General features: G+C 41.0%; 1 protein-coding gene across 2 annotated transcripts; it reads right to left on the bottom strand.

Moving 5' to 3' along the window:
• Window positions 1-91,951: 91,951 nt before the first annotated feature.
• On the bottom strand, window positions 91,952-238,307 carry luzp2 (leucine zipper protein 2). 2 transcript variants are annotated; one of them, XM_035155762.2, is made up of 12 exons: window positions 237,994-238,307; window positions 169,353-169,470; window positions 163,697-163,767; window positions 160,168-160,249; window positions 155,290-155,352; window positions 130,339-130,401; window positions 117,898-117,960; window positions 113,992-114,057; window positions 112,841-113,008; window positions 102,645-102,749; window positions 98,561-98,635; window positions 91,952-92,900 (listed from the first exon to the last, which is right to left on the bottom strand). In XM_035155762.2, exons 1-12 carry the CDS (start codon window positions 238,053-238,055, stop codon window positions 92,790-92,792), a joined length of 1,047 nt encoding a protein of 348 aa, XP_035011653.1. In that variant the 5' UTR covers window positions 238,056-238,307; the 3' UTR covers window positions 91,952-92,789. The 2 variants fall into 2 exon arrangements, with proteins under 2 accessions (XP_035011653.1, XP_035011648.1); XM_035155757.2 differs by having other exon boundaries at window positions 113,992-114,066; window positions 237,994-238,305.
• Window positions 238,308-245,406: the final 7,099 nt, after the last annotated feature.

Raw genomic sequence — 245,406 nt, 5'->3', positions numbered from 1 at the left:
ATACCAGGCAGAGGCCCCTTGATTATTTAAGGGAATTAGCTATCGATCAGCTAAGTGAGTCAGCGGGACGGCCACCAGCCAACTAGCCGGTCAGCAGCACATGACTCTACTCCCCTCCACCACTCATCTGCAGGAGAAGGCTGGTTAAGCACTTGCCACTTACAACTTGGCATCTGACTCGGGATGACTGGGGGGGAATGCAGATATAAACAGGTGCTAATTATATATGGGAGGCAGGTAGGCTCAAATCAAGGTCAACAAATGTTGGGGAGGCATGGAAGTCCCACACCATATGCCAGGTGCTGCTGCAAGCGAGGTGTGCTCCGAGCGGAGTCCCAGCATGGCCCCGGTTCATTATCACCGTTATCATCCGGGGGGGCGTCTGCATTTACACCACAGCAATGAGCCGCGGAGTTCAGTCATTACAAAGAATACATTGTCCTTTACGCAAGTGCTCGTGCCGAACAGTTTACAACAACACGCAGCTTCGTGAAAAGAGGCTGTCGATGTGAATCTTCTGGGAGAAGTCTCTGTTACGGTGGTTTTCCATCTGTGAGCCGGAAACACAGACATTATTTCTACCAAAGCAATAAAAATGCTTGAAATGAAACTCTGCAAAACCAATATGTTGAGGAAATGGTATCAGCGACTTTTTTTCGGGAGAAACTGTACATCAACATTATGCTATGTTATATAAATGGGCCGTGGAAGGTGAGTCATGTAAATGGAAAAGTCTGCAGGAAATCTGCAAACACGTCTGACTAACACAGACACTTCTTGGGTTCCAGTAGCTAAGTTGATATCACATTTAAGATCATGTTCTTTAAGCTACTTCTACCTCATGCTAATAATGAAAAGTAATATTTAAAGGTCGCACAAATCGGGCACGAGGTGAGATACACCTTACAAGAGAAAATGGAACAGCTATCTGTGCATCCTCTTGAAATAGGTGGCCATGTGGTAGTTATATCAAATTAAACATACAGATCTCAACTCCAACGTAAGACAGTTTGCAGCTGATCAACTTTGCATATAAAAGATCAATAATGTTTAACTCTGACGGGTGTAATCCAAATGAGAGGAGTTGAGTTTAGTCCAAAATTACAATCAAATGAAGATGTAGCAAGGCTCAATATAATAATGTAACCAGAAACATTATACCGAAACAAAACAAAGCTAAAGATCTAGCAGCTAAGAACCAGGAGTTTCTCTGGAGTTGGTGGAGACCAAACCAGAGCTATAATGAGAATGAAAGTTACGCCCAGAATTAAAACTCTTCACTCTCCACAGCAATGAGTATCAATTGTTACCAGCACGTTTGCCACAGCGACTTCCCAAGCTAGAGGTGTCACATGGTTTTAATGTCTTTCAGTGCAGCTTTCATCATATCTGTGGCCCAAGATGCCACCATTTGTCATTTGAATGCTGAAAGTTTGTCTTGGAATACAGACGACAATCTGAATTGATTGCAGAGCAGCCACTGCAGAAACCGCTGAAGCTGAGATGAGCATGATGGGACCCAGTGTGGCCACATCTCCTGAGCAGGAGGCATTTCACATGAGCAGTTGTGGCTAATTAGCGGTTGATGGTTTTATTTTGAAAAAATTGTCCTGCTGTATCCAGGGCACAGATTTCAGAGATACAGAATTTGACAAACAAGAAAACAGCTTCAAGCTTTATCTCGCCAAGCGCGAGTGGAGATAAATGGACACTTATCTCGTGGTTTGAGGAGCCGCACAGTAAAAATAGGTGCTCGCACCATGTCCCTGTGATAATTGATGCCCTGCATTATGAAATCCTCAGTGTCAGTCAGTCACTCGGCGTCTCGGGGTCCCGATGCTCTCCTGGTGCGTATCATGCTGTTCGGGGGCTGAGCCGAGGAACTGATTAAAATCTACCACAGCCCAGTGCACAGAGGACACTCGCTCCGGTCCCGCAATGCAGAGGATGAGGCTCCTTTCTCCACTTCCTCCCACTGTCATCAACCCAAATGCACTTTGTTTTTTCGAGTTTCTCTTCCCGCTGCATTTCAATGTCTCTGTAACGAACAGAGGGGGGGGGAGGAAAATGTCTTTGAAGGACTTCAAAGTGGGAACTGAAGAGGCAGAATCTATTTTGGTGAGAGAAAGACTTAAGACAGGTATATCGCGACAGACGGGGCAAACACCACAGCAATTTTTCTTCAGACAGGATGTGATTACATGCCGCATTACGAAGCGACTCATTACTGCTTATGGCGAATTAATTACATGCCTCTCAGCCGAACTAAATTAAAGCCTGCTTGGTCGTGATACTCAACAGAAAGACTGATGAAAAAGGCTAATCTGATAATTGACTGTGTAAAAAACTAAAGGCTGTTAGAAAAGCTAAAGGTGCCATTAGTTACACTCTGGAAAAATAGCTGTTTACTCACTTTATGAGGATGAGGCAGACAGAAATAGTGATAATTGATGGATCTCCCTTCTTTCTCAGCGTCAATCAATACCGTAGATTTTCACCGAAATCACAACCCCCCTTTTTCATACACCTCTAAACCGCTTATCCTCTGGGGGGGTTGCAGGAGGAGCTGGAGCCAATCCCAGTTGATATTGGTGGGGTACGTCCTCCACAGGCCGCCGTGCATATGGTAAATTTAGAGTCTCGAGTTCGCCTAACCCCAATCTGCATGTCTTTGGTCTGTGGGAGGAAGCACCCAGAGAAAACCCACACACACAACAAGCAAACTCCACAAATAAAGACCCTGACCAATCCAGGACTCAAACCGCAAACCTCCCTGTGTGCTAACCACCAAACCACCGTGCCATCCACCCCTTTTTATAACCCTTTAAAAAAGTATTATCACGTAGGAAATAGCAGTAAAAATAGCAGGTTGTTTGTTGCCCTCTGATTAATATAAGTTCCGTATTTGCCCTCTCCGTTTTTTTCCATGGGTGAATTCAACTTCCCCCTCTGAGACAGATGCATGTGCAGTGCAGTAGATCAACAGTTTTACAGTGCTTACGGTTCCCATAACTGTGTACGCACCCTGTTTGGTAATTGAACAGATTTATTCCCGGGACACATTGATCACGCAATTCTTTCACATGTTCACTCAGAGGGAACATTGTGCAACTTCCTCCTCCTTATTTTATGTTTCTCAAGGTCTCTGGCAATTGCAGTTTTGCTGACTGTATTCACATTCCCAAAAGTGATATTATCTGCCAGCTCTCTGCACCACATTTCCCATAGTTTTATTGCATTGTTGCCAATTACCATGTCAACAATGGCAATTTCCTGTGTACCTGAAAATAGTCTGTGGGAGGCAATCTCTGGGCTCTAGGGTGAAACAAAGCTATCAATATATTTCACTAAATCTCAGCACATATAAAAATGTGAAGACACTGTATGTTTCATCGCAGGATTCGCCTTCACCTTGTTGTTTCGTTTCCAATTAAACCCGGTCAAACGAGGTTAAACCTGAGGGCTGCTGTTCTTAATACTCTCAAGGGCCTAAAGTTTGACGAATGAAATCTAATTCCAATCCTTCCTGATTTTACATACAGGTTCCAGTGGTAGTTAATCACAGAACAGCTTGATGTGTATTGTTACAGAGGGATGTATAATCATAACTTCAAAAGCAGATCCCTTTAACCTCCTTTAACTCAAATCAACGGCCAATATACTGCTCAACTCCTGAAGACTTGAAAGGGCCATTTCAGTCGAGGGCTACTGGGCAGTAAATGAGGTATACAAGAAACTGAGAGAATAATTACAACAATTATTAAGAAGTACGGTGCAGAGTGGCTGGATGAAAGGAAAGATCATTACAAAAATAAATGTCATACAGAGTCTGATTAATGCTGAAACTGAATCAACGTCTGCAGAAGTTGATATAATGCTTTTCAAATCTTAACTGGTAGAGTTGTAACGATTCTCAAACTGAGACCAGCTCACTTTATCAAAAACTGAGGGCTGAACCAAACCGTGGATCTGGAGAATCGTTACACTTCTATTAACTGGTGATGCTTCCCAGTCAGCTCGCTCCCATCGGCTGGGTTTCTGCTCACTTGCCCAATCTCTGTTCCTCTCATACTACACGGGTCTCCTCAACTTTGAATCGTAAATATACTTTACTCTGGATAATGTCCAAGAGAGCCCATGAAGAGAACACAGCAGGAGAAACAGAAAGAAGACAAATATCTCATGAGGAAAAAAGAGGAACCTTGAATGCAGAAGACGCCAACAAAGATGTCAACTGGGAAAGACAAGGAGATTCGAGAGCTCTTAGTGAAAAGGGCCAACCTGAGCGTTGACGTGCTGCAAACAAAAACACCGGATGGCAGAATTGATATGTTATGTCCTGCCTCCTGCGTGCTGCTCCACCCCTCACCTCAACACTCCAGAGATTTCTGTGTTGTTGTGAATGTGTCTGTTCTGATAATGTCCGGCTGCATTCTCCATATGTGGAAGGCAAACCCTGGAGAAAGGCCGGACCCCTGTTGTGCGGACATTCTCCAAAGTTCATGTCTGTAAACGGCTCAAGATTATGTGTGTGAAACGCCATCGCGATCGTTGGAAGAGTCGGACCCGGAACAGGGCCGATTATGCTCTCGTGTGCATTAGTCACTTCCCACCGCTGAACATTTGTTAATTCAGTCACATCCGCTCTATGAGGACAATCTCTGTAAATCAATGTGTTGTCTGTCTGAACCCATTGATCAGCATCATGGGATTTTCCATTACGTGATCTTGTCAGCTGCTGAAAAACAATATGATCATTGATTTAAGTTGCTCGGATACAGTCGCCTGATCGCCGACACATTTATTTTCATTAAGAGAACAAGTGAAGTAGCGAAGCCGTAACTTTTCTCCCACTAATTGAATAATGGGGATGCATATTTGTGTCTATGTCATAACATCCATTACAAGTAGACTTACAGTGTCACCAAATTGGCTTCAAGGTAGCTGCCAAAAATAACTATGAAGCGCCCAGTGAGCAGGTGAACTGAGGGCAAACCCACAGTTTGAAGCCGTACATCACTTTCACCGTCAGTGAGCCGCAAGGGCCTGAGGTCAGTAAATCCACACTGTGAGCGGCTCGACGGCACAAACAACAATCAGCTTAATAAGGTAAGAAAGATGGAAATTATTTTAAATTTGGTGAGTAACATGTCTGTGGTATTCAGCACAGTGACAGCTTCAGACAAACTGTTTATAGCTCATGGAAACTGTGGATGTTTTTGCGGCAGAGCCTGGAGACAATGTGCCTCAAACTAAAATACTGAAAACCAGTTTAAAATGAGTCGTGCTAATTACCATTTAATTTGGAGAACATGTCTTTAATGTGACATTCACAAAACCCATGGAGAGGATTTTCTCAGCAACTGTACCTGAACTCTTCAATCAGCTCCAATTTTGTGTCTATTCACCAAATCATTCATCTGCAGCAGTGGAACAAAGTGATAGTGAAAGAAAATATGGTATAAACGACGATTGAAATATGTGGCAGAGAATAAATACATATAATAACATGGTTTTGAAAAAATATTATTATATATATAAATTATATATTATTATTATTTAACATAATTTTTAGTTTGGCCCATGTTCCATCTGTTAACATGGAGGAGGCAGGGTTTATGACCTATACTGTAGCCAGGGACTGAGATGTTTTGGCTTCACTTTTGGAAGCGGCCATGTTGTTCATCATCATACACAGACTATCGTCTATCATATCACTCTTCCGTATGTCTAAGCTATGCGATTTATTTCATTTAGTGTAAACAATTTAACTTTTTCAACTAGTTAATGAAGTTAACTAAGTAATGTGCACATGACAAATTAACATACACATTCATTTGTTCCAGTTATACGTCACCAACAGGGCGAGATAAGAGTGAACCACGGTCAGGACGTCAACATGAGCCTGTAAATGTAAGAAATCCTTTCGTCAGCAGTCAACATCATGTTCACTCTACATCCTCCAAGGTAAGTTTTTCTATTGCTTCTCTATAGAAAAGGCTCCGGTAATAACCTGAGACTTTGAAAGACGGAGAAAATCAACATTAATAGTTTTGGCAAAATCACAACATGACTTTGCCGCGGCAGTTCTGTGCACAGAGCCGGAAATTACATGTTATGTTTCTGCTGTGCCTTCAGGGAAACTGCATTTCATTAGAGGTAACAGTCTGCAGATATGTATTCCCGACCTGTCACCTCAGCAGGTCATTTCATTGATTGGTTATTTATTCTGTGAAATTAGCTGATGTGGCTGAAGTGAAAACCTGCAGACTGGAGTCCCCTTTGGTTTCCTATGTCTGATTTATGGACTGTCAACTGGAATCAGACAGTGGTTAAGCAGCAAAACATATTCCAGCAGCTGTGAACACAATAATTAATACAACCCCCAGTTCCAAAAAAGGTTTGGATCCTTTGTAAACCAGAACAGAATCATGTACAAATCCTGTATTCTGTTAAATACAGTACAAAGACCAGAAATTAAACTGACCTGTTTATAGTTTTTTGTAAACATGCTCTCACTCTTATACAACACGTTGTAAAACAGTTGGCACAGGGGCTTGTTTACCACCGTGTTACATCAGCCTGTTCTTTAAAACACACCGAGGACAGTTATTGTTAATGTTTTGAAAAGGAAATTCCCATAAAAGCAGAAAAAAAAACAGTTTTTCACTTCTTTTTCCAACATATCTTGTGTTTACAATAGAATCTGAGGGTGAAGCAGTTCGGCCTTAAAGTAAAGAATCATGTCAACGAGTCCCTGAAGCAGCGTCACCACGGTTCTGTCAACAAAACCAGCTCCTCTTGGACCAGGGCCTCAACCACTTAAGCCATTAGAGTTGTAGTTTTTCAAGATTTTACCATCAACCATCTCTCACAGTATAGAATGACACTCAGTAGAGTGAATACATCCACCAAGGTCTAACTGTCTGATTCATGAAGTGTGTCTCACACAATGTTAAAGAAAGTGATAAACTCTTGGATTTGCCACTTTCTTCAGAGCTGCACCCAAATTGAACTGGTTCTTCCTTGACCCATGTCCCACCCTTCCACCAATTCGTATGGAATCAACCGACCAAAGTACCGACCCCAGACAGGGGTAAAAACATAACCTCCTTGGTTGAGGCAGCAAATGATTTAGGTCCAATTTATGATGCCTGATACAACATGTTCCAAAGCTATGTGATACTTGTAAAATCTACTTACAAAGAACAATGTTCAGTGTCCTTGTATTTACCTTCTCATCATCTTTGGTCAGCTAATGAATGCCAAAGCCACAAAGTGTCCACCTAGCCAAGTAAGCTAACGCTAACCCTAGACTAATCCACCATCATAGGTCTTCATAAGTGACACGTTTACCCACAGTGGGGATCTCCCACTGAGACCTGATTGGGTGATTATACAAACTCACTGGAACCTCTCTGGTCTGAACTGATCCGGTGTTTGGATTTAACAGGAACGCTCAGAGTGCAATTAGTCATCAATCAGGAAATAATCATGAAAACACTTAAACAGGGGCAACATCCAATTGTCTAAAATGTGTTATCGTGTCTTTAAAAGGCAGATCTGTCTTCATTCAAACATTTTAAATATGTAAACAGTGTAAATAACTCAAAATTTAAATACAGTCGCTGTTTGGTTATCTCCTCATGACTTGAAATCATCATGTCATGGTCATGTTGTGTCACTTAATTATTTCTCTCATGCCTGAGTCTCTTAAAGGACGAGCGACACCACGGAAAAACTGGATGAGGCGTAGCACAGCCGAGCTGCCAGCAGTGACCCACGCTCTGTGGGATCTGAGGCAAAATGCCAGGGACATGTTACCAATCACCTCGGTGAAGGACACCTTTAAATGTGTCATGTATATATATAGGTTGCATATTGCATCTATAGCATAAATCCTGCAAAAATGCTCATGTTAGTGATTTCTATGGTAACAGAAGACTTGATTGGACAGAAGCTACATGTGCTACAGTTTCCATGCACCACACAAAGTTTAAACTCTTTATAAGATGTGTGATATTTACAGTTTTCAGTTTTTTAGTTGGGACGAAAAAATCTGAACACCAGTAAAAATGTGGATCCAATATCAAAACAGTACCAACACAGCAAAAGGCCTTAAGTGGGATTTCATGGACCAAGTTTGAGTGCGTTTGATAAAACATTCATTTGCTGTTTCCTCTGTGGACCACGTGTGGAGCTCTGATCTGCACTTTTTCCACAGGACTGAAGCGAAAAGTCGTGAAGATACATGAAGATACGGATCAAGTTGTTGTTCAGATCTACGATTGTGATGACTCTTGCAGAAGCGATGAGGAACCCAGTTGCGACCACATGCTGCTGCAGACTAATTGGCTCCCGGATTTGAGTGCAGCGTCGGGTGTTGAACGAGCTGCTCAGAACGTAGGGACGGCACTTTCAAAGACTCTTTGAAATAACAGGGATGAGGGAGATTATTCACATATTGAAGGACACAATTAGGGATTAATTTAGGAGCATTTTTTGGGGAAATATTCTTTTGTTCCCAGGTTTCCCTGATAAAACAAAACCTTTCATTTTTGTGTAGTTCATTATAAAGTTTTCTGTTTATTTTTGTTTTATTTTATCTTTGTGTATTTCTTTCAAGGATCGCTTGAGTAATGAAAGTTTAGTTTCTTTTTAGTTTGAACAGCCAGCACCTTAGCGTTGTCTAATGTGCTTGAGACACATTCGCTTTATGGTTTAATTATTTAGAAAAAACCTTTTAATATATGAGGCTTTGAGTAGGCATCTAAACAAGCTATTAAAAAAGAAGATAGCTAAAAATAAAAAATAAAAAACAATCAAGAACAAAGTAAAAACTTTGACAAGCACAAAGTTATAATGATTATATATCATTAGACTATTAATTGTTGGTTTTAGACAAGTTGCAACTTCCTCATCTTTGTCTCACAGGAGCAGAAAAGAGAACATATTTTGTGAGAATGTTTTACGCCAGCGTAGCAGCATCACAGTCTTTCTATATAAATCTGTATCCATCTCTTTGTGGGCTCTAACCCTGCCAGCGGGACACTGCTGTGAAGACAGAGGCTGTTCCTTCTGGATTGTACATGCTTTTCTCCAAGATTAAAGACTTTCCCATAGCAACCAGAGCATCACATTTGGCTTGGAGATACCGAAACGAAAACAACACATGAATAAAATACAAATCCGACATATGTACCGTGAGTCAGCTGGGATTACAGCGAGAGAAGATTTTAGCAATAAGCTTGACTGTTGTTGAATTAAGGTCTTTCTCTAAAAGAAACATGAGGCTTTTTCAGTGTTTCTTTCCTCTGGTGTGTTATATAGGTTTTTGAGAATGTAAAAAATTCTACAAAGTTAATAAGCTCAAAGTCAGGGGGCTCCTCTTCCCCACAGAAAACATTTAAGCTCCTGAAATCAGTTATCCCGTCAATACTTCTCAGGAATCGTGATCTCTTGTGATATCACAATTCCCCATACTTGGGGCCCCTGATAAATCAGGTAGGCGAGAGCAGAGTCCGACATTTCTTACATGCGCTGGAAGTGGTTGACCTATCAGAACAAAGTGGGCCAGCTGGCCAATCAGAGCAGGCTTCATCAGGAGGGAGGGCCTTAAAGAGACGGGAGCTAAAACCAAGTGTTTCAGACAGAGGCTGAAAAGAGGAGCTGCAGCGATGGATAGTTTGAGGTAAAGTCATGTTTTTTCCAAACATAAGAACATGTACAACTTTTAAAGTAATAACACATATGAATATAAGCAGAATATGCCTACTTTAAAATAATCGAGAAGAATCTGGTCTAAGTATGCAGAACCATATAAATGTAAATTATTATAACTATAGCATAGATACAATTTGGACAATGATGGTATGGGCAATAAAATATGACTACGGTAATTTTGAGGTCAGGTAACTTTGTGGTTAACAAACATTCATTGAAGTGTCCCACATCCCTGTTGAGTCAGACTCGTTACAGACCCAGTCACCGCTCCCTCCTCCAAACCTTTACTTTCGCCTACATGAAGGACACAGTTGCTGCAGTGGCACTGAACCCTGGCATTGTATGCAAATAGATACAGCACTGCCCTAACTGATATCTCATTAGTTCACACTTTTCTGAAATCCCTTTACTGTGTCCTACCCTCCTCTTTTTTGCAGCAGCACAGACATCAAACAGCCCAGCTGTCCGAAAGATGACATTTTGTCGTGATTTCCCCGAATCTTCCCCTCTGGCTTCCACTTCCTGTTGCATCCCTGACAAGGAATCATTTTATAATTGCTGTGAGATAGATTGTGGCCATGTCAGAACCAGCAAACATGTTCTGCTTACATCGATTTAAATTGGTCTGTCTGGAGCTCCAGAAGGGACATGAGGTTGAGTTTCCTGTTGACAAGTTGGGGGGGGGGGTACTGCAGCCTCCTCTCATGCAGATACATGTCTTTTTGTTTTTTATCCAAGGGAAAGAAAACAGTAAATCAGAACAAAGAATTATAACATTTCCTTTGAGACCAACGGGATGTGGATATGAATATTACACTTTGTGGAATACAAAGTGTATGAATTGGAAATGGATTTTTCATATTGTTCATCAGGTGAAAAGCTTTTAAAAGCACATACAGTGTGTTTAAGTAATGAAAAATGAAAAAAAAGAAATTCAATAATCTTTCATTTAAAATACCTTTGCATTTTTGGCAGACGTCTTCAGGAAACTCTTACAGTGATTTACTGAAATATACAGAAGAATATAAAATGTGTTTTAACTACATAAATAAAGGAATAAATTAGCTCCAGATTCTGTCTCTCCTAAGCTAAGAAACTTCTATGTTCCTTAAATTTAGAATAAATAGTTGGTGTTGACAAAATAGTCCCATTAACTTTTTACCTCAGGCTTAATGAATTTGATATTTCAAGTTGTACAAACCTCAATCCTACGACATTGGGTGATTAACATGACTAACAAAATTGTACAGAGATGTTGAGTTGTACATGCTTAATCAAAAAAGTTGACTCAACTAAGCATCTTGTTGAATTAACTTCAAAATAGAGGTTCTGTTTTCTGACCCTTCAACATAGAAAAGATTCATCAACATCAAAAAACATTCAGAATATGATTTTATTTGATGTCACAACTGACAGTGAATCTACTTTGTATCAAAACACTAACATGAAGTATATGTATAACATATTTACAACAGTACATACATGTTGCTCGATCTTATTTCTTACAGTAGTAGAATCCAAGCGTCTCTGCCTCTGCCTCTCTTGTCCTCTTCCATCCATCATTCCAGTTTCAAACCACTGATGTTGCTCATCCCGTCCTCCTCTAATCCTTTAGCGCCGGGGAAACGCATTCTCCCCACTTCTCATGTAGGAAGCATGTATTTGCATTTTATTACACTCCACCCTTTTTTCTTTTGAGAATTCAGGCGCCTGCTCCGCTGGACGTCACGACTCCGCTTTGTGGTTGCAAGGCAGGTGGGAAAATTATTGCACCGCTTCACCGTGATTCATTGATTTCATATGACCAGTGCATATCCTATCCAGTACTTCAGGGTGTTCTGCATGGTCCTGTTGGAGAGTACAAGCAGAGACTTGCTCTGCGTAACAGCTGTCCACCGAGATAACGGACTCGAAGGAGGTAATGAGTGTGTGTTTAAGTTGGTTTAACCTGCACATAAAGCTGAGTCAAGCTGCTGTCCATGTCCAGGCTGCAGGTATTAATGCTACCTCCTCTGAAGTAATGTCTATTTCTTATTTCTCAGAGCGTGTAGTATCGATTATTCACGATTGTATTCCTGTCTTGCTTTTGATCTCCTGCCAGACTCCTGCTATTCCTTCCATGTTTTCCTGAGTTTAAATGCTCAGCTTGTACCAACGTGTTTTACTTGTTTGAGAGTTTCTCTCTAGAACTTATGAGTTGTTGTATTTTGCCTTTTATTGTTATGGTCTATTAATAATTTATCTATCTTAAAGCGCCGCGGCTGCTCTGTGAAAGCTGCCAGTGAATCAAATTAATCACTAACTTCATCATCGCAGGGTAGGAATTTTATTTTCTGTCTCTTGAGATGAGGAATATGCCTCTGTACGCTGGTCCCATGTCCCCTGTGAGATAGTGCTACAAATATGATGTTAAACTTTACTGTGTATAGTGAGCATGTGTAGGGTCCAGTCTGTGTACAGTTAAATCTGTTTGCTTCACTTTAAGAGGCCACATCATGGTTTTTTCCTGGTGTTAGCTGATTCACTTCCAGTCAGATATACTTTACATGACGACTCACCGGTTTCTACTACAATCCATGCTGTATAGATCTGAGATGTTTCCCCCTCATGCACCTTCGAAAGCAGCCGGTGGTTTTCATTGCGCGGAGCTTTTTCTGCAAGGTGTGAGAATCCGTTTGCAGAGACTTGAAGCCCAGTTAGAAGAAATAAAATCAAATTGCACTCAGCAAAAATGTGATGTCAGGGAGTGCAATAATGAATTTCACTGATTGCTTACTGTGCGACCTGCAAGATGATTTTCAAACTGTGGAGCAATGAAAACATGAGGAGACGAAGGAAGTCGAAAACATCTATCCCTCCATCCATTATGTATAGTAGACCTGCTCAGAGTCTTCAGTCAACCTCACCCGAGTCTCCCTGTCTTTGGACTACAAACTCCCCATAAAGGCCTATGGCTGAACTGGGATTCGAACCAGGGACCTTGGTTCAGTGCTAACCACATTACTACCATTTAAAGGGACAGTGCTCATTAATCAACAGATAAAATACTGTAAATTAAACCAAAGTTAGCTGAACAGGCACATTTTCATCTATTGTTGTTATAGCCAGTTCTTTAAAGGCAACATGCAATTAAACAAAATGGCCATATATCATATATAATTACAGATATCTATGGATAATAAATGTGGTCAGGGTTCCCAGAACAATACAATGCATAATATCCAGACTGTTCAACAAATCACAATACAATGCAACAAACAGATACTATAAAAGGCCATTAATATGAACGTTATCTGCAAAATACATAAAATATAGTGGAATTATTACAAAAGTTGTTTTGCTGTGAGCCGTCTCTTTAGTTTTTATTGTCTCTTAAGAGGTAGTAGAAGAACTGCGTCAAACAATTATTTATCAAAGCACACTGCTTTACTGCTGTGACTATATTAAACTTTACATTTCCGTGCATTTACTGAAAAATGTTCGTTTTCTCTTGTCGATAAAATCCCTGTAGTGTCAGTGACACTGATTTAGAAACAGAGAGATATTCTCAGCATAGCAACGTCAACAGCTCGCTTTGCACAGGCTTCATCTGCATATACACCCCCCATACACACACACACACACTGACACACAGACACACACTCGACACACCACCTGTTTGTTCCTCTCCTCCCACCTGTGCGGCATCCAAATATACAAACAGCCAAAACAAATTCAGGAAGCGGTCGGAGCAGCGCTTACGTCACGCCGTTCTAATCTGTAACTAGAGGCTCCTCTCCCTCGCTCTCACTGAAACAACCTGTTCGCTGCTGCATCCAAACAACAATCAGCAAGCCAAGCAATTCACAAAAAGCTTAATTTGGGGGGGAGGCGTAGCTTCTTATTAGCATCACCGACGTGTGTCAATGAAGTAATCTTGCACTCTGGAGTCACAAGTACATATGTGTAACTTTACCTCGTATTCTATGAGCACATTTCCAATTTTTGATAGAGGCCCTGATTTGAAAATACTTTTAGTCGCAGGTTCGATGTGGAAGTTCCGAGTTATGTGGGTGGAATTTGTGAATATGTGGAAAAACACTGAAGGTTTTAGGTTTTCATCAAGTGTATGTTTTAGTCTCCCTGGTGGTGTCCCACAGTTTATTAGGAAACCAGGAAATAATAATTATTTTTAACAACCACTTTGGCAGGAGATTTAAACGTGACAGTAAACTAAGGAAGTATTCTGCTGCAAACTGCATTAAAGACCGAGCTGCAAGAGGAGGATTAAATTACCAAATATAAAATATATTTCGCCTGTACTTTTTAATTTGGCCCATACTCACATAAAGGAGGCAGCGTTTATATACCGCAGCCTGACACCAGGGGGCAACCAGATGGTTTGGGGAGCTGTCCTGTTCTAGTGTGTGATATACGCATCATTAAAATGTCCACGTGTTCACTCAGTAACCCTCAGAGAGCTGAATTAAAATTATCTGGAAAAGAAAAGAAGAGACAGGATTTTTTAGTCTCTCAAAGAGATTTAAAATGTTCGAGGAATATGATGAATACACAAAAGGGGAGAGAGATATAATCTTAGCAGAGTTGCCGTCGTGGTGGCATCATGTACAGCTGAGCACACGAAACACGAGAGGGAGAAAGATTCTGCTCATAGCAACGAGTGTTGTTATCAATGATACTGACAACAAGAGCTGCTCTCATCCTTTTGTGACGGTAACATTATGTTGCTGGGCTGAAGTGGGTGTTCACATCACACACTGCTGCACAGGATGTTGAGCCCATTTCTCTGATGATTGAGTCTTTTTTTACATATGGAGTAGACCAAAGTTGAAGGCAGATGCTGAAACTGGGATAAGACCACCACAGGCAGGACGGATTCATTAATGGAACAGTATTATTTTAAAAAAAAAACAGCAAACAGCTCATGGCAATTTTTAGAAATGATCTGAAGTTCAGAACAAAGTGTAACTGGAGGGAAACGACCTTGAAACAGTTGAAGACAAATTTGCACCTTAATCTTTTATCCTGGTTTTACATGTGGCCTCATTGTACCATGGTGCGAAACATTTCCCCCTCAAGTCTGCATTATCTCCTGCTTGTCCAATTGTGGCTCGCAGTTACCACACTTTATTTATTTTCCATTTAGCTATAAAGAACAAAAAAGCTATTATTTGCTAATCTGAACAGTAAATGTGGTCCTGATTTACAGTTTGCTCAAACATATTTCATCCCCTCTCCACGTGTGAAAACACAACCCTGGAGAGGTGAGAGAAACTTTCTTGTTATTTGTAGTCATGTGAAGTTCAATATTACAATCATTACACATTATGCTACTCTGCCGTGCAGAGCCAGGACTGCACACAAAGCAGGAAGCGCCTAAACCTGCTGTGGGATTAAAAGCAGGCTTTGCATAGCTAAACAGTGAGATCCCTTGAAGCTGCCAGTCTTTTCTGTGTGCCAGCCTCACAAATCAATACTGACATCAGATGTGACAGCTATAGATTCAACAACTTCGCCTGCATCTCAAAGACGAAAGTTGACTTCGGTGTCTTCGGTGTCTCACGCAGCGAGGGGGCTATTGACTGCGTCGAGTCGGTGTGACCTGGAATTGCTATTCTTTCCTTAATCTCCGCTCTCTCTGCTGTTTTGTGAAATCATCAGCACTTCTAGCACCTGCAGCTCCTTTTCTCAGGCTGCGCCGCTCTTCGTTAATATTGTAAACACGTTATCTATTGGAAATCTCTTTCACTTCGCTCCTCTCCTCTCCCCAAACTTGAATCATCCCGTAATAAATATGGTGAGAGGGAACAGTCCAGCGGGAGGAGAGGGAGGAGAACAGGAAGTGATTGCCAGAGGTGCTTGTAGAATTTTAAAGATCCATTATCTCAAACTGGCCTGATTTAATAAGCACTGGGGGACACTGGATTATTAAATCTATCTGTGCTTTAATGAAAAATTCTCCTAAATTATGTCGTATCCCACAGAAAGTCTTCCTCTGGTTCCACCCTGAATATGTTTCGGTAAATCAGTCTATAGGAGGCCCAGCGACATGAGACATTTCCATATCGGAGGAAAGTGACAGATTGTTGCTGCTGATTCAGCCGAGTTGATGCAGAGATGATTTTATAAAGATGTGTTTCTCCACGTGTCTGTGTCAGCAGAGGTGGAGACCATAAAATAATTGCTCCAATCTTTTATGGTTTCTTACGAGGAAACACATTTTTGCATCACTGACAAATCGTGTGTCTTGTCGACTGCGAAACATTTAAATCACACACCACTCAAACAAGCACTCTCTTGCAAAGCTGGTGTGCCGTCACATCTTCCTCCCGCCCATTCTCGCTGTGACTTCAAATCCACAATACTACTGCAGAAGAGTGGACTCTACGCCCCCACACCTCTTTTACATAAATGAAATAGTCCTGTCTTCGAGCTCTGCAGCTGACAGCTCATAAGCATATGAATTTACATCACTGAGCTGCATAAAAGGAGAAAGGGGGTAGTTTGCCATTTGAGAGGGAGCAGCTACTCAAATCTCGCCATTTAGAGGAGCAATTTATCATCAAAGTGTTTTAATATAAAACAGTTTATTACATTTTATTCCCTGCAACAGTGTATGGAAGAGAAGGAATACCGATATTAAAAGGTGCCATGCCAATTTAACATTCTCCAGTTGTATGTGCTGAGTAACTCAAACAAGAGGAGCTGGTCCAAATAGACAAAAGGATAATTTGACCTATTTCCTATCAAGAGTCATTTCAGTTTTTATAACATCAACACAATGACCTTTCTAATGTGATGAGTCCATCTGCTTCTCTTTTACAGGGCGTCTGATGTCAGATGGTTGTCATGATGATGGTACTCTCAGTTGGTTTTTGCCAAAACAAGTTGGTCAAACAAATTTTCTACATACATGGCAGCAAAGACAGTAAATCCAACCTTCTATCAAAATCTGCAGTAATCATAACCCTTCGCACATGCCAGAGAAAAACATTAAATATCTCTTGTTATATGTCTTTTGAGTCATATAACTCTTTTTATTCTTATTTCGTCTGATTCTTGCAGCTTCACAGCGACAACAAGGCTCCTTCACAAATTCTCTGTGTGACTGAGGTTTCAGCTTCTCATGTATCAGCTCACTAACATTAAAAAAATGTTTTGCCATCTTGCCTTCATCTCCACGATTAACAGAGAATAGTGAAAAGCAATTTTTTTTCTAAATTAAGGCCATTATAATGGGATTTAATTTTTATATATAATAGTACTGGCAGCCCTGGACTTCCATACTGTGCTAATAGTACAAATCAGTAGCATTAGTAGTATCATAAGTACTTATAGCTAGTCTTCATTTTATTCATGGATGGGTAATAAAAATTATAATACATTACTGTACTAATTTTCTGAAATTATACATTCCATGTTCTCTTCCTTTGCTAGAAATTAAAATCATGCCTGAATTATGTACTTGGAAAAGCGATTCTACCTCAATAGTATGTATATATGTATAGTAAGTACAGTATGTCGAGTAAAATGTATATCACAGTATAACTTTACATTTTATTTGTTGTTCTAATGCACTCAGAGTCCAGAATCTCTTCTTCACAGAGACAAAATAAAACTTGATATTCTATTTATTATCTCCAAACCTGCTGTGGGCTCTGCGACTCTGTTACCTGCCAGTAAAGTGAGTCTGCTCCCCAGATTGCACGAAGCGTTTCAGCCGGTAATGGGTTTAGAAGACATCCTACCTGTGTAGCCGGTAGCTGCATCACAGACTTTGAACATCTAATCAGAAGCATCCAGTTGTCTTTAACCCCGAGACCTGCTTCCCTGAACTAAGCGAGCTCTGTCTCCTCGTGTGCACGATTACACACGGCTCGCGGAAACTAGAAATGTGTCACGTCCGTCTTCTCTTCCCCCCGAGAGGGTTTTTCTTTTGTCCTGAACTTGTCGACCATCTCGTGTTTTGCCACAATTTATTTTTTGTCTCTCGGACAATTGCGAGTTGCGGAGGCGTTCAAAGTATGTTTCACGCCGCCACTCGAATACTGATGCTTCATCTGCACCAATGAATGAATCAATCTGCGGCGAATGAAACAAAAGTGACACTTCATCTTCTCGTACGTGCTTTTCCTCCTGTTCTACTTAACTGCTTATGATTCCCTACACAGTTCTTAAATGCTGGGACTTCTGCTAATCTTCCTTCCTCCCAATTCATCTCTCAACAACACTATGAAAAAACATTCTATTAGGTTTGTTTCTTTTATTAAAGAACAACAGTTATTCATATGCTCTGATAGTGTGTACTCTTCTATAAGCTTGAATAGCCAGGGGTTTTCGCCCCAAAGCTATATTTCATGAGTGAAATTACAGCCAGCAGCTGTAATGTAATTTGTCTGCTCTGATTACCTCGACGCGCTGAAGTCCCCTCAAATCATCTGCAGCCTCCACATACTGTAGATTAGAAAAAAATGAAAGAGAGTAACTCAAGCACGGAACCTTCTCCTGCACTTTGTAAATGTGTTTCATTATCGTTCTCCGTTCTTTATTTGGACTTGTCATTTATCTGTGTTTAATTACCACATTTATTTGCCGCCTGCGTTACCAAGCCACATAAAGTCAGGTAATGTGACCGCGGACGAGAGAATTCAAATGCCAATAGACAAATCTTGGAGACGGAACTGAACAACTGGAGATGGATCAAATGAAAAGGGAAATAAAATTGAATTAGAAAGGGCCTTTGTGGGCGGGATGGCATTTGTGTGAATGCAAGTACGAGAAACAGTCTCTAAAGGCTGTGACAGAATTGCCAGGATGAGTTTATACCCACGTACTGAAGCCCATAATTTGAAATAATTAAAACATCTCCAAGTAATAATGTGAGATAAATAAACCAAAAGCATAATAGGCCACTGAGGACAGGTCATCTATATTTAATGATTTCTATCATGTTGTTAGCACGACATTGGTGGTTACTTTATTAGCTGATTTTGTTTGTATAAATTTGACATTGCTTAATGACTCCTTATACTGTAAAAGCTAAATTATGATTATGATTATGATTATTATTATTATTTCTGTCTCGGAAGTTAATTAATGTCAATATAGATAAAAGTTTGAAATAGCCCATAGACCCTAGAATGTATAAGTATATATAAATGAACTGTTAACTAAGTGAGTAAAGTATAAATAAGAGACCTCGTTTTTGGTTTCTGGTCAAAGCACTTACAAGGGAACATATCATCATATTTCTAAAACCCTGCTCGTTGGGTGGCAATTACAAATTTAAGCTTGAAAAACTGAATTACTGATAAAAATGTAACGACAAAATTGTTGAGCGATATGACACTAAAGCTTTGGCCTGATGGGCTATGAGACAATTTGTAAAACATTTAAAATTACTCCCAAGAAAAGACGAAACTAGATTAATGGCCTGCCTCCCAAAATTATACTTATTTTTCTAGTTTCTTATCTTGTTAATAACTTTTGCCACCCCTTAGATTCATCTTGTGACCTCCTGATACCCAGTTAGAGAACCAGTATCACTGTTGCTAGATTGGAATTGATTATTTAAAAGGGTACAAATTGAATACTGGCTCCATTTTCTATATTAATTAGTGCCAAATCACACACTTCTTTCCAAGGACCGTCCTGGCAATTATGTGCAAACACCAGTTTCAAGTGTTGGGCTACCAAGATGTCAGGTTCACTGGTAAACTCCTGCACATTATTAGACTGAGGAGAAAAAAGGTTATTTTGCCAGGCGGGCTATTTATTTTCCCGCTGACTGTGCTGCTGACATTCAGTCGCTCAGTGACATTCACAGAGGAAGTGCATTTGTTGACAAAGTGCTGGTATAATGCACGAAGGTTGCATGTGACCAGTGAGAGCGGCACACTGGTGTCAGCACGCCAGCACAAAGCACTCTCTCAGGCCTTCTGGTGTAATTAGTTTGGGGGTTAATTGTGTGTGTCTACAGACTATTCTGCTGTTCCAGGTACTCTGGTAAAGTGGCATGTGGGAGTAATGAGTCATCATCCAGATCCACTTTTTAAAAAATGCTCTGAAGGACAATTTTCTGTTTCCTGTTCTTGACAAGGACAGAAATATTCCAGGGGCAGATACTCAACTAAGACTGCAGTAAAATTGTTTCTCTTTTCAGGGGGGGGGGGCTGAAGATTTGTCATTCTGAATCAGTCTGAAACCTAATTAGTGAGCACCAGTCACAACAGGAAGACCCACAGTCCACGTTACGTCTTTGAGGAGTTTAGCAGGACGGATATCTGGGGGATTGGAAGTCTGCTTCAAATGTAGAACAGGATTCTCCAGGGAGAACAGTGAGGAATGTAGAGAAGGGCCAGTCCTTGGCCCAGACCCACATTATCAATAAGCTGAATTGAATAATCTATATAACAAGGCGTGAAAGATGATAAGACAAGACGCTGTGTTTGTATCAAAGTCAAGGGCAGAAAAGCAATAAAATCAAAGTGTACAGACTGTATCTTTGAGCTTTATCTGCCTTCAGAGTAACGTTCTGTATACAATGATCCAACCAGTTTCAATTTCTAGATTTCAGGCCTTTCGATAATGGCGTTGATTTATAGAAACTTTGTTCATATCAGGTTTAGCATTTAAAAGAAGAAAGCTGGATAAATTCACCTTTTAAATTGTTTTGTATTTATCCTAAAAACATGGGAACCACTGCTGAATATGGAAATATGTCATAAATAAGTCATTCTAAATGTTTGGGAATATTTTATTAACCATTCTTAAAAACAGTAACTCTGCAGATTGAACCCATAACACAGCAGATATTTGTTTGCTGCATATTTCTCATGTCATATGTTTAATATATGATCATTTATGTTAATACGATAGTTTTACATTAATTATTACTGAATTAGAACCACATTTAGGACAGTGTGCTAAAATTAAAGATTAACGAAGGCTATTTACGATGTTCTATCAATGTTTACAGCAGGCAGACAGTGTCATAGAGTGTCATTAGAGTATATGAGGAGTAATGTGGAGCTCATGGAGAATACAACAGTGTGAGTTATGGATCAAAACAAGGACATTAACTTGCTAGTGGGCGGCTCGGGGATGTGACGTTTCACTGACTCCTGTGTTCGAGCTTTAAAATCACAAAAAGATGAATTTCAGTAATAAGCACTAGGCTAAGTTTTAATTCTATTATGTGGCATTTTGTACGGCAGTGAGATGATGTTATGTCTCTAGAAAGTCTCCTATTTTTGATGATGCATATATTAGAGTAATGTAGTTAATAGATTTTAGTTCGGGGACTTCACTGGGGCCTGGGAGAGACATGGTTCACCGACTCCCATTAACTTGACTGAGTGAATCGTGGAAGTCTTCTGTACCTTTGATGAAATAAACTGAGCAATATCTCGCACACATTAATGTGTCCTGAGGGTTTGGTGCTGATGTAAATTACTGAGCCAGTTAAGAAACAAAATCCCAAAGCTGCCTCTAGCCACGTCTTTAAGGTTAAACATGTAGTGAATCCATCTGATGAAGGTACATTTAACATGCAACCTTCAGGTAACATTTTCCCACAAGAGAGGACTTTGCATATGGTTGTATGGACCCTTCAGAGTGCAGCACTTCCATGCATGCCCACATGTACAGGTTTAAGCATGCACCATAGGCATTTTCATCAGGATGGGGTCTGAGTATTTAAGTGCTTAGCACACCTACACACATTTTCCACACCATGAATGCTATGAGTGCAGAATTTCTACTGGTACTTCATGCAGGAAGGAAGAAGCTAGACTCCACACGAAAGAACAAAATGTCTCTTTGCCATGACAGCTAACCGTTAGCATACTCATAGGTTCTGTAGCCACATGCTTCATATCCTTCGACACTTGTCTATGACTCATAGGCCTTGATCACGACACACTGACTGACACCACAGGCTGTACATTAAGACAAGTCATGAATCCCACGTTCTCCATGTTAGTGGATGGGACATGGCATAAACAAAATAATAATAATAATAATAATAATAATTAAAAGATGGTTTTAGTTGTTTGATGCTATAAAAATGAGTCAAAACATCACAAATTGCAGTTGAGAAAGACTGAGTCTCGATTGGTCGAGCCCATGTATTGGCGAGATCTTGCTACAACCATTGATGGCTCCTGCACAGACTCTGGCTCCAAAGTTCTGGATAGTGGGCGGAAGTAGAGACACGTCGTTCATACAGTCTATGGTCAAAGCCTACTACTAATACACATTGAATGACACATATACAGACCAATCAGTGTATGATGTGTGTTTATGTTTTTATATTGGATTATGTAATAACGTGGGGGACAGATACAGAAACTGTTTTCATCAGTGTAAATTATCTTTTCTCTGAATACAGAGCAGAATCCGTTGATATGTGGCAGAGCCTAAGCTAACAAAACTAGCTATCTAGCTACAGCTTGAGCCTCTGATCCGTTATGTGTGTTTAAGTGTTTATCCTCCACAACTTCTCCTTTAATGAGAACAGAACTGCCGGTGTCATATCACAGTCAGTCTGAGCCTGGGGACGGGTCTAAAGGACAGACGGGGAAGTAAGGAGGTGATTTTGAACTTCTGCCATTAAAACCTTCCCTGTTGCAGTTTATATCTATAAAAGTCAACTGTTTTTGCTTTAGAAATCCACTTTCAATTATTCACACACACGCTACGCAAACAAATGCATAGACATGACAGAGCATCTGAAGAAAAACACATAAAGGACAACATCTAATAATCTTCATCCTCCATCGGGTGGTTCTTGCCTTTGCGTCTGCTCAAACTAACCTATCGCCAGTGAAGAATTGAATTCCTATTAATTCATTTCAAAATGTTCATGTTGTCAAATAACAAATCCAGTTTGCAGGATTTGTTTTTCCTGACACAAGTTCCTTTTCCTTCTGGTCTATTTATTCAGTTTGCTTCCTGTAAAATGGGACGAAAGCAGCGGCCATGATTGACCGTTCCTGAAGTGCCCCACTCTGTGTTCCTTCTTTAATAAGGTTTCCAGCCTGTTTTCCATGTTGTACTTTGCTGTGCTCTCAAACATTATTGATTGTAGCCGCATGAAATTGCGCGAGGGCTGCACTTGTGCCTCCTTTTTCTGCAATCATTTAAGTATTGCATGGATGGAGTCTGAACCACATGTACAGAGAATAAGGAAGTTCTCCAGCAGCACTTTAAGTAGTGGACACATTCCTCTTGTGGTATTTGAAAAAGGTCTCAGTTTTACATACATCCTCCAGCATCAGTAACAAATGCTTCAGGTAATAGACTGACACACTGCTGGTCTTCTGCTGTGACCTTTACCCAAGTATAGACACTTGTGAGCCTGATCACACTGTTTAAAAGGGACAAACTTTTAACACTTCTATCATAATTAAACAAACTGGTGACTGTAGCATAATTAAATATCTCGCTGACACTAAAGCTAAACGCTGCCTGAAACAACCTGACACTAATATCCACTGACGCAGAAACAGCCTCTGCTTTTCGCATAAAGCACGTTAATAGAGTTTAAGGGGAAATTTGGTGATTGTCTGTGACAAAGTCGACCACTTAAAATAATCACCCGCTTACCTGCAGCTCTGAGACACTTTGAAGTCGATGTGGATAAAGTTCCCGTCTGCAGGAGGAGATGAGAGCAGCGACATAAGAATGCATAAAATGTGATATTTATTTGGAAAAGCTCATCTCCTTTACTTTTCCCCTAAAACATTTAGACGTTTTCTGTATTTAAACAGGAAGAGAAATGCCTGCAGGAAGGCCTCAGATTCCCCCATTTTGGATATAACAGAAACTTTAGAGACAAAACTTCCGGTTATAAGTGACTTCACAGTTCTCGTATCTTGAAGAGGATTAATGATGCAGGAGCGACGTCAAATTGCGTTTTGGGGATCTTCAGTTATCTGTGTTTAAATGTCAAAGCGATGGAACAAACTGTAGTTTATGAATGAATAATGGTTTAAAAAAGTGATATTTTGCCCAGAGCACAAGCACACAACGCAGCAGGGAACAAGACTTAAAACACAATAGTGCTGTTAAAAGGTTTGTAATTGTATCTTCTCCGTGCTCCTCTACAAGCCTTTGCCCCCCAATGTCAGTTAAATAAGCAGTTTGGTTTTTCTGTGACATGTTTTTTTTAACCATAAAATATGTAAAAGTGTGAGAGTTCAGTGTTTCCTGACTGAGTTTATTGTAATATAAAGGAAAAACACATATTGATATTTGTTTGGTCAAAACCAAGATGTTTTTAGAACACGTATAAAGGCGTGAAGTGTAAAATAGAAATTAAAAAACAGACGATCCAACAAGGGAAACATGGGAGCACAGAGATTAAATTCACAAAGAACAATTGGGCACAGGTCAAACACATTCGGGCGGGAAAGACAATCACAACGGCGGTCCAACCAGAGTACGACAGGAAGTAGTAAAACTTTAAAGGACTCGCTGCAACCACAAAGTGGATTATAACATGAGAGAAGAAATGTTTCATGTCAACTTCAGCTGTGTTTAACTTTATTTCCTGATTTCATGCGGTTTACCAACATCAGGATAAAGCTGCAGAGCTGGGTGGGTAGAAAAATGGAGGAAGCCACTCTCTAGTGTGAACCACTGATTGCACTACTGGTGTTTTGGGTGTGTACTGTTAAATGATGAATGGTGAACACTCAAACATGTTATATTAATGTCTGCGTCCTATTAAATGATGAATGTTTGTCGTAGTCACTAAAACATCACGAGTTATCTACTTTGATTTAATGTAGTTAAATAATAACCAGTGAATACTTTTTATAAGCAGTGTCTAGTACATGCAGCTGGATGCTTACTGACTTTCAAGATAAAAAACAATCAGAGAGCGTTGTGCCTGGTTCTCTGTGCACAGCCAACATGGGAACTGATAATGACCGACTGTTGGAGTTTTGGAATTTTTCAACATTTACTGTAGGTTTTTTTCAGCGAGAACATTCACCCCCATCAATTTAAAATGAGCTGTTTCTCAGTAACAGTGGTCATTGCATCGTGAAAGGTGGATGAATGATTCATTTCTCCGCATCACAGAGAGCTTTGGTTGTGGGCTTTTTTTTCATCTGACAGCGCGTTATTCCCCGGCAGCGCTGGGACTTCAGAGACTCTATATAGGTCAATAGAATGAGTTATGGCCCCTGCTCCCATGATCAGAACCTCTGATTCCCCATTAAGCCTCCTTGACGTTCCGCCTGATTCGTCGCCACATCGAGATCAAGTGACAAAATAAAAAATATATATATTTACATTTTGAATGTGCATGTTCAGATCAGCTCTGTGACCCCAGGATCAACTTTGAAGAGACAGCCGCTCTGGAAAATTCCCATTCAGGACCAGAGATGTTATTGATTTTCACAGTCTTGCCATCAATACTTAAGGAGAAATATTACATATGAAAAAAAAATGGACAAAGGGAATGAGCTGAGAAAAAAAAAAGAGGGACAGATTAGTACACAAGAGAGAGGAGGGAGCCAAGCGTCTTAAAAAATGAAAGTTCATCATTAAATAAATCTTTTCAGGGACTTGACGCTGCGTATTAGAATTCATGTGATGTGTTTCAACAGGGTTCAAGAAGCCAACGAGGCTGGAGAGTCCTCACCGACACATCTGATATTTTAAATGAAGTTGCAAACACATGAAAACTGTTGGAGAAATGTAGTCGGGAGCTTTTCCCATCGCAACAGTCTGGGCACGTATCGTGAAATGAGTTCCAGGCTCTTTAGTATCATATCATTCTCCATTAGATTTGGAAAGTGAAAGCAAGCAATTGACTTTAAGTCTGGCAGCTGATTGTCAATATGAATTAGAGGTGAAATTTCAGATGGAGAGTAAAGATAATTTAGCCCCGAGGTAAAGATTTAAAACTGCCCCGAGACAATACTTGTACTAGTTAGTTCTCAGGCCACTGTATGTGAACAGTTGGTCATATAGAAAAATAACTGAATCAAATGTACAGTAGACTGATGCAGAGGCAAACAGAGAACATATTTTGTTTTTGGTCTTTACTTGTTTTATTTGACCAGTGAAGTAAGACATGAAACAGAAGATAACTTGAGCTACTTATGTCCATACTTCAGGCGAATGTACACATGTTCAAGCCTCACAGGGATGTAAAGCCAATTTCTTATTGTAGTGTGAAAAAAACAATCAAATAATTCATGTTTTCCCCTCCACACATTTTACTGTCTGATCAATGTAGGGGCTGGAGCAACAGCAAAGACGCTTTCAGCAAAGGTTAGATGGTCAAATTGCTTTTATTTTGAAGTGCAATGTGCCACAACGCTATCAGAGCAAAAAACTAAACAGAAAAAGGAAAAGTCCATCAAAAAAAGACTGAAAATTACATATTACGAGTATGAATCAGGTTTGTATTCAGCAAGTTGAGGATGTTGTTATGGTTTTTCATTGGAACGCAGAATCATCTTGTGCTGTCCAGAATAATCTTGTGCTACACATGATTAAACATATTTCCAGCATCGCTGAAAGCTGCCATTGTCAGAGCTTTCCTGGAAAAGAAAAACTGGATGCTTCAGTTCCAACATCTAATCATCTACCTTCACAATCATATTGTTGAGAAGGTAATTTCAAGTAATTCCGTTGGGGCCCAAGTGCATTTATCTGATGGAAACATATAGACAATTGATGCAGGGAAAGAGAGCAGGGGCATGACGTGCTGTAAATGATCCAGGTGGTAGAACAAACCAGAAAGTCACTGCTCATGGTATCTTTGCACCCTATCCCATAATTTCTTGCAGATGAATGACATACTTGGTAGCTTTCAATCCAGATTCCGCTCTGATTTTAAAAGCCATTCACTTGAATAATGATCCAGGGAACAGTCCTGGTGTCATTGATCTTAGCTTTTGACACTGGAGCCTAAAACACTTCTGGAATTTTGGTTTCTTAAAGCAACACTAAAATATTTGAACCTCAAAATAGCAGCTTCAAAAATATGTTCCTGCACCTTTTGGTGAGCAGGTACGAACACCTTTGACAACTGCATAATTAAATGATATTCAAAGTTTAAATTGCCACAATATATATATATATTAATATATCTATAATATTAAGGCTGGAAACTTGTAAGATATGAAACTGCAACTCTTCTGATTCAGGAAGCAGAGGATTGTGGGTAAAATCCAGGGTTTAGTTGTGTTTCAGTTCAGTGGGTGGGACTGTACACACTCAGACCTCCACTCAACACACTGATAGACTTTGTTTTTTTGTCCTATGAAAACTTAATTGGCTCGGACACGGAGCCCAACAGAATTGTGTGCCTGCAGAGGGCGCTGTTGCTCAGTAAAAGTTACGTAGTGTTGCTTTAAAGCAGCATATTACAAAACCAGGATACAACACAAAAACAGAAGAAATAACTGACACTCACTGGTTTGTGTGTATTACAACACTAACATTAAGACTTTGTCTGATAAAATCGTTTTATATTCTGGCTCAGAAAAACCGTTGACAGGTCTTTACATACTTTATACCACTGCTCACCCAATAAGATGTAAATTCACCTCCATTACACTGAGGTACTGTCATCACAATTTGTCACTGATGATTTCTGTTTACGAACATTATGATTTTATTAACACGTCAGCGCAGACAAACGCTGTACACGAGCATTTGCGAGGAGCGAAACCCGGCAGACAGAACCTGTGCGCATGACTTATTCTGTTTCATACTTCATTTCTATGCCTCCCTCACACACAGACACACACACACACACACACACACACACACACACACACACACACACACACACACACACACACACACACACACACACACACACACATGCTTTTTACTCCTCTGTGACTGTCATCAAACATGCTCTTTCTCAGCCATCTTTTATTCTCTATACTCATTGTCAAGCTGCCATGACATTGTTGAGTACAATGCACCTAAAATATGCATCGCTCTGGCGTCAAATGGAGTTCAAAGTGTGTTTGTGACTCAGAGCTGCAGAAGAGAATATGGGGCTTGAACAGGCGCCCTCGTTGAAGAGCTATGAACTGACCACAACCTTGATCTCTAATATATATATAAATATATATATATATAACAAGGACTTCAAAGTGGTGAGGCCACGTGTGTCACGCAGCACAGGTTCCCATTCGCTTTCATTCTGGGATCTAAAAAGATTCACTTTTTGTGCGAGTCTGGGCTTTTTGTTTCTCTTTGATCGTGAGAGTGCAGGTTCTCATATAATCTGTGGTACCTCCGTGGCCGGGAATAGCAATGGAGCAGGTGTCATGCTCGTCTGACAGCAGGTTAACTCAACTCATCGCTAAAATCCATTCAGCCCTTTTGTGTTTGACATCTAATAAGCCCAGACTTAAATTAAAAGCCCATTAATGCCAGGTAATCGGGTTTTGCCGCGCTCTCTGTACCAGCCCCTATCGTCTCCTCCAGGAATTAGTCTGGGCTGTTGGAGTGTGACTCGCCGGTAGTTATCACCGCACAGTTCCACAGATCAGTCCATTTAAAAAGTTTCAGAGGTGGACGGAAGGAAGATTAGACGGTGCTGCAACGGAGATCTGCAAAGGTGGTAATTACAGACGACTCTCCTGCAGCTCGTTTACCTGCTATTTAACAATTAAAAACATTTTTACGACATTTACACCTGGTATGAACCAGAAAGCAGCATCTTATCTGGATAAAGAAACGAAAACCTGCAGATCACCACCTCCTCAGCAAAAGACTTGTCCTCTCCTTGTGTTTTAGTGTTTGCTGCTGCGTGGGCGTGACCAGTAGTTCAGTCTCCTCCCACCAATCTCCTCCCCAGCTCCCGAACCTCATGAGACAATCACCTTATTCACCTGCCAGCAGTTTATAAGGAAGCAAATCGAACTCTGCTACTCTGCCACAAAGTCGTGGGTTTTCTCGCCTGAACCAACCTCTGCTACACCCAGTGAATTTGAGAATCTTGGCTTTTTTGTTGCTCGGCCTGAACTCTAATCCTGCTTTTGTTTTTCCTTTACCTCAGGAACCTCCACTCCCCCTCTGCCTCCTGTCTTGCTCAGCCTCACTACTTCCTAGATTCCTGTCTGATTATGTCTGTTCTGATCCACTGAAACCCGACTCAGTTCTCCCCGGACTGATCCCTGAAAGACTCTCTACTAATACCTGGACCCCTGGATTTCCTATATTGAAGAGCTTATTTTAGCAAGTCTGCTTTACGTTATTCAGGGTTTTAGGCAACGAGATCACACGATAAAGGTTCAGGAAAGGTTCACTGTTCATGAAACAGTGATGATTCACTACACACATCCATCAACACAATCTCTTCACCCTTACATTTTGTCTCACTATATAAAAACTCATTTGTTTTTGACAAAATGAGTATCTCCCAGGGACACTGTTGAATTTGTCCCTACAGAGGATCCTCCATCGCTTCCCTCTATGTTTTTTTTTGCATTTTACCATCTTGCATTCATATTTTTTAAAGAGATATATATATATACAGAAAACACTAACCCTTGCATTCCTCCATTTTTCATTTTCTATAATGTATTTATTAACTATTTTGTCATTTAGGTAATCACTTCCATTTCTTGCTTCTCTTACATCTGAGGACAATAAAGGTTAACTGATCCGAATATGTTTTTTAAGGTTACAAGTGTATGAGCTGAATCTTTCATTACATAATACATAACTTTTTTTTTTGAGTCACTTGTACAAGGACACGTCCACTATCTGATTTTATAGAGTAATCTACAGGTAAAAGGTAAAACAAAATGTCATTTAGTTAATTACGTAAGATGTTAATCATTCCTCTGACGGAGAATGTCAAAACCTCATGACCTTCAGTTAAGTTTATTCTCCATTAAGTTTGGAGTTGTGGTGAGGAAATACTTCTCCGTGAATTTCTCTCAGACAGCAATGACAAAGTGCCACTTAACCTATTGAAACACATCAGAGAAAAATAATGCTTTGTGGCACATCTAATTCATCAATGCACCACTGCACTCCCTTTTCTTTCCAGCTTCAATGGGCGACGCAGTTTTTTTTCCAGGCTGCCTCTGCGAGAATCAATCTACAGAAGAGCAGAGACTCTTAACATGTTCCGTACCAGTGGTTTGACCCAGTCGATTATCTTTCAGCTCAACTTATTAGCAGCTCTTGAAGAGATGGTTCACCCCAAAATGAAAATTCACTCATCATCTACTCACCACTATGCGGATGGAGGGGTGCTGACCCTCCGGAGCCGCAGTGTGCTTGACCCACATGACCACTGATCCTCTGCAGAGTTACCCCCACCCCCTGACAGCCGTCTCCCTTCAAACACATTACACCAGTAATCCGACGGAGATGTTTTTGAGCTTGTGGTGAAAATCGGGGGGGCCTGCTCTTGATGAGCTTGTTAACAGTGGCAGGTGAGTGAGTCTGCAGGTTTTTATTCGCGCCCATTGCTTCATCAGCTCACTATTTAATTCACCTTTAACCAGGTGACAGGCACCAGATATTAAAATCAGTAGCTGTACAATTTGGGTGGAATCAAAGCTTCACAGCGAAGGAAGCTGCTGGAAAAATGTCTGCAGCCTTGAGAAACCTCAGCTTAGACACAACTGATATCCTCGTATTACCTTGCATGTGCTCTGGCCTGGTTCTCGGCTGCCTTTAAATTATTTAGGAGTCTCATCATCTAGATGCCCTCTGCCTGTAATCATTTGACCCTTTATTGCACATAAATTGAGCTTTATTGTGTACCGTAAAGTACCTATTGCTCTCACTGTGGTCTTCTCTGTGGTTAAGTGGGAGCAATGTAATTAGCCCGGCCCAGTATCTAGTGCGTCGTTTATGTTGCATCGTGGAAAATAAGGTTGTGGAGGTCAGGGAGGTGGATGGGCACGTACTGTTCCTTATTTTCATGCATCAGAGGAGGGTTTGTGTCCCGTCACAGCTTTGAAATTGATGTCCTTACCCTTTTCTAACCATTACTGCAAAAGTTCCTCAAGTGTTCCAGGGTATAGATGCCTAAATTTCATACAGTATTATTTGTCCTAACCATAAATAATAGCTACTGAAAGTTTTTCCCATTCTTTTGTACAGTTGTTGAATACTGTTTTTAATAGAATTGTGTCAAAAAGCATTGGTTGTTTGAAACTTTCCAAAAGTATAAATGGACTGAAAGTGAATTGTGCAGCAGGAGTGAATTTAAACACACTTATTTTGCCGAGTGAGTGAGTGCTCATATGATTCTGTTTGACCTTGCATTGTCCTTTTATTCACGAAAAGCAAAACAGTCCAGTTTGAATTAAACATGTCTCTCATGCAGTCAAGCAAAGGCTGAATACTTTAAGCTTTAACGTGTCTTCATTGCAGGGCTGGAGCCCCGGACTACGTGTGTGAGAGAATAACAGTAAAGCGGTTTATCCATCCGAGGTTAGAGTATTAATTTAAAATTATTTCTTGTGAAGAATACTGCATTGTGTATGTTACCAACACATTCCTGTGCTTGTGTGTCCCATGCACGGACTGTAGATAAAGATGGATGCAGCAAGGTCACACATCAGCTGTCAGTCATGATGGTTAATCTGCTTTTTATATCAAATCAAATTCTCAAATATCAAATGAAATACTGGAACGTACCTCAGTGTGATGAGAATTACATAGAATATAAGAAACCATCTTTGAGGATCATTTATTTAATGTTTGCTTCACCTTTAATTTGATCACGTCCCATTTACTGATATGGAGGAGGTGCGATTTGTGACCAAAACTGTAGCCAGCCGTCAGGTGGCAATCAATATGGTTTGGCTCGACTTATGGGGAGTGGTCAGGTCGACCATCTTTGTAAACAGCCGATGGTCCCATGTCATCATAGTTTAAAGTGTTTAAATAGTTGTAGCTGCTCTTTCTAAAGTATAAAGTCTCCAAACATGGGAATAGTTAAACAAAAGGGGTCAGAAGTTACTATAACTGCAGTTTGGTGTAACAGTGGAGTGAATGTACGTAGTTACTTTACACCTCTGCCATTATCTTCCCCACTCCTCCGTCTCCTGTGCTCTTTGAAGCTCAGACTGCAGTCGACGTACACGGGAGATTCTGGGTTCTATTAAATTATACGGTTCTCACGAGCATCAGCTGACATCTCGTCTCTCGGGGCGCCGCGGTGCAGGGGTACTTTACTGCATGGAGACAACTCTATCTGTTTAATTACCCTCCTCTGAGGCATCAACACATCTCTGCTGCCACCCCCACTCATGAATTAATGATGCGCATCCCTGGCTGTTATTAGTGAGCTGCATTGGGAGGCAGACTGGTCGAAGTTAATTTGAGGCGGTTGTTGTGTTTTCACTGTAGTGACTGAACCACAAACAACAGATACGGTCCCTCACCTGTCTCAACACGGCGTGCAGCCCTTCAGGGACCGTGTGGATACGAGGCCAGCTGGCACCGGCGGCTCGTCTTGAAAGGTGTTGTGCTGGATGTTTGGAGAAAGCTGAATTAACCAGCAACACCTTGGGAAGTATAATAGCTCAGAAGTGGTCCTGGGTGGATTCAAGATGATTTCTAGGTCAGTGTGTGACAACGGCTGCAATTAATGCAGCAGATGTGAAATCCTGCCTGAGTTGGTCAAGTTAACACGTAAATCACTTGTCGCTCATGTTGTTGTGCTGCCTGATGTTAAAGCTCATCTTTGATTAAATTGTCTTCATTTTAAAATTCATATTAAATCATATAATTATGGAAATTTAAGGAATAGTTTCAGTGTAGTTGTTGTGAATCTGAGTCTCAATTAGTTGAATTAAGGGGGAAAAACAAACAAACATACATGAACTGGATATATTACAGTGTACATTTAATAAACATAAGAAAACATGCAATCATCTGTTAAATATATTTATCTATTTATTTTTATTTGATAGGGACAGTTCTCATTGATTAGACAAAATGTTTTATATGAGCCAGAGTTAGCTGTTTATTTTCATCTGTTGTCTCTAGAAAGTTTTTAAAACTCTACCTGAGATGAAGTAAAGTTAGCGTAAGATCAGGAAGACATCTATGTCCCTTTTCCAATCAGCTGACTGCGGTTGTTTTTGCTAATCCAATCAGATTCTGCAACGATCTCAATCAGCCAATCATGTTGTTGCTGCCAAAATTGGAATTAGCTTCGTCCCTCCTCCTCCTCCTCATCTCACTCAGATCCCCAGCATTCAGATCGTCACCGTCTCCCCCGCCCATCAACCACCACCAGCGTCCAGACCCTGGTGGTGGTTTCCACCCTAACCCAGACACTCTTCACCCCCTTTCAACCTTGATGACATCACAAGGGGTCACCTGCGGATATTTTTGTTGTTGTTTATCATAATGAATAATTAATTAATAGAAACATATTGTGAAAATGGTGGTAAAAGATAAAAAGAGCAGTTCTAATGTTGAAAAGCTTACGACTGGTATATAATTTCTCTCCCTGCTCTTCTTGTGTTTCTTTGTACTTTTCCCATTGTTGTCATTGCTGCTATGACTTTCATGGACTTGATATCTTGAGCTCAGCAGAAGCTCCGTGTCACAGGCAGATTGATAAAGTTCCATTGTCTCTTTTTAATCCACTTTACTTTCACTTTAGAAAGTTGTACGTCGTCTTGTGGAGATAAGGTCCAAATCAGAATGTGAGAGCCACCTCTTCTATCATCTTGATGTAGCCCTGCGCTCTCGAGAAAAGCCGCTAGGATGATGTAGAGGTGTGGGGGTGATACATTCACAAGGATTACCGGGTAATTGTAAATGCAGACGGAGCTTATTCAATACAAATCCAGATCGCTCTAACAAAGGAGAAATTACTGAGACGTGATGAGAGGTGATTTCAGATCTTCCAGAGCATCAGTGTCAGCGAACACTTTTTCAAATGATACCAGGATCTGTTTTCTGTCGACTGACGTGTTCCGTCTCCGCAGGTTTGAACTGATCTCACTGCAGCGTCAGCGCGTCGCTCCAGAGGTGTCGGATGCTTTGTGATTACTTACAGGAGAGCCCTTGGATTCCAATAGCTTCGTTTATTATGTGATGTTTTCTGACTCTGAGTCTGATGCAGTTCAAATTAGCAGATGGCCAACTTGTTGAACGGTAAGTAGGTTGTCATCACATCAGATGCATCGGGCGCTTGTTTAATACACACGTAGCTGGAGAGCCACTGTGTGTTTATCCAGTGCAACACAAACCTTTTAGAAAAGATCAAGGGGCACTCTGTGTATTACTGAGGTTGTAAAATGTGGTAAAAACCTTGATCACAGTGCAGATACAGTTTATGGAAAAGTTGCATTATGCTATATTTGTCTTGCTGATAACATCTGAAGGTGACAGACAATCTTTTTTCAAATAAGCTCTTTCATTTTCTTTTTCAGCACGTGTGAATCTGACAGTGTGCAGTTTATGAGAGAGACAGGAAACCAGGGCAGAGACGGACGGGGGGGGGTGACATCAACTCAGGTCCGCCGGCTGGGGCACATCCCATGTCTGGGTCTGCATCTTCACCAGGAGACCGGACGCCACCATGAAATGAATTTAGAATTCTCCTCAGTTTTGTATAGGAGAATATACGAGATAATGATATTATTTTTCTGACAACAGCCAATAGCTTTAAGTTTCCTTGTGGGCATTTCCCATAGCGGTGGTCAACAGGGTTGCCACTGTTAAAAGACATTGTGTGTGTTCATTTATTTGAAGTCATTAAATCACTTCTTAAAACCCATTTTTATGGTATTGCTTTCATGTGATGTTGTGTTTTTACCGTTTGTATTGTTTTCTTTTCAACTTTTCTTTTACATGTTCATTTACATTTATCGTCATATTACTGTTTTTACGTGTGTTGAAGTTTTCATGTGACACAGTCCTACATTTATTCATTTAATACCTGAATTTGACTTTTCTTGCTTTGCTGTCAAAGCACTTTTGTAAATCACTTTCCTTTAGCTCTCCCTTATTCTTTTTAAATGTATAAAATTGATTAAATAACTCAATTGACTCTTAAACTAAGACATATATGTGGGTTCAGTGTGTATATGATCCCAGTATAAGTTTCTAGGGGTCAGTGGTATCAAATCAGGTTGGAAGTGTCTTGTCCCCACGACATAGCTGCAAAGAAAAGCTTGAGTGACTTGACAATTTCCCCCCAATCAATTCTCCTTGATATTCTAGGAGAATTAGCGGCGAGAGAAAAGGTTAAATTCACTCATGCCTGTCGAGGAGCTGTGAGCAAAACACATTACAATTCAAGAGTGAATTGGCAGCCGATACCCTCGATTACTCGTTCTCATTTAAAATACCCTGGAAAAACCTTACAATTAAAGCTCAAATGCTGGACTCAGACATTTGAATAAACTGTGTGACTTTCCCCTTTCCCCAGGTAATAAGAGGATAGACGTCAGTGTCCCCCCCGTCCAGGTCGTCTGTGCCAGTCTGTCTGGGTCACCTTATATTGTCCTACATCTCTATTTCAGCTTTCACTTTAATCCGAGAACAAACACGATCTTTATCCGGCGAATCCTCCGGATGCAGATCATCTCGGGACAGACCCTTCCTTTCAAAATGATGGGTAGATAAAAGTAAAGGTTAGAGCTAATATCCTTGCCGCTCTGCTACTTGTCATTATAATGAAATTCACCTGAGTTAACTCCCCACAGTGTCAACTTCTAAGGGCGAAAGAAAAAATCCTATTGATCGGGAGAGTTGTGGGGATTCTCCGAAGCATTTTCACAGCACATTTCACCGCATCAGCACAGCCTCGGGGCATCATAGTGAAAGCGGCAGACTAGTGTAGCTCTTGAGGAGCAGGGTGGGGGGACTTGATACAGGTGAAGTGAATATAATGATTTAGCTTTTGACATGCCAGGGAGACGGGAGCACTTCGGGGCTCGGTGGCAGAATCCCGACACCTTGATCCCTCGTTGTAGACTATTGATCTGATGTGTGAGCTTCTGTATTTTAGGGCAAAAAAAGTTCAAAAGATACCAAAACACATTGTTAGTTTTCATTTTCTGTCTGCGGCAGCATCATCACAGTGATTATTTTTATGTTTCTGCCATTTCTTTCTTTATTTTAGTGCATTGCAATTGTAGCATCTCAGGCTCTGTAATAATAGAAGCACAACTGTATCAGTGGCAGCATCTAAAACGGCAGCAGCACCAGAAAGACATGCTACAGATACATGTACTTTCCACAGGGTGATCTGTCAGTGAAACATCACATTCACATTCATCCCCGTCTTCATCCATACTTATATATATATATATATATATATGCTGCTTCTATATTGCTCATAAATCCCATTTGCATTGGGCTTCAGTGTCTTGCCCTAGGACACTTTAACATGGAGACTGTAGGAGCCGGGGATCAAACCATCAACCTCAGGGGACGACCCACTCTTCCTCCCAAGCCCCATCAAATCAACCCATTTCACTGAGTCAGATTATCTAGCTGCATGTCTGTAAACCTACTTGATCCGTGACTTTATTTTGAAGTTCTGACAGTTTGTGATCAGACTTCCTGCCTCTGCCCTGATTCGGTTACATCAAGTACATTTTTATTTATAAAGCACCTTTAAAAAACCAAAGTTACAAGGTGCTGTACAAAACAAATATTAAGATGGAAACAGGAAATAACACAAAACAGTAGAAGAATAAAAACTATACAGAGGGAAGGGAAGACCGGTCACCAGAGATGACTCAGTTATAGCACTAAACCTCCTCATCACTTTCTTAAGTAAAAGACATATCAATACAATCTGAAAATCTCATCTACCTTTCAGTCCAATATGCAAATGCAAGACTCTTCTGCAGGGTCCTCATAAAACATAACAGTGTGTGAATTATTTAAAAAAAATCACTAGGAGATGGAATTTTAAACTGACTCTGGGAGTTGATGTTAATCATCCGGCTAACAACACCTGAAAAAAAGAATCTGCCAGCAGTTGTTTCAATCAGCAAAATCCACAGTAACTGTGTTAGGATGAGAAGCCCTCGTCTCTGAGTGTCTTCAGAAGTTCTGATAGAAAAACATTCCCTTGTATTTCAAGTGTTCATCTGCCACCATTGTCGCAACCTGCATATGTGCAGACAGGCATAGTGACGGTAAGGTTTACATTTAATTCATATTTGTACTGTACTGCTCTGTATAATATACACCAAGTATTTTAACATATGATACATAATATATATATATACATTTATAGTGTACATATATATCAACATAAACATTGATTATGTGTGTTTTCTTCTAAATATATAAAGTAAATGTTATCATTCTTTGTAATGAAGGCTGATTCTCAAATGCATTTGGGTGGTAGCTACTATCAGCAGCAGTAACATGTCTATTATAAAACCCGGTGGCTGTATCCTCCATATTAGTTATACAAATAATAATAGTAATAAAGATAAGAGTGATTTTAATACTAGTTTAATACTAGTAGTGATATTTATAGTAGGAGAGCAGCCATATAGATGTGGATTTGAAAATAACATTCAATATGTAATAATCTGAACTACAATACGCTTCACACTACTCCACCGTTAGGTATCATCAGTATAAACATCGTGGCTGATCTCTGCACAGTCTGAAACCATAAAGCAGATTATTACTGAGACTGTGAAAACAGAGCTTTATAACAGTTGAAGGGAGATGATGTAAAACAGTGCTTAAAAATACATACGGCTTTTTAAAGATAAACCCAGAGTCAACACTGTGTCTACGATGGTAAATCTGTGTCTGGAGCAGATTTGTATCATTGCTGCATTTATTACAGAATCCTGCAATATCATTTTTTATTTATGAATACAATATTTATTAAATGGCAGTTAGATTTTTCCAGGAGCAAATAACAGGATTGTTGATTATCTCTTGTCATCAGTCAGACAGTCATTTACTGCGAGAAACTTACAGCTGCAAGTTGGCACTGAGTTCTGCTGGCATAGCAATTAAAGGAAATGCTTTGCTGACAAACACCACGAGCCAAAGGTTAAATAAAACAGTTTTGGCCTCAGAACAGAGCCTGAAGACGCATAATCATCGACGGGGAAGATTTTCTGTTTGATGGGTAGAGCGAGAATCAGCCCTTGAAGTACAAACTTTATTCCCCGGTCTATCAATTACAACAACGTGATTTATGGCATCCAAGAGTGGCCTCAGGTCAAGCAGAGCTAACGCCGAGCACTTACTGAAGAATGCATTTATGTGACGATAATTAATAACCCTGATAATGGTGGTTTCGCTGTCATGGGGATCACGAAGGCAACCTCCACATTTTAGAGGTGACGAGCATGAAACCAAACGCCCCATTGGCATTTGGTTCAAGTATCTCCCTGCTGTCAGACATGCACTGTGCACAAGGTTCTGGATGTGAGAACACAAAGGTCCGAGTCAGTTGCTCGAGACATTTTCCAGAACTTTCCCTGCGAGAGCCCTTGTGAAAACACACCAACACGACGCAGACGAAGACGTCAACTTGGAAAGACAATGAGATCTTAGAGCTTTTTGGTGATCAGGCCTGATGCCAATGTTGATGTGCTGTAAACAAAAAGCTGTCCACCCTTCACCTGAATGTTCCAGACTCTCTCCTGTTGTTTTACATGATCTGAACCCAGACAATCCCCTGCTACATTCTTCATATGTGATAGGCAAACTACAGAAAACATGTTCTGGGAAACATTTCCCACAGTCGATGTCTGACAACAATTAAAACCTTTCTTCATTTCCCAGACACAACGAATAGCTTTTGCACTTTTGTAGTTTGGTCACAATCACACCAGTTAAGCTATAGCTAACAACTAACTACAAACGGAAAACACAAATGAAATGAAACAGTAAAAAGTTTTGTCTTCTTCACAGACTTTGGCCCACGCAGCGTTCTCATCCACAAAGTTTGTTCAGTGGCTGCACTGACCAGGGATTGTTACAAAGCACCGGAGCCATTATTTCCTGTTGCTCTAATGATGCAGGGAGAAAAAAGGTATTATCAGTGAGACTGTTGTTCCCATTATCACTGGGCAGACACAGAGATAATTGACATGACTGATCCCAAAACGAGAAGCCATCCTGATCGCCACCTGGTGGCTGGCTGCAGTATAGGTCATAAACCCTGCCTCCTCCACGTTAGCAGATGGGACACTGGCAAAGTCTCAAATATGATTTCTGTCATTTCAAGTAGTTCAATGTATGTTCAAGTGTTAGTTTCATTTGTGTGCAGTGGCAGGAAGTGAACACACATGGTCCATCTTTATATACAGTCCATAGACATACAGTCTATTTTCACTCGACTGCAGTGCTCACTGATGTGGTTACACTTTAGAGAAGTGCAGCTTGTTAATGGGTCTCGGAGAAGCGGATTCATTTATATGCATTTCCTCATCTGGTGAGAATGCAGCAGAACTTTAATCAGTCTTGAAAACTACTTGGCTACACAATTTTTTGGGAACTGCTCAAGACAGATAAGGCTGAAAATGGGGTCTGAGCAAAGAGCATGAAACATTGAGTACAGAGCAAGCTATCACCAACTGCTAATCTGTGTATCTCATAATCTAAATATATGTATATAAGGGACCCTTCAAGTGTGTAGAAACTCCTGGTTTCTCATCGGAACGGAAACAAGTCTTAATGAGTCGCCTCACAGTGATCTGATGCCCTGACGATCGCACAGTTTACAATTTCCCCGAGTTAATGATCGGAGCAGCAGGATCATCTGTCAGGGCAGGAGCTACAACGTGATCAACATGAGTGAATGATAAAAACCCGGAGAGGTAAGTTAAAAAAAATTAATCTGAGTTCAAATCATCAGATCGTTGAATGTTCCCTGGATGGACCCATAATATGCACAGCTGGGTGAAGTCATTAGCCATTGTGGGGAGGACAGGCAAAAAAACCCAAAAGAGTACGGTTGTGTGGGAAGTTCATTAAAGATGTGAAGACACACTGTGTGCTGAAGATGTGTAAGGACTGCTGTAAAAGGAATCGAATCACAATACACGGGTGAACAAAGACAGAAATGACTGCTCCCTTTTAGACACAGACAAGAAGAAGGCTTCAGTTTTAATTTAGACTAAGAAAAACGAACTTGTTCAGGAAATAAAATATTCACCGCAATCTTAAAAGTATTAAAACAACAGAGTGTAAAAACAACATGTCTCCACAAAAATTAAGCCTAAATATCCTGAATATGGCTTTTGCAGAGTCTTCACAGTAGTGACAGTGTTGTGGAGTCAAAGTATGAAGGTTTTGGTGATACACACTTCAGACCAACAGCAAGTTAGTGTCATCCGTCAATTATAACGTTACAATATGTTATTAAACCAAACTTATCAGAAACATCAACAGTTGAACATATATCCGAGTGATGAGAAATACCTAAAATGACAGAAACCGTCTTCGAGAAAAAATTAATATGGACTTTGACTTGTACGATCTATTCAGCAGAAAATTTTGTTTCACTTTTGGAAAAATGTCATGTCCATCTTTTAATTAAGTCAATGGACCTAAAAGGAACAGCGCTATGTCACAAATAAGACTTTGTGAGAAAGTGTTGTTAATAACTTTGTTCTTATCTTTAATTATTCAAGAGGAAACAAATGGGCGAGAGACCATGATGCACCACATCACAGCCCGTAGGAGGACGACGGCCTATGACATTCAAATTAAATTTAAAAAAAGTTATGCTCACATGACTAACCAATTAAATCACGTCACAAACATGCATATCTTTCTTCATTTCTATTAGTGTGCAGTGCGAAGGTCGTGAATGTGGTATAATTCCAGTGTCCTCACCAATTTTCTCTTTTCTAACCCAATAAGTTTGTCTCTCGAGTGTTTTGTGTTTTCAGATTTTCAGTTTTGCACCTAACTGGAGACATTCACTCGTTTCTTTTTCCCCCATAAGGCTCTGCAGCCTCTTTCCCTGAATTTCTTCTTTTGTTTAATGCTTTTTTATTGGTTTTCACTGTTTAAGCGACTTTACATTTAAACCATTTGTTTTAAAATATAATAACTTTATCTATTACCTTTCCAAACAGCTTGTATTTCTTAATCTCAGACTACAAACTGTATCTGTATTTTCATTTTCACTTCTTGCAGAGACGAGCAAAGGAATCTGGGGGGGAAAAAAATGTACGGTCATTGAGCTTTGCTTAATTATATCAATTAAATAACACTTTTGCTTAGTTCAGGAATCATGAAACTTAGACAACGCTCATTTTAAAATGAACCTTTGAATGAATGAATGAAACTTTTCTTTTTAAACCTCACCTCCTCCACCAATCACCTTTTCTTTGTCCCTGGATGATTCTTCTTCCGGCTTTAAGAATATCATCCACCTCCAAACAAAGTCAGAAAACAGTTTCTTATTGCTTTCAAATCCCTTCCCTTAAATAACCCTGATCCACCACTGCAAGGTCCCATCCCAATCTGCTGCTCTTTCCTCTGAACCCAATCTGAATTTGGTTCCCCGGAAAGTTAATTCCAAGCGCAGCAGTGGCCAAAAATACTGTCCTCATAAAATCTAATGCCCAGTGAAATATGTGACTGTGTCACTCTCAGTGTCAGTCAGATCAGCCTGGTGAAATCATGCTTCATTTCAGCCCTGTCTCCTTAAATGTATTCTTATTTGCTGAATGTGTTTTGCCACGTACTTTAAGCTTTGCAGGAAATTTAACTGCAGTCAGGTTTATGTAAATTTTCAATATTTCTTTATTTAAGGAAATAATTATGCATTTGTACTGTGTGTGAGTCCCGTCTGAACCATTATGACTAATTGGAGCATGGCGTGTACAGACAGCGGTGGACTAGACCTTCATCACCGAGGAATAGTCATGGTTTGGTTACTGGTAGAATTAGGAAAAGTGTGTTTTTTATTGAAATAAGTATTTCCATACGAATCCAGGATGTTTGTCATGGTTACGATGATAATTACGTGGTTATGCTTGTGGAGAGGTGATGGACAAAAGAGACAACGTATTGGTTTCAGATGGTAAATGAACATCTGTCCTGTGTTTCATTGACTCATGCTTGGGCCACACTGGCTGTGGTTGCCGTTCCCAGGCGTCATACATCTATTCATCATCAAAAAAAAACTCCTCCTAATGCAGAAACTGTGGCTCAATATTACCCCAATAGATCTTTTGATTCTGTCACAAACACAACTGCTGCTAGAGGTCACCTGACAATAAAACATAACTACAGGCAGTTATTTATAAAAGAGGACAGTCTCTACCAGTTGGATGTTGGTGGTCAGAATAGATAGTGGACGTACCAAGCCCCATGTGGGAAGGTTTGGGCAACGAAAGCATTTTGGAAAGATCATGGCTTCAATTTTATTTGATATAAATATTGTGCCCCAAGTCAAAGTTATGTTTTTTTAGTATTTAACCAAGAAAAATAACTCTGGTGGTGTAAATTTGGGCGAGTGGGAGCAGTTCCCCTCACAGACAAAAACACAGCAGGTTGAAATTAAACTTTTTTTTTTCTTCTACCTAATATATACGAAACCACCCCATAACTCAAAGTACGTCAGTTCTGCTAAGCTAAAGGTGTCTCAGGCTCATTCAGACCTGCACTCACCCATCAGGTAGAGTCGACATTGTGATAGTTTTGGTTGACTTGCACTTTAAGAGCGTGCACTTTAAGTCACTTTATCCAAATGTTTTGAGAGCCGAAGCAAAACCATAAAAATCCCTTTACCAGTTGTTATTTGCATATTTGTTTATTTAAAATTCTTCATTACATTGATAATTATCTCATTTATATCACATGTACTTTCTCCCTAACTGTATTTACTGTGAAAAGTGAAAAGCAGTTTTTCGAGCTGCAGTTAGAAAAGAGCTGCTGAGGAGTCGGTCCACAGAGAAGAGCCATGACCCCGCTGATTGTTTTGAATGTGCAGTTGTCATGTGCTATAGAATGCTGTCCACCTATTCATTAAAATCTCATTCAAAGTGAAAGTTTTATGTGTCCAAATAAGCTCTGCACTTCTTTGGGCGCCTGGCAACACTCCTACCAAGTTTAAGAAGGATCGGATGAATGTTTTTTCGAAAAAAGGGTAAATTAAATACTGCCTGGTAGAGTTTAACTCTATTTGCACACAGTGGTTCTGTTTATTTAGCTAGTTTCTTGTTTGTTGTTAATTGTGTTGTCTTTCTGTGGAAGTTCACTGAGCGCAATTACACCAGGGTCAAATTCCAAGTATGTGGACATGTACATGGGAAATAAAGCTGATTCTGATTCATACATACAAACATAGAGGTTCCTAGTATAAGCTGGTTTGTTAGTTGACGTTGAAACATGACAGAAGGATGATTATTACATCATAGGTCATTTTTAGATCTGAAATACTAAAGGACTATAAGATTAATATGACCTCTAAAAGAACACAGGTAAAAGCTAGTTGCACAGTAGGACAGAGACGTTCTTGCGCAGGTTGATAATTTAGTCTTATATTAGTGCTCTAACTTCTCAGGATAGGAGCCTGTTAGAGACCAACCACCTCTAATCAGGATGAACAACTGGTCAGACACAGACACGGGTGCTGCATGAATCCCCCCCCCCCCAGGACAGCAGATCTGATTTCATCTCACACGAGAATATGTTAAATTTAGAAAAGGGCAGAGTGTTATTACAGTACTCGTCTGCTGTTCACAGATTTCTACACCCACCATCATCAGATGTCAATTTTTTTTGGGGCTCTCAAATGCTGCTATACCATAAAATCCCTGTGAGTTCTTCAACACACCCACTGGCCCTAATGGTGAGGACTGGAAGTTTCTCCTACAGACGTCATAGTAAGAAGCTCGCAGCACTTTTCAATACATGGCATCGGTTAGTTTGTCATTTACTAAGGAAATTAGGTCGTATCCCAACAGGTGAAATACTCGAGATGGTCTTAAAAACTGAGTCAACAGCATAGGATCCGTCTTTTCACAACAAAAGTCCAGCGATGTGCTTTATTTTGACTTTGCTTTACATAACCTGGATAAATGAAATCACAGGTAAGACGAGACTCCAGAGCATAAACTGAAACTTGACCTGTAACTGATGCATCTAATACGATTTTCCCATCGTGTTACAACTGTATGGCATTGCTTTACATTTCCTGTTTATATAATAAGAATAATAAGAATAATATTGCTGTGGTCTAGTCACATTAGATTTTAAATTTATTTTAAATAGCTCCTGGTTCAAACCTGTTGGCCAATCAGGGCCTTGCTGTGTGGAGTTTGCATGTTCCTCCTGTGTCTGCGTGGGTGTCCTTCAGTTCTCTGGCTTCCCCCCGCAGTCAAAAGTCATTATAGTTTAATTGGAGATTCTAAATTGCCTGTGAGCGTGAATGGTTGTTTGTAAGTATGTCAGCCATGCAAATCACCGGTGACCTGCCAAGAGTGAAACCCTCCTTTTGGCTAATGTCAGCTGGAATTCGCTCCAGCTCCCACATGGCCATCAACAGATAAAGGACAAATGGATGAACGTGCACGATTCTCTACCTTTCTTCACACGTTTTATCTGTAAACCGTCTTCCTCTTATTTGGACACAATAGCAGTAATTCAATCATTGCAACTCCTACTTTACTGTTAACCTCATCTAATCTTTCTGCATCTGAGCCATTGTTCTGCCCCACTGCAGCGAGCGGTTTATTCAATTCAGAACCTGTGTATAATTGTCTCAGTGTGAGTTATCTAATGACGGCTGTGAAGATTTCCTGCCGGCAGCTGTTGAAAGCAGGCAACAACAATAACAAAGTAATAGCTGATGGTCGAGGAAAAGACCCAACCGAGGTGTAATGTGCTTGCAACCCATGGGAGCTGTATTCATGCACAGTTCAACATTTTCTTCACATCCCATTAACAATATTAGAGTTAAATAACAAATAATAGAACAAATTGTACATTATGAATATGACTAATGCTTCTAACTGAACTGGAGAGGAGAGAAGTTTTGCCCTTAAGGTTGCTGTAAAATCTTAAAAGTGCCTGGAAAAGCAACACAAAAGAAAGAAGTGGTGTTTGACAAAAGGTAAAACAGAATTCTCAAATTGATCAGCACCTCTTGTGAGGTCGAAGATAAAAACCCATTCAAGTCCAGTGACTCATAGCGAAGCCAGTCGTGGACACGAGGGCAGGACGCTGGGTCCGGATGTCAAGCAGCCAAAGAGGGAAAACACCAGTGGGCAGAAACCTTGAGAGTAAAATGGCCTCAGGCCACTGTAAAAAGGGAATGGTAAAAACCCATCTCGAAAACAACACCAGACAGGCTGAAAGGAAAGAGCTGAGAGCTGAGCGGATAAGATGGAGCATGTCGGAGGATGTCATACAGTATATGACTCAGGAGAAGAAAGGTTTGGAGTTCTCAAAAAAACAAAGAGGCAGCGTCAGAACCAAAGTGGTGTAAGCGACAGCCGACAGTTGTAGAGAGGAAGAGAAGACGGCTCAAAACTGCAGCGGGGAAAAAAAGCACCAGAGAGGAAGATCAGACGCATCAGAAAGGAAGTGTCAATAAACTACAAGCAAACAAAGGATCATTTGATAGAACTGACGAGAAAAATGTCTTTGAGGGGAAATTAAAAAAAATAAAAGCACAAAGAAGAAATGGGTATGACAGCGTTTTAAAAGAACTCCTTTAAATATGTAGAGCGACTGTAAAGGATGGTGTTGTGTTTTCTCCTTTTTTATTATTAACGGCAATTCCCCTGAAGATTCGAAAAAACAACAATGACATCCCGCTTCCAAAAGAGCTGCCTGTGAAGCCACCGCTTGGTTTTGGCTACACCCCACCTGTGCTTAATCCACAAACTTTTAAAAATTATGTTGCTCCTTTGTCCCGTTACAAACCGCCAGGGTAGTTTAAATTCGGTCAGTCCCAAACTGAAACCTCTAGACAGAGAACTGTGTGTCCTAACGTCACCCCCGGCCTCTGCCTTTGTCAACCTCTGCTCTCAGGGATTGAAAATTGAGCGTAAATGGTCAAAAGGAACCATTTTGTATGACATATTGTCCAAGCACAAGAGAAGGCGAGTGCACTGAGGTCTGGCACTGGCAAGCTGTTCCTCTGCCACTCTGTAACAGCTCGTCTGTCAAGCCGCTGCCGCTCTATCACGGCTTCTCTGACACAGTTTGACTTTTTCTCTGTTCATTTTCTGCCACAGTTGGACCTTCACGATCATGCACCTTCTCCTAACCACTAATTACACACTGTCTGAGAGTGGGCTAAGCAATTTAGTACGACATACGGACATTCGTAGACGGCGTGCGCCTGACATTGGCATGTTGTTAAATCAGCAGGTCGTGGTCTTTTCATTAGGATGGAGAAAATTTATGAAACAGCTTCAAATCGTTCGTTTGGTTGCCGCTGTAATATCATTATGATACAACTAGCAGCACCTTTAACTTCAGACTTGGTACTTGACACTAGTTCAAATGCACCAAATGAACTTCCTCGTTGTTATATCGTCTGATGCCCTTTGTTTTGTTTCTCAATTGTTTTTATTTTCTATTTTCATAATGCAAACGAAGTGAACCATGGTTCATTTGGACCGAGACAACCTCATTTCGTCAGACTAAATTTAAGGTCCGTTGGTCTGGACCTTGGTCGGAGGCACCTTTCATACCTGTTATTTTGAGACTGAAAACTGAGTTGTGTCACCCCTCACATTATTTATATTACATGTTCTCCATTTGAATTTGTGTGTGTTTTTTGTTTTTTACATGCGTCAGTGAAAGCTGATGTGAAATTGTGATTCTGAAAATTGCTTTTTCGGTTCCAAACGAGAGACTGTTAATTATTTTTAATATTCCAGCCCTTCACAGCCCCAATTCAAATTTAATCAAGAGAAAGCTTTCAGTTTTTGGCAACATTCAGGCACTTAGGAATGGCCCATACTGGTAATCACATTGCTTCTCAGCCAATCAGAGCTACATGGTCCTAATAGTGATAAAAGACAGTCACTGTGGTTGCTGATTTCTGCTGCATGTGTCATAACTGGCTGCTTTTCTTGTGAAATTTATGTCAATGTCTCTTTGGCAAAGATTTTGACAAGCAAGCAAGAGGAGATGAAACTTTATTGATCCCACAAGAGAAATTCACTTCAGCGCACAAATAAAAAAGAAAAAGATTGAGCTTAAGAAATCAATAAAAAATACACGTATCACATATTCACATATGACCTGTGGTAGAAATACACACGTGGTTTGTAGCATTGTGTTAAAACACTGCACTGGAAATGTGATAATTGCTCAAAAAGAAAAAGGGCAAAAAAAAGAGTAAGAAATCTAATTTCACATTGGTGAAGACAAGGATAAATGAGTTACAAGTGGTGGGTGATGGCAGCAATTTGGTAGCAGTGTGTTGCTGAAGGAGTTGCTTAAAGGCCCCCCCCCACGGTTTAATGCAGGCGATAAGAAGAGTTGTCTAAGATTGACGACAGCTTGGCCGTCGTCCGCCTCTCAACCACCTCCTCTGTGGAGTCTGCAGCTCAGTCCAGCACAGAGCAAACCTCTTCACCAGTTTATTGAGTCGTTTCTGTGCTCCCCCCCCCTCCCCCCTCCTGCACACCACTCTGTAGAAGATTGCTGATGCCAACACAGAGTTATAAAATTTACTTTACAATGTCCTGCACACTTCACAGGGACCTACGTCTTCTCAGCACAATGCAGTCGGTGTTGTCTGAGATGAACACCCGGGTATTTGTGTGTCTGTCTGTTATCATCGGGGGAACCTCTGGACGTGACAGTTACATCTAGTGTTATATCTGATGTCGAATGTGCACAGGGTGAACAGAAAATAAGATATGATGTGGGAGTCCTGTGCACATTCGACATCAGATATAACACAGGTAACTGTCACATCCAGAATAAATTGGGATCCCAGGAACTTCATGGACTGGTGTGAGACCAATTACCTTCCCACAAATACCAGCACAACAAAGGACGGTGACAGACACACAAATACCTGGGCCCATCCCACTGTCTTTGCTATGTGACCCATGATTGTTTTCCATCCACTCCAGACCTCAATTGGATTGTTCTCTGTTAAGCTCTCCTCCATCTGTCTCCTGTATCTGACCTTGCCGTCCTTTATTGTATTTTCAAGTCCCTCTTTGTGCCGTCCTCAGCTCCTCTTTGTCCCCCGGATCTGAAAAAGCCTCTTCTTTCTATTTGGCAAGGCTTTGGGTGAGCATGTTCGCAGCAGCTCACCATTCAACATGTAACCATTACGCTTGTAGCATTGCGTTATTTAAATGCAGCACTTGACTAAGATCTTGCCGCAAGTGTGATAAAGAAAGAAAGATGATGCATGAAGCAATATGACTCCTCATATGAATAATAACAAGTCTGCAGAACTGGTTTACAGGTTTTGAATTCTTGACAATCTCTTCATTGCTAAATAAGATTGGGTCATTCAATAGAATTCAGCCTCCTGCAGATTTTAAAAACTCTATGAATAAGAACTGGAAAACTCAAACTGAAGTTTACACTTACAACCACAATGAAAATCCCAGAAAATGTCACAGTGCAAAAAGCTTTTCAGATAAGATTTGTGCAGCGGCAGTACATGTTCTGATAATAGACTGTAGTCCAGTTATAGCTGCTCTGGGAACGACACAATCACTTGACCTGATTTGAATATCTACATCTGACTGACGCTGCACTTCTTCACCCCAACCAGAAATGCAGAATAGAAATCCCTTTAGGAAGTCGACACACCACACAGCCAAAGTTAGCGTCTTTGACCCTGACCGCACTATCCCTACTCAAACTAATTGGGGAGACTGTCGGCAGCTGGATGACAAAATAATGACAAGATGTTGACAAAGGTCAAACATGTAGAAGGACAGACAGAGAAGAGGTGGGAGCACGACAGGCTGTTAAATGAGACAGGACGGCAGGATCGTATCGGTGAATTGGTTTGTGCGCCGGTTGGTCGTTAATGGCAGAAGGATTCAAAGTCACATCTCACACAGTCGCTTGCTGCTAGGATACGACTTCCTGTGTGCAGTGACAGGCGCACTGTCAGATTAGAGCAGAACATCTATTATTATGGCTGCTGCTGTGTATTTGAAGGGATACCATCAGCTTGCTCTTCCCCTTTTTTTAGATGGACGGCTATAGGTGCTCGCTATCTGGGACTTTTTCTTGGGTGTAGATTACACTAAGTCCAACTTCATGAGCTAAAATTGGTTCCTGGAAGGCATCAGGTCTTTTCAACCCCCCCCCCCATAATTCCCACTGGTAGATATATTAATATCTCTACTACCTTAGAACATTGTCCTGGAGGTTGATATGAATCTGCAATTAAAGCATCAATCCTCATTTATTAGCCGCGTTCTGCCGTATATCTCTCCCTGATTGGAACTTCAGCCTGAAGCTGACTCTGCATCTCAGCCGGCGTCACACACGCTGAACTACTGTTTGACTGCTTAACTCTAAATAATGTGCTGTCACTCATGTGTTTAAACACACCTCGGAACAGCTTTTGGGGGCTTGACCTCCCTGGCAACCAAACAAATCACACTTGCTTGGTTACAAGTTCAGTTAAAGTGTGAAATTGAATAAGTTGAGAACAGCACACACGACCACACACATAAATAAAGTGGAATTTCTTGGCACGGCAAATGCAAATGTACAGTAGCTGACCTTTAACCATCCCTCACAGCAAACAGCCATGAAATAAGTGTGAAATAGATTTACTCTGACAGTCAAGCCAAGTGGAGGTTTTTTTAAGTTTGTAAAAAATATTGCATATTTAACCAGGATGCCTGAGAGTTAATTGCAGATTTCATCTTGGGGGACGAGAGGTTTTCTCGTTTTACAGATTTACAGTTTAACTTGTAACTAATAATACCAGAATCTTTTCAGCTTTGACAATTATATTGCAATTAAATCACATCACAACATCACAACTTTGGATGTATTTATGTAACATTTCCCTCATGATTAAATCCAGTGAGATGTACTTATAATTGACTTGAAGAGATTCAAATGAATAACAAAATCCACTAATATAATATTTCCAGTAATGATCTGTTCATAAAAAACGAGAAAAACTAATTATATTTTATTAGCTGGTTAAACTGTTATTTAAAAATGATTAAAAAGGCCTTTTTCAGGCCATATAATGAAGTTAAAATGATAGTTCAAATGGTGAGATTTATTTATTACCTTGTCAAAAAGTCCAAACCCAGAAAACCATGATTCACATCGTTGCTGTGTTTAAATCTAAGACAGCGTTGGTGAATCTGATGAGCTCCACCTGGATTTTACAAAGTGAGTCTGTCTGTTTATGTGTATTTATAAACTGGGAGGTCTGTTCACATAGACCTCTGCTTTTCAGCAAATTCACTTATTTTATACATATAAATAAACATTGAAATAATCTTAAAAAGTCAACATTTGTTCATTGCAGGAATATTGTTACACTGATTTTATGTTCAACTATATTCAGGTAGAAATATAAGTGTTCATGATAAAGTGGTGTACAAATAAAGAGTCAAAGGGCTGATTACGCTGCAAGAGGCTTGAGGAATTTCTATGAATTTTTTTAATACCTTTTCCACCGGGAGAATAATTCAGAAACCGCTGAACAACTCTTCAGATGGTGAGTGTTTATTAACCCGTTATCACATAAAATTAACACGTAGAATCAAGGCTATATTAGTTTTGGTAACATATTAGACGAGGCAATGCTGTCTCCTAGGAATCCAGTGAGCTTGACAAGTTGTATCTAAGATCTCTGTGAATTTTGTCTGGAATAAATCAGACCCACAGCTTTTCCCCCTAAACTTAACCAAGAGCTGCAAGTGCTTGGATGTAAGCATGAAATAAGGTGTAGCCTCTTTAAGTGAATATTGTACGGCAAGGCAGAATATTTTAGCTCAAAACAAATACAACTGATCAATGTATGTAACACATCCTCACTATGTTAATAGATTTAGTTTCATTTCCTTTCATAGGCTAAACACAGTATCCTGATATATAAAAACCAATGAATGTCCTCAGTGTTTTATCGACTTGGCCACACACATACAGCCACTTAACCAAGATGCTTCATTGTAATCCAATTTTTAAAAAAAGCTTGTGTTAGATAATAAGATTGACATCACTCTCATATCGGTATAGACAAGCCATTAGCAGCCTATTAGTGCTTTCAGTTTTTCTTGGAAATTCAAACCGTGATGACCTGTGAGAATTCAAATCAGTCAGTCTTCTGCCGCAGGCTGAAGACACATCTCTTCCGACAGCACCTTGGTTAAGAAGATGATGTCTAATAACCATCGTCAAGTCTGGTGTTTATATAAAAAAAAAAGTTTAGTTGCACTTATACGTTGCACTCTTGCACTAGTAGTTTGGCTTTTTTGAAGACCATTTGTACTAACATGATCTTGTTGTTCTGTGGTTGATGCACTTATTGTGTCGCTTTGGATAAAAGCTTCAGCTAAATGTAATGTAATGTAATGTAAATGATACAGTCTAGAAGGGCATCAGACCATCTTTTCCTTGTCATCCAGCAGAGGGCGCTCGCCATCAGCTTGACCTGTTGCGTGCCCTCTCGACATCTCAGTAAAATAAGCCAGTAATGTTACGTGGTACTGCCAAGAAAAGAGAGAGGAGGACATCGTGACACCGAAGCACCTGAAAAACAGTAGAAACAAGTTTTGTGTTCTACGCCTCAGATGGTTAAAGAGTTCAAACGAAGAGCAGGTCAAATTCGGACGAACAATTTATTGGCGAAAACGTTGGAAATAGGAAAGAAACACCTGTTGAGAAAACACCTCAGCCTTCTTGTACAACTGCAGGTAAAACTGTGAATAAGCCTTTTTCTCAAAATGTTCCCATTTCTAATTAGAAAACTAATGAGTCCGTGTGTGTGACCAGTGATTGTGTTAACCTAACAACAGAAAGTTCTGTTGCTACGGGTAAAAGCAGTGCATTGTAATTCCATGCCCGCTGATTCAGAACAGTGACTTAACTGTTGACAACCACGGAATAAAGAGTCGTACAGGAGTGGAGAACAGCAGAATGTGGTGCACAGCATGGCTGCACATAAACCAAGATGCAAAAGAGGCAGAGGACAAATGTGCCGGTGCAAATTCCCACCAGTGTCTGGATCGCTGCAGGGCCCATCTCCGCAACACACACACACACACACACACACACACACACACACACACACACACACACACACACACACACACACACACACACACACACACACACACACACGTATACAGTAATGTGTAAATCCATCACAACTTTCATTGTTGCCATTCAGTTCATTCAATTCCTCTCCACAGAATGGCACACATAAAGGCCAAGTCTCTGTCATGTACCATACCCTCGCTGACGTTCCCCCTAATTTGTCACTTGGCCTTTGGAATAATGGTTCACGGAGACACAGCGAAGAGCAAATCATTTGATTAAAGTGGGACATTACAGCCGGCGTGGAAATCAGGCTGACAGGGAAATTTCCCAGATGTTTTGTTTTGGACGAATGACGGTGCAGAGGGGGTGAGACTCTGGGGAGTCGGCACAGGTTCATTCCCTCCGCTCCGGTGGCCTCATTCCTGTCAGAGCCACAGCCTCACACTGTCCGCGTGGAGAGCTAAAAATAGTGTCAGGTAAGGAACGCTGGAGAATGGTGCTCTCTTAAGGCGGCACTGACCTGAACTAAGCACATTCAACTTCCACATTCAAGTTGCACTGTCATACATCGTGAAACTTTTTCCTGTGTCTATACACCTGTGGAAATGACCACGGTACGTTGGGAACTGCAATAAATCTTCCATGATGACTTAGTTTTTTATTTCCACTCCATCATCCCGGACAGAAAAACACAACAAATTTCCCTCGAGCTCAACACTAAGTCACAGACCACTTCCTGCTCCAGTCCACGGTGGTACAGCTGATCCTGCTGAGCTGCATCCTGCACCATTAGGTTTGTGTCCCTCTTCTCTTCAATACCCAATATTCTTAGACGTACACACGGACAGCAGGAGACATCCCTGGAAACCTCTACGCCACAATAACGCTGGGATCAGAGGTCGAAAATCATACTGAGAGACAGTATAATGAAAGAAAATCCTAATTCTAAACATCTAAATTCATCCTAATGAAAATCTCAAGTCATTCCATTGGTTGTATTTAGTTATTTAGAAAATGCTGCATTATTTATTTTACAGGTGAGTAGAGGTTCTAATATTAAAAGCTTATTGTTTTTATGTTTTTTAAGGGTGCAGTAATAAACACAAAACCCCTCCTCCTGTTGCATTTAAACTGTGGACATGGGAAGAACAGGAAACCTTCTGATCTCCAATTCCCGAGTCTTTTTTGCAGTTACATTTTGGCTATTTTTAGATATTGAACTATAAACAAGAAATAAAACACACTGTTGCTTTGGCTAAATCAATACCATTATCATAAATACTGGATTTGTGCTTGTGATATTGGCTTTGAAGCCCTTTTAATACCATCTGTCTTTGTTTTTCTGTAGCCAAGAGGTGGATGTTGATCTCTGAAGGTCGGACTGACCCTGTTATTGCCGGATAATGTTCGTCACTGGTTCGATGGGCAGTGCTACAGTTTGTCAGACTTTGTGATCGATGCTTGCAGAGTTTGGTGAAAGCCTCTTATTTGGATCATTGAGCTACTTGTAATATGGGTTGGTTGGCAAAGGAGACTGATGGATTTGTATGGAGCAGCAGTAGTGAGATTTACTGTATCTATGAAGATTCACAGTCATGCAAGTCATGGTATCTTCAAGTGTACAGAGGTAACTGGACTGTAGCAAGCAAGTCTAGTTGCCTATGTACACTTGTATAACTCCTGGAAATTTACTGGCGTACATAAACCAAATTTATGTGTTTCTCTGATGTGGCTCTGCAGCAGATTTTAATGAAATTGATTAAATTCCGTATTGGCCAACAGTTCTGGTGTTGATGAGTCAACCTTTACACATATGCAACGCAGGCATCGAGTATTAGAGAGTGTGTTTCTGTACTAGTCCTGCAGGATTTGTGTGTTTTGTCGGCAAACGGCATCCACAGTATTTGGTTAAGGTTTTGTGTGTGTGTGTGTGTGTGTGTGTGTGTGTGTGTGTGTGTGTGTGTGTGTGTGTGTGTGTGTGTGTGTGTGTGTGTGTGTGTGTGTGTAGGCTCACAGGCCCCTGTTCCTAATCTGTGACTGATGACAGTCTCATCTCTTCCACCTCTGAGAACACTACAGAGATTAATTTGAACTTGGAGAAGCTGGAATTTGTGAATTTTAAAAGGATGTGTGTGTGTGTGTGTGTGTGTGTGTGTGTGTGTGTGTGTGTGTGTGTGTGTGTGTGTGTGTGTGTGTGTGTGTGTGTGTGGATGAATGTGTGTCTGTGTGTGTCTGACTTCAAAGTTTACTTTGCTTTAGAACTGTTCCATATTTCTGCCTTGATATATGTAACCAGGTGGCAAAACCAAAAGCTTGAATATAAATGGAGGAAATCAAACCTCCATAAATAAAAGCTGAGAAAAACCCCATAACATTTGAAGTTGTGATGAGATAGAGTCGAGCTTTATATAGTCCAGTCCTGATATGTACTATCACAGTCTGAGGAGCAAAGACAGGTCGTTAGCAAGGAAGCTTAGCTGGTCAAACGCCTTGTGCCTTTTCTTAGTAAACATGCACATGTGTATCCAGTGGTTTACTTGTTACTGGTTCACATGTGTATCCAGTGGTTCACATGTTACTGGTTCACATGTGTTTCCAGTGGTTCACATGTGTATCCAGTGGTTCACATGTGTATCCAGTGGTTCACATGTGTATCCAGTGGTTCACATGTGTATCCAGTGGTTCACATGTTACTGGTTCACATGTGTATCCAGTGGTTCACATGTGTATCCAATGGTTCACATGTGTATCCAGTGGTTCACATGTTACTGGTTCACATGTGTATTCACTTGTGTTCCAGTAGTTCACTTGTTAATCAGTGGTTCACTTGTGTATCCAGTAGTTCACATGTGTATCCAATGGTTCACATGTGTATCCAGTGGTTCACATGTTACTGGTTCACATGTGTATCCAGTTGTTCACATGTTACTGGTTCACATGTGTATCCAGTGGTTCACATGTTACTGGTTCACATGTGTATCCAGTGGTTCACTTGTGTATCCAGGAGTTCACATGTGTATCCAGTGGTTCACATGTTACTGGTTCACATGTGTATCCAGTTGTTCACATGTTACTGGTTCACATGTGTATCCAGTAGTTCACATGTGTATCCAATGGTTCACATGTGTATCCAGTGGTTCACATGTTACTGGTTCACATGTGTATCCAGTTGTTCACATGTTACTGGTTCACATGTGTATCCAGTGGTTCACATGTAAGTGGTTCACATGTGTATCCAGTTGTTCACATGTTACTGGTTCACATGTGTATCCAGTTGTTCACATGTGTATCCAGCGGTTCACATGTGTATCCAGTGGTTCACATGTGTATCCAGTGGTTCACATGTGTATCCAGTGGTTCACATGTAAGTGGTTTACATGTGTATCCAGTGGTTCACATGTGTATCCAGTGGTTCATATGTAAGTGGTTCACATGTGTATCCAGTGGTTCACATGTGTATCCAGTGGTTCACATGTAAGTGGTTCACATGTGTATCCAGTAGTTCACATGTGTATCCAGTAGTTCACATGTGTATCCAGTAGTTCACATGTGTATCCAGTGGTTCACATGTAAGTGGTTCACATGTGTATCCAGCGGTTCACATGTGTATCCAGCGGTTCACATGTGTATCCAGCGGTTCACATACGGCTGCATGATGAAAATGTGATTTTAAGTAGAGGAGCGATGTCGATGATCGCTGCTGTATTAGCCATAAGGAGATCAAGATGTGAAGCTGTGGAATTCCCTGCCTAGCAGCTGACATTAGCGAGCAGCTGTCTGCAGACATCAGGCTGACGTCTCGTCAACACGAGCGGTTCAGATGAATTAGTGAGCAGACTTTCGGTTTCTGTCCGGTCTCTGCCCACAGTGATAATTAAAGTGGATGTGCTGAACTTGAAGCATCTGCTATTGAGAGAATTTCTTTCTTTCAAAGCATAATGACGACGGCCTTGTAGTCGCACTGGTTTTTCCTTTTTATTATTCTTTCTAAACTGTTTTTGCACATCTACTCCCAAGATGAATCATGTTTTAGTAATTTTGCTTTTGGCAAATAAATAACCTTGTTTAGCCTTTAATGAGCACTTTAAACATTTAACTTTGAACAGGTGATGCTCACATGTTGAATGTAGATGAACTTTTAAGTGCTTCATGAAACATTTACCACCTTTTAATATAGTTTGTCTATTATTTAGCAGCATTATGCAAAAAATACTGGATTAATTACTGCTGAACATGGGGGGAGAATGTGGTTTTGGCCATGGAAGAACCCATTGAGTTTTGGTGCAGATACCAATTAGAAGTTTGATCTAGCAATTAAGGAAGTTTTTCATAATTTCGATTCCTCGGACAATAGTTAATAATTCTTGATGAAAATCAGGTGTTTTTAGGGGACTGATATTTATGAGTCTGTCTAATTTGCTGCAAATCCAAACAAAATCGAGATGTAGTGAATTTTAATGTGGTTTCATAACTGTTGGGCCTTGGCGGAGGTGAACTCTTTACTGATTGACATTCTATGTTCTCGATCTGTCGAACAAACAAACAATCACTAACTTTGGGACGGTTCTGTACGTGCAATCTTTGAATGAATGAACATAAAATCCAATATCTTTAACGTGAATTATTACTCTGTGGTAATGACTCGCATAAAGAAATATTCAGATATAAATCTTACTCCTCTTTTAGATAAAGATCAAAGACACTGAAATGCTGCGTCTGTTTGTAACACGCACGCACGCACGCACGCACGCACTGCACACACGCACACATGCACACCACACACGCACACACACACACACACACACACACACACACACACATCCTGCATTTCATCTGATGCTCTGAACCACGGAAGACCTCACACAGGAAAAACTTTAGGAAGGGCTTGAATATGAAGTGATGCAATCTATCTGACACATCCTTCAATAGGTGTGATTGGAGAAGCTAACCACTCGCTCCTCTTCCTGCGTAAAGTCCCGGGCCCAACCCCCCTCTCCCCCCTGTGCCTGCATGATGAGGGTGCAGCAAGCATTAAAGGGCTGCTTTGAACAAAAAGCTCCAATATGAAAAGGAATGGGATATTAGGCACCATGAAGGGATGGTGAAGCCGCAGCGCTCCCTCCCTTGAAGCTGTCATATAATTAGATAAAGGTAGGCGCTCTGCGGCGAGTCCATCCCCGTTGAGAATTCGCCGTGACCCGCAGGTCAGCCCACAGACAGAGCAGCGGGGGGAATGCAAGATGTTTCCACCTTCATGTCAAGGTGACATCACCTCACAACAATGAAGGAAAGACGAGAGGGGAGCGCTCTAAGAATATCTTATGAGGATAATTTGATGATAAAATAATAATAAAAAAAGCTAAGACGTGTCTGTGAGGTAGAAGCAGACACAATGACATTTACATATTCCTTATTCTGGAAAAAATAATCCTACGTAGGTATTTAATTAAAATGTATATCTCATTAATACCTCTGTGTACATGCAGCTGTGCATACTCTGTTTAACATAATCCATGTTTATCTATGTCCAGCCTTGGAAACTGTTGTACAACAATAGACTTTTAATAAAGATGGTTGACTTGTCTCCACTTCCACCTGCTGTACAAAAATAAAGGTAAAATATCCCAGATATTGGCGCCGCCATCCTGTGCTTCTGAGCGAGGTGTGCAGCAGGGGTATCGGTCCCGCCTATACACTCTCTCGACCAATCGCAAGTCAGTCTCAGCTGTCAATCATGATATTTTACCCCCTTTTCATAGCATCACATTGCAGTAAAAAAGGGAAATTGGGGTTTTTGTTAACCTCCATAACACAGAAGCTCTCCTGACAATAAGTGAGGATTTATTCATAAAACTATGCAGAGGGAGGACGTGTGAATGAGGAAAAGTTTGGTAAAAATCTTTTTGACATGTTTAACCTCTCATATCTCTGCAACTGCTTTTCTCTGAGAGCAATCGATGTAACGCTCGCTGGAATATCTTCATCTAAAAATCTCTTTGCCTCCAGATAGACGCCCCGTGTGGTTCATTCAATCCTTTTGCTTTAATAAGCATAGGTGCACATTTTCCACTTTCCAAAATCTTTTGCCACATTCTGACCCAGTTTTCACAAACAGCGTGTGATATGCTGACAGGCGAGCCCCTCTGCAGCACACCAAACCGCTCTGAGAACTACAGGCAACGTAAGCTTTTTGGGCAATTTGTTTTCTTGGGATAAGCGATATAATATAAACTTGGATATTAAGTGCAGAAAATGTTGAGACTAAATCTGAAATATACCTTTTTTTAAAACAGGATATTTCAGTTTCATCGGTGTGTTTATATGTGACCTAGAACAACGACACCGCTAGGAAGAGGAAATTAGCAGTGCACTCTATAATGATGTGAGGATGCTGTGCTTCACTGTGTAGGCGGCGGAATCTGTGAGATGATGGAACATTTATTGGAAAGTTCACCCTTGAATGAGTCTTACTTCCTCACAGTGCTGACGGTGGTGTGCTAGAAAAACAGATCCACACCCCCAGTGCCCACAACATCATCCTATTCACCGGTTTACTGTACAAAGGTTTAAGATTTAATATCGCAGGTTTTTGTTTCTTGTTTCTGTGATTGAAAGAATCTTAAGCACATTATAATGTACATCTTTCCACGATCATAAGAATATGTGGATTACAAATCTACTCCTCTGTTCATTCACTTTCACTCCTCCACTTCCTTCCACTATGCAGAACCGAAGCCAAACCATCCGGGGTACAAACGCTGCCATCTTGTGCTTTTGGAGCCAGAGTCTGCACAGCATTGATCAGGGGGGGTGCAGCCATGGTAGCAAGATCCCTCTGATACATGTTCTCAACCAATCGTGAGTGAGTCTCAACCATTAACATGGAGGAGGCTGGATTCCTTACAGCCTGTACTGGAGCCAGCCAGTAGGTGGCAATCAAGAGACTTTGGCTTCATTTTCTTCAAGCTGTCATGTCATCCATCTTCATATACAGTGTTTGGATGAAATCTTTATCACAGCTTAAAATTCAATATGACAAATAAATTATGATAAATTAACTAAACTATAGATTAAGAGAAATTTGTAATTACTGAATACAAACTAAAAGAAAGCCCATCTGGTCCGTGTACTTGAGTGGGCAAAGTGATCGAGAGAAATGTGTTAACTGTTTTGAATCTTTGAGAAAAACATTTCCATGTCGAAGTGCAATCTTAAAAGTGTTGGAAAAATAATCACAAACAAGGTCCCCTTTGCTTTAACTGGGGGTTGAAATGTGAAATATTTACTGTGTATTGATTTTTCTATCGATCGGCCAATGTTGCTCACCCCTATTTACATAAGGCAATTATCATGCAAATTGACCCCTGGGGGCTTTTAGACCCATTTCACACTGTAGACTTGTTATATATAATAAAGTAGAACTGCAAACATCAATGATGGTTCTGTTCCATTTAAAATACACAGGAACGCCTTCTCAGCAGAGCAGTGGAGCCACATCATCGAAATTGAATGTGCTTCTTGTTGATGCTGTGTTTTGTGTGTATGTGTTTTGTGAACGAGGTCCATAGGAGTAGTCTACCAAGATAGAAGATAAGGAAAGGAACCCTACAGAAAACACAACAGGGAGACACTGCACCTTTAATGCTTGGTCTTCTAATAATGATCAAAAGATCTCTATGTGGAGGATCTCTCTAAAAACTCAATTATCTATTTGTTCTTTTAAGTTTGCCTGGTTCAAACTATACACAGTAATAGGAAAGCTGAAATAAAAACTACCTGAGAAATATAATCATAGTCATTTAAATACAAAACCTGTTATATTTAGGAGGAAATAACTTCAGTTGTTGTTGTGGAGTCGAATTTTATTAGTTGTTGCTTCGGAGGATCGTTCGGCCGACTTCACTTTGCACAAACCAGTCAAACATTCACATGACCTCACAAGAAGGAATCAGTCCGTTGCTTCATCTGCTGCATCAATGATTAAGTCTTGGCTTCTATTCAGAAATTAGGCCAAAATATCCAAGATGGAGCTGTGGTGTCGTTGTTTATGTTTTAGGTAGATTTAGTTACTTGGTCAAGGTTAAAGAAAGGTTGTAGTCGTGATTAAAACGATGGGGGGTTAAGGTACATGTGTTTGCAGTGAATCTTCGAGAGCTCCACGTGGCATTTAAACAATCTCTTGCAAACAACCCAGAAAGGCCCAAAGCAACAACTAACAGAGAGAGAGCGGCTCAGGCTGCAATTTTCTGTCCAAACTCTCCAGATCCTCAGAGAAAACGAACAGAGCCGGACTCGAACCCGACAGGCATTCTGTAGTTTGTGTACCAACCTGACCTGAGCATGATGTTTTCCCCTTTTACAGACACGTGCAAGTGTAAAGAAAATCAAGTGGAAAACCCAGCATGACGGAACCCAACCCGGCCGGGGGAATCCACAATCTGATAACAACTGCCATGGGTGTCATTACAGCAGCGGGTGACTGGAGATACTCTGTTGAGAGGAACTTTTACAGAATGTCAGCCATTGTCTTTTAAGTAAACTAGTGTTTCTGATTTAGAAGTTCAATGTTTTGTAGTTCTTGTTCTTGGTACGTACCAAACTGTGAATCCTGTCCACCGGGTCACCCCTAATTAAAACCCTTTCACACCCATCGTCAAGGTGATTACAGTCCAGCTATGTGGCGGTAAAAAGACTGGGCTCTACTACTGTTGATTTTCTTCTAAAGTAGCATCTTTTGTTTAATCTTACAAATCGACCGTTGATAGTTGTGCCTTGTCCTCCAGATATCCTTGATTATTTCCCTGTTCTTATCTGTGCCCGTATAAGACACAGACCACGGTGTGTAGCTGCATTTATCCAGGAGAGAAAGTGAGAGAAACAAGTGATGGGCAGAAGCAAGTCTATAGATTTTCCCCGAGAGAACCTGAAATGACCAATCTGCTGCTAATGGTGGTCAAAGTGGACACAAGCAAACAGTTTGCAAAGCCGGGAGAGTGTATATGTGTACGTGGAGTCCATTACCCAGAGAACGGGTTCCACAGTGGAAGAGACGCTGTGAGGAGACGACTGAAGAACACAGCTGGAACATCAGCTGTCGAGCTAACAGCCGACGAGGGGTCAGTCTATGTGTTGTTATTTTTTCGGTGACAACACTAAAAAAAGATCAGTGGAGATGTAAGTGTAAGATATTGTTGCGAAAAGGCTGCAGTGATCACATTAAAAGGCAAAAGACCAACTTGAGCAGTGATATTATTTTCCTCAGCTTTGTAGAAACAAATGTATGCAAAGATAATTCCCAAGATATAGACGGATATCTCCCCTGCATGCAGGCTTCTCAACACAATGTGGATTCTCCCTCAAAGTCAAAGTCCAACACAATTATCTGTGCTGCGTCTGTGATTCACCCCCATTGTGAGTAATAAGCTGTTTTGTGCCAACAGGATCTCCACGCGTCTTTACTGGAAAGTATCCCTCCACTACCTCTCTGCAGGGATCTACTCTTCAGGGGAAAACAAAAAAGAAGAGCTGTCTTATGTGGGCTTGGACTTTCAAAAGATTCTGACTTGATTTAGCTTAGTGGGAATTTCACACGAGCCTCTGCCAAAGTTTGAAGTGCATTTTGCACCGAGTGAGGGCTGCGATTCTCACATCACAGTCACGCTCTGATTGAAAAGCTTCAGGGCCGGCGTGGGCACATCAGGATTGTTTTAAGAAGGACTTAGAAAAATCCTTAAACCAGTCGTTTAAGGTGTATGAGGCCTTTTGAACCAACACTGCAACCAAGTATTAATTTACCTGTGAACAACTTTCAAATGTAGAGGACAGTTTTCAATTTGGAATCAGTCCCAACAAGATACGGTTTGTGTTTCCTCTTTCATGCTCTTTGTACATTTGTCATATTTACCAGCACAAAGGAGGTTATATGTTTTCATCTGTTTGTTAGTGAGCAAGAATACACAAAATCTAATGTGCAGATTTCCAGAAACTTTGGGGGAAAAGGCAGCACAGGTGAAAGAGGAACCCAGTACATATTGGTGCAGATCTGGATCAGATCCAGAAAAATTCATCTTCACTGACTTTCCCAGGGAATCATTCATCTTGATGATCTATGGACTATTGAGCTCTGGCCAGAAAAAAATATAGTTTTTCGGTTGTCTATTTGTCTTTTACCCTTGAGGGTAGCCCTTCTGTAAATTTAGTACAGACATTAAGTTGGAATCAAAGATTAGAAAATGAATTGCTCGGACTTTGGCGGTTGAAGGTCAAATGTCAAGATCCCTGACACCTCACAAAACCGTTGTTTGCCTTGTGAACAAATTATATTAAGAACATCTCGAGAGATTCCTTTCAAATTTGGCATAAATGTTAATTCAGTTTCACAGACTACCAGTTCGATTTTGGAGGTCAAAGCTCAAGGCCAAGGTCTTCTCACAAAACATATTCTTGGCCTCAGGAACATATCTTAACTCTGCCTTTAGGATATTTGCTCAAATCATGACCATTATTTGATCAGATTCCAACAATGAAAGGTCATGTTGACTCATATGAGTCTGGAAAATAATGTATGTAGTCTGGTTGGCAGAGGTACAACACTGAGGGCGGTGATTCTAGTTGTCTCTCCACCATGTGGTTGCTAATTGTGGGACCTATTCCTCTCTATAATATTAAAAGCACTTGAGCTCACTCTGTAAAGGGCCTTGGGATGATGAATGTTAGATGTTATACAAATGAAATTGATTTCAATTTCACGTTAACCTGTGGCTTTGTTCCTTTATTGTCCAGAACTGAGCTCTTACCCTCGTCCCCTAATGGGAAATGCTTTTATATGAAGTATATATAAGCTAAAACCCACTTTATCAGCAAGCAGGGCTCAACAAGGATTTTGGAATGGTTGGATATTTGTTGCTGTGTATCACCCACCCACTAAATGTGTTTTCACCAAGTACATTGTATGTGGGCAGGGGGTTATGTCAAGACTCCCTGGTTGTTTGCAGAGGCACAGGAAAGGCAGCTGGTGCACAAAGTATGTAATAATAACTAAGATAGATGCTTCAATTCATCATTTGAAGGCACTGTTGCAGGACCTGAATTAGGTCGCCACTCAGTGTCCGAGGATCCCACTGTATTTATTTATTTTACATAATTGAAGCTATAGTTTGCTGATACGTTTGGCACCGAATCGGCTAAGTTCAGTTGTTCCATTAGCGTCTGATTGACAGTACAAAGCTCATTGTTACAAGATGTATGCTGAGCTTGAATCTCTTTTTCTCTTTAGATAGGAGCAGGGTGTGGACGTAGGATAGGATGCGGTGCCGGTGTCGTGATGTGTGTACTGGAGTTTGGATTATATGTAAGTGTTTGTGTTCTGGAACTAGTGTTTGATGTGTTGAAACTCTACTGCATGTGAATCTGCATGATTTAGATCTACAGCAGATCTATTTAGATTATAAGTAAATGCTGCTCTTTAACTGAAAGTCCTTTAAATTCAATTTGGGGCTATGAAATGTGTGGTACAGTGTGGGGGGCATTTTGAACGCATCTTCTACAGTGCAGCTTTAAATCTAAGCAGGTACCTCCAGTATAAACAAACTTAAATTAAATAAAAACAAAGTAGAATTTGTATTTTGTAGTAAAGTACAAGAAAGGTGGTTATGTGTACAGATGGAAAACTTAATTGATCCTGGGGGAATTTGAGGGTTATAACCATGATGGTGTAGTAAACAAAGGGAAGATGATATAATACCAGAAAGAATGGATTTGTACTTTGCTGGTGACCTTAGTAACATTTCCATATTGACCTCACAAAAATTATGCAGAATCAAAACGGATTTTGCACTAATGAAACACACAGTAGGTCAAAATTCAAGGCTGTGAGAATTAGTTAACCGAAATAAAAAGGTATTGAACGAAATCCAATAATCTTACATAGATTTTTTTTTTTTTAAACATGAGGTCTGAACTCATTAAGTCCATGAGCCAGAAATTCGTTTACAAAGATCACAAATAGGTTGAAATAAAAACTTTTCAGCTCATATTAAGTTTTAAAGAAAACGATGGTGCTGCACAGGGCTGAGGACATTCTGTGCGATTCCCTCACCTACACTATCCGGATGTTCGGTGCAAATTCAATCACACATTTGGGAACACACAAATTACACTGGGTCCTTGTCTCGTCACATACTTGCATGAGAATGAGATCTCATCTGCTCGGTGGCAGCACCCTGTTTGAAATACAGCTGCAACCTTTTTGGTCGAACGGTGGCGTTGCTGTAAATCACAAAGCCCCTGAAAACAGACATGAGACCAAGTGTAGTCTCTGTCTAACGGGATGATGGCAAAGAATATAAATAGTCTGTGGAGGTGGAGCACTGGGGGATTTGGTTTGATGCCTATTCTTTCATCATCGGTGCATTTATTGTGAAAAAGCTTTTTTTGTGTCTGATGCATTGATACTTCACATGTTATATATATTTAAATGGGCGGCAGAGGGCTTCAAAATACAGACTTTCAACTCTTTCATGTTTCCTTAATGCTCTGTACTAGTATCTGTTGAAAAACCCAAACCGGGACATGTTATCTATTGTCAGATAAATAATGAGGTTTCCTGAGATGTTGCTGTTCCTTTCATTCTATTACTATTCATTTTAGAGATTCAACATGTTCGGTCCCTTTTATCCTTGATTATTCCTCGTTTGGTCTCTTTGGTCATCGAGTCATCTCTCCACGTGAGTGCCATGCGTTTGAAGATGCCACTCAAACTAATTTGACATAATGTAGGAAGACACAACCTGCCTCCATTGGGGCTGAAATAATGAGCAGCACACAGAACTTTCTGCTCCAGTGAATCCCACAGTTGGAGCGATCTGACTCACGTCACCGCCCGTTATCCTGATTCACAACTGACACACCTTAAATGTAATAGCAATCAGGAGAAATGAGCCTTTTCCCATCTGTCTGCGTTCCGGGGGGGAAGCAATATGTCTCAGCACCTGGTCAGCAGATTGTTTCTCAATAAATGGAGCAATGATTATCTTTCAGTTTCCTGGATCTGAGTCATCACTTAGAAAGTGTGAAGTCTCGTGGTGCACGTGCACTGGACGTCTTGGACTCGGGCACCGGCACCGAAACACTTTCAAATACGTTTTCTTTAATTGTTGTTAAGAAAAAATATTTCAAATAAATCACATCTTACAGATAAATGTAAAAATTTGATGTTTTAGGAAGGTATAAAAAAAAAGAGAGAGTGTATGATGGAGTTTTCCCACATTTGAAAACTTGGATTGGTTGTTTCTCTTCTAAAAGATTGTGGAAGGAGTTGTTCACCGTATGTTGACATGAGAACAGGAGCTATCTTGATGTCTGGGTACAAGCTGGATTTGTTACCAGTCACTTGTTCCAGTACTTACGCTCATGCCACTATAGCAAATCCTCATTTTATAGCTGCACTCACATGTTGCACCCGAGCTTCATGGGTTTACATCCCACAAATGATCACTCTCTGAGCTCTGTTCAGACATCAAAGTACTAAACGCCATGGGTGTAGTGTAGTTTTGGAAGTTTTTCATCTGGGGAATGTAAGTGGTTACTTCAGGGACACGAGGATGTAATTGGAAACAATGACTTCATAATTAATTCATTTAACAGTGTGTCATTTAATATACACCAGAAATATCCGCAACAGGATTCTGCAAATCCGGGTCTTTGTCTGCAGCTGGTTTAGACAATGCCGCATTCTTGGAACGCTGTAGCAGGGGCAGGTTCGGTCTGCTGTGAGGCTGCAGCACTTTGGATGAAAGCTAGAACAGTAGCTCCTTGTTTCCATGGCAACCCAGCGAGTGTGTGAGTGAGAAGGAGGGTGCCACGGTGAAGATGCTCGAGGTGAGTTCATGATGCAAAATTATTTGACCGAGTAATATTCTTCTGTACGTATCCCGGGCTGGTGAAGCGGCACCTTCGAAAGGTCTGCGCTGGATTTTTTTGGCCTCCACCTCTGCATGTGGCCCACATGTTGTTCTCTAAACTAAAAGCGGAGGCTGAATGGAACATTCAAGGTGGGAGACTGACATGTCAGATGAGGATATCTTCACTTTTTTTTTTCCCTTCCTCATTATTTTAGAAAGAGGAAGTGCTTTGATCTGTGAGAAAAACCTCCAGAGAGTTCTGTGTTCATGTGATGAATAATATATCTAAACTTACAGTAGCTTCTGAATCTCCAAAGGTTTCCTTAGAACTTGCATTATCTGCTTTGACCTCAATAAAACCAACACAGGTTGATTGTTGCATTATTGAACCTTAACTGTAAACCTCTGACCTCTGACCTACACATGCACAATGTAAACATCTCTCTTCCTTTATTTAAGATTCTTAGAGAAATCACTGAAGACGACTCTCAGTTACAATGATGAGATTAAACCATGGAAAATACAAATAAACAATGAAAAAGCCTGAATTCTGGACTTGTGCTTTGACTGTATTTCTAGCAGTTTGACCCACAAACTGCACTGCATGTTATAGTTATATAAAAGTATATAAGGTCCGTTAGGTTAAGTTTTAAAAGCTCTATTCAAGCCTTTGTTTCTAACACAGGCTGTCAGATGATTATTGCTGATACCCAGATCAAATACCCAAGAAGCAGCAGCTTCATCATTTCTATTCGAGAGGATTTCATGTATTAGGGTTGGTTTTGTGTGATCTTAAAGACTTGGCCTTGTGGGATCAATAATTAATTGTGTTAAATTAAGGTTGTCGCACACAGTTGCTTGGACACAGTCAGCTGAGGTCACCTAACTTTGGGAATGTTTGAGTTGCAGAATTGTGAAATTAGCCGAGCCAATTTATTCATGGAGGAGGGATCATTGGATGTGATTGGATTGCAATACCAAACATTTTTTAAATAGTAGCAGCAGGATACAATAACTATAATCGCTTTTAGCTAACTCTGGCTAACACTACACTGCCAGAAATGATCTGAGTGAAAATAATATACTTTAAAGACATGGAATCAGACGAGTAAACAGCTTTGCATACTTGCCGGTGCCTGATTGAGCACTTTCAGCAGGATTGGAGCTATTTCAGATACTGGCAACAGATCATCTCCACTGAGAACCAGGGTTTTATGTAAATCTTTTTTTTTTCTATGGACTGATTATCAGGAGAAGCACATGTCAAATGAAAATGAAGGTTAGACAAGGAGAAGCTGCACTACGATCCTTTCACAAAGAAAAAACGAGTGGAGGAAGAAGGAAAAGAAGAGCGAGGGAAGGTATGTGATGGAAAAAGTCGCACACGTTGGAAGGACGGTAAAGAAACTTGATTGGGTGAAGATTGTCTCGTTAAAACGAAGGAGTGATCGCATGATAAGTTGAAATTGTGAATAAAACCAGTGTCTGGAGCAGGAAGTAAACTGTCGTTAGTGTAATACGTCTGTTTTTTGCTTTGACAGCCAATTCCTGGAAGACACCGTGACCTGGATGACTGAGAATCTTCAAAGATATGAAACAACCGCACGTGTGTTTCAATAGTCTACATTTCTGAGATAAGGGTATTTCTTTCCCCACTCATTTATCACTTGATTGTCTTTGATGTTCAGATAATGAAATTTCCAAAATGGTGCAATTCAAAGGTTGATTTAAATGCAAATAAGCACGATGATTAAATGCCTCCTGAATATTTTCGGCTTCAATAAAGAGAACTCGATAAACAACCGTTTTAATAGTTCCACATTCCTCAGGTAAACAATCCTCTTTTTTAATTTAGTGGTCATAAACTCCGATGGTTAAAAACCAAACCCTCGTGCCGATCGACTGTCAGACACCAGCAGCTTGTCCTTCAAGGATCACTGAAGTGCCGCGGCTGCTCCATCCTTCAAGCTTCCCCAGAATCATGCAGCTCTCCCTCAGCTTTCAAATTAGAGCATGGCACATTAAATGCAGTTTTGTTTCCACTCCTGTTGTTGTTTCTGCTAATGCAACACAACAAATGCCCACACTCACTGCTGGGGAACAATAAAACTTGGTTTCTAGACATAAATATGCAGCCGGATGTACCACCAGCAGGCTGTGTCCATGGAGTTGTCTTAAAAAGCTTCTGGATTTGCTGTGGGAAAGAGACCAAAGTACTTCAAAAGTCCATCTGGAGGCGAATATAGCAGATGCTAATGTTTTGCACTGCCATTTACATATGAAAATGTTTTCCCAAGGCCAGATTTAGCCATCATGCGGGCATTACTGTTGAGTGTGTGAGCTAAGGTCAAAGAATTTAGTTGGCGAGAACACAAGGAGATGTGCTGGTAGAAGAATGGCCGCCTTGCTGTAGGAAAACATTGGAGATTAGTAAAATAGCAGATGAGAGGGTAAAGTAAACACTTGATTCTGTCACACTTCTATCCCTGGGTCTTTTCTTTTCTGTTCTCTCTTGAATAACAGGAATATTGTTGTTTTCTCACGCCTCCGCCCACTCCCATTACCGGATGTGTGTTATGTTCTTGTGGATGTTTATACCTGCCGGCCGTGTAGCGCTGACAAGTACTGCTCATTCCTCACAAGAACACAAAAGACTACAGAGCTGCAGGAGCAGGAGCTGCAGCATAAGGCGTTCTACCACAGGTGATGTCAAGCTGGTGGCAGACTCGACTCTGCAACAGCTTTTCTTTCCTGGCGTGAGTATGAAACAAACAAGGTTCCTCGAGTCGGGTGAAATTGTACAACTACGCGCCCTTGGTCTCTATTACAGCACAGGGCCGGATCTAGACTTCTCAGATTGGGGCAATTAGAAATTTGGGGTTGGCACCTTTTCACATTTTAAAGTTTTAAAAGATGGGTCACAATAGGAAATTCAATCAAGCTGTGGTATAATGATAATAATAATTTAATGACTATCTTTTTCATTTGCCATTCACAGACTAGCGCCGGCAAACTTTTGTATGCGGAAGCATGTATAAGCAGGTGATGAGTTCAAGTAAGGAAGCTGTGAACAGACGACGCTGAAATTATACACACAACACTGAAGATTAACTTTAACGATTCAGCCGTAATTAATTTAAAATGTCTTCAAAAAGTAGTTCAACAGATGGTTGGCTTTGGTAAATGAACAAACTGTGAACACCCGGAGACTTCGGCTTGGTTCTCCCTCTGTGTAGTGTGTTTTTTTCTGACAGCACCTGAAGATCAAATCAGATACAGGAAATTAGGAAATTAGGAAATTAGGAAATTAGGAAATTCTGAGGGGGCGAATGAAATAAACATGATTGGCAGAATCAAATGGGTCAGAATAAAGTTGACCAATTAGGGGGGCGGATTACAAATTTGTGTGGGCATTGAACATCCCTGCCCACGTCTAGATCCTGACCTGTTACAGTAGTTAAGATATTAGTTTTTTAGCTTTATATATTAACGACAGTTCATGATAAACTACGGAGTCTCTTCTCATTAAGTGTCTGATTGCAGTTTGTGCAAAAAAAGCTCGACCCCCCCTTCCTCTGTCTCCATGTTGTGTAGTTTAATCTGTTACTGATTACACAACACTGTGGTGTTTATGCCGACACAAGCAGATAATCATCATAGTGCGGAGTGCAGATGACAATGAGTCTGTTATTAACCTCTGTCAGAGCTTCACAGCATTGCCATCAAATGTCACCGTCACTTTAACCGTGAGTCAACTTGTCCTTTGACATGTTAATGATTTTTTCTGTGGCTTATAGGTTCAACATCGCACATCGCCGTTGGTCTTTGGGGGTATGTGCGACCGTGACTTGATTAAGAAAGCACTGGTGCTTTTCTATTCACCGTAATTGCACGCTCGTTTTCATTTAGATCAATGTTTTGAATTCGGCCGTCTCGTCCTGTCAGTGTGTGACGTTCCTCTGGTATTCTGTTTGATCTGAGGAATCATCGGTTGTGCAGGGAAATTAAATGTCGATTGGTAGAAATATTTCCATCAATGCAAAACAAGTTTGGTTTGGAGCTAGAGAGATTCCTGCAGAGATCTTATACTCATATACAAAAATAGATTTGTAAAGCTTATCTCTATTAGACATTTGACCGTACATGATAATTTATAATATGATCACGTTTTGGCTGAATGGTGGTAAGAGTGTACACATCTATTGAGTAATTTAAAAGTCAAAATTCCCTCAACACAAACCCATACCCATAAGAATTTCTGGACAGAGCTGAAAGAATAAATTAGCATTAATTTATTCGTCTACATTTCATTTCTATTCTTTTTACTGGCTAATTATTTGGTGATCTTCAACGTTTCCAGGTATTTGTAGCTGCGTTTTCTCTCCATCTCAGCACATCATCTCCTGGATTTGAATGCTGTAGCTGTTAAGAGGAAAAACATCCAATTACTAACTTTTCCAATCAGCCGCCATAGAAATAACTTCATCTATATTCTCTGTGGATTTGAGCAACTCATCAATGTTCAGACACCATGATCTCGTTCTGAGGTAACTTTTCCTTTTATTCCCTCCACGTGTCGTATGGGAATCAATTATTAAATAATAAAATGGGCCAAAAAAGAACCTATTAAATTTGGGGCAGATCCAGGTCAAGATCCAGGATCATGTTCACCGTCTTTAACTTTGCGAGATAAGCAGTGGATACAAAAACAAGCACGTGCAATTTGGTGCAGATCCCAAAAATATAAATCTCAATCTAGTGAATCTATATGTGGTTTCGTAAGGGGTCTGTAGGGTCTTTTGAAGTGGTATGCTCTAAATCGAGTGCAATTCTATTTTTGTCCTTTATGGATGAGATACAAATAATAGATCCGCTTGAAGACAAGCAGCACAACAGGAATTGGATCGATTTTGGAAAATCTATGTCAATGCCAGAAGTATAACAGCTCGGTCCATCTCCTGTTTTTAAGAGAAAACAATGATTCAGAGAAACTGCACATTCACAGATTCAGTGGAAAAGACACATGATCACAATCTTTTTCGACGTTTTGAAGAAAAGATACGATTGCATCGAGTTACTTTCAAAATTAAATGGTGAAGAAAGAACAGCCCAATTAACTGAAGCCCAAAACACTGGCTGTAAATGGTTTTGTTCTTTTTGACGACCAATGATCAAAATTCCAAAGATGTTTAATACATTTTAGTGTCTGACAAGGAAAAGCAGCAAATCCTCACATTTGAAATATAATTTGTTTAACATTCTTGCTTGAAAAAAGATTAAGCTGGGTTGTAAAATATTTTAAAGCTGTACTGTATTTCTCACATGCTTTCTTTCTCTCTTTCTGTGTGTGTGTGTGTGTGTGTGTGTGTGTGTGTGTGTGTGTGTGTGTGTGTGTGTGTGTGTGTGGCATTCCTGATGTGATCCATACAAATGCATTTTATCTAGTATGGATGAGAAATGCAATGCCTGTCATTTATAATCCCACAAAGCCAAAGGTATACAAAAGGTGTTTCATTAAATTTCCTGCTGAAATGGACACAGCTGTCTCAGTGCGAGAGCTTTAAGAAGTCTCCTCTGGCTTCTGTTTGCATTAGTATCAGTCATGTGCACAGAATGGAGACGTGGAGGCGTATCTCAATGTGTTGATCGAGTCAAAGCACGACAACAATCATTTCAGCTAGTGGAGAAACACATTGTCAGTATCTGCAACCATTAAGAAGTCAAGAAGGGCTGGAAGACAAACCAGTGCCTCCACACAGCCTCCTCATTCACACTCTGTGACAGTCACGCTCTCTGCAGGTTCACACTCTCCTCCTCCATCTAGAACGGCTCAAACACCACCTTCTACCACAGCTGATGATGGAGGCATAAAATCCACACTCTGATCTTTACACAAATATTATTTCTGAAACCGTGGATGATATCTAGACATATTTCAAGGAGACAAAAGGGCTTCAAGGTTAAAGGTTTCAACAAAAGTAAAGGGAAGTACATGGACTGAGTCAGGTGACAGATGAATGTCAGTGATGTAGTGCTTCCTATGTGTCACCTAGCATGAGATACAGCACCCAGGGTCTTTAAATATAAATAATAAATAAATACTGATGTAGAAATTGTAGGTACATTAATGGGATTGTGTACATTTAACCCTTTTAATTTTATTGTTCAAAACCCTCTACTTCTAGACAGTTGTAGTGAAACATACAATGTCTTTTTTTCTGAAATTATTTATTTAACACAATAAAATATAAGTTATATTTAAGGCAGTTGCATATTTGCAGAGGAGCCCTATTCTCATCCAAGTAAATGAAAATGAAATGACCCGAGTAACCTCTCATCTGTTGGACTGTCCTTTTGACTACTTTAAACCCCAACACACAACATCAGGGTTGCTAGCTCTGCGTGACAAAAATCTGCCTAATGACTAATTAAAACAAGCCCAGCGGCAACAAAACAAACCCCCCCGAAAAACTGCCTAATACCAGAACTTTAAATACATCACTTCAATTACGCATATTCTGCTTTTTACACAGCGTTGCCAACCATTCGTAAACAATGGTCCTCAAATGACCTTCTATAATCAAAAACAGTAACACTAATTTCTTCCTCCTCCACCTTGTCTGGATGACACATTCTGATTATATGTTATATTAAACACCAAAACAATCACTTTGTTTCACACAAAAATGAAAATGACAGTCTATGGTCTGAGCCAGGGGGGCTGCCATGTTTTCCTGGTCACACGGTGCGCTGCCTGCGCGGCCTCAAAACTCCAGACTTGCACCGTTAGCACCTCACTAGCAGAGATGCTAACTCATGGGTACGCAGCTAAGAGATGAGTTTAGCTCCCTGAACATTTTAAAACAGCCACGAATAAAACACTTCTAACAAACAGGCTGCTCAGTGACATCAATCTTTATATCTTCATATCTTTATAACTTTGGTAACTGGTAGCGACATTAGCTGAACACACACTCTACTACATCAGTCAGTGACACACTGACACTTTCTCCACTCTCTCCGTTAGTCCCACCCCTTAACCAATCATACTTTTAGTTACTGAATCTCTGAAAGGACCAATCGGATTAATGAAGCACAGATAAGGTAATCTGCCTCACCTGCTGATGGGGGGTGTAGTTTCAACCAAACTACAAAAGTTACCTCTTTAAGTAACAGACCCTTTTAAGAAGTAACCTGTTTTAGAGTGACACAATTTACAGTAGCAAAAATAATATATAATATAAAATATATATATCTTAACTCTGGAGCTTTTATACAATGTTTATCTTCACTCTGGGGCTTTTATACTACATATATCTCAATGTTTCTTTTTTTAAATTATGTATATCTTAACTCTGGGGGGTTTATTCTATGTATATCTTAACTCGAAGGGTTTTTAAAATTATGTATATCTTATCTCTCGGGCTCTTAAGTGAAAGAAACATTTCCATAGGTCCTTCATTCCCACCGCTTCCCACTCTTATGTCTTTTGACTGTTTCTAACCTCTGGAAATTGAGCTACATAAATGTAGCGGCACAGTTTTTCAGTCAGAAGCTCCGAGTCCACATTTGTACGAGTTTTGAAATCACGAGTTTGTGTTTTCCCTGTGACCATTAGCGGCAGTGACGGAGGAATCGGGGGCATCTCGCAGCAGCTGGAACTGAAACAACACTCAGCTGGTGACGTGAATCAGACGCGCCCGCAGCGGCGGTTTCATAATGAAGCATATCCTGTACATCTTGCAGCTAAAACGCGGCAGCTGTTTCTTTACTTCACTTCACTGACTACATTTGTTTTTGTTGTTGGTGACTCTTATTCTTTAATGCACGCATAGGGCCCATTGCTTTTGTTTTTTATTCTGCAAAGAGAAATCATGGAATCTGTTGGTGCATTGAATTTTAGGTGGGTGGAAATTATGCAGGTTTTTAATGTTAAAAAAAGATCAAGACACAAATCCATAGTTTTATATACAATGAAAAACTCTTCCTGCTGAACTGCATGGTTCATAAGCATCTTTTGATTTTCACTTATAAACCTCTTCATTAACCTGTTTCCATCTCCCCTGCATAACTTGAGTTAATTAAATCAGTGCAACAAAGAAAGAACAACAACTTTCACCTTTTTCGCACAATGAGCAGTTTTGTTCATGTACTTTAAGTAAACAAACCAACACACAATTTACATCAAATAGAATGCAACAATCCAGGGTTGTTCCATCCTCAACACACTCTGACCCTGAGCTGAGCAGGTGTTATGGTTTATACGGAAATCTACACCAATTGAAGTACGTTTATTAATGTATCATTGTTATGTATATAGGCCGAGGCAGGAAATGAGCGGTTATCAGGACTCTGTTATTTTCAAATAATGTGATTTCGTAGTCAATGTTTTGACCTATCAAATGACAGAAAATAGTGAAAACAGTTCCCCATTATTCCCCATAATCCCCTTATGCAACATCTTGAAATTCTTTCTCTCTTAACTGTAAAAAAAAACATTCCATCTCTTGTCAGAAGTTAAATATTTACTGGAGCTTTTTTCCTCAACGCTGTAACTATTAATATTCGAAGCAGACACCGTCAATCATAATGACTCTCCACAATGGCTGCTACATTATCAGTAAATATCTTCTCCCAGTAAAGACTGTCTGTGTCGCCTTATCTAATTATTGCCTAAAATAAAATGGCACCACAGTGGGTGGCAGACACCGAGAGAGAGGAAAAGAGTGTGGGAGGTTACAGTTCTCTTTTCAGTCGCCTCAGTCACTTAATACAATACATCATTATGGGCTTTGCTATTGTGATGTGAGACGAGCCAATAAATGCTGTTCACGACTCATGGTCGGGTTCATTCCGCTGGTCTGAAGCTTTTCACCTCCAACGGCCACAATCTCCAAACTCGGGCTGTGGCTTTTTAACAATACAATTAAAACAATTATTTTCTGGCGAATGTAATGTGTTGAGATGCTGTATTATGAGGTCGGTCTGTCACTTATTATTCAAAATCTAAATATTCGTTTGAACGTTGGGGGGAATGGGGGGCATCAGATGTCGTTATCAAATCCTTATAACAATTAAATATAATTGAGGCTTAATATTTTACATTTTAACCATAAACATTATTATAAATACTATAAATAAAAAAAACGTCAATATATCAGTTTTCTGTTGCCCCCAATACTGTCTGTATCATCTGAAAGTGTCATTTGAATATGCAGCTCTGAATGGCCACTGAATTACACTGTCTGAGGACTTTGGTTTCACAAGAGTCGAATATAACAAGTGTTTTTAGACAGTTGAGGCTGATGAGAGGATGAAGTCGGGGAATATTGAACAAGTTTTCTTCTTTGAGGACCAAAAGACAAAAAAAGAAACAATTCCACTAATTATAGTAATATCAGTAGAACTGTTATTGACTTCACAGTAATCAAAATGCATTTTGGAACTTGGCCTTTTTCATTGTTTTGAGCATCACCTGATAACAGTTGGCACCAGCGGCCCCACACAACAACAACAATCTGTTACCCCACATTTTAGGAAATCAACAATCAAACCTCTGTTAATTTGTGCAAACAAATCATTCATTCAACCGAACCAAGTAAATCAAAATAACAATTAAGCAATTGCAGGATTCATGTGCACACAAGTTATTAATTTGTTGGTACAAATTTGTCATTTGTATGCATGAACTCTCAAAGTTTCCCACTCGTACCTGCTGGGCCTCGTTGAAGCGGACTAATGTAGCATATTGAGAAAGTCTGTAATTCCATCGCTGCAGAGTTGGGAGCTGTGCTTTGATACATGGTCTCTATCAGGCCGCCTACGTACTTCAACACTGGGTCACAGAACACCAGCATGTCTGACTATTACTGTCTCTGCAGACGAGAGGGTTTAAGGTCATTCTGTAACTTAGTTAGAAAGCAGCGCACAACATCTTCAGTAGCACAAAAGTTGTTTTACAAGCTTGTGACATATTTGCAAACCCAATTCGTACAGGATCCTATAAAAAACACTAAATACAACCTGGGTCAGTATCACTGTGTCACTGTGCTGGTCCTGGCCACATCCGCACCACACTACCTGGATCCCTCTTCGTCCAAACCAATTTATTTCGGTTTGGTCTGAGAATCCATCAAGCGACGTGCTGCCAACATTCACCAGGCTTCTTCCTCTTGCTCTTTGGCAAAGTTCAATCTCTTTGTGAGTGGTTTTCTTCTGGGAGGCGACTCGATTCAATGTCCTTCGCGCTATCTGATCAGTCACTGAAACACCAGTTTCCACAGATGATCCTTGTGCCAGGTCAGACGCACTAACCCATCGGTTTCTCAATGCAAGGTTGCAAACATATCAAACTGTGCCTGGCGTCTTGTTTCCAGGACATTCACTCCTGTTATTGATAGTGTTCCTCTCCTTAGACCCCCTTACCACTGCAGCTGTGTTCCACCTCCTGCTCAGTTGCGTGATGATCCCGTGCCCTCTATCATCTTTATGATCTCGCACAATCTGCTTTCTTGTTCAGCAAACTATTCACCGTGTGGAGCCAGAATGCATTTGACACAAACTCAGCAAAAACAGAGAAACATGTGGTGTTTACAGGTTATTTAACTGGAAATCTCTTATGGTGCATTGAAATGTTACTCTGGGGCCTCAATTCTCAATAAAGTCTATTGTACCTGCGTGTTCTTAAGTATATATATGATCAAATACCTACATTCAGACTTATTGTAAGATTGCACAGTTTTAATGTTACTGATATTACCAAAGTGTGTACTCTTACTTTGTTATAGACCTTTCTTTTTCAGAAGTTTCCTGACAAACACACATATACAAGCGATATATACATTAAAGTAGGTCTGTATATAATAAACAGAAATGACTTTGAGTAAAAGTGCAGTATTATTTCTTAATTAATTACTTAAATGGAAGTAGAATGATACTCAGTAGAGTGACTAACTCGGGGAAGGCCTGAAAATCCCCTTGAATTCACCAGAACCAGAGTTTTATTTGGATCGGCGCCAAATTGCACAAACACTCAGATATCAGTCCCCTAAATATGACTGATGTTAATCATCAACATCAATCAATTATCTTCTATGGGAAATTGGTTAAAATGTTTAAAAAAATGCTTTGTCTTGAACAATCTTGGATCCAGCCCATTGTCTATACATCCAAGCCAAAATGTAATGGGTTCTTCCTTGGTTCCTGTCCCATCTTCAGCCAAGTCATGGAAATCCCTCCAGTAGTTTATTGTGTGATGCTGCCGACAAAGAAAGAAAGAAACAAATAAGAGAATTTGAGCAGCTGAAATGACTTTTGACATGACTGATCAATTCAATACTTGCAGGTCTTCCATTTTCTGTCGACTGACTAATCGATGTATTGATTGCTGCAGCCTCACACATGTGATATGATATAAAAACCCTACGAATATTCAGGTCAGCAGCATATTTTATATTTGTGCTTATGATCCTGAACAATTATACTGAAACGTAACCCTGAGAAAATAAGCCACTGAGTAAACTGGGATTTGTGCGTCTCTGTAGACACAGAGAGACGCTCTCTCCACGGGTTGAAATGATTGGACTAGAACCCATTTGGTCTGGTCTTACTCATTCAAGTTCAGGAAACTTATCTGGATTTCCACTGGAAACACAAGATGATTTATATTCATTTTCGCCCCGAGCTGCTACTAAGAGTCATTTGCAATTACTGACATTTCCTGAGAGGTCGGGAAATGAAGGCGTCCCCGGTGAGTAGATCGCAGCGGGTGTTATAAACAGGTGGATGTTTAAAAAGAGATAGTGGAGAGTATAACTGAGCATAATACATTTTATATTAAGACCTTGTGAAATTGTCTCGTCCACGTGTTTAATTCCAAGTCTTGTCACAGTGGCTACTTTGCGATATTAACAATTTCATTTCGTTTGCACAGTTACACACTGATAAAATGTGATAAAGTCTGTGTCCACAGTTTCCTGACATGGACTTTTAACACGTGCATTTATTCCTAATGCTTAAGCTTTCAAGTGCTGTTCAGATGCAGTAAAAAAGCAAATGGATCAAAGAGTTTTATTTGCTGTCAAACCAGCTTCTTCACATTCTAACCTGTGGTGCTCAGAGTTTCTGTAAATCAGCAGAAAGGGAAAACGAAAACACAAACGTCAAGGGGAGTTACAAGAGCTCTTGTATATTATTTAATATTTCTTTTCTTAACTGAGTCCCCTAAAATGTGATAGTAGCTCTCATTGTGTTATCGCAATACTTAATTCTCAAAGGATAAAAAGCTGAGCGAAAAATTGATACAAAAAAGATAGATATTGACTGTTTTGTATGATTTATGAAATGAAACATGAGCTTTTAGAGAGTGCCAGCCTCCACCAAGGCTAATGCCCAATGTGGCTCTTCTAAAGAAAGTGAGAAAATAGTTACATTCCCACATTTTCTGAACCTTCCACCAAGTTTTAATATAATCAGTTCAGTAGTTTTGTCGTGATCCTGCTCAAAGACAAACTAGTGGCTCAGAGTAAATGGGCTGTATTTATATAGAGCTTCTCTAGTCTTGATGACCACTCACAGCACTTTTGCTTTTTATTGCACCTTCTTCTACTACTTATGCTGTTTGTATTTATATTATAACTAAATTTCGTTGTACACTGTGCACTGAGATTAAATGGATTATATTCTATTCTATTAACTGTACTGTTTTTCTGCCATTCACCCATAAACACACACTTTCATGCAGTGCATCAACACAACAGAGCGTATACTTCCACCACAGTCCCCTTAAATTCAGCCAAGACACACTTATAGTCTTAGACTTGACCTCTCTCGCAATTTTAAAGAAAATGGAAAAAACGAAGGTTATTGGATCCAGTCCCTTACTCAAATCGGGTCCAAACGTTGATGAGCTCTCTCTTGGCCCATGACCCAGACATCCACCAAGTTCCTGTTCACATAGAAACAGACCAACAGCAGTGAAAACATAATGGCGAAGGCACACATGGGGTCATATGATAGCATGCCATGTCGTACCACTCCAGCACTACTCCCATGTTCTCCTGTAGAAGTTCACCACCCACGAGGGGAGCAAACACACACACGTGGATCTGCTCTGTTGTCTGCTTCAGTGTCACATCCGTGAGAATATGAAGGAGAGAAGTCTTCCACCGTCAGTGCCCCCTCAGTCGTCCCCATCAGTGCAGCGAGACTCTCTCCGGCACAGCTTTAACAAGCAGGAGTGAGCTGTAACGTGAATACGAGGTGAGCCCCTCCATCACTGACACACTCACACTTTCTTTTGTGGCTTTCCACCCCAATTATTCTCATGTTTCCAAATGTCTAGTCAGCAGAGACAGACTGAAAACTGCGTTTCAAACATCTGTGATAAACCGAATCTCTCTTCACTGTCAGTCCTGACAAAGTCTGACTTTTTTTTTTTGTTCCTCTTTCCAGCTTGAGTGAAAAAGTGTTTTGACATTTTTTTGAACATCGCACCGGGAGAGAGTTGAGCTCCCGTAGTTGGGAGTTATCACAGGATTATTGATTTAAACTGTCAGTGGCTTGTGACTGCGAATAGCGACAAAGAAGGTTGTGCGATCTTCTGCTGACTTGTTCTGCTGCCAGAGCCTCCTGCAGCTTATTAAAATGACCTTTTTTTAAATGTAATCTGGCCCACGGCAGCGTCAATATCTGAAACACGTTGTTTCTGCTCACCATTGTGTGTCTGTCTGTGTGTGTGTGTGTGTGGAGTGTGTCTGTGTGTGTGTGTGTGAGTGTGTGAGTGTGTGGGTGGATACAAGGCTGCGAGAGTGAAGTTTGTTTTACTCCTTCAGCAAAGTCAGTGAGGATGAACGAATTGGAAGAGGCAGTAAAATCCAAGGACATTGTTCATCTTCGTCAATACGATGCAGCCTCCTACTGATGTGTTTGGGATGTGCTGTCACTGTAGGTCTAGGATATAATAATCCATCAGAGGTGGGAAATTGAGTTAAAAAGAGGGTCAAGGAAGTGGTAACACCAGATATTCACAATAACAAGTCATCCCGCTGTAACCCAAAGCTAAGCAGTCGAATCTGAGTGGCCTAAATTTAGCTTTTCTGTGAGTTCAGGCCTGGATAGACTGCACCTTGTTGAGAATATGGATTTTTCAACAATTATCCATTAATTACCTTCGCCAGGGAGGTTATGTTTTAAACTACTGGTTGGTTTGTCAGCAGGATTACACAAAAACTACTTGTCAGATTTTCAGACATGGGTCAAAGAAGAACCCATTAATGTTTGGTGCACATCTGGACAAAGGACAGATCCAGATTATTACTGTTAACATTGCGACATAGGGCATTTTGGATATTTTTTTCCAATTTCCAAAGGAGTAATTCATTGATCTTGATGATATCTATGAGTGTTTGCTGATCGATTGAATTGTGACAGAATGTCCTTCTGATTACCTCATGTTTTCGTATGTGTTCTCCTCCATTATTTTATTACCATATTTAACTAATAGGTCACTGGGGCCCGATCTTACACATGTTCTATCTCAATAAATAATGTTTCTGAATCCATGGTTTTAATCTTTTAATATCTGGGTCATCACTCATTTTTTACCATGACTTTAAATTGATCTTTTTGGGGAAACTGCTTTTAAATGTGTTGTGGAAATTTAAGAGTAGAATCGAGATGGAGGAATCAGATTTTTACTGCCTGCTGTTTGCTCAGGATTATTCTGCGTCAACGAGCTACAAGAGACTGCGTTATAAGAGACACTGGATTTCAATACTGATGAATATATAATAACCAACTCATTATAAACCCTGATAATTTCCTGAGTGAGAAACTACTTCTTAAACAACCACAGACGTCACCTGCTGGTAATTAATTGCACAAATACATTAAATACATTAAATAGATTGGAATCGTTTACAAGTTAGAGCTTGAATTGATCTGAACAATAATATTCCTCCTGCAGAGTGCGGGGGGTTCTGTAATTAATGGGCTGCCAGGTTTCTCTTTGTCTTGTAAATGGTGAATAAAATACAGCATATGAGGATTAATTCCACACTGTGAACATTAATCAACATATATTCGATTGGGACTCTTTTATGTGCTTGTCTGCACAGTAGGAAAACTATAGAAACTCTCCACCAGCTGTCATTTGAGAGCGTTCTTGGAAATATTAAAGCATTTGGTGGTTTTATGTGAAACAATCTTTATTTTTTCCTTTAGTTTTCCTCTTACGGCGTCGGAAATAATGTTTGTTGTCTCTGAGAAGAAACTAAAACAAATGGAGGAGGTTGGGGGATCGGATTCTTGACTTGGATGACTGTTCACTCTGTGAGTTTTATCAACGCTCAACATGGGTTTGTTTGTTCCTTTAAATCTAACCACACAGTTTCTTCGGAGCACTGTTGATATTTGAACTCGACGACACAAACAAGGTCCACAAACAACAGTAAGATCTTGACTCGCTGACCAAAAGAGAAATATGAAAGAATCCATGACGTCTTGTATGGAGTGAATGTTCATTCATTATATTATAAAAGTTCATCAAACAAACAACATGCACACAAACACTAAAATTACAGATTTTTGTTTTGGTTGTTTTTACAAAGATACAGTGAGAGAAATGGGCCAGAGGTTTGTAGCTAAGCTAACGACAAAGCTAACACAACCTGGTTTAGCATAGGCCTAAATAAGCTCACTGTAATCTAGGTCTTTGTAGCTATAAAACTATTTGCACATTGCATTGACAAATACCACGATACACAGCAAACAGACAACAGCAGGTCATGCAATTAGTGTTATCAAGGTTGTGAGTTAGCAAACTGTTGCCGTACAGTTGCTGCTGCGAAGTTAACTTTACCAAGATCCTGCACACGAACTCCAGACAGCGAGACTCACAACTCTCCTGCTTCTATAACAAATTTGACTCCTTTGTCGAGCAGAATCAGAACAGCCTCTCAGCCTCAATGGTGAGTTGGTGGACTGTCAAAATATCCATAAAGGTTTTACCAGCCATGTCTGCATCTTTGTCTGTAAATTGTGACGCTCATGAGAGTATTCAGCCAATCAAAACCCAGTTTCAGCCATAAAGCAACCAGAGCGCTCCTGCCTCTCTAAATAATACAATGAATAATGTTTAGCCACTTTCTTTCTTTCCCGTTTGCAGTTATTTTCAGTGCACACACACTGTGAGGTGATATTCTGTGAATTTGACTAAAGAATTATTGGATTACAATCGCTAATGCTATATTTAACTGAGGGTTTTTAGCTGCCATTGTCACAACACATCGTAAAATCCTTCCCCCCCCCAGTCACTTACATTCATTGGTGAAAGAGACTAACACACAATTCCCTTCAGCTCATTGTTGTGCCACTTCAGAAGCTCACACGAGTCTCAAATGAGTCATTTTGAAAAGCAACGATAAACTTAAGTTATAGAGATTGTTGATCCCTGATAGTCACTGTAATAAAAACATATTTAATTGGTAACAATGGTGAAAGCTCCCATCAGATTTAATGGATCATTGACATTGAACTTTATGTTCCTTGATGGCTCTTTGTGTTGTTATGTGACAGCGCGGCATCATCTACATTTGTATTCATTGTTTTTATGATAAGCTTCAGGTTCAGGGAAGTCAAACGACTATTAGGTGATGTTTACACAGCCTCTGCCGTCCTGGTCTGACAGCACCTTTAGGCTGATGGCATCCAGCCAGTCAACAACTATTTCTGTCCCCTCTTTGTCCTCCATTGTGCTGGAAATTTCCCAGACTCCTCTCTCCTCCTCCGCTCTGCCTGTCGCACAATGCAAACATTTTCTCTCCCTTCCAAATAACTGATATTATTGAAAAGTTAACAGTGGCTGTCACCGACATGAGTTTGGGCATGGACGACGTCGGTCTTTCCTGTCACCAGCAGTCCGATCTTCATGATTACAAAACTCTGTAGAAAGTGCTTCTCCCTTCACGTTTAAGTAAAGACGCTGACTTTTAAAAACACATTTATAAGAGCGAAATAAAACACGACAAGTTAAAGGTAAAACAAGGTTACGTGTTCCGGAGTCAAAGCCAAATGGCCACGACTGCTTCTCTTATCTTGACGTCCAATCGAGGACAGTTTATTTTGTATTGTCTCCTGCCTGAAGCTGCACATTTAACCACCAGCATAAGAGACATCAAATCCTCTAAGACGGCCTACTCACCTCCAAACATCACTAACAGTAGAAAACCTGTTAGTGTCCAGTCCCATTCCTCCACTGAGGACAATTACAGGCACTTTGCTGTCGCTTCTCTTCTACTTTACTCAATGTATTTGTTGTAGATCCTTTACTGAAAGGACAACATGCAGCATTTTCTCCCAGTTTTCATCCACAGAATAAGTTTGTTTTGTAACGTCACTCAGTTAATTTCATAGAATATGTGAGACCAGGCTGAGTAGATCTATACAATCAGTGGCTATTTTAAAGATTGTTAAGTTCCAATTTCCAGTTCCACCGAAACAAAAGCAGATGAATGTGTTTTTATGTAAGTTTCGAGTGTCTTGCTGTTGAAGTAACATCACGATGAACAACTGACATAGAAATAGTTGTAGTTTGCATGTTCTCACTGTGTCTGCGTTGGTTTTCTCCAGATACTCCGGCCTCCTCCCACAGTCCTGCGACTCTCAAGGAATAAATAGTATGGATGATGGACAGATTCATATTTTTTATTCTAACATTCCATTAAATTATGTCAACAATGAGCAAGGGGCTGATGCCGTGAGAAGGAGGTTCTCAACTTTGCCTTTGGCGTCTTATAAACCCCTGAGGGTCGGAACACAGCAATCATTACAGCCCACGGTGTTACTGCTCTGACTTTTAGCCTCGTTAATTTGGTTTTATTAGACATTTATGAAATGGTTCAGTTGCTCTCATCAGCTTTGTTCACAGGAAGTTAGTAACAAGCAGGTGAATCAAAGTCAAACATCTAATAGTTAAAGATCCAGATATTTTGTTTGAGTGGTTGTTCCCTTGATTTAGAATATCTTCTTCTGCTCAGTTTGACATTTGGTGGATCCGAGTTAGATTTGACACAAGATCCTCAAACTTCATAAACTAAACAGGGAGGATAAAGTTTTAACTTCTCCCACCTGATCAAGTTCAACGTCCCCATCAGGAGTCAGAGCGACGTCAGTCAGACACAATCTGTACACAGGATGTGGTCCTGGGGAATTTATCAGCCAGGGAAATGGTTTGCATTGTGCTCAATGGACCATTATGATGGAAAACTGCTGACAGCTCTGAAGGAAGCAGATGTCACATTTCTTAACCCTTCATGTTAAATCTACCGCTAAATGTTGGTTTTATTTCCTCTTCCATGAACCATTAAAGCTAATTCTTGATTTTCTAATTTAAACTTTTGTTGAGTTGAGTTGTCCAACAGCTGCAAACAGTTTTCTGTATCAGCCCTTTTCTTTCCTAACAAAGAGCTTTTAAATGATTTTATGAAGATGCAAATGCCTGTTTGCTCCGTGAAGAAGGTTCAGTCCACAGATGGCCCACAGTGTCAGGGGTTTGCTGCTTAATAAAACCTTCTAAAAGTCTTTATTGGGCGGCAACAATGAAATATTCAAAAGCTTCTGCGATCATAATAAAGTTATTTAAAGACCCCGGCTTTTGCTTAAATAAAAAAGCTGAATAATGCAGTATTACTCTCCACCAGTTTATGAAAATGAGCCTGTTTAATACTCCCTGAACTTCGTGTACATTTGTGTGAAGTATCGTTTGCTGTTTAGCTGCTAACTGGCTTCACTGGAGAGAAAGATGCATTTGACCATTACAGTGTTTTCTCTGTGCAACAGGTCGGAGAAGGTTACGGAGCCACAGCCACTGTGGGATGTGTTTTCACGGCAATGGCATCTAATGAGAGAGCTGACAGCCGGCCGAGGGTCTATTATGTGTCTTCACAGTGTCTGTGATAGAGGTGCACAACAAACAAAGGCTTGTGTGTTATTTGTGAATTATTCAAACAGCGCTGTTTCAGCCGCAGCCTATTTTTACATCCGGTCTTTGGAGATAGTCTGCTATTAGCGAAACGTACTATTCATCCCAACTTTAACGACGCCCTGTTGTTTACTAAAAGCACTCAGCGAGCGGCCGGTGGTGGAACATCTTTACTGAGAGCCGGCTCCTCTGCAGCCTTCTGAGAGCAACGTTTAGCCGTTAGTGCTTCTGCATGTGATCGATGGCAACTGCATCTCATCGCAGTTTGTACTTAAGGGAGTGAGAGTGAAGGATTGCTAATTATAGAGCAGATGCATTAAGGGATTGGGTGCATACTGGGTAGTAAATACTGTAATAATCCTGTTTTGTCCAGAGTTGAAACAATTAATCAATTAAGCCCAGTTCACGTTACGCAATCTTTAGCCTGAAAAGTTTTGAAAGTCGCCAAGAAAAGCCGCAGATCAGCGTTCGATCGTCGTGTGTGACTTCCTGAAAGATGCAAAGTGAGGGGCTCAGTGTAGAGTCGTAGTTTCTGAGCAGGCTGAATCTCGAGGTGAGCACAGGATGGCGTGAAGGCGGGGAGGTGCATGCTGTGATATGGAGCTCCCTGATGTTTGTACACTGCACTTGTGTGTAATCAGGGAAAACAAGCAACAAGCATCTGTGTCGGGGACAAATTAACACAAACTAAGTGTTAACTACATCGGGTTCAGGTCGGGTACAAACACCAGGTCGCGCTCAGGTTAGTTTTGAGAAAGAAAGAAAGATGCGTCCCGAGCTGTTTTTTATTCTTTACAATATCTTGTGTTATCTCGTAGATGTTTTCATGATTAAACATAATTTCAAATCCCCAGATCAAACTAATTAATAACTAATTAACTAATAATTGGGGGATTGTCTTGGTGAAAGATTGCGTGACCCTCTGTCTCCAGTCAGTCGTGTAATGTAAACTCACAACAACTGAGATGTGATGAGTTGATGCTTTTCCTGAGAACATATGAAACTAAATTGTAATTTGTTAGTTAGAAAAAGTACTTTTGCCATTTTTTTCTCCTCTTCTGACATTTTATGGACAAAACAGTCAATAAACGAAAAGTTCACTGGTAGTTAATCGTGGATGAAACAATCATTAGCCGCAGCCTTTGCCATGTTTCTTTTTTTTGTTTTGGTCTTTGCAGCTGTTGGCCTTTTAGCTGAACCTTCTCTGCCAGTAAAACATCTAGAATGGATGGTTTGACACCACAGAGAATAATGGTGTCAAACTTCAGAGGACACTGGCTTTAGTTTGGATTCCACAGCGGTGCAGCGGCTGGGAAACAGGTTTTGTGAGCCAGAAATCGTACTCGTCTCATTGGTATTGATCAACAGCCCCGTCCGGCCCGGGCAGATATATGAAGGTCGTTTTGGACTGTGAGGCCGTAAAACCTTGAAGAAGCTTATTTGCTATCAGGAAACCTGTCAATGTTGTAATGTCCCCTTCACTGGATGAGGTTGATAATTGTCTCTTCTTCCATTATATTCCGATGTTGAAGAATTTAATCACAGATGAGCTCATTCCGTCTTTAGAGTAATTACTCAGTTTATTGTATTTAATCTCTGTAGCCATGTGATTAAAGATCAAAATGTTTTCTTTAATTGTTTATCGTCCAGATATTAGTTTTTAATGTTTACATCTGAGTTTTAAATGTACCTGTGTAAATCATAGACTGTAAATAAAGATGGACGACACAACAGCTCCCAAAAAGTGAAGCCAGATTCTCTCCATCATCCCCTGGTGGCTGACTGCAGTATAGGTCATAAACTCCACCTCCTCCATGTTAACATATGGGACATGGACCAAATCATAGTAAACATGAACAAGATGTTTGAGGTAGGTAGGTAAGTAGCTAGGTAAGTAGGTAGATAGGTAGGTAGGTGGGTAGGTAGCTAGGTAAGTAGGTGGGTAGGTAGGTAAGTAGCTAGGTAAGTTGGTAGGTAGGTGGTAAGTAGGTAGTTGGGTAGGTAAGTAGTGGGTAAGTAAGTAGGTAAGTAAGTAGGTAGGTAGGTAAGTGGGTAGGTAAGTAGCTAGGTAAGTAGGTAGGTAGGTAAGTAAGTAGGTAAGTAAGTTGGTAGGTAGGTAAGTAGCTAGGTAAGTATGTAGGTAGGTAAGAGTGTCGTCCATCTTTATACAGTCTGTCCTCAAGACCACAGACAATGACGGACAACTGACAGGGTGAAAGGTTTTCCAGGTTTCAAGTCTCCGAGCAGGAAAACACTTTTCTCTGAGAAGTCGCTGCCTGTTTTGCTGAAGGGAAAAAAGCATCAGTGTTTATATGAGTGAATACAAAACACATCAAAGCTGCGTACTTACCAGTCTAACACGTACTGCATATTAATGTTCTGTGAAATGGTAATTACCGTTCTATTTATTTTTCTCCCTTTCATAGCTGATTGACAAAGAATACTTCTTTTTGTGACAGCCGTCATTTGCAATAATTGAGCAAAGTGCTCATCATTGTTGCCTCCGAATTTCTCAAAGACGGGAAATTGTGTTTTTACAGAAGGGGACCTTGCTCACTGGTCGTCTTCTTTCAAATGAGAACGATGTAACCAGAACGTGGGCGAAGTAATTATACAGCAAAGAGGAATAAAAAGGGATGGGTGAGTTTTTCTTACAGCCAATTTAATTATGTAAGTATTCTTTTTTTGTCTGAAATAAAATCTGTTTTCTATCACTATAATTCAATCTCATAAGTATATTTTTGTTTTGGGTCGCCAAAGTTTCATACAGGTTAATAAGTGGTTGACGCTTTGACAGCTTTTCTGTGGCCAGAGAACAAACTGGATCAGGTGAGTTTCACTGAGGGAAGCTGGATGAAAAATAAAGTTTGAGTTCACAGTGGAAGACATCGACAGTGTTGGTGAGTTATGCTTTTCTAACTAATTGGTGGTTTCATATAACTTATAATCATACGACTCATCTGTCGACAGGATTTAAACGTACAATATGTCTCTCAATCAAAAACTCAACAAAAGTCAACACAAATTTTAATGAAAAATCATTATACATTATATCTTAATCACTTTTGTAACTTTGAGCATCTTGTCCATTTGATTGCCGAATATGCTTTTCTTCCATATATTATATTATGTATTTTATTTTTCCTCCGTTCTGTCTCTCGGACTGGAATCTTGGCTAAGTCTGTTATTAAAGAAAATTCCTCTTCTAAGTATTTTATTTTGAATTCTATTTTGCCTCTGCAGCAGCTGCAGTCGTGGCTGGAGGCATTTTGTTTTCATGTCGTCCTTCCCTGCGTATCTCACGAACGCCTTGAGGAAGTTTCTCCAAGTTTGGCACAAACGTTCACTTGGACTCAAGGACACAGTCATTGGTTCCTGGAGGTTGAAGGTAAAAAGGCGCCTGGAGCATCCGTCCAATTCCTGTTAATGTTTTATATCGGGAACGCCTGAAGGGAAAATTCATTACATACGTCACAAAAGTCCATGAACTGATCGGAATTAACTCAAGAATCATTTTACAATAAAATACAAATTTAATAAAATCTATTAAATTCCCTTGAAGTCTTCATTACATATGTGTTAATGGTCTTGACTGACATGGATGTGAAATACAACTTGACAGAGTGGAGGAGGCATAAAAGTGTGAGGCTGTTTAATCTGAATCTGAGATGACGAAGTGAAGGAGGCTTCATTCTGGTGAATAATTCCAGAGTTTGCGTCAAATATAAAAGTTTTATGTGACAAGATGTAGAAGGAGGCAGAGAGGACAGCATCACTACTGCTCTGTAGACCACAACGACCACAACATGCACTTCAGTGTCACTCGAGTACACTTCTTATTTGATATGTGGTAAAAACATGTGGAGCTGTCCATGGCTACAGCAGTGAGAACAGCGTGGAGGGTGTTTACGCTACATGCATCAAAATATTCTGCAATTCCATTGGAAAGAAAGGACCTTGCCTCCAGTGGCAGCAGCTTCCATCAGAATTTCAATCTGAGACAAAATGGATAATAATATAAATCAGACATAACGTGGCGCTTGAAAGCTCAAATCTGAAACAGAAAGGAGACCCTGACCCGGACCCTGAAGATCTATTTAGCATTTTCTCCTTGGCATTAAAGGATGGAGGTAAAAGACAGTTTTACATTTTGGCCGGGAAGCGAGTGAAGGGAGAGAAGGAGTGAAGGGAGTGAAAGGAGAGAAGGGAGTAGGGAAAGTGCTGATATTTGTAAAAACAAAAGTAGAGATTGACTTTAATGACATTAAACCTCAAATTGTTATGATACAGAATCAAAAACTGTCGGTTCAGCAGGTAGAGAGATGTTGGACAGACAGGTCGGATCTTTTTTATCTAATAATTTTACTTTATTGTCTTCATGGTCGAGGCGAGAAACTGCTCAAGAAAAAGTTGTAGTGACAGATTAGGAAAACTCAATGTTTGTGGTCTTGCAGTATATTGTGGAATAACTCAGCCTTTGGTCATTAATGACACTTTTTTCAATGGTTGCAAGAAGATATTCCTCAAATGGTCAGAATACGCAACAACAGACAAAAGAAGTAAAATATCATCACTTTTTGTCTGAGTTTTTTTATCTGTTGATAGATAGAAAAAGAAATTGGAGGAAACAAACACGTGTAAACACCAGGGGAGGGAGACATTAGTATTTACAAATACTTTGCTGGAGGTTAATTAGGTGCAAACGAGAGTCATGTAACTAACGAGTTCTAGAGAATCATCAGAGATTCCCAAAGGTCTGAATTTATCTGTGACTGACGTCCGACCACTCGTCAGCAGAACCCTCATCCCGGTCAGTGCTCAGGTTTGAAATATCTGTTTAAGAAATATTCTTTTGGACCCAGCTTTGCTTCCCACCACATGTAGAATTGATGGGAGCGTAGAGCAGCTCCTCCATCACATCCCTCCACCTCATTAAAACCATTTGCTCTCTCAGCGCATTAGCAGGCTGAGCTTTTAGAGCTGTGCATACCAGAGCAGATGAAGTGGGGCGATCTCAACACACTTGTGCCCTGTAAAGATTGTGCAGTCGTTCATGTGTGTTTCAGCTCAGTTTACACACATCACTCATAAACGCCACCTCCTCCATGTTAGTGGATTACTACTGAGAAGACTCTGGTTCCATATGATGAGATAGTGGAGAAGCATCATCCATTTTTATTTAGAGCCTATGTCTTTAATGCTGGAGTCCATTACCTTCTTTTCATGACCATTTCTTATTGTATAAATGTTTAGTAAAGCTCATTGCATTAAAACCGGTTTCCTGTGGAGCTCTGTTACCAAGTCAGGGTAAAAACATACTGTGTTTCAACAATCAGTGAATCCGAGGCAGTGAAGTGAAGATGTTAGTTAATGGAAAGCTTGACCACCTTTCTCTTCCTGCATCGCTTTGTCCTCTGGCAGCTGTGAGATTTAGCTGCAGCATCTGCAGGATCCGCCATGGGTCTCACAATCCTGGCGGGGGGGCACTTTTGTTTGCCTCTCAGCACGACGCCCACTGGACCTGGAGGAGGCTCTCAAACTTTCCAAAAAGATGGATTAGGGGCATTAAAATAGAGCTGTGCACCTGTCACCTAACATTTTCCAGCGTGGACGGCCCTGGAACCAGGGACCGCACCGAATGTCACATGAAGGAGGAAGCTGAGAGCACAAAGCTGCTTAAAGCTGCTGGAGGCTGCACAAGCCCCCCCACCCCCCACCGATAGGAGACACTCAATAATGGACTTCAAACATGTCAGTCGAGGCAGAAGTTTTGTTTTTGGTGACGGTGATGTAACACACTCCACATGCTGCCATAACACTGAAGAGTTATGATGTCACACGTCTCCACTGCAGCTGGAGACGCCTGGAGATCCCAAAACTTTTTCAAATTATTTTTCTTCCTCTTCTTTCTGTGTGAATTTGGCCACTGGAGTGTTTTCATAAATGTGAGTTTATTCACCCGTGTTTATTCTGCGTCTGCTGAGACGCTGATGTCCAAACTCCATGTCTATCAGCTTCCTCCTGCTGCTCTCGTTCATCAAGTGAAATGATTTACTTTTGGCATCGGCGCAAATATTTTTGCTCAATTTTAAAACAACAACTCAGTTTCTCAGTTTGAGCCTTTCAGGGGTAATTTGCATCCACTTTGCATTGACACTTTAAAAATCAGTTGCATGTGTAAATATGTCCTTGTCATCATCCTTTCACATTAATGTGATTAAATGCAATAAAAAACAGTTTCGCAAAAATAGTTGCAACGATTAGTCAATTAAGTTGATCGACGGAAAATTAAACAACCAACGACTTGGATAATGAATCAGTATTTAATCCTAAATCACTTTTCATTACAACTAATCAGAGATTCTTTGACTAAAGGGGCAGTTAATAGAGCATTTTGGATTATTATTGTTTCTTTAGACATTAGATGTCATCACCTGACACTCTGGGACACTGAAATGGGCGTTAATACATTTCTGTGATGTTTTTAGATCAGTGTTTTTCTAAATTACACAAAAGAACATTCAGTGAAATAATGAAAATTACTGTTGGTTGAAGCTCTAATGAATTTACACTGCACATGTATATATAAAAACGTTTTTCTGGCTGGTAACCTTATACAGTAGATCTTTCAGTAATAAAATAAGAATTTAATGAAACATAAAAATGAAAAATAAATTGTACAACTCATGTGAAAGGATTCACAGTCCACTAGCTCACCTGGATCCATGTCCGGAGGCTCGAGTCGCAGGTTCGGATCCTTTGCTTCACGTCTTCCTTCTTCTCTCTTTCCAGCTTTCACTCTCAACTCCGAACAATCAACAAAGACTTAAACGCACAAAAACATCTTCAAAGAAAAATAAAATGATTTATACTCTTGGCCACAGAATGTCTTAAAAAATAAAAATAAAAACATGGATTTGCAGTTTGAAGGACAAAGAGTTCAGGCCGTATCGTCTCGTCTCTTTCGAAACAATTTCACAAAGTCAACTTTCAAAATGATGTGATGAATAATTGGTCTGTGAGAAAACACTGATTTCTCCCCGACCTCGTGCGTCGGCGCCTCCTTAGCAACCTCGTCTCGCCGTGTTGGACGTGTGATTAATATTCAGCAGGTGTAAAACCACGGCCCCTGCGCCGCGGCGACCTTTTTCCCTCTGTTGATCACAAACATGCTCACTCATTTCTTTCCCACAAATAACCATTTATTCTGCACACATTTACTGAAAATTACAGTTTATTGAAAGGACACAGAAAGGTCAGATAACACGGATACATGTAGCTAGGAGTTACTACTCAGTGCATGGCACATTCTCAGGGAGACGACCCATTGTGAGTCTTTGGCTCTTCGCCTCTGGAGTGTTGAAGGCAGGAAGAGTGCTGAAATATTAAACCTTGAACAGTTGGCCAGCCAACTTGAGCCTCTATATTTCAAAATGTGGAGGAGTAAATTAACCGTGCTACAATGAGTGACAAACAATAGTCTAAGTTGGGTAGTAGTAGTAGTAGTAGTAGTAGTTATAGTAGTAGGGGTATCTCTTATTTGTCAATTGATTTATACTTATCACAGGATACAGTGTCAGACCTCACCAGTGCAAAGGGATTTTTCTAGAAAGATCACACATTTAGAAAGCAGTGTCCTCACTCAGAAGAAAACTCAGATCAGTAAACAACAAATGAACAATCATGAAACAAGTTACCAGTGCCATTGCTACCTTTTTAAAAAGAAGTTCTAGAATGCATGCCGTTTTTACTATGGAGGATTTTCAGATGACGGTTCGAAGTTTGACAATTCCAGTGTCTCAGCTTTTTGCAAACAATGCTGATATGCGCATATGTAGCTGTCGAGTGTATGTGTGTGTGTGTGTGTGTGTGTGCGTGTTTAAAATGTGTCTGTATGTGTGTGTCTGTGTGTGTGTGTGGGCGCACATTGTTTTTTGTGAGAGTGCGCAAAAGTGTGTGCTCTTAGAAAGATCCTTCAGGCAACAGGAGCTCCGCAGTTTGGGTGACACGCCGTCCGCTCAGTTGTCTTTATGTGGCTTTGTCTTTTTGCTGCTGCTGCCTCCCTCCGCCTCCTCGCTGGCGTCTGAGAGCTTCGTGTTGATTTTCCCAGTCTCTGCTTGGCTCCTTTGCTGTGGGGTTCAGAAGATACAGATTTATAATGAGCAATATATGAGCGATATAATGAAGAGTGACACCGTAATGTTCCCCAGTAGACATGTGCTGGTCTGTAGTCGGAGCAGGAAATATCTGCAGGATACAGATGAAGTAGAAAAACCTATATTTTTTAAATTTAAAGTTAAAACTGATGTAACGCTTCTACTGCTATTACAACACGATGACTGGGGTTAGAGTCGGAGTTGTTTCACACAAGTTATAACGTTTTCAAGAGCAACTTAGAGGCTCATTTAAACTCAATGTTAGTTAGACATATAGAAACGGACGGAGCCTTCTGTCGGTGCTCTGCGTTCAGTTCGTCCGTATTTGTCTTCTGAAAGCTAATGGTCAAAACAGACGAAAAGGAGCAGTACCACTGTAAATCATGGGGGGGCAGTGTAGCCCATAGTTAAGGGGAAACGACGATAGGACACAAGGAAGACATTTTAACATTGACAAAAGACTTGTCGCCACATTTTTTTTAAGTGGATGTAATGTTTCCTATTAAATATCCCCACCAGCATATTCTTATTTGTCCTGTTTCATAATTAAATATATATTTTTTAAGAGATCTCAACTTTGTGTTTTCCTCCGTTGTTGCATTGTACAGCTGAGTGAACCATGGTACTATCGCCCATAAAGCTGTTACCGTCCACGTAGACAGAAGTCAGACCTCAAAGTACTTTGTCCGAAGAGGACGTTTATCTTTTCGTACGTAAGGCAGCATAAATAAGTCTTAACACCCGGGTGCAGCTTGAAAATGCACCTTTACAAATTCTCAATGTGCCCTCAATGTGCAAATCATACTTTACAGAATATCTTTGATTTTCTTTGGAGAAAAAACCACCCAAAACAAACAATGGTTTTAATGAGCAACACAAACATGACTGTGATAAAATGGGGATACATGTAATTTACCTGTAATTTGAAAGTGTGTTTAAATGAGTCGTATAAAGTAAAGTTGAATGGTAAACACAGCCGGTGTGTTCTAATGTACGAGGTTATGGAGACTGTGAAGGGAGCGGTGCCGGTGGATCGACGCGCTGCTCAGGAATCCAGCTGCTTTTCAATTTCAGCTCTGGAGAAAATGAGCAGCCTTTGAAAATAAATGTAATTAAGTACCTGGTGAGATGGAAAAGCAGCAATTCAGAGAGTTTTGAAGACCAACACTGACAGCAGCCTGTTTACAGTTCAGTGGCACATCCAGACACAATGAGTGTGTGTGAGTGTGTGTGTTTGCGGGGGATGCGTGATACGTTCCCGTTCTCCTGCTGTTTTTCACAAATTCCCGCTGACATTTGGAAAAGAAAATTATCAGGCACCAATGTTTTTCATTAACGGAACCGAATCTTCTTTGGCATTTTTAATAATTTCAGCCATTTGAGCAGTGGCATATTTAAGAACTGTACACTGGCACTAGGAACCAATTCCCAGGTCATTTAGCCCCAATGTTCCTTTTTAATAAAATACCAACTGTACCGTAGGAGATTCAGTGTCTTGGTGAATTCTCCTCCACCTGCACACAAACTCCGTCTCTCTTTTTATGACCTCGGTTGCAGTTCACTTTGTGGGTTTGGGATTTTCCTTTTTCCTGTGTTTGTATCTTGTTTATCACCAGAGAAAAGCTCACTTAAGAACATCCAGAAGTTTGTGTGCAGGGGAGGATGTTGTGGACAAACTTTGTCTGCAGTCAAGTTGATGTCAAACAAAAAACATTATATCACAGCGAACAACAACTAAAGGCGCATTCATGCTCAATGTCAGATACGTATATACGAGAGCAGAAGGAACCTTCTTGCAATGCTCTTTTATTTCATCTGTATTTTTGCGACTGTTTTGAAAGCTCACAGACACGCACAGACAAAACAAAGCAGTACTAGTGGAAACCATAGGGGGGCAGTGCAGTCAATTGTTAAAGCAAGATGACCATAAGATACACGGACGTGGAAGATGTGGAGTGTCAGAGACTTTCCTATCTCTGACTCTAGATCTCTCCAGATCTCTAACTTGGTGTTTTCCGTTGTTGCATTAAACCGTGTGCAGAGCTACTCGCCACATGGTTGCTCACGCTATTACACCATCTTCCATGAAGTTGTTGACGTCCACGTAGACAGTCCGACCTCATCGTTTCAGCTGCAGTTGTGTGCGTAAGGAGTTTGTCTTCGTACGTATCGAGAGCCTTATGAATGAGCCTTTAAATATTTTCACTATCACTGTCACGCTATATACTTTACATACAACTCAGACTTTATTTAGATTAATGTTTGTCACAGGCATAGTTTGGGTAGAAAGTTTGTAGTAGTACGGACATTGTTTTTGCTCTATGGATGAGAATTGGTAAAAAAGTAAGAATCCTTCCTCCACGGCCCTGATTTATTTTGGGTGCACGTCAACTACCTAATTAACCGACTGTCACACGGAGCAGATTCTGTTCCTCTTGGAATATGTTGGCTACAAAAACAAATGGAACCTATATGAAACATTTTCTTTTTTTAACCAAAAAAGAAAAAACTGCATTTCTGACTCAGTGGATTTTTTTTTTTTTTAGCTCTTCCTCACATTCGCCCTTTGTGATTCTTGCACATCATCCGGTGTGCACTTCCACTTTCACAGTTTTAATGAATTCAGGAATGTCAGAGACGAACAATACCGATGCCACCGTGCTTCACAGATGAGCTCTGTTGTTTCTGTTGAGAATGTCAGAGTTTGCTGAATCACATTATATTTTTACCTTAAGAAGAAACAAGTGGAAAACAAACTTTTCACTCTCAGAGATTCGTAATGATGTACTCGAACACTTGAGTGTAACGTGACACAGGTTGGTTTTGCATACTGTGGTTTTAAAGCTTAGACAAACTGGACCAGCATTATTATCTCCGTGTTGTTGACATAACAGTAAATGTGGCTGAAAACCCCAGTGGGTGTGATGCAGGTCTGTCAGGTTGTCAATGTTCAGGCCACATCGATACGAGCCTCTCCTGATGAGTCTGCCGTACGAGACCGAGTCAATACGCGACTGCTGCTTATTCTACAATATATCTCAGGGAAAAAAGTGCAGATGTTGCTCGGATTTCCTTTTAAATCTTTCTCTGTGTCAAACAAACAACACAGAGCCCAGGAGCAGCCTTTTTCCGGGGGATGCCACTCAGGTTCCCGGTCTCACGATACAGTATAATGAAGGTGGAGCAGTGACAGGAATAACGGCCACTTTAATGCAGATTGATCCACAGAGACTGGAATGCAAATCGCTACTAATCAAAGTGTTTACTACACCATGAATGGCAAGTGCTTGTGTACCGGCAGGAAACAGGGAGAGAGAGATGATTGTAGATCCATTGGTGCAACAAAATGTGAAAACCCGTGAAAATAATAAAGAAAGAAATGGTTTTATTTAGAGGTGAAAACCCCTTTTTGCTCAACTGACACTCGAGAAGTCACCTTTTCCTGTTTCGTCAACTTTGTGGCTGCTCCTGAAACGGAACATGTGATATTTTCAATAAAAAAACTGTCAAAAATACATTGTTCACTATCAGATTTGTGTCTATTACAGAGTTCTGTGCTTGTCTTTCATCCCGTGATGATACAAAATGGCTCAAATCCTCTGGGGACAGATTTTCGACTTCAGCAAAATCTTATGTCGAGCGTTTTCACTACATTAATCCTGAAAGAGAATACCATTATTTTGTTCTGCTTGGAATCAGTGACACAGTCCAACTGTTGTTTTACATAAAACGTCCTTGTCACACTTCCTCTCTCTCTCTCGCTGAATCTCATTCTGGCACAAAACACACCCGCGAAGTGGAATCCACCCATTCGTCGAGATCTCGTTTGAAACACTCTCGTATTCTTGTGCAAATAGCCTCCGTGTCTAAAAATGGATCCCTGCCACTTGGAATGCAAGGCATCCGCTCAGTTAGACAGTATCGCGCTGAAATGAGATGCATTGTTTTGCTGTACCATCTGCCGCTGCCAAACAGGTGTGACTCAATTCAATAATATGATGAGGGAGGCAGTTGTGCGTGGGCTCTGGCGGGGCAGTGAATATTAGATTGTAGAAGAACGCTTGACTTCTTTAAGGAATGTGATGCAGACGTTGTGTGTCCTTTCATGTCGTATTTTGTTGGTGAAGACTTTAATCATTGTGTTACCCTTCGCACCAGCGTAGCCGGGAGGACACACACACAGTACTTTCTAACAGCCTGACACACACAGGAGTTTTTGCTGAATTCTGCCTGCCTGCTGAAGTCGGTAAAAACTTTAGGGATGTTTGTACGGGCCACTGCCTCAGGTGTGATTTCTACCTGTGCTGTCAATGGTCAGTCAGACTGTGACAGGTCGTTAATTTGAGTGACAGCTGGGCGAAGAGTGCTGCACACCCACAGCTCGACCATGACAAAATGGCAAAAAACACCAAGTTAGAGATCTTATCCTGTCGTTATGAAACTGTGCCGGGACAAATACGAATATGATGGGACGGGACAGTGTACTTAACTAATGAGAAACACTGCAGTGACGTGATGGAGTCAGAAAATGACATCATGCATTGCTATAAAATGCATTTTTCAAGGTATCGCTGCATCCTATAGGACAATAGACACCACCTAAATATATGGTAGGAATGATGTCACTATGACATCATGGTGAAGTCAGAAAATGGTGTCGTAGAGTGTAGTGATGCAACATTTGCAACCAGTAAGATTAGAAACATGATCTACAGCTTATTCATATGTAATCCTTTGTTATCATAAGATATAAATGATGTCATGATGACGCCGATATAAAATGTCATTAATACAAAGCGAGCATTGCCTGATCGGGGTTCATCCAGCGCACACCAAGGTTTGCATTGTCCCTCCAATCTTGTTTATATAATTATTAGTTCATGTAAATCCGTGCAGTCTCTACGTGTTTTAAACATGTTGTTTATTATATTGCTGTGTGAAGCACTCATTTAAATTTTCAGAGCTGCAGCAGACTGAAAATGACAAATTGCTATAATCCACCACAGAAGAGCAACTTAGAAGATGAAGCTGATTATATTCAATATTTTTCTATTTGTCCACAAAAGGCTAAAACCAGAAATTGCTTAATCCCACAGACGTATTTCCCTGAAGCCTCATCTCTTGTGCACTGGAGCTGCATTGTTGTCCAAATACTATTAAAAACAAATCAGGGAGCAGCAGAGAGATGCACTGGATGTTTCTTCATCAGCACAAACACGGTGCTGTGGAGTTTATTCTGAGTCCCGGACACACGTCATTAACAGTGCTGTAAATAATGCACCAAATTAATCTGCGGCAGAAAAACAATCCCCAACAAACGCATTGTTTACTCCTGTTGGTCAAATGTTAATTTAAACCACAGTGTCCAGTGGAGTTAGAAAATCCCTCGGATGTTTTATAAAAAGTGAAAAAAAACAACATTTGTGACCTGAAGGTTTAAATACGTTTGAAGAAGGTGCGGAAATTATGAGACGTTTTTTTTGTTATTTTAAGAAAAACACCTTTTTTATCTTTATGACCCTAATTAACTAACCGATCATTCCTCTGCCGAAGAAAAACAAGATTTCACCGGATTGACAAGTGAGTAGTTTACATTTGCTGTTTCTTTCCATTTAAATCCGAGTGACGCTCACCTGCTGTGCCTCAGGTTGCTTTTTACTGTCCGGGGCCGATTCCTCCGTCTGATTCTGGAAGCAGTCGCCTCCGGTCTGTGGGAGCAGAGGGAGAATATCTCAGAGCAGTGAAGGGGAAACATGCAGGGAACTGGGTTTATTCAGAGAAAACTGGAGATTGAACAGAGCCAGACGATGAATAGACTCAAATCAGTGACATTAACATGCCCTTTTGATTTTCACATAAAAGCTACAGAGCATTTCATCGACGACTTCTGCATCTGTGGAATCATCCAATTAACTTCCTCATTGGAATTGAGATTTGATGACAGTAATCAACCAGAAAATTGCAGATCAAATGACTGATAATCGCTCAAATAATTTACTCAGCAGAAATACCACAAGCATTTGTTGGTTTGCTGCTTTTCTAGTTTGTTTGATTCTATGCACCATGTTAAATTGAATGCTGGTTCGAAAAAAAAACAATTCCCAGATGTTTCCTTGGGCCCTAAAAAGATGAGACGGACATTTTTCAACATTTCATGACCTTTTACAGACAAAATGATAAATCCTGAACCAATCAATACTTAAAATAATCATAAGTCGCAGCCTTACAGGATGTTTTCCTTTCACAGAATTGCTCAAGCGATGTGAGTCATTTCTCTGAGTGATAAACCCGAAGCCCTTTCTCATCAGCGGTAATGATTTATTTATTTTTTTTAAACACAAAACACTGTCACATTAATGTCCATTAATTACTCCTCTCCAGCTTTATCAGGTCCATTGTGGATTAAGTGTTTGGAAGCACCTGCTCTACACCGAGTGTTTGGACGTGTCTCACCACAAGTGGGACGAGTGATGAATGAAGGACGAGCCTGTGAAATACATAACAGGTCAAAAGATCCAGTTTTCCAGTTTTTATTTAAATGTAAGGAGTTCAAGTTCAGTGAAAGACCCACTAACTTCTAGCTTTGTCTTCAGTGTGAAATGGAGAATCTGACTGTAGTCGGAGGTGTTTATCAGTTTCAGTTCTGATCAGCAGTTATGGAAACATGAACACGTCAATATTCCCCCTTCAGGCTGACGCGTTCATGTGCATCAAATTCCATCCGTCTCCGTTCAAGCAGAATCAAGTTCGAAGAGACTGAAGTAAAATATATCAAAACATCTCCCCGGCCTTCGAGCTGCGATTTAATAACCTCGATCACCGGCGTGTTTGTGACTTTGAAAGCAATGAAACTGAAAAAGAATAATCATACTGGCTTCAGGAAAAGAGTCAGTTGCTATTTTTAGCAGGTTTACCCAAATTTTAAAAAAGCATGCATTTATGTGCTAATTCAATTGTTATATATTTGTAAGTGGATTTCAGGGTTTGGGAATTGGGTTAATTTACAGCTTTCCTGCAGCACTGCAATTAAATTAAAGCCTTGAAAGTTGATGCAAACAATTCCTACAACGCAGCTTTTGTTGATGACTTTCAAACCCTCTGCACAAAGGCGGTGTCGGAAAAGAAACTGTTACTGCACCCCCCTCGTGCATTATAAAGGAAAACACCACAGTGCAGGGAGAACACGGACTGGTTGGTCCGAGGTTCCTCCTACAGCAACGTACTGAACCGAAACATGGAGAGAACAGAACAAGATGGAGGCTTCACGTGATGCAAGAACAGGACAACACAAGGAATCTATTTTATCGATCTAAGTGTTTCCCTCTTGCTACTTTAACGTTGTATAAAAAGGTTTAAGTTACAGGTGCATGGTTCTAAATGCTTGTAAAAGAAAATTGCATGTTGACAAATTATTATGATAATGGCAGATATTCAACTTTTATCATATTATCTGTATTACCATTTTTATTACACGCCAGTAAAATACTGCAACTTTGACTTTTAGTCCCAGTTTTAGTTGATCCAACATGAAATCGCCAACAATGCATCAGTCTAAAGCTAAGTTTAGGACCAACACACCCACCGGTGCTCCGATGGGTGAAGGTGTGTTTGCTATTCAAACACAGTGAGTGCTCTGAATGGAAAACGACAGCTGTCTGAAACTCGCAAAAGGCACCCGGGTGTCGCTCGGTACAAAAGGACCCAGAGACATTGAATTATGTAAATCTGAGCTGGAAAGATTGAGGTGTTTTAAAACCTTTGACCGGCGGCGTATATATTTCAACCTGTTAAGTATGAGCTTTGTCTATGAAAAGCAAATCATGTATTAGATTGCTGTGAACCTTTCACATTTCATTTTCAAACCGCACCACAGGCCGAGGGGACCGAACACACACACTCATCCACACTGTCTCTCCTCATTTCCTGGCGGCCTGCAGGGAGGAGAGGACGAGCTGCGGCGGCGTCCACGAGCAAACACAACATCTGAGTCTCTGTTTCAAATGTGTCTCCTCTTATCTGCATCACAAGGTTTCTCACTCTTGCTGAAGGAATTTTAAAACCCTGCCAAGATTACATGATCAATTTTTGGACACGGCTGAACATTGTTTTTGGCACAGTTTCATTAAGGAACAATCTCTCTGACAAACTTTCCACAGACGGTAATTTCGGTATTTGGGTGGCGAGCCTCTGCACTGTGCTGTCGTCTGTCGACTTATCCTGTAATACTTCTTGATGATCGCTTGTCAAAAATCCTTATGGACCATGTTTGCTTCCCTGCTTCTGTCAAAGCCTCTTTACCTTCTTGATAAGTGACTGATCACGGCTGCCTGGGTCCTGGAGGAGAAAGGCTGCGGAACCTGAGTATCTCTGTTTCCACAGGAGAGGTCTGGGACTGTTTTCAACGTGTCAGTGGGAGACTCGACTCCTTCACATGTTCCAAAAGCTCCTCGGTGTAAAACTGTGTTTGCTCTGGTCGAGTGCAGTTGTGACTCAAAGGCTCCTCGAGGAGAGTTTGAATGTGCAAAGTTTGTCTTTTATTGAGATTTAACGCCGAATTTATTTCAAACGTTCACTTGGACTGAAGCATGAACTGAAAAGCTTTGGTGGTCAAATGTCAAAGGTCAGGGTCACTCACACCACCGTGTTTTTGGCTTAAAGAATTCAACCCAAACCCGACGAGCACAAACCAAAGCACAACAGTCCTCCTTAATTCATTCAAGTTAAAATCTAGATCCACTATTTATTCCCTGGGAAAAGTTAAAAACATTCCACCATCCGCACAAAGTTGATAATGAGTTCTTCCCTGACACGTACAACATCCTTTCACCAAGTGTTATGGTAATCTGTCCAGTAGTTTCTGTGAAATGCTGATGAATAACACACAAACATAATCTAACTGGCAGAGGTAATAATCTATTAAGACATTTTAGATAAAAGGTCAAAGGTCAACTTCACAGTGACACCATTATGTTCTGCAAATAGACTGAATATCTTTGTTTGAATTCCTCACCTTACAAGACTGGACTGACGTGGAGTTAATGTACGTGTTTGGTGTAGCTGTAAAACTGTGAGGTGGTATAATCCTGTATATTTATATTCACTTCACGATCAATGGAAAATGGCAAAATGTGTCATTTCAGTGTCTTTACAATTTCCCAGTCGCCAAGTTGAGAAGTTGACATAACTTTTTTTTTGTCCGACCAGCTGTTCAAAAACCAAAGACATTTCATTTGCTCGGATAGAAAACAGAAGATTCTTCTCAAAATAGTTTGATAGTTGATGAAATCCTGTCAGTGTCTGAAATGACTCAAATTACTTGTGTTACATTTATCGAGGATGAGTTCTTTATCTTTACATCGTTTGTCCCAAAATTTAAACCTACAAAATATATTATAATAAAATGAGAAGCAACAAGTTTTCTGATTTAAAGAAGTTATAGAAATGTTTCAGTGAGACAGTTAAAATCCTTTGGTAACGTGCAATTAAAAGTATTTTAAGTTTAAAAACGATAAAAACTATTAACTTTAAGAATCATCCGACTGGAACCTGTTACAGTTGTTGCATTAACTCTTCCAGCTAATGAATCTCTTGGAGACACTTGTGGGGTTTGACTCCTGATGAGGCACTCGAGCATGAATCCAGTGAACAGATGAACGTCATGGATACAGGCCCTGAGGTCACAGAGGCCATTACAATTTAATTAGTGGGAACACTCACCTTTTCCATCTGGCACGCTTTCACGCCGCCACTCTCTCTCCTCGTTACTCCGATGTTCACGGGTGATTTACTGTCTGTGACGATTCTCTGAACTCTGGAGATGTCCTGTAAAGAAAAAACAAGAAACATTTGAACTTGGGGGTGAAACTACAACGTGTAAATGTCTCGTTGATGCTGCAGTGGAAAGTCAATAAATCAGTTCTGACTCAAATGTTTAATAACTGCTTGTTTTATTATGGTTTCTCTCAACTAATTCAGCTCATTTATTTGTAGTAAATAAATTAGTAGAATCACAACCTCCTAACAGGCAGCAGGAAGGGAAAAATAAGAGCGTGCTGCAAACTAAAAAGAGAATTATTGAGATATTAGAGCTTGGAGGTGAACGTACTAAAAATAATTAACCATCACACATGATGCACAAAGATCAAAAACTTTCCTTAGTATCTATATTTCTGCTTAAATAGTGTTTTTATTTGAACTAACAGAGTTAAACGTCAGACTCCGCATCCACAGCAGCTGCTTCTAAACTCCGGTTTACAAAGTAGGCTTAAAAAAAAGCAAACTATTCTCGTCTGATACTAGATACTAAATACTGAGAATATATGTTTTGTAGGGAACAAATTGCGACCGCATCCCAAATCCCCAAAGATATATACTTTTCTTATCTATGCAAAGAGAGTGTATATGTGTCTGCCAGGAGGTTTTTAATCATCTGCCAGGTCCTGTCTGTCCACGTCACACGTCCACGTATCAGCGCCTGTGTCGAGCCTGTGTCTCGATACGAGGTAGCGCTCAGCGTGCAGGATTAACGGTTGAAAGATTGGCAGCACTTTGACAGAGAAGCAGCAAAACGCAGTCAAAGCGAGACGTCTATTAGCGGCAAGTTTGCAAGTTGCAGATATAGGAAGGGGTGGAGTGTCACTGAATCAGGCTCCACCCCCTGCTCCTCCAAATATGGCAACTTCTGGTTTCAAAGAACCAAGATGGCGCTGGACAAGATGCAAAACTGGAGGCTTGTAAATGGCGGATTACAAACTAATGAGCGACGTCATGGTGGGTCGATAATTGGGGTTAATTACAGTGAATGAACTCATTCTAAGGGTGACATGAATGTTTCATGGTAATCCATCTAGTAGCTGAAAGACCGACTTGTGCATGACGTGCGTCCCGAGTCATATGATTTATGATTTATGAAACAAGGATATTGGCTGAAACCTCAGTTTACACAAAGGGAATCTATGTGAACAGTCACATTTGTGCAATGTCTTATTAGTCAGATATTAAAAGCAATTAAAGCTTGATGCATTGTGTTTGTTTTCCTGCTCAGATTCTGTTCTGAAACTAAATTGAGCTGTACAGTTGTTTGTGCACAGACCAGCAGGTCCCAGAGGTCAAACCTTCAAACCCGCCTGTGACTGATGTCTGAATAAACATGCACAGATCAGCTCGGAGTGAGAAGTGAGTCCAGAAAGCAGCTTTGGGATTTTTCTTCCGCGCTGCTTGTGATGAGCAACGATGTTTGAGTAAAGTGACCCGCCGCAAACAGCAGTGAAAAGCGATGTCGGGATGGTGGGAGGTAAACAAGACGGACGGTCAGAGATGAACCTGTTCTCTCTGGAGGTGGACGAGCCGTCTATACCACAACCACCTGAAATGATGTCCACATGAAAAACAGGACTCTCGCCGGGTTGATGCACTTAAAACCAGCAGTGTGAGAAATGCTCCCTGCTAGAGGCCAAGGAAAGTGGTAAATAAGAACCGTCGGCTGCTTGCATGCCAGGCTTCAGTCAACTTTCTCCCGTCAACACGGACGACCTCGTGTGAATACTGATGAGTGACGGTACCACTAAGTTGAACGCGAATGGAAACTCACCATTTGCAGAGATGAATTTCCCGTCGCTTTACGTACACAGGGAAACAATCATGAGAGTAAATATTCCTGTTTCTCATCATCTTCATCGAGTCTTTAATGCTTTAAAATCAAATTCATAGCCTGCGTCATATTTCTGAACTGTGTTCGGAACATTCACCTCTGTGCTGGCAGCAAGATAAAGATATTATCTCTTTAGAAAATGTTTATTTCAAACTGTGACTTCTTCAAAAACAACCGGTCATAGCTGTATAAAACTTTAAACGTCCGATATCTGTGCTGTCGTACATATATTGAAGACACTTTAATAAATCTTTACTTTGAAAGGCGTTCCAAAAAGTGACTTAAAACGCTTGTTTGGCTGCGGACGAGAGGCTCGAACACAGAGGAAAACATTTGTTTTGCTAAATGTCTCATTAGCGTGACCAGGGCATTTGTTATGAAATGTAATTATAAATTAATGAGGTGTTTCAAGGTCTTCAGTAGGAACCAATGAGCGACAGACGGAGGAGGGACGTCAGACAGTGACGGACACGCTGATGATTTGAGTCCAGAAAGACACAATGACAAAAATATGGAAGCGCATCAGACTGAAGTTTAAAACACGAGTCGAGTTGTTGGTCTTCATTTGCAACTGCTTTGCATTAGCAAACACTAATAAGGAAACATAACATCTGCTGCCCAAGTTTCTGCGTGTCTATAATATTTAATTGCAAATTAACATATATTATTTGCCTGCAGACTTACCGACAGTCCTTTGAATCAGTTTTCTCTAAACTACACCGGCTCTGCAGCACAATGTTCTCGGCTAATTCTTCCCCTTCGCAGGAAAATGTTGACATATTTTAGAACAAGCTCAAGTTTTCACCCACGTTGACGTGCGAACTATTCATTACTCCGGTGACAGGCCATCACACAGTCAGCTACTCGTACTTGGAACAATCTGTGCAGGTTAACCTCGCTGCTGATCTGCAGCTCCGCGGCTCACGTAGGAGGGAAGGCAGGAATGCAACAATAGAAAAGGCCAACCTGTCAATTGACACGTGTTCCGAAATATCTCGACATTTACAAGCAGTGCGGGGAAATTTACATGTTTGAGTTTTCCTACATTTACTCCGTTTTTATCCTACATGCACATTAACTTATTATAAGCACCTAATATATGAAAAAAACAAGTGTTCAGATTCTTTAGAAATACTCAAATACAAGGCTTGCATTTAAAATCATACGAGAATATAATCACTATAATTTACTTTGGATAGTGACAGTTTAGTCGTTGTGCAGTAAGTTGCTAATTCTAAAGAAGGAGCGTGTAAACATAATTTTAATGTTGTAGCTGTTCAAAGTGGAGGTGGTTTTAATCACTTTACACAGTAGTAAGATAAATGAGGGTAATAGGATGATAATTGAGATGAAAAAGGAAAAAAACAAAGCTCTGATAGACAGATTTATATTCATTATTTTTAGGACTTTTGCTGTTTGTGAAATACGTCTTTCTGCTTTAAACATTTATTAAAATGAAAGCATTTGAGAAGTTGGAGGGAGAATCTCTTTGTGGTGAAGCTGTAAACAACTTAAAGATGTTTGAAATGTGACGACAAGTCTTTTTGTAAGAGGTAACAGTCCAAACGTTTGAGAATCACCGGTCGATATATTACAGTGTGAAGATTATCATATCTGGTTGGATATAAAATTTTAATCTGGAAGTAAACCTGCTCTTTTCAGACTAATGTATTGTTTGAACAACAATATTTACCCTTGTGAGAAAAGGCATATGTTTTTGGAGGGGTACATTTTCGTTCCCCAGGGAATAATGCATTAATCTTGATGGGGAAAATTAAAATCAGGCACGTTAAGGGGATTGAAATCTATGAGTGTGATCAGTGGATCCAAATAAAGATCCAGGTCAAGCTAATTTAAATGTGCTCTCATAGGGGAGTGTCCCTTTTTTAGCTGCTGCATGTTAACACACTGGAAACCTGTAACTTTCACCAATGTTTAGAAGAGTCTGGAATCAAGAGTTTACATGTATCTACAATAGTTTTAGAACTATATCTAAATGAACATGATTTGGGGCAGAATTTAAAAGGGACTGTTGGGTGGATGTATTCGCTGAGTTCAGGTTCCCTCTGTGTAAAGTCGCATGAAAAGGAAACCAAATGTAAGATAGACGCCTGAAATCTGCTTTGATGAACAGCACTTGATTAGAAGCAATTAGTTTCATCACAGCAGGACACGAATGTGACGTATGGAACAACGTTTGGATTTCCCTTTGTCTGCACCAAACAGTGAACGATTAACAGAGCTGTTTTTCCAGGAGATGTTTCCTGAAAGATAATTGTGTCTGCAGCCGTCTGGCTCCTGCACCAGGCAGGGATGTGGTACCGTCCCAATCTGGGTCAGAAGTGGTCTCCTGTGAGCATAAACCAAGATGGTTGAACACAAGCAACCCGTCACTGTCGGAGCCCATTCTTCCTCCGTCAGCTCAGGCAACATCTTCTTAAGGCAGGTTGAGTGGAATCGGCTCTGCTCGTGGAAGTGGCCGCTTGTGGGCGAACGCTTCATGCATTATTTCCCAACGTTTGACAGCATCCGTCAGAATCAGCAGAATTTTACAGTGGAGCGATGGAGGAGGGGAAGCGTTTAACATGAGAAGAACCTGGATAAAGTGCTTTAACCGAGAACATTTACTATCAGGGAATGTTCTGTTTGATTGTACACTACATTTAGACGGACAGCGTGATGAAGAGGGAACGATGATGGGTTTCTCTTCTTAAAATATGCATTTTCTGCCTTATCTTCTTACCTGTAACCGGCAGACTATGAAAGTTTAATATCCAGGAGCTTTATCCGGAACGATTACTTAAGTGGACTTCTTGGTAAAGGTATTGAAGCAAATGTTCTTCTAGCGTCCAACGTCAGCTGATAAATATCTTTGCTTTTTTTGGCTCCGTCATCCACCTCCTATCTCCTCCTTGCGTGGCAGAGATGAATTTCCCGTCGCTTTATGTACACAAGGAAACAATCATAAAAGTAAATATTAAGTGCTGAGCGCGGGGCAATGAAATGCCCGATTTCTCCGCCGACACAGGGCTCCGGGCATCTCAGACATCATCTCCTATTACTTTGATGAAAATTGCATGCTATCGGACCACGAGAATTGGCTCCCTACCCGAGACTGTTAAATTACGAAGCAACTTCCACTCCAATCTTGCTGATCTCTGCATCCTCGCGCTAATGAATCTTTCACCGGCGAGGAAAAAAAAGTGTGTATGTGTGAGCGGGAGCGCCGCGAGGGTCTGGCGGAGACTCACGTGTGGCGTCCACCAGTGCTTAAGGCCCATTATGTTAACTTCAGCCTAGAGCGTGAATCTCCAAGTGGTGTCAGCGAGTGCTTGAGCAAACCTCCCTGCACTTTCCCACTTTGGATTTAAGAAGAAAAAACAAAGCCGACTTCAATCTAAGTGTCCCCGTGAAACTCAAAGTGGATAAATGTTTGTCTCATATGTGGAGCATTTATTTCCGCCGTCTACTTCGGGGGTAGCGCAGCTGTTGCGCCCCTGCTACGTGCAAAAATAATTGCCTTTTGATCACCAACAGTAATTAGCAGGAGATTAGCCATGCGTTTGTAGAAATATTAGCATGTCTTAACTACATGCGTTCGCTCATACTAATATGTCAAAAAACCGCACAACAGAAAGCGAGATAAAGGATGTAATAACACGGCTGAGCTCTTTTGTGCCGTTAATGAGCGTAATGAGGAACAGCACGGGGTCATCAAAGAGCCGAGTTCTTGACATTTGCCTCCCTGTCAGTCGATTGTTACCCCACGACTCAGCTGTTTGGCTCTTTCACGCACAGCAAGTACTATTGTGCTTTTTTTTCTCCACGACTTAATTTGAGATAAATTTGGCAGTGATTTACAGGGGATGTGACCCACCTCCACACGCACAGGCCCAGTGGACAGATGGAGCACCCCAGTAATCTCTCCAGTGCCGGGTGTGCTCAGATTCATCACACGGGCCCCGTCAAACTGTCGTACACTGCCTATGCAGGAGATAATGGTGCTAGCAACTGCTCACAAGTGGAGTGCTGCTGTTTGTATGCTAATGCAGTGGGAAGAAATTACTTCATTAGCATAAAAAATTAAATAAGAAAATCAACCTGCACCTATCTTGAGTTTCCTTTGCTCCTCTTTGCTTTTTTGTGAGACGCCTTTTTTAACACACATGCTTTAATTGGTTTGGCTTGTTTTATTCCAAAGAGGATGAGAGAAATAAAAAACTGTAATCTGATCATGTTATGCTGCAAGAAATAGAGTTTAAATGTGGACAGAAAGCAAAAATCAAACCTCTTATACAAACAATGACGCGTATGCGCAGGTTTTTAAACGTGGATGAACCTGCTACTAAAAGGTAATAGACTCCTTCCTCATTTCAGGTCGAGGAGTTTGCCTTTCTTGCTAGTAAGGCTGCACAATATATCTCAAATTTATCGTCATTGCGATATCAACATTCAACATTATCGCATGTTTTCCTAATATTATCGTTGAGCCCTAGTCGGCAGGTGTTAGTGGGTTTTAGAGAATATTGATGATGCCCCAGCAGAGGGACAGTTGTGGTTCTGGTTGGTTCAGTGGCAGAGAAGCAGGATGAGAAATAAATAAATAAATAGATAATAAATAAAAAAAACTACATAAGTGTTGTGTCAAATGTGTGAGGCAGCCGTGAAACAGAGTCCCAGTAAGTTGTGACTGCTGCGAGGGGAGAAAAGCCTCTCGAAGACAGAATTGCTGGCCAGGATCAGGGCAGATAAGGCACCGTGGGGCTGGGGCCGACTTGATGGTTTCAGAGCGACCGAGCGGCCGAGTGTCAGAAATCAGAACTAACAGGATCTCTGATTGAGGCTGACATCACCGCTTGGTGGGGGGGGGGGAATAACGTTGGTACTGTGAAGTAAATCCTCAAGAAAGTAAAGTGATGTTCTGCTCCAGCTCTGCAGAGAAGCAGAAATACTTGTGGAATCGTTATGAATCAGACAGTATCGTATTTTTTGGGGGTTTTTTTTATAATTAAAAGGGTATTGACCAGATAAAACCTTGACACATGACTCTATTTCCAAAATGTGAAAGTGCTGTACAAGTAAAACAAGAAGCACTATCAACACTGACGGCCTAATCCTATTTTTTACAGTGAATCCTCTCGGCAGTCACCTTTTTTTATTCCTAAAAGGGATTAAATCCTGATCCCTCAGTCGAGTCTACTGCGACCTTGACTTTGACAAGCCCGAAACAAAGGCTGTGTCACATTGAATTAATAATTTCACAGGGAACAAATTTAACTCCCAACGCACCAAAAACTCCCATAATGCCCTGAAGTAATTGGGCTTTACTTCCAGAGCTACAGAGTATAAAGACTGACATCAATTACTACGACTGCTGCTCGATTTAGATGCGCTATTATTCTGAAAAACCTCTGGATTCGTGTTCGCCCAACTGTTATGTTTGGTCATGATAATTTCTTTGGGCTGTTTCTCTCTAGAAAGAGACGCTCGGGGCATCAAACCGACAAGTAGCCACTTGAATAGGACGTCATAATCAGCAAACACTTAAATTCAGAACGCAGACATTATGCTGTGTGCGCTCCGATGTGCGGTGAGGTGAAAAGTTTGGCACCGAGTTATATTCCATGATGTCGCCATGCTGGGAGTTACAGCGTGAAATGAATTTTAATTTGAAAGAGTTTACGCAGAGAGGAGAGGAAAAATAGTTTTTTTCCTAAAAAATGCAAAAACAGCAGCCTGCTTATCTTATCTGAAAAGTCAGCGGGAAAATTATACTTCGCCACAGACAGACGGAGGCAAATCCCAAATCCCACTTACTTTCCGTTTTTCACTTTACAAAACAAACTTATCTCGTTTTCCCCCTCAGACGCTGTAGCTGCTGAGTTTAAACTAAGGTCACTGGCAACAAACCACTGACCAGACATGGTGAGGCGAACTCAGAGCTACAGGCCTTTTCACTGCAGATACTCAGGAGGGTTTCAAGGGATTCTGGTGGCTCCAGGCAAAACGGTGCCTCGGGGGCCCCACACCGAACCCAACTGAACCTCCCCCCCAACACATTATACATAAAAGCCATTCCAGTCTTCAACCCAACCTCTAAAACTCTGAGGTTTTGGCATACAGATTGTGGCATGGGGCCTGATTAGGGCTCATTGATGCTCAACGTTGGATAAGTGTGAAAACGGAGACTCCTGTACATGTCTTCTGAAATATTACAGATATGGAAGAAGCATAAGAAACGGAGCAGGACCACTGGAAATTGTCTGGGGGCAATTTGTCTAGATGGCGTTTACAACGAGTTACGTTATCACAACCTCGTCCACTGCGGCAAAGTTTGTTGTTGTCAAAAACTCTGGACTCTGCACTGTCCTCTAGTGGATGCATTGCTTAATAACCGGCATGGTGAGAAAGAGTATTTCCAGCACTACGGACAATATTTTCCCCCACGAATAAAAAATTGGTAAAAAATAAGGAGCCCTCTTCCACTGCCCTGTTTTATTTTGGGTGTTGCTGGATATGTGGGTGCACGTCAACTAACTAGATAACTTTAGATCAACATGTTCCACGTCTGTTCTACACTGTGGCTCTTTGGCATCGTGGGCTTCTGATAAGTTTCAGTATCAAAAGAGCCGTTGTTAATAATCTGCTCCTGGTACGACGAGTCAATATATGGCTCACTGTTCGGATGTGAATCAAAAGAGGTCAGGGATGCATGTTGCATTAGGAGTTCTGTGTTAATTCGAGGTCACAGTGAATGAGGCCTTGGACAAAAGCAAATGTCTCCACACTGCAATCAGCCATGAACGACATGTGCAGCACAACATGTTTTGCTGTAATTTCCTTATAATTGCAGCTGCTCTTAGTCATTTTGGTCAAAATATAATTGCAGCAGTGGAGGACAACATGTGGTGGAGTTGTGCCAGTATTTGTAAACCTGAGAGAAACACATGCAGGTTGATAAGAGGAAATTTCTGTTTTAAAAACTGAACTGTAGCTGTTTTTGTTTGCGTCTGTAACATGTCATCAGGACGCGCTTCACATCCATTTACATACAAACCCACCTGTAAAACATCCATGTTGACTAAACCTGGCTCTTAAACTCATGGAAGAAATGCTAAACATTCTGCCTAATTTTCTTTTGATTGGGTAAAAAGAAAAAGGTTCGATACTGAAAACAAGTGCCACTTGATTAATTGATTTACTGAAGGTAATTACTTGTTTGGTAACAGAGATATTAACATGTCATTGCAGCAGAAGCACAGGTGTCACTGATACTGATGTTCATTAAGACCCTGAGCCAGTTTGCTAAATTATGGTTATGATTGGTTTGGATATTTTTCAATATCGTTGCTAAATCAATACTTTTGAAACAGTAATTTTAGAAATTTAACATATTAACTGTTAACGGTTCAAAATATACTTAACTTAAATGTATAAATATAAATCAGCTTGACATATTTACAAAATCCCATCATAAATAAAATCTAATCCAGCAACAATATTTGAACACTACATAACAGTATCAGTGCTTGATACAGTAAAATACTAGACATGGGGTCACGTTAGCCGTCAAACACGGAGCATCCTGCTACTTTCAAAAGTATCCTGTGCGTCGCCAGCTGCTTTAATAAGTCACTTTTCTCCCTTTACATTGATTTGCTGCACGTCCGGGTGTCGGAATCCTTTCACGTGAAATACAGCCTCAGTACAGACCGTTTATCTTTAGGCACTTCATTATCGCATCGACTTCAGTTTGAGGAAACTGCTACTAACTTTAGCCTAACGTTACTGTCAGAGCCACCAGAGTTAAGTGTAATGTTGACTTGGCACGTGTGGTGGTGTTCATGTTGCGAATTAACGAAATCTTCGCTATGATTCGGCCCGGTAGGAATTATTGTTCCCAACCCTGTGCATAAAAATACCTGGAATCTGAAAGTGAAGCATATTTCTAAATGACATGTCAAAGTTTCTGCTGAGTTAAAGGTTACAAGAGATAAAGAAAAGAGGTATTTCATAGTATTTTCAATACATTCTCAAGGTCTATTTAGTGAAAGATGAACAATATAAACTGTTAATCTTTGCAGAGCACATGTGGAAGACTCAGACCTCGTGTTGGCTCAAGGACAGCAGGACCTCATCTACACAGTAAACCAAGCTCACCTCAATTATTCCATATAAAAAGGTTGGATTTTTTTACAACACTGCAGGTCTTCTCTTTGGATAAACATTAAATCACAGTGAGGTGCGGTGAATACTGAATTACCTTGGCGTGCGGCTGCTGAAAGGTGACTCTGGAGCTGTTGATGAGTGATGAGTATCTGAACAGGTGGGTGGGGGCGGCGGGAAATCTGTGGCTGCCGCTGGGCTGGTTGTGCAGGACGGCGGAGAAGCAGATGTGAACTGTGTCCTTCAGCGCCTTCAGCTGGGACTCCTGTCCCCAAACAAGATTACACACACAAGAAGATTCCTGAACGGCTGCATCCCTCCTTCCATCCACATGAGAGATTCACTTAAGCATTAAAGCCACGGGAGGTTGCGGTTTAAAGAGTAGGACCAGCACGGGAGGCGTCGTTAGGCAACACATGAAGTGGAACTCACCAGAGGAGCAGACGTAATGTTCAAAAGATCACTTACCTTTAATCAATAATAATGATAATAGACAGAATGGTTGGTTTGATTACTTTATAACAGCCTCTGATGTCAAAGCTCCAGCAGCAGAACGACCCCGTTTTCCTGATCAGCTCTTTTCTCCCCGTGCATTTTTAACTCATCCACCTCGCTCCCAGTGACAGTGTTTCAATAACCACACGTGTAAAAACAACATTAGACCTCATGAGTTAAAGCTGAGGCTCGTCTTCAATCTGCTGAAGCCAAACATTTAGAGAATCAACCCTCTTTAATGAGGAATTTCTCAATACCGAGGATGAAAACCTCTATTTTTTTTTACTTTTACACTTCACGTCCATCCTCTGACACCTGCTCTCTCAAGCTGTTTTCAGACATGACTTCTCTGGAGTTTACCCGTCAAACTCACGAACAACGCAGCAGGAGATTCTGCGCTCAGAAAAACACAGAAATCTCGGGAGGGTTCAGGTGATGGGCGGTGCAGCAGGCGCAGGCAGGAGGTGATGTTTAGATTTAGCTGTGTAAATCGTGTGTTTTTGTTTTGGAGGTTGTTCGCAGTTCAGTGCACGTCTGAAAGCAGCTTTCAAGAGGGATTTATTCTGACCAATATTACTACACATACTTGAGTCATTTAATAATTTAGATACCATTTCTCAATTCAGTGTTTGGCAATCGCAGGGTTTAAATGGGTCGGACAAGAGAGGCGACATTAGCTAAAGGTTAAACACCAAATAAATAAATATAACAGTAAAAGAACAAAATAACTTGATATATTTCCCCGTTATTCACCTTATCCAGTGCCGTCTTCTCCAGTTCCTCCTTCGCGATGGTTAACTTGTGCTCCAGGTCCATTAGCTGCTGCCCCTGCACAAAGACAGGACTTTTGAAACAGCCGAAGCTTCTTTTGTTCCGCGCAAACAAAGCACGTCTCCGTCTCCCAGCTCAACTCAGCAGTGCTATCAATAACACAAATCTATAGCACAAAGGAATGAGAATCTGTAATATGACACACACACACACACTCACCCTTATACACATCGATCCAGCATTGAAACTCATCGTCGTTGATATGCATTTAACACTGAGTCTGAAAGTACTTGGATCTCATAAACCTCCAGAATCATAAAGCTGCAATTCAATCATTTAATCATTAGTTTAATTTTGGCACTAAACCGCTCTGCTGAATGATACCTATCTATTTCCTGGAGCATAGGAAGTGCAGAGGGTGTTCAGATAACAATCTGTTCACATCAGACGCCTTAAAACCATCAAACCCCTTAATGAGCATCATTGCTAGAGTTTAATCCCTGAGCAGAAAAGGGCCCTTTCTTCAGTGAATGAGCCAACGTACAGTAACGCAGTGAGGAGACCAGCAGGGCGCCCTGCGGGGAGTCTTCTATTATTGATAAATTCATCATCGAGAAGAAAAGGGAAAAGTTGTATGGGGATCATTTGCATGCAGTCAGTGTAAAACTGTCCTCGGTGATGGACTTTGAGCCATGAACTTTTATTGGGTGTCTTTTACTGGCCTCTCAAAATGATGGACTGCATGGACTCACATTCTGAAACAGCCAAGGTCGGCTAACTCAACAAACAAGCGACAACTAAAAAAGGGCCTGATATTTCCGAGCTGATGGCTGATGGGGCTGTTTGGGGTTAGTTTAATAGACGTATGTTCTACCTGAGTGAGTTTGGTGACACAGCGGGGGGGCACGTTCGCATGTTTCGCCGATTTCGTCTGGATTCCTGTCAGCAAGGTGGTCATTTTAGTGATGAACATGTCTGACACGTATGCGGCTGTGACGATGTGTGTGTTTTTCGGTGACGGATGAATGGAGCGGTGAAAGTCAAGGGCAAGGGAAACAATCAGCTCTACGGGTTTTAAAAAGACGCCCGAGAATCAGATCTTCGTTTTTCATTCACAGCGAGTTTAGGACAAAGTTGTTTGTAGCTGTCGGGCTGCGCTCGAGAGCGGATCCTGAGGAAATAATAAAGTTTGAAGAACAGATCTTCAGCCGTGGACGCGGAGGCTTGAATATAATCTTTTTGAGCCAAATGGTGAACGAGCGGCATAATTATTCACTTATAGACATTTGAATTATTTTCAACATAAAGGATATTTAAAGGCACCAATAAAAAAGGCTTTTTACAGTCCGATTTTTAATACGCTGGAGACATGATTAGATATTTGCTATAAAATAACTGGCAGCGGACATTTCATTTCATGCACCACATGCTTGGAATGAGGAGGACTGAACTTGGAATCTGTACTCTCTCTTAATAAAAGGGGCCGACTGTGAGGGAGAGCGGGTTGTCCACTAAACAGATGGACGGTGACTCGATTCCTGACTCGTCTTCTGAAGTGTCAATGGGCAAGACACTAAACCACAAATTGCCCCTGGCGGCTGTGAGTGTGAAACCCAGCGTGTGAATGAGAGGCACCGGTTCTAGATATTTTTATACTTCCCTTTAATTGTTTTTATTCTTTTTTATTGTCATTTTGGAGAAATATCTTATACAAACATTTCCTTTGGGATTAATAAAGTTGTATCTTATCTCATCTTAGATGCATCGCTGACAAAGCACTAGATATACAAGCTCTGTGTGAATGTGTGTAAATAGGTGAATGTACGTCTGTGCTAATCTGTCCCTGATTGTATTTATACATGAACCTGTTTTAATTTCACTGTTATTTTGTTTACAACCTATCTCGACTCCCTGGCAGAATAGAATCTAGTTCCTTCCTGATTAAATAAGGGATAAATAAGAAAATAACTAACTGCTCAGACTTACGAAATACACCACTTTCAGCTGCCCTAAACATTTCTCTATGTTTATGTGATGGACCGGGAAGAAATATTGCAAAACAACACCAAGTGCTGAGTTTAAGAAAATGTGGACCAGTGAATAATCATGACTCCGGGCTGGACTGGTGCACACAGGAATAGAAATGAAGAAAAAGAAGCAGCAGCCTGCTCTTAGTTTGTCTTCAAAAGGATGTGAGGACTGTGTTAGTATGTAGCATTAACTCCCTTCGGGATTAATAAAGCACTGCATCTATCCATCCATCCAGTACACATCATCAGTGGGTAGTGCTCTGAAGACGGCCGGCGCTCGGCCACTGACCCAGAAATGCTGACTTTCAGGGTTAGTGCCTCTGAGTGCGAGGCTCCAGATTTCTGTGTGGAGTCCATTAGAGAGGCGGGGTCAGTGGGTTACCGGCCACTCTGCTAGTCGAGGCATGCAACTACATCAGGCCGTCATTTTTCCTTTCTCTTCTGTTTTCTTTGTTTCCTAAGCTGGCGGAGAAACAGCTCGAGGGGTAAATTTAAAAGTGGACTGACGAAGAAAAGAATAAAATGCGAAAGCTCGAAATACGGCTCGTCTGCCAAAAACGTTGTCTCGCAGGGAAACGCAGGGAAGGAATGTCCGGGTTCCTCTGACGTTATTTTAATCTGAAGGGGCTGAGCAAGTGAAGGGGAACCTGCCTCTGCGTAGTGTTTACAGTTCTGGGGTCTGCTTGGTTTGGATTCACAGAGTCTCCATTGTCTTTAAAGTTCCACTAGTCCGCTAGGAGGATGAAAATAATTTGGTTTTGAGGTTTCCTGATTTGGTTTATTTCCCTCGTCTTTGTCCCGGCGTGTTGTGTTGAATTGTGTATGTGTGACATTCTGCTGCGAAATGCACTTTGCCACGGTACAACAGCCCAATTCAATTGCCTCCCGGTCAAGGTGCCTTGACTGACATCCCCCCTGTGAGGCTGATGACATTTCCCCAACTTGAGTGACTCTTCTCCACTTCCTGCTCCCCCCCCCCGCTGGGCTTTCGATCACAGCACATGGGGAATACAGATTTTCAGGAACAGCTCGAGGGATCAGTGGGGATCGGGGACATGATGCATTTCCCTCTGACCTTTCTGTCAGAGAGGAACGCTGACTCTCATCCCTCCGAGTTGACTTGCTTTGTCTGACGAGACAGAATATGATCAAATTAGCTTCATCCTCCTGTAACTGCAGAATCTCCCGAGACCGTAATGTCCCAGACGTCCACGTGAAATGTTTGGTGACTTTGTTGTGGTTTTTTGTTGAGTGACTGATGCAATTTGGGGACAAGGATTTAAGAGAAGTGACACCGAGCAAACAAGTCAATGCATCCATCATTCGCAGGCTAGAAATAGAACAAGGGACAGGACATCCAGGAATAATACATTCAGGCATTAGGAGCAGCATAAAATCAAGTCTGGATGGGGCCAAGTCCTTTTAAGTTCATTTACGTCTGACGGAGCTTTCGGGGACGACGGTCCTGAAGGATCAAAACATACATTTAAGAACCTGGCATCACGGCGACAGGAATGTCAACTGACATTTTAAGCGCCGCAAACAGGCCCCGAAAGGTCGGCCTGGTATCAGTGAATGTCAATGGATGTTACGCGAGCTCTCAGATCTAAGAACATTTAGTCCTCGCTGCACAAGGGGCAGAGGACGGCACTTTGCAGAACGCAGACCAAGTGCCGGCCAATTGACTTCGCAGGCTTCTGCCTCCTGGACGGGTCTTTGTAATTGCAGACTGAATTAATTGGAGTGCCTTGTGTGACTGGATCATCCTTTCAAGGTGTTCTGAAGTACCTGTTTAGCGCTGGTCTGGAGCTACTATAATGCAACCCCCCCCCCTCCCCCCCGCTTCGTTTGTGCTTACCTTAAAAATTAAATCCTTTTTCCCGTACCGCAGTTCTTTCAGTTGAGCCTGGATCTTTTTGGACTGCAAGAAGAAGATAAGGAAATAAGTGTTAGCTTATTCAAATAGAGAAATTGGTTTTAGATCACGTAGCAGGATTCTGCCAGCTGCAGCAGAAGACGCCTTTGTGAGTGTTCCCTGGGCAGAGCTCTGGCTTAGAGGGAGGCCCCCGCTGAGAGGAAGAAAATATCAAATCTCCCCTTCACTGAACTGCATAGTCCACACAATGATGCAGTCATGCACTGACTTCTTGCCCACTGTCTAAACCTGAATTCTCACTCCCACTACACACATTACCACCGCCATCACCGCACAAGCAGATTGCAGCAGGCGCCCACCTGCCATCGGGAAGCAGCGCACACACACACACACACACAGACACACACACACATTTCTTTTATTTAATGCCGCCCTCATACGTGGTGCACAGTGACCGGCTCTGCCTGACATTCGCTCTGCCGCTCCACCTCAGTGGGTGCGTGGAGCACAGGGCTTCTCCCACAGAGCTCGATACACAGCCGTCCTCAGAGTCGCTCATCATGGGAGCTGGAGCACTGAAAGCCTCCACATGGGACTCAGCAGCCGCTCACAGGGTTTCACGCTGTGTCATTATTGAGACTTGATGTTCTCATGGATATTTCACACTGAGGGCATTCTGAAGTCTGTGAGTGTTTAGGATGCAAATAAAAACTGCACCCGCTCCACTTGAAACCTATCAATCAATGGGCTTGTAGCTTGTTCCCCATCGAGCTGTAGAGGCTAAATATCTTGTGACACCTTTTCTATATCAGGGGATTCAATAAACATTCAGAGGTCGAGAGACATTTCCTCAAGCAAAGGTCCTGAACATCATAACTAAAGGTTCAGTAGGATATACTGTATATTAAAATATCATGTTATTGATATATTATTTATTAATGTCTGTGAAAACGGATCAAAGAAAGGATAATGCAATATTATTTTAACAATATTTATTATTTGTTTTCACACTGAATAAGATAATTTCAGAAAAAAACACTTACAATTTTGTGGTAAATTAAGTTTCCCTTATTCTTATTGTTGTTACCCCCATTTCCACTTAGCAGGACTAATTGTCTACTACGTCTCTAACAACTGAACATCCTTAACAGCTGATTATCCCCCCCCCTTTCTTTCCTTCTCTTATCCCACTCTTCTTTTGTTGTTCAGTGAAAGAAGCTGTAGCTCGAGCTTGTCCTGCCAGGACCTGAGTTCGGAGTTCACAATTCGATTGACATCACGTGAGATGATTTACAATGCATACAGTTGGTCTGTGAGTTTCCTGAGCCACTGGACCAGTGCTGTGACGGCTGGAAAAGCTTTGCAGGTCAAAATAGAAATGATTTTTTTTTGACGATTCTCAATGATTTATAGGTTAAAGGTCGGAGTCCGTATAGGACGGGGTCCGGCTCCAGATCCGGACTGTAACCTCTGGTCTATATGATTTCCTCCACTTCTGTCCCTGTGGTTTTTATGCACATTTTCAATTTGCAAATACACATATGAGCAGAGACACACGTTTGAATACATGATCGAAGTGGAAAACAAACGTAATGGGACAAATACACTGGAAACAAGCACATTTCTTCATTGTTTGAGGGTTTGAGGGTCAATACATCGATACCCTTTAGATATATGTCTATTTCTTTCTGTCTCAATATCTTTACAAACCTCTCTTTCTACCTCTATACTTTCTTTCCAATAGCAGTAAAAATGTGCCACGAGGTCTAATCTTGCACCAAAACCCTCTGAACCCAGAGCTGAGGGACAGCTCTGGGTTCTGTGCACTTTACGAGCACCTGCGTACCAGTTTCCTAAAGTCATTTTTTTCTAAATTAGATTCTTTATCTTATTATTGCTCTTCCCAGGACGCAGCCGTGTGCCCGCACTCATCTCTGTCTTGTGTAACTAGATTCAAAAAGTGCATCCTAGGGCTCCTCATAAACAACTGTAAGGTTAAAAAAAAGCTAATTTAAACACTCCAGCTCACTGCAACGTATCTAATTTGGGATCTTTACGTCTGCTTTCATGTGGCCTGGCTCATAAAATGAAATGTGAACTCATACAAAGAAAATTAATTTGTTAAGTGCAGCTTTTGAGATACTTGCTGGTAATAGAATGAGTCATAAATGAATGACTCATAAAGAGGCGAGGGAGTCGAACCCTGTGTGGCGTTAACTTATAAATGCAAATATCTGCATCTGTAGATGTGCTGAGCTCTTGGAATTGCCAAAGCATTGGTCTGTTATTTACTGAGAATAACTCATGTGAGCTGCCTGCCCGGCCCAGGAGAATACCAGCAGCATCTCTCTGTTGCTGTTCCCGATGGTTCAAACCCGGCAAGAGTGAGACCTGCATTTTAAATAGTTACAAACCAAACAGTGATGCAGTATTTTACAACACCAATCTCCAAAATTCCGTGAAATGCATCGCTGACAGTCATTGTCTCTGTGGGGACGATGTCTACAACTGTCAATGACAGACTGGAAAATGCCTGCATAAGCATGTTTTTGACACTTTTGTGTTCTGCCAGGTTTATATTTATTCATTATTAATGACAAGACCAGTAAAACGGAAGAAGCTCCACTCGGCCACATTCTGGATGGACTCTTTTCATAATCGTGATATATTTGGGAACCTGATCCCTGATTCATTCCCTCTGGTTTAACTAAAAAAAAACAAAGTTTGCAAACTTTGTTAACTAACGTAAAACTAATCTCTGTAGCTATTGTATTTTTTGGTTTGCTCCAAATCCTGCAGAAAAAACAGCTGATATGCCTGAAGTTTCCTTATTGCTTATTGTGCACACCAGAAATCTGCAGGGCTCCTTTCCGTTTCATACTTGCACTTGAGGTGAGGTGACTCGGTGCCGGTCTTCTCCAGAATAATAGGTGTCGCTACACAACCATGTTGCCAGAAAAAGGCAAAAATGAAGAAGAAACACAAACAGGTTTTTGGCACCGGTTTGATTCCTCCACTGCCTTCCTGCATGCGTGCACTTCTTTGCCTTGACCACCGGGACGCAGGGGTTTTTGTTGTTGTTTGTTTGTTTCCTGCAAAATGCCTCATTTCCCCTGCAATCTCCCCCCAGGAGCCATCATAGAATCTCTATGCCCACTAATTAATAAGCTCTGATGCCCTATGGCCACGCAGCACGCACCAAATTAAAAACATTCTGAGGTGCATGACTTGTCGAAGCGATGTCCTGTGCAGGCGGAAATGTCGTTTGACGTAATTTCTTGAGCACGCCACGATGCACAAGGTCAGTAATGATGAGCATAAACCAGCTTAATGAACCTACATTGACTGTTTGTCTTTCGTTGCTGGGTGAGCAGCATAAAGTGGCTTTATTAGTGGAACCATCTGCTGTGATGAGAACGACCAATTTCTGGGCTCTAAAACCAAAATAATGAGCTTAAAGGGGCTAAAAAAGCTCCATATAGAACAGAGAGCCGCTGCAACATTGCCTTGTTATTGTTTATGAATTCACTGAAGGCTTCTATTGTTTTTTTTTCTTCTAATTATATGTAATAAGCATTTGGAAACTCCTATAACCAGAATGTGAAGCACCTTCATCATCCATTCGTCAAAGTCGGTTATTGGAAATCACCCAAACTGAAATTTACCTTTTTAATCTGACAGCAGCCATATTATATATTTTTTATAGTTCACTTTTCTTTCAGTTTTCTCTGGCACATTTCTCACCTTTTCCTCGGGCTACTCGCACTTTTTATGTGTCCAATTTACAAGCCCTATTGTTTGATGCAGATTAGTTTTTGGAGAAATTGATTTTTCTTTTGCACTCTCATTTTCCGACGGTATCAATAACTGTGAGGTAAAGCTGAGGTCGCAGCGTCAGGCTCTGCATCAAACTGGGTTTGTCTGTATACGACACCGTGTGGAGGCAGGAGGAGATCGAGATGTTTCTGTATATATTTCTATTCCTTTCTCATGTTGTTATCGTAGGAAATTGCCTTACATCACTACTGAAGACGCCTGTTTTACCTCTGAAAGTAGATCTGCTTAGTATGTACAGTGTGTTCTTCACTGCACCATGAATCCTGCTTGTGAGCGAACAGCACAACTACATTCCAGAGAAGCCGATAAACAGGTGAGGTGACATGACAGGTTGGTGGTCGGTGTGCAAAATGTACAGACATCCTCAGCAGGCATTGGTACGTACTGTACCTCCACCGCAGCCTCACTGATCTGCTGCACCTCCTCCCCCGTTTAAACAGATTGCCCTATTTGTGCAGTGTGTCTGATTGGCTGAGGCATGCGAGCCGAGGCAGAGCAGTGACTGGCTGGCGGCCAAAACGTCCCGACTGGAAGCATATATTTTATTCTCGTCATTTCAGTCAGGATAATCTGATTTAATCAATATGGATAGTGAATGAAGTGGAGCGACGCAGCATTACATCTGTTTGTATTGCTCTCCGTGCACATCACTAATTGTATTGTAGGGAGCATCAGTGAAGCCGGCAGCAAACGTCATCCGTCAAAACAGCAGCATTACCAAAGTGAGCAAACACTCAACATTCATACGGGTGGAAACGGCTTCGGATTCTCGTCTCTGATTTCTGAATGGAGTTATTCTCATTTAAATACTGAAAAAAAGCAAATCATTAGGGACACCACACAAATACTGCAGGTTTCAACAAGATAGATTTAAAAATTAAAACCCTTTTGAAGAGCAGAGTGGATTCAATTTAAGACATGAGTCAAATATGATAGATATGAAGGAGCGTCAGAGTCACAAAACCACCAACACCTCCCCATCGAAGACAAGGTGAAGTAGCCGAGGAGAGAATAACCCTTCTCAAACTCCAGACAGATACAGGAGGCGTCTGTAGTCTTTCCCAGAGCCGAGCCGAGAGAACTGAGATAAATTATTGTAGAAGATCAGTTATCAGTTCCACGTTGGTCTTGCTTGTAGTTTTTAGAGCATGTTAATATCTGTAAAACTGAGCAAGAACTACATACAACAAATGGAGACATTACAAACTATAAATGGTGCTAAAATATTTCTAAAAGCATAACAAATATTATTTTTTAGAATCTGCTCATTCCATCACATTCCAAAAGCTCATTTCCTTGCTTCTGCAGGTTCGGTTCCGGCCCTTTAGCTCCATATCTTCCTCACTCTCTCTCTCCCCATTTCAAGCTCATGCTGTCGATCTATCTCTATCTTAAAAAGAGTAGATGGTAAACGGGGCCCAAACAGGATCCACATGGTCAACAACAATACCGAGATAGGCTGTAGTGTTCAAATAATGATTGTTTGGGCTCAAAGTGTGCAGAGGAAACATCCTCACACCATTATCTGACCACAACCAGCCTGGACTGTTGACACGAGGCCTGATTCATCAGACCAGGAGATGGTTCACTGCCGCCTCAGATCTGTGACAGGACCTTATCCACAGGTTTGACGTGTTGTGCATTGCGAGAGGCTTGTCTGATCATCACGGTTGCAAAGAGTGGTTTATCTGAGTTACCCTGGACTTTTCTGTCAGCTTCAACCTGGCTGGCCATTCTCCTCGGATCTCTCCCAGCTGCAGTGTGTTTCTGTTTTGCAGAATTGTTACTGGAAGTTGTTGTTTTTTTTCTTTCACACATTTCTGAGTAAAAGTCTGGAGACTGTTGTGTGTGAAAATGTCAGGAAATCAGTAGTTTGAGAAATACTGGAACAAGCTTGTCCAGCACCAACCATCATGCCACACTCAAACCCCCCCCCCCCATTCTGATGCTTGATGTCAAAAGAATAACATACAGGTGTTCCTAATAAAGTGCTCAGTTAGTCTGTATGTCTTCTCTTTGTTGTCTCCCATAGACTCTATATACAGCTCCTGACATTGGTTGCTGCCTGCAGTATATATCATAAACCCCACCTCATCCATGTTAATGGCTGGGACATGGACCAAACAACAACAACGACAAAGTACACGTCAAACAAATCTTTCTCAGTTGAAGATGGTTTCTGTCATTTGAGGTTTTTTTAGGCATCAAGTGTTCATTTTCCCATTAAGTTTGTTTTAGTAAGTTATTTGATGAAAAAAAATGTAGCTCCAAAGTGCAAGATGGCATAATTTGGTCTTCATTTCTAGATGGTGGGAGAAGCATCATGCATCTTTGTTTACAGTCGATGCTGCTTCCTGATAGGACAGTCTGACTCTGACATATATGATGTGAGACGGGTTCTTCTATGTCTAATCTTCTACTATTTCTACTCTGATAAATTGTAGAAGCAGAACTACAACTGTGCCTAACACGTGAAATTGTTGATCTCTCTGCTGATCATCAGTTTTGTCACAGACACACAACAACACCGCCCTCAGAACTGGATGTTCAAGCGTTAGTTGAATCAACATGTATAATTTGCCTGCACGCAATTTTAGACTCAATATAATTAGGTCTAAAAATACACAAGATCGTGATGCCTGCTGCTCCATTCAAAAAACCGTTGGATTAACTATATGAGGCAATTCAACTTGAAATCATTGAGTCATTACAGGAAATCCTCCCGAATCGTCAGCACTAGGTTGTATTTTATCTGCATAAGGTTCAGGTTACTGGATGTTTCCATAAAATCCTGATGCAAGAATGAAATGTGATTCTGCTGAAACAACGTCCTTCACTCAAACGGTGGCCGTGCAGCAACACCATAAATCTGACAGAATAGCAAATAGGTGATAAATTCCAGCTCTTGAAGAACAGATGCACAGCAGATTGAACGGTGTCTCTGCTTCTCTGAAAGAAACTTAACCTTGAGGTTGACTCTGGTTTTCTGAGCTATCAGATGTTTCCCCCGAGGAAACGACCGTCTGCTTCCTGAAAGGTCGCAATAAATTGTTCCTATGAACTGGATAAGAAGCAAAGAAGAGCAGGAAGCAGAAGATTCACCAGCAGTGGCGCAGGCCTGGTAAGTTTCCTTCACAAATCAAATGGACTGCTGGGTTTGTGAAGTGAGCAGACAGACAGCTGAGTCGGCCCGGTGGCTGCCTGCCAGCGAGTTTCCGACTGAACTTGGTAAGTCTGTGATACACTTTTCTCGCTAACCTCTCCTCATTCATGTGGTTGTGTGTGAACATCAACAGCTCCACTCTTCTCTCTCTCCAAACTGATCCATGAAAGAAAGTTGGCATGGAAAAGTGCTTCCACCCGTCTCACTATGAAACAGCTCAAACTTTACAGTATCTTTAACCTTTGGAAAACGTTTCAGTGCAAACATCCTGGAACTGTATCTACTGAAGTGAATGGAAAAGCAATGCAAAGATTCACTAAAAATGAGAAATGATGACCACAATTACTATTATAATATTTAAACATGAGGTGGGGTGCACGTTTAATATTTCAGACATGAATGTGATGTGTATTTGAGATTACATAAAGATGGACGACATATCTGGCAGCTGGCAGCAGTTTGGGTTATAAACCCACAGACCCTCCATTAGCAGATGGGACAGAGGCCAGACTGAAAATTCTAAATACAGGTCCAATCAATTTTTTCTCTGAGATGGTTTCTGTCATTTTAGGTCATTTTTATCACATTGATTTAAGTTCAAGTGCTCGTTTTTTAGGTACGTTTGGTTTTAGTGGAGTTTTCTGAAACACTGAACTTGTCAAGTGAATGAAACCAGTTTGAGACGATTTTTGCTTTGTGACATCATGGTGCATTATCATAAGTGTAGCCTTTCTAAGATGTTAAACTGGGGCACCCGCTCTACCAGGTGCCCCAGTTCATCATCTTCTAGTGGCCACTTCCATGAGTCTGCTAGATCATCTTCTGCAGGGGGCCTCAACCCATATACAGAAGCTTGAGGGGCTGGGCCCAGCCTGAGAGACAGGGTGAGAAGCTCAGACATCCAGAGGGAGCTCGAGTCGAACCGCTGCTCCATCATGTCCAAAGGGAACGGTTGAGGTGGTTCAGGCATCTAATCAGGATGCCTCCTGAGGGTTACCGGGCATGGCCAACTGGAAGGAGACCCTGAGGTGGACCCAGAACTCGCTGGAGGGATTACTTTTCCCATCTGGGAACGCATTGGGATCCCCCCCAGGAAGAGCTGGACAGAATAGCCGAGGAGAGGGATGTCTGGAAGAGCCTACTTCACTGGCTACCTCCGCAACCCAGCTTGGATAAACACAGGACAACGAATGGATGGATGATTGGATGGATGGATGCAGTTTATTCTAAAAATACAAATATAATATACTGATACTTTTGGCCAGATTACAGGCAACCTCACTAATTTATCAGTGATGCCATATAAAATCTACTTATGCATATTACTACTATAAGAGCGACCATTCAATCCTCTTTACAGTGTTGTAATTTTGTTGTAAGTTTTGTTCACGCCATTTTAGCTGAGCAGTCTTCACCACACAACACAGATTAAGAGCACAAAGCCTGATCCTCCACCTCGCTCGTTGGAAGCAAAAGCAGAGCACAAGTTAAAGCGGCTTTCCAAAAAACGATTACCACACCAAATGAAATGTATTCCAATATACAATATGCAGGAAAATCCCAAAGCCAATTTCCACAAGATGAGAATGCAAATCACACATGAAAGAAAGCGGCTGTTTACGCCAACAACATCTCAAAATGTACCATGTGCAACAAAAAGGAGCTTTTTGATTTAAAAGTTCAACCGAGGCCAGTTTGAACTGGGTTTAATCTCAGTTCTTGGACATGGTTTCAAAGCCGTCATTTTAGGATTCAATGATTTTATCTGAGGCAGTTTTAAAAAAAAAGAACTTTGGCTCAGTCAATGCTCCGAGGAAAACCTTAATTGAAAAGATATCTGAAGCATGAAGGGGGGGATTTTCGAGACGGCAATTAGAGAGTTCAAGAGTCAACATGTTTTGAGTTGGTGTTGTCGTGACTTGATGAGATAAGCTGTCAATAAGAACACTCAGACGAAACGTTGGTATTTCAAGCAAACATCAGAATTTAGACCCCGTAATGAGAAGTTTATGGGGGAGTATGTTTACTTTCTTTCCAACGGACAAACGTGTAATACAGTGATTAAGTTTGCAAATTACCTTCCCTGGTGGCGATTGTTCTGCAGCTTTAGTATCCGCCTCTCTGTGTCCCTCTGCAGTAATTACACTGCGATTACAGCTGCAGCTTGTAACCCCTTCCCCTTTGAGCATGAATAACACTCCTGGATGAAAGTAGGGGGCATGAAGGAATGTGCCCCTCACTGATTTACTTCAAATTTTATTGCCTCCCACAGGAATCGCAGACAGTGACCTCCATTTACCTCCGTTCCAAGAAAATCCCCGGTAGCTATTTGCTCCCTGGAGAACCCTGAAGTCTATTGGCCTTGAAAACAGTTCTGCGGAAATAATCAGGCAAACGCAGAATCCCTGGACAGGAACACAGCAGCTCCGCGGTATTAAAGCGCACCGAGAATCAGATAACCACAAGCACAAAGCCAACCAGTCATGTTTTATCTTTTCCACTGCTGCTGCTAAGGAAATCCAGGCTTAATGTAGACGGCTGACAACTTCAATCAGGACCCCTTCATAGCCTCTGTGCTCTTTCCAGCTCATTTCTGAAGTCTTATAATTAGACTTGGCTGCGTAGTCCAAAGTGCCATCGTCATCATCTCAGAGTTTGACTGTGAGATGATGTTGGCTTTGATAAACCGAGCTGGTCAAGTGTCAGGGATGTTCAGCTGGAGGATTTGTAAACAGGGAGAGGTCTGTAATTCTAACTCCAATTTCCTGTGTCACAATAAGAGACTCCAGGGCCAATGACAAGCTCCTCAGCACCAAATGCTTCCAAACACTAAATTCTGTGTGTGTGTGTGTGTGTGTGTGTGTGTGTGTGTGTGTGTCGTCTGTTAAACGATCCCCAGTAAAGGTCGGAAACAGTTCATTCTTGTTTCTCTCACAAACACTCCAACGCAGGAGCTCAGGTTGGAGTGAGAGCAGCTTCAAGTACATTTTGTCCGTCAGCCTCTTTGTCACTAACGCTCTGCCGCCAGTTGTTGTGTGGAGCCGCGTTCGCCAGGTTCACATCCTTAGCGGAGCGTCGAGCTGAGCTTTGAGCTTGTGCCGAAGCAGCGTCTCCTGTGGGCGTCCTGATGACATGCCCATGTCAGTGCAGAGGGCGCCGTGTCGCTGTGGCTCTGGCTCAACATGCTTTCGGTGATTCTATGCATTTTCTGTATCCAGGCGACAGCGGTTGAAATAACTTTGCCGTGACTCGGAGCAGTGCGGTGATAGACAGGTTGATAGATGGCAACCTTGAGCGGAAGATGGAGATTTTTTTTCTTCAGAAAGTCTCTGGGCCAGACCCCCTAAGGCTGAGGCTTGTTTGATCAATGCTACAGAGGATAAGACCAAGGCCTCTGAATGACAGGTCAATTGCATTTTCAGGTGACGAAAAGCGCTCGTGGAGTTTGACAGGTATCAGATGGGAAAATTGAGATATTTGACTCCATCATTAGTATTTTGCCTTTGAAATATTACCCCGTACTCTCAGGTTATTTAATTTGCCGACACTTTCTCTGCTGATCATCATTTATCTAACCTGAGAAACACATGTATCCATTACAGAGAGCTCCGGTCTGCGTTACTATCTTTCACCTCTCGGAGCAGTTTCCCATCGACAGTCTCTTCCATCGCTCTTTTTGAAAACTTGAAACATGATGCTGTCACAGTTTTCTGTCAAATGTGAGAACCTTGTAATTTTGAACTGAGTGCTGTTCAAACCTGTTTCCTGCGCTCGATGGGAAAATGCACTCAGTTATTGGGTAGACGTGGCTAAAATGAATGCAGGCTAATCCATCAGTGCTGCAGTAAATCACACCGTCGTGAAGGCTAAATATAAATATGGAAATATAAGTGTTCAGGAGAAGTGTTGATTCAGCTAAATGATCATTTTGGAGGCTGCGGGTTGTGGTGCTGTTGGACTGGGCTGCGTTCAATGATGCCAAGGTCCCTGTTGAAATGTAACAGTTTACAGAATACTAGTTACCATGTTAAAATGTAAAAGTACTGCACTGCTGCATTTGAATCCATCAAAGAACTCGAACTCATCACATTTAATCACCTTTTAAAGGGTCTCTCAAACAAAACTAAACAACTATAGTTTCATGACATCGTGAAGCAGTGTAGCATCATGGGAGTTGTTGTCTTCACCAACAAAATATAAAACATTGGTCTAGTTGTTTTTTTGATATTTAAATGAATAATTGTTAAATCTTTAAATGGTACACATTCAGAGCCCTTTCTGATTTCAGAAGGAACATAGTTTCCAGTTGAATGCCTGATGGCCACCAACCTTGGTGTGATAAGCTCGTCCCAGGCCTTAAAACAAAGCACGTTGATTTGATTGAGAGATGAGAGGCGGTGCAAATTGAAACAAGCACTTTCATTTGAGCTCAAACAGCCGAATTACCAGAGCTTGTCTACACATAGAGACATGTCCTCGTATGGCAGTGATGGTGTCACGCTCACATTTGTCCCGACAGCATTGCTGAACTGCATTGTCTTGGAATATTCCAGAATAAGGTCTAAGATCCAAAGCATAGACTGTATATAAAGATGAACTTAACATCTCCACTTTCTCCCATTGCAGAAAAATGAAACCAGAGTGTCCTGAATACAGCTGCTGCCATCTTGCACCTGTCATTAAGAGCCAGAGGGACAATTCATACTCACAGTAAATGAAGATTTTCTGTCTGACAGCATCAGCAGTGATGGACTAAAGCTTTGAATCGACCACAGGGACACACAAACACACTCACACACTCACTCACAGGTTTGTGCAGCTATCACCAAAAAGACTTTGACTTGCATTCATTGTGGACGGCCTAACCCAAACCTTATCTTTAATCCTAACTCTGCCCAGTTCATACCTCACCTAAACTTTAACCTAACCACAGTTCACATCTTTCCCCTTAACCAGAACCTGACACACAATGTTTTTGATTTGGTTCTTACAAGAGTTTTTGCTGGAAAGGAAACAAAACATTACACACACTTTGTTCTCATTTGTTATTATTGGGAGCAGATGCTGCAGTGCAGGTCGTCATCACTGAGATTGCATTGATTTGACATGAGGTTGGTTCAATAACAAAAGAAGCTTCTGATGTAGAAGCCTAAACCTCTTTTGTCACTTACTGTTGGTAGCTTTATTTCTCTGGGGATGTAGTGACGCTTCATGTAATGCAGAGTAACCGGTAGCTCACATTACACTGTACATGCTCTAATTTGTATTTTATGAGCATTGCTTACTCACAAGAGAACCGAATCCATCTGTGATGTGCTACTACGAATTGGATCTATTCCACAAACATCGGACAATTAAGTAGCTTGGGACGGGATTTAATTACATTTGTGATAAAATGGAATTAGCTAATTGAATATCCTTACCTCTTCAGCATATGCATCGCACAGTTTGTGTCCCGAGAGGAGTTTAGTTTTCAGGCTCTTGTTCTGAAAAAGAGGAAAGAAACACAGAAGTGATGTCATTAGTGTCTACCACTGCACGTTCCCCTGAAATCTTTACTGCAAAAAGCTTGAGTGAGTCCGAAACGCTTCTCCAGCAGGACGTTGATGCTGCTGCGGGGGTTCTGACAGCCGGGGGCCGGTCTCCGTTTCAGACGGACCGAGGAGCGGTCAGGAGAGGCCTGTCTGACGATGCGAGAGTGCACTCAGGCACGTAGTCATCTAAAAAGGTCAGAGAAGCATCTGAGGGCCAGACTCCCGCTGAACTTTAAACACGATCAGTAAAGCCTTAAAACGGTTTGACTGGCAGCCGGGACAGATGCCAAGATAAGGGTCGCGGGGTCTCGTTGTGTGATGCCAGTTTAGATCCTCGCAACAATCTGGAGGCACGAGAGCGATGCTTTACTCTGACAGAAATACAGTGTGTTACATAAGTTTACACCCAGAAGCATTAGTGATAGAAACCAGAAGAGACTGGAGGATGTAAAATATCTTATAACCTCTGTTCATGTTTTCATCTGCATGTATGTTTGTTATTTAGCAGGATTATGCAAAAACTACTCAACCGATTTACATGGCATTTTGTGGAGAGGCAGGAATCTTATTTCACTTCAGGGAAGATTATGAGATCCTTAACATTTTTTTTGATTTGAGAATAATTCATTAATCTTGATGAAAAAAAAAAATCTGGATCCAGTGAATTTAAATGTGGTTTCACTCCCCTGAGTGCTGTTCTAGTTTGGGAGGAAGAAATCAGCTGTTGAAAGCAGAGTTAACCTTCTCTCGTTACCAGTAACCTTGTCAGTGAAGAAAATCCTACTAATATATGATTAAAAATATATATTTTGCAAAGACCTAGTTTCCTTTGATACCCATGTTTAAGCAAGTATCTATTGTTCACTCCCTACAGGTCACAGTCGAAGGTAAAACAACGATTCCTGGCAGCAGTCTTTGGTGTAAGGGGCAATGCTAACAGGCTCTTTCTCTCTAAATTGGATTTGAGTGAAATGCTCTTTAATACATTTAAAAGGACGTGGGAAAGTGACACAGACGGGAGAGGGAGCATGTAACGACGGAGCAGAATGAGACCTGGAGGTGATAAAAGCATTTGAGAGGGACGGGATCTCACCTTTCTAATTGACAATGAACCGTTGGTAAATGTGGTCTTAAACTAAATTAATGCTTAACCCAAAGTACCGATCGGCATCGGCAGGACGACCCGATAAAACTGCACGGCCAAGCATGACGAGAGCCTCGCTGCGGTCCAGACGAGCTAAAACTGTGCAGTCTGCAGTCGACTCAGGTCATTTGAGGCAGAAACTCTCGGCTGTGATTTAAAATAGATTGACTCTCTAAGAAATGTTATTACAGTGCGAAGCAGAGAAAAAGACGACTCTGTAAAAAACAGAACAGAACATACTCCAGGGTTTCTGAGGGCGAGCAAGGTTGTGTTGCATCCCGGAGACAAAAGGAAGAAACCACAGCAGCAACAAAAGCCCAAAAACACACAACTGGGAGATTGACGTCACACCAACATTTACATGTATTAGTTTGCTCTGTGTCAAGTTTAAGCTGCTTCTTCTTCTTCTGTCGTATCCAAGTGAACTTGTAGCTGCAGAAATAAAAGGCGGAGCTACACGATCGCGCTGCTCAGCGTTACATCCCGGCTATCACACGCTGTTTGATAAGTCGTGCAAAGAGGATGTTTCCCCCCATTCTTTCAACATGTGTGTCTATTGAAGGACTCGGGGTAATATTAAGTCAAGGGATCAAAGAGCCTTAAAGATGCGTTGAGGGAACGCGGGGCCTTTAAATATCCCCGACGGCTGAGGAAACCTACAGGTGATCACATAACACCGGATTATTGACGGGAAATTACTTCCACTGCTCCGTAACCAAGCGTCCACCCACCTTTGTTTTGTTTACAGAAACAAACGTAATTAAGAGCAACTTCATCACAGTGGCCAGTGGAGATTTATTAACCCCTTTCATTGACTCAACAGCACGTTGGAAATTCTTAATGAGTTTATCAATGAGCTAATTACCTGTAGCTGAGGGTCTATTCTTCAAAGACATCCTGCAGAACTCAAGTGGGAGCAATGAATTTTAATCCTCCAGCTTTGATTTATGAAAACTAACCAGGCGACAAAACTACATGGCAGTAGAGAGAGTATCTTTTAATTTCATCCAGACTCAAGCGTTATTCCCTGGGAAACTGGTGAAAATGTCAAAACAACATCTTACATAGTTACATATATATAAAAATATATACATTCCTGGATCCGAACCTTTCTCCAGAGTTGCCCAAAAATATAATAGGTTCTTTCTTGGCCTGTTTCTCATTCTTCTACCAAGTTTGTGGAAAATCTGAAGAATTCGTCAAACAATGTGCTGCCAATATTTATCAGGCTTCTTCCTGTGCTGTTTGGCAAAGTTTATCTTTAGGTGAACGGTTGTAGAAGTTCAATTAATGATCAGTCATTGATCAACCACATCGATTATTGTCTGATGATGACTAAGACTCTGGGGGCAACTGCCAATATTTTATAGGCTTTCAATGTAGTCAGCGAATATCCGGACCAAGACTCTCTCTCCTGTTTGTCATACACAGGTTTACAGTCCGACTAGTTTCTTTTATCACAAGAGTCGAACATTTCTCAACACAAAACACAAACAGTGATAGTTTTTGTAGGTGTTTCACGTCCAGACGACAAGTTTAGATTATCAGTTTTGACAGTTTTCTGAATTTGAATGCACATAAATTAAAAAAAGTTGATAACCAATGCATTTGATTCAATGTGTTCCACCTCTTTTGCTCTCCAACAGACTTTTCACCTGCAGACAACTAAAGCCTCAAGCACGATTAATCAAAGAAGAAACGGAAACCAGAAGACTCACAGCCCCAAAATCGTATCCAACGCCTATGGGATATATTCCTTTGGAAATTGGTAGAAAAATAAAAACGAAACACATCTCCTTTGTACTCCTTTGTTCGGAATTTCCCAAAATATAATTGCTTCTTCCAACAAGTTTAGTGGAAATCAGTTCTGTTGTTTTCGAAAGACAAATAAACAAACCAACTAGCAAACAACAGAGGCTTGAACATAACTCTCCTTCGTAGAGGTGGAAAACACCTGAAACTGCAGCTCTGCAGCTGAAGACGGCCTCTCGCTCACTACTGACAATATGTTATGCCACATTAACAAGTTCATTCTTCAGCAACTTCTTCTCCACACTTGTTTTTGCATGTGAAGGGATTACACTGTATGGGCTTAGAGTTTGATCTAACAGACTTTGAAACAGCGTGATGCAGGGTGCCAGGAGGGTGGTCCCGAGCAGCGCCAAGAATGCAGTTTTGCTGGGCTTTGGGAAGGCAGTAATCTCCTGACAGTGCAATGAATGGACCAGAAAACCTCATCACAACGCTTCGCCATGTGGGGGGGCAGCGATGGGAGGACTCGCAGGGGAGGTGACAGGTGGTTCGGGATATAAGCGGTTAATTGCCGCGCGGTAGTTCCACAGTCAGCCTCACAAACACAATTGTGTTGTGCCGGCTAATTGTGGAAGACATAATGCACTTCATTAAAAAGATAAATAGCAAATAAACCGAGGGAAATCAAAAATAATCTGTTGTGTACTCTTTGGCATAGAGATTAGAGAGGGGTGAGGAAAAAAAATGGTGCCAAAATAAGAAAAAGAAGAATTTGATATGAAATCTGAGATGGCTAAATCTTTAAAAACACTTAATACGATGCAGGATTACCAACAGGATCTGTTTCATCTGGAATTGTGGAGTCTGTTTTAAAAACAAAATCCTAAAACAAGCTGTTACACAGTTGTCATTTGTCAAAACTAAAAAGCAAAACAGATCTAACACAGACTGGGGAATACTCACAAGGGCCGACAGCTACATCCTGTTGGTATTTTTTAGGGGGAAACAGTGAGTATTATTTGCTGCAGCACATTTCAGACACTGCTGGGGGAGTGTGTCTGTCTGTGTGTGTCCTTCAGAATCAGACCCAGCTTGTGCCTGTTTTTTGGCTCCAGTGCAACTTTGATTTTGTCCCCACGTAGCGCTCCTACTCGCGGGCATTTTTTTGAAAATGAAATATCGTACAAGCAGTTATGATCCATACATTGCACAGCAAATTAATTTAGGCGGACATAAAACCTCAATTACCTGCGGTGTTGTTTTATTATGTTGCTGTGCTCTGATTACACATTTGCTGTTTGGTGTTTGGAGGCAGCTCAATGACATTAGGTGACGATTTGGCAGCGAACCACAGGGACAGAAGGATACAGGAGGAGAGGGGCAGTGTGCGTCCACCAGCTGGGCCTCGACATCTACTTATGAACGATGCGGCCAATCCCACAATTCTCACTCTCTGTCACGGCACACACCGACTGTGTTGACCATTAAAGGCCATTAACAACACAGCCTCATCTGTATATAGCCGAAAGGACCAATTTGTCTTTTTTAGGCCTGCTAGCAGCACAGTGCCAAACACAGTCTTATTCCATTAAACAGATATTGCTCAAATCATCACTAGGCAGAGTTTGTACTTCAAAATTATATTATTAAATGACTGTGTGTACTGTAAGGTTAGTATCGTGAGGGTTTTGTCAGATACTGGTGCTAAATCCATACTTTTTAAATGGTACCGCTGCCTTAACGGGGCCAGAACCAATAACCTTTCTTTAAAAAGAGCACAAAACAACAGTCGATGATAAGAATGGCTTTTTTATTAAATATAAAAATTCACCTGCACATCAGTTATTAGTCGTTACAGCCACACAACAGTTTAGCTTTAGGATTTTTTGTTGTCCCGTGTTGGAGGTAAGGCTAACTGTGGGCTAATGTTTTGTGTGTCTGTGTTGCCACCAGAGTTAAGTGTATTGTGAACTTGACATGTGCATTGTGCGTTTATGTTGCCGGTAAGCAGGGCAACTATTGCGGTACAGAGCACAAGCTCCAAAAACGAGGCACCAAAAGCTGCATTGAGAGTCGGTGTGTTAGGAACCAACTGTGTAGGAACCGGTGGCTAATTGACACTAAATTTCAATACACAAGCCTAATCTAGTGTCATGAGACGCTGCTTTGGGCTGAGCTCGTGGTAAAAACATGTCCTGGTCCTCTGTAACATCAAAGCTGAAGTGTGGCACTGAAATATTACTAAAAAAAAACATCGCACCAGGGCATAACTGGAGATCACAGTGTACTTTGTTTGGAAAGTACACTGTCTTCCCCATTTTAACCTCCGCTGTGGAGGTTGTGTTATCACCCCTGACTGTTTGTCAAGCAAGATTACTTAAAAAATGCTGAACAGATTACCACAAAACGTAACAATGCATCACAGGTCAGGGAAGAACCCTTTAAATTATGGTTGGATACAGATCACGGGTTGGATCCAGATTGGGCATTTTGCAACACTTTCCTCGATTTATCAGGGAATAATTCATGGATCTTGATCGTTTAGGGGACAGACATCCATGAGTGTGTGGCAGTTAGTGCAGCTTGGGCCTTTCAGAGGTTTGCACTGTACTGACTGCCCTTCTTTTAATAATCATATGAAGAAAAGCCAGAATTCTCCAAATGTGGCGTCAAATCACAATACGTCTCCTAGGGCTTAAAGCTCAAAAGCTCAGCACAAAGAGATGCATTCAAAAAGCCCCAGGATCTGTGCGTTTTCTGTCTTTCCTTAATAAATCAATGCTGGCTGCCAGACACACACCTGCACAGCACATTGTGTACTGCAAGGCGTACAGTCCAGGCACCCCGAGCCGAGGTAATGAGCTGGGATGGCAGTTGTTTGGTGATTCACTGAGGCAAAACTGACCGAGTATCAATTCCACCCAGTTGCACCTCCTCTCACCCTACAGAGGGACCACCATCCGAGGACATGTAGAACTGGCAGCTGTCATAAAATGTGACATGGTTTAGCCCCCAGATATACTGAGAGTGAAAATGAGATCACAGTGCATTATGCAAAGTGTGATACACTGAGCTTTATATGCCATAACGTGTTATTCCCGCAGCGCTGTCATTCCTGTGGACCTGGAAATAAAGCAATGCTTTTTCATATTTACATGTTCAGGAAAACGCAACAGAACAAAAAAATACATTTTTATAAAACCTCGGAGTCAACGTCCCATGATAATTGTGGAGTTCCATTTAGACTACAAATCATCGAAAAGAGAGAACTACTGTTTTTATGTTTGTTTATTTGTTAATATTTTGATTTTAGAATGCAAAACGGCATTTAAGATGACAGGGAAGAATAATAAAGTTATATCAAACAAGAAAAGCAATACAGGCAACACATAACCATTAACCAGGAGCTCACCAAATGACTATCTGAATCAACTCAGCCCAGCTACTTTCACACGTTCTAATAAAGTGCCGATGTGTTGACAGCCCCTGAGTGTTGATATTTACTGTCCATCTGGGTCAACCTTCACAACACTTGACACACATCAGTGTTGAATCCTTTAGCCTGAGTGCGAAGTGTCAGAAACTCTCCCAGAAATCTGTTCTCGAATGAAATCAAAGCAACATATTCTCTTTAAAGCGTAAAACTAAAATACTGACGCACTTTAATTATTCTAATACAATATTCCAGGAGGTAGCGGTGTGGGGGTTTAAACACGAATAACACAGTGTTTTTAAAATCAGAGAGCCAATTGGAGTTCATTGGTACAACTTTTAATACGCATAAATATGGATAATTATCATGATAGATGTCACTGATTTCTTTAGAGTGAAGGTTGTGCTTTTAAACTCTTAATGAGCTGAAAGGACCACCTCTTGATAAACAGAAAAACATTTTATAAATCCTATTCAAGGTCCAGGTCTACACGGGGATGTAGACCTGGACGGGGAAATAAACTATATTAAAGTGAAATTTATTTAGAGTTGACATCTTTATTTTCAGGCTAACCATTATGCGAACAATCCCTCCACCAGTCAGGGGGGGAGAGACAAGCAAAGGGCCGCTGTCACAACACATCTCTGTTTAAAAGGTCAATAAGCTTCATTGTAATGACAAAGACAACACAATTAAAAGAGGTTTCAGTTGTGTCACTGCTTTAATAGCTTGTATTTCTCAGTGGTGACAATATGACTCCATTATTCATGTCAATTAAAGGCCACGATGAACTGTGCCCACAGCGGCAGAAGGAGCCTCTGTGTTTTTAGTGGAGAAACAAATGGGGCAGACCAGGTTTCGCCCAAAGCTGTGAAGGAGGCACTGAACACAACGATATCAATGATGTAAACTTTTTGTTCTTACTGCATCTAGGAAGTTTCACCCGTTTGTTTGTTTTGGTCGGTCGGCAGGATTATGCAAAAAGCTATTGAGACGGAAATTCATGAAACTTGGTGGGAAGACGGGACTTGAGCCAACAAAGAACCCAACACATTCAGGTGCAGATCTGGACAATCCAGGAGTTTTCTTCACTTTCCTTAACATTGCACAGAGGTATGTACTTTATAATGGACTGTTTTTAAATATCCTTCATGCATAAAAGAATTTAGAGAAAGATCCATGGAGTTGGAGTAGGCTTGGGTTGGGAAGACATTAAAGGTGCAGGTGTATGTTTTCCATTTTATTTACTGTATCGTCTCTTTTGTAAAATATTATAAATTATTCCCCAGAAAAATGGGAAAACTTATCCTTAATATTTACTTTATCATTCTGAGCTTTATTCATACACCTGTCTGTCAATTCCCTGATATAATATGAGATCTAATATTGAGCGATCAGGTTTTTCTCCTGATGTAAACCCTCCTGCGTTCTGAGTGCATCTTGTTAAATGTTTCAGAAATAGCAATGACAGCAGAATAGACCATATCTCTGTTATACTTAGCTGAGCCAAATGAAGTAAAGCTCATCACTGTGAGTGATGGGCTTCCCAACTCTAAACATATTGACAGTGCATGTGAGCGGCTGCTAGATGAGATCCGAATGAAGGAACTCGCTAATCCTGTCTCCTCAAAAAAAAAGAGATTAAAGAGATTTTTCTTTCAATTTGTTTATTTCACATAATAATTTCCCTATCACAATCCACTCCATTAACTGTGAGGCCTTTAAAGTTGCACATAATGTCTGGCTTCAATGGAACTGGTGAGAGGAACAGCTTTGAACTGAGCTGCTTCGGAGCAGTGGGAGTCCATCCATCCATTAGCTATAGCGCTTATCCTCTGCGGGTCGCAGGGCGAGTGATGTTCGTTATTAATCTGGGTTTGGAAAAGTGTCGTTCTTCCTCTTCGCTACAGAGGGAGGACTCCAGTGTTGAGCCACGAGGGCCAACCAATGGGAATAATAGCATTGTAGAATATTCAAAAGAATTCAATTTTAAATTAAGTCTTTGCTTGTGAATTCTTTTTCAATTTTCTTCTGCGTTTTATTTATATAAAAGCAGCTTTCGTTCTTTTTTTTATTATCTCTGAGTAAAAAATGTGCATGTACACAACCAAAAATATTATCATTCAATTGTTGTGACTGACTATTTGACATCTCCTGTCATATATTAGTTACCGGATTCAACACGGAACATAATAAATGAGTCTCTGTCAGTATAGAGCTTTGAATGACAAACTCATATTGCAGGGAAAATTGCGGGGGAGCGAACACAAGTTGTTCAGTTATGTAGCTGTCGAACACGTCTCCTATAAATTACTGGCATTCCAAAACAGCCACTGTTCACAGCAGATAAGCTATTGAATATGACACAGCCCCAGACGACTCACAAGGCATTTGGCAGAGTGAGATGAACTCGTCTTGGCGGTTTTCTTAAAGACTCTTGAGGTCAAAGGGGGGATTAAGCATACAGTAAGTGAAAGGAAAGTGTCATTGTTATAATACTTTCTTATATAATAATAGTGATACCTGTCAACCTGTTTTTGAGCTGCTGTTGCTCCAGGCACACACAGGACGGCAAAGAACAGGCCGTCAAAGCAAAACACATACAGTAAAATCACAAGTGGCTGTAATGTATTTTTTGCCACGATGCCGTAATGACGCCAACGTGTTAAGGGACGACACTGGAGTCAAAGATGTGGGTATGATTTGCCAAATTTCTTGTTTGGAGAAGAAATCATTCCGGCCTCGAAATTTGGTCCTTTGATGCAAAGCACCTCATGAATTTAGTTTTTTAACTGACTTATTTATTCACGTTTCACAGGTTGCAGATTGTCCACAAGGGGGAGAAGCTTTCTCATTTTTTACATATAAAGCAACTTGTTTCGCCAAGTGGAAGAAAAGTTAATGCAGCTGCAATTATAGGGAAGGAAAAGTAAGGAAAATGTTAATTTAAGGCAGGAAAAAGTTTTCGCCTTTAAAGTTAACGTGAAACCGGCTCAATGTAAAGCTGAGATTTGATAACACACCATATACAGTATATGATACAGAATTATGCACCAGTGCATTATTATCATCATACCATAGAATTTGCGGATATGAAACATTGTCCACGTCCTTCCTTGACCTGCCTGCTTCAGCCCAGTGTTTCTTCGTAGATAATTACCTCTCTGCCTCTCATCAGACAGCCGTCGACTCGTGGAGATGTTTGACGAGGCTCAAGGTTATTTTATAAAAAAGATAACATGAACTCCTCTGACCCTCTCCGAGAAATACGGGGAGGCCGGGCGTTTCGAAGAAGAGCTGAAATATTCCAATGCGAAGTAGCCTGGATGACTCTGAGCATAATAATAGAGCCGCAGCCCATCTCTGCATTAACCCGCCCACCTGAACGCTAATCTATTCAGGTCACTTAATTTATTGTCATTCCTCCGTATTTGTTTCGGGCTGAATTAAAAATGGCAGAACAAGCTGATGAATCGGATGGAAATGATGACAGTGAAGCCTCTAATGCTGGGAGTGCATTATCTCAGTGAATAATTGAGGCGCTAGGACTGTAAAATAGGAGGAAGGCCGTGACAAATCGACGTTACGTCAAAATGAATGAATCCACCTTGATGTACACGATGGGACAGAGACAATACTCTCCACTCTGAAGGGGGGGGGGGGGCATCGAGCTGTGTTTACTCTCCAGCTCTGATAACTTACGACAGTTTGTCTGTGCACACCGAACACTACACATTCATGGACTTTATCGGCCGTCATTACTAAAACCATTTCTATCGTTAAGGTTTCCAGAGTTGCTGCGATGGAAATTCAATGAAGCCTAGTGATGACAGTTGACATCATAATTAGACTCTGTGATATGTAAACGGGAATATGGCTTAAATATTGTTTTAGCAACTCAGGTAAACATTGCCATTGGAATTATGTGAGACTATTACTGTCTGTGATTAATTATTAATTATCAAAGTTTTTTTAATTGATTGTTTCTGACAGAACACCATCGTTAAGACAACTAAAGATTCTACATCTACTGACGTTAGGTGATGAAATATGACTATATTACTACATTTTACTATATAATTAGACTATAACCTAAATACTTTATGCAATAAATTATTTATTATTACTATTATGAATATTTCATTTTAACGATTATCTCCTTATTTAACTGCAAAGTCTTAAAATGCTGAGGAGGCAGATGAGTCTCCAAATGTAGAACATGAACAGTTTTAACTGAGGCCCAGTTAACTGTCAGTAAAGAACGTGTGAAAAAAACCATTAGAACTAATTCTCACACGCTATATTAATAGATCAGTTCTCTCCTCTGTGAAGCTTTTTCAGGTAATTATCTGTATAAAATTCTACTTTACAGAGATGGAAGATTTGCTCAGGAGCAGAGATAATATTTTATCACCTATAATCGTCCCGGCAATATTAGTTCGGCCTGATAGGAGCTTTAGCCTGAGTAAACTGAGGGTGCAAACAAAACACTGTGAAATGATCTACGACTGATCACTGACAACAGCAAAGTCACATTGAACTGAACTCTGAATGACTCAGGGAAGTGAGGATCTGCTCTCCCCTGTTGATTTTCATGTTACATTCACATTGGAAGGTTGGCTAAAAGAATATGAGAAGAAATTGGTAATTTTGTTTGTTATTTCTCCTTTTTTGCTTTTTAAAATCTCTCATGCATCTCAGAAACTAACATTTTGTTGTTCCCCCCTTGGGTGAACGTTTTATCACAAAAAGGATAAATCAATATAGACCTTATCCTTAGAAACGAATGCAAATGATCTTGAATAAGTGCAATGTTTTAATAAAATATCCTACATTAATGCAACTAGAACTCAGAGAGCACATATGGCCCATCAGTCCCCTTAAGAAACAACATTCAAACTCACTACACCCAGATTCTTATTTGGATCTGCACCAAATTGCACAAAATCATAAATATCAGTGCCCTAAAAACGCTGTATTCTTTTCAAGTAAGATCCATCAATCAAAAAAGCCTCCAAAATGTTGAAAAAACGCAACGTGAAGGTTTTTGCAAAGTCCTGCCGACTAACAAACAAGCAAACAAACACACGGACAAAAGCCAAACCTCCTTGGTGGAGGTAAACAGAAGACGGCACCCTGTCCTGCGGTTTAGCTGCAGAATCTTTTCAGCACAGCACTAAAGATTTATTGTTGCCATCTAGACGTGCAAGAGCATTTGTTATCTGCGACTTTTCTGCTACTTCTCCATTCAAAACCTCTTCCTTTCAGCGCCGTCCAAAGATTTCCAAGTGGGATTTAGGTCAGGACTCATTGTTTGGCCAGTTTTAAAACAGTCCATCTTTTCTTTTTCCAACCAATCTTTTGTGCCGCCCCGAGAAAACACATAAGACCTTTACCTCAAATCTGGTTTTCTGACACTGGCAGAACACATTTCTCTCTCTACAATGCCTTGTAATCTTCTGATTTCATCATTCCTTTCATGGATTCAGTGCCTCTAGAACCAGACGCAGCGAAAGCCGCCCAGCAGCCTGATTGAAAGAGCTCGAATTTGTTTTCATCTGCCCATTGAACATTATCCCAGAAAGACTATCAATGAAAGTTTTAGCACAACACTCGTCTTTCTTTGGCCATCGCCCATGGAGCCCTATTTGGATTATTCTGCTGCATGCAGATTTCTGCAGCTCAGCCTGAAGCTCTTTAAGTGTCTTGTGTGGTGTTTCTTTAATTCTTTACAAGGCAATAGCTGAGTAACTTTATAAAACTAGTAGCTGAGTTTTTACCCATTCAAAATATGCTGTTGGTGCATTGTTCCAGAATAAATGTCAGATTGGGGCAATGGTCTGATGTGACAGTGAGTTTTACATATGTTCAAAAACAATTTGCAGGTCCTCAAACACAAAAGGCACATTTCAGACAGAGATCTTTGGATTTATTTGTGGGAATTTTTCTGACGATTTATGAATTATGTACTTGAGATCCAATAATATTGACCAGCGCTGTACTTATTATGCTTTCCAATTGTATTTGTCTTTTTCTTTCTGAAGTCAATCTGTTTTTCTGGCCTGACGCTGTCCTCTGATGTCTCAACACTGTCTCGTGGTGTCAAGATAGTTAGAAATCGAACGTCCTGTGAAGCCACAGTGTTTGTTAAGACGCCTCCAGCAAAATGGAGAAAGATAAAAAAAAGAAGAGTAATTTTTGAACATCTCAAAGAACCGTCTGCCGTCTCAGCCTTCATCAGTCGTGAAGCCCTTGGATGTATTTCTCTAAAAAAAAAAAAAAAAATAGACCATCCACTTTATAGTGTCACTGCTGAATACCACAGAAAACTGGTCACTTGTCTGGAAGCTGAGTGCCAGGAATCAATATCCATGGCAGGCTGTGAGGAATAAAGCAACAGCGCTAAGTGACAGCGTGACACCAGCCCTCTGAACACATGCAGCCTGTCGTTACCGCTCTCCAACAAGTTTCTGTGATTTGAGTTCAGCCCCAGAACCCATGAATCCACACAGAGGGAAAATCTAGTATTAAGTGCAGAGAGCAAAACAAAAGTAGAAGAACGTCTGCGGGTGTTTTCGTGACTGAAAGTCCAGAACAAGGTCCAAACCAAAGGTTCATGTTATGTTTCACTAATATATACTTCATATCCAGCAGTTTTTCAAACCCACTAAATGTATTTATTCTAATTTAATTCAAAATCAGCAAACACGTTGTCAAAAGAAAACATCAGGAGTTACGCACATTCAGAAGAAACATCGACAAAACAGATGTAACAGAAATAAAGTTAAAAATAAAGATGCAGACAAGACATTAAGTTAAAAACTCTTAAAGCTGGAACTTGACTGTTATTTTTCTTTCATTGTGGAGATGAGAGACGCGTCAGTTTTCTGATGGATTATAAAATGCAGCAGTAACTGTGTCATCAAAGCTTTAAATCAGTGTATTGGCTGAGTAAGAGTCAATACTTTTCAATAAGAACTTCTGAATGCAGGTTAAAAGACGTCGAGACATCAAGGTTTAAGCTAAACTGAATTTATTGGAAAAGAATAGGTCTCGGTTGCTTATAACAGCAGCTTTTCAATGTCTTGATTTTAACTGTCAGGGTCTGTTTTCCATGGAAATATATTAATTTTACTGTTTTAAGTGAACTAAACATCTAAAACATCTCACTTGCTGCGATTAGACCAAGTACAACACTGCTTATTTTGAGTTTGTGTTGAAGTGCAGCTGTAAAAAAAGGGATTTACCCCGACAAAGAAATCCGTGTATGCGCAGACTTTAGGATATTTCCGGCTGTGAGTGCTTCTGTTCGCTGTTTGTTGCCATAGACAGAAATAGAGGGAAGAAGTTTGTTTCCTTCTGATTGTCACATGTGAAGCGGCACAGCAAGCCAAACCCAAAAAGACAGAAAACTTGACTGTGACAGTATTAAAGTGCTTTTGAAACAATGTGCACGGTTAAATATGGAGATATTTTGTACGTGGCAGTTCATTATAAACGGAGCCTCCCTTGGCTGTGCAGTGCGACAACAGATTCGAGACCTTTTCTGTGATTTCTAATATTGTAAGAAAAATGTTTTATGGTTTCTACCTAATTGGACAATCCCTGGCTACGAGAATAAAGCATGGGAACCCTGAAAATGAGAAACATCACCTATAAATAAAAGAAGGTTGCTGTATTGGCTGTTTCGAAGACAGTAACTGCAATTTGTCTTTTTGCACGTCACAGCACTTTGGCAGTGTTGGGAGGAAAATGCAGATTTAATCCAAGCCGCCCTCCGGCTCCCAGAGGGAACACGCCCTCCCGTTAGTATGAGACACTGAGGCAACACATCCAGTGTTTGGGTTTTACCTGAAACTCCAGATTTCATTACAGACAAGCAGAGGGAAAGATGTGAATATCCTCTAAATGGCTCTTTTCTTCTAACAGACCCTGTTGGATGTGTTTATTGTGCTTATGTGCAAACTCAATATCTATGGACTCCATCATGATCTCCCACAACCAAATCCCCCCCCCCAAAAACAGATACTCAGCAGTTTCCAGGGGATGCTAAAAAGTGATGAATGCTTGTTGTTGCCATTATTTATTTGACTTGTGAAGTTAGTCGGCCTTCCTTCAAATTGAGTTAAAGGCTGAGTTTAACATTGTGATCACATGATTCAGATACTTTTGTAGATATGCTGTTAACCTAGCATTAGCCTCTGTGCTTGTTATTTGTCTGACAATTCAGGTAATCTGACAAAATACACTTAATCAATTGAGAAACATATTATTTGACTATATAACATGCAAGCTTTGTCTTTTTTCAGATCACCATCCCTCAGGGTTGATGCTTATTTTAACATTTGATGTTATGATTCAGACATTTTGTAGATGAGCAATTATCCTAAATGCTTATTATTAGCCTGACAATTCAAGTACTTTCATGATATAGACCTGATTCAGTGAGAAACAGGCTAACTTCATGTTAACCAGCTGTATAACATGCTAGCGTTGTATTGTTCAGATCAACAATACAGACGTTACATGGCCTTTAAGCCAGAAAACCTCTCCACACTATGAATGACACAGTTTCCGACTGTGTCTGTGAAGAAATGTTTCTGTCAAACCAAAATCAAAACTTCCTCTTGTGGGACAATAAGGAGCTAATCTCTCTGAAGCTATTGCTCTAATTCTGATGTAAACTTAACTTGGGATGTCACCACTTCAATCGATCTCAAGTTGATGCCGGAACTGAGAAAACATGACTTTAGATGTTATAGCGACTAAAGATGTGATTCTTCTGGGTCGCAGCATAAAAAACATACCATGAATTTGTCTAGTTCAGACAAATTCTCATGTCAGAATGAATCTTTCTGCAATAAAAGAAAATAGTAGACAAGCACGTCCTTGAGGACGGTTCCTTTCAGGCTGTTTACCTGTCGGGTCAGAGTCAGGGTGAAGGAAACACATAGAGCATCATGACAACTATCAAAGAAAGAAAAGAATCAAGCGTCAATGCTGAAGCGATGAAAAAGGCCGATCTCCGGTGTCATTACAGCTGTAAACACACTAAACTGATGGAGTCTGTGAATCCAACAAGCAGCTTCACAAGCCTCTGGACAAAGAGGCTGTGCCAGGAATATTATTTTTCCACTTTCTTTAATTTGCTAGATTGGCAATTTTTTTGACATTTTCATTTAATACCCAAGGAATGATTAATGGATCTTGATGGAAAAAAAATCTGGCATATTTAAGGGACTGATATCTATATGAGAGTGTGGCCTGATTGGATTTAAAGGGACGGTTAGGCCTTGCCAGAAGTGTGCGCTCTACTGAGTTCGATTCCAGTGTCCAAATAGGAACATTATTCACATTAGACACATCGAGGATTTCCCTCAATTAATAAACCAGGAGAAATGCACCTATTTTGTAAGTTTTAGTTTCTTTCAGGACTGATTCCTCTCCTCCACAGCTCTTACGCTGCAGGAGACAGTCACACCGATTCTCCATTTGCAACATTTTCTGTCGATTTCAGGGAAGCAGACACTGAGTCAGTATTTTAGCTCCGAGTCAAGACTCATTTATTTAATGCGGCGTGCATTAAATAATGGTTTCCTGATTCCAAGCAGCACCATTTTTCTCCCCTCTTTATCACCAGTAAAAGAGCAGTTAGACCAGTATTAACAGTGCTCTTAAAGGAGAGGGCAGTGGCTTGCTTGATACAAATGAGGAGACAATAATGTGGCTGTATTTGCTCCTGAATACGTCTTTGATACTGACTGAGGAGGGAAAATGGATTCACAGTCTGTTAACCCAACAGCAGCTCACCCCGAGCCACATTCGACTGAACGCTGTCCGAGGAAATGGACGTTTTCTACGGCAAAAAATCCAGTATTCACTGATAAGGCTTGCAGGTTTCCCCCTGACCTCTGTGGAGGGAGAATCGATGCTACGTGTGGAATACGCTGAGATCAGAGTGGTTTCGGTGCTGGAAATGGTGTAAAAATGAGCATCATGTCATAAAATGAAAGCGCGAGGAGAAATACAAAAGGATCCTGTCCCAGAGAAACTAGGGTGAACGGGCATTCTACACATCTGCCTTTAGCTTTCACCGCCCAGGTGGATTTTTGATACAGCTTCGTACTCGGCTGAACTGTAATCGGCGCTTTATTTACTCAATCAGAGCCTCTTTCATTGGACTCATCTTCAGGGTGCAGGCGAGTGGAAATCATGGATTTCTAACTAAATGGATGTTGATTGTGTGGGTGGTCTTCACATTCACTCTTAGAACCTTCAATTGCTGCTGATTGCTCATATACTATGTTGTTGTCAGGCATTAAAGCAACAAAACTTCTGGTGGGGGTTGATTACAGATACTCACATTAGCTATCGATCTTGTGAGTAAAGAGATGACGGCTGTTGAGAATGTCTCCAAACTCACAAACTCCAGTCTCTGGTGAATTCACAGCTAATCACCGTCACCTACTGACAGAGCATATGGTTTAACATAAGATGAAAGTCCCGAGCCACGAATCAGGAAGTGGGTAAAGACGGACGACTCATCTCCACTTCCTCCCACGGTCCAGATATGAAGCCAACAGATCTGCTCAGTCGCTCTCAGCCAGGATGTTTCACTATAGCATCAAATAACAAATTAAAACCAAACTCACCAGAGGAAATTAACGCTTGGATGTAGATCAATGTGATTAAAAACTACCTCAACTGGTGGAAAACCTCTTTGAGAGTATTTTGACTATTGAGTTTGGTCCATGTCCCATCTGCTAACATGGATGAGGTTCAGATTTATGACCTGTAATGCAGCCAGCCACCAGGTGGCGATCAAGACATCTTGGCTTCACTTTTGAGGAGCGGCCATGTCGTCCATCTTTATATACGGTCAATGTGGTCCGGTTCCTAATGGATTCCCCGCTAATTAGTGCCACCTACTGACATAACAAGGGTATAACACGATATGAAAAAGATAAATTACGTGCTAGGAAGCCTGCTCTGGGTTTTAAAATATAAGACGTGAAATCCATCATGTAGCTACTGAGAACTTTAATCATTGTGTTGTTGGGTTGAACACGGTGATGCTGCTCTGTTGTGTTTCCAGGTCATGTTGTTAAGGGCTCACCTGACTCACACTTATTGTTTATGGCTGTGCGATGCTTTTCTTTATTGTTCTACTGTGTGCCGTGTTTGCAGATTGCCATGGCAACCTGGGACACATGGATTTGTGGTTCTGATTTTATTTGCATGTAAATGAAGCGTCCACACTGTCCCAGTGTCTTCAGAGAGATGTGATTTTTAATGTTTTGTGTCACATCAAAGCTGTGTTCAGCACAATGTGTGTATCCAGCTTCCTGTTTCCTCACCTTTTCAAAGGGGGGAACATGAATTTTTAAAAAGTCAAATTCGTGCTCATTTCACATTCTACAACTCACAGTGGGAGTATGATGATTATTCAATTTGCATCCACATCATGTAATTTGTTTTGGAGTTCATGGTCAGTTCACAATAATTTTATGAGTGGGCGCAACACACGCAACTGTGTGCATCAGTTTGAGCCGCACGGATTTATTACCTCATCCTTCAGGACGTTTTGGTCATTTGGATTTTTTTTGGTTTTGCTTCAGGTGTGACGAGGCCTCATTAACATGCAAAACAATAGAAAAAACATTATACATGGAATATACTGTAAATAGCCATGTAGCTAGAACGCTTGAAAGGTTTCTGAGAGATGGAGTTTCCTGCCTGCAGCTGCAGTAGTTGCAAACCTGTCAGGACTCATTTCTAAGGATAAAGATATCATTGACAAAGCAAGAAAGAAAAAATATATATTTCTATTTTTTTAGACTCTTCAATTTCTCTTGCATTACTGGACAATTTCATGCCTCTGAAAATCCTGCAAATAACACAATCCAGGGTTGAAATATTACTCTGAGGCCGACTCTTCACAATTTCCTGACGTGTGCAGTCGGCAAACCAAGGTCGTAAAATGGCTGTTGCTTTGTATTAAATGGGAACTTTTCAACCCAGTTTGTATCGTTACAATATCGATAATACATGAAGATGAGTAATGTTTAATTTCCCACTCTGTCGCCTGGATTGAGATGTACATGGTCGATAAGTCCGCCAGATGATTTTTTTTAGCTCCCTGGCCGTGTGGTAGAACTACAACGTGCACTTCCGCATTTTCGTGTGCAGTCGGAGAGAAGCCTGGAAGCAGGGTGCATTCTGGGTGTTGTAGTATTTCCACTTTTGGGGCGAAAGGATTATCAGGGTCTCTTTGTTGCACCAATTCTGACTGTTTATGAGGCGGTCGTCCTCCCAGCAGTGTAACACTTCTCTTAGTGGTTCACAAACTAAAAATCTGGGATCCACAGCTCCAGACTAACCTGAAATGTCTAAATCAAACCACAAAGTCAGTCCACATGGGCTTAGGTTACATTTTTCTCCCTATTTCCTAAGCTGACCACACACACGCACACCTCTAACATGCAGTTATCTGTGAGTGATGCATGCATTACATTGTCAATAAAGCACAAACACCGCGTAGGTAATTGTGTGCTGGCATAACCGTCCACAGCACTTGAATCTGTCACTGCCATATATCTCAACCTTTTTAATTTACAATAAACACTGTCACTCTCTCGGGATGTCGAGCCCACAATTGCTCTTGCGTAACGTGTCGCGCCTGCTGTCTCCGATATGTGGCTGCAATCGATCAGCCCGCACATCGCCTTGTCTGTTCAGCACGAAAAAATGACACCGCATGCCATTATCCGTCTCACCCCCATTTTATCCAGACCTTCTTTGTCAGCGCACTTTTGCTCTTAGTGCATGTCAGTGATCATACGGCGACATTAGATGTGATAAGAGTCTCTTTGGCATTCGGAGGCTTTTTGCATTAATGCAGCGGCTGAGTAATGTCGTGGCGGAGGAGGAAGGAAGTTATTTATTCTTCAAGGCGCGAGCACCATTGAATTTATTGGGTTGTGTGTAGAAATAAGTAAAAAGGGGACTAAACATTCAAAGTAAGTTCATTTCACGAGGCAGGATCCAGGCATTTAATACCCAGATATTAAGAAAACTCTCAGAGGGAGGACGGCTTTAGATTTTAGATTTACAGTGTGTGAGTAACTTCTAACGTTTGCCAGGAGAACATTACCTTTGGTGTCATTTCTTTGAATATGCATTTTCAGTTCCTCGTTTCATCTGTGCTGCTGTGCTTCGTTACCGTTTAAATCACTTTAAATCACAATAAAACTGACTCGACTAAACTGAAATTAGGATTCTGTTACGTCTCCTTTTATCGCCTCTGAAGTTCATGAACGAGGGAGCGCGCAGCATCAGTTCTTAAAAGAAAAATAGAAAAGTTTTAGCTGCTTTGTCTTTGTCCTGTTCAACAAACATAAAGCAGCAGTTTCCATTTTCCACCTGCTTCTGCTTCTCCTCCGGTAAGTATCACACAGAGATCCAGTAAATACACCGGTGTATGATTTTTTTTCTTGCCATTTAGTCTGTGAAATTACATCAGGAAGACATGAAAGGAAGAAGACAATGAGCAGGAGGCCATTTTAGACTCAAAAACATCAGAATCGGCAGCGAGGAATTGAGTATGTGGCAAAGCAGCCCATTACGAGGCTCTGTGAGAACCTGATGAATCCCAGCAGGATCCGAGTCAGTCTGTAAATCACTCTCTCTAAAACATACTCATAATAAGCCCTGAAAGCAAATCATTGATAATGACTTCACAGAGAATTGCAGCCATAAAGCTTCCCCCCCCGCTGACACCGCAGCACAAATCACAGGGATCGGCAACATAAAGACACATTTTAAAAAGTAATGCTGGTGTAAACAAAGGCTACGCTGAGCACCACTGATGTTTCTCTGGTCTCCATCAGGAAGTGTTGTACACATCGTCAGGTCACAGATGCACAGTTCTGAGGAAACGGTTTCATATCACATCGCTACAACGTACTCACTGGACTTTCCATTTATAAGTTACAAGGTTATATGAAGGTCAACTTTTTGTTACCTCCACAAAGAAGATTGTGTTTTTACCCCGATAAGTTGGTTCTTTAGCTGGATTAAGCAAAAAAAAACTGATTTCCACGAAACTTCCAGGTGAAAAGATTGGACATTTAAAATTAAAAAGTCCAAATCCGGACAATATTCATAAGATATATATTTTCAAGAAGTTCCAGGGAATAATTAATGAATCTTAATGAGTGCAACTTGTTGAACTTATGGTTTACACTCTACTGAGTGTAGTTGATACTGTTGTAAAAAGGTGTTAATTAAACTTGTTTTAATCTTATATTAAGAGGGCGTAAATATTTATTACACCCTCACTGATATAAATGCGGGCCGACAACTTTTAGAAGCAGTTCTCAGTTCAGCTCAATGCACTTTCTACAGGACCGTAAAATCCAGGCAACATATAAAGAGTGTATTGATGTTAACTCGTGAATATTCAGTTTCTCATTAGAGAGTTCGTAAGAGCTGCTCTTAATCTTGAACATGACCGGGCAAAAAGAGACATTTCCTACGTGTACTCTCACACATGCACATAGCCCCCTCCTCTTGCTTCTTTGGATTACTCATCACCTCCTGATTACTTGGTTTATGTTTATTCGGGACCTGGGTCATTTTTTGAGTGTCGAGTGTAAATGTGAACGAAGGCAACTGGACTTTCTCTTTTTAAAAGACGTTTTAAGAAGCTTCTGCAGTGGTCGGAAGTTCAGGTTGACGACCTTAATGGCCCACGAGGCATCGATAGGGTCATTCACACCTGGACTCAGCGGACCCACTAGTTGGCTGGAAGGTCAACTACCTCCATGTTTAACATAATGACTCTCGAGATAAGCAGCGACCCAAAGAGGTTAAATACCTGGAGCTTCCCGCGGGTCAGTTAAAAGTGAAACAGCCTCTCGGATGTAGTTGAGAGTTTTACAGTAAAACAGAGGAGACAGAACTCTGAGCTAGTAAAAAGATAATGCTTGAGCTCTTTTGACCTTTGGGTTTCTGCACACGAGAGCATTTCTGCAACTCACACAAGTGTATTAGATGGGGAGAAATGTTCCTCATGATTTCCCTGCATGTAGCCACGACTTAAATGTCAGAGCGGCACAGACGTCAGAGGAGCTCCCAGACTTCTTATTGACCACAGCTGACCCCGACTGTATGTGATTACGAGCGCCCTCGAATCTAGAGAGGACACTTCCCCCACATAGAGCTGGAAGAGACGGAGACAAATCTCAAAATGTCAACAATGGACTATTCGTGTAACGCAGACCGTGGCTTCATTTGTTGAACGATAGCATTTGCAAGGCATTTCAACCTTTTCATTTGGAAAGATTATTGTGTACAGATGATATATGGAGATGCGGTTTAGCAGGAGGCTGTGACAAACATTAGCGCACAGATCCTTTCCACGCCTCCTTGTCAGCATCTCCGCACTTGTACCACTTCCAAATCAAGACGTTGCATTAAAGGAATCCTTAATCCCTAATTGTTCATTACAAAGCCAAATCATGGCCTTCTTTATGGGTCATTTAGTCAGTTAAACCAATCCGCTGCGCAGTATCGCCAACATGTACAACCTGCTGCTGTGCAAATCCCTTGATTGATGGTTGAGGGCTTTCTACATTTACCTCTGATTACCCCGAGCGGAGTTGAGCATGCTGGGACAAATTCAATATGTAACATTAACAGACATTTATTCCGGGGCGGCACGGTGGAGCTTCACGGTGAAAAGGTTCCAGGCTCGAAGCTGCTGGTCGCTGTAGACGTTTCTATGTTCTCCCTGCGCCTGTTGGAGTTTTCTCCGGATTCATCCCACCATCCACAGACATGCAGCTTAGGTTAAGACTCTTAATTGCCTGTACTACGAACAACTCCCCTCAAAGGATTAATCTGTATCATGAATATTAAATGGAGAAATTCATTCAAATTTAACTGCTACCTGAGATATTACCTTATAAATGCATTAATCAACAAGACTATTTAAAGGTTGATCTACTTTTATTATCCTGTATTCATTTTTCATTCCACGATGAAACCCATTAGTGTCATGACAAGGCACTACCACCTGGGTTCACTGGAGAATTAACTGTGATTACCATGGCTACAGCAGCAAATTGAGAACATGGGTGAGGATCTGTTCAGGTGCAAGTTCAAATCAGGGAGGTACCGTTCTTTCTAAAGTTAGTTTGGTTGTAAAATCAACTCCATTTATTGTAGTTTCAATTAAGTGATTGTCTGTAAATTAACCACTTAATAAGAAGTTCAGCAACTGTCATTAGACAATTACATTATAGATGTGTTGACCTTGGGTTTAATTTAATCCCCTGGTTATGGCGACTTGAGAGAGCTGAGGATAAATACGTCTTAGCTGAGAACATGTTGTGAGAATTATTCACAACACAAAGTTGACCTACTTGTAATATTTTTTATGTGAACAGCAAGGAGTCCTGCAGCAGATGGTCCTGCCTCCATGACGCTGTCATCCCAGCATCATGGAGTCAGCGTGGGATCACATGACGAAACCGAAGACGCCGAGCAACACAAAATCCACAGCACATTCTTCAAAATGCTTGGGAACAACCAGACTGCACAACATGTGACCAGGGGAACAGGTGCTGCTTGCAATCTAAAGGGTGGTCCCACCAAAATAAGGATATGATAATTGTTTTGTCTTTGTGCTGCTCTATGTATAAGTTCATTGATACATATTGCAATGGGGTTAGTAGTTGTATTGATCAGATGATTATTCCCCTTCATGAATAAGTCACAGAGAAGTTAGACAAGGACGTCGTGCATAATTCAAAAATGTATTTTTTGAGGTGTCTCTGCATCCTACAGGACACATGGCCTAAAGCTCATAAAGGTGGACAATGGTCATACAGCCATTTCATATTATGTCATTATGAAACGCCAGTGTTACAATACAAAACAGTTATGGTTCCCTGATTGGAGTTCATACGGTGCACGTGCAAGCCTCTCTGATGCTTTATCGGTTTTGAAAGCATCCACACTTTAATTTGAAAACCTTTGCACATGTCTGATAAATCCACTGGAAACTAGATTCAGGCAGGTTCCTTCTATAAACAGCGTGATCTCAGGCACTTGATGTCATCGTGTCATTGTTCGGTTCTTCATTTGAAGCACTTGATCCAGTTAACAGAGCAGAGTTTAGTCATAATTGGCCTCAAATTGACTTGAACATCTGGCGAAAAACCTGTTTTCTCACTGCAGTGGTGAGCAATACAGCCTGGTGAGCATCACTATCTCTTCATCATCATTTTTCATGATCTTGTGATGTAATTAAAAAGCCCGCCTGCAGTTCAGAGCAGCAAAAACAAGCATCGGCTGTGACCATGGTGTGACATTACAGAGCCTCACGAGCCTGCTGTTTGAAAATCCCTTTTTATACTGCAATGAATATTTGCAAAATACACAAACAGTCGAGTGTTCTTGTAGAAAAGTTTATAAAAGCCATTAATGGTGATGAAAAATAAGTTTATAGCTAATTGAGTAACTTTTGTGATGCCATTAAGGTACCAGATGTCAATTTAATCATCTAGAAAGCTGAAGCAGTGAAAATCTGCAGAAAAGTGTATTTGCATATAATATGAGATGGAGTCAATAAATCTGAGGGTTGAAAACTGGTTTAAAAACTAGTCTCATATTTAGATATATGATTAATCAAAGGATTTTTCAATAACTATAAAATCCAGTGAAATTAACAAAGTGGCCGACACGTGATTTCATTTCATTTGTCACAATGTTGGTCTGTGGAACTTTTGTTTTGACGTTTCCTTTCCTCCTTCTTCATGTTACGCAGCCGACAGCACACAAACCAAAGTTAACAATGAAAACCTCCAACTTTAAATGACTTACAGGCAGCTGCCGCGGAGACACTGACTGCACGTTACATTTAATGAGCTGTTGGTTGGCTGTTGCTGTGTTTTAGTTTTTTTTTCATTCCTGCAGATAACGATCCAAACGGCAGATAATGTGGTGTCACATGTTGTCAGCGTAGCTACAATGGCATTTGCCGGCACACACATTTTTTTCCCAAGCTGTCTGAGGCGTCAGCGGTAAATGTCAGATTTCGGTGTCAGCTCCTCGGCATCAAAGAGGAATTTTTTTCAGACGAACTATTTCGCGCTGATGTTCAACAGTCGAGAAACGGAAGAAGCATTGAAAGAAAGACGAGTTCTCAAGGCAGCAGCCGTGATCACGATCAAGCTCAAAGACACAGAGTGATCACAAAGTGCTCGGAAAACACATTCATGCCAGCGAATGTCCGGCTTTGATTGAGGGCAACAAGACCCGCCCCCCCCAAAAAATCACTATATGAAAAGGAAAAGGCAGAGAAAGACGGTAAATTAGAGTAAAATTCTTCCTTTAAGGTAACATACAGGTCCTGAAAGCCTAAACAGAGAAGTAACGAGGTCGACCAGAGGTTTTTTTTGTTTTAAGTGCCGCGTGTTGACTCAACGCTACTTCGGTGACTCACCTCTTGCTGTAGATCCTTGATGATTTTGGTTTTTTTCTCCATCTCCACTTTGAGAAATTTAATCTGAAGACAGAAAAGGACAAAAAAGAAAGAAGATGAGAGTAAATCCACAGCCTCACTGTGTTATTTTCCATTCACTGAACATATTTAATGACGGTTATGGACGTTGAGTTTGCCTATTTAAGCAGTGTACGTGAAATTAAATGCATTGAATGAAGGCAATTATGACAATTATCAGAAGGCAGCGCCGGTATCTGATTCACCGTCGTCCAGTGGTAAAGGACAAGAAGGGGGGGAATGAAAAAACTAACAATTAGGGCTGCACGATTAATCGTATTAAAATCTTGATTCACACCGATGTGTGATTTCTAACTGAGGACAACTCTGCTGCATTTTAATGAGGGACATCAGCTGCATCAAAACAAGCGCTCGTACTTTCCTCCAAAAGAACCCAAAGCCCCCCCGTAAGGACACGGACACACATAAGCAGGTGCAGGCAAAATGTGATGCGCGCACGGGAATCAGTTCTGTGATCCGCTGCCTCTCCTTTGTGGAGCAGTTAATCGGTTGGGTCGACACAGGTAGCACCAGCGTCTCCTCCATCCTGGTTGACTCTGAAAACTACAGCTAATGACACAACCACACAAATAGTGTTGCTGTCGGTTGAAGCTGTGTGACGTTGCAGGTCAAAGTTCTTCAAAGTATAATTCCACGCAAAGCCACGCTGCGGAATTACTTGGCCACAGGAAGCCAGTGTTTTATTCGCTCAGAAAGGAAGTGAACAGGAGGCAAAGGCAAATCTTTCCTTTCTCCCTCAACCAATGGCAACGCAGCGTTTCCCCACATGATGCAGAGCCGTAGAAAAATGGCAGTGAAAGAGTGAAATGGAAAGAGAGCTGAGAATGAGTGAGAATCGTGATCTCAATTCTTAGCATTCAAAATTGTGGTTTTCATGTAACAATGTTAATCTTTAAATCATGTAATGCATTAAATGATTTAATCACTGGAGCTCCAAGCCTATTAGCACCGAACAATTAAATCTTTAAATTTACAAACATTTACCTTCACATTACATGAACATGAGTAAACTGTTTTTTCATCTTCATTTAACATTTTTAGGGTATTTACATCAGCAAATGATTCATAAACTGACAGAGGAAATAAATCCCTTTTTATTCTAACATTTTTGCTCTGGAGGGGTGAAATTCAAAGTCACATTTTTTCATCCCGACTTTGGAGTGAGTGCACCCGAGGGAACTGTAAACTAGACGGCACCGGTTGACTCACATCCCCAGACGGGGCACGATAACATCAAAGGTCATGTTCAGTCACTGTAGCTACACAGCCCCGGAGAAAATTATAAAAAAAAAACATAAAAAGCTTTAAAAAACAGAAAGAAAGAACATCCTGGTGCAGCATTAACTCATTTGTTCATTACTGTCATTACCTAAGATGGTAAATTATAAAACATGCATGTGTTGTATATGCACTACATGTTTTTGATTGTACGTCGAGTAGCAAAAAACAGTGTTTGTCTTTGATTTATCGTCTTTAATCTAAGCCGTACGACCAGTGTTGGTAAGTTTACATTGAGGCAGTATATCCAGGCTCCTTCTATAAATGAACATCGCTCCTCATAAAGCGACCGAGGCACAGAGGCCCCTCGCTGTAGTGAAATTTTTAAACTCTGTTTTTTAGTCGACCACCCATCAAGCCGTAAAGACTTTTTAAAAACCTCTGTCCCACATTGCATTTCTCTCGTGTCCTACAGAGTTCGTTTATCTTAACAGGGTGTCCAGAAATGTTCCCCGATTCTCCCCCCGCAGGAACAAACACCTCGTTTGTTCCTGCAGGGAGTAGCTGCCTATTTTTTCCAATGCGTGTCGGATTCTGGGGCCCGTATGTTTATCATGTCACAGTTTTATCTTTGTTTATCACGTCCCTTTCATCATGAGCTCAGCGTGGCTCGCCGGTGCAGACCCGTATCTTGTGTTCGGCAGCCAGACAGAGGTTCAAACAGCAACTGCAGACGTCAAGCTGCTGCCGAGAGCTGCCGTATATGTCTTAAAGAAAGAAATCCATCTGTGTGTGTGAGAGGAAGATAGACCCAAGATATATCGTTCTCTCTTTTTGTTGTGTGTCCTTAACAGAGGTCATCCAGTGAGTCAAGGGGACAAGAGGGGGGGATTCATGGGGCTGGTGACCTCATACCGGGAGTGGACCCCAGGGAGCAGAACGCTGAGCTCCACCAGTGGACTCACAGCCCCGAGCGGAGCATGATAGCATCAAGGTTCATGTTTCAGTCACCACCACCACCACTGCCACAGGGAACGGTTGGAGAAAATAGAAAATAGCAAACACATCTCGGTGCAGCTTGTAGTTTTTTTTTTGTAAAAATAAGTCAAATAGAGGGTAAATATTGTAACAGCTTCTTTACGTTTGCAGTTCAGCAGTTTGGAAAGTTAAAATTGTTGATTTAATTGTGATTTATATAAGTATTATAATAAAAAATATATATATATTACATAAAATATAGAGAACATGAAATTAGCTTAATTGTGGCAGGATGTAGTTATGACAATTTCCTCCTGAAATATAAATATGGTCTAATTTATTCATGAAAATACTTGTTAATTGATTAAATAATTTATAAATGAATTGGTCAATGGAAAAAAAGATTAACAGTTTTAATAAGTGATCAAATATTTGAAACGTTATCAAACAACACAATTCTCTGCAGTCATGCAGCGACCTCTGTATATGCTAACATCAGTATGCTAACATGTTAGCAGGTAACGTTTACCCCGTTCACATCTTCATTCATCATGTTAGCCTGGTAGCACTAAACACTAAACACAAAGAGCAGCTGAGGCTAATGGGAATAATCTTTTTGCATTTGGTCAAGTAAGAGCGGAACATGTGTGTATGCACCAAATATAAGATAATAATCTATTGTGGAGCTTTTTAGTCCAACTGCCCGATGACATTAACATCTGTAAAGCCACACTATTCACTTGCTCTAGTTGAATACTGTTGAATTGAATTTTCTTAATCTTAATCTTTCTTAATTTTAATATGTATTTTCTGCAGAAATCAGTAAAAAACCCTCTCACACCAGAACACCTTCCTGATGCAGAGTCCTGTTGGTTGGACTTCCACTGCTCAACACTTATCCTATTTCTACTTTTCCATCTTCTCCTCCATCCGTGCTTTTGATGATCTCTGCACGTCAGAAGCTGCGGTAAACATTTTCATTTTCGCGAGCGAGGTGCCTCTAACGTTCCTCATGTTGATTCTCAGTGGATATTTTTTCTTTTTACAAGCCTTGTTCTCCCACTGAACGGTGAGCGGACACAGATTGGAAGGCAGATACAGCGTTTCACTGCTCTGTTGAACGACTGTGGCATTTGCATGACGCCGACGTGGTCTTTTTAATCTCGGAGCTCGGCGGTTGTTACAAATTCCATCTAACAGAACATAAATGTCAAACTCAAATCGTAAAAAAAAAAAAACAGCGACTGGGATTTGTCACTGGTCGGAGGAAAATGGCACGAATGTCACTTGAGATGTTACCGAACTATTGTTTATCTCGCCGAGCGCAGACGACTGTGATTGTCGATCATAATGTCACAGTCAAAACCTCCCGACTGTGCATGAGAAGCCAGGACAAGCTTTTCATTAGCGTGCATTGAAAATCCCAGAATCCTTCCTGTGCCGGTGCAGCCGTCAGGGCAGCGAGACGGGCGTCATGGTGATGTGTCATTTAGGGGTTTGGTGACAGAACATGAGGTGAAGTCTCTGAATATTATGAAGACACAAATGTAGGACAATACAATATTTGTAATGATGATGCTGAGGGTTAAGGGCAGAGGATGTCACACCTGGTTGTGATTTGTGAATATGGGCTATACAAATATAATTTGATGACGAAAATATAGAATCTACACAAGGACGAGGGATTCTGCTTTTACAGTTTTCACCTTAAAATATCGGCTGTGTCTGCCAAAACAAATCAGATTCAACTGTTTTATTCATGTTATTTAATTCAACTGTTAAACACCCTCTAACATATTGATATAACAGTTTTAAACTACTTAATCTCAACACACCAAATTGAGCTTCTTAATCCAGGTACTGGTTTAAACATGTATAATGTATAAGGATAAATTATTGATATGATGTGAATGACAGCTCAGTCGGGGGAATGTCGCTCTTGACAGTGACGCGATGCGACCTGCCAGGAAGAAAAAGACGTTTCACACTGTTGGATTTGTTGAAACTGTAGAAACACTCAGTTTGAAAGTTTAAAACCGATTTGCAGCTTTTTCTTTATCTTTATATGTTGATGACAAACGTAACATATTTGTCTTTTGCTCTATTGGTCAAACTAAATTTGCAATTTTCATGATGTAACCACGGGCTCTGGGAAATGGTGCTCGACATTTTTCACTATTTTCCGAGGTAAGTGATTAGCTGAAATTGAATTGTCCAGATTGTTCAAGATACCTGTGATAAATTTAATTAGAAGCAAAGTGACAGTTTATTGGGCATCACAGGGGGATAGATGGACATGTAGATATATTGTAGATGGAGAGACGGATACATACATAATAGATAAGTACATGTTCTGGGGTTATAATGGCTTTGTCCAATTTTAGTCAAATTTACGCGGAGGTTGGGAGGAGACAAATCCTTCGGTCCGTATTTCTGAGAGTTTCAATTAGGTGTCGAGGCGAGGGGGCGAGAGAGGGAGCGAGAGAGGGGGCGAGAGAGGCGGCTGCCGCGTAACGAGCGCGGATCACCGAGGGCCCTGTGTGACAGGTGACGGGGCTGGTTAGAGGAGACCGGATGCTGATGGTCAGGTCGGCGCTGTCTTACCGTGGCCTGCTGCTTCTCTGCTCTCTCATTTGCCTCATCCAGCTGCTTCTGCAAGGCTGCCTGGAGGGACTTCATCTCCTCTCTGTCAAGTGAGGGGGTAAGAAACAGTCTGTTAGCACATCCTCCTCACGCTCTCTGAGGTCTCCACCGCTCTGCCACAGAGCAGCTTCCTTAAACATGTCCAGAGACATTTTGCACATCAGGACCAGAACTGAGAAAAAACAGTTTCCAGACTTTTAACTTCTGTGGAAAAAGACATTTGGTTATCGTTTTTAATTGTTTACACAAAGACTCTGTGTTTTTATATCCACAATTGTCCCGCATTTAAAATAAACGTGCAACAATTATCATTGTGTCAATCACACACACACACAATGACTCTGAAGTCATTCACGTTTTTAGAAGAGGTTCATGTTTCAGATGTTTGGGATCAATTGGATCCCACAAAGGTTTTTCTTTCTTTTTAAAATGTGGTCTCAGTATTGGTAGCATTTCAAAATGGATCACCGACATCCTGAAACAGACTTGGAAGCAATCAGGATAATTTCTGGGCTCCTTAATCTGAAGATGAACTTCTAGTTGTTCCTGACGGCTTCTCAGGATTTAATGGACCCAATGTTTTCTTATTCTTGACTCAAGAAGTGAGGACCACAAAATCGTCCTCACTGCTCAACTCCTTTTAGTCTCCTACAGCAATTTTGAGCCTTCAAATTATAGTTTTAAGGCATAAAGATCGTTATACAATTAAAAAAAATATTGTATAAATGCTGATGTCAAGTTTCAGAAACAAAAAGCATAAATTTGACAATAATATTAAACTTTCCACTCTAGTCGTTGTTGTCAACAGCATTAGCACATCATTAACTGCACAATTAGTGGTTCACGGAGGTATTTGTTGTTAAACTGACGGCCAAATCTGCTGTAAACTGCTTTTGTTGAATTGTTCAAGCCTCATTTACACGTTCACACATTTAAACTAATTGATTTGGCATGAACGTTTTCGTCTGTGCTTTCAAAACAGTTGTTACATGCATTTGTTTTTCCATAATCCCAGAAACAATTTCACATTCATTGGTGTTTTTGTTACAGTGTTTGAATTGTAAAGGTTCAGGTGCTGCCAGTTTTTCTTAAGATCCACGGATACTTACAGCATCATAAATGAAAAGCGCGTCTTTGTTCTAGGTCAATGGGAAGATCACAGTACGTGCTATTTATTATGTAGCATCATCCAGTGGCCTATGAGCACTCGGAGCACTCAACATAGATTTTATTCATGCTGTATGAAGACTGGTGCCGCATTCATTATTTGTTTAACATAATGTGTTAATAAATTAAGATGCGATGGGTATTCTGTGCTGTTTGATGCCCCTGTGAACACATAACAGCAACGCACACTGAATTATAAATCAAGTGGGCAACTGATGTGGGTCAGTGGTTTAAAAAAAAAAAAAAAACACTTGTAGAAATCACGTCACAAGGCAGCACAGTAAATCAGAGACAACAGAGTGTTCACTGTTTGCGAGCTGGGCTGAAAGCGTGAGAGAACGAGACGTGGCTGTGACTCTGAGTGTTTAGGTGGAAAGAATCCCGCTGCTCAACAGGCCGATTCTCTTCTGCATGATTTTAAATGCCAGTGGCCTTTGTCTCTTGGCAGAAGTTCAGCCCAGCGAACGTTTTTTCTTCACAGTGAACCGGCCAACCACCACCACCGCCGCCGCTGCTTTGGCATTTCATTTAAATTCCCATCTCCTGCATCCAAGACTTTTTGTATAAACAAGATCATAACTGCCCGAGCTGCCAAAAAGTGGGACAGCACATGTGAGATTGACGTCCCTTGAAGGCACAGAGCGGCGAGCGTAAGACAAACAGGTTGACAGCACGTTAAATCACAGCTGAATTCATTTTTCTTTTTTACTTTTCAGCTGCAGATCAGCGCAAAAAAGACTGAGAAGTCTATAGAAGCGTCTATCTCCAATATTCAGTGAGGAAACTTTTAATTCTCATAAAATTCTCAACAGTAGTTTGTTGGGATTTGTTTAAGGATCGTGGGAAACATCCACTGTTCAGTTGTGTTTCAGATTTTTCAGTCAGAGCTCCATTAAGTACTATTTACATAGTGTTGCTTAATGCAAAGTATTGACAACGATTACTTTGAGATTTTCACGCCGCTGTGTTTAAAACTCTGAATTTAACATCACTGCCCGAGCTGCCAGAAAAACTGGGACAGTAAATGTAAGCCTGACGTCCCTTGAAGGCGCAGAGCGGCGAGCGGGAGACAAACAGGTTGACAGCACAATTACATCACAGCTGAATTCAGTTTGGAAACTTTTGAGATCTCCCAGTTTCCTACCGTCTGCTGCACCTGCTCTGCTGGGAAACATTTCTGTGGCAAAACTTATTTACAGAAAAAAAAAACAATCAAACGGCCGTTAAGAGACGTCAAAAATAAATGACTTGCAATGAATCACCTGTCTGCATCTGCCGTGATGGAGGCAGCTTGTAATCACACCTGGCAGATATGGAACTCCAGCGGTGGATTAATAACACTCTGGGGGCGCTCACAAGTGCTATGTCGGCAACATCGAGCCAAACTGCTGCTTTATGGTTTTTCTAGCTTGATGACATGTCAGAGATGCCATGGGCCAGTGATAGGCTATTGATTGGCTATCAGGATGCTGCCCACAGGAGGGTTGACTTCATTCCCGCTGACATTTCAGAAAGCGCAGGGGCCACAAATGACTCCTAATCATCAACAGTCTCATTACACACAGCATTAGTCAGACGGCGGTGAAGCTCTTTAGGTAAACACTTCTCCGGCTCGCTTGCAAAAAGACGAAAAAGCGACGTGCAAATGCTTATTTTAAAACACAAAGCAAAGACAGGCACTTCATTTTTAACACACAGTGAGGATGTCTGACTGATGTGTGTATTATTCACCTGCTTCAGCGTGTAATGTCATATATAAACAAAGTGGGCGACACCTTCAGAACAACCAGCATCAATAATAGAGAATGAACCTATTATTTAAATGCCCTGAAAGCTTCTTCTGTCAATCGGCGTCCTGCTGTGTGATCCGGTGCAGACACACTATTCTCTGTCAAAGGCAGAACAGTTGAGGTTATTTCATATCTGAGATTTTTCTGTTTCTTCTCTTCCACATAGTCTTTAACTGTCTTCAGTGTAAATGAGCGAACTCGGTGCTCGGTGATTCAATGTTTCTTTACATCTCTGTGCGTCGGAGTGAACCAGGAATGTTTCATGGCCGTCGAAGCCGTGACGAGCTCCACCTCCGAGTCATGTAACACCACCTTGACTCTCACATATCTGGATCGGCCCCATTCCAAACTAAATTCAAGAAACACTTTGGCTTTGAGGAAGTTTTCAGTGGCTTTAAAATGTGGAGGCTCAAACAAAAAACACTTAAACGAGTTGATGGAAGAAAGGGCGACAGGCCTCAACCTCCATCTTTCTGACATTTCACCATCGGTTCGGTTGGTAACTCACGTCCGAGTCACTCATGATGCCTCACCTCTGTTTGTGGCTGAGCTCCAGGATCCTCTGCACGTCCGTCTTGGCCACTGACTCATCATTTTTCAGCGACTGAAAGAGAACAGAAGACGCTCGGTTTTTCTTTAAGCACCAAATACAGACAGGAGGACTCAGGTTTTCAAGGTTGTAAATCACTTTAAACAATAAGAGTCTTGAGAGTTATTTATGATTCATGAACTCCCGAGAAAGTCCGCAGAATGACGTCCGGTGGCCTCTCACCCATGAACAACACAGCCAGATTCTCCGTGTTCACATCAACACAGAAATCCCTGGAGGATTCAGGTGAGGGGCGGAGCAGCAGGCGGAGGAAAGATGCAACATATTGATTCCACAGCAGAAATCACACGTTTTCCTTTACAACATATCGACACATGCATCTGCCCTCATCACCAAAAAGCTCTCTTGACATCTTCGTCGGTGTCTTCCTCGTGTGCGGCTCTCCACTTATTCAGCCTGAGACATTTTGCTGTTGTTTCGTCATCTACACCCCCACTCGCCTGCGGAGGACCTCCTGCTGTGTTCTCACATCGGCTCCCTCTGATATCCTGCAGACTCTTTACTGGGGAGACTCTCCGGAGAAACTCAGCAGAAAGTCCGGATGCTCTTACTCTGACATTTGCGTTCACACACACAGCCCCTTCCGGAGAATATCATTGGATAAGCACAACTCAATGTAAAGCACCAAAAAATAATTGAAGTGAGTGTGAAATGATGCAGCTGATGTGAAAAGTTGATGAAGCCCAAAACATCTTATATAAACTAAAACTTTCTGTTGATGAACCTTTTTCTAAAACCCCTAACGAGGAAACAGTTTGGGCTCCACTGGCTCCTGAGCACCTGCCTGATGGGTAATTATGGATTAGTCAGGTCTCTGATTGCCCGACAAGTCCTCCAAGATATTTTTCTTTATTTGTCAGGAGCTGAACAGAAATTCCCAGACGGAAAATGTGGACGCGCAGGGAGAGAGAGAGCTTCTCTTAAAAATTGTGCTTGAAGGTGATATCTGTGGTAGTTAGCACCACATTTCCATAAAGCCCGGTTCCTCCTGTCACCTGGAGATATTTCTCCTCCTCCCCAGCCTCTGATTTCACTTCATGCACATTTATGTTGAGGAGGAGGAAGAAGGAAAGGAGCCAAGCGTCTGCCCTTGATAATAGAGAACGTCTATTAACCTCAGATAAGCCGAAGCTGAGTCGACACAGTGCTGCTGGAACAATAAACAGCTTGGTGGTGTGATATTAGTGAAATGACACCAGTGCCTGCATTGTCTCTTTGGTGATATCCCCTCGAATTCCGTGGTTTATCTGCCACAGAGCCCGAGTCTAATGGCCGCTCGTCTCCTCCTCCTCCCTCTGTCTACTATTCATAAACAAAGGGTGATAAAAGCTCAGACCACAAACTTTTACGAGCCTTGTTTTGTCATCTGAAAACGGGCTTACTCACACAAAAAAAAAGTTTAGGGGTTGGATGCACTTTCAGTTTAATGTTTGGATGCCAGAAAAGTAAAAAATACACAATCTGTCAATTGTAGACAGGATGGATCACAATTCAAAGAGATACCAGAGAGCTGGTTATTATCTACCACTGATCAACACGGTTTTATTTGGTTCCCTTTTGTGCTGAGGCCCGGGAAGTATAGTAAAGTGACAACACAATGCAGAACTGACACCACAACTACAAAAGCCACACAATGGAAACACAATCACAACAGAAGTGAGCGACAACAGATTTGGACTTTGCTCGTTTCATTTTCGCCTACATTCGTTTTGGTTTGGTTTCTTTGTGTAGCTTTTTAAGTCGGGTTGCAGCTTTTGCAGTGTTGTGGCATTTGCGGTTGTGTCATGGATATTGTGGTTGTGTTGTATATATTTCTGTTGGGTCGTGGATATTGCAGTTGTTTTGTTTGCAGTCGTGTAGCAGCTTTTGTAGTTGTGTCGTCGCTTCACAATCGTATTATCTCTTAATACGCTTGTGTGAGACGTACTTTTGTATGTTTAAGTCATGATTTAGTGTTTGAAATAAGTATATTCACGTATCCAAAAACAAAAGGTGGTGGAGTTTTAAGTCCAGTTTGGTGATTCTACAAATTTTTGTGTGACTTTATTCTCCACAACCTGAATAACGTAGTGCCATAAAGTAAAATAATTTATTTTCACACCAAACCTGGCAGATTGTAAAATGAGCCGTAAAAAGCCTCTGTAGTTATAAATCTACATATAAAGGATAAAACATCTTTTGAAGTGAATATGGGGCTAAATTACAGATCCTACATTTTATATTAAAAAGTAAAAGAAGGAAATGTTCAGTGTATAACACAAAATCAGCGTCCTTCACAATAATATAATTATACTACTGCTTTCATTCAAAAATAATAAGTACTATACAGGGAAGTACTGTGTAATCATGCATCATGTATAAATCCCCTCTGGTTATATTGAATATAAACAACAAAGCAGCTACTTTTAAGCTACTTGTGCACTTATCTCGTGGTTATTTTTTAAAAATAAGATCCAAACAGTCACCGATGGCCTCAGTTGGGTGCAGGGAAACGAGCGTCCTGTTCTTGCTTTGCGAGATCTCACCCAGGAGCCACTGCCAGGAATAAATTCCCCACTGCACTAAGTTTAATTATTAGTGTTGCTGACCTGCACCTACAGGGCAACTCATTAAAACTATAAACACTTGCTCCGTCAAATCTTTCCAGAAATACCCAACGCGTCTCCCTGTTGACTCCATTCGCCTTTAAAAGGTTGATGATTTTTATGGAGATGATGTTTCCTTCCCCCCGAAGAATAGATTGGGCTCACTTCTCCCAACCCAGCCCTGCCTCTGGCCGGCACAGTGCACTGGCGCGGGGCCCAGGGCGAAGACAGATGCCAACCTCACTAGCCTGGAGTGAATAGACATCAAAGTCCGCCCCGGGGGTGATGGTGGCCAGACGACATGAGCTTTCTCCAGACACGTGGGACGTCTCTCTCAAGCGCACACAAACGCACAAACAGTGTGCACATCGTTTGTGTGATTACTGATTACTTTCGGACAATTTTACTATCGGACGTCTGAAGCCAAAACGCATCAACGCGCTGTAAAGAGGAAACCGTCACTCAGGCCGCAGCTGCACAGAAACACAGGGCATCTTGCATCCGAGGTCTAAATGTCCACGAGGGAGACGTGTTTTTTGCGAGATCACTGTTGTGTGCACTAATGCAACAGAAAAATACTAAATGATTAAGATATATCTGAATGTATAATTGAGTTTCTGCTCGTTTCGTGGCATTGCCAGGAGCCGTAATGAAGCTGATCTAACCTGACTGGTGGGAAGTGATGTGCTGGATCTCCTGCTGAGATAATTGTGTTTGTTGAAATGCTCGCAGGATGATATTATCTACGGAATTAAAAGGGACATTACTTGATCAAATGTCCGAGACCAGTGATTGGCAGGAGCGACAGATACCGTCCTGTGCAGCCAGATAATCATCCTCATTGTCATTCACCCATTCTTACTTCATGCAAAATCACCCCCGCTGTATTGTTTTCAGGCCAGATTTAATGAGGACAAGATTTTTTTTTTACTCCACACCAACATGCACGTAGAGTCGAGTTTGGGCCTTTAAATTTCAATATGTTGCATTTTTATCATTTAAAAAAAGAGTTAATCGTAGATCGGCATCTCATGAGAGCCACAGATTTGTTTGCATTCCGCTTTAATTAGATCGTGACATGATTTCAGAATAAATGTGTGCCATTAATTAACGAGAGATACAAGAAAAGCCTTTATTACAGCTTCATTTCTGCAGCTCAGACCTCCGGTTGTAATAACGTTCTTTTCTCCGAGGTGAAATGAATCCAAACGGACCCAAAGGGGCGAGAAACCATCGCGGTCAGAGCTTCTAACTGGTCGTAAACGAGCTGACAGCGCAGCAGTAAAAACAGGAAGCAGGCGGAGACCCCTAATGGCGCCAACTCCCTTCATTGCAGGTAAACTGTAAAGTGCTCAGAAACTATGCATCATAAGTTGAACCAAGAAGCTACGACAGATGTTTACAACAGGCTCCAGCATCTGGTCTGTTTTCTTCTCAAACACGTTTAACTAACCCGGAGGTTTGCTTAATCCTTGTGTGGCTGTTTAACGACTTGTTGTCATTGATGTGCCATTTTGTCTTTACTCCATAATTACTTTGCCGAGTTCCATTTTTTATCATAAATGATAGAACGGGCTGAAACAACAAAAGCAAAACCCAGGTTGTAATGAATCCTCGCATGTCTTTGAGCAACTCTACCCAGTCTAGTGAGGTGGCTCGCTTTGCCAGTAATTGTTGACAACATGCTTTTTGAACAGCCGGCTGTGATGTTGGGCGTTGACAGAGGAACAAGAGACTTTTAGCTTTCAAGCCATCGTGGCCAGAGGGGCTTGGATTTTCCTCTTTCCACAAATTCTCTTAAAGCAACACTGTGCAGTTTTCTGTTTTACATAAAAATAGCAGCTTCGAAATTTGTTTGATGGTTCACCGACTTGAAATAGATGGAAAAATCTTTATTTTATTCCCACTCCTCAACCTGAGTGTCTATTCTTGCTCTATGCAATCTTCGGAAATGATTCAGAGGGGCTGAATGTGAGAATGCAAATGTCTGAGTCAGTTTTCCTGTCGGCCCCCGCGGTAAAAACTCCAGAGAATGTCCGAGTGAGGCCATGTCAGAAAACAGCAGGATATTCTCCGGAGATTCACCGGGAGCGAGTTGGTGCGTTGATGACGTTTCCTCACACATGATGGATGAAAAACATGTAAAGGATGACAAAGAAGATGTCAACTTAAAAGACAATGAGGTTTGAGAGCTTTTGGTGATAAGGGCGTCTGCAGTAGAATAAGTCATGTCCTGCCTCCTACTGCTGTACCCAGGCTCCACCCCTCGCCTGAACACTGTTGTTGTGAATGCGTCTTACTCAGACAATGTCCTGCTGTGTCCTTGGTATGTGAAAGACATTTACATCGGGACCGGGTCCTCTCTACACCGGACAAACTTAACACCTCTTGTGTTTTTATGACAACTTTTGCGACCACATGTTCACTTTCATGTCTGGAAGGGGAGGGTGAGGTGAGGGGTGTTCAGCTGCAACATGACACATCACCACTAGATGTCACTACATTCTACACACTGAACCTTTAATGCAGAGTATTGACAATGCTTACGTTGAGATTTTGATGCAGCAGTGTTTAAATGTCTGAACTGATAGTCCTGTCAACTTCACCTAATTTATCTTTCTTCTCTCTGCTTCACTAAACCTCTTTGTAATTGCCTTTTTCATTGATGATAAAAAAATATGCTTACGTACTAACGAATTGATATGCATTCCAAACCGCGCTTTGCTTATTCAGCAGCTGCATTTCCAGTAACACATCACAGGCGCAACAATGGGTGGGCCTAACTAAATTGAAAAACAAAACATTTGCACATTAATATTTAACAACAGCGAGTTGCTACACAGCAGACTGATTGAAAAATAAATGATAAGAGTCGTGGCTTTGCCAGTCATCAGATGGAGCAGAGGCTGGGAAATTACCTTTGGCCCAGAACTCAGCAGAGACGACCCTGGATCGTCTCTGCATCTTTCAAAGAGAAACAGTAAAAATTCAAACCTTGATGTTGCCTTTTATGCTGTCCAGCTCTTTTGATGTCTTGGAGAGCTGGTGCAAGATGCTGCTGCGTTCACTGAATACTTCCTTTAGCTTCTTCTCCAGCCCGTCATAGCTTTGTCTGTGGAGAGAATGGCAGAGAGAGATTTCACTATTAAACGTCTGCCACCGGCTGAGGGAATTCACTCTTTATTGGCACCCGTGGGAGAGAGAGGTGTTCTAAAGCGGATTAAAAGCACCGTCGTTAAAGCTAAAGGGAAGAGCAATAGGGGTGAAAACTAATATCTACCCTGCACAGTCTCCGGATGAATAAAAGAAGTAAGAAAAAAAAAAAACGGCAGACCCCTCTCAATCAACCAATTCAGCGAAGGCTCGTTGTGCAGAGATAGATCTCATGACCAGAGGTATGCCCCTGTATTTCCATTTAAATATTAATGAAGTCCATCCAATTATTAAGGAAAAATTCCGCAGGGCACATTTGTCAAATCCTGTTTTTCTCTTTGCTAAACTGAGCTCTAAGGGAATTGCACTGCAGTGGAATTCCTGTCACTTTGTACCGAGCTTCCAGTAGAGGAAGATATTACTACACAGCACGATCTGCAGTCATAATTAAGATTTTCTTTTTTTTATTAAAAATATCACAGTTTAATCCCAATTGAGTAAGAACTGGTTACAAAGATGATCTGGGTAAAAAAGAAAAAGGCGAGTGTAAAGGGACCTGGTGCGCCCGACGTGAAGGAGCACGGGGGGGGGGCTCAGGAGTTGAATGACCTGACACATTTGGCCTTTGGCTGCTTCTTTTTTTAACAGCCTGATCTCTCTCTTAATTGACAGATTTAGAGTTATGACTCTAAATGTTTTCCCTTTCAGTGCCTGACACAAATCTGGAAAATAAAAATTGAAAAATCTATTTTTCATTGAATCTAACATCCTTGTTTACCGACTCAAGGACGGCGGCCGTCCCTCTGGGAGGTGTTTGGAATCGAGTCTGAATGCTGTTACCCTGCTAATAAAAGAACCCAGAGGCCCTAAATTCCCCCTAAAGCCCATAAATTTGATTACTTTGATGAGCCCTCGAGTTTTCTAATTGTAATTCTTTATAACAGCGGTCCCACAAAAGAGCCCATCCACTCCACTCCGTCTGCAGATAGCAGGCAGTTGGAGACGCAAAGACAAAAATGCCAAGTGCCATAATGTAATCTTAATTATAGAAATAGAATCAGCTTATTTAAGGTAGTTATTGCTTTTTATCAGGAGAGAAATTGAGGTCAGGGAGTAAAGTGGCCCTGCTTCACTCTCTGATCCTCACTCGCCCCAGTTTACTTTGACCAGCGCTGCACAACTTAGCCGGCGTAGTAGAAAACTGATCTGGTATCATCAACACCCAGCGGCACAAAGAATAAACCAGTTTCCCTCTTCACACCATTATATGATAATTAACTTGAATATAATAGCTTGGACAGGGTTTAGTAGATTTAAATTGAAGGTTAAACTCAAACAAGTAACAGATAGATGGGTAAAAATATGTTCCCCAGACTTGGAAGTAATCGCCTGATGAATCCGGTTCCAATCAAATCCACGTTGTTCATGTCATATCTCAACGTATTCTCCTAAAAGTTGAATTTAATACATCACATCGTACAGTTTTATCAGTTTGCAATCGTGATACTTTACTGTTAGCTAACTTTATGTTTTCCTAAAAAATAATGAGGCAACACAATGCTCCAAATTCAATCAGCTCCCGCTTGTAGCTCGAAGCTTCAACACATCCATCCTCACTCTTGTTTAATCTCAACTCATCCGCAAACAAACAACGGCAAATATTGAGCTAGAAGAGTTGAATTATATCAACGTCAATACATCTGATCATTGTGATTCCGCCTGTATAGGATTGTTGCAATAACTGATGGGAGATAAAGTTTTCTACGTGTTGTATTCGGTGACAGGTGACAAAACAGGATGCAGGGGACAGCACATAACACCGAGGGGTAGGGATAAAGCTGCGAGGCATCCCAGCAGCACTTTGGGAGTAAACCTCAAGGAAAAAGTATTTATCTAAGAGACTGTCTTGTTGCCCTGAATTGACCCTGACAAGCAGAACTTATATATGTGTTACTAAATAAGTTGTTACACATATTATCTCATGCCATTCAGCTTCTTTAAGGTTAAATATATTGCTGCAGATGAAGCTTTAGTAGGTAGAGAAATTGCAAAAATCGAGGTGGGTGTTACAAAATACATAAAGTAAATTTAAAAGGGAAGCAATGAAAGTGACGACTACAAGACACGTTTGACTAAAAGCTTGACGGACAATTCAATTTTCTTGAGGTTAAAAAAAGTTTGACTCCCTCAAAGCACAAAGCTAAAGAAGACAGAGCAGCAAGACGTCCACTTTCTTCAAAATATGAAGAAAAATATGTTCGTGCATTTGTCCTTTAGGATCCATACTTTTAACAGTGAATGGAGAAAAAACTTGTTGTACGACAGACTTAATTATAATATTATAATATGATCAAGACAAACCAGACATCATTTTTTATGTGCTAATAAAACACAGGGCTTTGACCTTGACAACGGGGTTCAGGATTCGAATGCTGCTCGGCAAAAACAAAACCATAAAAATGTTAATCCTGGTTAAGTTGTCACAGGTGGATAATGGATGAAGGGAAATGACTGCAAATTAAATCTTTTTTTTCATCAGGGGAGACATGTTCATAAAAATCAAATCTAATGTCTCAGACATGCACAGAATTCTGGATATTTTCCCAAAATTTTCTGGGAGAACTGCAGGTGAGAAGGCAAATGTCGGAGTCTGGAAGAATACAGATATCTAAGACGTCCACTTGGAGAGATAACACGATTAAGGAGCTGTTAACGAAAACACTGCAATTTCTGCAGCAGAATTTCAGCATCATTTATTCAAGCCTCCCGCTGCTCTAACCAGGCTCCACCCCTCCTCTGAATGTTCCGGTTGGTTTCCTGTTGTGATGAACGTGTCTCGGACTCGGTTCTTCACGTAAACAACAACTCTGACACATCATTACTTTTTAGTTTCTCTACAACCAAGTGATTATCTCCTCTGCTTCCTTACGTGATCGCAAACTCAAAACAGCTTCAAGCAAAGCATATGCACTTGATATAGCTGAATAATTCCCTGGTAAATACCTGCTTACATTCACTCAGCTCCCCCTTTTGTATGAATCGCTCATTTTTAACCGAATCTCATCGACCATTCCTCACTTGCAAAGGAACGATAGAAAAACCCCAACGCTCACGGACGGAGCCGAGCGCTGCCACATTACTCTGAATCCGTGGCTTCGTTTCAGCCTGGGCCACCTTCCAAAAAAACCCTTGCACCCCCCCATGTCATAGATCCCAGCAGCAGATCATACACAATAACACATAAATCACTAATAGAAAAGCAACACCTGGGAAATAAATAAATAACATGGCACGCTGAATTCCACACATGACTTGCCACCATATGGCATTGGCGGGAAATTTATTGCAGGTTCATGCAACAGGGAAAGATGGGGCGAGAGATTCCTCCCTGTCTGCCACGTTATTCATTACCCAGTGGAATAGGCCCTTGGGTGTGTGCGCAATGAATAAGGCACATAATTCGGAGCCCGCTGACACAGAAACATGTATATCACAAGGTTCTGGGATGCATTCTGGATTCTATTCTCCGACCCAATCCCCGACACATTGCTCATAACAACAAGCAAACGGTAACAGCTGCATAATTGTACCAAGCCCCCCCCCTTAAGGCCGCAGCGTTCCATCAGCCTCCTCCCGAACAAAGATCCCCCTTTTTTACGGCACAGAAGAGCGATGACGACGACCACGCAGAACGAAAAAAACAGCTCCCGATCACAAATGGCACCACCAGGCACGTGGTGGTGAGATAATGAAATCTTTCATTTCAGACATCTGCACTTTGAAATAACTCCAACCCTGTTTTTGTCTTTTATGAAACTCATCAAACTCCCACGACTGAGGAGGAGGAGGGATCTTTTATTGGATCAGATTATAAAGGACAAATATTTCTTTACCCTTGGAGTCGGAGCGGGTCTCTCTTGAGTTATATGAGACTGACCCTGCGGAGTGAAATAGAACCGCTGAGGATAAAGGAAACGCCGCCACACTAAACAGTCAACATCCACACAACGGCTCAATAAAGGAAGCCAAGGCTGTGGCATCCGGCCTCACGGAGAGAGAGCTGCAGGAGCTCATGGTCCGCTGCTGACAAGGGCTGGCCTGTAAACACTGTCAGAGCCAAGGTGCAGGAACAAAGTACATTCTGCTTTTCTGGAGAAAAAATGGAGCCTCTATTGAACTGTTTAACAGAGACGTGATCTAAAAGCACAAAATACAGTCTTATGACATAGATTAGATGATGAAGATGATGATGATTCAATCATAGTCTTGGAGTTTAAATTACAGCCTGAGCAAAAATGTCCAATATCAACATATTGGCTGATGTACGCAATTGATAATTATTGCTTATTCCTAAGATGTCGTCATCAAGCCTCAATTACAAAGAAAAGTAAGTTGAGCTTGATATTTTGCAGTTGAACCGTAAACTTTACAAAGTAAAAAGAAAACACAAACACAACAACATATGGAGAATTTGAATTGAGAAAATACACCGAAGGTTAACACACAAAGACAAAGAAAAACACACATTATTGCTGCGACACTATGAGCCAACTGATAAATCCGTGGGTGCTAATGAGTCATAGCACTGTGAGGGAGCTTTTGCTTTTGTGCCAACACCAACGTGTCACCTCCAGCCACCATCTGATCTGACATCAACTAAAATAAACTAAAACAACCCGCAACATGTGACACAACACAGAATGTCTCCTCGTGAAATCACTCTTAAATGCACTTAATCTCGACCAAATTCCACACTCTCTTAAATATCAGTCCCCTAAAACAATTTTTTCTCATCAAGATCCGTGTTTTACTCTCTGAGAAAGGACATTTTTTTTAAAAAACGCTTCATCTCGCAATGTTAAAGGAAGTGAAAAAACAAATCCTTGATCAAGCCCCTGATACGAATCTTATACATCCTCCCTCCAAGTTTCGTGGTAAAGCCTCGAGTAGGTTTTGTGTTATCTTGCTTGCAAACAAATGGAGAGGTGGTGAAAACACAACCTCATCGACGAAGGTAACAGTAAAAATCCGCCTTGCAGCATTAGTAGGTTCAAGTCAAAGGTGAAGAGAGGAGAGCAGAATAAAGCGAAGGCAGAGTTACGTTCCCCTAAAAATGCTCAAAGGGAACATTGGTTCATGTTCAATCTTTTCTCTGTATCCTCCGGATTCACACTCTACAATAACAGTAATATCCTCCTGCACACATCAATCTCAACACTTGTGGACCATCTATTACACTTTCTGAGCTGCTAACCCTTCATCCGCTTCTTCATTTATTTATCCATCTCTTTTCCTTGTGTTGTTATACTTTTTATTTGCTGTTGCAGGAGCACACGGAGCTGGGGGATCATTCCTCTGCCTGTGCTGTTTGGTCTGATTGATGCCAATCACAAAAATATGGCTCCACATATGTAGAGAAGATTCAAATTTAATAAATGTACAGTAATGATCCCCTTCTTAGCAATCAGCAGCGGTGTAGTGATGAAGAGGAGCTTCAGTACTTTAGCAGGTTGAGTAAAATAATGTCTCCCGCTCCCCAGCATGAACTCGCACTGCTATTTTTGGAAAGACCATATAGCAGGAGACAGTCGGTGGATCAGACAAGGTCGAATGAAAGGGTTCCCCTGGGCTCAGCGTCTTCAGAGGCTCCATCCACGACCAGACCTGTTATTTTTAACACCCCCCCCCCAGCTGAATCCAAGCTCTATCCATCATTCTTTCCACATGTCGACTAAACACATAATCTAATGAGCAGGATAAATACACAGCCAAGAATCTGTCACTTTTAAATGGCTGAAGGTCTGTTTGCAAATGAAGAAAGTGTCTTTCCACCCGGAGTCTGATGGGACGTCTTGCTGCTCTGTCTTCTGTAGCTTTGTGCTTTGAGGATGTCAAACTTTTTTGTAACCCCAAGAAAATTGAATTGTCCGTCAAGCTTTTAGTCAAACGTGTCTTGTAGTCGTCACTTTCTTTGCTTCCCTTTTAAATTTACTTTATGTATTTTGTAACACCCACCTCGTTTTTTGCAATTTCTCTACCTACTAAAGCTTCATCTGCAGCAATCTATTTAACCTTAAAGAAGCTGAATGGCATGAGATAATATGTGTAACAACTTCTTTAGTAACACATATATAAGTTCTGCTTGTCAGGGTCAATTCAGGGCAACAAGACAGTCTCTTAGATAAATACTTTTTCCTTGAGGTTTACTCCCAAAGTGCTGCTGGGATGCCTCGCAGCTTTATCCCTACCCCTCGGTGTTATGTGCTGTCCCCTGCATCCTGTTTTGTCACCTGTCACCAAATATAACACGTAGAAAACTTTATCTCCCATCAGTTATTGCAACAATCCTATACAGGCGGAATCACAATGATCAGACGTATTGACATGGATATAATTCAACTCTTCTAGTTCAATATTTGCTGTTGTTTGTTTGCGGATGAGTTGAGATTAAACAAGAGTGAGGATGGATGTGTTGAAGCTTCGAGCTACAACCGGGAGCTGATTGAATTTGGAGCATTGTGTTGCCTCATTATTTTTTAGGAAAACATAAAGTTAGCTAACAGTAAAGTATCACGATTGCAAACTGATAAAACTGTACGATGTGATGTATTAAATTCAACTTTTCCTGAGATATCAAAGGAACTTCTTCAGGAGAATACGTTGAGATATGACATGAACAACGTGGATTCGATTGGAACCGGATTCATCAGGCGATTACTTCCAAGTCTACGGGAAACTCATTCCAAACAGTAACTTTCAGGCCATCCATCCATTAGCTCTACCGTGTGTCCTTGGAGGGTTGAGGGGACGGGCTGGAGCCAATCCCAGCTGACTTTGGGGGGAGGAGGAGTACACACCGGACGGGTCGCCAGTCCATCACAGGCGCCGACATACAGAGACAAACAACCATTCATGCTCACATTCACACCTACGGGCCATTTCCAGTGTCCAATTAACCTCAACTGCATGTCTCATGGACTGTGGGAGGAAGCCGCAGAGCAGAGAGAACATGCAGACAGTTTAAGGCCAGTGTTATGTTACTACACGTCTGAGACCCTGGGATCACAGTATGAAATATTTCACAAGGCAGCAGCCGCAGAAGCAGCTCCTCAGCTGTCGTGCAGATTACGGGCAGGCAGCAGTTTATGTGGTACCTCCAATTTCAGGCTGGATTAATTATGCCATTAGAAGGGGCCAAATAAATAGTTTAAAATGGGGGACTGCCCGAGCCCTGTCAGCAAACTAATGTCTTCCTGGAGCATGACCACCATCCAGCATCTGCAACCAACCTCAGTCATGTTTGCCAACTGTTGTATAAACACTGTGGACATTGCTGGAATATTAATTACGTGCATGTCAGGGCACTAAATCTTCTTTAATTGTTTAGTGGAGGGATGTGATGAAACAACTGGTGGTAAGGAAGCCAATTTAGCTTTGGCTTTAGCTTTCGGTGAAGGTCAACAAACCCCAACAGCAAAGACTGAGCTGCACTAATCGTCATGTTTTAAACAAAATAGTTTTAGTGTTATGTTTTAGTTTTCAGACAAAGAGGTGTCTTTGCAAAACTGATGAATAGAAAGATTTCAGTGGAACAAATATCTTTTTTGTTTGTTAAACAAGTTGATATAAGTACTACACACTTAAACAAGTTAATCTAACTATTGCACACTCACAATAAACAATTTAATCTTAGTTCCACACACTCAAAATAATCAAACTATTGTTTCTTGTCATCTTAAGTTTACCTAACTTAATTTTTCTCAGGCAATGAGTTGTTATACTTTTTCAAGTAAAGCCATCTTATTATACTTTACAATGTTTTCTGTATGTTAACAAGTAATTTCATGAAATAAATAAACAATCCCCAACAACAAAGAGTAAAATGCACCAATTGTCACGTTTTAAACTACATTATTTTGTATCTTAGGTAATGCAACCCTGTCAGAGACGCATCTTTACAAAAGTGATGAGTAGAAACATTTCAGTTGAACAAATACCTGTTTTGTCTCGGCTGTGATGCCAGTGTCTTATAGGTAAATATTAAGTGATTGTCTTTTCTTTTTTTGTTCATCTTTTCAGTGCAGCGTACATCAAACGTGTGATTTACTTTCATGAAGTGTAGCAACCACACATTTCTAAAATTATCTCCTGGCTGGTGTTGACTTTTTCCAAGTGACTTTTGCATATTCATGGACATTTGTGAGCATTTCGACAAACAATCTGCGTTTCATTTGTTTTCCCCTTTGCAAGTGTCAATGATTCAATTATTTGCAATTATTGTGTTTTTGACGAGCATAATCCCGCGATGGGGTGCCCACCTGGGTGTTATTGCAGAACTGTAACTCATACACAATATTGTCAGTCAAATAAAGTCTGTTTTCAACATTTGTACTTCGCACAACAGAGTTTAAAAATGGGTCACAATAAAATGTCGACCTGTTCGTACGATTTAAAATACGGTTTGAAAACATTTGCCATCCTACAATTAGAGCCTGGGTGCGTCTGTATAATCAGTGACACTGATGAAATTAAAGTAGCGTAAACCAATTTTACACATGAGCAGTAAAATGCATATATTCAGCATCTATTACTCTTCCTTGAATTATAAGAAATCGAGAGCAAACAGAGAATAAATTAATTCAGTGTCTTTATCTCCGGTGGCGTGGAGAGAAGTTTGACCTCAAGTTAATCATGTCTCCACAATCCACAAAGTTTTTTTAATATAATAAATAGACTGACTGGTTTTCATTCTTCTTTTCAGCAGTTAATATAAAAACTACAGTGGACTGTGATGAGAAAACGATACGAGGTGCCTCCTTTTTCCTCATCCTTGAAAAGTGAGTCTATTTAATTTGTTTACCACTTAAGTTACGTAATTTTACACCAAGGGAGGTTTAAGGCATTGAAATAGACACACTTAGCATATTAAATGAATAATTCAGGGATTACTCGCAGGCATTTTCATCCATAAGTAGATGCCAATTGCTTTCCCTCGACATTTAATACTCGATCATTCTCTACATGTACTTGGAAACAATGCTGTTTCTCGACAGATAGCTACGTCACAGAAAAACCCAAAATGCAAATGTCCAAAAAAACGAAATGTGAGGCTTGACCTTGTGAGGCAAATAATAACAAAGCAGCTAAAGCTATTAAAAGATACCTGGGAAAAAAATCAATTAACTGATAGTACTCTGCTGACACGATGCCTATTCTTAAACCACGGGGTTTTAGTTTGACTTGTATAAATATGAATTCCTCTCTTTGTCTGTGGCTCAGTTTTAGTTTCAGTCGTAAAAACCTCAGTGTATTTTCCTATTTTCTGCCCGGGTTGAGCTCATCAGACGATTCACTCTGCTCCCTCCGTCGTGTACCATCCAAATACTTCTCACAGTGACATGAAGCCCTCTCAGCCAAACTGTGACTGGGCCTGGAAACGCTGCCTTTGAATTTGACTCCACCGGGTCAATGCCAGATATCCCCCGTGTTTGTTTATTAAACATCCCACATTCCTGGCCTATTATACATCAACAATGTGAAACAGAGGAGGGATGCATCATCACAGACATGCTGATGTTTTATTTTCTGTGTCATCCTGTTTGTTCGTGTGACTCATTCTGTCTTCCTATGGCAAAATCTCTCATCTCCTGACCTATATCACACACATTACGGCTCTAGAAAGAATCGCGGGGAACTTCTGACGGTTGCCAACTTCAATTAAATCTGGGATTTGAGTGCATCTAATGCAATTATGCCCATCCTTGCTTTTCAAAGCTGTGCTACACTGTGTTTGCAGCGTCAGTAACTGTTGTGCAATAATCAAGCTGGACTGAGCTTGTTTTGTATTTGGAAAAGGCGTCTCCTGCCAAACATCAATGTTCACCGCTAAAGGGATTTCTTTGGTCTCATCAAATCACCTTTTACTTTGGAGATATTCTATGACGACAACTTATCCAGTTTTGTTTCCACTAATTAGAGAATGCTACAAGTTTTTACACCAGAAGACATTGTTTAAAAACAGCAGGTCTGAAACTGAAAACCTTCAGTTGATGTTAAATATGGATTTGCAGGGTTTGTCCCTGGTGAGGGCTTATTGGAGGATTTCAGCTATGGGACGACACAAAGCACTTTCTTGAAATACCTCTGTGTGTGATCACACTTAATGCAGAACGACTGATCAACCAAACAACATGGACTTTAAACCAACTTCAACATGATGCACACTATAGGTTAAGCAATGACACCAGCAGTTGCCTCACTAATTAAATATGTCGTATGCATGATTTTGCATTTTATCTTGTTTAAGTTGAAGGTTGAAACTATAGACGTGTAATCACAGCTTCTATTTGTTTTGTTTTTCTTGATTAAATTACTTGTGCGGGCGATGGAACATTAGAAAATAATAAAACCTCTCCAGCCTCAGGTTTGATTGTTTCCAGCATTTCATCTGAGTAAAAGGCCAAACAAAAACAAATCAATTTATCATCAGACCTTTTTAATAATTAAACAAAAGAGTAGCTCATTTATTTTCTGTCAATCAACTAATCGATTAAGGGACTTTACTAATAATCTCTACTGATGGTAACACAGGTGAGGCCGAACCTCCAGTACGATCCCCTGCACAAGACCCTGATTTGTATTCTTGTACATAACATAACACATTTAATAATCGGCTTTGTTTTTATCCTTTAAAACAGGTTTACATTTATAACAGGTGAAATGTTTCTATAATATTTAAAGCTGAAAAGTGGCCCTAATCCACCAGGAGCAATGCTGCTCTGTGTCCTGCTTCCTCCCATCTGATCGTTGGCTAAGAATTCAGGAACTGGCGACAAGCAGACAGATGCATTTGATTCACATCAAGGGCAATCAGCGAGGCCCCCCCCCCCAACTTCCAAGCATCACTCAGGGGGAACACAAGAGGACGAGTTAGCGGCAGGAGGCGGCCGAGGTGCAGAATTTGGAATTGGATGACGGATGTGACTTGATTACTGGTTAACTATCCTGCTGGTGCACCAGTCCCATCTGGATGAGAAAACCGCTGGCGCCCCGGATCATCAATTTGGAGTAGGCACGACTATTTGAATCTATTGTTTGGTTCCAGGCAAGCTGACAGCTACTGGGCTCCGCTCTCCGACTGAACTTCGGAGTGGTCTTCCGGGCTCTTACTCCCTCAGTGATTTGCCACCTCGCCGGCTCTTTAATAAAATCCCCCATCAAGCTTTTCATCAGACGTGTTACTGTTCGGTCGGTGTATTGTAGCAGCTGCACCTGACACAGCGTTCTGCTTCTAACACAAACCCGTCGGCCGCAGTTAAAAAAGAAAAGTGATGCAAAAGATCGAGTCAACCATGCACAGAGGTTTTCACCATGGCCTCCTTCTGCCGATAGATGGAAAGACATTGTCTGCTCATAAAGAAGAGTTTAAACCACAACCTTTACTCAGGAGCAAAATAAATAATAATGTGACATCTATCTGGATAATTGACGACATGGACTTTATATGATTTATTGCCCAGATCTATCAAAATTATTATCCGATATAACTGTCCCAGATAAAAACATCTATTTTCTGTTGTCAGAGTTTGCTGAGTAAAATCAAAGAAAACACTGCACGGTCATCAAAAAGCCATTTTCATAAGTCCACGTTTCGAACAAGCTGTGGTACAAGCTGTGGTACAATCATGACTCAGACAAACAGTTCTGAGAATGACACAGTTCATAGACATTCTCCATGTTGAGGTACGATAACCTCACATCTTTCCCAAAAAGCCGACCTACCACTGCAACTAGCGCGTCTCCTTCCCTCCCTTCTTACAAAATCTTATCAAACGTGCATTTCATAAGCTCGGGAAAGCATCACTGTCTCTGGTGGATATTTGTTTCAGTGTGTTGTCTCTGATGTTGTTGCTAGTTTTCCACAAATCATCCTCAGGCAAAAGAACCAACCCACACACAAGTGGCAGGACTGTGATTTTCTACACACTTACAAGCCGCGAGCAGTTTTTTTTGTCTGACTTGACCTCAAGAGCAGAGTTAACATTGCTGCAGCAGGTAATTGAGTTTACAGGCACTACACGCTGGACGCTCACTTATTGATTTCTTATAATCCAGCAAATATTTTGAAAAGAAAAAGACGCTTTAGGGCTAAAATGGAACTGTATTGTATTGATTAGGCTTCACATTATACTACCAAAGTTAGTCTGGCCCAGAGAAACAGAAAGTGTATAAGGCACTGCCAGTTTAACAGAATACTGGATATATAGAAATGAGTAGTATAGTAGTAGATTAGGATTTGCACATATTACAATTTGCATTTGAAGCATAATGAAGTAATTAGGATGAGACACAAACTACAAACATATGTAAAATATTAGCGTAGATTAGGAGGCTGATATTTCCCATTGATCCCAGTGACACCGATGAGGCAAAGAAACCTCTTCTCTCTGCTGGGTTTTTTTCCAGGCAGGACAAATTATAATGTAAAGAAAGTATAACCAGACTGAAACAGCTCTCAGCCGAACCATCTCCTGTATCAAACATTATTCTATATACTCCAGTTTGCCACAGGATCAAACAGAATTCCACTGATGGCGAGGTTGATGACAGGTTTTCTGAATGATGGAAGTGTAGCTTTAATGTGCAGCTGTGTGTGTGTGTCTGTGTGTGTGTCTGTGTGTGTGTGCAGGGACTCGTGATACCTGTTAACACAAAGGACTAATGTATCAAAGTGTTGTTGCGGATAAGAGAACATTTTGTTTCATTAATGCATTTACTGTGCGGCTGCAGCCAGACGAGGCTTTTACCAGCAGAGCACTCATCACGTCCTCTAGGGCTGAAGTGATGGGAGAGAGTACAGTGTTATTCTAACCTGCTGATCAGAAGTAACACATTATGGTCCAGGTGGAAAAACTAAAAGTTTAATATTTAGCCCAGATTTACATGAAAAGAGGGAGACATTGTTTGGTTTTCATTTAAACTGGTACATTACAATATAATGTCTAAAGCATATTCTGTGGTAGGGCTGTAACTTTATGTTCCTAATTCAAACAATCATTAGAACGTGGGAGGCAAAGTTCATATTCAAACTTTGATGACACATTCGAAATCAAAATATACAGTTTAGAAAAAGTGCATCAGACTTTCTGAGTTCTGGGGTTTCGTGTGGTGTTTAATCTTTTAGTAACTAAAAAATTGTTGCTGAAAGTCTTTGCTTGCCAAGTCCATATTTTTCATCCCAAATTGTTGCACGTTTATAATAAATAAAACCTCACGTTGTGTCGATCACGTTTAAACACAACATTTAATCCGTCATTAAAGTTTTAGAAACAGGTTTAAGTTGCATTTTTTCTCTTCTTTCAAAGTCGTTGTTTGAGATGTTCTGGATCAATTGGATCACAGAAATGATTTTTTTTTGTTTCATTAGTATGTGGTCTCAGTGTTGATAGCGGATCAAACTGCACCACTGACTCCTGAAATAGACTTGGAAGCGATGGGGATAATTTCGCAGCTCCTGGATGACAAGTTGGAATTCTCCGTGTTCCTGGCGGCTTCTGTGGGATTGGATGGAGCCAATGTTCTCTTTTCTTTTCTTTTAAAGAAGTGAGAGAACCACAAAATCACCCGAACTGCTCGACTCCATTTTATACCCTACTGCGAGTTTTGGGAACTAATAGAATAATAAAAAAGCATAGGACTCAGTGAGCAAGGTTTCTGTGCGTGACGATTTTTTATTGGATGACGGATTAAAAAACCATGTGAAAAATACGGACTTAGTGTGCAAAGACCTTTACTTTTCAAACACAACAAATCTGGAGGCTCAACTGTTAGTTTTCCACCCAGGTGAGGCAGAGGAGGAGGCACCTCAGACGAGCGGAGCCACGTCCAGTGTCCGACTGGGTGCACAGGTATTCAAATACATGCAAACCAATTGCATGTCACGTCAAATTTGTCCGAACTTGATTTTTGGAAGAAGTGACAGCCTGACTCAAATGTGTACGACTCGCTGCCTGGTGGTGATTTAGTATACGCAGCGTTTCTCTTCAGCGGGGCTCCTGGGAGTCTGCACAGTTACAAGTAGACGTCACGGTCTGATTAAAGTGCTGATGTGGGTCGGTCTGATGAGTGAGATGACAAACTGCGGCGAGCTGATGGAGGCATTCAGGTCGGAGGGACAACCTTGGTTTTGGCATGTAAACAGCCACCCGTCGCCTCCACCTCCAACATATGCAGATTGAAGCCAGCGTTCATGCACAAGCTATTCCGATGCAAACATGCAAATATATCCAACTCTGCCTCTTAATCATAACCATGTTCAGCAGAGAAAAATCCATCAGAAGTGACAAACTGACAGGAGAAAAACAAACATTGAACGTGTTGACGAATCACACGTTTGAGGCAAAGATCCTCGACTCAATCTGCACGGATTTCATATCGAATTCATAAATGGGCTTATTAGCATATTAAGTACAAATTTAAACTCTAATCTGGAGGCCATTAACATAGCTTTTCATTAACCATGCTACATTATGTCACAATGAAGGGGAAATTATCAATCATAGCCTACAAATACCACCAATCTGAAAAAAGGGGGCTGAGAGGGAACGTGGTTAATGGAGGTCCTCACCCCTGGTTGATAGGAACGAACACGAGCATCTGTGGCCTCGCTCGGCAGCAACAGGAAGACCAGAGAAACTGTCACTTTATTCCAACCCTCACTCTTATCCACTTACTATATTTGAGACATTCCTTCACGAGACAAACCCCGTAACTACCTCGTCTAAGAGCAACTTTCACCGAGGAGCTGGGTGCTAATTGACGAATATTGGAACAGGGCTATTTACAGTTACATGAGCGCAGGAGGAAATTAGGCTTTTTCCTAAATCCATTATGTTTATGCGCAGAGGGAGCAGGAGTGAGGAGAGCGCATCGCCGCATGGCTGATCGTCCTCTAACAGTCTGCTTTTAAACAAAATCATTTGAGGACGATCTTCAAACGGAATATCAGAGAGCTGCTTATTATCATTGTGATAGGACACCCAGACAGACGGAGTGGAGAGAGAATTAAATGGACCCGAATTGTCCCGCAAAATAAATACAGGCGATTCGGGGTGGTAGGGGAAATTAATTAAAAGAGTACATAAAAATCCAGTGTTAAGGGTTTTGTTTGTGTGAATCTCTGAAGTTCTTCTCTTTGGGAGTACTTTGGAATTTCTTATTTCCCTCTGGAGAAGACTTCCCAACATTTAGCCCTAATGAAACACGAGAGAAACGCCACCTGTGCGTGTGTGTGTGTGTGTGTGTAGTTGCTCTTTTCAGTCAGAAACAGTAATGAAGTATACTTTGAAGTACAAATACACCGGCTGCTCTCAGGCAGACAGTTTCATCAGCACAGGGGCAGGTTTTCTTCCTGCCTTTTTTATGGGAATAACTCGGCTCCCGTTTATTGTGCTATTTCGGTGAAACTGTCAATCACGCCGTTTGTTGCTGCGCTCCCTGGTACCGGGCCTCTCCGGCGCTGCCATCTGTTTACAGGCTTAATGCGCTGGATTCTCTCTCTGCTTGACCCCGACTCAGAACACATTCATGCATTGAAAACGAGTCAATCTCCCCCGTGTTGTACTCCGTCGGCTCAGTGTCGTGAGCAAAGCTGTGGTGGAAGTTTTCAAAGATTTGCTTGTCTGAAGAATAAAATGCAACCTGATTATTTTAGATGGGGGGGGGGGGGCACATCGCCCTGAGGCCTGGGACAGTTTGAAATGGGCTCATCATCCAATTCTCAAATCTCCTGCAATAGCCCTGACACGTCCATGCATATTAATGGAATTAAAACAATATCTTGCAGCTAAACAGTAATGAAAAATTTAATTTTAGTTTTCATTTCCATAACAGTGAGGTAGAATATGGGCATCATATGCTGTCTTTAATTGGGCGTGAAACAGGATTAAAGTGATTTATTTCTAAATGGAAAGATTATGGTCACGCTTATTTTCTGGATTGGAGTATAAACCCACACATCGTACTTTATTACTTGAGGTGTTCAAAGTGTTCGCCTGCTGACAGACATTATACTTCATGTTAACTTGCTGCTTTCAGAGTTTTTATTCATCCACGGACGTTTCAGCTGCGTATTGTACTCAAGTCTTTCAATGCATCGTTTGTAGCCTTGAGGGCTAATGGACATCTCTGGGGTGATTCATTAGACTGTATTTGCAGAACTGATCATGCATATAAATATATACGCTCACATTGTGAACATATGGAAAACATAACAGAAAAGATGAAGTCAAATGATCTTGATTGCCCCCTGGTGGCTAGGTGCTGTGAAAGTCATAAATCCCCCCTTCTCCATGTGAGAAGATCGGAAATGGAACAAACTTAAAGCTGGTTATCTGTCATTTTAAGAAGTTCTTATCACACTGATGTATGTTCAAGTGTTCGGTTATATTTAGTATTTGATGATATCAAATTTGGGTGAAACCTCACGATCAACAGCTGAGATTGACCAGCGATTGGTCGAGTGCGTGTATCAGCGAGATCTCATTTCCACAGCTCCACACTCACAGATGTCAAAAGTGCAAGGAGGCAGCACCTGTATCCGGGATATTTTTAGGAGGAAATGTGTTCTTCGCTTCACAGTCTATGGTTTACATGCATATATGAATTCAGTCTTTTCCCTGCCTTTCATAGCTCATGGCTACATTTCTTTTCACATTACTGCCACTGACTGTCAGTGAAATAGACTGGACCTGCAGTAGAAATACATATTGTTCGTATACCACAATGCTCCACAGTCTACCTTTACTTTAAAGTCGAAATACTTGTTACTAAGGATTCATTGCTAAGTCAAAATACTTCATGTGTTTCTTTTAAATACAAATTCCTCACCACGTATCCTTGTCATGTGGTTTGCTTGCAAAAATGTTAACTCCATAAATCTATAGATAGCATATACCTGTTGTACAAATGTAGCTATTACCCTTTAACAAGTAGTGATGTATCTACTAATTGAAGCAGGAATAGAGTACTTCAAAATTGTACTTAAGAAGAAACATGAGTAAATGTACAGTACTTTATAATATTCTGAATATTATAAAGTACTGTACGTGAATAATTCACCATCCTGCACTGAGCCTTCTGCATGAATTGAATATACATCACAGGTTGATGTCTTGGCTCATGTGATCAGACAATGGTTTTTAGAATAAATTAAAGCTGTTAAAATTAACCCCATGTTGAATGCTCCGAACCCACTTTAAGGCACAGCTACTTTGATGATCCCAGGATGACAAAAAGGATTACACAACAATAACACTCACACGGATTTTGCATAAACGCAGCTCTTGGCAGCGTTGTGCGGGGGGGGGATGGGCAGAGGTCACCTTCTCCACTGTCTGAGTAGATCTTTGCCCAAAGTGCCGGGCATGTACAGTAATAGCATCTTGGTTTTTAATCCTGTCTGGGACCTTTGCTGCATGTCACGCCCCCTGTCTCCCAGATTTCTGTCTCTTTCTGCTGTGAACTGCATAATAGAGCAGAAATACCATAAACATGGTCTTTAAAGGGCACTTACCCACAAGTGCTGCAGGGGTCTGAGGCCATGAATCTCCCCACGTGAATTATTTTGTATTTTCTTTGCAAGTCCACTTGGTGAGGATGGCACATTAGCAAGCAGACAATCATTAACAGATTAAGTAGAGTGTTTAATTCTGCAGGAATTTTTTTAAAATAAAGAATGAAAGAAAGCCACACCACAGCATCTTCTTCATCACATTTACCAAACTAAGACGTATGGGTGAATCGATGTATGTGTGGGCTGAAGCCTCAGCACACATTGGAGACAAAGGGAAAGCAAGTGTCCTTTCAATTTATAGACAGGAGGAAAACGTCCTTGTGTCCTTTGAACGTGCGCTACTCAAAAGTGTCCGCTGTTGAAGGAAGGTACCCATGAGTATGAATGGCCCACCCATTTTGCAGTGGGTGGGCCAGTTAAGGGTTCATCAGATCGTTTACCTTGCAGCTGTTAAGTGGTTAAATCAATATGTCTTTGGAAAATGTCTTGGTGTTTAATTCAATGGGTTCAGAGGACGAACCCAGTGGGATTCAGACGGATAACAGCGGCTGCAAGACATAATGATGGACATCCAGAGTATAAAATGCGTCTCCCGCCAAGCAAAACATACAACTAGAATATAGAAGATCAATTCAAAGAAAATCGGAAACAGCCCAGACTCATACTTCCGACGAGGCCAAACAATCCTACACATGAAAAGGAAAAAATAAAAGAGGTCTGATAACCTCAATCATGAAACACAGTTAGAAGAAGGGGGAACGAATCCTGGATCTGCCCTTTAATCTGCATCTGCACCAGAATAATGGGTTCTTCCCAGGCTCCATCCCTCCCCCAGTTTTGTAGTATTTGCTTGGTGGCGACAGGTTATTAGTGTTTTCTGTTCAGTCCCATATTTTTCATTCTGGTCAAGATAAGTGAAACAAAAACTATTACTACTACTCGGTTAAGGTTCTCTACATCAATCTGTCCATCGGACCTTCTGTCCTGCTTTTGCAGCATCTTTCTTAAAAATATCACATTAAATGTGCGATTAAGGCCAAAGCAGTGATTTAAAACTGTCAAGATGATGATGTTTGTAATTAACTAGAGACCATTTAAGCTGTTGGGGAACCTGAAGAATCACCTGGTTGAGATTTAAATTCTCTGTCCTATCAATCGTGGCTTAAACATCCAAAAAAAGAGAAAAAATCATGGAAGCTACTGGCAAATATTTAGAAACAATCTTTTAAAGATGAATTCCTTCACCCGAAACAACAGTCAGTTTCAAAACACCACATTTGAACAGGTCGAGCCTGTTTCAACACTCTGTGCTGTCCCCGACTTGTTCAAAGCTTATCCGTCCTCTTCAATGACATTAATTAACCGAGCAAAGACTGGCAACAGCTAATCCGTTGCACTTGGACTGTTGGGAGGAGGAAATGAGAGGCAGTGAGAGGCTGTGTGATTAAAAAAAAAAAAGAGGTCATAATGCATCTAGAAAAACAGCAGAAGAATAAGTTCACAGGGGCTCGTTTTCATGGCAAATCAAGAGAAATGAAGGTATTTGTCTCATTAGAATAGAAACTGACAGGTATGTATAGTACGGAGCACTATAACATGAGGGTGACATGTAAGGCAATGTAAGACAGTGAGTACATGGTTAATTTATGATTTTGATTCAGGTCAGTGTTCATGAATAGTAATTTGACCATTTCATTTGGATTTCTGAATGTTTCATGGCGTCATTGATCTCCAGGCTCCACAGAAAACAGAAACTGAAGGCAAAGGCTGGCTTTGTACATTTTAGATCAAATCATATTTTCCTGGAATCTGTCATGAGACATTGTTTAAAAGAGACATATTCAAGGTTCTCATGCTCTAATGTTCAGAAAACACATCACTTTCCTCATTTCCTGTCCATTGCTGCAGCTCCTCTTGTCAGCCTCTGTCTGAAACACCTGATTTAAGCTGCTGTCTCTTTAAGACCCCCCTCCCCCTCCCTATAAAGCCCAGTCTGCTCTGATTGGTCAGCTGGCTCACTCTGATGTAATCGGTCAACCACTTCCTTCTTTTACATAAACATAAAACCTACATAACACGGAAGAAAAACAAACAAATATAAAAAGCATAATGTTTTAAATACGGAAGTCTCTTTAAACTTATCGATAAGCAATACTTCGGATTAATTGTTTAGTTTTTTGCCGTGGTATCAAATCGGGTATCGAGAATTGTGGAAATTAACGGTGGAATTTATTTATCCTTCATTGTCACGCAGTTGTATCTGGGACTGGTACCAATTCCCCGGTATAAAATACTTGGGGAGTAGTTTTTGAACTTCGAGCCATTACCTCATTCAAACCAGTGTCGGTGCAGTTAAATATCATGTGTAAGACGTGACATCTGGAATATTGAGCACACATGCTGGTGGGAACGCTGTGAATCAGCAACAATGACTTCTATCGCCACGGAATTGATTTAAACTGTCATCTTACTTCGGAGACCCGTCTACGGTGAATAGTAATAAATGTGACTTATGTTTGATGGGCTCCATTTTTCCTCCCAAATTGGACAAATGGAGGAAGAAGTGCATGCTAGGCACGAGAGACAATTCCATCGCAGTCAAGTCTCTAATGATGTCTCATCTGCATTTTTTCAATTTGAACGGGGCCCAAAATAGATCACCGGCCGGGCTTTGTCGGAATGAGTCACGTTAAACGGAAGCGAGGCAATCGCTTCTCTGAGGTTTACGTGTCTGTTTTAGCAATGTCTCATTTATATGTTTAACAAAACCCCCATTGTTATAATTGAATGATAATTTCCTTTTTTAACCAAATAAGCTTCTTTTTTTCCCGGAGTGGATTCGTTCATTTAATTAATTTTGGTTTATTTTTGAAAACAGAGGTCGTTGTTTATTTTGGTTTGATTTGGTTTAAATGGCTCTGGAGGTAAGTGCTCCGGTAGGAATTTTAAATAAATAGAATTACAAAATAAAACATTTAACGATACAAATATTAACATGAATAATAAAACAATGAATCAATCAGCACATTGCTTCACACAGCGGAGTAATCTTTAAATTTATCAGGGAATAAACATATAAACAAATAATTTTATTAAAAATATTTGATGGATTCATTGCTAATGAAAACAATCATTAATTGCAGCCCTGAATAAAAACTCGTTAGTGTTACTTGTCTGAAATGGTTTTAGTGATGGTTGTTTCTTTCATCCATAACTTTTGATAGTTTCAAGTTTTGAATTAATAATGTTATGATTATTATCAATATAATCCTGATTATGAATATTATCTATGGAACTGTATAAACTGTGTTACATTTGCTTCATTTCGTGGACGTTTGTATCCAAAAACCAAACAAAAAGTCATTATATTCTCACTTGTGTCGAATCATATCAAATGAAAAGAGTCCCATTGGGATAATTAAAATTTAAAGGACTCTGCTTGTTGCTGGCGACTAATCCCCTCTTCTGTTGCTGCATCTCATTTGCATAATACAGGCGTGCTATTTGAATATGTCATGTGCAATCTGAGGCACCATGAGCACATAGTTACTCTCCCCACGGAGCCGCCCGCCCTGCTGAAAGCCGGGACAGGGTCTTGGCCCTCCACTTCAGATGTCGGCTGAGCCACTGACGACAGCTGAGGCTTTTTATTGCCGCACGCCGCCGCCGCGCAGCCAAGACCGTTAACATTTGGATAAACTCAGCCGCAAGACTGGAGAGAATAAGCCGATGCCCGTTATGAAAGTGAGACAGATAATGGCTCCAGCTTGCACTGTGTTGGGAGGTCACAACGTCTTGTTTGTCACACTGGATTTTGAATTCTTCTCTCAACATGGCTCACGCTGTAAGCTCCTCACACTGTTTCCACTTCTGCACAAAGGCAGAGCAGGGAGAGCTGGCTCGGGCTTGACCCTCCCTCCCTCCCCTACTCCATCCCTCCCTCCCTCCCCTACTCCATCCCTCCATCCCTCCCTCACCCTGCCTCCATCCCTCCTCCATCCCCCCTCCCTCCATCCCTCCCTCCCTCCCTACTCCATCCCTCCCTCCCTCCCCTACTCCATCCCTCCATCCCTCCCTCCAACCCTGCCTCCATCCCTGCCTCCATCCCTGCCTCCATCCCTCTCGGCTCTCACGTCTCTTCATGTGATTGTCAAAGTCAGCAGAGAATCTCTTATTCTCGTTGCTCTGGATCTTCAGTCCATTCATGACCTTTAAGATTAAAGATAAGCCACAAAGTGTTAGCTTCACCTCAACGCTCCCTTATTCCTTGTGTTTCTTGCTGGTTGGTTTTTTTTGATTAAATATTTAGCATTGACAGATCTTCAAAGTGGCCTGATGTGCAAATGAGGCATTATGATGGGATAAATCAATCCAGAGAAATAGGTGTGATGAATAAAGGGGCCCGGCTGATGGAGAAAGCTGTGATAGAATGATAAAACAACACAGGACGGCATATTCGCCTCTGGCAAGAGAACAACATCACACGCATTCCAGCAGATTTGTTGTTGTTGTTGATCTGTTGAGTAATTAAGCATAAATTGGTCGTTCCTGCCAGATTTACACAACCAAGCATCATCAAAGCTGTTATCGGTGGATTCAGTGGCACTGCCCAACATTCCTCATTCGGCCTGTGCTCATAACAGTAACCCTGCTGAAACAGAGGAGCCTCGACAGTACAGGCGGAAAAATCGATTCCAGGTTTACCCCAGAGACGCACAGTCAAATGTTTCTTTACCTTCGCTGTCATAACTGAATCAGGCTCCAACTATGTATGTGAGCAGATATGGTTCACAAAACTAAAATGAACCTGCACAACAAAGAAAATATTCGCCAAAGGCCAGGTATGTTTACTTCAGCTATTCAGTCTGTTGAGAAATACAATTAAATATTGTCAAAGACATTCAGTACGTACAGTTTGTCATGTGCACATCCTTCCTGGGGTTTTATTTATCACTTTATTGATTTGATATTGCAAATCGCACTGAAGTGTCAATACCAATACAATTATATCCTTTAAATGTTGTTTTGTTATATGTTGGTAAGATATAACTGTCAACGTCCACTATGAGAATTCATGAAAGGCACCAGGCGACACTCGAACACTTCTCCTGTTGGTAACGTGACAACTGCTCAGTGCGTCTTTATTAATTCCATTCGTTAAGCTTGTCATCTTAATTAATATCGTCTCTTAATTTGCATACCAGATAACCAGTTAGTCAGAGTTGTCAATAAGTCTGCCCCCACTTGCTTTTCCCCATAGTGACAAGACTTAACACTAAATTACCTTGTCACTCTTAAAACCCACATATCTGAATGACATATTAATTATCATTATCAGTATTACACGCAACGGTCATGTCACATGAAGGCATGGAGCACAACACTAGCACAAAACCTATTTAATTAATTAATTATCATAATGGCAGTTTGTATTTAATGTACACTTTGTGACATAGTTTCACTATTAACCTTTGTATTCGCAAAAGTAGGAATTGAAACGTGTAGTTTGAACAATATCACATCTGGTTTTGAATTAATGATAAACACAATAACCCTACTACCCACACACAGCCACGCTTTTCCAAAAATAAGAGAGTGCAGATGAAAACTGGCCGATTTGAGCCTTTCACAGATAATATCTGTGTTTGATCTTTGCAGATATGCACCGATATGAAAATACATAATAAACAATGCAGGAAAAAGCTTTGGTTGTTGTTTTAATATTGGATTTTTACAATGATTCTACAAAAATAGTGAATGTCAAGGTTAACTGCAGAATATCAAGGCTAAATTGCATTTATTTGTCATAAGGGATTGTATATAAATACAATATTGATATCAGTATCTGCCTATATCAGTTTGGCACTAATGAGTATAAAAATCACCAACATATACTGATAATAAACTGTATATTCATTCTCAATGGTAACAAATAATTCCAAACAAATAACTGACATCCAATGAGTGAGACATTTGAGGAAATGTTTTTCTTTATGTGCTCCGCTCCTCAAAGCTGAAGCTGAATGTGTGTGAAACACCACAGTCAAAACTGTTCACAACAACAGTCACACACATGTTGATGAAATCTCAAGAAACACTGTTACACTGTGATTTCTGCAGGGATCAAAAACATAAATTTGAAGTCCAGACCATTTTCCGGCTGAGGAACTATAAAACTATTCTCCGCTTTGTGCTAAGCCTATCGACTTCTCTCCGAAGAGCGAGAGCGGTGCGTTGCCAGCTCGCCAGTGCTGCAATTTGTAAGGGAGCCTCAGCGGAGGGTGGCAAATAGAAAGACGGCGAACAAAACAACATTCATGATTAATCCTTATTTAAATTGCATTGTTTTGTTCAGCTGGTGGCAGTGTTTAGCAGAAAAAAGGGAAACCACTGAGTAACACGGAACAGAGTTGTTCAAGTGGAAGTGTCCAGGTCCATGTTGAGCCTTGGGACGGTGCAGCACTGCTATAATCTGCCCCTGTAGCCTGTCAGTGATAGTGGAATGTGTTCTGCTACGTACCGAGCAGCCAAAGCAAAGGCTAATTAAGAGAAGGATTTGGATCATGAGGAAGGCTGACGGGGGGGAATGTGACAACACAGATAAAATGAGAATGACTGGGTGAGCTCACACGAGAGTCAAGTACGAGAACTAAGAACCAAATATCTAGAAATGTAAAATCAGCTTCTTATCGTGTGCAATAGATTCTTCTGCCAAACATCTAAATAAGTTTCATAGGTCAAGACAATATTACAGACTTCTGCACCAGGTTGTAAACACGCCTCTGTCATTAAAATCTGATGAAACCACAGCTTCAAAGTCCTAACGAAGACAGTTACCTGAGTTTGTTCATTGTTAAACTCATTGATGGAAATTAGGGATGTTTTTCCTTTAACATTGTACGTAGAATATGTAACTAAGGCCACCAGGGGTCTCTCCATCAAAACAATAAAAAAAGACCTAGTTTGATGATGCCTTGATGCAGCATGGCATCATGGGAATTGTTGTCTTTACCACCATTGCCAGTGAAAATCTTCCTGACACAACTTGGGCACAAAATCCGGAAGTAATGCAGACTGGTGAAATGGCAATGAATAATCATGATGCATAACTTGTGCCCAATACAAACATTGGATATGATGCAATTAAAAGGCGACCAAAATGAAACGTCCTGTGTCCTTGAATAATTGGATAGTGGATTTCTCTTGGTTTAAACCTTGTTTAAACTTTGAATGATGTCAACAAAAAAGTCAACAAAATATATAACACAGGCCTCATCATTTAAAGAATAATTGTTACATCTATCTAGATAAATTAATTTCACTCAGGAACATTCTTGTCATAATTCAACCATCCATTGCAACAAATGGAAAAACAGTGAAGTTTGGACCTGATGGCGAAGCAGCTTGCAAAACTAAACACGGAGCAGAATGCAGAAAACAGCCTTAATGAGAGTGAACCCACAGCAAGACACTGAGGACCATTTTAAACTTTTCTTGTTAAGACTCTGAACTAGAAAGTTGGAGGCAAAGCTTCCCAGCAGCTGCAGTGTGAGGCAGCAGCAGGAATCAGTGAGGAGGCAGTCCTATTTAAACGGTCCGTCATGATGCCAGTATGTGGCTGTGACTGATTACAGCTGGGTCGGACGGCTCCTGTGTCCTGCATGAACTAACGGCGAGTTTGATTTTCAAACTGAGTTTTCAAGGATTTTTGATGAGCAGAAAAATGCTGCTGTCCTGCCTCAAGTTGACCGGAGAATACAATCAGCCAAATAGCACCATAACTTTCAGAAATACTTCAGAAATACTTCAGAAATACTTCAGGCTTCCACAAAGGAATATAGATGTCCTTCTCCTTTTCTAATGTAGGTGACCCACAGGATTCCTGAAAGTTTGCCTGCATAATAGCAACCATGGACACCAATGATGGATTTCTTTCATATATTACGAGTATGGAGCTACTTTTGAAGTTTCAAATCAAGCAGACTGTCCACAGATGTTCATCACAGGTTAAATGACCCAATGACGACCCATCGGCTGAAGTTTGTGTGTTGTGGTAAATTGATGGACCTCATCAGAAGCCATTTGGCCGATTGAGCACGTTCATACTTGTTCTCAGTTTCCTTAATGGAACCAACTTGCAGCCGAGCGACCTGCTCAGCACTGTGGACAACAAAGTACATCTCGTCTTTTAAAGGTTAAACTCCACCAGCCAGTAACGGAAGATGTGAGGATGCTGTGATGATTCTGTAAAAAATGGGTGGATCACAGGTTTTTCTCTCTCCAGCTCTTATTTGAGGCCAAAATGGTGATTATGGTGGTTGTGCAAAAACAAAACTTGTTGGCGGACGGGTTCATTTAGATGTCAGTGTTCCTTTTTGACTTTGAGCGCATCGTAGCGGATGGCATCCTGGTATTCGTCCATCCGAGCACCAGCCGTACACAGACTCACGTTCTGAGCCACTTTGATTGAAGTAGCATCAAATGCTTTCGCCAAAAATATGCTCTATAATGCATGACGGCACGTGGCACACAATGGTTTTCACTTTCAAAATAGATCTCGTAATTGCTGATGGACGGTCTCCCCAGACGAGAGGTTACGTGACCCGCATTTGCTGAGGTAAGTACATTTTGTTGTTCCGCATGTAATTTGCATGACTTTACATACAGTCCACAAACCAACGCGCGGCTCACAGCGAAGACTTAAAAAATGAATGAGTAAGCAAAGTTGACGAAAATAGACTCAAACTCCAATGAGGCTTTTTTTCCTTTTACGCCACTCGAGTGCCAAAGACAACAGACGGCTCAGACAGTCGCACACTTCTCTGACTAATCCACAGCATAGCAAATCACAACATGTGATTTGAAAACTCTTGGTCGCCACCGCTCTCTTAAAGAGAGCCTCTAATGAGCGTGTGCACAGGTGTTCATATCCATTTTATTAATTAAGTAAGAGACATCTGAAGCAGACTGCTCGCATTAAAACAAGAAAACCATCCAAATGATTAGGCCCCTCGGGGGAAGAACCACTTCCAGTACAAGACAGCAGGTTGGACGACGGCGACGCGTGTGTCAGGTGGAAGCTGTTGATACATTATTCACACGTGTAACCGTATGTTTAACCTTCTTTTGTCCATCCTCCATCACACACACACACACACACACACACACACACACACACACACACACACAGCTGGAGCGTTTCTCTCTGTCCCCATCTGCGGACAAATCTAAGTTATCGAGCAATCTGTTTCCGTTTATTAATCATTTGTGCAAATGTGCATTGCATCTTATGGGTGTGAGAGTGGGGGAGAAAAGGGGATTACGCCTCATTGCTGTGAAGCAAGTACCCAGTGAAAAAAGATGTTAATGAGGGACAGTTGGGAGAGGAGAAATTCAGCTGTTAATCTCCAGTGTTGAATTTTGCATGAAATCATGTTTAAATATGTCAGGGGATGGATTTCATAGCTAAATCCAGCATCAGGCCTTCAATGTGCCGTGCTCGGGGGCTGGATCTTAATGTAAATGTATAATATCGCTTTTGTATTAATTCCTTCAAGCGGGTGGGGGAAAACAGTGATGCCAAAAACCCTTAATTATGGAGTGTAATGGGAGAAAAATTTGATTCATGTAATGACTGACACCCTTGGGAATCTGACAAGAGCATCTCTGGAAACTATACTGGGACGGTTTGCTCAGCTTCCTTTTGGGCTCGCTGGAACGTGTATGATGAACAACATGCATGGAAGTGTGTTCATTCGTTTCCTTAATGGACCACAGTGAGGTGCAGGGCTGCACACCTCAAGGGAGCTGACAAAAGGGACTTCACACAGACCCAAGGTGAGCTGTTCAGAGCCTCTTTCTCCCCAACGGAATGAATAAAATGTGATTTATTCCATAGTGAAGAGAAAAAAAAGTCTCAAGGCAGAATTCTGCAGGGAGGTAATGAACTTCCCTTTCAGCTTCTTCAACAAAGTACATCTTTTCCATGTTATATGATAATTTCTGATCTGATTAAAAAGGATATAGATATAGATATATACAATATTAATTGCCACTAGATTCCACACGAGTACAACATCTCAGACCAAAACAATAAAAGAAGAAGCAAGATACCCTGCAGTGAACACGATAACCAACAAAAAACCACCCAGCTAGCTGCCGTGCACACTGGTGCAGACTGGTGAAATGGATTCGTCGCATCCCTTCTACGAGTTATTGCTCGTGTCAGTGTTGAAGCATCCATTTTGACGATTTGATCATTAAAAATCTGTTATTAAAACTTGCCTGCTGAGCACATTCAGTGGGCCTGCATGACAGCTAGTTAGCATGACATTAGCATAGCATAGCCGAGCTGTGCTGTGTGCGGCCCAGTCAGGTGACAGGTGTGTCACAGCTCGGAAAAGGAGAAGTGAAAATTTAAATGTTACGTGTTTGCTCATTGTGGGAACTGTTGGGTTTCTGTTTAATGTCTAAGGTCACTTCCCTAATATGTAAAGTGCCTTGAGATAGTGTATGTTAGGATTTGGCACAATACAAATGAATAATAAATCTGGGTGTTTCCATCACTGCAGATTAGAACTTGAGCCATCTTGATTTAAAAATACACAAAGGGCCAATAGTTTCTTAGGAAGAGACTCATATGCACTGTTCGCTGGTTGTTTTGTTTGTTGGCAGGATGACGCAAAAACCATACAACAAATTTCCACAAAATTCGCAAATAGGTGAAAGAAGAAGCAACTACATTTTCCACTGATTCAGCAAAGGGGCGGGATGTTCTTTTTCACTTTTTGGCACAATGCAATATTTCACCCTTTTCCCAGAGAATAATTCATGCATCTTTATTGAAAAATGCACATCAGGCATATTTAGAGGACTGATGTCTATGACTGAGAGCAGTTTGGTGCAGCTTGATTGAATTTAAGGGGACAGCTGAGCCCTTGGTGGAGATCTGCGCTCTACCGAGTATCATTCTGGTTATTGGCTACTTAATTAATGTGTTGAATCTTGTGTATATTTAACCCCTTGAAGTAAAAGCAGACATCTACACCAAAGCAAAGAAATTAAACATGTCAATAATGATTGAATACCTCTCCCCCAGTGTGAGAGGTTTCATCATAATGAACAAGGCAGAGTTGCATTAATCAAGCAGATACAGCCGCCGTGTTGCTGTTGACCAGCCATGTTTAGAGGAGCTGTGCTGTCTGCACATGCCGACACGTCAGCAGAGGTCGTTTGTCATTTCTTGAAGAGAAGAGGGGAACTTATTCACTCGGATCTCAAAGTGCAAAGTCTCGTGATTCATTAAAATGTATCGTTGGGCTCTGAGGAGCTTCTGTTTGATATTTTTTTAATCATTTTGATCTTCTTTTTTTTTTTTAATCTTGCCTCTAACCCTCAGTGTAAATCTCATCCTGCTTAAGTAGGTGTGTCTGTATCAATTTTAAACTTCTATCAATATTAATAACTGATTCACCTGATTGCCGGCTGCCTGCACACACACACACACACACACACACGCACACGCCTCCTATGTGTTTATGGTGTCTCACAAACTGTCAGTGAGAGATGGTTGTACACGTTTGTTCCCGGAAATGTTCAGAGTCCCCAGAGACGAGCAGCGTCAACAATGGATCCGTCAAAGGTAACTTGAGTCAAGTGAGGGAAGTGACATGAAATGATTGATAACGTGAAATACAGTATTTCTTGTTGTAATTTCAGTTTCAATATGAACCAACAGATTATTACTATAATAATAGTAATTCTTCTTCTTGACTCTATTCACTGATGAAGACTGTGAAAAGCTGATGAAAGACAAAACCCTCTAAAATGAGTTTAACACAGACATGTCACAATAACCAGAAGTCACTGGAGCCTTCTTTTTATTTATATTGGGTTTCCGATAAATCTCTGCAGCTGTTAAATCCAGTAAAGAGGCCGGTCAGAGTAACCTGCGTCAATCTCAGTCTCTCACAGTCGACATTCACTGAGCAATAACAATTTATCCTGAGAACGTCAGACTGTGTTTGTCCTGTTCGCCTCTTAGAGCGTAACACTGACACTAAAAGCAGACTGAAGACAACTGAGAAATTAACGTCTAGATGTTTATCTTTTAAGAAAAGTTAACTTTCCACCGTGTGATTATTTGTTTCATCCCGGCCTCTCTACCCTCTATATTATCCTCATGCTCTTGGACAGGATTAGACGCGCACTGCTACTTCGGAATTCATTAAAACAAAGGCAGTAAACATCTATTGTATATTTTAGGTGCCTGCCAAAGAGTCGACTCGCGGCAAATTACCCTCAAAATAAAGACAAATACGTGAAATATAGATTAGTGCTAGTTATGTGCCTGTCAGCTGTGTGCATCTTGGCAAATAATGTAGATCCTCAGTGTTTTGGATTTAGACACAAAAGCACTTGAAGAGAAAATGTTTCTAGTTAAATGACAAAAGCTCGGAGGCGGGAAGATGCGAGGCCTTCATGCATTAACAAAAGTCCTTGTTTTCAGATAGAAGACGTAATACTGTGTGTTTACGGCGACAAATATACAGAACGAGCAATTTTAAAAAGCATTTAGTATTCCGTCTAACGTATTATTTTGTCACTGCTCGTGTTGGCATTCAGAAATCTAATGAAAAATACATGTCAGGAGCCACAGAAGAATCCAGAGCTTTAGTGTTACAGCCTCAACAAATCATGCCAGTGATTCCAATGCGGTGTGAGACTTCTTCCAGGTGTAAAAAGAAAAGAGGAGCAAAGGTGAGAAGTGGCCAGAGGGCGTGTGCTTTCATCCACCTGGATGAAGACGACTGCTGGTGGCAGGAAGACGGCCAGAGGAGCATGTAAGTCTGGGCACGCTATCACAAATGAAATCCCCCCGGTACGACACAGCGCTGACCTTGTTCGGATGTGCGGCATTCCCAGTTCTAAAATAAGTCACATGACATTAAGACTAAGCAAGTCTGACTAAGTACAGAGGCCTTGAAACTCCACCTGAATATGAAGAGGGGCAGATTCCAGAGTCTTTTCATATAAGATATGACTTACATTATATGGGCCTTTACTAGAAATATCAAGTTTAATATAAAATATAGAAATTGAAACGTTGGAAACTACTGACAGTTGTCAATACCAATTTTCCAAACTTCCAAAGCTAACCCAAAGATATTTAGCTCGATCACATGGGGAATTAAGAAAAAACGCAAATTTTAACGTTTAAAGCCTGAAACTAGGAACATTTGTTTTGTCAGTTGAGTGATTCATCAACTATTGCAGCTCAGAGAGAGAATACGGAAGAAACACCAAGACCAACAAACAACAGGTATTGCAGTCCAGCCCGTTTTCCTAAAATCTGTGGTGGCACTACAGGAAAGCTTAGAGCTATTATTCTCTCATCTTTAAACCCCAGACAAGCTGCATATCTTATTAACTATCAGAGTAATATTAACAGGTAAATATTATTCTCCTTCTCATTTCCTCCTTTATTACAAGACAGGGTTGAAGATTAATAGAGTTTTTTAAAGATTGGCAGAATCTAATTGGTGCCCTTCTCTGTGTTCCTGCTCGTCTGCAATATCAGTTCTAATTTTCTTTTTCTTCTTAGACGGAGCCATCTGCTCTCTGTCTCCAAGAAAACAACCTCAGAGACGAACGTGAAGCCCTAATATGCTTTATTTTTTAGTTTCTCTTAATGCCCGAGTTATACTCAGCTGAGAGGAAATACATTTTAGTTTAGCCAGTTTATTAGATACCTCCAGATAAAATGAATGCCTTATAACAGGCTTATAATAAATCCTCCTTCTTTGAAAGTTTGAACGTTCAGTTGTGTGGAGGGTTGAGATTGAAAGTCCGTTCTTGAACCCTGTCTCAACTTTTAAGTCAACAAGTAATAAAGAGAAGTCCAGAAAATCTCCCCCGTGACGAACTTCAATAACGGAGGATGATGCTGAGATTATGTGAGGCAGAGATTTGACTTCATGGTCAGTTTGTGGAGCTTCTAAATTGTGTTGTGTTGTCTTTCAAATATTTGTCCAGTATATTTATATCACTACACCTCATGGAATCCTTTTTGTCAACTGTGTTTGACAAACAATGGAAATCCAATAAAATATTGACAAAAGAAAACCATGCTAATGTTTACAATAAGCACAATTTTAGTTTAGCATGTTAGCATTTGCTAATTAGCACAAATGATGATAATGTCATGAAACAAAGTATTTGAAAAATTTGTGTGGATTTTCTATTCTTACATTAAAACTTATGAGTTTTAATGAAGTTGTCATTATTAATCATGAGAGTAACTTTCATGGGATCAATAAAGTATTTCTAATGTCAGTTACAAATAACATGGCGGTCTCTTCAGTAGAAGTGAAGCCGAGTTATCTTGTTCACCCCCTGGTGGCTGGCTGCAGTATAGGTCATAAACCCTTCCCCCTCCATGTTAGCAGATGGGACATGGACCAGACTAAAAACTCAAGTCAAAGTAAATATGTTTTCTATCGTTTTACGTAGTTCTAGTGTTTAAGGGTTCATGTTTCAGACGAGTGTCGTTTAAATTACTCAATTAAAAAAGGGGTAAAAGGTCATGATTGACAGCTGAGACTGACTCATGATTGACAGCTGAGACTGACTCATGATTGACAGGTGAGGCTGACTCATGATTGGACCTCAACACCACGATCACACCTGCGCTGACTTTGGCTTCAAACTATGGCAAAAGCACAAGATGTCAGCATCTTCATCAAAGATTTTGGCTGCATTTTTGTACAGTGGAAGTTCACACGTGTTGTCCATCTTTATATGCAGTCTGTGGTCAAAACTACATGTGCCCTTCATAGAACTTCTAAAACAAAAAAAGTTTTAGGGAAACATAGGAGCAATGAATGTCTGCACACAATTTGGAGGAGTTTTTGAGATATTTGACAGGATATGTGAAAACCTGGACGGGATGATGACAAGTCAGGAGATCTCCCCTCATAGTGGATCGACCCTCATCCCTCGGGGACCATGACAGTCTAGAGGAAATGTCACAGCAATCTATCCTGTATTAAGTGAAATATTCAAGTCTGGTGGACTGAGAGACAAACTGACATGTCTAGAGACAAGCTGCTATGGCATGAGAAGATGTAGCATGTATTTCTATAATAATAATTAAAATTGACATGAAACAGATGGTGACAGTCCTTGGTCCTCATCTTTTTATCCATGAAAAAAATGAAATTCACCTGCAGTGAAGCAAAGAGATTTCACAGCATATCTGGAATGCGCTGGATATTGATTTTCCAGCTCTGTGCTTGTGTGTGCACTGCTGATACCCCCTTTCTTTTTTCCCATTCGAGCCACTGGCCTTCAGGTCTTTCTGAATGCCCACAATGCAGTGCAGATGGCTACATCAGGAAAAACAGACACGGTGCACGCTTGTTTAGCGCGGCCGATGTAAAACAGAGGATTTCACTCCGAGATGAGGCATCACGGGGCGCTCGTGAAAAGAGGAGTTCAGTTATGTATCCGTCTGCTTTCATCAGCAAACACTCATGAGATTAGTGTGTTGGCCAAAGATCTATTGACCAACTCTTACCTCTAAATGTTGATTCAGCTGAGATGGGAGTTGTTTGCTCTGCCTCTCCTTCTCTCTCAGCCCTTTGTAGGTGTTTCTCTAACTGAATGTTCTCTTTCATTTATAAAAACTGAGATAGAAATAAGAAAAGCCTGAAACGCAACATGCATTCAGTCAGTTCTCACGTAGCCAGAGTCATAAATGTTTCAGGGCTGGAGTAAAGGATCATTTCCAGCATCGATTTATCTGCCAAATATTTTCTGCATTATTTGCTTGTTGTATAAAATGTCAGAAGGCGAGGAAGACGTCTTAGGATGTCTTATTGTGTCCACTTAAATATTAAATATTCTGTTTACTAACACAGAAGACGGAGTACGTTTGTAAATCTTATAGCTTGTGGCTCATACCTGGAAAACCAGAGGAAATAAGGAACATCACAACTGTAAACTCCTCTAATTCTACAATAAAATGTTTATATCAAACATGTAATCATCTGTAGCTGGGGTTAGGCTACATTGTTGTTTTACTACTCATTTGACTAATTGTTGTGTGTTTTGTTTTTACGTGCTTTTGCTTGATTCGTCCGTGTCTTTATATAATTTTACTAATTATTGGTACTGTTGTGCCATCCATGTCTTTATCCATGTTTTCTTAGGCCATGTAGTTATGTAATTGATCTATTAGTTATGTATGCTAAGTGTATGTTTTTTATACATGTGTTATTTATGTCTTTTACCGTCCGCCTGCCAGAGACTATAGACAAACAAAAACAGCTTGCACGGCTAAATCTGGCACATTTACATGTTGGACTCGAGCAAACATGTTTATTCATGTTTCTATTTAAACATGAATAATTCTCCTCTTAAATAAATTAACACAAATATGAACATTTGAGAAGCTGCAGCACAGGATTTTCTTTCGGTATTTTTGCTTAAAAATGACAATAATTGATCCTGAATAGTTGTCTGTCGATCAACTAATGAATTAACAAAACAACTATTTTGTTTCTAAACTGTTGAAATATACATTTTCATAACAAACTGAAATAGTACTTTTACCCGATGGCAGTGAAATTCCATTCAAATCAGCACCATCATTAATATTAATACTAATATTGATATCAGTAGAAGCAGTACAAGTAATCATTGAGGTTGGAGGATCTTAAATTCACTCCATTCATTTGACAGCTATACACTGTATTACTCACTATATTATTATGAAGCTTGACAGAAGTGTTTCCAGTCTGACCATGAAAAGTTAGATTACACTGTGAAATTGAAAGAAATGAGCCAAATTCAACTGGATTGAAAATATGAGTTAAACTATTGATGCATTAAACTGGCAGGTTGAGGTTATACTGTATGTCGATGATGTTCTATTTCGATTCCCTCCTGTAAAAGCCCCCCCGACCGACAAGTAAAGGTCTTTTCGACCTGAAGATCTCACATCTGCAGGCATGAGCTGCAGGTTCCTCCCACTCATTACACTGAATAGCATGTATCCAGCTGCCCCCCCACGGAGATCAGAGAATAAAGGAGTAACATGTTTGAGTTATATTAGAAGGTATACGACTCTCGTAAACATGTCTTCAGTCAATGTGCCTGCGCTCGTCGCACTGATGAGATGAGCCTCACAATGAACCACATTTCCATTATTTGTAGTTTGTTCAAGCTAGCAGAGATATTCATCAGCTAAATGAGGCTCAAACACTTGAGTGCAAAGTGCAAATGGTATTTTCATGTCAGTGACAGGCTGACGGCTCACAGCACGGTTACATTTCGCTAAATTAAATCCGAAGGCCAGTGAAATCCTTCAGAACAGGACAATAAACCTGCTCGGCTTGACCTCCGGATTCCATCTGTCATGATCACAGTTTTTGCCGGAACCTGTAGCTTTTTCCTTTTTATGACTGTTGTCTTTGGGCAGTAATCTTTTATAACAGCCAGTGTGACATTGCATGAATTCCGCCCACGTTGCCCAAATCCCTCAAAATGATTTGCCATTAACCTTGAAATGGTTCCTTGGATGACAGTGGAAGCTCGGAGCAATTTTCCTGCTCGCTGCTTGATGAGAAAGCAAATGGCCGAGAGTCTCTCATTTGTCAGCATGCAAGGACAAATTGCAGATGCGAGTTATGCATGAATCTGAATATTAGTTCAAAAGACACCAACAACATGTTATTGTCAGATTCCACCTGATCAATTTAAGCTAGTGACAAAGGTTTTTGTTTCAACTCTGAAGAAAACCACAGAGGACATAATATGACTGTTTCAGGTTGAATAAAAGCACTTGTGACAAGTAAATTCATCTTCATTTGTAAAATCTTTACCCCTGAATATACATCTCAAGTTCGTAAAAGATGCTAAAAGATGCTCCTATCCTGAAAAACCAAACCCTGTGAAAGCCACCTGCAGGAGAGTTCCCCTGAAGGTCAGTCTCTGTGAGTCAAGTGATGGTCTGACCTTCACAGCTCCTGCCGGATCAATAAAGAAATCTAATCAACCGACGTTAGCCGAGGTTCAAAACCAAATTACGTCAGAAGACGGGAGCTTAGGGTTTGTAAGCAAACTGTTACATCTGAGCAGAATGTTAAGTTTAATTCCATTAATTGGCCGGCACGTCAATGTTTGATTTATCTGCTATACACTCCAACAACAATGGGGGATGTTCATGGTTATTAGGTTAGTAATGCATCAAGTTAGCCGTACAAATGCACATGGATCCAAAACTACTACAGCAACAGTTCCATGTAAATTTGATTAGATATTTACAGGCACAGATTAAAAAGGTTCCAGTATATTTGGATGTGCTGCAGCTCACAGTTTGTGTTCATCAGCTAGTCTGTCATGCAGCGTTCCAGATCCCGTTGGCAACAGGCACCATCGGTTATGTGCATCCTGTCATAAACTGCCGTCATGTTCCTGCCCCTAGAATTTATGTCACATCCATGCAAGTTAATCACAATTTGTCAAACCGACTCGAGGCATGAAAGCTGAATATAACGAAAGATAGCAGGGCGTAAAATTTAACAACGGTGTGTTGCCTCACCAAATGGCAATTTAATGACGTGACTAATTTTGCAGTAATTCATGTTTTTTGTCATATACTGGCAACGCAATCGTAACTGAAGGAAAATAACTGGGTTGAGAGAGATTTGTCATGTAAACCACCGTGACGTTTCTAAAAATACTTTAAAATATATAATTACCTCAATTAAGGAGGTTATGTTTTCATTGCAGTTTGTGTCTTTGAGTGTTACGAGTGGGGGGGGGTGTCATGACTCAAGGAAGAACCCATTTTCCAAAAGGTGGTGGAAAGACGCACTCTCTAAACACAACTCTCACTTATTTACATCACGTCCCTCCATCTGTTGTCGCTGGTTTTCATTTTGGAACCTGCAGAGTGTTTTGAGATGATTTTTCAGATGGCACAATATGAACGATTAAATTACAAATTAAAATTGTGTGACCAACGAGGATGTCCCTTGTTTAGTAATGTGCATTCAGTGCAAAGTAATTATCTTTTCAATTGAATCCATTTGCTTTTGAGGGGGTACGAGAGGAGACTTATTAAGACAAACATTACATTCTCGTGATCAGCAGTTTGAAGGCTGAACAGAATAATACCTTTAAAACTAAAACCCACCAGTTTCATAAATGCATTATTATCACTTTAGAAAAAAACTTCAGTCCACCAGAGAGGGAAGATAGCAGCACAGCTTTGGTTAGATTCCCTCCTGTGAAAAATCTGCTTCCTTGCCTGTGGCAGATTGATTTGGAGGATTGGCCGAGTCAGGATGGCGAACATTTCACCTTGGTAATGCAGTTCTTAGGTGAGTGTTTAGGTTTATAGAGGATCAGACTTGGTATTCACAGCTGGCTGCATCGGCACGCATGATAACGTGGCGTGTGTGCATGAGTTACCGATGTGAGGCGGCGCTCATTCAGGACCTCGCTCACCCGGCCCGTCAGCTTTACACGGCTCCAATTTTCACACGAATCTGCCTGTGACCAGGAGAGCGAGTCGCCGACTTTGTATGTTGATCACATTCGAGGCATCTCGTCTTTCTCATCAGTTTCCCAAAGCAGTCGCCCTATCAAGTATCTCCTTCGCTGCATCTCTGCAGCTCCTTGAACAGAACTCCTCTATTAAGAGATTGTCACTCCAGGGTTCTTAACTTGGCTCAAGCATGTGATTTCATTGGAGTCAGGGAGATAGTTAACGCACTATCAAATAGTCAATGCACATTCTGAGCAGCGCTGAGCATCTGATCAGTTATCCGAAGTGTGCAGCTTCAAAACCTCAACCAGAAGCCGAGACACACTTTCCCTGTGAAGAAGCAGCACAGACGCAGCGATTTTAAATCTAAAGGGCCATTAAATGTATTTGCTGCTGGACAATTTTTCATTTTCACAGCTCATATACCCATTGACTACTTCTTGCCACTTGCTCAGAGCACCCACTGCCCACTTCAAGATGTCTTCCCCACTTTCCCCCTGCAGGGTTTTCTTTGAAGTCACTGTACTTCATGTCTTGAGCGGGGGTCCAAGTTTGATCTTGTGCTACAGAGGTGAGGTGGACCTGCTTGGACCTTGTTTCCTTCTTTCTAACTGCGTAGATTATTGCATTGCATTCTTTAGTTTGGTGATATTAGGTCACTTATATAAAATCTTTAAAATACACATCTGTAGCCCCAGATGTTTAAAGGTCACAGGAGAAAAGAAAAAGGTCATTGAATGATGTTTCACCATTTCCCCTAGCATACATTAAAATGTAAAAAAAAAAAATACATAGACCTATTATACACGAGCGAAAACAAATCAATTAGTTGATTGACAGAAAATTAATCCACCATTATGTTGATAATTCATTTAAAGTTTATACCTCTGTTAACTCCCAATTAACTGGCAGATCAACGATAAGGGAATTATCTACATTATTATTATATTAGCCATTTGATACCCAGTCCTCATTATGAACAAGGACATATTGCAGGAGGCTGCAGGTATGAGGAGAACGTAGAGGTTTTTCTGATATAGGTATTTTCTATTTTCACCTCATGCTAATGAAGAAACAGCACCACTTTGGGTTTCGGGACAACTTTGCGTTCGGTGTTTGTTTTGACTGAAACTTTTCTTCACAGAGATTATGCAGGCATTAGTCTACAGTGAGACATTTAGCACAGATTTGTTTTGAATGAGAACGTTGGACCAATTGTGACAGAGATAACCGATTCTGACACATTGAATAGCTTCAGCAATGAAACACTGCCAATGCTTATAAACGAGACGGTGTTTCAACCCAAAGATTTGAAGCTGTTTCTCCGACTCTCAATTCTTCACTCTGAGTGTGACGATAGTAGAACCTGAGTTCAACCTATGTTTAATGGTACAATGAGAGTATCTCAGAGCTCCATTAAACTATAATGAGTCTGAGACGTCATTCATTTTTTAGAGGGACTCTTAAATATCATTCATCTTTAGGAGCGGCGCCGACTAATGGCTCGTAGATAGTAGAGGACGTGGATGAGAATAGCATCGGAAAGCAATGCTTTATTTAGGCATGTCAAAGTCTTTGGGGGTTTGTTCCAGGATCTATCATCGATACATAATGCAAAACGTAATGCCAGTTCTTTTTGTAAAATTGAATACAATTTGTCCCAAGAGAAACGAAGACAATATCAGATGATGATCTGTTTTTCTTGTCACTGAAAATGTTGGTTTTCTGGATGACAAAGCCCACGAGGCCAGTGGGGGTTTTCTCGCTCTGCAATCACTTCAGTGTCAATCGAGAACTAAATCAACCTCAGACTCTGGACGACTCTGACAAAGCTCACGCTGTGAATACGAAGTGGTGAGACCGTCGGTAGATTTGTGCCTCATGCTGAAAACTGTTAACAATACAACATCAACGTATTAAAGCTATTAACACATTTTCTCATGCGCAACGTGTCTCCTGTGGAAAAGCACCTGTGACTAAATCCCTCCAGGTTACTTAGTCTCCTGCATTTCCTCTCACTCTGTTGCATCCAGTGACTTGACTTCATTAACACCAAGCAAACAGAAAACTTGCTTTTCTGTGAAACCCTGAGGGAAGCGAAATGAAAACCTGCAACACAATGCCGGCCTTTCCAATTAGCTCCACGAAATCCAGGTGAACGCTGACAGATGGAAATTTTGACGGATGGTCTTGATTTCTCCATCCCCCGATCCATATCAATCAATCAATCCAGGGCCTGATTCAGGTCAGAGTGCTCCCACGTTTTCATTCGTCACCCCAGTGTTTCTTTTTAAATATGAGTCAAACCTAACAGCCTCTCCAGGGAGGTCGGGATGATGTGCCAAGTACAGGCTGGAGGATAATTAACTCAGCTTTCCAATTAGGACAAAGCAATCCGCTGAGGATACAAGGAGGGAGAGGATAAATACTCCAGCATCTGTAAGGGGAGGACGACAGGGACAATAAGACAGATAAATAACGAGGGGGACACGCACACAGGCTAATGCTAAACACATGACGACATACCACGGTGTCTGATATCCATCATTCTGCATGCTATCAACGAGAAGGGTTATACATCCACCCATCCATTCTCCTCCGCCTATGTGGGCCTATGTAGGTAAGTAGCTGGCCAGGTAGGGTATCCCAGACGTCCCTTCTCCCAACCCACTCTCTACACTTCATCCTGAGGGATCCCGAGGTGTTCACAGGCCAGATGAGTTCTGGGTCCCCACCGGGCTGGAGACGTCCTGACTGGATTTCCAGAACAACCACAACTGTCCCACTCCGATGTGACAGAGAAGCAGTTCTACTGTAAGCTCCCTCCAGATGTTTCCAAATTCCTCATCCTCACCACCCAGAGCTTTACAGCTTTAGAGTTTTACATCTGATAAAAGCATTATGTTTGAATAAAACATATTTCGGAAGTTTGTCAGGGCTCTGGAAAGATTTACCAGTTTAACCGCTGACTTTTTTATCGGCCTGAAGTATGTTAATCCCATGCAACACCGAATGGACAGATGTGTTTTAATTTTCTCCAGTAAATCTAAAAGCTACAATGCTGGAATTAATTATCCGACTGAGGAAAGTGTTTTGCCCAGTTTCATTAAATAGAGTCTGTAGACCAGAGTATAAATGTTATTTCCTAGTAGCCAGTAGCCTAGGGGTTAGTACCTGCCGTTTATAGCGCTCACTTTGTAATGACTATATATAACCCTGGGAAAAAATACTTTATGGCTCATATTTCTCAAATAGAAGAGAGATTTAGTGGTTTTCGGGGGAAGAATACGTTCACTGGTCCTGAGGGAATCCACTGCAGAGCTATTCATGGAATTATTAAACCAGTTGCATCGTTTGCGATCATTGCCACAGCAGATCACATCACTTTCAGCATCTGTCTCGTGTAATGATTTCACTGAGAAGGTTCAACTGTGGTCAGTGAATCTGTTGGCTGCTGCTGGGCTCAGAGAAAAACTGTGCACCGAGGAATAAAAACACATTTGGCTTCATCTCGTGGATGCTCTTCTCTTCTTCCTAGCGAGATACCAAACAAATCCAGTCTCATGTGGTGAGTGAGTGCAAGAAACTATTTAAAAGGAAGTAAACACACTGGACAGGATTCATATTGTTCCAATGGTGTCACACACCCCCAGTCTGGCTTTCTGCACAATTCTCTGATCTGCTGGCAGTGAACATGAGCCTGGCATGGAAAAATGGGCTTGAATTTGGAGGGGGGGAATGAAATAGGAGATTTTCATTGAAATAAAGCTTGCAAATTTTGGACGTGCACAAATACAGGGGTACAACTTTATAATTTTCATAGGAACAGCATGTGTGGTTTGTTATATGTATATATATTAGTCTATGTTATATGTACAGTTTTTAGTATTCTCATGAATGAAGCTATTGAAGGTCCAATGCATAAAATGATCCATTGAAATAAATAGATCATTAATAATTATGATTTTTTTAGTGTACAATATCCTGAAACTAAGAATCATTAACTTTAAAATGAGCCTTTTATATCTGCATCAGAGGTGAATAGTCTTCAGAGTCGGCCATGTTGCACCACTATGTTTCTACAGAAGCAGAAGAGCAGACGGACGTCACACCGAAGGTCACCGTCGGTCCTCCTACACCCCAGAGGCTGAGGCGGGGGGGTGTTAATGTGTGTTGGAGAAGATTGTTTTTGTGTTTACATGGAGCTGCTTCATTCTACCCACTGATGTTAGTCAATTCATTTAAGGATATTTATCAAAATATACATCTAGGGTTAGAAAAGTTACTAAAAAGTCTAAGCTAAAGATTGAATCAGGGCAAAACATTGTGTTGTTGATCGATGCATTGTTTCTTTTCCTATTCCGTGTGTTTTTGTGTATCCACCATTTCTCTCTGACCTCACAAGGGCAGAAAGTTTAGTTTTACAAAAGCTGGAAGTTGTGTTAAAACTCAATTTTGCAGAGAATTGAAGAAGAAACAGAAAATCTGGGTAAAACAAAACTATTGTGACATTGTGTTGTGTTAATCGTCTCTACTGTACGAGGACATTGTGTACCGTCATATATGGAGAACGGTATGGAGTGATGAAAAAACTGAAAAACCTCACTCAAAATCCAATCGGTTTTATATCTAAACATACAGGCTTGTAAAGCTGGTTTAATGTCCCTCCATCTTGGCAGCATTTCTCATAACTTCCAGACGTTTACAAGATACATGTCACGGATCTGAAAAACAGGCGGGTTCATGTCAGAGCGGAGGGGTCGCGGTTAGCTCAGTAATAAGCTAAGAGCAGCACCTAGAGGACTGAACGCTCTGAAAGGTTTTAGAAATCAGGAATTAAAGCTGAAAAGGAAACTGTACTCATTGTTTACCTTGCTCCAGCCAGCTTTTGAAATTCGAATTTCTTTAAGCAAGGTTAAAGAACGAAGAAAGAAACGTTGAGCGAGTTGCACAGAGTTACAGACGAGGGCGATGTGAAAAGGTCTAGACCTGAAAAGTTTGGTTGTGCAGGTTGGAGACAATATGTGGGCGGCACGATGGAGTTTGCACTTTCTCACTGGGTCTGCGTGAGTTTTTCTTCGGGTGCTCCGGCTTCCTCCCACAGTCCAAAGACATTTAGGTCAATTGGAGCCTCTGAATGTCCTGTATGTGAAAGGTTGTTTGTCTCTTCACGTCAGCCCTGAGACAGACCAGGGTGTGCCAGACTCTCACCCACTGTCAGCTGGGATCGGCTCAGGCTCCTCTGCGACCCTCAAAAGATAAGCAGTGTATAATTGGTGGATGGATGGACACTGACATGTTGCACAGACTTGAGGGGAGACTGAGTCTGGGGAGAGAAAATACTCAAAATATCAGCTTTAAAAATAATTAACGATCTATTAAAAACTACGTCAAACGACCCTCCTTGCAGGGATGAAGCTTTGAGGTTAAATCCTTCCAAGAAGCAGGGAGGCCGTACCTGAACCCATCTGATAGGTGTCAGAGGGGAGGTGAAGCCAGGGAGAGCAGGGTGCTACATGACACTGAGACAGCTTGAGAGTGGAAGTAAAAATCTATCAGCCGGAGGGTTGGGTGTTCAGTGACAGCCCGTCAGTGTCTCCGAGTCCCCCTGTTTGAGTTGACGGTGCAAATCGGTCAGGCTTCATTCACAGGGTGTCATCATCCATCATTAAAAAATGAGTAATTCCGAGACGTGCTTGATATCTAGTCCTCACACTGCAGAGATAGGGAACACACACGAGAGGTGAGAAATATTGCAGGAATACAATAGTTAGAGAGAGAGAGATGAATTTATGGCTTCGTATTCAGTGCTGTTAAGTCTATTAATGTCTTGGAGGAGCCAGTGCCAACACTGTCCCTGGCAACTGGCGTACGGGGCTTAATTAATCATTTTACAGTTTCTGTGCTCCTGTTTCTTAACATAGCAAATGCTCTTTGAGTCATTGTTGTGTAAAACAGATATTTTCTATAGCTTCGTCTTTCTTGCTGTAATCTCTCGGAGCAAATTTACGACTTAATCCCTTATCTAGTTATTTTTATATTTGTAATGTTTTAAGAGACTTACAGCTTCGTCCATTCCCAATATGTAAGTTTCTTGATTTAATGTTGTTGTGCATGGTGAGGAGACGGTGCACGTTCCTCTCACTCATCTTAATAACGTTAATATGAGCTCTGGACTTATGGCGTTAGAGAAATGCTTGTTCACTTGTGTCGTCTCTTCCTGCTCACATCTGTGGGAGGACTTTAATTCCATGACCTGCTGGACCCCTATGACTGCACTTCCCCTTTAAAGGAGACATATTATACTCATTCAGGTTCAAAAGGTAAATTTGGGCTATTAATTGAAAATGTTAACGTGCTCAAATTAAGAAAACATCACATTCCTCATACTGTTCATTGCTGTAGCTCCTCTATTCAGCCTCTGTCTGAAACACTTGGGTTCAGCTCCTGTCGCTTGTCCCTGGTTTTGTCCTGGGAAGTGCTAGATAAACTGCTGGATATGAATTGCATGAATGAAGAGTATTGGCCAGACTACAGACGATGCAGGTTGTGTTTTTGAGGAGTCCGAAAATTTACCTTCACCAAGAAGCGCTAACACACCAGAGGACAACTGAAAATATCTGAATATGTCCCCTTCAAAATGTCATTAACGTTTCTGCTGTAATGTCGTCAGTTTGTCTATGCATCAGCTTCACCAACAACCTGTATGTTTGGATTATGCAGTTTAAGAGGGGGAATTAGATTTGATATTTACGGAGAACTCTTCAGCTCCAGATGAGGAGAGACGCCACCTGAGCCCAAGTGGAACTCACTCAGAGATCCACCCCGATGGGCCACAGGCAGCAGGTGACAGGGTATTAAAAGGTTTTGGAAGCTGGTTGTTTTTCACTGAGAGTCAGGGCAGCTTTTCCCCAGTAATTGTCTGCAGAGGACCTGAAGTGATGAACCTAATAAAACAGTTTTTGTTTCTCTTTTTCGGGGGGGGACCTGTCCCAATCTGACAAATCAACAGCTGCAGGTTCAGCGCTCCCACTCAAACTAACAGCCATCCCTCGAAACAACCATGTTTTCCTTTTCGCCACAAAGCAGATATTTATTTTCACCTTCTTTGTGCACAAACCACTGATTTACAACCAAATCTAAATACAACCAAACTAATTTCTTCCTCCCCCTCCTCAGAGTCTCGCTAGGAACGAGAATGTGCAGGAATATACGAACAACACCCTTAACACCTTTGTCGGAAACAAAACAACAACTCTGTTTATGTAGAAATACATTTTACTGTTCTGCTAATGTTGGCACAAAGACATTCAGCTTAATCCAAAATCAGTCTGACACAGTGGGCAGATACGATGGAGCAAGATAATTTAAACCTAGCTGCTTTTTTGAATTATTTCAGTGCCATTACTTGCAGCAGACACAGACATACTGCCGCTGTCTCCCAATTAAATGTGTTTCATGTCTGACGACTCTAATGCTTCCCCTCTAATATCACACAGTCACCAACAACAGACTGAGAGAAAAGCATCTGCAGGCAAAGATTGTGTCTGCAGCGACATTGTAATCGTCATAGGTGCAGAGAAAGCTCAAATGTGCATCGCAAGAAACTGGTAGTTTGCAAATTAATGTGTGAATCCCTGTGAAACCCTGATCACTGCATTGACTACAATATGGTTCCCCCCCACAAAAAAGGAGAAAACATGTGAGACCCAGAAATCTTAAATCTTCTTTCACCACAAATTCCCAAAAGGTTTTATAGCGACTGTGACAAAATGATTAGCAGCAAAACCATCAAAGTCTCAGAACAAGTCACAAAAACTCTCTCACATCCAGTGTTTTAATGATGTGTGAAGATATTTGGACAATTTAAGGGGTTGCCATGGCGATGATGGATATTCTGTGAGCACTGTTAGTCTGAGGGATAAATAATGTGAGGTTTTTAACATCCGAGGGTAAAAATGACATCAATGGATTTCAAACAAGCATTTAACGATAATTCTGTGAAGGGGGTGGTTGCTATCAGATGTCTGTGATATTGTCTTCCAGAATTTGATTGTATTATCGTCTTGTTTGTTTTATTTTTCTTGCCGAAGCTCAAAACGGACGACCAAAGGAACATGTTCCACCTCAGTGCATCAGGTGTGTGAAATGTGAAAACTCAGTGGGAAATAAGTCTCTGTCGCGTTGTTGCAACAAGAGTTGTGTTTGAGTGGTTACTGCTCTCAGAACAAACAACTCAGCGGGAGCTCTGACATTCAACATGAACTCATTTATGGAAAATCGTTTGAGGCGTCTGGGTGTGTGCTTCTGTGCGTGCAGTGAGAGGTAAAGATGTTTAACCAAAGACCAAGATGGACGACAAGTCTCCACTTTGTATCGTACAAGAATGAGGCTAAAATAATCCCTGATACTGGTGCTGCCACTTTGCAGTCATTTGGAGTGAGGGTCTGCACAGGAGTGATTGTGGAGTGGAGTTTCAAAGTCACGCTGACCATTCACGACTAAGTGCCAGCTGTCAATCATATATCCCCACATTTTTATAGCATTAAATAACGAATTGAAACACTTACACCTGTGTGATACGAACTAAAATGGCACAAACTATAAAAACATAAAAATTGAACGTGTACATTGACTTTTTAAGTTGGATCCATGTCCCATATGCTAACATGGAGGATTTATGACCTATACTGCAGCCAGCCACCAGGGGGCGATCAAAATGGTTCAGAGCTGTCATGTCCTCCATCTTTATATAATCTGCAATTTTAAGTCATACGTTCTTCACCACTGTTTCTCCATAAAATTCGAAAGCTTTATTCAAAGCACCATAATTAACGTAGTTAAGTATTGAATTCAAACATTACCATTAATACATCTTAAAATTCAGCAATTCAAGAAATCTGGGGCGATGCTTTCTAACATATATGATTTTCTCAGCTTGTGTGTGACCTTTCTTCGGCCCTGAGGCATTTTGAATCTCTGGGGAGAAGCAGATTTATTGTAAATGCCACACCAATATGGAGCCACACCAATATGGGGGACATTTGTCTCCCACAATTGAAGGGTTGTTGTCTACTGAGATTAGAATCACGTCTACTTTCCATCTGCTGAAATGTCACTTTATTTTGGCATTTATTCACAGGAACTGAGTCAGCAAGAGAGACAGTATTCACTCATTATCATTTTGCAGGAATATGTTATAAAGATACACCGTGAATTAATTTAGTTTTAGTTATTTACATGTGTTTCCTTTGCTCTATCTGGCAAAAACGTCCTCAGGACAAACGTCTGCTTTCAAAGACGTCCTCTACAAAGACCTACAAATTGCACACATGATTATTGGTCATCTTTAATGCGGCGACAATTACGAGACGCTGGGCTCCTTAAATTGGACACGTTCCCCCTTCACCCCTGACGCCTCCAGAAAGACATTTTGGAACAGCTGTCTCTGAAAAGCTTTTGACATTAGAAATCTCATTATGTAAATACAATAGATCGAGGGCACGTTTCAATCATCGGACGCCCACGAGGTCGAGACGATAAACTTATTCAAAGTGAATTTAATTTAGTTTGAACTGAAGGTGATGATGCAGCCACATCCAGGATGAGCCACCTCTCACAGCCAGTGTCTGTCTCAGTGGTGTCTTCCATTACATTATGCCTACGGACAGCTGTCTCCTGCAACATAAATACGTCGCCTTTAGTCCCCGAGGGGTCACTGCAATCAATGCCCCCCCGAGGACCGGCTGTCACCTTAGATGTCAGTGTAAAAGCGTCACTTAGGTGAATGAAGTGCAGTGGCTCACATACACTCAACAGGACTTCTTCCCCTCTGAAGGACAAAGAGGGTCGGCAGCAATCTGAGCTTTATAATGGTGTCTAATAGAAATAGGTGTTATTCACTGTGACCGAAACCAACACACTGACAATATCACAGCGTGGCACACCTAAACCAGTGCAGCAGCAAAAAAAACCATCTGCTCCTTTGTCTGACACCACGAAGCCATACAACAAGTGCACAAAACCGTATGAATTAACTGCAGGCATCCTCTGGCATCCTCTGGAAAACAGACGTTCCTGTTGGAGGCGCCTGCAACAGGGCACCATATGTGCTTGCTGAGATAAAACGGAAGGGATGAGCATACCCCCCGGAGGTAAATACTCATCAGACCAGAGTATTGGCTGCTGTGTTTCCATATTATTCCATATTTACTGGCAGTGCCAGGCACTATGGTGTCCTCCCTGTTATCCTCTGAAGAGTCGGGCCCCCGGTGGGCAGGAAAGCGGCTAAAGAAAATGCTTCCGCAGCCCTGGAACGAGCACATATGTCTTGATTTTGGGGGGGTGTTATTTGTTGATTTAGGGACCGGCCTGGACAATAACAACACAATCATTTCACTGCAGTTTTCTGTTGTGTCAGTGTTGTACCTCACCTTCTTTGATGTTTTAATGTATTGTCCATGCCCCCGTGGTATTTGCTCTCCTCTCGAGAGCTGCTATCTCAGTGCATTGTTTATTCTAACATCTGGTTTTGAAGATCTGGTCAAATTAGATATTTGAACAGCTCTAATGGATGAGGGCACTGCAGAAATAAAAAAAAGTCTTAATACGACTCCAGGCCTGCAGCAGTTGAGAATCCTAATTTGTTTGCAGGCTGTGAAAAGGCAACGCTACTGTTCACGTGGCTCCCATACGAATTCAATTAGAAGCAAATCCATGTCTCATACCGAGCACATTGGATTCTTCACTGAACTTCAATACAGCCGCCGCACATGCAACGAGCTTTTCATGCCCCGATGAACATTTAATAATAGCAATTCAATAACAGACTTCGGTTGAGTCTGATAGGTACTGTACTCCGGCTGGAGATGGAGGAAGATGACAAACTACAGCATGTGTACGTCCTTCACCTGAGCATTTCAATTCACTAATGCAGGACGTTGTCAGTCATAATGGCTGCCGTGTTAGTGCGAGCGCCCTTTATGACTGATGTGATTATGTCGTCACCCAGCTGCTACTACGACCTGCTCATGTGTGTTACGAGTCACAGAAGCCGTAACTCAGGAACCATGCACGCTCTTCAGTGTGGTCGGCGACGCAAAACTACCGGCGATGAATCATATCATCTCCTGTATTGGACCTTTCACAGGGAAATCAAGAGAAATGACCTTTGAATTGTCCAAGTAAAGACTGAATATAGAGACGGACGACATGATGGCTCCAGAGAAGTGAAGCCAAAGTGTCCAGATCAACCGCCCCCTAGTGGCTGGCTGCAGGATAGTATATACCAGGCCTCCTCCATGTTTGCAGATGAGACATTGAGCAAAGTAAAAAGTCAAAATACATGTCAGTTCTAATCAGGTGCTCAATATTCTAGTAGGGTTGGTTTGAATTAGTTATTTCATTTCATTTCTGGATAGTGGGAGGAGGTGGAGAGGCTTTTATCTACAGTTTATGGTTAGAACTCACACCTGCTTGAAACAATCAGAGCTTGATTATGTGTGTTATTCCTCAATTTATTTTATTTCATTGTCTGGAAAGAAGTAGACAAACACTGCCAATAATTACATCATCATCATCATCATTATCCTAAACACCCTCCTCTGCCCCTCCCATGACATGAAATGCCTTTTCTATCTGCTGGATTTCTACGACACCATCTATGCATCCAGATGTGACAGCACAGGATTATGCAAAAAGTTTGAAGGTTGCCTCACAAGTCAAACTGTGCATTGGGACTTTCACTATACTTTTATCCAAGCCACCAACTCCTGTGAGCAGACATACTTTTAATGAATTGAGGCAAGAGCCCAGACAGTGGCTGTTCACTGGCTGGTGAGTTGACTGGAAAAAGAGTGGATTTGTAGACTAATGCAACAGTAAAATAAAACACATTTATTTTCATAAAATGACTTCACGGTGACAACAGTTGGACTTTACAACATTATAAACATTGATAAAGTTACTGCTGCCTTTCTATGAGGGTGAAAATCAGTAAATCAGCTGAATGCTATTTATTTTTGTTGCACAATGAGTTGATTTACTTGTTTTAAATATATTGTGTTACGGTCGTATGAAGCACAATTTGTTTTTTTATTTTATTTAGCTTTGTTAATACAATATCTATTACTTGTGATATTTCTCTTCATTGATCTTTATTACCTTCTCCCTTAATTCGAAATTCTTAATGAACTGCCCTTTATAAATATTCATCCACACCTTCACTAATGTATTTATTTATTATATCGTTGTAGTAGAACCACTAGATGTTTCATATGTGACGCTGCCATTTCTGAGTCAAAGCCTGTATTAAGAGAGGAAATTAACAAGAAATTAACCTACAAAAAAGGTTAATGCTAAGAGGCATGTGTCAGATCACCCACTGAGTGTCATGGGGAGAGCAGACCTGTAGGACGTCTCATCTCGATAATGGGAAACCGCAATTAGTGGCATTGTGCCGGGCGACGAGGGCGACGTCGACGTGGCGTCAGAGACAGGAAGCACCTGCAGCTTCCTCAGGGAGAATCTTTTTTGTTTTTGAAATCAGTGAGGTTCACATTTCACATTCATTAGATAAGACCATAATAGTTTAAACTATGAATTTGGATTTGTTATTCTCTCCAGTGTTAGTTACTTCTGGCAAAGAGCTCATGTTTTCACCAGTGTCTGTTTGTTTGTCTGCAGGATTATGCAAACAATATGCAAAAGGCGTGGATCCAGGAATTTATCTGGCACTTGCTTTAACATTGTGAGTGTTGTTGTTTTTTTTTGACATTTTCACATATTTTCCAAGAATTAATTAATGCGAGATTTGTTTAAATGCAGATAAAAATACAAACAGCAATAGGATTTGTATTATTTGTATTATTACATAGAATGTAATCAATTATGCAATTTAATGATCACGTAAAGAAAATCCCCAAATTCCTATCGTGAAAATGTATTGATTGCAGAAAATTTGCAAAATGTACATCGTCTATAGTCTAAGTTTGCTATAGTCCTTGGCAGCACTAGCGCCCCCTCTTGGTCGCTCTCTCCCAACGTCCTCCCTCTTTCTACACCTTCCTGAAACCCTCCAAAGATCCTCTACTTTCTCCGTCTTGTCACTAATGCGCTGTGCTCTTTGTTTCAGCTCCTTTAGACACTCCTTTCCTTTCTGGCAGATTAATCATTGATAGACTTAACTCACCCTGTTCTTTCATTTATTTCCTTCTCCTGTTTTAAATATATTTCATACTTCAGGGGCTCAGCTCTCTTCCTCTGTATTTCCCCCAAAACTGTACCGCTGGCCTTGCCTGACTCTCTGAGTTAATAATAATAATATAATAATAAATACCAGCTTTGTGCAATTGTTTGCAACACATTACTTCCTCTTATTCATAAATACAAAGGATTTGATCTCTTAAACTGTTACAGTTCCAGCAAAAGTGACTACCATTGCAAACATTTGCTGGGATTCAGGATGTAGGAATATGTGCAGAGGCTAATAGTGAGTAAACTATCATTTAAATAGCTTGTGTGGAATAAATTATTCCACTGCTGTAAAACTCTGAGATTTATTCCTCAAGTGAATAAGGGGTTAAACTATGTGGAAGCAAAAAATAGGTCATTCATACATTTATGAGTAAAATGTGCCACTGTGTACAGAATAAAAACATTCTGTAAATGTCTGTAACTAATACATGATGATATTTTCACCAATTGAAATAGTTTTTCCATATATATATATTTTTTATGAAGGAAAAATGTGCTTTCCCCATATCCATTATGAGGTCAGTTATACTGTATCCATGCCAAGAGACGTTTAAGAAACAGTGTCTCTTACTATTTTCTTTTTTTTTTTAAATATGGAGCACAAATCTTGCTCTTTAATTTGATATTCAATTACATACTTTACATTTTTTTCCTCACTTTATGCTTTTTAAAGCTCATTTTTCATTCCATTATTCATTGCATCAATAATTCATTCATACAGTACATGCCGATTACCAAGGTTTTGATTCAGCGTTCAACAGTGCAAAACTGCAGAATAAATCAAGCTTCCCTCAATAAATGTTGGCAAATTCAATAGAAATCCGCGATGCTTTTGTCTTTTGTTTTGGGAAACACACGTCATAGTAAATCATTTGCTCTAATTTGTAATTTTCTAAGAATAATTCTAGTGTATTTCTAACACTAGCACCACTGAGCTGAGGTTAAGCTGTACAATGTGTGGACACTAAGAAGTTGCCGATTATATAATACACATATAATGTTAAAAAATGTATATAAAGAACGAGTGAAGACGGTTCCTTTATTCCAGTTTGAGGATCCGTGAGCCGTGTGCCATGGTAGAGTCCCACTCAGGTTAAAACCTGCTAATCCAAACACTGAGGTGGTCACTCTTCAACCCCAATTACTGCGCGTGTTCGTGGAGGTATCGCTCCATCTCCACGGCTGATCCACTGGAATCTCTGTGACTGGAATGTCAAACACGCATCTCTGCAGTTTTCAACCTGTTAGGATTCTGCAGCGCAAACACACCTGTCAGAATAAAGTTCTCAGCAGCGATACAACATGCTGTAGCACCACTGGGAGCTGGTGAACTTTGAAACACATTATCACTGCCACAACTCTACTGTAGATTCTGCAAGAGTTTGTGGTGAGTTCGCATTGAAAAAGTGAGAAACTCACTATTGTGAGAGTTTTATATTCATAGGAAGTTCACTTGAATTTGTGTTGTTTGCCCTTGATGAAGAGTAGGAGGAAGAGTAGGGCTGTGACGGTTCTCCAAATCCATGGTTCGGCTCTTACCTCTGTGTTTTTGGTTGTGTAATTTAAAAAAGAAACCCAGCAGAGGTTTCAGCTACTAATAGTGAAGAGGTGTTTCTACTAGAGCGTCTCTGTTTTGCTTGGATGTCCCACTCACATGAGGATGCACGTGTACACAGACACATGCACTGGTTTTGTGCTATTCCACTGAGAGACACTAGGAAATGGTAACTTGGAAAAAAAATGAGCAATGCACCAGCAAATATTGCTAAGAAATGTTTTTGGTAAAAGGTATGAAATTTGCTTAACACATTTGTTTACAAAGGACATAGTGCATTTTGGAAAGACTTAATATAAACAGAATTTATATTACTTTGATACCAGAAATATGAAGTGCCTTTAAATAAAGTAGTTTGAAAAATGTGCAATATGGTGCACAGTTAGAATATTGTATCTTTTCCTGTTAGAAATGATATGTGATGATCCAATAAGTCTGGTGAAGCCTCATCTATGCTGACATATTATATACCATGTAGGTATAGCACATGAATCTATGGCATAGGGCCACTGTGGTAAAGCGATGATCCCACCGCTGGATTCATTTTGCATTTTTATTATAGACCCCCCCCCCTAAAAAAAAATGTAATTCTGCCAAAGCATCAACTTCAGGATCCGGCAATTAAACGCAGAGACACCAATCAGTCTAAGTGGACCCGAGTCCCGTGGCTGCTGATTCAGAGACGCTCACCCTCTTTCTTTCATCCGCATTTTCTGTGGCGTGAAGTCTGCAAACTACTTGTATTTTCTATTCATATCATTTATCTCGCTGACCCGCCTGTGTGTGTGTGTGTGTGTGTGTGTGTGTGTGTGTGTGTGTGTGTGTGTGTGTACTCGGCATTAATTCAGCGATACAGTGAGGTGCAGCAGCAGTTAGCACATAAACAGACTATTTCCCCCCCCCCACTTCTTGTTTGTCCCCCATGCATTTATTATCCCTCCAATCCATGAACACAAAGCAACAGCAGCGAAATAAACTTGTTTAAAAGCACCATATACACTTTGTATATAAAACATGTTTATGTGGAAAACGGCAGCTCAACTAATTCCCGAGAGCAACGAGATCATTCTTAATCCGGTTCAGGTTGGAAGTAATATTTTATTATTAGTCCTATCCATTCAAGTAATGGGATTCTGCTCGCTATGCAGCCAGGCACTATATCCAGAGAAACCTGTTGTCAACCCAGGTTGGGAGGTGTTGGATTAATGCTAAGGCAGTGTAAGTTGTATAACATATTTCAGACGCTCCGAGAGACTCCTGGGACGAACAGTCGGAGATAGGAAACACACCAACGTGCTGCCGAGTCGCTGCTAAATACAGAGAGAGAAACTATGTTCAATGACAATGGACTCAGAGAGAACTGTCGACTTAACTCCCTGCGAGTCTTTGGTTTCTCGCCTGGTAAACACATAAAATGTCCAACTGGATTTCATACACTTCGTTTGTGTTCTGAAGTATCTTTTCTTAATACCTACTCTTCTTTCTATCAAGTGCATCTTGGTGTTGTGCAGATTTCAACATCTGACCCTTAAATCCTGCTCTCGAATTCAAGGACAGACGAGCGCACGGCGAGTTTCTCCTACTGAGTCGCAGTCAATGGTCAAAGCCGGTGGCAGCGCGGACGCTTTGTCTGGACTGAGACTGATAAGGACAAGATTGACAAGGCTGTGTTGAGCGGAGGCATTTTTTTTAAAACTCCCACGGGTTCCTTTTGTTCCCGTCTTTTTAAACCTGTCAGGTTTCCAGCTTGACGCCATCCATGGACATTCTCTCAGACACTTTGAATGGGATCACACGGAGAGCACCTTTTTGTTTTTCTATCATTTCAACTCATTGCTTTTGTTATGAGCTGAAAAAAGGAATTCAGCAAGAAACCCCCCAAAAAATTGTAGCCTTCCTCTTTGACGAATGGTTATTATCTATTAATGAACTTTCACGATTTATCATTTTTGACGACGATGTTGTCATTTGTCATTTTCCAATCCAGAAAACGTTGATTTGATAGCAAAGCGACCATGAGTGTGTTGGTTGTATATTGAGGCGTCGCCTGGTGCATTGTTGTTCGCCCCCTCATCGTACCCATCCACCAAGAGGAAAGCACACCTTGCTTTCAAAGAGAACGGGAGGTCGGCACTCTGATTGGTTTATTACATGTCACGCCCACAACACACAATGCTTGCACGTGAGCACGCACATTACACTTTTGTCGCAACTATAGTGGAGACACACACACACACACTATTGTGTTGCTGTATCGTTCCACATACGTATGACAAAAAAATGTACCGAACCTCTTGAACAAACTGAAAAACATGCAGCTCCCTGCACGGTGTTCAGCTACCACTACAAAAAGCCACAGAGAAAAAGCATCAACGTTTTTTAATGCATTCATTAATATTAATAGAAACAGTAGGTCAGCGAAAAAAATCTAATGACAAACTTAAATTCTTCAATGCCCCACTGTGATTGAATCAGCTTCCTAAATAAGAGTGGAAACATCAAGGCTTCCCTAGAGACCGATGTCTTGTAAATGACCTTGTGTTTGCATTTCCAACCAAGCGCGACATCGAGATAAAGAATCCCATCACGATGATGGTTTCACAAAGACACAGTCAAAAGGAATCCGACATTTTCGCCGCACACACTTTGAGATTCGCATCCCGACAACAGAGGCATCTGGTTTTGTGTCGGGGTGTTGTGTCCTGGTAGGTGGGGTGCAAGGTCATGGACATATTTTAATGGATTTGGAGCAGCCATCTTTCATTTGCCTGTCTTTAACAGTATCCTGGAAGGAGGTAATCCCAAAACCCCACATTCATCCTCCAGGGACTTTCATAAAGCTCATTAAATCAGAGTTAATCCAAACACCTGTCATCAAATGCTAATTTGCTAAACACGGCGAGGAGGTTGTTTGGTATAACTTACTTAGCATCTGAGGTGAGTTTTTGTGAATGCAACTCCAGATGGTTAATGCAGTTACGGAGCAGGAATGCTCTGTGAATTCTGATGTCTGGCTTATAGACACTGCTCTGAATGTCCTCAACAACCTCCACAGTCCACAACTTGATCCGTGTTTATGCATTAAAGGGCTCCAGTGTAACCGTGCCCCTATTAGACAGATTATGAGATTAGAGGCACATTAGAATGCATCCCTAATCCGAGCAGTCAAGTCGGGACAGTAAGCAAGGCGAGCAAACACAAACTGAGAACACGGGATCTGTGGGAACGCACTAACACCAAATCTGTGCCGAGACACGCACCATCACCACCGCGTCATGAAGCTAGCTGGCTGATTGCAGCTGCTGGGATGTAATTGGTTTGGCGTCAGCACATTTTAAGTGCAGTGACTCTGTAGCGCATGTTGTTTTCCACGTGGTCCAAAAATACCAAAGTCTGTGGGTCTTGCCTTTAATAAAATACAGCTCTCCCCTTTTTCTCTGTCTGTGTGTGGGAGCTTCAGCACTTCTGAGAAAACGGTGCTTTGCAGCCAAATGGACATTCGCTGGAGTGTGCGCCCCTCCTGTCATTTTGTCAACACCATCTCTGTGTGGAGCTCAGCCAAGCAAGACGTCTGACAGACAGGCAAATGGGAGTGGTGGACTTCAGCTACATAACACCCTCTCTCTGACCTCTTTGTGCCCACCGGTGAGCTTCAGCACACATGTACACACACACACACACAAAAGAAGAATACGCCATATTTTGTAACCTGAACTTCATCTTTGCTCTCCGGTACTTTTCAATTGTCTCAGAATAAAAGGAATTAGAAGAAAACAAGAAATCAGCGAGAGGTTGGGCTGCATGAGTGAGTTTCCATTTGTTGCCCGATAGCAAACCTGACACTAAAAATTGATTGGCAAGTGACAATAGCCCCTTAATCCTGGAGCATCATCCCGAGAGCATCGTTTCTGGTTCCATCGTTTGAAAAATATGAATCTCTGAATATATATCGCAGAGAAGTGTCTTTTTCCAATCGGTTTGGGGACTTGCCAATCTATTCAAAATGGCACATTGCTAATGTAAAAAACATAAATGAACAATAAACTAAAATGTCCCCAAAAGTAGAAAACAAGACCTAATTTTAATCTGACAGTTTCCATGGATTCATGCAATTCATATCAAGTCTGCACTTTAACAACAGCTCTGACGCTCCATCTTTCCTCAAGACACCGTTCTTCTCTTGCAGTGAATAGAAAAGTGTCCCAAACGTACCATCCAGTGCTGCAGGTCTGCGGGCATAAAACCCTCAATCAAAGTATAAAACAAAAACATTCGGGAGATAAACTGCCACCGAGGGCACCACTGAACGGCTCCTTTGTGCTAAATGCCGCGTGCCACTGCTGAAATCCGTCCCTTCTTCACACACACCGAGCGACACACTTATCAGTCAGGTGTCACGGCAAAACACTGGGAAAACAGGGCGATAGGGGACTCAAATGTAACCAGCACTTGTCAGCCAAGATGGATCCTGACACCGGAATATGCTCGGGAAATGATTAGATAAAAAATAACAGAATCCGCCAGGGCGTCTTCGAGGAGGTGTGCTGGCAGCTGATAAAGGATTCAGATTTATGTAGCCTTCACCAAAAGAAGCAGATATTATGTTTCTAGAAAAAATGGTACACGGGAGCCGGGCTGTGACGTACAGAAAACCCAGCAGAGCACAGAGCAAATATGCAGGGGTTAATAAAACACAGGAAATGAAAAACAGCAGTAGTTTGGCAGGTCGACGTGATATCTCTGGAAATCAATTTCAGCTCTTCCACGTGTCTTTTGTTTGTCCTTGACTATCGATGGTACATCTCTGTGAGACAGGTTTTTCTGACATGGACATTTACTGAAATGCATTAAACAGCAAACAGTGAGATCTGTAGCCTGGCATCACCAGATCAATGCACATTCATGAATGAGAAGGGAACCTCAGCTCATCTTTTATTCTCAAGGGCTGATTTCAGCAGTCGAACACCCAAATGTGTTTGGACACAATTGGATAGACTGACAACCAATCAGAGCAACACATAATGAAGAAACACAGCTTTTTGGGAAATGTGGCATTTGTCTAATACTGTCAGCAGATCTAACAGACCTCTCCGCAGCAGGAGCCATCTTGGTTAGCGGCGCTTTCCTGTCAGTCATCATATCAAACCCACTTGTCCCAGGTCAGATGGAAATCTGTGAGAACGTGGAGGGACGCCAGGCCCAGCTGTGAGAGCGGAGGAACACGAGCTCTCTGATTGGTCCGGTTTCCCGGGTAGGTCATTTGATTATTAGAGGAACGAGCTCAAGTGGTCAAGTGATGTGTTGAATTACACTGAGCACCATTGACAGCTGTGGCAAATTATGACACTCATCCAATCTCTGCTGTCAACACTGATCACACTTCAATTACTCAACAACATGGTACCTACATGAAGGCTTGCACTCGGCCTGAAGTCCTCCACCAAATAAATTTTACATCTACCTCAGTGTCAGCTGCTGTAACACGTGAGGACAACTTTCCCATATGAGCCTCAACCGCAGTTCAAGAAGCAAACTGCACCCGGCACAGTCTAATCTGATAGATCACACTTGAAACTGTCTGCTCAGCAATAATTCCTGCAGGGGGATGGGCACATGGATTTCCCTGAACGCTGGAGCAGAAGCAAGTCCCTGCAGCTCGGTACTGGGATTGTAAACGACAACGCTTTACCTTTTATACCTGAAGACACAAGAGGAGCTCAATCTCCTGACATACCTAATTAATCAAATTACCTGAATCAGAAGAAAATTGATGCTTTCAAATGATTGTTAGTAAACCAATATGTTTCCTGCAGCATAGTGGGCTATCGACTGGGATGAGGAGAGGTGAGTTCACAGGTTGGAAACTATCCAGAATTGCCTTTGACCCAAGAAGGAAGTGCTATTCTTCTTTGGATTGGCAGGTTGGTAGAAATGGTTTGTGGCCCAGTTCATAACAATAACACTTTACCTGACCGAGAAGTAAATCCCACCATCGTACAATATTTAACTCCCCTTGTGTTTTTTCCAGTTTTTGAGCAGAACCATGCAACAGAATTTGATAGATTTTACACAAATTACCCATTTATGAATGTGTGACACATCCGTGTGAATCTTCTTTATTATTTAACACAGACTCACTCATGATGCTATTTGTGAGCGTTTTTATCAGCGCTGGCACAAATAGCACATCTCTGGTGAATGGTCAGATCTGATGCACAGGATTGGGAATTTTCCATTTTTGCTTAAAAATAGAGATTCATCATATTTTATACTGGTTTAGTGGCATGTGATGACATTTAGATTCAATTTTCACATTTCAAACCCTAACCACTGACCCTAATCTCCAACCACATGACTAATCGATTGATGTTAATCAGAGAAACGGTAAAACTGCACCGTGTTGAAAGGAATGAGGCTGAACATGCTCTGAGAATTACTCATATAGAAAAAGAGTAAAAATAGAGAAGGTAAATAGAGAAGAGTTATGCAATTTGTTTCACTTGGATTGACATTTACTGTACATTGCACCTTGTGCACTTGCCAAGTCTATAAAGGTAAAGTCTGAGAAAACTGAAGATGATGCATCATTTCACCCTTTCAGCTGCACGGTGCATAACTCTGTGGGAACAGGATGCTACTGGACACAAAGGGAGGATTTTTTGCATCGTATTTCTGAAAGCGAGGACACGGTTGAGGTGCAGGTGTTATTTCCCTATCCTTAAAAAAAAAATTAATTTATGGATGTGACCCTGAATTCATAACACAGGTGTCTTTGGAGCAGGTGCTCCTTGTATTTGCCGAGGACTTGGATGATAGATTTCATGTCACTTCTCCCTTTGTTCACAGAACTTTTGTTGTTGAGTCTTTGGGCTTGAATTCCACCTGAACCATCAATATGCTAATAACAATCTGGAAGCACATAACGTAAATTAATCTTTACTTCACACACTCAGGTTATTATTGCTCGGCAAAAACAATCAAAGAAAGGAAGTCCTGATTTATGGCAGTGGACTAATTGAGAGTGAGGATGTTTTTCAGAGATTAAAAGAGTTTTAAAGAAGAACTGCTGCTGCTGTGGCTTTTAAAATGTGGATCAATCAGAGCACATTTTAAAGTGAATGATGGGGTAAAATTCTTGAAAGAGTTGCAATTAAAGACAACTTTAAGAACACAAAGCAGTTACAATAGATAAGAGCACTGACGGGGCTCAGACAAACGCTGCGACACGATGAATAAGTCGATAAAAACGACAAACCGCTCCTTCTATGTTTTTCTTAAATAATTGAAGCATTTCGTGTAGACCTGTATTATTAATGATCTCCCATCTTTTGTTTAGGCCGATAAAAAATACCTCCACAATCTGTGATCTCTGGTGATATTTTGTGCGCGATGCAGAAACCATCAGCACTTTGGCTCATTCCATACTGAACCAATTATGGGCCATTAAATTGGAGAAAAGAATGAAAATGGGGAACGGACAGATTTCTGATGGCAGCTTAATGATTAGAAAAAGAGTTGATGACTTGGAGCTGAATCGCAAGAGAGAGAGAGAGAGAGGCTGGTGAAATGTGGGGGCAAGGTGAACAAATACCCCCGCTCCGTGTCTAGAGACAGTCTGCAAGCACCAAGCTTCAGTGGAGCTGCTCAATAGAAGAACATGTGATGTGTGAAGGGCAGCTCATATATCACATGGACTTGAATAAAGGTAGAAAAGAAAAAGAAAAATGGCAACTGGGAGGCGAAGGAAACGAGACGATGATTCAAATGTTAGATAAATGCTTCATCTCCCTCCGTCTGAACGAGATTTACATGTGATATTTGAACCTACTGCACTGTAGATGTTTTGAATAATGGTTTCCCAGAAGATGAATATGTTGCAGACGTAATGAATACATCTGCTCGTCAGTGTATGTTTATATTTACACAAGGCTTCAAATGCAATATGTAAAGAACGCCTGTTTTACAATGTCAGCTTGATCCGTTGTGTCTTTCATTTTGTTAAAGCGACAACATATGTAGACAAGTTCCTCTTTATTGATTTTACATGCTTATATTTAGACCCTGTGGAAACACAATACGGCATCACTCAGTAATTATACCACACCAACTTAATTAAAAAATATATTTTAACTGTAAGTGCATATTCACTTAAAAAAAAAGAAAATAGAACAAATTGGATCGTGATTATTTCTTCTTTTAATTATCATCCAACAGAATGTTTTTCAGCAAAAATGGCAAATGCTCTCTGCTGAGTTTTTCTACCACAAAGGACGTTGCTCACCTGTAGCAGCCCTAACAGCACAGTACAGTAATTATGATGGGTGAAGTGATTCTGATGTTACTCGTCTCTGGGGCTCAGAGCACATCATTAAAAGTAATGTATAAACTGAAAAACTGGAAGCCTGTGTATCTTTTTCAAATAATAAGAATAAACTATGATTACTGCGGTTGTGTGCCTCCACCAACCATTGGAGATTCTGTGTATATATATTTCTACATACTTTTTTTTTCCAGACTCATATAAAGGTCACTGTGACCTTTGACAACTGAGACATTATCACTTCACCTTTGAGTCCAAGTGACAACTGATGAAAAGTTGAAGAAATTCCCTCCAGCAGTCTCGAGTCCAAGTGAGTGTTTGTACCAAATTTGAGGAAATTTCCTGAAGGCATTCTTAAGATAACACGTTCACAGGAATGGGACGGACTGACAGACGGACCGACAGACAGACCGACAGACGGACCAACAGACGGACCGACGACGGACAGACAGACAGACGACTGACAGACGGCCGGACAGACAGACGGACGATAGACAGACAGACAGACAGACTGACAGACAACCGCCGTTGCAAGGCATAAAAAAGCATAAACAATATTGAGACTCTGCTACAGGTGTCCGGATCAAACTCAATGAAATATGGAAGATATATTCACTTGAATCTAATGACTGACATCCACAGTACATCAATATATAGAGGGCCTGCCCACATGGATAAAATCTCACTATTTGCAAACTAACTTGACTGAGATCTGCAAAATATGAGTGAGAACAAATGATTTCTCTGCCAAACGTCTACCAGAAATATACAACGTGAGGCATTCAAGGACTACGAGTTAATTGCAGCATCTACTGTCTGCATGTGAGGCTCTTAAGGAAAAAATAACCTGCGTAAGACTCTCCTCCTCTTACCTGCTTCAGTATCTGCTTGTGCATCGGTCACAACACCACCGGCAGTAAATTCTCAACCAGTGGGAAACACTGATGCAGGCTTCATCGTCAGCCTGTTCCAGCCAATGGTCTGGAAAACGTGAGAGCCCATGCTGCTTTGTTTGCAAACAAAGAAATGGCAAAAAGGTGCGGCACAAACGATGAAGAGGTCGAGGAGTTGCTCAAAATAAACCAAACCACACAACAAATGATTTATACTCTGTAACGATCCATGATTCAAATTATAACGTGGAAAAAGGTCACACTACCCCCCCTCACTACACTGAAGCATTCTCCTTCAGTTTCACAGGGAATTGACTCATAGCTGTTCGACAACAATTCACGGAGAATGTTTTAATGTGGTGCCACTGAGACGAGGAACCGTGCACAGCTTTTCTTTATGACAGTTATACAGCTTGCACTTCACTGTGAAGAAGAAAACAATCCCGACACTAACGAGAGAAGGAAGACGTCATGTTCACAGGGACTGAGCAATTAAATACCTGCCAATCACAACAGTGACTGTGACAACCCAACACACATCTCCACGCACAGGACAGAAGGAGGGAAATCAAATCCTGGTAGATAAACAAATAAAGATTTACAATCCAAACACAGTCTCCTTAAAGCAGATATGATCTATTTATTACAACCACAAGAATTATTATACTGTTTATATCCTGTTTACATTATAGAATAACTATTTTCTGTACTTCCTTATGATTATACTGGTCCTAGCTTTATATTTCCGTATGCTTGTTACATGTCTACTTATTTATTGTGTATTTACTCATTCTTCCTATTGATACTACTATTATGCTGAAATGTGGGACGAATAGTTTCACAGCATATCAGTTCATTGTTTAAAATCATAACTTTCTCAGTGTCGTTGCGTACAGTAGTTTTGATGTTTACTTATAGAATACTAACGACATAGTACTACAAGCTGTACAATGTGTGATCTTTCCTGATGTACCCGTGCATCTTTAAGCGTAGAAAATATGGACTTTCAGTAGTTCTACTACTGTAAATTTACTTGAAATGTCAGAGCAGTGTTACACAGCAGGCTGTCATTTTGTTTGGGCCTCAGCGGTCGTCAGTGTTGTATTTCTAATAACTAATAAAAACCATAGAGTCAAGATAACGACAGGTTTAACGACAGGTTTCACCAAATGATGATTAGTCTTGTAAGGCCTTTAAATGTGTGATGATTCCCTCAATCACACCATCCACACATCCGTATTCACACAGCAAGCAAATCCTCCCCAGTTAAGTGAGTGAAAAAACGTTGTGTTCCAAGCAGCATGATAACAAGTGAACCGTGACACACACTTCCACTGCTGTGGTTTCAAATGTCTTCCGAGAGCAACAGCACGGTACCTGAAATGTGGCCTTGCATATCAAAACGTCTGGCTACTCTTCACCCCCGCTGATTGTGGTCCTTTTAATTACTTTCTCATTTGTAGGAGCCATCCAAGGTTCTGTTTATTGTAGTCCACTTCATTACTGTCATGTGGCCAATGTGGTTGCCATGGTGTGGCCATTACGCCTCGTCCTTTGAATTTCAATTATCATTCACCGTCTGATTTGAGCCGAGGACGTTACAGGGCTGCAGAAATATCTTTTTTTTTAATCGTATGGATCCAAACCCATCCACTAAAGGTCAATATCTGCAATCGTGTATCTGCTACAGAGGTTATTGGATGGAAGGAAAACCAGGGTAGATTATTTTTGTCTCCATCTAATTCTGGGACACGCCAATATTTTATGTTGCATGAGTTGTGACACAGATCGCTGCTACACATTAAAAGCCACCCAGCGGTTTCCTGTGCGCGGTAAGTGAACAGATGTCTTGTTGAGGTGCACATCCCACCGTACCACTGCTCTGCAAAACAGGTACATTAAAGGTAGATCAAGGGTTTTTCTAAATCAGCAGCCATAAAGGAGGCAAAATGTACACAGAGGGGCCGATTATGTGTCCATCATGCACAACTCCTCATTCTGTAAGGTTCATATTTAAGTCATCCCGTGTTTACCCTTAGCTCCATAGCTTTGAGCAAAGCCACACATCGAAATAAAACATGCTTAACACATTATCATACTTATTGTTAGTAAGTAACTAGTGACAGTGTGGCCAATCAGATCTTAGCTGGAGCCAGTGCCCCTCCCCCCCGGTCCCACCCCTCGATCTGCCCGGAGATAAATGTTTGCTCATGGGTGTCAGATCAAAGCTGGCAGACTCCTCCGATGTCCTTCGATATAAATGAAGAACCAGATCATGATGACGATCAGACTCAGAAACAATCAGGACCAATGAAAACACAGCCGAGCCCCATCTGAAGAAAACATCTGCAACATCAGCCCTTCACGCTCACTCGGATCAGCCAGTGCTCAAAGTAGTTTCCCCTTCATCATCTAAATGCTAAACAATGCCCAAATAGAAGAGGTGGATTGTTTCCCCTCAGTCCGTATCCCTGCTGATCATTTACACTCCATCAATGTATAGATTGACATTAGCACATCTCCCTGGTCAATAGTTGGGTCTAATTCTGCATCTGCTCCACACTTGACCTCCAGTCAATGCTCACCGCTCCACCCAGCGTGGTGGGTGTTCGAGTTTCATCTCAGACTTTTGAAATTGAAAAGCAAAACAACATGCAGACTGAAAGTGAGATATCATGGGGAGTTTCTCTCTCTCTCTCTCTCTCTCTCTCTCTCTCACCGCCGAATGTCTTGACTGAATTTATTCATCGCAACGTGTAAGAAAGTATTGATTGATGTAAATGACGATCTGAGGGATGTTTACAACTCAGCAAACATGTGACGGACTGAGCAAAGACGGCATCTGCTGTTGTGATGAATTAATATAAAGAGGCTGAGCACCTTTCGGCGTTCCTGCGGCTGTAGGCATAAAAAAATAAAAACAGTTGAACAAGGACATGCTTTCTTTATCCTTAAGAGCAGTTTCTATGACAAGGAAATGAATAGATACTAAGCAAGTGTCTCACAAATTGAGATGATATTTTTGATGTAATGTTTGGTTTGATTGCTGGCAGCCTTATGAATATATATATAAGCACAAAATGTTGTTATTATAAAACATAATCATACAAGAGAAATGCACATGGTGACTGATATCATGAAGCATTCATTATAATCCCTGCACAGCTCAATCATTAGTCCCTTTATCTTCCTTTTCACGTCTGACCCTATGTAACATGATTAAAACGACATGTTATCTAGAATATTCTTGTATGCACAGGCAGATATTAACATAGAAAGCAGTGTCTCTCTCTGTCGTCTTTTTAATTGCTGTCCAAAACACTCATGAATATTTGATGCCGTGGAAATCCCACCAGATATCTCCGTCTCCAAGAGGAGCCCACTAAGGTGAGGGACATCAAAGATGGCATCAAGAAAACGTGTCAACTGCGTTTCAAGAAACTCCTTAAAGGGGAATATTTGACTATTGATCCGTGGAACGACAGATTAAAAAAAAAAAAAGAAAGTCAAATGCAAAAAGTCGCCTCGCAACCCTGACCCAGAGGTGGCCGGTCATATCTCATGGGACCAGTGTCAATGCAGCCCTGTCTTCTGCCTAAGTACCAATTGATTTCTGCAATGACATACAGCCCTGCGGCACCATTATGTGGCCTGAGTAACCCACTCAATTCATTAAAATCAAATCCATCTTAATCAAGCTCTCACAGGAGCAGGTACTGGCACCGGAACAGTACATTTTACAGAGATAATAAGACATAAAATTCGACAATTGTTAAAAAATAGTGAATGTTTGTAGAACACTTTTTTTTGGGGGGGGGGTGTTGCAGTTAACTTGTGAAATGGATCCCCTCACACACCGCTGATGTGATGATAGTGAATCAAGCAAAGCGAGGCAGAGCAATATGTAGACGAGACAGCTCCAGTCACATTTCATTTTGCTGCAGCAGAAGCACCTCACAGTCAGGCCTCCTCAAAGTTACACTATTACAACCAGAAATGAGCGTGTCACAAACGATAAGCCTTGTTCGGATGCCTGACCTCCAGGATAACAACAGAAATCGGAGGAGATGCGAGGACCCAATCAACTCAAGGAAGGTTTTTTCGAGTGCCAGCTTCATCCAAAGCAACAAAAAAAATATCCACCCACAGTATTATTTCATTCTCGGGCCTTGCTTGTGGTTTTGATGATCAGACAAAGAAAGGGAGGAAAAAATAACGTAAGCCAAACACCCTCTGAAAGATGTTGAGGTGGAAATGAGGTACATCAAAACAAAAGACAAACGCAAATCGAAAAATTATGTACTGCTTTTATCCAAAAATCTGGCCATGTTAGCAATTATAAAACCAATTTCAGGAGCTTTATGTTAAATGCATCTCTGCCAACTGTTACCGCCTCAGTCGAAGCACTCTAGGGCAGCGCTAGATCAAAAGACAGCATGGCATGATAATACAGCAGCTAATTACCCCCGACTATTAAAAGCATAGCTAATTCTGCATATTTGACGCGGATAACAGTCGACAAAAGTCAACCTCTGCAGGAGGAGTGGATCAGCGATGGAGCGGACAGGTGTTACGGATCAGCAGGTTTTTTTTTTTGCCTGTTTCAGTAAGGACCTTTAATTTAATCCATCCATGGCTGCTTGTAGTGATGACTAATCTTTAGAAGTGAAAAATAACCTTTCGCCGTCCTTGCGGATGCCTCATGGCGGTCCCTTTAAAATCATGGACATTTGAGAGAGTCCTGAGGAAAACCTTGTCCCCAACACAAGAGCTACTCACCTGTCCCTTGAGTATTAATGAGTATTAAAGTTTAGCGCTGATCTTGAAAACAGTAGTTTAAAAACAAAGATGAAAATAGGACTGGGCAATAAAACAATATCTATTAATAGAGCTATGTCATTTCCATCAATAGCAACATAACAACATTATTTGCCATGATAATTTCCGATATCGACTGATATGACCTTTTATATCTTGATAGAATTTTCCGCCATATGGTCCATTCCTTATAAAAAAGATATAAAAAATGTAACCCAAGCTAATTGGCCACTTCCTCACCATATTGCATATACTGTACATGTATTTAGATCAGAAACATCCTGATCATTATATGGATCTGTTTAGAGATATATGACCTCGACACGTTTTCTTCATAACTATCTCTACACCATTTCTTGAGACGTGTACGAAAATGTTCAAAAGCATCTTGCAATGTTAAAGACAGTGAGAAACGTTTCCTGGATCCAACCCCTTATCTGGATCCATCCACCAAGATTCATGGCGAACTGTTTCGGTAGTTTTTTGCATAATCCTATTAACTACCAAGAAAAACCATCTCCCTTGGTGGAGGTAGTAAAACGATAACATTACTGCCCCATTGACTATAGTGTTGAATCAAAATCCCTCTGATAGAATGTCTGTGAAAGTGACTCTGTGATATTTTATGCACCATAAAGACAAACAGATCTTGTTTGGGTCGAGTTTGAGAAACAGATGAAGTGATGTAAAAATACTTGTTACACTAACTTGTAATCAGAGCCCATTTATAATTGAAATGATTACGACATGATAGTATTGGCTGGTTATCTCCACTGCTTCCTGGGGGCAGAACAGGCAGATGTGTCAGTGCAGATGAGGACTGACGACCCTGCACATCATGTGTAGTTTCACTTTATTAGATGTAATGGTTCAGTAGGTCACAGTTGATGTTTCACCTTTTGCCTGGAACATCCCTCTGACTTTAACAGAAACCCAGCCTCCTGAGCACATTCTTGTTTCGATGTTGAATTTGGAAACAAACTAATGAAACACTGATTATATCTGTGTCACTGTCTGCTGGTAATTACCTCCATGACATTCCCCCCTCAAGAGGTTCCATACAATCTGCAGTGACCTGCCAAATTACCACAGTAATGCCTCCTCCTCCAATTAGCACCTGAAAGATCACCTCGGAGGCGGATGATGTCACACGCCGTTTAAAAAATAAATATTGAGACGGATATAATGAGCCTAAAATTGTCTAAATATTTCTCAATATGCCCAATCAACCAATTAGATGATGTGAAAACAGACTGAAAAGTTGTTCCAATAGGTTGTTTAGACATTTGCTTTATGCAGTTATTAACACATGTGTATTAAAGGGTGTGTCGGTGCCTAATCTGCACATGACTACACGCTGGAGGTGATTACATCAAGACTGCCCTTTGTTATACGAGTCATACGTACATCATCATCATCAGTGTACCTCTCAATGACCAAAATGTTGGAAATGGGCAATAACCTTGACTTCTTTCTCTGCAAATCTCTATCTACTGTATCTCCTCAGGCAAAAAAAGACACATTGCACATCCTGTACATTCACGTGTTTGGCAACACAGCACAAAAAAACACTAACCATGCTGGTATTTGTCTGTTTGTGACTTCCAATCCTCTGCAACTGCATTTCACTAATTCACCAAGAACAACGATGAAAAAACGGAATCCAAATGTTTTTTGGGCACCGAGCAGAAAAGGGAAAGGCAAGTTTTATAATGCATGCCTCCCTGCTTGTGATGTCTCCACGGTATAGTCAAAGCCCTGAATTTCCTCTCACGGTTCTCATTAAGGCAGTGGTGTCAGGCACTGGCGGAGAAGAAGGATGATTTTATCAATGATTTAATTAATCATCAAAACTCCCGCTCTCCACACATTTCTCTCTTATTCATTCTACTCGCCCATCACTCCTTGAGCTTCTTCCAAGGGCTGATATCTCTCACACACACACACACACACACACACACACACACACACACACACACACACACACACACAGACACACACAGACACACACAGACACACACACACACGCAGATAGAAACACACCTGCTCTTTTTCCCTGCAACACAAGTAGCCTTGTCCTTTCTCTCAGTTCCCCTGACTTCAACTTGCTCCCTCCCTGACCGGCAGGCAGCAAAAGTGCCCCAAAAAGCAAAGTCACCACTATTCAAGATGCGTCGCGTTCGGGGAATTACCACCACAAAAGGACAACTGTCTCTCAGCCTGCGCAGAACTGGGGAAGATAAAAGCCCAGTTCAACAGATAAGCTCTTCCTTCCTCCTTTTTCCCCCAAGTCTTTCATTCTCACAACATGCTGAGCACACAGAGGATCGCTGCCAGGGTGAATTAAGGCATCAGCGTTTGGCAGCACTGAACAAACCTCCAGATTAGTGATCTAACGTTGCCCGTTGCATGCTTTGAACCTACACCCCCCCCCACCTCTTTTGTTCCAGAGTCCCCATCAGGGTGAAACTGAGCAAAGAAAAGAAAACGCTCTCCCTCCTGTTTCGTCTCTTACCTGGTGTTGAGGCTCAGAGCCGGACAGAGAAGCAGTAAGCAAATAGCTTGGATGAATTTCATAGCTGTCTCACACTCCCGTTCCTTCTGCCTTCTCAGATGCTTTTTGCCTTTCCCCCCCGTGTCTCTCTCCTCGCTCTCTAGCTCTCCCACTGGCTGCCTGGGTTTTTTTAGCGCACTCTCATACACATTCACGCACACACACAACACACACGCACGCACCCAGACACACAAGCAGCGAGGCAGACAGATGCAACACAGTGGCTCGGTGAGAGGGAGGATCTCTGGCTTTAAATAACACAGGGACACGGACCGACTTGCTAATGGAAAGGAGGCGGGTGGGGCTGAAATAAAGAGAGAGATGTGGGAGTGATATGATGTCAGCGCCCGTGCAGCTTCAGCTATTGGTGAGAGGCATTCTTGCCATTGTTTGGTGCCGGTCGGAAAAAATAAACCACTCCGTTCATTCCATTCTGCCCATTTAGTCCCAGGATAGTGGGACTGGGCTGATTGGTGGAGACACAGCAACATTTAGTGGAAGGAGCGGGCAAAACACTCGGGGGGGTTAACAGATCAGTCACAGCAAAGTCACAGTTCACTTAAAACACTAATAGATTTAAAGTGTAATTAGCTCTGTACTTAAGACATAAGGAAAGGTCAAGTCGTTAGTGGATGAGCGCAGAAAATGAAAGGAGCATTAATTACGTTCGGTTCGGGGGAAAAAACACGCTGAACTACAATGTGGATTAAAATGTTCACCCTTTGCTCTTTGTCTTAATTTAAAGCTTTGATGTTTTTCTGTGTCTTAAACAGTAAATGTTGTGTCCACTCGTACAGAAGTGAACTGGGAATCGTTCAATCCAGTAGAAACTTGCTTTTCTGCTCTGTTTTTAGAAAATAAAAATACATTTTTAAAAACAAATTTCTGTAAAGAAAAACCAGTGAAAACGTAAACAGTGAAATAATTTATTAGAAGAATGTAATATGCTCGCTATCAACGTTCGAGCAAAAGTTTGTTTGTTGAAATATTTAAAAAAGAAGATGTTTTCAACATTAATTATCCAAAGTAAAATTTAAATGAATCCTAACTCAGCAGAATATGGAGCTATGGATAAAATTATATTATATTCAGTGTCAGGTTTATTGTGATGAATAGCATTCTGTATATATTATATCTGTAGGAAAACAAATTACTATTTCTCATGGAACAAAGTGTAATTAAAGGTTTTACAGTATAGTGCTTGAGATTTTACACATTAATAGGCTAAAGTAGCCAACAACAATTGTCTATGTCAAGATAAAGTGATGCACAACGTTAGTTTACATGTGTGTGATTGTTAGTACATCTGAGACCTTTACATTGAACCCATTGACTGCTCCACAGTGATGTGCACGACCTCGGTGGACAAACTAACTCTGTAAAGAAACCTTTCACCTGCAAACTGTGGTGCTTTAAAACCCAAAACACGTCTGATCTATATTTACATGGTACAAACACAAAGAGAGGGGGGAGTTGTGGGAACATCTAGTGGCAGTGAATATCGAATATATGACCAAAATAAGTTTAGATTCAAACTTCAAAAACCTTGGACTAAAAGCAATTTATTTTCTCCTCTTATAATAAACCTGACATGCAGGTGGGATTTCAGTTTGGCTTTAAATTAGTTTGATGGACGTCACTAGAGATTATGAATAACCGTGGTGTGCTGTTCATTGAGCTTTAATGCAGGTGCCTCTGTTGTGTTTGCAGTCTGGGATGGACTGTACGGCTGGTGCTTCAAGATATTGATATGCAGTTTGCAGTGATAATGCACATTCAGAAACTATTTATGGATTCAATATGCAGACAGGAAATATCTATTCTGGTTTTGTTCTATTAAAAAACAAATGTCACGAGCAAAATAACACGAAGTTAAAAAATTCCTGGTTTTGGCCATAAGATGTTAATGTGGAACTAAAATACATTTATCACTCAAACAGGTTGATGTGGATCTTTTCCCCACATTACTTCCATGATTCATTCGAGTGGATTTGACTGTTTTAAAACTAAGGCCCACAGCTGCTGCTCTTTACATCAACAACACCTGGAGCAAGATAGGAAAATAAAAATGTTTAGAGACGATATCATCTCACTTCCGGCATCGCTTGCCCTGTGAATCGCTGTGAAATTCAAGGTTAACCGTATGAAAGGAAGCACAGCTCAGCAACAAAATGTGGAGAACTGAGCGGAGGTTCCAAGTCAGACTCTAAGCCATGTGATACAGGTAGAATATCAAGCAGTCCACACAAAGGGTGGAGGTCAAACACACATACACCACAGGCATGATAAATGATTTCCATTACAGGTTTAATAGGGTTTCGGGTCTATTGTTCCCAAACACCGGGGCCATTTTCCATACTGAAAGATTTCCATCCATTTATTGGGTCTAATTAGAAGTTCATGCATGGAAACCCATAGTGACCAGTTGTAATGAGTCCACTCGACCGCAGCTTTCCTTGGTTACTGGAGAGAGCGGATCTCAGCGGACCTCGGTAATCCGTCTCAATCATGTATCACATCAGCCAGAAAACTTAGTCCCTGTGCGCCGAGCCAACCTGTTGAGCATCTTACCGTAATGAAGAATAATCACCAATAAATGAGCACGAATTGTTGATATTATACAAGATTATGTTTAGATAAATCCCCATAGCTAAGCCTGCATGCTACATGAATTGTTTGTTTACGAAGGATGCATTTGAATTTTGATCTATGCCCAGAAATGTGATGCTTTGGTGTTGACATTTTGATTTCTCTACAGACAACACAATTCTGTCTTCCCATTGTGTGTTCATACAATAGTTGCACATTTTAACTGAGTCACAACGACATCAGAAGATTCATTCATTGATTCATTGTATGTTTACAGTCCTTAAAGCTGTTTTGCATAAAAAAGGAAGGATTTACAAAAATCAATACAGAAGTCGAGTGATTCCTGTTACTCTCCCACAGATGTGCCACTTAGAAAACTACGTTGCCTTAAATAAAACATTAAAAAGGCTGTTGTGGAGTCTTTGTGAAGCTTTTAAGAAATATTATTACGATGCACATTTTGTCAAATTTTGCCAAGAAGCAAATTCAAACTCATAAACATCCAATGAGAAAATCTTATGCAGCCAATTAACGCTACAGTCGGAAATCCTGGAAAAGCAAGAGCAGGCTACACTTTGAAAATATGCAAACGATATACATCCTCACATCGGGCCTCTCGTCAAAGCTACTTCCCCAAAACACATGAACGTGCACCGCCTGACAACTGACAGGCGCCGACTTCTCCGTTACTCGCTCGCCAACATCTGGCTATCGTCTCTGCTTCAGCGGCGTTTGTCTCTCCATCTGAAAAAGATCGACAGCACTTGCAGGATTTGCACAGGCAGACAGGTCGGTTAGTGACGGACAGGTACACGAGCCAATGGTTTCATTAGCCACGAATAAAATGATTGGTCGTGTTTATTAAAGTCCTGCAAGAGACACTGGCTCTTTTTTTTGTTGTTCAACAAACAAGATAAAAAAAATGTTGCAGAGACCAATTATCAATCCCACCTTTGAAGATTTTGGCTACCAAGTGAAAAAGTATGGAATTAAAGTCTCAGCTTTTTGTCACTGTGGAGGAAATTATGAATAATGGATTAAAGCAGCACAATCAGACTGCAGGTGTCACACGTTTGAAAGGTTTACTGTAGTATTTGTTTGCATAATCCAGATGTGACAGAATCACTCGCATTACTGGACTTACTTCAGTATTACTTGTGATATATTTGTTGCTAAGAAGTATTTCAGTATCTGTGTTTTGTGAGGGTGTTCTTGTATTTCTGTCTTACTAAGGACCGCTGACCTTGAGAGGTTTTTTGCAAAGTGAGGACATTTTGGCTGGTTCTCGCTTCAAAGGTTTTATGGACTTGGTTTTAACTTTAAGGTTAAGGTGAGGGTAAAGACTGAAGTTAGCAGGTAGAAAGCAATGTCTAAATTGATTTTTAGCAGGTCCACTTGATCATATAATCTCCTTTGAAATGCACCTGGAACTGCCATCGTCTGTGAAATGTGTTATTTAGTTTGGGGCTGGACTTTGGGGGTTAGGTTTGGATGCATTATGTCAGTGAGCGTTCTCACAACAATAAAACCATAAATGTTTGTGTTTGCAGGGCTTTATGAGAATTTTGTTTTTTTAAATAAGGAGAAGGCAGAGCTTGCCTACCAGCTGTCAAAATATGGTGGGCATGGTTGACAGGTCTTTGAACCTCTGAAGCCATATATTCTTCAGCTGAATCCAGCATAAAGGGTCACGAGTCTCTGTGTTTTTGTTTTCCTCTAAACCCTTTATTTATCCATGAAGGGGTTTTGCAGCATACAGCACAATACAGTAGATACTCACGTCCCTCTCATATAAACATTTTCAGCAGCGCTGACAAAATAAAACTCAATGCCATATGCCGTTAAGCAACAGCAGCACTGGGCAAACTGGGTCAAGATCTTGATAAAAAACACATATATCGGTTCTTGAGGGATTGCATGGTATGACTTCATGTCCTTTTGGTCCACATTTCGCATAAATCTTCTCTTTTTGCCTTCATCTCCCAAGCCCCTGTCTTTACCTCCAGGCTACAACTGTGCCAGCAGCAAACATCTGCACTGCTCTGCAATAACATATCCAAGGTCAACGTAATGTTGACTGACAGTTGCCTAAGTAAATCAAGAAATTGCGATTCCAGAGTTAGCTAAATTAATGGCCTGTCAGCAGCATTGCTACTTTCTCTGACAACTGTTTGCTTTTCTGCAGAGATGCAACTCATCCCTCTTCTGCTCTTCCTCTGCATGCATTTCAAGCTGAAGAAGATAAGTTAGCAAGTACTCAAATCTCCATAGTCTATTACGTATGTTTACAGGGGGATTGCACTGGAAGAGGTAAAAAAAAAACTCAAGCATTCCCTTGCATAAATTTCCATTCTCAACATCTACAGTGCCATTCAACATTTTGTGTGGAAAAGGAAAGAGAAAAGTCTGGCAGCAAAGCTGAAGCTTAAGGCAGTTCCTTGTCAGTCGGTTCATTCTCTCAGTGCAGGAGTATGGAAATGTGCTTTCACAGAGCTGCTGCTGAAATAAGCTCTCAACATCATCACTTGAATGTTTAGTTTGTCAACGTATGGTTAGTCAACAAATCACCAGAGATACAGGATAAATAACCTTAAAGTTCATACACATAAGACCTTGTACATTAAAACTTATCTCTCCAATTATTTTCCATGTAAAGATATGGTAGAGCGACGGCGTCCTGAGCAGAGAGGGAAGTCACACTCTGTCTGTGTGTGTTGTGATCCGTTCTTTGTTTCGTTAGCTGATTTGGGCATTTCAGCACATCTCAGCCCTTCCACGTGAAACCGTGCTTGTAAAGCAAGATGGCTCCAGCCCTGATGTAAACATGAAACCCGAGTGGAAATCAATTTCCGTCTTGAGTGTTTAAGGACTGTGCCACTGTAAAAACACTGCAGCTGCACCTTATCTTTACACAGTTTAAGGACCACACAAGGCAAGGGTTTGTTAACAATGGTAGCCAAGCTAGCTGCTAGGACCCATAAAAGCCCACTGACCCTGTGCAGCTTTCGGGGGTTGAAGAATGAGCCCTTCCAATTGAAGCATCTCACACTGAGGCTCCGACAACGACAGGAGCTCCAACTTAAATGTGACAGATCGATTTTACCAGTCAACATGGCTCGTTTTTTGTTGGTTCTCGTAAAAGGAACTACTTTCATTGGCATTTGCAGCAACTTTATATGATGTGGTAGATGAAGCATTTGTTTTGATCTGAAATGTTGGTGCTAATGCAACATCTGGTGGTAGTGAATACGGTTCATACAACCAATTAAGTCAATAAACACAAAAACCCCAAGCAAATGTTGTTGGCTATTGAAAACTAGGTAGTAGTGCTGAAAACATTCAAAATATATGTTCAGAACTAGAATTACTGCCTCGGCCAACAAGTGCAGTTTCCATGTACATATTTCTACATTAAAAAAAGTCCAGATTCTCATTAAGTCCCTGTGACCTTTGACCAATGAAACGTAATCACTTTAACTTTGAGTCCAACTGACAACTGATCAAAAGTTGAAGAAATTCCCCCAAGTAGGTGTTATAACACATTCAAGAGGCCAAAAACATGTTTTTTTTAAGGTGACCGTAACCTTGAACTTTCATCAAATCAGTTCATCTTTGAGTCCAAGTGAATATTTGGACCAAATTTTAAGAAATCCCCTCAAGGTATTCTTGAGATATCACAAGAATGGGAGAGACGGACAGCGGACAGACGGACAACCCAAAAAACATTATGCCTCCGGCCACAGGCTATCGCCGGTGCAGAGGCATGAAAACAGATTAAACAGCCGATCCTGACGACTGAGTGTGAATAAATTATCCAACCAATGTCAACAAAAACTGTTTTAACTATAGTTTGACCTGCATTGTGCCTGAAATACTGAGAAAACAAAAGTAGGATATCAGAATATAATTTGAAGCCACATTTGTATAAGCAGAAACAATAATAATTTGATTTAAAGCTGCATTAAAGGATTTATTTTAGCCACATGAGGGCAAAAGAACAACAAAGGTGGATGTTCGAGCTTCACCAACTCAATAGATGTTCACCTTTCTCCAGCAGCTCGTCACTAACTTTGCATCCACACACGTCCCATCGTGTTCTACAACTGCTTGGGGTGTTCAAAGTTTGAAAAACGTTTAAATCCTTAATGTCGTGGCTTCTTAATTTAAATATATAGATTAACGAGAGCTGAAGTTTTGTGCTCTGCTGCTTAATTTAATTAAATCTGCGTTGTTAGATAGGACACAGAACAGATTGGTATGGGGAAAAACCCTGTGATAATAAAAATTAATTTCTCTTGCAGATACAGTCGCTGTGCAAGATAACGGTCAACGTGCGAGATAACAAAGAGGGAACTTCTTCTATTTTTTTTTACAAAAATCAATTATTGGGAAATGTAAGCGTTTCTCAATTTTCTGTGCACTGCGATTTTCCCTTGAGGTCCAGGACAGCACCTACATGAATCATGTGTAGACCAGCTTCAGCAAGTCCGAGTCAAATCTGGCTGAGCTTGAATCAACCATTTATGTTACCATAGCAACAGCTTGTTAACTACTCACTCTACCTTTATTGAAATGTCAAAAAAGAAGAAAAAAAAGGATATAATGATGTGCGGACAAAAATAGAAAAAATAATCAGGTACTTAGCACTTTTAAAATGTCGGACGTCTTAGAGAACTCTTTTCTTAACCTTCTTAATTACGCGCTGAAAGCCTCGTTGAAACCGAGGTTGAGTTACCAAATCTGTCCGGCTGAATTAAACAGGAAATGTGAAAAAATGCTGCCCTA

The sequence above is a fragment of the Hippoglossus stenolepis genome, chromosome 1 (genome assembly GCF_022539355.2).
Source record: "Hippoglossus stenolepis isolate QCI-W04-F060 chromosome 1, HSTE1.2, whole genome shotgun sequence".
Classification (NCBI taxonomy): domain Eukaryota; kingdom Metazoa; phylum Chordata; class Actinopteri; order Pleuronectiformes; family Pleuronectidae; genus Hippoglossus; species Hippoglossus stenolepis.
Note: the sequence above shows the minus strand (reverse complement) of the source record. Positions and strands in the feature narration are given on the sequence as shown.

What these genes read in the sequence shown, in the direction of transcription:
- luzp2 (XM_035155757.2), bottom strand. Translation starts at nt 238,055, where the DNA reads ATGAAATTCATCCAAGCTATTTGCTTACTGCTTCTCTGTCCGGCTCTG. An exon ending in TCAAGGATCTACAGCAAGAG is followed by an intron (nt 130,402 to 155,289) that starts GTGAGTCACCGA and finishes CCTCTTTTTCAG; the next exon opens with AACAAGAGCCTGAAAACTAA. An exon ending in TTCAGCAGCCGCACGCCAAG is followed by an intron (nt 102,750 to 112,840) that starts GTAATTCAGTAT and finishes TTTTCTTTACAG; the next exon opens with GACATCTCCAGAGTTCAGAG.